We start from the raw sequence: 288,358 nt of genomic DNA, 5'->3' as shown, positions 1-288,358 counted from the left end.
TAAATCTGTAAAACTGTCTTTCCCATGTGTTGTCTTTGTCTTGTTTGTCCATATGAGATGAGTATGTACGAGAATGTAAAGATTTTAATTAATAATTTAGTTTCTCTAATGATATAAGATAATTCAGCTTTCTATTTTCTCTTGATTCAATGTTGGTAGAAATTCAATTACCGTAAGTTTTCATATTTCAGCCAACAAAGCTATTATGACATTCTATATTATTCTTCCAGTATACCCTACATCTAAACATGGCCCTTTTATCACTCCTTAAAAAAATATTATTTCTGACTTCTCTCTTTGTATTATAATCAATCCTGCCAAAAGCTTGTGAAATGTATTTTTCTTTGAAATATTCTTTTGTCTTTTTTGATTTTCAATTACAACTTTATCATCATTTTTTCTTTTGCATTTCTGCTGTCCTTAAGAAGGCTTTTTCTTGGGGCTCATGCATGGCTCGGCCTGTTAAGTGGCTGGCTTTTGATTTTAGCTCAGGTCATGATCCGATAGTCCTGGGACTGAGCCCACATCAAGTTCTGTGCTCAGCCAGGGAGTCTGCCTGTGGACTCTCTCTCTCTCCTCTCTGCCTGCCCCTCCCCTGCTCTTGCATGTTCTCTCTCTCTCTCTCTCTCTCTAACTCTAAAATATTTTTTTTTAAAGAACAAGAAGGCTTTTTCTAAAATAACTATTTTAAGATTATAAATTTCCCTGTAAGTACTGCTTTAGCTGCATCAATAAGCTTTGATATGTAACATTTTTGCTTTTAGTTCAAAGAATTTTCTAAATTCTCAAATTATTCTTGATGTATTATTGGTTCTCTTTTGTCAGCTTCCAAGCACAGGGCAGTTAAAAGTATTTTTTTTTTTTTTGCTTAATCCATTCAGTAAACTACTAAACAAATATAAATTTAGATGATATACAATTTAAAATAAAGTACAAATGATCATGTTAAGTATTTTTTCCTATTTTAGTAATTTTTAACTCATGTCTCTTGTTTTATTTTGATCTATTAAAATGAAATTAATAGATTCTTGTTGTTGCACTGTCTTATCAGTTCTGTAGCAGATGTATTCATGTTATAATATCCTGCCAATATGTTGGTACATATGCTTGCAAGTATTTAGGGGTTTTACATCAATATTTATAATTAAACTTTTATTTAAATTTATTTTGTGTTGCTTTTTTATTAGGTATTGGTATCAATGTTTTATAATCTTATAGAAAGATTTTGAAGTATTCATTGGTTTTTCCAAGTCCAGAATAATTTTAAAACATTGTAATCATCAGCTTTATTGCTCTCTCTTTTCTTTAAAGATTTTATTTATTTATTATTATTTTTTAAAGATTTTATTTATTTGACAGACTGAGATCAAAAGTAGGCAGGCAGGCAGAGAGAGAGGAAGGGAAGCAGGCTCCCTGCTGAGCAGAGAGCCCGATGTGGGGGTCGATCCCAGGACCCTGAGATCGTGACCTGAGCTGAAGGCAGAGGCTTAACCCACTGAGCCACCCAGGTGCCCCTTACTGCTCTCTTATAAACATAATTTTTCTATAACAAGCAGTCTCTTTATACCTCTGTATCTTCTCTAACCAATTTGGTATTTGTGTTGCAAAATGCAATGCTAAATCAATAAATCCATATAGTTTAACATAGTTCTTACTAATTGATAAGTTGAACAGTCAAGTTTTAAAAGATAAATATTTGAAGACCACAATTATCAACATTTGGAAGTTTTCAACATAAAGCCTGCTAATGCTTTGATTATGACCACACTAGTGGATGAAAAAGATCGTTACCCACTTTCCTTACCCTCTTATTGGCATCTCAGTATCCCCATGAAAAACAGTAAGGGGTAGAGTCTGCCTCTTGCTGAAAACACAGAACATCAGACAAATGCTTCCATCAGAGGAGAATCTATGAACTTGCAAGAATATCCCAGGTAAAAGTGGCCTGAGAGGGCACCAACCCCTAAATACAAGTCTACAAACACTGTAAAGCTGAACTGTTTTGCCCCAACAGCCCAGTTTCCCCAATGCAAACAGCAATGCATGTAAGAGCTGAGGTTGAGGACATGAGCATGGACTTGGAGTGAGGAAACAGAAAACCTTCACTGCAGACACAGCACCTTCAATGAGAACTGTGCCTCACCTCTGCCTGGCAACTTATAGTCACTTCCTTGGGAGCTGGGCTCTGACGACCACCCACCTCCTTTTCTGGTCATATTTCCCCTCGAAGCAGTACTATGCACTGAGACCCCTTTTAGATAAGTCCATGCTATCTCCCCCTCACAGGTCCACATCTGGTCCCCAGACACTCATATCTTTGTGCTGTTATCTACAGAAGAACACATGGCTCCAAACGCAGGCCTCTTTACCTCACTATTGAGCAGGGCAGCTCCAGTCATAAGCTCTCATTTTTATTTTTCTCCCAACAAGAGTCAGTCACAAGTCCTTAAGCTGCCTCATCTCCAGAAAGAATAAACATCTAAAGTAGTCTGTAAAGCAAAAACAATTTCAAAAATAACAACTTACTTTCAACTTGAAACGTGTTCTTGGTACTATAGAAGAAAATAAGCAAATATAGAAAAGAAAATCTGAAAAAAGAATAATAAGGCAAAACCAAATGTAGCATGTATTAAAATATGTTATGTAGCTATAATAACAAAATTCCTAATTCCATCTATCAGTGGCGTCAAGAGAAGGGCTGGGGCAATGGTTACAAGCATCACCAAGCGTGAAGGAGAACACACAGGAAGAAGGCACGGTGTTTATGGTCTCTCCCTACTTCATGGAGACACACTGGGACTGGACACAAGTCAGCTTTCTCATGGAATGTGCCCCAGTGGTGGGACTGTACCACCCTGCTGCTCTCCATCATTATAGGGTCAACGTACAAGCCATCTCCCCAGAGAACTGTGTGTTAGTACTAGAAACACCTGGAGACCTTGTGGAAGGTTGAAACCATGCTGAACCTTCTCCCTAGGAGGAAGAGAGAAGCCATGAGTCCTAAGTAGAGTGTCATGAGGCAATGTGGAGAGAGCTACCAAGAACAATCAAGGACATTCTGCTAATGGGCAGAAGAGAAACATAAGAAGATCCAAATGAGTATGGAAATTTAGTAAATGGTAAAGATAAGGTCTCAAATAATGGAGGAAAGATAGATTGCTTAAAACACAGTATTGGGACAATGAGATCACAACCTGGAAATGAATTCCAAATGTATCAAAGATTTAAATATAAAATAAGACCAAGGCAAATTAATTTTTCCATATACATAGATTCACATATATGTATGTATATTATATTTTTCAAGTACAATGGAAACATGCCATGCACACTGCTCTGCCTTCTGCTTGTTTTCACTTAGTTATATACACATACACACATGTACCTACATACAAATACGCACACGCATACACATACATATACACATAAAAATATATAGACTACCTCTCTGGAAAAATAAGCAATTGATAACAGTGACAATCCTTGGAGAAGAGTAATGATTGACTATGATAGAGAGAAACTAGATATTTTCTGCCTTTTATAATTTTATCCTTTTTTTTTTAATATTGCCCTTTATGAAAACACAAGTAAACTCTTAAAGTAAAAAAAAAAAAAATCAAGCTAAGTACATTTTAAGGAAATATATGTTATAAGCTAAATTTTTGCCCCTCTCCAAATTCACATGTTAGGAGTCTTAACTCCCACTACCTCAAAATGTGACCATATTTGGAGATAGGTTCTTTGAAGAGATAATCAAGTTAAAATGAGGTCATTAGGGGATGGGCTAGATGGATGAAGGGTACTAAGGAGGGCACTTGTTGGGATGAGCACTGGGTATTGTATGTAAGTGATGAATCACTGAATTCTACTCCAGAAACCAATATTGCACTGTATATTAACTAAATAAAAGTTTAATAAAAAATAAAAAGTAAAAATAAATAAACAAAACAAAATGAGGTCATCAGTTTGAACCCTAATCCAGTAAAACTGACGTCCTAGAATAAGAGATAAGGACACAGATAGGCATAGAAGGCAAAACATGTGAAGAACTAGGGAGAAGACAGCCATCCACAAACCAAGGAGGAAGGTCTCACAAGAAACCAAACCTGCTAACACTCTGATCTCAAACTTCCATCTTCCAAAGTCTTTGAAGAAATAAATTTCTGTTGTTTGAGCCACCCTGTCTGTGGTCCTTTTTTATGGCAGTCCTAGCTAACCAATACATATTATATGTTACTACATGTATAATATGTCATATATAACATATACATATGTATTTATGATTATACATATATGCATATATGTAGTAATGCAAAATTGAAAGCAGAATTTAATTGGATTTTGCAGCTTTATAGTAATAATTGGAAATGAACATTTTCTTTACTATAAGATTTGTGTGACTCCACTTGGCTCCTTGAGTTCTTTACTTTTTAAATAAAACTCAAGTTATTGTCATTGTTCTTTCCTTACACAAATGCTGAGTTTTAACGGTCAATTATCCTTAATTACCTGGGCAAAGCAGATTAAAGAAAAAATAATAACAGCCTCTTCAGGTCATTCACAAGATTATTTGGTGATCTCATTGTATCTCTTATGGAAAAGACTTTTTATAAATTACCCTCAGAATTCCTTAAATGGAGTAGTGAATGAATCCCAATCATTTTCACTTCTTTGATTAACCCTAAAGTTAGAACCAACAGCCAGCTTCGGAAGCTCAGGTGCTCCTGCTCTATGAGGAAGTCAGCTCCAAACGTCAGGACTGTTGAGAGAAACATGACACAATTCCAACACGGAGAGGATGGGGAATGGAAACCTGGAGTGAATTACTAAATACTAAAAAAGTGGGTATGAGTTCATTTAAAAATTCTTTATTTCTGTTTTTCTTTTTCCACCCCTGGCTCATAGTCACAATGTAAAATAAGGAATATACAGTCAAGTTTATAATATACAGAGAACATGAACCAGAGAGGAATAAACAGCAAACCAGTAAATTCCCATTAGGAATATTCAGCTTTTGGATGGTTGAGAAGGAGAATCATTTCAAAGGGAAGAATGACAGGAGCGACAGGGTCTTTGATGTTTTCCTCTCCCTGTGGAGCGCTGCCCTTTTCCAGAGTCAGCATGTTTGCAGAAGCAGCAGCACTCATTGCTAAACACGATTCCTTCCTTTATATTCCTCACTTTGTATCTGCAAAATATTTAAACTTTTTCCAAGTAATGTTGGACATGATAATATAATGGATGTCAATTTTAAGAGAGGAGATATTCTTTCTGCTCTAGCTCAGAGCTCCACTCTCCCATCCAACAGCAACAAAAACAAGTCGGGTGATTTGGTTTTAACGTTTGTGATAGGGAAGCTGATAATGAATGTAACGGCTTAGGTGCCTGACCGTGCCCTTTAGAAGTTTGCAATCCATGATAGATCCTCTTATTCCATTTATAAAGAACAACGAAATGAGAAATAATACCAAAAGAGCAATAACACATTCACCTCAGAGACTGTTTAAGCAACAGGAAGAGTAACAAGTCACAGTCAAATAGAGAGCCACAGAGGGACTAGGGGCTGGGGACTAGGGGACTGGTGGAGCTGCCATGCTTACTGTCTGGATTTTCAACAGATCCAGGCAAGTTCTGCAATAAGAGTAATTCAGAAGTTCTTGAAATGATGGGATGAAGCCAGGTTTTTCTAGAACAGGAGATTTCTCAAATGTTGTAGAACCTAGGTGCATCCTACACAGAACTCAAGAGCATGACTCAGACTGTGTCCTTAGCCTGTATCTATCCTTCGCCGGGAGGGAGGTGTGGAGGTCTGGGTAAACTTCAGAAACTGGAAAAAATGAAGTTTAATCATCAGGATGGGGAAGCCTGGGAAGCTCAGTCAGTTAAGCGTCTGCCTTCAGCTCAGGTCATGATCCCAGGGTTCTGGGATCCAGTCCTGATCTAGTCCTGCATTGGGCTCCCTGCTTGGCGGGGAACCTGCTACTCCCTCTGCCTGCCACGCCCCGCCCCTTTTTGCGCGCACGCGCACTCTCTCTCTAAAAAATAAATAAAATCTTTAAAAATCATCATAATGTATTAGATGCATATGGTAAGCATGTATTGATTTAAATAAATGGTAACATCAATTGTTATATTGTTAAAACCGCTTTCCCACCATTTATCTCTTACACAAATAACTCAAAAGTCAAGTACATGCAGAGCAATCTTAGATCCCCTTTCAAATGCATTTTGAGGTTTTTTTTCAGGCTTTAAATATTTTTTAAGGCTTTATTTATTTATTTGAGAGAGAGAGTTGAGGTGGCAGAGGGGGAGGGAGAGAGACAAGCAGACTTTATGCAGAGTGCAGAGCCTGATGCAGGGCTTGATCTCAAGACCCTGAGATCATGACCTGAGCCGAAACCAAAAGTCAGGTGCTTAACCAACTGAGCCACTCAGGAGCCCCTAAATATTTTTTGAATACAAAAAAAGATATTTTTGCCTATTTTAACTCCAATGGGTAAAGAGTGGCAACATAACTAGAAATATCGTGGAATAAGAATGAACAAAATAATACCAGTATGGTCCATCCAGAGTACTCTGTCCAATACCTTAGTCACTAACTACACATCACTAGTTAAATTAAAGTTAGTTAAAATTAAGTAAAATTTAAAATTCATTTTCTCAGTCACACAGACCACAAGTGCTTAATAGCAACCAATGGGTAGCAGCTATAATATTGGGTAGTACCATAAGTGAACAAATGTTCCATTACTACAGAAAGTTATATTGGATGCCACAGAGCTAAACACATTTTAAGGTTGTAGTTGAAAGGGTTACTGGGTGGTTTTTTTCCTCCAGAGCATCTTGAGTTTCCACTCAATGAAAGAGTAATTGCAGATTTTTGTCTAATATTATATATGCATGAAAGAGAGCTTTAAATGGGTCACCATCATTAGTTTCTCTACCCCATACTTTGTAAAGATTACTTAAAAATGAATAAAATTAATGTTTTGTCAGAAAATATACGATGGAAAGGAGAGGCTTGAACTTCACTTGCAGTGTTGAAGGAGTAGGGAGGAGATAAGTTACTCTTAGGTAATACCCCTGATGTATAAGTAAGAAGGAAAATGAGAAGATAGTGGAGGGAAAAGTTCTTTTGGTAGAACTCTATGTAGGAAGTCCAAGATGAAACTATCTTCCTACAGAATTAGCAAAAGTCGAGCTACAGGCACACGTTGATGGTCTCCTTCCATTCATTCAGACAGGCACTCAGCAAAACATTCATTTTGCCTTCTTTTAGTAAAAGACATAAGAGAAGGAAAAGAAGGTTAGAAACAAAATGTCTTTTTGACAGCTCTCGCTAAGTTGCTTAATCATTTCTTTTCATGCATAGAAAACGTAAAAACCCCTGTTTTTAAACAGTCACTCTAGACATCTTTGCTACCATCATCAGCGTACCTTCAGAGAGAAAGAGAGGAGAAATAGCCTCCTTTTTCAAAGCACCAGCTTCACTAATTATCTTAAACAATTTGTTTTTTATGTTATTTCACATCATCCTAATTTTTCTTTGCACTCCAACTTTGCCACTTTGGCTTTTCTTCACCTAGCAATTAAAGTCCTTCAGGGAAGCCAAATTGTAAGTAAAGCAGCTGCTTGGAGCTGAGATAGAGGCAGGAATTTGCGAAGTGGTTTCCTTAGCGATGGGAATGAGTCAAATGCTTTCAGAAGCTAATCTGCTCGCTTCTCCTGTCCCCTTGCCATCCTCACAGCCTCATTCACAAACCTCTTTTTTCTCTGGCCTCATGCACATCCTTGCTGTTTACCTTAGGACTTATTTAAATTTATCTATTCTTGTTTTCATACACACTATCTTTAAAAATCCTGAGTGTCATATTTATCATTATTTAACAATGCTACTTACCAAGGGTAGGTGGCCAAACAGTGGCCCCAAAAGAAATCAGGTCCTACTCCCCAGGACCTGTAAATAATGGTACCATGTTTGGAAAAGTGGACTTCACAGATGTGATGAAGTTGCGGGTGTTAAGATGGGAAAGCTACTCTGGGTTACTGGGATGAGCCCTAAATAATCATCACATCTGTCTATAAAAAAGGCATAGAGAGGGACACCTGGGTGGCTCTTGATTTTGGCTCAGGTCATAATCTCAATGTTGTGGGATCGAGCCCCTGCATCCAGCTCTGCATTGGGTGTGGAGCCTGCTTGAGATTCACTCTCTCCCTCTCTCTATCTCTGCCCCTCCTACCTCCCCTCTCCCCCCAAAAGGACACACACACACACACACACACACACACACACACACACACAGCCATATGAAGATGGAAACAGATGGAAGCAGCTACAAGCTAAGGAGTGCCAGAAGCCACCAGAAGCTGGTAGAGACAAGAAAGGATCCTCCCCTAGAGCCTCTGAAGGGAGTACAACCCTGCTGACACCTTGATTTCAGACTCTCGCTTCCAAAACTGTGAAAGAATAAATTTCTGTTGTTTTAAGCACCAAGCCCATGGGAATTGGTTATAACCTCCCCCAGGAAACTAATACACCAAGGACAATTAAAAAGTAAAAATACCCTTATTTTTCAAACAGACATAAAATAGATATTTTATTATGGGCCAGAAATCCAAAGATAAGAGCACAAGCACACCATACCTAATTGGAATCTCTTTTTGATTACTACTACAGACATTGTCAGAAAGGTGGATTGCTAATTTTTTTTAAAGATTTTGTTTATTTATTTGAGAGAGAGAGTGAGAGAGAGCATGAGAGGGGTGAAGGTCAGAGGGAGAAGCAGACTCCCCGCTGAGCAGGGAGCCTTGACTTGATCCCAGAACTCCGGGATCATGATCTGGGTGGCAGACAGTTCCTCAACCAACTGATCAAGCCACCCAGGCACCCTGGGATTGCTAATTCTTAAAGCTAGAAATTGTCTCACACACCTGCTCTAAAAAGCAATGATGTTCCTAACAATATTATTAACATATTCCTTCTAGGGTCACTATTGGAGCAACTAACTACTTCCAAAGCAGGACTGGAAGAATACTGACAAAGAAGGAATTTTTTTTGTCAACAGTGGAAAGAAGCCACTTTGCTCTTCCTCTCGGTTTACAGATAAACAATCCTGTCTAGGGCAAGAAAAATAAAGGAAGACAGCCCCAGTCCTGCACTGGCTGGAGGACAGGGCTGTGCAACCCTGGAGCCAGCTGGGTTGGCTCTAACAGAGGAGCAGCTGTGCAGGAGAGGCTTTCCAGATGCCAACTGATAATATGCAAGGACAACGTGCAGGTGTCTCGCTAGGCTTGTGAGTTGTCAAGTGTTTATGAAGCCTACGGGATTTGGGAAAAATTAGCCTGCCTAAAAAGAATGAAAAGAAAATTTGGATTTCCCAGAAATATATTCTGTGTCAATTTGGATACAGAACATTCTGTAAATGATGCCATGGCAGTGTCCCCTTGAGGAAAATGCAAAACAGAGCTTCCTTCTTTAGTACAATCTTAAAGATTGTTCTACTCAAGTGAGTGTCTTAAAGAGATGTCCTAGTGCTGGCTGGGGTGTCCAATACATTTCCTATTCCACTAGCTTAAGGACTAGGATAAAGTTGTAGACTTTCTATGTATAGTGTAAAATCTGGCTCTTCCCAGACATACCTTGGCCACTTGTGAAAGGAGACATGAAAAACCAAAGGGGGCAATAAAGAGAGAAAAAACCTGGAGACTTTTTAAGTCCTCTGAATGAGGTCTACCATAATCTTATAAGAGTCCATGACTTTCCTCTGGAGACACACAGCAGGAGAAAAGTGAAATAATGTTCATATAGTAATTATTGTGCAACCAGTCCTGTGCTAGTTATCTTATATCTGTTATTCATGCAATCTCTTACCAAAACCCTAAAAGGTGCAATTCTCCTACAAGCTATAAGATTTACCTGTTTCTACAAACAGAGACAGAGGCTAAATAAATTTACTTGGATCATACAGACAGGAAGTGGAGAAATCAAATTGAACCCAGTTCTGCATGACTCCAAAAGCTTTGTTCCATCATTACACCTCACCAAGATCCCTCCAAGAACTCAGTGAGCCCTGAAAAGCCCATCAGATTGATGGTTCTTCTCTTTCTTTGCCATCAATAAGAGAGAAGCCAGCAATGGCCATGGCCTTCAAAATGGGAGAGATGAAAAACAATTTTTATGAGATTTTGAAAGCAGTGAATGTTTCAGAAAGAGACAGGCTTAACCTACTGTTAGGAAAAAAAAAAAATCTAAAAATTCCCCGATTTTTTTTTCTCCATTCTGTCCCCAGCCCCACATATGCAGATACTGATATGCAGATCTTTCCAAAAGGAAACTTTATTCTGTTGCATTGATGTCTTCATTGATTAAGGTAATAAGGCTTTTTAATGAAAATCAAGGCAGTAAAAGATAAATGTGTATTTACAGAGTAAGGTCAGCTTATCATCTTTGCAGGGAACTTATATTAGCAGAAATCATAGGCTTTCCTCACATAAATTGGATTTGGTCGTCGTTGAAAGAAAATGAATTCTTGTGTTGACAAAGTGTGTTGTCTGTATGTATTTTAGGAAGAAACACTGCAATCGAATAACTGAAAGTGGAAAACTGATGAAAAAGGAAGCATCCGTTGTTTACACCTTTTCCCTCTTTCCGAGAGAATAGAACTCACCAGGCCCCCCGAATCAGTAAAAGGCTAAGCATAGGAAGACCATATTATATCCAGCCCAAAATGTTAGCAAAAAGAGGGGCCGACCCTATGATTTCATTTCAAAGACGATAATTCCCTTTAAGAATAACAAGATACTGGTGGCTATGAAAAAAAACAAAACTTGGAGTATTTTGAACATAAGGCATCTCAGTTTCCATAGCCACACCTCTACCCCTCCAGAGCCATGTGAGTTTCAAGTTGGAATTTAGTTTTTAACTAAGAAATAGGGAAACGCGGGGAAATACTTACGCACTCACTCCTTTGGAAGTCAAACTATGGATATTAAATCCTTTTCAGTGGAGAAGAGCCCTAGGAAAGAGGGGAGTTACCTACATGGTGGTATTTAAGGATTCGGATTGCCAGAGATTAGATAGAACTTCTACTAAGTTTGTTACGACAAGGGGCGCCTGGGTGGCTCAGTGGGCTAAAGCCTCTGCCTTTTGTTCAGGTCATGGTCCCAGTGTCCTGGAATTGAGCACCACATCAGGCTCTCTGCTCGGCAGGGAGCCTGCTTCCTCCTCTCTCTCTGCCTGCCTCTCTGCCTACTTGTGATCTTTGTTTGTCAAATAAATAAATAAAATCTTAAAAAAAATAAAAGCTTTTTAAGACAAGACTGAAGTGACACTGGTGAGTGTGTTGGGCATTGTTGGTTAGTTCTCTGCATTCATTTCATGCCTCCTCCATTGGGACTCACCATATAGTTTGAGTAGTCTTAGATCCTAGTCCAAGCTTGAAGACTGAGAATTGACATATTTTTCATGGCATGTTTTGCTGTAAAAGATAACATAGAATCAGGTAACAGGAAATACAACATTTAATTAAAGGAGTCTAAGGTTAAGGAAGGGTTTTTTTTAATTTAGAAGAAACATACCGTGTTTATATGTTGATGGGAATGACGCAGTATATAGGAAGAAATTAATGATAGAGGAAAGAGGCATTTGTACGAACAAGTCTGTGTGTTCTTTAAAGAGATGACTATCAGCTTTTAAGGAGATGGGCAATCACTCACTGTGACAAGAAAGAAGACGGGTGCCATTGCAGATAGTTTAGCAGATAGGATGGAAAAAGAATGTGGAAACTATTCTGACTGTCTCTATTTTATCAGTAAAACTCAGCTGAGAATGAAAATGTAGGTATTAAAGAATTAAAGGAAGAGGAATAAATGTTGCATAGTTGAAGGATGATTATGTATGTATGCACATAAAATCACGGCTAAAACTGATAGAATTTCAATGAAAGTTTAACAACTCCACAATCGTTATCAGGAGGTAGGTACACCACTCTCAGAAACTGATAGAGCAATCAGACAAAAGTAGTGAGAGCAAGGAAAATTTGAGAAACACAATTAATAACTAGTAATCAATATCTTTTAACCCCATTGATATAGAGAGTTTTTTATGCCATCACCCCCCCCCAAATAGTACTTCAAATCATCTATGTGTAAGGTTCCTAATATCTCAACAAGGCCCAATAATTATTATCACATAGATTGTTCTCTGACGCATCCTAAGAAAATTAGAAGTCAACGATAAGCCACTTCCTCTTCAAAAAACATTTCAACATAAAAAAAAAAGAAAGAAAAGAGAAAGAAAAAGAAAAATACAAAGACAAAGACTCCTAAATAAAGTGTGGGTTAAAGAGAAAACAGCAATATAAAATACAAAATATTTACAACTGAACAACAATGAAAGTGGTACATATTAAAAACTAGAGGACATAGCAAAAGGCAACACATGCTGCTTCTAAAACAATTTAGAAATACAGAGAGATGTGAAGAAAAATACTCTTAATCCCATCATCCAGAAATAATCAGTTATCATTTGTTTTATAACCTTCCAGACTTCCTCCCTCCTCAGGAGCCTATCAGCTGGTCTCAATCTGATGCTTCAGAGCATCCTCCAAAACAAAGATAAATTTTTTCCTGGGGCTCCATCCTAGACCAGGGGCTCCATCCTGGACCAGGATCATAACCTGAGGAGAAGGCAGATGCTTAACCAACTAAGCCACCCAGGCACCCCTAGATTAAAAAGATTTTTCATTTCATTACTTAGTCAAACATAATCTTTTTCATTATACTACTGTACAATTTACCTTTATTCATTATCCCACTGTTAAGCTGTGCTTACAAAGAATGTTCTTTGTAGTTCTAGCATCTTGGCTTCAGCTCAAATTTCATATGGATTCAGAAGAGAGATGTGCTTCTAATTTGATTGGCTTGCCTGATTAATTTTAACATCATCCACCAGTCATCACATATTAATCAATATTTCCCCCAAAGGCCTAAAGGTGTGTCTTTTCTACCATGTTTAAAGTAGCCTTTGCTGTATGAGAAAACAGCCCAAACACCCCAAACTCAGTGACCTGTAACACTAAGACATTAGTCTTCAGGTCAGCTACCTTGCTTTTTGGTTGTGGCTAAGCTCAGTCATGCATCTACAGTTACCTTGAGTGGTAGAGACTGGGATCATGGCTGGACACCCTCACATATTTTGAATGGCAGGTGGCTCTAGAATGGTGGGGCATGACCTTGTTGGGACAATGGCTCTGTCTTCCAATTTCTCTCACACCATTCATGTTGCCTGAAGCATGTGTTCCTGGTAACCACAGAGAAGCAAGATAGAACAAGAGCAGTGGTTCAAGAGGGCAAGTCCTCACGTGTAAAAGCCTCCTGGGTCTGTATCAGTGTATCACATTGATTAACTTCAAGACACATGGCTGAGCCAAGAATCAGGTATCAAACTTGGTGCAAAATACAATGTGAATATAGGGAGTCCCTTAATAGAAGCCCATCATGAAATCAATCTACCATGACCCGTGTTCTGTGATGAAATTTCAGTAAGCAGTTTAATATAAAGTTAATTATAAAACAAATAATTAATAGAGATACTATATGTGTGACATATAATATGCTATATATAAAATATAATAATTAATATAAAGTTAGTTATAAACAAAATTCTACCTAGTACAAACTTTAAAAGAAGCTTATATCTGGGAAATATGTAAAGTAGATTTTATTGTGAATACTATCTATTTTCATTCCACTTTTTTACCATTTAATGCTGTCTACAGCTGACCCTTGAATAACATGGGTTTGAACTATATAGGTCCACTTATATGCAAATTTTTCCAATAAATACAGTACAGTATTTTCTCTGCCTTGTGATTTTTCTTAATAACATTTTCTTTACCTTACTTTATTATAAGAACACAGTATATAAGACATATAACATACAAATATGTGTTAGTGGACTGTTTATGTTATCAACAAGGCTTTCTTTCAACAGTAGTATATTAGTTAAGTTTTGGGGGAGTTAAATGTTATACATAGATTTTTGCCTGTGCTGGAGTGGGTGGGTTGTCCTTAACTCCCACATTGTACAAGAGTCAATTATATTTTCACTTGTATATTTCTTTTTCAATCAAACAAATACTTTTTGGTTTGGCTATTTTGACTTTCCATCTATGTTATTATGCTGTCTGAAACTAACCATACCCATTCTCATCTTTTCTATTCTTGTTTTGTTTTCTTATCTAAGTCAATGTGCTATAATTTATAAAACATTTCTTGTTCCAAAATTGGATGTAAATGCCTTTAGTTATTCTACATTAAATATAAGGCTATCCATTAATTCAAGGTAGCTATTTCTTATAATGTGGAAAATTTCTCAGTCTATATAATAAAGTTTTCTTCCCATTCAGAATGCACTTGTATTTGATATAGCTTAGTTTAGCAAGATGATTGAAAAGTTTTCCCTTGGATAGGAATGTGATGAACTATGTCAATAAGCTTTTAGTGTGGAATTACTGAAAAAAATCCATTAAAAGTGTTGAATTATTCTTATAGTGCTTGATTTACTAACAATTTAAATACTTTCGCCTATATTCATAAGAGGGATTCAAATCAAATCCACAGTGAGATATCACCTCACACCAGTCAGAATGGCTAAAATTAACAAGCCAGGAAACAACAGATGCTGGTGAGGATGCGGAGAAAGGGGAACCCTCCTACACTGTGGGTGGGAACGCAAGCTGGTGCAATCACTCTGGAAAACAGCATGGAGGTTCCTCAAAATGTTGAAAATAGAACTACCCTATGACCCAGCAATTGCACTACTGGGTATTTACCCTAAAGATACAAACGTAGTGATCCGAAGGGGCATGTGTACCCGAATGTTTATAGCAGCAATGTCTACAATAGCCAAACTATGGAAAGAACCTAGATGTCCATCAACAGATGAATGGATAAAGAAGAGGTGGTATATATACACAATGGAATACTATGCAGCCATCAAAAGAAATGAAATCTTGCCATTTGCGCCGACATGGATGGAACTAGAGGGTATCATGCTTAGCGAAATAAGTCAATCGGAGAAAGACAACTATCATATGATCTCCCTGATATGAGGAAGTGGAGATGCAACATGGGGGGTTAAGGGGGTAGGAGAAGAATAAATGAAACAAGATGGGATTGGGAGGGAGACAAACCATAAGTGACTCTTAATCTCACAAAACAAACTGAGGGTTGCTGGGGGGACGGGGGTTGGGAGAGGGGGGTGGGGTTATAGACATTGGGGAGGATATGTGCTATGGTGAGTGCTGTGAAGTGTGTAAACCTGGCGATTCACAGACCTGTACCCCTGGGGATAAAAATATATTATATGTTTATAAAAAGATAAAAAAATTTAAAAAAAAATAAGAGGGATTCACTAGTACGATGGTATATGTTTGGGGAAAACTGCATAAATTTTAGTTTTACATTGAAATGGGAATTCCCTGAAGAATTTAAATAGTAACTATAGCTTCCGTTTCTTTAAAATTTGGAGGATATCACCTATCAATTTTTTTCATCTTGCTTTTAATCAGAAACCCAATCTAACCTAGATTAAACATAAATATATAAACAAACAGTGTTGGCTTGTAAAACTGACAAGTTCGTGGTTACATATTGGTTTCAGACTCAGAGATTCAAATGTCTGGAAGACTGTACATCATTTTTCAGTAATCAGCTCTACTTTCTTGTGATTACTTTGTTTTTAGGTAGATTTAGTTCATGTATTAGAAAATATGGCCAACAGAAGCTCTATACTTTGATCTTACAACCATAGAAAAAACAATGACCCTCTCTAACTTCATATTTATACATGTAGTAATGGTGGTTGGTCTTGTTTGAATGACACACCAACCACCTGGGCATCACTGTGGAAAAGGGAGTGGGGCACTGTAATTGGCCAGACCCAAGTCACAGACCCATAATGTTAATACATTATGAAAGTTCATTAATTTAGTAGATGATCCTCTGCATTGTCCTCTTGATGAAATATTTTTGTTTCCATCTTATAGATTATTGTGTCTCTATTTTACATATTATTTTTTGTCTCCTAGGCCATTAGGTATTTGGGGGGGGAAATAAATTTAGAGGAAATCAAACCACTATGGTAAAACTAATATTGCAAATTTTTAAATTAGAATATAATAAACACTGAGGACTATCGAATGTATTTTTAAATCTAACAATTATTAATGTTCTTATTACTCAACTAATTCAATCAAGCCATCTGTAATGCATTATGCATATTTTATACTGACATGATATTTTATATTATCTTCAAGGATAGTAAGAATACTAGGAAATTCACTTTACTTCATAACTCTTTACCCCAGGAAAACTTGTATGAATTTATATGTTTTCAACAAAATAAACTTACAGGCATAGAACATAATTTTTTAGAATATAAAATCTTCTCTGCTTTTTTAAAATTCAACTATCATTTAAGCCCAACAATGACAGAAACAATTTTAGAAACCTAATAATGGTGCTATTTTCTTATGTAAAACTATATAAATAGTACATATATAAATATCTTAAGCACGAACTTCAAAACCACATAGGCTATTGGCTTAATTTATGTCTGTGTCTGAATAATCTAATTTTAGCATATTTATACACAAAATTATGTGATGATTTTGAATTTTATGATTTAAATCAAACATAATATAAACTAATATAAACTTTAGATGGGGAATAACTGCTAATTTCCATTTCTTTTTTTATAATTTTTTCACTTTTCAAACATCACACGTGAACCTGCTTCAGTAGCATCAAAAAAAAAAATACAAATTATTTTTTAGCTCTATATACCTACTAGTAGTGAAAATGTTCCCTTTTTTATATTCAAATTTAAAATGTAAAAATGTTAAATTTTATTTTTATTATTTAAAAATATTGTATAATTCTGACTGCGTATGGAATGTGTTAGCACTGAACATAAACTTCTTCATTTGCTTATCCTTGATCAGAATTCCCTAATGAATATTCACTTTTGAATACAGAAGTTGTTTTTCAGCATAAACTAGATGTTGGAAAAAAGCCCCCAAAAAATTAGCTTCATGGTCATTTAATTAATTTTAATTGGTCAGGGATTTAAAATTAATTGCTAGGACTTTTAATCGCTTTTGAATTTTCATATTTCAGGGCTTTTTCCCACAATTATATGGTAATTAGCCCAGGTTCTTAAAATGTTCTTTACCCAAATTGTTTTCTTGTGTTCATGCTGTTTGCCTGGTTAACTCTCTCTTGTCTCTCAGGGTCCCGCTTAGACACGATGGTCCAGAAGATCTTGAACTGCTGGCTTGGCTTACATCTCCCTGATATATGTTGTCCTTGGACGGTATAATTTTTCTTCTAGTATGTATCTGTGTTTGTAATTTTACATCAACTAGAACTCAATCTTGAGACAGAGATATTATTGATTTTTTTCTTTCACTGCTTTATCATTGGCACCTAAGCGGTGGTGGATATATAGTAAACAGTCAATGAAAATTCACTGAATTGGTTTAAAAAACTGATGTAAACAATAAATTACTGTTTCTGTCCACTAAGCTGTGAGTTCAATGAGGGCAACGCGGTTTCTGCCTTGCCACTACCGTGTTCGTGGTTTCAAGTACAGTACAGTATCTGGCACAGAACAGGCATTCACTGAACATTTGCTTAACAAAGGATGGGAAACAACAGCAAAGGAATTCAGTCCGGAGGTGGTGTACTGCCAAAGGTCTCAGCCGCAGGTCTGGGCAGCAACCTCATGCGCATGGTGGGTACAGAGGACAAGAGCTACTCTGCAGCCTGCCCTGGAGGCTGGATCAACCATGGTGAAGAGACGAGATGACATTTCCACTTGACTGGAGCTTAAATGCACAAGATTTGGGAAGTCCTTGAAAAGCAACGGTCTGAATAAATGGCGAATTTACTTTCCATGTCTCTTATTCCAGAACAGAAAAAAAGAATCAGCAGCTACAGATGAGGGGAATATTTGCCTTGAAATTTTAAGTGTCTGTGTGTAAAGATCACAGCATTTAATATAGGGTTTAGCTTATATTTTATATAATAGGTGCTAGGAATATATATATATATAAAACCCCTAGGAGCAGTCTGTATACTTAATTACCTGAAGAAATCCATTTAAAAGTGAATTAATTCTGGGGAGCCTGGCTGGCTCAGTCAGTAGAACACGTGACTCTTGGCCTCGGGGTTGAGAGTTCAAGCCCGAACTTGTTGGATGTAGAAATTACTTAAAAATAAAATCTTTTTTAAAAAAAGTAATCTGATTCTATTTGAGTTGATTTCATGGAATTTAGGTCCCTACAAACTGTTAGAAGAAAACATTTCCTCGTTATTTGTTTCTGATAACTGAAATGACCTCAAGGCCTTGTAGCTAGAGACCAGCAAAGACTAGAATCACTGAACAATCCAAATTTCTTCTGAATAGACTCTGACCAATTTGGTCAAGTATTCAAACTTAGTTCAAGTTATCACGGTAAAGTCAGTAAACTGATATCATCATACTGGGTTTCTACGAGCTGGACCTTTGGCTTTGTGGATGGGTGAAAGAGGTGAGTCCCCAGAGAGAAATGAACTAGGTAGATATCATCCAATGTACCAACTTTAATTTACTATATTTTTTGACATATTTGTTAGACTGCAGCTTCAGGAGTTCCCTGGGTGAAATTGGAAACTGGCCCCCATACATTGAGGGCAAACAGAGACAAAGAAGTGGATCACTTCAGATTAATAGATTAACAAGTTTTAACAGTTATTAGCTATAATATTAGTAATTAGCAGTCTTAACAAGCAAGAGAACTTTTACTAGGAGGCTTGTCTTGGTTAGCTGTGACATGAGTAGATCTTCATACCTGCCCACCAGAATCTTAAAGTGTATATAGAGGCATTAACAAGGTTCAGTCACATCACAGTCCAGATGGTCTCATCCTTGAAACAAATTCTAGTGTAGGAACAGTGGGCAAGACATACATTCCAAGGACCTGGGACGGGGTGAGGAGCCTCCAAATGCCTGGGTCCAGCTCAAAGATCAACTAGTGGTCACATCCTTTTGATGATGTCCTCCAATAATATTAAGCTCTGACTCTTCATGAAAGAATATCAAAAGCAATTAATCAATATCCCCTGATGTTTCTCTAGAGAACTTCAAGAAGTGTTATAGACTCTACCAAACTAATCATCATAAGGAGATGTAATCCAAATATTTACTTCTCCAATTTATCTTAGTCTTCTTCAACTAAATCCCGTAACCAAGCTCCTTATGGCAAAGTGCTGAAGAGTCTGTCTAAGGGTTCTGTTTAATGCCTGTTTAATGCCTGAACAGAAACTAATGAACTAGGTAGATAGTTCTGTCCCTCTAAAGGATTCCTTCTGAATAAGGGAAGGGTTGGTAAAAAGCTGTTTGACTGTAAAGTAGGAGAGAATACTACAATTCTTAGCATGAAATTCAATGTGAATGATATTAATCCCTATATCTGGAGTATTTGGCAAGAGTTCAACTCTTGTTCAACTCATGTTAACTCTTAGTGAACTCTTGCCAAATACTCCAGATATAGGGATTAATATCATTCACATTGAATTTCATACTAAGAATTGTAGTATTCTCTCCTACTTTACAGTCAAACAGCTTTTTACCAACCCTTCTCTTATTCAGAAGGAATCCTTTAGAGGGACAGAAATTCTGTCCCCACAAAAATTTAATAAAATATGGCATCTTAGTATAGATGAACCAAGTTTACTGAATTGCTGTGATCTACACAAATCAGAAGCCATGTAAACATAGAATCCAGAAACTGAAAAGTAAATACCTTCATTAACCATGACTCTTACAACACTTTGGAACAACTCCATGGATAATAATTTTTTTCTTGAAATAAAGCAAGAAAGAGATACAAATTCATAAACGTTTTTATGGTTAAAAATCACTTACTCAGGGACACCAGGGTGGCTCGGTTAAGCATCTGACTTCGGCTCAGGTCATGGTCTCAGGGTCATGAAATGGAGCCCCATGTAGGGCTCCCTGCAGCAGGAAGTTTGCTCCCTCTCCCTCTGTCCCTTTCCCAGCTCATGTTCATTATCTCTCTAATAAATAAATGAAATATTAAAAAAAAAAAACACTTACTTGAAAGAAACTTGGATTACATGTATCTCTTCATATCTAATTGTTTAGGTCTGATTCAGTCACCCTACAGCATTATTTTAGCACCTATGATAGCAATTTTGCCACATCTGCATTTATATATTTGAGTCCTGTGGCTCAAGAAAATAGATCATCAATCCCACCCTGACTCCTACTGCCACCAAGACCTAGACTATTGTTCCTCCCCACAACCCAGTAACTTATTCCATAGACTGAACTGAACACACAGGTCTACAATCAAGCCAATTATTTCCCTTCCCATTCTACAACTGCATATTGCTACCTGTATATTTCCTAAGACATTGGTTTAATTTTAAAAAATGCAAAATGTTTTTAAAAGCCAGAAAACAGGCTTTTCTCTTTTTTAAAGTTTTTCAGTGTCCTAAGATTCATGAAAATGGGCTTTTCTACAAATGCATCATTTATTATAATAGTTTTAATTATTTTAAATAAAAATATTTTATCACAGAAGTAATCTCAATTCACTGTAGAAAAATTAGAAAATAGAGATAGGCAATTTTTTTAGATAAGAAAATTTTCCAAAATCCTACTATTCTTTCACCTGGAGATAACTACTATTATCGTTATAAGGCAATATTCTGATAGTTATTTCTCTATTTATAAAGATACACATATTTTCTTTTAGAAAATGGCATATGCCCATTTTGGAACCCAATTTCTTAGTAGTATATCAGGAACAAACATGTAAAAAAATTAATGGCTACTATTTCAGGATACAGATGTGTTAGGAGTTGCATTGAGTGTTCTGCCCCCTCCCCAAATGTTGAAGTTCTAACCCCAGTCCTCCAAATGTGACCTTATTTGGAAATAGAGTTCTTGTAGCTGTAACTGATTAAGATGAAGGCATATTGGAGTAGGGTGAGCCCCTAAGGTGATGTGACTGCTGTCCTTTAAGGGGTTGATTGTGTGAAGACAGAGACACCAGGAGAACGTCGTATGATGATGAGGGCAGAGACTAGGGTGATCCTGTCACAAGTCAGGGGACACCAGTGATTTCTGACAAACCACCAGAAGGAAGGAAGGATTCCCCTACTGGTTTGCCAGAGAGCATAGACCTGCTAACACCCTACTTTCAGAATTTTATCCTCCGGAACTGTGAGAGCATAAACTCCTGTTGTTTTGAGGCACCCAGGTATAAACAGTTACAGTAGGGAGCCTGCTTCCCCCTCTCTTTGCCTGCCTCCCTGTCTACTTATGATCTCTGTCAAATAAATAAATAAATAAAATCTTTCCCAAAAAATTTAAATAAAATAAATAGTGCCACAAAATAGGTGTGTGTATGTAACTCTATACACCATAGTTCTCCAACTCATCAAAAAGATTTGTTGAAAATGTATAAACCCACAGAGTAGCATGAGAGCTTTGTTTAGCCTTAAATTTTAACTTAATAAATATTAGTATAAATAACATGGGCTATTATGTGAAGTTCTTATAAGAAAAAAATCTGGGGGGCACCTGGGTGACTCAGTGGGTTAGGCCTCTGCCTTTGGTTCAGGTCATGATCCCAGAGTCCTGGAATTGAGCCCTGCATCGGGCTCTCTGCTCAGCAAGGAGCCTGCTTCCCTTCCTCTCTCCCTTCCTGCCTCTCTGCCTACTTGTGATCTCTATCTGTCAAATAAATAAGTAAAATCTTTAAAAAAAATTTTTTTTTAAATAATAAAGATGCATCAGTGAGGATCCATTCAGGAGACATCAATCTCATTAGGAATTTGAATAGGGGAAATAGATTTTCTAACTAGTCCAAAGATGGTTACTAAGGTATACAAAGGTAGTGGCTACGGGATGGTTGCTCCCCTAGGGCTGAGAGAGAAGGGAATGCGGAAAGAACTCAGGAACTTAAGAGGGCTACAAGGCTGAGATTCAGACCTGTAGAGTAATGACATGGTTGCTACATGTGGCTTGCCACTGTGATGAAGTTCAATGAAAGTACTCATCAGGACACCTGTATGGCTCAGTTGGTTAAGCAGCTGCCTTCAGTTCAGGTCATGATCCCAGGGTACTGGGATAGAGTTCAATGTCATCCTGCTCCTTGCTCAGTGGGGAGCCTGCTTCTCTCTCTGCCTCTGCCTGCCACTTTACCTGCTTGTGCTCTTTCTCTTTCTGTCTCTGACAAATAAATAAATAAATAATCTTTTTTTAAAAAGTAATTAAAAAAAAAAAAAGCTCTCGTGGTGGAACAGTGAAACCACCAAACTATCTTGTCATTGTGATGACCAAGAAACTTAATGACCAAGAAACTTAAAGATGCAAAGGCAGTTCATGGAATAAACTTGCCATGAGTGTCTTCAGAAAAAGGCAAAGGGCATTCAGCTGTGGTACATCTGTGCCCACTTCACACCAATCTTCTCAGTGTCTCATGGAAAACAGAACATGGAAGACAAGAGTCTCTTCCTACACTTCCTGCTTGACAGTGTCCCTCCAGTGTCTTCTCAGGGGAGTCTACTATCAAGCCAGCTGGCAAAGGGTACATGTAATTTGCAGAGCCTAATTCCATCACCACAAAGCAGGACAAACAACAGTGAATGTGGAGCTGAGAAGCAATGAATTAGTAACTGGCACAGACTAACCATACACACACTTCTTTGGCCACTCACTAACCATACACACACTTCAACACACCTTTGAGCCTCCATTAACAATGACACAACATCGTTTCTACCTAAAAAGATGGAAATTTCTTCCATACTGGTAGGAAAGCTCTCATTCTCTCCCCAGAATGGAAAAACACAGTCTCAACAACCATTGTGACCATCACTGGTTATATTAACCATTCCACATATTCAGTTATAGTCCTATTAAATATTCTGTTACCTAAATACTAAATTGTAAAGTTTACTTCTCATAAAATTCCTTAAAATAATTATTTAAAATAATAAAAATAAAAGTAAAAAATGGACAATAAGTATAGACACATAACAAGCAAGGACAAAAAATGCAAAGCTACTACAGTCTTTTTCTCTTTTTTTAAGAACAAAACTTATAGCAATAGTAGTAGTCAAGTATCAACATTTTTGCACATGTGTATTGATCCCCAATTCTGTAGGGCAACTTCTCCATGTCAGGTTCCCCAAAACCTTGCATATGGTCCACAAAGGCCATGTAGGCAAGGTGTAACTGCAAGCAGACCCATTTCTTGGTGGAAGCTTTTGTGATCCTTTCAGAACGTGGAAGGATAGGCATTCTTTCTTTCTGTAATGGCCCCAAAGCAGTAACTGATAGCTCTGAGGTCCTTGTTTCATTCCCCATTCCATCTTTATTTTGCTTTAAGTCAGTCCTAAGCTTCTCTATTTCCTTACCTGGAGGAATAACTGCAAATTTCCTTCCTAAAGGATCTGAGTTTTAAAGCATCCTTTCTTGTTTTGGTTGTTGTTGCTTTCCATTAACTTTATTAATGGATGGGATGAAGAAGAACCCCAGAAACTTCAATGATTTCTAGATACCATTCTCTTTGTCTCTGCTATATAGCAACAGCCTAATTTCCCCCTTGGTAATTGGAATTCATCACTTTGGATTTTAGAGTACCCAGCCCCTTCATTTTGCCCATCGCTTCACTGACCCAAGGAGCCTATGACGATGGCAATCTCATCTTCCAATTCAGTTGAACCACTATTGTGTCGCCTACTGGAACTTTGCTATATATTTATAAAACACATAAAGTATAAGATATATAAATTATAAAATATATAAGATTATATATATCCAATACATATGCCGTATCCATTTGTGTCCCTTGTTCATATGTTAAAACCTAATTCCCAATGTAAAAATCGTAAGAGGTGGAGATTTGGGGATGTAATTAGATCATGGCAACAGAGCTCTCATGAATGGGATTAGTGATCTTATGTAAAAGAGACCCCAGAGAGCTCTCTCACCCCTTCCACTATGTGAGGACACAAGAAGATGGCCAGGTAGAAGCAGAAAGACACCAAAGCTTCCAGTGCCTTGATCTTGGACTTTCCAGCTTTCAGAACTGTGAGAAATAAGTGTTTGTTGTTTAAGCTACAGTCTATGGTAGTTTTACCTTAGCCTGAACAGATTAAAATAATACGTAATCCATATATTGTTCAATGTGCTGTGTATATTTATGTGCTGGTCAATGTAATACATGTTACATAGCTATAGCTATTCTACTTCCACGTCTTGATTCCCAGACCCCTGTATTCTGACTGGGAGAAAACATCGTATGTTCTCTGATTCAAACAACACGCTGTACCCTGTAAGATACAAATTTCTTCTTTCAAGGTATTCTTCTAAGTAATACTGTAACTGAGACCTCAATTAGCCATTCCATTTTTGAACTAGACCAGGCACTTACACAGGTGACAGGGGACGTCATCAAATCAGTTCATTCCTTTTGTGTGAGCCAACTACTCTATTTCCCTTGCTACAAAATGAGGTCTTTGATCAGAAGCAATGCTGTGTGAGATATCATAACTATAGACGAGGCATTTTGTGATTCTACAGAGAATGGAGTTAGCAGTAGCATCACAGGCAGGGAAGACAAATTCATATTGAGAAAACATGTCCTATTCAATGGTGATAACTCTGCCTCACCATGATGGAAATAGTTTGATGTAATCAATTAGCCACCATGTCAGTGGCTGGTCCCCCAAGCATTAGTGCCACACTGGGGACTCAGGGTTGTTTTCTGTTTTAGGAGGTTGGGTACTAAGCAGTAAGCAGTAGTAGGTTATCTTTTTATCAGGGGCAACCCAAGCTGTAGAGTTCATAGAGAACCTTAGTCCCTGCTGCCATCATTGTCGCTCTGCTCCAGTGCCACTGAAGCAGCACTGAGGGGATGGGGAAGACGTTGACTGGATCTACCTGATTGTCCTTTGATCATCAGGTTATTGAAATTATTATGGATCGCTTCCTCCAGAATTCTCTATAAAATTCAGGATTCCTGCCAAGGAACCAGCCTTGACTGAATGGAGAAACGTGATTTCGGGAGTGGGAATGAGAAAGAAAGAGACAGAAAGGATGGGATCCGGAAGGCAACAGCCAATGCTGCTAAGAAGACATTTATGCCTTTGCAGCAGGTTTATAGGATTCAAGCACAGTCCCAGGATCAGTACATTTACAATTCAATAGAACAATCAACATAACAAACTACCAGTAAATAAGTTTGGGTTTTTTTTGTTGTTTTTTTTTTAGCGGCTGTTAAACTACACTGTGTCAGATAAACTGGCTTAAGGGCAAATCTGCTCTATGGTTCACTTGCTTCTGCAAGCTGCAGTTGTGGGGGCTCTTTAGGGCTGAACCGTGGTGGGTAGGGCTGGTCTCTGACCTGGCTCTAAGACGGCAAGGACCTTGTCAGTTGCTGTCTGGTCACCGCAGACTCCTACTTTACCTCAATTCTAGAATGCCACCTTCCGTTGTACCTCTGGACCATCTTTGTGCACTTCTATCATTTCAAGTGGTTCTATTTCCCAAGCGCAGATCTCTTTGCTATGTGTGAATAGAGGAGAACAGCTATGTATTAAGAATTTTATTGTTGATGTCCAACTTAAAATTCCATTTCTTCATATGGGGAAAAAAACTATAAATGCCTGAAACTTTCTTTGTTACATAATTAGACATTTCCTGTGCCTGTACCTATTAAGTAGGTATGTATCTTTGAAATCATGTTAGATCTAAAGTTATGTGGATTCTATATACATATGTGCACACCACTATTTTCATCTTTATCCCAATTCCACTTTGTCCCTAGCTTTCAAGATTTATAGTCAAACTGAATTTTCCAGTCACATGTTTTAAAATCATATTCTCCTAAATTTAAAACTTGTGCCAGCAATACACTCCTCTGTTAATCAAACACTTTCCCACCCTGAAGCTGGCCCGGAGTGAAAGTAACATTTCTAGTACTTCCCAAAGTTTAATTTGGGTAGAAATTACCCAAAGATTTTGTTAAAATGAAGAATCTGACTTGGTAGGTCTGGGATGGGACTGGAGATTACATTTCTAACAAGTTCCAAGGTGATGTGGATAGAGTGCTAACCCATGAGATCACATTTTTAAAACAAAGGAACAAATACACAAAAGCAATTGTTGTACTTGAGCCTGCGCTCACCAGCTCAGAGGACCCTACTGTTACATTTTGAGGAATTTTGCACGCCAGTTGTTAACATAGCTATTATTAACTTATGTGAACTTTCAACTAAATAAATTATACTTAAACAAAAGAAATAGATATCTAAAACTCACCATTTCCCATCGGTTTCCTATATTTTATTTTTATCCATGCTCTTGAGGTTATTCATATTCTATAATGACTGTAAAAGGAAAAATCTATAAATGGTGTCTTACTGCACGTCTCTTTCCAATGCTGCTTTCAGTAATGTTGCATCGGTCCCTTGAAATGTCCATGGTGGTAGTATTTATAACATGGGAATTTGCAAACACTACAAGCAAATTCCTCCTTCCACCCATTTTTTTTAACCCCAAAAGACCCTGTTGTTAAATATTGCTAGCGTACCATTGGTTCATTATGAGGTTTTGGTCCCTTTTTCTAAGATATCACCCAAAACATAGACTGGGTAGAGTCAATGCTCTGTAACTGAACTCAAAATCTGGACTGGAAAGAGAGAGAAATAGATATATCACTTTACTTCTTTCATATCTGAAAATAACTATATTCTTAGTACTAAAATGTATACTGACTCTGAAGAGAGCAAAAGGATGCAATTTAGGGGTCAAATGAAATTCGCAATGATGAACACTGTGTTCAACCTGATTGCAAAAAGCAATCTAAGAGCAGCTTAGAACTCAACATAGTTTGGTGATTATATTGTTTTTTTTACTTATACCTTAAAGAGAATGTTTATATTTATTGTTTGGGAGAATGTCCTTGTGACATTATAGTAAGTCAAAGGGTTCTTGAAATATTTCTTTGACATTTTTCACTCTTTCACTATACAAAGAAAATAATTTTTATTTGAAGTTTCTTTCTGATGTAAAATCTTGTGACTAGGTGGACTAGAATGGATGCAGATTTTAGGAATCTATTCTAATACTCAAAAAAGGTTTGGAGCAAACTAAAGTCCCTCCTAGAATGAGACTTTCCACACTTGCCGGCTTTATTTACACTTTTATTGGACATTTGCTCATATCTGTACTGTCACAAGGAGTTATTCAGCTTCTAATTTTTTAAAGATTTTATTTAAATATATATTTAATATATATATAATATATAAAATATATATTAAATATATATTTAAATATTTAATATATATTTATTTATATATTTGACAGCCAGAGATCACAAGTAGGCAGAGAGATAAAGGAAGGGAAGCAGGCTCCCCACTGAGCAGAGAGCCCGGTGGGGGCTCGATCCCAGGACCCTGAGATCATGACCTGAGCCGAAGGCAGAGGCTTTAACCCATTGAGCCACCCAGCCGCCCCTCAGCTTCTAATTTTGTCATGGAATATTTTTAGCCTTGATATATGTAAGAATACCTGGGTGAAAACTGTTATCTGGTAAGTTTTAAGTATGTAAAATTTATTCTTCAATCCACAAACAATTCACTCATTTAAACTCAGTTCAAATATTTCCCCATTCCATTAATCTCCACTGACCACAGAAGGTAGAAAAATGGTCTCTCCTACCTTACCTCTGAATTCCAAGAGTTTATTTCCTGCTTGAGAAAGAAAGTCAACCAGAGCACTATCTGGAAAAGATCACTTGAAAATGTCCAGCATGAGAAGGTTCTGAAGGACTTAAGGGGCATTCTAAACTGGGCAAGGGGTAGAATGTTTTAAGAGGCTTTAACAAGAGGAAGAAGGTTTCTCAAAGTTCAGCTGGTTCCGGAAATGGGAAAAGAAGGATTTTTCACGTGGATTAGCAGTCATTGTTTGGACAGCCTGGATTTTATCTAAACGATGGAGAGGAAGAGTTTGGGACTAGGTCATGGGCAAGAGTGGGTGGAACAGCTGCCAGGGACAAGTGCACATGAAGCAACACCCCCCACACACCCCTGCCCCGATTTTAAGACTCAGTTTCCCTCATGCATCTATCATCACTTGACATTTTCAATGTACCTTATAGTTAATACAATGATAAAAACTATCTTTAACACTAGAGAAGTAGAAGAAATGCTACAAATAATCACTCCAGGAAATCGGGCATGAACCATATGGTCTTTGTACATTCAGTCATTTTCACCATTATTTATTTATTCTGCTCACTGAGACTTTTTTTCATTTTTATTCTAGTTGAAGTCTAGTTGACACAGAATGTAACATTAGTTTTAGGTGTACAATACAGTGATTCCACAAGTCTATACATTCTGTTACACTTACCCTAAGCATAGCTGCAGTTTCTCACTACACAATGCTATTACAATAGAATTGACTGTATTTCCCATGCTGTCATCCCCGTAACTTATTCATTCCATAACTGGAAGCCTGTACACCCCACTCCCCTTGACTCTTTTCACCCATCTCCCCCCATTCCCTCCTTTCTGACAACCATCAGTTTATTCTCTTATTTAAAGATCTGTTGTGCTCAATTTGATTTTAAGTCTACATGTATCACAATACGGAACCAAAAAGGTTTTAAAAAAAATCACTTGACTGACTGTAGTCAAATAATAAATACAAGAATCCTCATGTAGATGATTCACTGTCTATAACTGCAAAGTTCCTTCAGGTGTTTTTTTTTTTCCTAAAGATTTTATTTATTTATTTGACAGAGAGAGATCACAAGTAGGCAGAGAGGCAGGGAGAGAGAGAGAGGAGGAAGCAGGCTTCCTGCTGCGCAGAGAGCCCAATGTGGGGCTCGATCCCAGGACACTGGGATCATGACCTGAGCCAAAGGCAGAGGCTTTAACCCACTGAGCCACCCAGGCGCCCCAGGTGGTTTTAATCTAGTTCATGCTTATTACATACACTCTGCCCTATGCATAACTTCCCCATGTGCCCCTGTATCACAAGGGTACCACCGTGTTACTCAACCAGTCTCTATAAGACACATTACCCTATTATTGTACCACTTTTAGAATTCCAAAAGGAGAAAAAAATCATATCATTTCTTTATGTAAAGGAGAAATTTCATTTTACATATATGAAAGCTAATAAAATATACTGATGATAGACATTTTTATTTGTGGAAATTCATACAGTTTCTATCAGATCAGTCCTCAACTCAAACATGCTGGGATTTTAAATCTGCATCTGTAGTATTTTTTTAAAGATTTTTATCTATTTATTTGAAAGAGAGAGATAACATGAGCAGGAGAGAGAGCAAGCCCTGGGGGTAGGGGGTGCAGCAGAAGGAAAAGCAGACTCCTTGCTGAACAGGGACTTGGGGCTCAGTCACAGGACCCTGGGATCATGACTTCAGGGGAAGGCCAACACTTAACCAACTGAACCAGCCAGGCACCCATGTCCATGGTATTTGTTTTTCCTTTTTTTAAATTATGTTATGTTAGTCACCATACAGTACTTCATTACTTCTTGATGCAGTGTTCCATGATTCATTGTTTGTGTATAGCACCCAGTGCTCCATGCAGTACTTGCCCTCCTTAATATCCGTGGCTGGGTTAAACTATCCTCCCATCCCCCTCCCCTCTGAAACCCTCAGTTTGATTCCCAGAGTCCATAGTCTCTCATGGTTGTTTCCCCGCTCTCAAGTCCCTCCTTTCATTTTTCTCTTCCTTCTCTCAAAGTCCTCCATGTTATTCCTTATGCTCCATAAGTAAGTGAAACCATATGATAATTGTCTTTCTCTGCTTGACTCATTTCATTCAAAATAATCCCCTCCAGTTCCATCCATGTTGATGCAAATGGTAGATATTCATCTTTTCTGATTCCATTGTAGATATGGACCATATCTTCTTTATCCATCTCTCTGTTGAAGGACTTCTCAGCTCCTTCCACAGTTTGGCTATTGAGGACATTGTTGTTATGAACATTGGGGTGCATGTGGCCCTTCCTTTCACTATATCTGTATCTTTGGGGTAAATACCCAGTAGTGCAACTGCTAGGTCATATGGGAATGAAAGTTGATACAGCCATAGTATTTTTACGGTGTTATAAATTTATTCCAAATCCTGTATTTATGAAAGAGATCTATATAAAAGGTCTTCTGTAGGTTATTTAGAAATATATCAATGACTATGAAACATAAAAGAAGATGAAACAAGATCAGACTAAATTTCCTGAGTACATGAATATTCAAGCTGTCAAGTTAAAAAGATACAAAATTAAAACACAAAAGATGCCTAGGTGGCTTAGTCTGTTAAGCCTCAGGCTCCTTGCTCAGCAGGAAGCCTGCTTCTCCCACTGTCTGCTGCTCCCCTGGCTTGTGCTGTGCTCTCTCTCTCTCTACAAATAAATAAATAAAATCTTTTAAAAATCAATCAATCAACCAAACACACATTCAAGGTGTTTTTTATTATTGGATAATTTTGTAAACCACCTACTACTTTTTCTGTAAGTTTCCATCTCTACAATCAAACTGGAATAAATCCAGAGAATTAAACAAATATTTAATAAGAATTATCAATAAGTTAAAAATACCTTACTAGCCAAGTATTTTGTGTTTTTAATAAGATACCTATAATTGAGGGGCTTATAGTATAAGAGATTTAAGAAAAATAAAAAAAGAAGAAAAATATGTTAAAATTTTTAACATATTTCTCTCTTGGATGTCACAATAGGATAGATAATTCTAGATGGGGAATCAGAACGAAAACTTTGGATTAGAAAAATATTCACATAATTCAAACTAAAAGGGAAAAAATCCAAAATTATTTTACTTTCAACAGCATCTATCTTAAAATTGTATCTTATTATAAAATTAATTTATGATTATACTTAACTTTGAAAATATATAGAACAATAAAATGAGGGGTCCTTGGGTGGCTTTGGCTGCCACCAACATTGATTGAATGTCTGCCTATGTCTCAGGTCATGACCTCAGTTTCCTGAGATTGAGCCCTGCATTGAGCCTTCTGCTCAGTGGGGAGTTTGCTTCTCCCTCTCCTTCTGCCCCTCCACCCTGCTCCTGCTCCCTCTCTCCCACATAAATAAATAAAATCTTAAAAAATAAATAAATAAAGGGGCGCCTGGGTGGCTCAGTGGGTTAAGCCTCTGCCTTCAGCTCAGGTCATGATCCCAGAGTCCTGGGATCCAGCCCAGCATCAGGCTCTCTGCTCAGCGGCGAGCCTGCTTCCTCCTCTCTCTCTGTCTGTCTCTCTGCCTATTTGTGAACTCTGTCTGTCTGTCAAATAAATTAATTAATTAATTAAAAGAAAAAAACTTTAAAAAAATAAAATAAAATAAAATAAAAAATGGGGGGTGCCTGGGTGGCTCAGTGGGTTAAAGCCTCTGCCTTCGGCTCAGGTCATGATCCCAGAGTCCTGGGATCGAGCCCCACATCGGGCTCTCTGCTCAGCAGGGAGCCTGCTTCCTCCTCTCTCTCTGCCTGCCTCTCTGCCTGCTTGTGATCTCCGTCTGTCAAATAAATAAATGAAATCTTTAGAAAAAAAAAAATAAAAAATAAAATGAAAATCACTGATAAGTCTACTATCTCAAAATACCATTGCTATTTTTTTCTTATTCTTTTTTTCTTTTCATAAATATACTTTTAAAATACTTTAAAAATAGAATTTGAGTAAAGAAAATTTATTAACTTGCTTTTTTTATTTAATAGTATATCATGGTACTTTCCTCTCATTACATGTATTTCAGAAATATTAACTTTAATGGCTGCAAAGCATTCCACTCTAAGATTTGTCTTTAGCAAAATACAATAGGAAAAAACTTTTTTTTCTAGCCTAAGTACATCTGTGCCAAACCTTCATAACACATTGTTGTGTGAATAATTACTTTTTGCCCTAGAATAAATTTCCAGAAGTGAAATTCCTGAATCAAAGGAAATGAATATTTAAGGCTTTTGATACAAGTTAACAAATTGCCTTCAAGAAAGATTGCTAATTTATATGCCAGTCAACAAAGTATGAGAAATTTTAATTACCTGTGAACTCAAAGATGCTATTATTATTTTTAAAACAAAATGACTAAAAAAGAGACCACTTGTCAATTTAGTAAGTGAAAAAAAGGTTATTTTATTTTGCATTTTTTTATTTCTAATTGGGTTAAACTTTTTCATATTTATTTGCTGCTTGCATTTCTCTTACTCTTTGCCTCATTTTATGATAACTCATTTTCCCCTTGAGTTGTACAATTATTTTTATTATTTTTAAGGGTTTGATATTAAAAACCTCCATTAATTTTCTGCCATAAACATTACAAATATTTCCCCAGATTTGTTATTACCTTTTAATTGTATTATTGTTTTGTCTTTTTCTTTTTTTTAAGATTTTACTTATTTATTAGAGAGATGGAGAGAAAGCACAAGTAGGCAGAGCAGCAGGCAGAGAGAGAGGAAGAAGCAGGCTCTCCACTGAGCAGGGAGCCCAATGCGGGGCTCAATCCCAAGACCCTGGGATCCTTACCTGAGCCGAAGGCAGATGCTTAACAGATTGAGCCACCCAGGCACCCCTGATTTGTCTATTTCTATAGATATGTAGAGGGTTGAAATTTTGAAACTTAAAGATCAATCTTGTTTTCCTTTTAAGGTTTTTGTCTTTGTGACAAGCTGAAAGGCACTGCCCCCTGTAAGATTACTTACATCATTGACCAAAATTTTATTTTAGTTCCTTAAACTTCTATTTTTAGAGTAAAGTCTTTCATTTTTCTTTGTGCCACTTAATGCTTTTTATCTGGAGTTCTGCACATATGATTCCAATATTGTATGTCCTCTACCTGCCCTAATAAAACTGCTTATTCTTTTATTTGAATTACTTTTCCGTGTTTTTATATGACACTATTTTAATACATTTGGTTTTTGTTTTACCTCACTCAAGAGCTCCATTTTTAAATTAAAACTTCCCTTCTGAATTTCATGGACTTTTCAAATTTTTTTCTTTATCTTTGTGACTTTAAAAATCGCCATTAAAAAATGCCAGCTGGTACAGGCAATCTGAGAAAAACAATATAGAGGCCTCCTCAAGAAGTTAAAAATTGCTCACTATGTCTCTCTCTAACAAATAAATATAATCTTTTTACGGGGGTAGGGGGGCACTTGGGTGGCTCAGTTGGTTAAGCATCTACCTTCAGCTCAGGTTAAGATCACAGGGTGCTGGGATGGTGCTGCTCAGTGGGGAGCCTGCTTCTCCCTCTGCCTCTGTCACTCCCCCTGCTTGTGCTTTCTCTCTAATAAATAAATAAAATCTTAAAAAAAAAAGTTAAAAATTGAGCTACCTGATGACCCAGCAATTGCACTACTATGTATTTACCCCAAAGATACAAATGTAGTGATCCGAAGGGGCACCTGCTCCTGAATGTTTATAGCAGCAATGTCCACAAGAGCCAAACTATGGAAAGAGCCAAGATGTCCATCAACAGATGAATGGATAAAGAAGATGTGGTATATTTATACAATGGAATACTATGCAGCCATCAGAAGGGATGAAATCTTACCATTTACATCGATGTGGATGATATTATAGTATTATATTAGACTGTATTATACTGAGCAAAATAACTTAAGCAGAGAAAGACAATTATCATATGGTTTCACTCATATGTGAAACATAAGAAACAGCACGGAAGATCATAGGGGAAGGGAGGGAAAATGGAATGAGAAGAAATCAGAGAAGGAGACAAACCATGACAGACTCTTAACTATGGCACCGAGAAACTTAGTGTTGCTGGGGGAAAGGTGGGAGGGGGCTGGGGTAACTGGGTGACAGCATTAAAGAGGACACATGCTGTGATGAGCATTGGGTGTTATAGGCAACTGAGGTATTATTGGACTCTACATCTGAAACTAATGATATACTATATGTTGGCTAATCCAATTTAAATAACAAAAAAAGGGGCACCTGGGTGGCTCAGTGGGTTAAAGCCTCTGCCTTCGGATGGTCATGATCTCAGGGTCCTGGGGTCGAGCCCCACGTCAGGCTCTCTGCTCAGCGGGGAGCCTGCTTCTCTTCCTCTCTCTGTGCCTGCCTCTCTGCCTGCTTGTGATCTCTGTCAAATGAATAAACAAAATCTTAAAAAGAAAATAAATAAATAAATAAATAAATAAATAAATAAATAAAAATTGCCGCAAAATATCTGGAAGGGTGTCATTTAATGATGCTGTTTATAAAGACTGATGTATCTCAAAGAGCACACACAAATCTTTGTTTTCAGCTCAATTGCTCTCAGTTCCTGGGTTTGGTCTGGCTTCTCTGATATTATTTTATGTTCTTGCTGTTTCCTTCGTTTTCTGTACTATGTGGACTTTTTCAAAAGTTTTATTTTACTTTATAATCTGCAGTATTTTAGAAGACATATATATCATTCTACTAGTGCTAACCTTTAAAGTTCTCAAGTTTTTCTCATTTATGAGATGTATCTGAGGTGTTATACAGCAATTATAATTTGATTTTTAATATTATGTATTTAAAATCCCTTCATTTTTATTTCTGTAGGGAAAATATTTTTTACTTTATTCCATTTCCATATTCCTCCTCATTCCACTTTAATGTTACAATATATTTATTTTTATTCTTTTTTATCTCTTCAGCCTGTCATTCAGCTTCTGATTTTATTTCATGTCTGTCAACTGGTGTGTTATCAACTGATTTTTTTTTTTTCAGGAATATCATAGAGGTGTCATTTTTAAGGGAACGTTTCTGTATTTGAATATGTTTTTATCTCCCTTTACAAGCCAAGGACAAATAGGCTAATTATATGATTATTACATCTAATTAAAATTGTGCAAAATATGGTCCATATCTTTGGCACTTAGTGTTGCATCAGACATTTTGGTAATTGATCTCTTTTTTGAACGGATGTTTCTAAAGGACTCATAGTACTGGAGGGAGCTGACCATTTTATTCTGTTGCAGCTTCCTTTCTGCAGCCCCAGGATAGGTTACAATGTGAACATGTCCTCCAGAGGCGGCCTGAAATGTGGTTAGCCTTTCAATCTGCACATGCAAGGTAGTTTTAACCAGTTAGGGTTTTGGTTATTGTCTTCTATTAATTTTGTTTTCTTTTTTATTCAGCAATAAAGTCAACTCCTTCATTTCTTTTTGTCCTTTATCCCTGCATTCTCAAAGGAATTCTGAATTTTGTCCTCCAAATCCCTAATCCTGGTCCCCACTATTTTAGCTCTGACCCTTGCTCAATGAAGGTGAATTATTATTCAACAATTTTACTTTGAATCGCCTTGCCATCCGTCTTTGTCTCAGCTATCTCATTCATCATATCCTATGGAACTGTAATGACTGCCCAGACTCCCTTTAGGATTCTCTGAATCCTATTTGGTTGGAAAGACATCTTCTTGCATTTTAATAAGAGTTTTTTTTTTTTTTTTTTTTTTTTTTTTTTTCGTTCTCCATGTAATTTAATGCCAACTTCCAGATTTTTCTTCTCCCTCTCTGGTCCTTCCCCTTGCCCTGCACTCTTTGTCCATATGATTGCATTCCTGTTCTCATCCTTGCCTGAGACAGAACATGGAGAGATGGGGTGTTATCCAACAGACCTCTTGTGTCATTAGTCCATGATGCTGCTTCTCATGTGGACGATGGTTCAATTATTTTATCAGTTTATACCTAGAGAGTAGATAGTTGTGCAGAATCCAGGTATTTGCTCACTTGTAGTCATTTATCTGGTGCAATTTTGCTTCACTGGGATTGATTCCTTTCTTCCATCCATTGTGTGGTTTCTCTAAGTTGAAAGAGTCCACACCCCAAACCCATCGTTGCTAGGCTTCTTCCAGGGTGCCTCCTGTGTCTCTCCTTTTCTCCTCTTTGGCTTATTGATTGTTAGGTTAGTTTTTTATGTTGCTGTTTCAGTTTTCACATTTGTCTGTGTCTCCTCAGATATTATTGGTAAGAAATTGAGAGATGCTATATTTGGAGCCGCACAGTAGAGGTCATTTAAAGCTTAAATATAAACCCTCAAGCACTTGAGCCCTGACTCTTCTAGCAGCATATCATACTTTATTTCTCTAGTCCAGTGTTCCAGACTGAATTATGTCCCCCTAAAATTGGTACATTGAAATCTTAACTCCCAGTATCCAGGATGTGACTATATTTGGAGATAAGGTCTTTAAAGAGGTAACCAAGATAAAAATGGGGTCATTAGGGTGGGCCCTAATCCAGTATGAGTGGAGTCTATATAAGAAGAGGAAATCTGGATACAGATGGTACAGAGGGAAGACCAGGGAGAAGATGGCCATCTACAAGCCAAGGAGAGACGCCTCAGAAGAAACCAACCCTGACGACACTTAGATCTCAGACTTCTAAACTCTAGGGCTGTGAGGTAATACATGTCTGTGTTGGTTTTCTGTGTGTGTGTGTGTGTGTGTGTGTGTGTGTGTGTGTGTTTAATAAGATTCCATTAGATACAGCCATTAGTGGGCTGCACAGTTGTTTGGAATGATTTAATTTTTTTTTAAGATTTTATTTTTATTTATCTGACAGAGATCACAAGTAGGCAGAGAGGCAGGTAGGGTGGGGGGGAAGCAGGCTCCCCGCTAAGCAGAGAGCCCGATGCAGGACTCCATCCCAGGACCCTGGGATCATGACCTGAGCCGAAGGCAGAGGTTTAACCCACTGAGCCACCCAGGCGCCCCCATGTCTGTGTTTTAAACACTGCAATCTGTGGCACTTTGTTTTGGCAGCCCTAGCCAGCTAACACCTCCTTTTACTTTTCCACATCAATAGATGACTGCTTTACCTACTCTATTTATTCTTCAAGCCTCTTTATCCTCTCCCATGTTATCACTTGGACCTGAGGACCCTGTTTCTTATTACACTGAGAAAATATAAGTAATCAGAGAAGCACATTCACGGACACTCACTACCACTCCAACCTACAGGTTTATATGGCGCATACTTGGAACAAGCATAAAACATTTAGAACATGTGACACCTTCGCATTGGGTATTCCCACCACGGAAATGCTCTTCTCCAGGATGTCTGCATGGCTAACTTCCTCACCTCTTTCAAATGATTGCTTAAATAATGTGATTTTTCTATGAGTTCCAGCTTGACCAAGCTATTTGAAATTATAATGCACTTCCTAATCCTAAACTCATCCTTACTCTGATCAATTCTTTCCACAGCACCTACTAATAGTCTATATGATTTATGAATTTATTACATGTTATTTATTCTCTGTTCCTATCAGAAGACAAGCTGCAAGTATATAGGAATGTATGTCTTTCTGTTTCTAATCCATCTCAAGCACTTAGATCAGTGTCTAAGTAGGCACCAAATATATATTGGACACAGAAGACACTGTGTCCAATAAAGACTGTGTCCAGTAAACACTGGACACAGTAAGCACCAAATAAATATTTATGAAATTCTTTTATAAGCTGAATATCTTCAAACAATTATAATGGTCCTCAACTCATCTTCCCTGTGTTGTTTGGGCATACTTATAAAATTGAAAAAAAAAATTTTGATATGGTAGCCTATGGCATAGACAGAAGAGTCACAGGTTCACCTGTGTTCTGGGTACACCAGTTGATTATCAGTGTCCAGGACAATAAATAATGGATCTGGTATTTATAATGGTACTAACTTCATTACCCAGCAGAAGTACCCTTCTGTGCTGCCTTGCACCCAGGAGAAAGCAGAATACTAAGTATCCACAAGAGTATCAACCTACAGTCTCCTTATGTAAATTTTTTTTAAAGATTTTATTTACTTATTTGACACACAGAGAGAGAGATCACAAGTAGGCAGAGAGGCAGGAGGGGCGGGGGGGCGGAGGGGGTGGAAGCAGGCTCCCTGTTGAGCAGAGAGACCGATGCTGGGCTGGATCCCAGGACCCTGGGATCATGACCTGAGCCGAAGGCAGAGGCTTAACCCACTGAGCCACCCAGATGCCCCTCCCTATGTACATTTCTATTCTTAATGAACTTTTACTGGTTTAGGGGCTTTACCCACAAATATCCCCTCTCTGCTAAGTTCCCCAAGGGGTGATTCTGTTGTAGATCCCTTAAAACTGCTCAGACTTCTCAGATGTGAGGCACTGGTACTCAGAGGTCAAGGGTATGAGATTTGGAGCCAAGTAGCCTGACTCTGAGTCCTCACTATTTTCTCGTGCCCTCAGCTTGTCTTACCCGCTTGTCTCATCTGTAAAACGGATCAAATGACAGTGCATATTGGACAGAATCTGTGAGGACTGAAATAGCTAATGCATGCAAACTATATAATAGCATATTTTCAAAGAGTAAGCAATCAAAAAATGTTATCTATTGTTGCTGTTGTTGCTAACTGGCCCTGGCATCCATCTGATACCAAGGATGAATTTTTTTAGAAACTATTGCAGAAACAATGTTTCACTCTGTTCTCTTTAATTCCCACACTAGAATTTTATTTTCTCTATTTCCTTAGATATCATCACTTGGACTGGGGAATGCAGACATATTTGTAGGTAAAACTAATTTTTATCTAGCCCTGCTCTTCACTCAATCTCCTTGCTCCTTGTTCTTTGGGATTTCTTCTTCATTTTTTTTTTAAGATTTTGTTTATTTGACAGAGTGAGAAATCGCAAGTAGGCAGAGAGACAGGCAGAGAGAGAGAGGGGGAAGCAGGCTCCCCGCTGAGCAGAGAGCGAGATGCGGGGTTTGATCCCAGGACCCTGAGACCATGACCTGAGCTAAAGGCAGAGGCTTAACCCACTGAGCCACCCAGGCACCCCCCTCTTTGGGATTTCTAATATGCTATGCAGCTATGGATTCAGGGTTATCGTGGTTCTCCCATAATAAAGTGTCTGGTTACCAGAACTCAGCCTCCCCAGAGGAAAGTTTTTCTGTCCTATGGGCTCTCATCTCTCTAGGACCCCAACAAACTGAATCTGCATTCATCTTTGACTTCCTGAATTTTCATCATTTTATCTCTAATATAAATGCTTGTGAGCTTGTAACCTCATATAAGAATTCCCTGAATTGTATGAATTCTCTGCCACCTAGACACAAATCATGATTACATATAGGATTAATATTGTCATACAAACTAGTTTTCTCAATATATCCTAATGTTCGGAAGCTTCATTTGATAAAACTTTACTGACCCCCCCCATTATATGTCAGTCCTGAACAAAATGATCTTATTTCTCACGTCAGCATTCTACAGCAAAAGAAGAAAACAGATCTTAAATAATCAATCCCCAGTGTTGACAAAGCAATGTATGCCATGGCCTGAGATACAACACAGTAAGCTAGTAGTTTCATTGTGTCCAAATTAAGTTTAAGTATAGATACCCTTATATCCTAAGAATACTTGGTTGTTTTAACAAGCATTTCTGTGAAATCTGTTAAGTGATTTCTTTGTAATCAAAGAAAATTATGTGAAAGAACAAACCTGTAACTTTTCTTCAGAATTTCTGATGAGACATTCTTCAGAATTTCTGATGAGACATTCTTCAGAATTTCTGATGAGAAATTCTTATACATGGTTGACATCGGATCAGTCCATTTTACATGAATACATGTATCTATATCTATTCTTTAATTAGGAAAAAAAGAAACTTCAGGAACAATGACTCAACTCTGGAGCTCAGCAGGAGACCCATTTTGATGTAGCCCCACAATTTACTAGAAAAATTCACTTTTTAACCTAGACTCATGAGTGTTTGATCCAGAAACAATTTAGTACGTTTAAAAGTATTCTTCCAGTACCTTTGGCTTTTTGCCCAGTTTCAATCAAAGCAACATTTTTATTATCAGGTGATTTCTTTCTGTCCCTTTGCTGTCTCTTTGACATGTTAAATGGGTGCTCAGTTCATTCTTTTTCATTAAACATTTTTTCAAGTTGATTTCTAAAGGTAGAGAGTATTTTTAGGATCTACACTAGCTCTTCTACTTGCCTTATCAAATGCCATAATTACAGGCAGACATTCAGGAAATGAGAGGGAAAAGGGGCCTGCAAGTGTTGATCAAAATCCAGCAGACTGCTTCTGGGATCCAACCCTAGTGAACAATGGCCACATTTCTATTTTCTCAGTTGGCACAGTGTACGTGCCCCACCAAAACTCCTTGGTACCATTAAAGTTTCAAAAATTAACCATAGCTTCTCTGCAAAATTTGAAGAACCTACATTATTTGTACCTGAATATTGCTGAGAAAGGTATTTTACTGAATTATTTTTTTTAAAGATTTGGATTTATTTTAGAGAGAGAAAGAGTACACATGTGCAATGGGGAGGGGCCTCTGGCCCTTCAGGCAGACTCCCTACTGAATGCAGAGCCAGATGAGATCATGACCTGGGTGAAATAAAGTCAGAGGTTTAACCTACTGAGCCACCCAGGTGCCTGTGACTTAATTTTTAATTGATGGTTAACACTGACCATACTCCAATATACTTATTTCATTAAGGCCAATATTTGTGTTTTAAAAATCTCATAAGTTACTTAACTCTAATTGGCATGGATGAAAACATTAGTCATGACAAAATTGTTGACTTACCTTGATTTGTTTGGGCTTTAACTAAATTTGGAGAAACTATTGCCTTTTTAGTTGCCGGGACCTACCCCCACTAGATCGCCTGAATTATCAGTGTAAGCAGCCTAATAGTCACTCAATAAATACTTGTGGAATTAATAAATGGATTTTTAAGTAAATTAACAAGTCAACTCTCAAGGAATGATTTTCAGTTTTTGATCCAAACTTCCACATTATGTGGAAACATAAAATCTGCAGTTAGTTTATTCAATAATGTCTACATTCCTGAACTTCCATCTGTTTTGCATCTAAGAGTCCTTTTTTAAAGAAATATTTGATCTCAAAAAAAAAAAAAAGAAAGAAAGAAAGAAAAATATTTTATCTCATGCTTATTTTAAGCCTTGTGCTGCTGAAGCCTAGCAGCCGGCTCTCTCCTCTTTACCACATAATCTGAGGTGGTGGCCTGGGATCTATTCTCAACTCATAGTCACATGACTCCTCTCTCAGATATAGCCACATCTCAAAATCAGCCAGTAGGGAAACAAGAGAAACTGAGTCTTAAAGACTTCCAGTGAAATATTTTCTTCAAAGCTTATTTTAAGGTTTTAAAAAAAATTTTTTTGAGGTTCTCAGTTATTCTCTTTCCTCCACGAACAAACACTATCAAGCAAACAAACCCAACCTCAGATTTGCCCATGGGAAATATCAGAACTTACTAAAGGAATTAAATGCCCCTCTTACTCTGATCTTCCAGAAACATGCAGGGATTTACTTGATGGAAAAAACTGATGCCTCGCTTACATCAGGTTAAGATCTTGCTCTATGTCCTTGATGAATAATATTAAAAATGTAAGTAGCTTCATGCATATTTCAAAGCACTATAAATATAGCAACCTAATTTCTTTTCTCTTTAATTTGAGGAGAGTTTGTGAAATCTTTCCAAAGAGGAGCAAAAAAGTCATTGTTGGTTTTCTGATTCAAGAATGCAGTCCTAACTCCAGTGTTTAGCTCCATCTCTGCCAATATCCCCCAATGAAATGATAATACATAAATAAACCCATTACATCAGAGAAAATGGTCCATCCAAAGATAAGAGATTTTTAACAAATTTCCAAAAGACAGAAACAGAGTGGAAACCTGTTGACAGATTATAAACAGCACTGCAAAATATGCAGAGGAGGATGGCAGCAAAGGAGGGAATTTATCTTTCAAGCCAGACTTCAGAGATCTTCCAGACTCAAGATTGGCCAGGACAAGACAGAGAAAGGAGTAGGATATGGAAATATCTTCAGAACTGATGTCTTTCTTCTCTTTCAGTTATACTGAGATAAAACTGACAAAATTGTAAGATACTGTTAGATATTTAAAGTATTCAACGTGATGATCTGATACACATATATACTTTGTGAAAGGATCCCTCCATGGAGTTAATGGACACAACCATCCTTTCAATACTTTTGAATTTTGTGTGTGAGAGAGAGAACATTTAAGTTCTACAGTCTCCTCTCTCTAATGTTAATTAGACAACACACTGCTATCAACTATATTAACAACTACTCTACATTTGCTCTCAGACCTTGTTCATTTTGTAACTGAGAATTTGTACCCCTTTTCCAACCTCCTCCAACTTTCCCTACCATCCACCCCAGCAACCACTTTTCTACTTTGTTTCTATAAAAGAGGAAGGTCTTGAGCAATTTCCTTCCTTCTCTACTCCCAGGAAGCACGGGTTTTATGCTGACAAACACCTGAGATCTTTAAATAAATTTACCAAGCTACTATGGAAATATAGGGTTGACAGAGTGGCTTCTGGAACTCCATTCCATCATGTTGGGGACACCATCCTAAAAATTAGCTTCTTCCCTTCTCATCCTCAAGTTGGTAAGGGCAGTTGATAAGCTCTTACCATGCAGAGAGCCCAGAGTAATATTTCCTACTGAGTGAAAAGACTGAGAGGCAAAATGTCTTACATGTACAAGAGAGAAACTCAGACAGGTTTCCTTCGATTTTAACCATGTTCTCAATTCGTAAACATGAACAAACAATTCCAGGTCACCAGACGTGTAGAAAAACAACAGATTAAAGACAAACCTCTAAAGGAACAAACAGAACAGACTTGCTGGTACATTTAAACTTTTCTGAGTCGAGCTAAGTACACATATGAACTCTTTCTCGTGGTTGGAGCCCACAATATAAATGTTAGGACCTTAGGAATATAAAAGTGAAGATGGAGGAGACACGAGGTGGGAGCGGTGAAAATTAGAGACAAAGACAAAGGTCGAGCTACCAACAGCAGCATCTTTCAAAGGTGGAAGGTGCTGTCAGGGAAAAATGATTACTTGGATGGAGTAAGAAAGAACATATTCCTTAAAGGCATAAATGCAGCTAACAGAAGAACAAAATCAGAAATTACAATAAAAGGATTAGAAAAGAGATTATAGTGTCAACTGATTCCTATTCTTTTAAATCTCTAAGTAAGTAGATATATAAATAAATCAAGTGATATAAATAATCCCGGAACAAATAAATACAGAAACCATTTGTATTCATTTCCTCTGGCAAATGAAACTGGGCATGTTGACAGTGTACAGGGAACTCTTGTCTTTCATCATAAACCTTTCTGTTCTTTCTCATTTTTTATTTTGTACATAAATTAATTTGAAAAATCAAAGCTGGAGATGAGTACAAAAGAGAATTATTTTCTCTGATTTCCAAGGTTTGGAGGTCATAACTTAATGAATTAGTTTCTCAGTTAGTGCAGATAGCATTGGATTGGCTAAGTGGTTTTTAAGCACACAAAAGCTTGGATTCATCTATCCAGAAACCCCTGGTCAGAATCTCACAGGTTTTTTCCCAGAGTAATGTGAGACCTAAGGTGCAGAATCACCATCTTTGGCATCCAGGCATTGAGAAAGCCCAGATACACACCTCACTGTCTCTGCTCTTGTTTCTATCCACACCTCTCCCCAAATCCTCCTGCCTTTCATCTTTCACATTTCTCATGTTTTCTTAACATGAGCCTGTGGTCTCCTTCATTCCTGACTTTACACTCAACTCTGGCTTAATAATTCAATTTTAATTTCTACTTACTCCCTGAATTTATGGTTTGGTTTGGCATTTTGTGTCCCAAACTGCTTTGATAACCCCATCATCATCATCCAAGCCTATAGACCAAATCATTTCTACAAGATACTATACAATCCTGAGGAAATTATGATGTCACTCTTGAGGCTCATGAATTGACACAATAATTTTGGTCAAGAAATATCACAGACGGGTGCCTGGGTGGCTCAGTGGGTTAAGGCTCTGCCTTCGGCTCAGGTCATGATCCCAGGGTCCTGGGATTGAGCCCCGCATCGGGCTCTCTGCTCAGCAGGGAGCCTGCTTCCCCCTGTCTCTCTGCCTGCTCTGCCTGCTTGTGATCTCTCTGTGTCTAATAGATTAAAAAAAAAAAAATCTTAAAAAAAAAAAAAGAAATATCACAGAATCACGAACCTGGGGAAATAAATTCATAGCATTCCTCATTCTCTGAAGAGTGTTTCCATAGTTTGCCTCTGTTTATGCTGTATTCTATAACAATTTTCTCTAAAGCTTCCTGATAAATATTTAAATCATAGCTTATTTTTGTCACTTAACTAAATCAGTACCATAAAGTACTATCATTTATACTTCACCACTTAATCCTACTTGTACACATTATTATGTAGTTCAAAATTTATTTGTTTTACATTGAGGTTTGCACAACAGTGAGTACTCCAGATGAACAACGACATTGAGATCATATAAGGAAAAGCATTTACCAATGAAAATGCTCCAAAATAAAGTGTCATTAAATATTTCAGTATTCAAATGGTAATTGCCTCTATTGTGCAAAACAATCAAAACCTTCTTCTTAAATGTCAAAAAAACCCATATAACCATTTATTAAACAAATGTATTGATCATTTAATAGAAGATTTAACGAAGCCATAGAGCGAGGAGACTGTAGGATTCCTTCTCTACTATTCACTAGCTTCCAGAACTTGAGCAAGATTCATAATCCTCCTGAACCTTTTTCCTAAACATCCAAATGGGGACATGCTAGTCAGAGTTTTGGTCTGCAAACAACAAAGACAAACTCAGACAAACTGACACAAAAAGAATGTATTCAAAGGGTATTGGATTATCAAAACCCAAAGAGTAGCCCATTATAGGCTCATAAAATGATCAAAAATGAGGGGAGGTAAAATAATGTGTGGGAACATTCCACTCAAGACACCACTGGAAATGGCATCACAAACATTCCAGATGCAAGGAATCATTTCAGACAAATCCCCTGATTCACTGAATCCCTCCCAAGGCAGAAATTTCTGATCCGCCTGGCCTCTCCACCTACCTTGGGAGTCCCTGAAAATAAAAATAAGAGCTAATATCTTTATAGCACTTATTTTATAATGGGTTCATTCTGAACCCCACAAACATAATAGCACATTTACTCCCCACAACAAACACATGGGGTTGTTTTGTGTCTTTTTTTAATCAATTAACTAAGACTGTTCATTTTTGTCACTCAATTAATGAGGTACATATGATAATTCCCTATTTTACAGATTAGGAAACTGAGGCACAGAGCTGTTAAGTAATTTGCCAAGATCTCACAGCTTGTGACTGGTAGTGTTAGAATTTAAACCTCTTCACACTAATTTGTGTGTCCTCTGTGGTGATTAATATGTCAACCCCACAGATCATCGGGAGCCTAAAACATTATCTGCATTCAGTAATTATGTAATAATTATATAATTGTGTGATTGTGTGGTAATTCCTCTCAAGTCTTCATGAAACAGGAATCACTAAGAATGAGGTATTTTATAATGGTTTGCTAATGTACACATGCATTAGAAGTACAGGCTAGCTTTCTAGATTGAGTGGGTATAGTTCTCTTGAGTAGAAGACATTTTGGTATCTGAAGATCAAAATTGCACAGTTAATGGGGAAAAACACTAACGATAAAGTCAAGATGAGCACCATAGCATAGGACTTCCCATCCATTTCCCATCATGACATTCAGAGAAAATGAGTGTTTGTATAGCACAATATTGTGTGTGCACTATATCCCAGGAAGTTTGCAGCTGGTGCTGCCCCACATTCCAGCTGGTCTCTCCTGAGAACAGAAGTGGGTATCTCAGGACACCAGTAATCCAATCACAGCACATCATCATGAATGAAGAGTACTGCATGTCTGCTGGAGAATGTTCTTGGGTATCAATAATTAACCTTTGAGATTATGTTTTAATAAAATATATTCCTTTAAAAAAATCACCAGAAGATTACCAACCAGACTTAAGTCCTCTACCTACTTCATTTGCACAGACTTTCAAATGTATGCAAGTAGTAATAAGCCAAAACTACTAACAGTTTTTCTCTTTTAAAAAAGGCAGGGCAGTGCACTGCTCAGTGACAGGATGTTGATCTCTGTGATCAGGTGTCTACCTCTGCCTCCTGGGAAGCATGTTTACACATGTGAAGGGGCATAGCATTTCACAGAAGACAGTGTGGCCAAATGTTGATTTTACATAAAATAGTCCTCTCTCTTCTTCTCCTTACCTCTACATCCCATACATACTAATGTATTTCTATTTCCCCAGATGTGCCTGCTTTCTTCACCTCTGGCCTTTGTATGTGATATTCATACCTAAAAGGCCCTTCCTTCCTTTCTCCCATCCTTTTACCTATTTAGCCATCACCTTTCAGCAAGACTCCCGGGACTGCTGGTGATCTTTCTTCGTCAACTCCTGTCACCACCCCCATCACAGCACTCTTCATTCCATGGCATAATCGTCTATTTTCTCGGCGGCCACCCTCTAAGGAAAAGTAGGGTTATGGTCTTATTCATGGCTCTCTGTGTTGCTAGCACCAAGCTGAATATTTAGCACAAAATGCTGATGCTTTTTCTTCCTTCCTAAGTAGTTCACTGTTAATTTAATATCAATCTATGTCACCCTGTATTTGAGGAATTAGCTATTTTCACTTTTTGTAATGAATAATTTCCTTTTATATTAATGTCACCAATAGAGAATAAGGAATAAGGGAGTGCAGTAACACTGCATAACTTATTATTCCCTCACATTTTTGCCCAAAGGTCACTTTCCCAGTGAAACATTTTATAAATAGCATGTTTAAAATTTCACCTTCCACAAGAACATTCCTTACTTATTTTCCTCCATAATATTTACTACTGCCTGAAACACCATATGTCTTGTTTATTAATGTGCTTATTATCCATTTATGACCACTAGAATACAAATCCCATAAGGGCAGTAATTTTTACCTGTTTTGGACATTGCTGTGTCCTAGATCTTAGAGCAATGCCTGGCTCATATAGGTACCCTGTAAATATTTGTGGACTGTACAAAAATTGAGCAAGCAGAACCATAAGATCAGCTCTATGTTATGATTTGAGCATATTCTTGGATTTCTGTGACATAAATGGAGTGAGTCTGCACAGCATAACAGCAAAGAAAGAATATAGACTTCCAAGTCACATGGAATTGTTTTTCCTGTTTGTTTTGTTCCTTTCTTATTATTTTATTGCCATGAGCATAGCAGGAAAGTGGGCATTACAATAAGTTTCCCATATTCAGCAAATAAGACATTATAGACAATGTAGTTAATTGGTCTAGGGTCACTTGGTGAATATATCTGTCCTAATGTAAATCCAGACCTCTTGGAAATAATGTTGCTTACTTACTTTTTTTCTATGATCTCCCCTCCTCCCTAAACACCTCCTAATTTCTCCACCAAAATTATAACAAAATAAATTGAACAAAGCTTAGTTCCATGGGTATCCAACAGATTTCTTGAGTTAGATGACAGTCATCTTAGGGTGAGACTGATTATCCCATCCAGCCCTCATCATGTCATCTGTTCATTTCTGTACATCCTTGTCTAAGAAACACTGCACCAGGGGCACCTGGTTGGATCAGTTCAGTGCTCAGGTCATGATCTCTGGGTCTTGGAATCAAGGTCCCAATTGGGCTTTTTACTCAGCAGGGAGTCTGCTTCTCCTTCTTCCTCTGCCCCTCATCCTGCTCATGCTTGCTCTCTCTCTCTCTCTCTCCCCCTCTCTCATGAATAAATAAAATCTTAAAAGAACGAAACAAACAAACAAACAAACATCACCAGGGACACCGGGGTGGTTCAGTCGGTTAAGCATCCGACTCTTGATTTTGGCTCAGGTCAAGATCTCAGGGTCATGAGATTGAGCTCCACCTGGGGCTCAGCATTGGACTCCACATTGAGCTCAGAGTCTGCTTATTCCTCTACCTCCCCCTCCTCTCCCCCAACCACGTGTGTGTGTGTGCATTCTCTCTCTCCCCCTCTAGCTCTCTCACCAAGAAAGAAAGAAAGAAAGAAAGAAAGAAAGAAAGAAAGAAAGAAAGAAAGGAGAGGAAGACTGTACCAGAGTGTGCCATCTTTCCATATATAAAAGGTGTGTGTTACATTCTATATGGGACTGGTTTTGAATCACAGTTCTACACACAGCCATTGTGCAATTTTTAGAAAAAGCACCCAACCCTCCTGAGTATCAGATCCCTCTTATGTGAAGTGGAATAACAGTACCAGTAACAATAATAAACATAGCTATATCCCAAGGCTGTTGTACAGAGTAGAGATAATGGAGGTCAGGGATCTAGCACAGAGCCTGGTATACAATAAGTGCTCACTAAGTGAGAGCTATTACAATGAGTGTTATCACTATTATTTGTGGGGATGCAGTGAATGAGAAGAAACATTTGATGGTGGTTTCTATTTAGAAGCTCATTCTTAACCAGTTGGGAACAGAATAATTTGTCCCCACTTATTTTGTGGGAACTGGAAAAATGTACTCTCTAGAAAATTTTTTATGTTTTAATGTTTTGTGAAGGTAGAGAGCCAGAAAAACTTCACTTTTATGTTAGGTTCCATGATGTAAACAGCAAGAGCAGTAAAGGACGATTGTTGACAATTCATGGCCTTATTTGTCACCTGGGTAACCAAAACTACCTAGAAAACACACCTGGGAACCTAACCCCACTGAGACTCTGGCACATTCCTGCCCACATCTCTCTGATGGACATTTTAGGGACCTCATAATGGCAGCGCACTCCCATGGCTGAATAAAGCTAGGTGGAAGCCAGGAGAACTAAGCCATAAGTTTTAAGAGGATAAACTGCTCTTAATGAGACTATCACATGCCAAAATCAGATCATTTCATAACAATGTACAATACTGCAATGACAAAAACAAGCCTGGTGGCTTCAAAAATAAACATCTGCCATTAGTTTGGATATTTTGAGCAAAACATTTAATCGACCTCTTTCAGAAGCTTCTTTTCATGAAGAACTGAAAACCACGGGGGTAAATAACTATATTCTAATTTTGAGTGCTTTTCAACACTAAGGGAGAGAGAGGAGAGGTGTATAATATGAGGTCAGCCATGTCTGAGGAGTCTTAAAATCACTTAAACATGCAGATTAAAGTGCTGCGTGGTCCAAAGCCAAATGCCCTGCTTTCTTAGAACCTCTAATGATCCGAGCACAATACTGATGAAATTTCAGTAAGATGTTTCTTTCCCAAAGTAAGAGAAGATTATTCATAATGCATTAAGCAATCTCCTCTGGACAGTCCAGGTTTTTGAGATAAAGTTCCTGTACTTGGCTGTGTTTGGAGCACGTTGGATTTACATTTTAACACCTGAGCAAGTTTGGGCCTCCTGACAGATCGCCGGTGTGGCTGCTCCACGGAGGGGATCCAGGGTCAGTGCCTGGGAGTCAACCACCTGGGAGGCACCTGGGAGGGAAGCTATTCTCCACCTGTAAGTGCTGAGAGGGAAATTTGCAAAGATATGAATAAACGGTATCGGTTTTGTGCATTTCTGTCATTATCATTCATTGTTACACCTTTTCTTACACCTTTAATAGGTGCTTTTGGTGATTCAACTCTGATTAAAATAATAATTAATTTAGGGGAGAAAGGTGTACTAGCAATGGTCAAAAATTCTCAGCTGTCAGAACATTCTCCATTTTGGACCACCTATGTCAAAATCCCTGATTTGTCTGCTCCAGCTTCACCGTTAAGGTCCCCAGTTTTGTTCAACATCTCCCCGGCTGCAGCCTCAGCCTCCGCCTCTCCCTCCCACTCTCCCCGCCATGGGACTTCTTCCTCCCAGAGGGACCATTGAGCCTTGATATTCTCATCCACACCTGAGCCAGGTATGATGCTGCTCCTACCACCCGTCCCAAGGTGGGTGTGAATACCTTCTCCACACTACTTGCAGCTTAGCATCTCAGAAAAGCTAGAGTTATGATCTAGCCTTATTTTACAAGGCAAACGTTTCTCTCCCCACCCCCCTTCTACTCTGTGAACACTATGTTCAAAGTAAGTAATCAAGTTGAAGTTGCTTGTGGCCAAATGATCTTACGCACCTCTAGAGCTACAGGAACCTGTGGGCCCATTGACATGTTACTTGGATTTCTAGGACAGACTGTATCCCCTTTGATATATAGAGAGAGGTAGAAAAGGATAGCGTACGTGACTATGACAAGATGATAGCAATTTACAAGCTTCACTAGAAATCATTCTGATTTCTGTGTGTTTCTATAGGTGTTTACACTCACATACCTCCTGTGCGTGTGTGAGTACAAGCGTGGATACATATATGTGTATATGTGTGGACTCCACTCTCCTCACCACCAATTCCCTAGCAATTCCATCCATATTCACGGCTTCCATTACCACCTACAAAAGGTGACTCACAGGTGTGTGTCTCCAGCCCAGACATCTCCTCTGAGCTCTGGTCCTATTTGATATCTCCACAAACTGAACACACAACATTTTATCATTTTGCTTCTTCTTCCTTGCATGAGGAAAGGTGAGGTGAAGGAGAGGCTTAGTCCTTTTCATGTGTGTGTTTTTTTTTTTTTCTCACCACCATGCACTGAGCAGTATAAAACAGAAATCTGAGTCACTGTTTTCCCTTCCTTCTCCTTCATCCTGAATGTCTAATCTATCACCATGTCCTGTGCATTTTATCTTGTATTTTTTTCTGGCCCAGCACATCATCCCCACCTCCTTTCATGCCATCGTCCAAGCCAAAGGGGAGTCCAAGTATGATGTTTCCCTTTGCAATAGCTCAAAGCAGGAACTACATTAGGAATAGAAAGTAAAGCCTACATTACATTCTAAAGGCACCAGAAAACATGTGGGGTCCAAATACCTGCTCTGGGCTTATTATGAAGCATTCAAACATACGGGAGCTTCCACCATGATCCTACTGCCTCCCTTCAGTCTACAAAAGCAGATAGATGGCCATGAAGGAAGAAGATTTCGGAGAGTTGTAGAATTTTTGATTAGAGGAGAATCCTGTAGTTTGGGGAAACATAGATCATCACCCCTCGACACCATCACTACTCCCAGAAAGTCAGATGAAGAGACCAAAGAGACCAAAGGATGGCTTCTCAATGGCCTCTTCTTCTTCTTCTTCTTTTTTTTTTTTTCTGATATGCTTGTTTATCTGTTTCTTGTGACTATTTGAGTGAAGAGGGGGAAAAAAACGGAAGAAGATGTCACTTCAGAGATGCAACCTCATTTGTTTTGAATTCCCACATTTGTTTGAGTAAGGATGAGTAAGTGTCCCTTGGGTCCAGTAAACACCATGGAAGTTACTAGGGCATGAGTCATTCAGCCAGCACCTGAAACAGGGGGGTACTGGCAGCAGGGTGAGGAAGTACCAGCAGCAAGAAGGTATAATGGGACATGGGAGGTGGGGTAAGGGCATCGAAGCAGCTAGGTATGAGGACACCCTCCAATGCCATATAAAGAACCCATGTGTGTTCCTCCAATGACAGTGACAGTGACAGTCAGAAGCCTGCCATAAAAGCAGTGCCTTCAGCCCACTTGAATTCATCAGAAAAACAAAAATGGTCAAGAGAGAAGGTCACAGGCATCAGCTAAAAGAAAAGACATTCAATCCCTTTTCTCTTACCTCCTCCCCAGATCTCAATATGTCAAAGGAAAAAGGGACAGCAAAAAGGAGAAGAGTAAAAACACAGGCCACACACGGTCACTACTAAATATTCTTCAGGCCAAAGGCTGGACATTGCTGGCAGCAAGTGGGGAGAGTCTGAAAGTGACATAAGATGGAGGTTTTAAAGAGGCCTGTCATGAACTCGAACAAATGACTGAAGAGTCCAAAAGATACAGGTCTATTCAAATGTCACCAAAGGATGGAAAAACAAGATCTGACAGGGGGTATTTGAAGGGAGTAAGAAGAGAAAACATAAAACTGCTATAGTTGATAACTGTGCTTAATGAAGCATAGACCTTACATCAGCTAGATGTAAAAATTACCAATATTTTTCAACTAGACCGATACCTTACATCGCTGACAATTCTGCCAGCATCCATTCTGGTCTCTCTCAAATGTGATCTTATTAAAAAAAAAAAAAAAAAAGTTATCTAACCATGTCATTCTCCCATATCTAATTAAAACCCTTCCATTTATTATGGATCATGCTCCTTCATGTCACAGTACCTTTGCATGTGATCATCTCTTTGAATGTGTCCCATATGTTGCCCAGTTAACTCATAATCTTCCTATAGATTTCAGTTCAAATATTATCTCCTCAAAGCATCCTTTCTTATCCCTGCTAACTAGGTTACATCCCATGATTAAAATTCTCCTAATACTGTGGATAATCCTTTCTGGTATTTGTCAGAGGTGTATTTTTATATTAGTATGTGTGGTTATTTCAATTATGTCTCTTTCTGTGCTCGTCATCCTCCCCAACCCACAATATTATGTTGTGTAATGGCAAAGACCACATCTGTTAATGCTTTTTTTTTTTTCCCTCCCCACTGTCTCACACAGTGTTTGGACACTATAGTATAAAATAAGTCAATGTTTGATGAATTACAGAATTTATGTATTGTAGTCATAAAAATAATAGCTACTAAGTTTAAAATCCTGAATTCAGCAGTAGTTTTTTTCTTAGTTAATCTGGATTGATGTTTTTAGTATGTCGGTCGTCACCATTGTTTTGGTCAGTTGGTCAAAAGCCATAATAATTTAAAAGTTGACACTGAAACCCAAAATGCAAATAAGACCTCAGATGTTAAGCCTATGATCCAAGTGTCCCAGGTCACAGAGATGCTGCTTCCTGAGCATCCTCAGGTTAGACCCAGGAAGCATTTGAATAAATCTACTAGGAAACAAAAAATAAAGAACAAAAGATAAAACTACATAGGACCACTGACAGAATCTACCTCCTGGTACTAATTAAAAGGGAAATTAATATCAGCTAAAATATTACAACAATGAGTATATAATAAGTGCCCATAATGCTAGAAAATTATTATAATAATTATATATATAATATTTTAATTTGTCAATAAAGTATGATCTCGTGCAAAATTCAGCTGCAATTTTTTATGTTTAATTTTTTAATATATTATAATTTTCAAAATTCTGACCAAGCTAATGGTTTTATACTTTTAATAGTAGAATTGTCAGAGGTCCAACTTTTCTCACATTTTTATTTCTCTTTTTCTTATATTTTTAAGGAATTAATAGTACACCGTTTTATTAGAATTCAGAGAATATTAAATCAGCATAATACATTAACATTTCAATCTGGACACAGTCTAGTTTTACAGTCATAGAGCAGCCAACCTTCCCAGCATCAGACAACACATGGAAAACTACTTAGATTTCTCCAAAATCATTGCCTAATAGAAACTGTCATGGCTCAGTAGTACTATGTGTTTCTGACACTGAGGCAATGTCAATCCTAGAATGGTTATTCTTAGTGTGAAATTGACTGCTTACTTCTGGGAATACCATTTGAAAAATAACCTTATGTTTTTAAGGTTATTCTTAGAGTGATTAAATAATTTCCAAATGGCTGCTCCAGGCTGGAGAAACTTTTTTTTTTCCTAGAAAAGAACTTCACCATTTTTCAACCCCAGAATGTCATTTTCAATCTACAAAATGGATCATAAACTAAAACATTAAAGTGAAAATGAAACCTTATATGTGCATCAAAGGTTCAGTCTGTGCCAAATAGTGACAAGCCTTAAAAAGAAATAAAAAAAAAATCCAAAATCCAGCACTCTTTGGAGTATAAGTGCTGTAATCCTTTACTAGAAACTCTTTGATTTAACAGGAGGTCTGAACACTGTAAGTCCAGGAGTGCCACATAATTAAAAACATATTTAAGGCAAGAGTTTCTAAAAGATACATTTATACAGTCTTTTATTTTACCTAATCTAAAAAAAACACGTGTAATCTTATTTTAAATATTAATCATCATTATGAAAACTATGGCTTAAATATGGTAGCAATAGTTTTTCGCTTATTTCTGTTGAAACAAACAAGGTTAATAATCAGGATTTAGTTTAAATGGAAATTCCTGATTACCTCTCAGTTTTTTTTTCTTGAATTTCTGGGGTAAGCAATAATCCAAAAGGACTATTTCGTGTTATTATTCATAATTTTATTATCTCATGACTTTATCAGTATCATTTGTAGAAGAAAAAGCGTTTTCTGTGAATACTACTGTATAAAATTACACAGTAATGTAAAAAAATGATTAAAATAGCATTTTTTTTACAAGTGAAACCTGTGAATTAATCCAAATAATATGGAGAGAGCTGGGACTCAGAGGGTAGGCGAGGGAATAGAGATGTGGGGGAGACCCCTGCCCTTTGTGTAAGAATATGAGGCTCATGACTCATTGTCAGGAAACCATGCTCTTTAAATTTCAATAACGGTGATGAGCTTGTCCTGAGTCATCCGTGCTCTTCCCCAGATGTTTCTGTGACTAAGTGCTTAATTTTCAACAAGTGCATATCAGCAAAACAAACATATAGCCCAAGATATTTATATTAATTTATAATGTTTGTAAAAATCAACAATGTATCAAATTGCTATAATTTCTAAACCACTTCCTATAAATATGAACAGATGTGCTGCACCAAATGACCGAGACCATCAATATTTTTCAGCACTGGTCACTGAAGACTCTTTAGCCACTTAGCAAGGACACTAAGTCACCAGCAGCCTTAGAAGACAATTTCCTATTGCCAATCACTGGGGTCATTTTACTGCTATCCCCAATCTATTCAGGGCCATATAGGGTTTTTTCTTCCTTCATTCCACAAGGTAGGAAGCAAAAAGAATTTCTCAGCTCTGCTGTGCACTAAGAGAGTATGGATATGTACTTTCTTCACATTAGGTTGTGGGTTTCTTGTCAAAGGCAACCTGGTCAAGGAGTGAGTAATGATCAGGAGTACCTTTTCACTAGTTAGCATATGTTCTAAACCAATGAGGCCAAGAGACCATGGGTTAATTTTTAAATCATCCAAAAATTACAATATTTATCTACATAAGTCATAGACACAAATTTTATAAATAAAATACTACTTGAGAACAGAGACCAACCCTGCTTCCTTTGGGTGGCATGCAAAAGTATATAAAGTTCCCTTTTGGGGGAACTGAGGCTTAAGAACAGAGAACACAGCCAGTGCAATATTATAATAGGTTTCTGACCCTTGAATAATGTGGGAGTTAGGGGTATGGACTCCTCACAGTCAAAAATGTTTGTATAACTTGACTCCCCAAAACTTAACCACTAATAGCCTACTATTTTTTTTTTAAGATTTTATTTATTTATTTGACAGATCACAAGTAGGCAGAGAGGCAGGCAGAGAAAGAGAGAGAGAGAGGGGAGTGGGCTCCCTGCTGAGCAGAGAGCCTGATGCGGGGCTTGATCCCAGGACCCTGAGATCATGACCTAAGCCGAAGGCAGAGGCTTAATCCACTGAGCCACCCAGGCGCCCCTACTAATAGCCTACTATTGACAGAAAGCCTTATCAAAAATATAAACACATGAGTAACACATTATGTATATTATATGTATTATATATCATATTTTTTAAAATAAATTAAACTAGAGAAAAGAAAATGTTATTAGGAAATTCATAGGGGCATCTAGGTGGCTCATTCAGTGAAGTGCCTGATTTTGACTCAGGTCATGATCTCAGGATCCTGCCATCAAACTCCTCCCGACTCAGCAGGGAGTCTGCTTCTCCTTCTCCCTCTGCTTCTGCTCCTCCCGCTGTTTGTGCTCTCTCTCTCTCTCAAATAAATAAATACAATCTCAAAAAAAAAAGAAGAAAATCATAAAGAAGAGAAATACATTTACAGTGTTTATTAAAAAAAATCTGCACATAACTGGACCTGCTACTTTCAAACCCATGTTGTTCATAGAACAACTGTATTAGGCAAGGTTAGACCATATATTTTTTTGGTTACAACTAAAGGAGGCTGCCCCTTTCCTAAAAAGTACACTGGGAAAACCCTAGTAGCCTTCAATCTCTCTATGGATCTCACAATTAGTAGAAGAGACCTATGGAAACTCTAGAAGGAGAAAATTCAAAATGACAATAGATGCTGAAAACCAAATGAATCATTTCAGAAATCTTCATGCTATAAAAAGATTTGTATACATTTTGGTAGCCTTATTTGAGACTTCTCTAGAAGGCATACAGGGATGTGCAAATTGAGTGATATTTATTAAAATTGAGTCTTTTAAGTTATAATATGAAATCTTCCTAAAATTCAAGAACTTCATGTTGTCCTGCTCTATTTACATTGATTGTCCAATAACTAGAGATCATATAAGATAGAAATCAAAACAAGTTTATCACAGTTGACACTAGTTGTGGATTTATAGGAACATTCATGTCTACCTGATTTTTCAGTATAATACCTTAGAACCAGGAAGTTTAATTGTGAAAGGAAAGTGGATCTGCTTGGAATGGTAGGTACATCATAGCTAGGTAATTCCTATCCCTCCATTCTTTTCCTATTACACTGAGCAAAATTCATAGAAAAAATATGCCAACATAGAGATTTATAAACATATTTTTAAACAGAGGGCATTATCACATTTGCATTTCGAGCAATCCTTTGTGGGGACAATATTGAGGGTGGTTTCAAGTGAAAGAGAACAAAGTCAATTAGGGACCCATTTCATGAATGCATGTAATTAGGAACCTAAGATTAAAAGCCCAGCTGTTTCATTTGTGCCTCAACCCACCACCACTCCTCACTCTTCCACCACTCAGTAAAAACTGAAATGAAATTTGAACAAATAATCAATGGAGCTGAGGTAATCACCCGAAGTGAGAAGTTAGAGTCAAACCACCTGAGATAGATAAGGTGGTGGGCAGAGGGAAGACCAACCCAATATAACACTGTCGGGAAAAAAGTTCGAAGAACTAAAGCTCTGGACCCTAGCAGGGCCATGAGACTATCCTAACTTCAGCTGTTGGTGGAGAAGTCCTCAAGAAAGGAAGACTGGAAAGACTAGAATGTGGAAAGCAATAGAACAAGCCAGCAGTGGTGAAAGACTCATTACAAGCCACTGCAAATTTGAGTAACTGATACATTGTTCACTGCAAAGCTAAACGAAGGAAGAATGGTTCTACACACAGGTATGGGATGGGATGGGAAGGCTGGATAAGATTCCTCCACTTGGTTCCATTACTTTATTTGAAAGGCTGAACATTCCCAGACCACCAAACCCACTTGTGTTCAAAGGGAAATTTAAAACCATGACTAATATGAAAGATAATTGATTGCTCTATTATCATCCATTTAAATTTGTTTTATTACCTACTCTGATTAGGCAGATAATTTGGAAGAAACTTTTCTTTCAACTCTTTCCTGCCTCTATATTTCATTAATTTTCAAGTACTCACAAAGCATTGGACTTTTAGGACTTCTTTACAACACAAATATTCTAATTTTTAAAGTTACTGAAACTAGCCTTTATTGGTGCTAGGAGCTTACTACGTTTTCTATGTTGTGAGAATAATTTGGTAGGGGGAAGAATCAAAGACACTATGAACACAGCTTTGGAAACACGTACTTTAGTTTCACACATAGACTATATTGAGCTAGAATCTGGTTAAACTTCTCAAAGGAATTTTGGTGCTATCGGTGAGAATAACACAGGAAAGCATTATCACATATAAAGGAGAATAGCATCTTTACAGAAATGAAATCTCAGCTGAGGTCAACACTTAGTTTATAATCCTAAATTCTCATGTTGTTTCCTCCTTTAAAAGTTAACATTTACAAAAACATTCTAAACATAAAAATAGCTAATTTATTTTTAAATATTTTATTAGTAAAAGGTAGCATTATATTTGCCGTTTTAACCATTTTTAAAATGTACAGTTCTGTGGCATTACATTCACAACATTTTGTAACCATCACCACTATTGCCAAAATTTTTCTGTCACTCCAAATAGTACTCATTAAATAGTAATCCCTACTCCTCCTTCCTCCAGCCCCTGGTAACCTCTAATCTACTTTCTGTCTCTATTAAATTGCCTAATCTAGATATTTCACAGTAGGGGAAATCATACAAAACTTTGTCATTTTGTGTTCTGGTTTATATCACTTTATATAATGTTTCCAAGATTTATCCAGGTTGTTAGAATGTATCCAAATTTCATTCATTTTTATGGCTAAGTAATATTCTACCTTATGTGTTTTGACTGTCCATTTATCTGTTAATAAACACTTGGCTTGTTTCCACCTTTTGGTTTTTGCAAATGTTTTCAATTCTTTGGGGTATATACATACAAGTGGAATTGCTGCGTCATTTGATAATTTTTTTGAAGATTTATTTATTTATTTGAGAAAGAGAGAGCACATGGGAAGAGGGAGCAGAGGGAAAAGGACAAGCAAATTCCGTGCTGAGCATCAGCCCAATGCAGTGCTTGATCTCAGGACCCTGACATCACGACCTGAGCCGAAATCTACAGCCAGACACTTAACCAACTGAGCCACCCAGGCACCCCCATTTGATGATTCTGCATTTAACTTTTTTAAGAATCACCAAATCTTTCCACAGTGGCTGCATCATTGTATATTCTCACTAACAATGTATGTGGGTTCGAATTTCTTTATATCCTTACCGAGGCTTGCTATTTTCTTTTTTATTATTATTTGGCCATTCTAGTTGGTATGAGGTTTCATTATGACTTTGATTTGCGTTTCCTTAATGACTAATTCCAGTTTATTTGTAAAAACCACATTAAATAAAATAGTTAATATTGATGCTTCTAAACACTCATTTCTGGTCTTTTATTTTCTAAGGTGATCTTTAAAACTTTGTATCCTTAGATCAATATTTTAAATCTGTTTTACAGAAAAGAATAAACTTATTTGCATTTTTTCATTTGTGATATATTGCAGAGCCAAATTCAGCAATGTTTGGATGAAAATATATTGTTTTAATTCTTTAAGTGCACAAATATTCATAGAACACTTCAAACCAAACTGATAGCAGCAGAGAACACATTCAAAGCATAGATATTGCTAACTCTTTAATAAAAGCTTCTTATTCACCTGACTTAAATATATAACACTATTCTAATTCTATGAGAGCCTCTTCAAAAGATAAGATAAAAGACTTTTTTTGTATTACATTCTTGATCAAAGTACATGTCTGCTTATTAAAAATGTAGCTTTGTTTTAAAGTACATTAAGAATGTCATCTGATCCACATGCGTTTGTAAGATACAAATAAAAATATGTGTCTGTCTTAATACTTAGTCCTCTTTCAAACTTACATCTATTTTCATATTCTTATTTAATTTTTCTCAAAGTGTAAAAGTTGGGATTTATTTTTTAAAAGCTGTTGAACATGACAACACAAGAATCAATCATCATACTTTAAGCATAAGTGAAGTGTTCTAGAAATATGATATACATGTTACTTGGTAATTAATCTATAATTTAGACACCCAGTGGTTTTAAATCATTAAATTCTGTATACTGTTTAAAGATGTAGATTACCTGTCCCTAATATTAAGATAAAGCTTCTTCCAAAGAATTTTTTTATTTTCATAATATATTCTCCATAATGTATATATTAATTTGGTATCACCTAATTTCATAATTCATGCCAATATAGAGAGAAAAACAACTCATGTGTAAATACACCCTGACTCAATTATATTCAATAGTTTTATGACTATTAAACAAGTATTTCTCATTTCTTAATAACATTCCATTAAACATTCTAAAAATAATGCAGGGAGTTGTGGAGTCACTATGTAACTAAAGTAACATTTTGTGTCATCCATACTTCAGTTTAAAAGCCATTCTAAAATAAGGAGTAATGGGTGCATCTAGGACGTTCACATTGAGAGCAATTATGGAAAGATACGTTTTTATTGACATCATGTTGCCTGTGAATTCCTTGTTTCTATAGATTGTCTCTGTAAATTTCTGTTCTATGTCACTCTTAGATCAGGAACATGACAAGGATGTCTACTCTCGCCACTGTTCTGCAACATAGTACTAGAAGTCCTAGCAACAGCAATCAGACAACAAAAAGAAATAAAAGGTATTCAAATTGGCAAAGAAGAAGTCAAACTCTCTCTCTTAGCAGAAGACATGATACTTTATATGGAAAACCCAAAAGACTCCACCCCCAAAATACTAGAACTCATACAGCAATTCAGTAATGTGGCAGGATACAAAATCAATATACAGAAATCAGTTGCTTTCTTATACACTAACAATGAAAATATAGAAAGGGAAATTAGAGAATTGATTCCATTTACTATAACACCAAGAACGATAAGATACCTGGGAATAAACCTAAACAAAGAGGTAAAGGGTCTGTACTCAAGGAACTACAGAACACTCATGAAAGAAACTGAAGAAGACACAAAAAGATGGAAGAGCATTCCATGTCCATGGATCAGAAGAATAAACATTGTTAAAATGTCTATACTGTCTAAAGCAATCTATACTTTCAATACCATCCCAATCAAAATTCCACCAGCATTTTTCAAAGAGCTGGAACAAACAATCCTAAAATTTGTATGGAACCAGAAGAGACCCCAAATTGCTAAGGAAATGTTGAAAAAGAAAACACAACTGGGACATCATGTTACCTGATTTCAAGCTTTACTACAAAGCTGTGATCACCAAGACAGCATGATACTGGCACAAAAACAGACACATAGACCAGTGGAAAGGAGTAGAGAGCCCAGATATGAACCCTTAACTCTATGGTCAAATAATCTTCGACAAAGCAGGAAAAAACATACAGTGGAGAAAAGACAGTCTCTTCAATAAATGGTGTTGGGAAAATTGGACAGCTATGTGTAGAAGAATGAAATTCAACCATTCTCTTACACCATACACAGAGATAAACTCAGAATGGATAAAAGACCTCAATGTGAGGCAGGAATCCATCAGAATCCTAGAGGAGAACATAGGCAGTAACCTCTTCAACATCAGCTACAGCAAATTCTTTCAAGACATGTCTCCAAAGGCAAAGGAAGCAAAAGTGAAAATGAACTTTTTGAATGTCACCAAGATAAAAAGCTTCTGCACAGCAAAGGAAACAGTTAACAAAACAAAAACAGTTAACAAAACAAAAGAGACAACTCACGGAATGGGAGAAGATATTCGCAAATGACAGTACAGACAAAGGGCTGATATCCAACATCTATAAAGAACTCCTCAAACCCAACACACAAAAAACAGATAGTCACATAAAAAAATGGGCAGAAGACATGAACAGACACTTCTCCAATGAAGACATACAAATGGCTAACAGACATATGAAAAAATATCTATCATCATTAGCCATCATGGAGATTCAAATCAAAATCACATTGAGATACCACCTTACACCAGTTAGAATGGCCAAAATCAACAAGATAGTAAACAACAAGTGTTGGAGAGGATGTGGAGAAAGAGGAATCTTCTTACACTGTTGATGGGAATGCAAGTTAGTGCTGCCCCTTTGGAAAACAATGTAGAGATTCCTTAAGAAATTAAAAATAGAGATACCCTATGACCCTGCAATTGCACTACTGGATATTTACCTCAAAGATACAGATGTAGTGAAAAGAAGGGCCATCTGTACCCCAATGTTCATAGAAGCAATGGCCACGGTCACCAAACTGTGGAAAGAACCAAGATGCCCTTCAACAGACAAATGGATAAAGAAGATACAGTCCATACATACAATGGAGCATTATGCCTCCATCAGAAAGGATGAACACCCAACTTTTGTATCAACGTGGATGGAACTGGAGAAGATTATGCTGAGTGAAGTAAGTCAAGCAGAGAGAGTCAATTATCATATGGTTCCGCTTACTTGTGGAGCATAAGGAATAACATGGAGGACATTGGGAGATGAAGAGAAGTGAGTTGGGGGAAATTGGAGGGGGAGACACACCATGAAAGACTGTGGACTCTGAGAAACAAACTGAGGGTGTTGAAGGGGAGAGGGGTGTGTGGTAGGGTAAGCCTGGTGATGGCTATTAAGGAGGGCATGTATTGCATGGAGCACTGGGTGTGGTGCATAAACAATGAATTTCGGAACACACACCAAAAATTTTTTAATTTAATTTAATTTAAAAAATAAATAAAAATAAAAATAAAGGAGTATTGGAAGCTTTTCCTTTTTCTCTTTTTAAAATGAAAGTCACTTAGACAAGGGATTGGCACTTTATCTTTAAGTTTCTTCTCTTATCTGTTTCCAACAGCCATGCTCACCAACAAACCTCTCCCACTCAGAAGCATTGAAATAGACAGGCCAAAGATGTGAAAAGGATGTATGTCTGTGATATGGAAACAGGAGTGGGTTGTTTCATTTCTGTCTCCTTCTGGAGGATTAAACTGATACTAATCCTGCAAAATACACAGAGAAAAATCTTCTTTCCAAACACACACTCACACACAAGTCATTTGAGTAATAGGGGGAGAGATGCTTGAAAAGCTCTAACTTTGAAAAGGGGGAGACTGAGTCTTAATTGCTAATTGAACAGTTTGAAACCTACTGATAGGTTTCAACAATTCTCATAGAACCAGTTCTCTTAGAACCAGGAGATCTTAATAACATCCTTTACTAACAACTCTTCAAGTAGTAGTGGGAAGTAATTGACAGACTGTTCACAAAAAAAGAAAGATAATAAGCAGAAATTGCTGACCTAAAAATTAAAGTAAGGGCAAGCATCATACTCTGGTATAAACTAGACTTACTTCTACAAAAGAGGAGAACAAATATCTTAACACTTGTAAACTCTTGAGTCCCTGGATAACATGTATGGTCTTACCAACAATGGTGAAAAGAAACAACCACAAAAAACCATCAACTTCGAGTACATTTGCCTGAAAGAAATGGTTAAGTCCTTTCTGAATCTGAGGGACTTCATCCACAAAGCGGGATGATGGAACACAATCTGCAGCAATCTCCTGGGTTCTTTTAAAGTCCAAGTGTGTGAAGTACAGAGCAGAGTGCACCTACCCATGCTCAGGAGGGCTACAACACCTAAGTGACTCCTAATTGACACTTGGGAAAGAGTGTTATCAGTCAGGAAGCTCCATCTCAATTCTTTCTGTTTCATGTGACCACAGGTCCTGTAGAGTAAAAGCAAGAACCTCTCAAGCAAGAGCTCTTCATAATTTACTGCCTCTCAGTGGCAAAGAAGAAAGCATTTAAGTGATAAAGGATTCTGCTCCTAAGCTAAGTGTGGTGATTATCTGAGAAATTCTAAGGAATACGTGGGTACACAGAAACACACACATGTCCTTCAAAAGCGTATCTGAGAGCCAGTGGCTGTGATAAGAAGTCTATCAACTACTAAATTTCCAAACCATTGTCTGCAAAGAGAAGTGCTTGGATTTCTTGATCAATCATAGTACATCTTCTGGAGTTCTCTTTGGCCACAAATAAAGAAAATCAAAATAATCCTATTTCTAAGCACCCATCATACACAAATACTTCCATCTTCTCTTGATAAATGGGCATAGATATTTTGGACAGGGATGTATCTAAATGTATTGTTGGGTTTTTTCTTTCTTAGATACATGTATGGTAATGAATGTGCTAAAAAAGATATAGTATCTTTTACTATATCTTATTTAATTTTATTATTTGGTATTTCATACAAATACCCCGGAACTGATATTCAAGGATTTATTTTCATCCATTTTCTCCAGCTTCCAGGAAAGAGCTCCCCCTTAAATATGTAAATAAAAAGTGTGTAGACCCCTCTTTCACATTAGAGCAGGAAATTTGACACTTCCACTGGGAATCCAGACTTTTTTGAGACCCAAAAGCAAAATCTCACGTTTGTGTTTGTGGTCAGTTCCCACCTGAGATGGCGGCTTGGTCACAGTGGCAGATTTCTCGGCTTTTCCTGCTCAACATAATGTTTTCCAGACTCTTAACTCTCAATTGAGCATAAACTGCTCTCTTAATTCTTCAACACACAGTTAAAATAAGGCTGAGGGTTTTTTTTTTAAGATTTTATTAATTTATTTGAGAGACAGAGATCACAAGTAGGCAGAGAGGCAGGCAGAGAGTCGGAGGAGAAGCAGGCTCCCCGCTGAGCAAGAGCCCAGATGCAGGGCTCAATTCCAGGACCTGGGCTCATGACCAGAGGCGAAGGCAGAGGCTTAACCCACTGAGCCACCCAGGCACCCCAAGGCTGAGGTTTTAATGAAACCTTATTAATCTGATTCTCTAGCAAAGTCAGTGATCTCAAAACTCAGAGAAAAATGGCCCAGGGAACACTAAACAAATGCCTAATAATCATTAAAAATTGAATTAATACTGTACACCTGAAAGTGTATGTTATGTGTTATGAAAGTAACATAACATTATATATTAACTATACTGGAATTAAATTTTTTTTAATTTTAAAAATAAAAATTTTTAAAAACAGAAAGACTGTGTGTTCAGGTGGCTGGGCTTAAAAAGATTTAATTAAATGTTGTTCAGCCTCAGGCTTCCCTCTGGATTTAGGTCAGAAAAGGCAATTTTCCTAGACTTCTGTCCTTATTGAAGGCTGAATTGACATTAAACAGTAACATAATGCTAAGAAAATCACCATAGTTCACTCAGGTTATGACACCATGATAATAGGACCCAGGGAGGAGGAAGTGGCATATACCCTCAGGGCAATGGAAAGAAATATGGATGTCAGAAGGTGGACAAGAAAGTCCAAGAACATCTAGGGACCCACCACTGCAAGTTTTTAGGTATCCAATGTTTGCAATATTCCTTTGAGGTCCAAAGGAACACGTGCAACACATCCTGCTTTTTCTTATTTATCTCTTACCATGAAGAGAGTCACAATCATTGGTGGCCTTTTTGGACTTTAGAAGCAACAATTACTGCAATTTGGTGGCCTTCCCTGATAGGTTTACCAAGTAACCCATAAGGCTGACAGTTTTGAGTGGGGCCAGTGCAGATGAGAACCGTAGAACTGGATGCAGCCGGATTCAGGCTTCCCCTCCGGCTTTTAACTGGTTTTTATGAGCCATTGTCCCTTCCTCTATTATGGCATAACGAACCACCCAAGTCAAATTTGTTAAAATCACAAAGATCGTTTATTTAGCTCACACATGTAAAAATGAAGCAGGATTCGGTAGACATAACACATCTCTTTTCTGCAATGTCCAGGCCTACGCTGAGATAGCTAAAATTACTGGAGGCTGGAACAACTGAGGAGTAGCCATGTAATCCCTCCATGTGGCCTCTTTCTATGGCCATCCATGTAGCTCAAACTTCCGCACAGCATGGAGGCTCTAGGGTGACCAATCTTCTTACACACCTGCTTGGAGTTCCAACTGGGGAAAGTAGAATCTGTTGGGTCTTTAAGAAATGAAGCTCAGTATTGGCTGTGTATCACTTCTGTCATATGTAATTGATTAAGAACCTTAGTAAGCTGTTTCAGATTCAAGGGTAAAGGATTAGAATACTTTCCAATAAGCTTAGTAAAAAAAATATGTAGCCATCTTTAACCAATGACAATCCCTGGATCCAACAGTGCTCAAATTATCTGTGATTGAGCACACTGCTGTAGAATCTGGGAGTAGGCCTTAAATATAAGAATCAAAGTAGAAGCTGTGGGAGAAACAATGCTCATCCTAACAAGTAACTGTTCTCTTTCTGAGAAACAGTCTGAGGCTTGCTGTTAAGTGCTCACATTGACTGGACACATGACTACAGGACACCAAGTAATTAAGTGACCTAAGCAAAACATCATCAAATGGGGGTCATTTGATCCACCAACTAAAGGAAGGCATGTCCCACAGGCATGCCAAGTGGAAGGGTACATATTTCCTTGGGCTTAGGCAGGTCCTAACTACACAGTTAGTAATATGGTGGGGTCTTCACATTCCCGGAAAGCCTATTCCTGCTGCACATCACCTATCCCTCAGCAAATACCTGAGCCTCTTTCAGAATTCCCTCTGACTGGATGACTGAGAAAGAAAAGCCTGAAAAGCCTGGTTTACACCTGCTTCTTCATGATATCCTGACATCACACAAAATTAGATTATCATGGCTCGACAGGTCAGCCTTCAATAGCCATCAGAGGACTCATAGGAGAGGGAATGTGAATGTACTGGATGTGGAGAATCTCCTGTGAAGTCAAAACCCTCTAGTAGACCGAAATGTAATAAGGAGTCAGATGTCACTGAGAGTTCATGTTTCTGAATGGGGAAAGCCATCTAGGAATTAAATTTATCTCCACCTGATTTCTCACGGAGAAGAATCCCTAGGAATGAATTTTTTTTTATTTAATAAAAAATATTTAATGCTGCCAAAAAGTATAAAAATACAGTAGGAATGGCAGTACAATACAAAGTAGTCTTCCTAATTTATTTCTTTTACATCTTTCTACATTTCATACATGTATTAAAAAACTTAACAATACATCAAATTAGAGGGTTCTGCAAAGTCGTCTGCTGGTGGTGCTCTTCCTTCCCTGGATGTAAAGTTTACTTTGTCAACAGACAAATGTGAGGCAATCTACAGGTTTATCAAGCCTCACGTTAGTCTCCGGAGTGGGCTTCAGGTCTTGCTTTGCACATCAATGGTTCAAAATTTATAGCTGCAGAATATTCTCAAGTCGTGAACTTTTAGGTGTCTGTCAATCTTGGCCTTTTCCTTTTTCGTTCAGTCTCATTTAGCCTCTGTTTCATCTGCTGCACCTTCTGGGCCGTGTTAGCTTTTCTGTCTTCTCGAATTCGTTTATGTAGAACACTCTCACCGTTCTCCTCTGCAGTATCCTGCATTTTAGAGGATAGTCCTGTGTATCTGTCACCTGTCAATTTTTCTTCTTCTAGGCCTATCCTATTACCATGGTATTTTCCATTTAAGGTGGTCCTGAATGACAATGGAAACTTCTCCAAGTGGGAAGAATGTCAAGCAATATATTCATTGTTGTGTTGTCACAGGTATGTGATTCTTACTGTCAAGGGAAGATAGGAGGCTGATGTGTGGTTGGAGACAAGAAGGAGAATACATGTTATGTAGGGAACCCTCCTGGATCCCTCCTTGTGTTTCCACATGCGGTTGTACAAAAGAAAGACAAAATTCAGCAACCCAGCACAGGCAGGATCGTCAAGAGTTCAAACCTCCCAGGAATTAATTTCAAGTCACCTGTCAGCAAAAGAGACTGTCCTGTGAAGGGATTGGTTAAAAGCAAAGGATATGTGAAATGAGTAGTTAAGAAAGAAATTATTATATATCACATATGACTTTGTTAACAGCTTCATAAATGAGGACTATAATGATCACCTACATTTTTGTATCATGCTGTTATATTCTCATTTTGTATTATGCTGTTATATTCTCATACATGATTCTATTTATTCTTCCATTCTCCACTCATACCAAAGATATTATGCAGGATATATGGGTAATGATGGTAATGATATCTTAGTGCAGAGATTACAGGATATCAAGAGTCTGCTGAGTTGTGAACTAATAGAAGAGTGAACATAAGCCAGAAAATAATGCAGAATCTGATGAGACTTTGTACCATTGCTTTCAGAGAGAAGGTTGTTTTTGTTTGGGCAGGAATGAATCCATTGTGTTAGGCAGTAGCATTGTGAAGTTACTATTAGGTATTTGGAACTTTACATATTGGAAGATGGGGAGGGACTGGGATTGGTATTGAATGAGACGATGTACGTTCTCTACCTGGTTTTCGCCTTTGGCTTTTCAACATTCACCTCTCCCCATCTTCTTGAGCTTATCTTCCTATACTACAGGGCTTGGTTTGTATATTAACACCCCAAAGGAAAAGAAACATTATTTCAATGGATGCAAAAGTAGAAGCACCTGCGTGGCTCAGTTGGTTAAGTGCCCAGCTCTTGATTTCGGCTCAGGTCATGATCTCAGGGTCCTGAGATGGAGCCCCTCATCACATTGCATGGGGTTCTGCACTCTGTGGGGACTCTGCTTTCCTCTCTCCCTGCCCCCTCTCTGTACCCTCCCAACTCTAACATACTCTCTCTGTAAAATAAGTAAAATAAAATCTTTTTTTCTTTTTTTTAAATGGGTGCAAAAGTAATATTCCATCCAGTTCCTGGGCTGCTCAGCCAGTTAAGCAGCTGACTCTTGTTTCAGCTGAGGTCATGATCTCAGGGTCCGGGCATTAAGCCCAGAGTCAGGCTTCATGCTGGAAGGAGTCTGTTTGAGGATTCTCAAGGGTAGTCTGCTTCTGCTTGAGAATTCTCTCTCCCTCTCCCTCTGCTCCTCCCCCTGTTCTCTCTCACACATGCTCTCTCTCTCTCTCTCAAATTAAAAAAAAAAAATCTTTTAAAAAAACAAAGTAACATTCTGTAAAAATCCACTTGTATTCATGATTCAAAGTTCTTAACCAACAAGAAGTAGCCAGCCGTTGACTTCCTTAATCTGATAAAAGAATTTGCCAGCTCTGGCAGCAAAGTCACCTCATATTAAAATGTGTATACATTTCTAACTATTGCTTATTATACTCCAAACTAACACAATAAAACAGGAAAAAGAATGAAATATAAATATGAAATAAAACAGGAAAATGTGTCATTGTCTGCAGGTAATGTGTTTTGTACCAAAAAATAAAAAGTAGTAATGAAATCAATTATAACACTATCATTTATTAAACCCTTTACTGTATCAGTTTTCTAAACTGTTTCTTTACAAAAAGTAACTTAATAAAGAAATCATTAACAAAAATTATATTCTCTTACCAAAAAATAAATACTTTGGATAAAATATTATAATTTTTAACAGTCTAGCAAGTAGTTAGGTATATACATATACAACATACACAATAAAATAATTGCCCTATAATATTGGAATCTAAAAAGAAAATATGAAATTAAGAAGTCTAGTCCCAGTAGAAATAAATGTACAGTAGTCTAGGAATAACCAAATTAATAATGAATAATGCCTATAGGGAGAAATTTTGAAAATATTATTAAAATGCATAAGAATGCAAATAGAAAGATATGCAAATGTCATAAAACAATTCAGTATGTTATATATTTTGTGTCTCTCCAAATTCATCTATAAATCAATGTAATTCAATTCAATATAGCAATAGAATTTCTGCTAAAAATTGCCAAGTTGATTTTAAAATGTATATTTAAAATAAAAATATGAAAATAATTAAGAAAGTAAAAGATAAATGAGGAATTCGGGGTTATTTTGAAACTATGGCAACTAATTATTTTATTGCACAGGTCTATCCCTGTGGAAATATATATCAGTGGAAATAACATTGGAAACAAGGAAAACAAACAAACAAACAAAAATTAAGCCCTCACTGAAAGGAAAACTTACTATATGACATAAGTGACATGGCAAATTGGTCAGATAGAAAAATAAAATAAAATGTGATCCCAGGTGAATTTAAATAAGCAAGGAAAAAAAGAAGGTAAATAGTTTCAAACTCTTTGAAAGAAATATAGAATATCTTTAGGATGTCAAGATAAGAAGAAATTTTTTAAAGAAGACATGGAATGCTCAAATCATAAAGAAAAATACACTGGAAAATTAACATATCCCAAATGTCAAAAGTAACTATAAACAAGTTAAAAAGCAGGCTTTGGATAATAGAGATATTTGAAACAATTATTTATCAGAGTGTGTCAAGAATTTCTACATATAAAACAGTGAGCAAATAGTAAAATGTTCTAACAGGAATTCACTGAACAGAAAATCACGTTGAGCAGCAAATAAATTTTCCAGCTCATTTGCATTTAGGTTGGGTCTGTGTAACTAAATTTTGGCAAATAACATGCAAACAGAAGTGATGAGTGACACTTTTGATTGTGGGGTTATAAAGAAATTGAAATGAAGAAAGGAAGAGGAAGAAGTGGAAGAAGAGGGAAAACAGAGAGAGAAAGAAAAGGAGAAGCAACAGCATCTGTCACCACCTGCGTGGTCCTCTAGCTTTCTTCCCCCTGCTCTGACAAAAGCAAAGCTAAAATGCTCCTGATGGCAGGGCTACAGGATGAAGGAAGTCTGCTTCCTGCCATATTATTCATTATGCAAGAAATTGAGAGTTCATGGCTTAATGCTGTAGCATAGCCTAACCCTAACCTGGTTAATGTGACACTCAGTCACTCAATCTGGTGTAGCCACAGTTTCTACATCCCGGTTAATGACAACTATGTCCCTTGAAATATTCCACCTCCATTTTTTTCTTTAACATCCAACATCCAATCCATCAAGGAATCTTACAGGTCTGCCTCTGGAAAACAGGCAGACTTGTGCTTTGAGAATCATCATCCAAGTGATCCTCATCTATCACTTGGGTTACGGCAGTGGTGCAGAAATTACTCTCCCTGCTTCCTGATCATTCTCCTACAGATAGTCTAATCTCAACACAGTAACTATAGTGATTCTCTTGAAATGCATCTGAGCATTTCTGTAACATTGTATCAACAATGCTGCTGCTTTAAACCTACCAAATATCTCCGGAAAACCCAGCAGATAAACTAGTACAGGAGCTCGGGGGTAGATCAGTTGGTTGAGTGGCCGACTCTTGATTTTGGTTCAGGTCACGATCTTGGGGTACTGGAATCGAGCCCCCAAGTGAGCCCCCCACAGAGCTCTGAGCTCAAGGGGGGCGTGTGCTTCTCCCCCTCCCTCTCCTTCTCCCCCTCCTCTGGCTCGTGTTCCCATGGGTGAATAGTCTCTCTCTCTCATTCTCAAATAAATAAAATCTTAAAAAAAAGAGAGAGAGGTGGGCAGGGAAGGGGAGATTTTTGAGGGTTCACAGAAAGGAACCCCCAAGAAATATGAAAGTACTTTGGAAGACAAAGCTTGTGAATCCCAGGGACAAGAAGCAGAAGATCTTTCTAAGCCAGACACAGCTTTGAAAAACAAACAAATGGCTAAGAGACAGAGGGTATATATTTAATCTTTATTGGTCAAAAGAGAAAAAAGAAATTCTTTCACTGTGATTCAGAGAAACCCACTCAAGTCTGACTTTCTCCTCATATCCCAGGAAATCTCATCTTCTTTTTTTCCTCATTCAGATATGAGGGACAACAAGAGAAAACTCTTTCTAATGTCATACAAAATCATTACAATGAAAAGATAAATGAGACCTTAATAGGTTAAGACAAGCAGGAAGAACTCATCAGAAAAATGAGCTCACAGAGCAGATGAAAACTGCAAGGTAATATTTCATTATTAGAGAAGCTGTGATAAAAACAGCACAAACAAGAAATAGGAAAAGTCAGAAGAAATTAATAGATATCAGTAAAGAATTAAGAAAACAGAAAAGGGGTTCTTGGGTGGCTCAGTGGGTTAGGGCTTCTGCCTTCGGCTCAGGTCATGGTCTCAGGGTCCTGGGATCAAGCCCTGCATTGGGCTCTCTGCTCGGTGGGGAGCCTGCTTCCTCCTCTCTCCCTGCCTGCCTCTCCGACTACTTGTAATTTCTGTCTATCAAATAAATAAATAAAATCTTAAAAAAAAAAAAAAGAAAACAGAAAAGAACACTAAATTAGAAAAACACAAAAGTAAAGAGACACTATAAAAGACACAGTAAGGGAAACAGGAATAAGAAAGAAGAAAATTGAGAGGAAATCAAGCAGAAGTAAACAAAATGATTTAAAAAAATAGGATTTGAAAAATGTATGCATAGTAGGTGGAATAATACCCCCCACCAAATATGTTTATAACCTAATCCAAGGAACCTGTGAAAATATCGCCTTGCATAGCGAAAGGATCCTGCAGTTTGATTAAGTTAAATGTGTTGAAATGGGGAGATTATCCTGGATTACTCAGTTGGGTACAGTACAATCATAAGGGTATTTATTGGGCTGGGATGGGAGTATCAAAGTCAGAGGATATGTGACAAGAGAAGCAGAGGTCACAATGATGGGGGGCCATGAGCCATAGAATGCAGGCAGCTTCTATCGGTTGGAAAAGATGGAAAGAGTTTCTCCTTACAGCTTCCAGATGGAACACAAACCTGGACTTCTGTCCTCTAGAACTCTAAGATAATAAATTTGTGTAGTTTTTAACTCACAAAATTTGTGATAATTTGTTGTAGCTCTCATAGGAAATGCAATAGACATTGAAGACAGAAAATAAGAAAACCACATATTTATAATTGAAGTCTTCAAAAAAGAAAACCCAAGTAGTGGAAAAAACAAATATTTAAAACCATGATTGGAAAATATTTCTTGAAATAGAACAGTAAGGAGCAAAGCACACTGTGTACCTGAGAAAATGATCAGCCTCAGTTCATACTGTAAACCAAAAAAAATTTTTTTCATGATGAGGGGAAAAAATTGCTTTAGTTTCCAGACAATAAGTCAAAATCACTTTTAAGGGAACACCTCTCAAATTAATATGAGAATTCTCCAAAGCAACATTTATGTTAGAAAAAGAATGTAGCAACTTTTAAAAAAGATTTTAAAGGAGAGAAAATGTGAGACAAGAATTTTATGTACAGCCAAACTTGTCTTCAACACAAAAGCCATAGGCTAGCAGCCATAAATATGGAAGACTTCAAGGAATATCATTCCCATATGCACTTTGTGACAAATCTACAAAAGAATGAGCTTCAAACATGAAATATTTGTAGAAGGTTTAGCAAATATCTAACTTAGTGTAACTAAGGTTGAAAGATAGGATTAAAGGTGAAAAATAATACAGAGGTTTTACATATTTAGACATTTACATTAATAAAAATTACAAGGTAAAAATTTTGGATAATGAAATAAACCTATGGATTACCACAGATGACTTAATTAGAGGTAAAGTAATAGTACCTGAAGCTAACAAGTTAAGTAGTAGAAGCTGAAGTATATTTAAGACTTGAAATATATCTAAAACTTAACAGTATCTTTTAGGATAATAAATAACGTAGTAGAAACTTAACTAATTTGACAAGTAGAAATTAACACTAAAATAATGCTTGAGATTAAACTTGGAAAGTGAAGGCGAAGCAGAGAGACTAACTTTAGTCCTATGGTAGGAAACCAACAAGCAGTATCGAAAGAGAGAGATGACTAAGAGTAATATAAAAAAATAGTACAAATAAAACTACAAAATTTAAAAGTCACAACTTCCTAAATACTGAAAGAATTATCAAGAGAAAAGATTTAAAAGGACATTTAATTGAAATCATTTTAGTTGAAATGTTGAGCCATATAGAAAATATAAAACAAAATAACAGAATGAAATAAAAATATCAATTACTAAGTAAATGTAAATGAGCCTTAATTACTTACTAAAAAATTTAGATCACTTACACAGCAAAACCCAGTTCTTTGTCATACCTAAAACGAAGGGTTTTGATAAAGTTAAAAATTTAAGAATAAGCCATGTTATGCAAGGCAATACAAAGTAACATTGTGAACAATATCTCAAGGTAGAATGAAATAAAGAAAATATTAGAGAATTCAAATAAATGCCATTTTACAATGCTAAATGCTACATTCAAAAAAGGGCATAACATTAATATCTACCAAAAAAAACACAATAATCCAAATTTTCCAATTTGCAACAGAGGCAACCACTGTTCTTGAAATTCATAAAAATAGAATCACTTGAGTTTGGCTTCTTTCACTTGATAAAATGCTTTTGAGTTATCCATGCTGTATGTATTGATGTCTTGTACTTATTACTTATTTTATTAGTGTTTTAGTCTATGAATATACTATTTAGCCACTCTTCTACTGAGGAAATATTTTTTCCAATTTGTGATTATTATGCATAATCCTGCTATGGCATTCACGAAACTTCCCATGAATAGGTTTTCATCTCCCGGGTAAATATCCAAATGGAATTGTTGGGTCATAGGGGAGAAGTATGTTTAACTTTATAAAGAACTGACAGTTTTCCAAACTGGTTTTACCATCTTATATACCAGCAATGTATGTGAGTCCCTATTACTCAAATTCCTCTTCAAAACTAGATAATTTCAGAATTTTTAATTTTACCTTTTCTAGTGGTTGTATGGTGATTTACATTGTGGTTTGCAATTGTAAACCATCTCATTGTGGTTTCAATTTGCATTTCCTAGATGACTACTGACATTGAGTACATTTTCATGTGCTTATTGACTCTAACATTTCTTTATAAATATACATTCAAGTAATTCATCCATTTTAATTGAGTTCTTCTTATTAGAGTTTTTTTTTATCATGTTATGTTACAGATTTTTTGCCACTTTTGATAGACTCTAAATAGAAATCTATGTAAACTATAATGCATTGTGACTATTTTCTTCCCAACTGTAGCTTGAATTTTCATTTTTTAAACTGTGACTTTGGGTAAAAAGAAGTTTTGATGATGTTCAGTTTATCATTTCCTTTTTCATACAAAAGATTACTAAGTTTTATAGATTCATAAAACTCTAGCAATTGTGTAATTTTAGCCTTTAAGATTATAATCTATGTCAAATAATTTTTAAAAAATGAACTTATGTAGTGGTCAAGATACTCTTTTTTTCAATATGAATACCTGCCACTATACATTTAAAAATATTCCCTCTCCCACTGAATTGCATTGGCAATCTGATGAAATTTGTTCGACTGTAAAATGTGATTCTGTCTCTGGATTCTTCATTCTGTGTCATTGACTGACGACTCTTAAACAAATAGCACAATGTCTTGATTATTGTATCTTTATAGTAAGTTTTAAATCAGGCATTATAAATCTTATAACTTATTTTAATTCTAGTTTGTTTTTTATTTTTTTTCCTCTTATTTTACTATGTACACAATCATGGCATGAGCAAAAAAAAAAAAACTGTGTTTTCCTTTCCCATCCTCATGCCTTTAATTTTTTTAAATCTCTTATTGCACGAAGTAGAACCTTCAGTGTAATATTGAATAAAACTGGCAGGAGTGAATTTCTTTGCTTTGTTCCCAATCTTAAGGGAAAGTAATTAATATTTCATCATTATGTATAATATTCACAATGTTTGTCATAGACTCTCCTTATCACATTGAGGAAGTACTTTACTTTTCCCTGTTTGTTAAGTGTTTTTATCATGAACAGGTGTTACATTTTGCAAAATACTTTTTCCCAACTTATTTACATATTATTTGTTTTATTCTTCTTTATTCTGATAATATGGTGAATTATGTTTATTTTTCTAATGCTAAACCAAACTTGCATTTCTGAAATAAACCTAGTATTTGTGATATGCACAATCCTTTTATGTATTAATGGATTAGCTATATCAGTTACATTGTTAAGAATTTTATTTATACTTATATTAGTGCTATTGGTATATACTTGTCTTTTTAAACAAAATTTTCCTAGTGGGTCAGAAATAGTGTTATTCTAGCCTCATAAAATTAGTTAGGAAGTGTTGTCCTCCTCTATTTTCCGATAGCACTCATACAAGTTCAGAATAATTTCTTTATAAAATTCACCAATGAAACACCTGGGCAGGGTTTTTCTTGTAGGGAATATTTTAATTACCAATTAAATTTCTTCATATAACATAGGAAGATTCAGATGTTCTATTTCTTCTTATGTATGATTAGATATTTTGTGTCTTTCAATGATTTTGTCCATTTCATCTAAGCTATCAATTTTACTGGAAAAACTCATCCATAATATCCCCTCATTATCCTTTTAATTGCTGTAGGATCTTAAATGCTACCCCTGCTTTCCTTCTTAATTTTTGTTATGATGTTTTCTCTCATTTTTCATTGTTAAGACTTGCTAGTGGAGGTTTATTGATATTACTGATGATTTTAGAATACTTATTCTTGCCTTTGTAGGTCTTTCCTATTTGTTTCCTCTTTCTTAGATTTCCTCACTAAACTTTATTCTTTTCTTCTTACTTTTGGTTAATTTTACTCTTCTTTTTCTAGCTTTTAAGGTAGAAGCTTATTTCATTGATCTGACATTTTTTTTTTCTTAATGATTTCCTTAACCTGACAATTCTTCCTGATCCCTAATTACTAATTTTGTGGAGAAAAGAGAAGGAAAGCTAGGCCTGAAATGCAGAAAGAACACGTGCAACTTGCCACTCTCAGAAGGCCTGGGATCTTAAGCCCTGGAGCACAAGAGTGTGGCCCAAATGATTCTAGACTAGGACAAAATCAGCGAGGTTGGCCCCTTAGTGTAGCTAGAGCGTGGGCTAATTGGGAGATAATCCCAATGTCATTAAAGTCGGCTATGCCCTCACTTTAGCTGCCAGACATAGGAAACAACTCTCACTGTCTGGAAAAATAGTATCCAAAAAAGGTAGAGCTTCACCTCCACTATTATTATGAAAGATACAAATATGCAAAGAAAAAGAACCCGTAATATAAAGATACTGTATCTAAGAGACAAGGACCTTGAAAATGCTAATACATATAAATTACGGTAAAAGACAAAGAATGGGTAAACAATGGTAAATTCCAGCTAACAATGAAAACTACAAGATAAGATACAATGCAAATTCTGGAGCTGAAAAATGCACCACCTGACATCAAAAGCACATTAGATAGGCTTACTAGCCTAATAAACACTGCAGAAAGAGATATCAGTGAATCTACAGACAGGCTGACTGATGTAAATTAACCAAAATAATGATAGAGGGAATAAAGGATCAAAGTAACTGAATAGAAAATGTAAGCAATGTTCATTAACTTTTCATACATGAAACTGAGTTTCCAGGAGACGCAGGAAAAAAAAAAAAATGAAGGGAGAAAAAAGTTAAAGAAATAACAGCAGAAATTAATTTGTGTGGCTCAGTTGGTTAAGCGTCTGACTTCTGATTTCTGCTCAGGTCATGATCTCAGGATCATGAAATCTAGCCTGGATGAGGGCTCCATGCTGAGCTGAACAGAGCATGGAGGCTGCTTGAGTTTCACTCACTCCTCTGTCCCCTCACACCTCCCCTCCCCTATGCCACTCCTGTGTGTGTGTGTGTGTGTGTGTGTGTGTGTGTGCGCGCGCGCGCGCATGCACAGAATGTGGGCACTCTCTCTTAAAAAATAAATAAGTAATCTTTTGTGATTTGTTTTGATGTTTCTTTCCTTATTATTCCTTATTTTGAATATTTGCAGCACTTTTTTCATTTTTATTTATTAACTTTACAGATGGTTTATTGATTTTTATCTGTTCTATTTATCTGTTTTACTTTTTTGTTTATTCTGGTTCAATGTGTTCTGCTTACACCTTTAGTAATTTCTTCCTCTGCTTATCTTTAGACTATCTTGTCACTTTTTTCCCCTAACTTTTTGGAATAAATAATTAACATAATTGATTTAGTCTTTCTCAATTTCAAGAATCCAATAAATTTCAAGCTTGTAAATAAAAAGAAATCACCAACAAAAAGAAGGGCTTAGAAGAATTCAAAGAGAAAATTAGGTAACATAAAAGAAAAATGATTAACAGAGTGACAATTGACTTCTCAGGAGAAAATATGGAAAATGAAATATATGAAATGCCTTCAATTTAACATCTAAATATAACCTTAAAGAAACATGTGCTCACAAAAATCAGGGGAAATATTTATAAGAATGTTCTTATCAGTAATGTTCTTAATAGCCCCAAACTTGAAACTACTGAAATGTCTATTAACAGTAAAACAGATATATAAATGGTACATTTTTCGTTATATCATGGTATAGTGTATTCACACAATAGAATACTGTGTAATAATAAAAATAAATACAGCTCATGCATCAACATGGATAAACCCAAAATCTAATATTAAGTGAAAAAATAATCCAAAGAAAGAATCATACTATTTAATTCTGTTTATGTAAACTGTGTAAACAAGCAAAACTATACAAAATATTTTTTAGTAATACATATATGTGGTAGGTAAAATAATGCCCCCTTCAAAGATGAATTCTGAGGTCCTGGGAAATGCTTTAATTTCCAAAATGATAAGTACATGGTTGTTAGTTTTTAGTGTTTATTAAACTTTAATAATGAATAAAATATTGTATTTATAAAATATTTTTAAGACAAAAGCAATAGACTAGGTGTGCTTGCCACAAAAACAGCATTTCCTTCAGCACTCTGAATAGGCATCTGCTTGGGTTGTGAATTTGCTCATCTGCTCAATGACTGGATGGAGAGATGGATGGCCGGGCAGTAAGGTACCAGTGCCAGGATAGTTTCTTCATTTTCTACCCTCTAGAATAGCATGGTTGTATGAATCTCTCATGGCTGTGTGGACATCATGAAATCTGACCTGTTTTTGAGCCAGCTTGCTGGAGTCCCAGCCAAGAGGGCTGCCCACTTGGTGAGAAGACTTTAGCAACAAAAGTCTATGGGGAGACCGCCAGTGACGGGAACAGTGTGGCCACGGTGCGGGGGCAGCAGCTGGCTCTCAGGTTTAGGGGTGTAGAGCGGGAGCCCCAGCATGGCCCTCCTAAGAACCCACGCACTGTGCTCACAGAGAGCCAGCATCTGAACACGTGCCATACAATTGAAAACACCAGTAGTCCATTAGTGTTTGTTTCCAAAGCACACACAGCCAACAAGGAGAGAGCTGTGGCCAAAACCAGTTAAATAAAGACACATTTGCCCTTTTCTCTACATCTCTTCTCCCTGACTCCCTCCGACCCAGTGGAGCTGGGCCTGGCTAGAGGAGGTGGGGGAGGGAGTAAGAGAGCAGAGTGTGCCCAATCTTCATTCCAACTCCCTTGTGCCAAAAGCCTGTCTTGCAATGGAAAGAAAAAGAGTTTTGAAAAAATAAAATAAAATTTGAAACTGAGCTAAAGTGAGTTTAATAATGGAAAGTGACCAGATAATTATGGAATCTGCCCAAGATATCATCAAGGAATAGGAAAAAGACATTTGACACAGAAAGGTTTAAAACTGTAACTGTAAAATGGAAACTATGTAACTTAATGTGCTATCCAATTGATACTGCTAAAAAAAGTTACAGAGATGTGGAAGGGTCACATGACCCTGTTTAAACAGTGAAGGGTAATGCTCAAGTTCAAAGATACTGGGGATTATAGCCCCTACATCAAGTGGCATAGCTCAGCCAGTCTTTAACCCGAGATAATTTAAGCTTTGGTTTGTTCATCTACAAAATGTAAAATAAATAAAAAAATAACAAAGGAAATCAGTTTGCTCAATTTAAAAAAGGATAATATTACCAATTTTATAGGGTTACTGTAAGAACGAATTCAAATTATAGGTACAAAGTGAACAGGGTGCTTGACCCATAGTGAGCGCTCATTGGATGTGAACTTTAACAACTGGGTGACAGTTCCAAAATTCAGGTGACTTTCTGGAGCTGGTGACTCTTGGACTACAGAATGAATAATCATTAGGAGACAGGGGCCCAGTGAGGAGGTGTTGGTAATAAGGAGGGATGGGGACATTCCAGGCAGTGAAACAGCATAAAGCAAAGAAACAAAGCAAGAACACAGAAGTGTTGGGATGTTGGAGGGGTGGGGGAAGGGTGAGGCACAAATATTTTGGGACTGCCGGAGCAGACATTGGTAGTCAAGGAGAGGAGTCTGGAAAAGGAAGGTAAAGACCAGATAATGAGAAGCCTCCAGTGACCTACCTCCTAGCATACTGTGCTCTGCCTCCCAGAGAAAGGCCCAAACTCTTCTATTATTTCATTATTATACATACAGCGTCCTTTTTGATCTAGCTCCTGCCCACCTTTCAAAATTCAAGTCTCATGCGGTGCATAGACAGGGAGGTAGGTGACTCCCATGTGACCTGAGGTTTCCTGAATACATTAAAGTTCTCAGGTCTCAGTACACTGCTCACGCTCTCCTAAATGCTGGGAACGCTCTTACTCCAGCTTCATGTGATGAATTCCTGCTTTCAAATTTAATTTAATAGGCACCACCACTGGGAAGCCTCGTCATTTTTTTTCATATTTATTGGGCATTTTTTCCTACGTGGCACCATGGAAGATGCTGGGGCTGCAGTGTGAGCAACATCCTATCCTGCCCACAAGAAGCAAGTCTTAGGAGGGAGATGATCCAACGCACAGGCAATTCCTAAAGAATGTTATGACTCAAATCCTTGCAGGGTGCTCTGAGAGCCCTGGACTCCTGACCTCCCAGGCCCTGGGACTCAGAGAAGGTTCCCCTTGTGCCAAGGATTCTCCTCCTGTGTTCCTGTCACACCCACTTAGACTGCCAGGGAAGAAAGAGGAGGAAGAGAGGAAAATGAAGATGTGCTAAAACATTATGCTTTGGTATGTGTCAGCAGCAATGATAAAGCACTTTAGATGAATATCTTATGTAATCCTCACAACAACCCTATAAGACATCTCGTTATTATTCCCATTTCAAAGACGAAGAAACGGAAGTAACAGAGGCAAATTAACTTGCCAGTGTCACTCAGCTAGGGAGTGGGAGAGATGAAACTCCAGCCTTGATCAGATTAATTCCAATTCCAGTCTGTAAAACACTGTACCAGGCTTTCTGTATAGCCTTAAAAGGTCTACATTTTTAAAACATGATTAGAGATTGGAAGCAATTATCACAATTCACTATAAATATTATTTACGTGTCTGTCTCCCTCATTAGCCCATGTCCTTCTAGATACCAGGTGCTTCTCTAAGACATAGAGAATAGAGCCTACTTTCGCATTTTTTGTACAGTCTCAGGCAGATGACTCAAAATTAGCACTCAGTAAATGTTCCTTTGAATGCATTAATGCAGATATGAATGAATGAATCCTTAAGTGAATGAATTCTCTTAAGAACTGGGAAGAACTGAACACATGAGAAAAGCCACAGAACTATAGGAGATGATGACAGCAGGTAAAGGGCAAAGGTCCAGGCCAGGATGGCAAGTTGTAAGCATTCGAGAGGTCCAACCTAAGGCAACAGTCGGATGTCCTGGCAGCCAGGCAGATCTCTGTGGCAGGGGATTTGGCAAGAGGAAATAGATGGAAGACCAGACAGGCAGGTGGTTGGCATGGAGGATTTGGAAAGCAGGTATCACGTGGTGTGGCACTCAAGAAGGACCTCATAGCACTCAAACACTTGAGTGATAGAGTGACACTCCTATCCCAGACAAGAAAGCGGTTATTCAGAGGCAAAAGGGAGCAAAACAAAAGCAAGATTGGAAGTTCAGTTTCAGGATTCAAAGTCAGAGCTGCACCAGTGTATGAGGCTGGTAGAGCTCTCTGCACTGCCCCTTTCTGGAATCCTCTTGCTTGTTGGACCAAGAGCTCCTGCCAAAACTGTTGGTTAAGTCTGTTTATAGTAATTTATTGGTCTCAGCTGTGGATAGGAGGGCTCTGGAAACAGGAAGTCAAGCACATCATTATTAAAGGAAAGTTTCTGTGATCAGGCCAAAACCAGTGGAGTCATCCTTGATTTCTCAAATTCTTTTATACCACACATCCAAACAGTCAGCAAATCCTGAAAACTCTACTTTGAAAATGTATCAAGCATTTGCCTTCTCCTTAATAACCCCAGTGCTGTGACTTCGGTCCATACCTCCACCATCCTGCTCCCTGGTCGGCTGCAAGAGCAGCCCAAGTGCCCTCCTGGTTTCTGGTCCATCCCCCTCAGTGTGTCCTCAGCCTGGTAGTCACAGTGATCCTATTCTCATTTTCTCCATTTCTTATTGGAGTGTTGTCTTTTCCTTATTGCTCTTGAGCAGTTCTCTACAAGGCTGTGTTATACACACATTGCAAATAGTCTTCTCAAAGGCTGTGGCTTGTCTTCCGTGGAAGTCCATTAGCAACCTTCCAACGGCTCTACAATTCCCTAGAGCATTCGCCAACGTCCTGAGCTACAAGGCGGTGCATGATTACCTTCTCTTTTCTCTCTAACATCAAGTCTTAAAACCCCCTCCATTTGTTCACTGTTGTCCTGGGACTGTGATTGATGTACTCACCTAAAGGCCTTTGCACTAGCTATTTCCTCTGCTGGAGTACTTTTTCCAGAGAGCCACTAACTTAATCTCTTGCTTCCTTCACATCTTTTATTATTATTATTATTATTATTATTTTTATTTTTAAGATGCTCTTTATTTGAGAGAGTGAGCAGAGAAGCAGGGGGAGGAGCAGAGAGAGAGTGACAAGCAGACTCCTCGTTGAGCGGGGAGCCCAACATGGGGCTCAATCCCCACATCTTGACTCATACCTTCCCCATGAGATCTTCTTTCCTATCCTATGCATAATTTCAGAAGGCCTTCTGGCTCACAAGCACATATACTATCCTCTTTTCCTGATTTAGTTTTTCCCCTTCACTCTTATAATTATCTAGCTTACTATATACTTAATTTACACGATTTTTATCTCCATCACTAGAATGTAGGCCTCAAATAGGTAGTATTTTTGTTCGTTTTGTGTCTTCATGAATCTCCACTACCTGGAACAGTACCTGCCACATATCCACGTAATAGATGTCCAGGATACATTGCTCAAATGAGTTTAAAAAAATAGAAGTTAGGTACATTTATGTGTGAAGAAATCCTGTTTATGACTTTATAACCAACTAGAACTAAAGCTAAAGTTAACTTTATTTAAATTTTAGATCACAGAATCAATAAAATTGAGATTCTTGATACCACATTTATATGTGCAAATATGTAAATAATGTGTGTGTGTTAGCTCTGCACGTGGATATGCACGTGTGTGTGTGGTGTGTGTATGTGTATGTGAAAAAGAAAGAGAATCTTGAGGTGCCTGAGTGGCTCAGTTGGTTAAGTCGCTGCCTTCAGCTCAGGTCATGATCCCAGGGTCCTGGGATTGAGTCCCACATCCGGCTCCTTGCTCAGCAGGGAACCTGCTTCTCTCTGCCTCTACCTGCCACTCTGCCTTCTTGTGCATGCTCTCTCTCCCTCTGACAAATAAATAAATAAAATCTTAAAAAAAAAAAAAAGAAAGAGAATCTTCTCATGCGTTTAGTAGCCATCTTGACTTTTTATAGTCAAGGAGCTTTTCAGAGCCTTTAATATGCTAGTATATTTATCAAACCCCAAGAAAGAAATTTACAGATCAATTTCCATTATCCTAGCTTATTTACCAAGTGAATTCATTGTTCTCAGAATATCAATTTTGGAGGAAAAAATGAGAGTTTGAGAGTTTCTCAAGAACTATCATCCTGAATATATACAGCTCCCCTTTTTCAAAATCATTTGACTCTCAGATTTGGCCTCAGAATCCTGTACAACACAGTGGTAGAACGTGATTAGACTTGGTATGGAGATGAAACCAATTTGACATACCCAAGACTTTCCCCACATATACACACCACAATGTCGCTTCAGTCTACATTTAGAACTTAATAACTTTATGTAACTCAAGCATACTAATCAGGTTTTACCATACATATCCTGTTATTCTGAACCAACATACCATCAGGATACCATATTGTGATTTCCAACCCAAATGCCCTTTCACACATCTCAGCATATGCGAATGGTTCCCATTCTTTGTAGATCATCCCAAGGGCTATAGTCAGCTATAACCAATGAGCTGAGTGTGATCTCTCTAGACTCTACACTACTCGCTACTATATCCCTTACGTTATGACTCATTTTGCAATCTTCCCAGAGTCCTGCACAATGCCTAGCATATTGAAGGTGCTTAATATTTCCTAAGTGGCTGTCAACTTAAAGTTTAACAAATAACTTCCTATTTGAATATTATATTTTAAATCCTTCCTTCCTTGAATTCCTGTTACAAATCTGCAAAGCCATTCAAAACCAGTTCCTTGGAATACAAAGAGAGTTCCCAATGTGTACTTCAATGGGCCACTTTTATCATTTGCAATTTCTATGCTGTGCAGTTGAGAGTTCTGATTATAAAACATGCAATTTCCTTTTTCATCATTTTCTGCCCTACCTCCTGGAAGGAAAATAGAATACCACATTATCTCAAGTGTTCTCATTGATTTCTTCTGGTTACTTCATGTATGTAGAGCCTATCTCAGTTCAATTATAAATTCATGTCAAGGATAGGAACATTTTTTTCCATGGTATTTCTATTTCCCACAATACCAGGACAGATGCTTCTTAAGAGCTCTTTGAGTGAGTGGGTGAATGAATTAACAGACAGATAAGACTGGATGGTCAATCATGCACAGTATTAGGTAAATTCTACTAAAATTCAAATGTGAAGACAGGTGAGACTGTGAAAGACTTGAGCATACTACTTTAACATAGTCACACTGTGAAACCAGTTCTCAAGAAATCAAGAAACCACAGGACCTTTAGCAAAACTTTGACAATGTGGATATAGATTTTCTGATTTGCAAATTAAGTATATTGCAACATGGAACTCAAACATTAGTCGCCAGGGCCTTCTAGATCATATACACAGTACACATAGACATGAAGAGAGTTATTAACTTTATGCATCTCTGAACTTGCTCTGCCATAAACCAAAACATAGTAAAGATGTGAGAAACTACTGTGAAATCAAACCACTGCTTCTCTCCACCTTCCTTCCATCAAACCCAGGAGGTAAGTCATACAAAGCAAATGTCTGCTCCACAATCCAGCTACTATCATCTAGAAGCCTTCAAAAAGGGTGCTTGGGTGGCTCAGGGGGTTAAAGCCTCTGCCTTCGGCTCAGGTCATGATCTCATGGTCCTAGGATTGAGTCCTGCATTGGGCTCTCTGCTCATCAGGGAGCCTGCTTTCCCCCCTCTCTCTGCCTGCCTCTTTGCCTACTTGTGATCTGTCTGTCTGTCAAATTAAAAAAAAAAAAAAGAAGAAGAAGAAGGCTTCAAAAATCTCAATATAACATAGACCACTAAATTCTGAAATTTTTCTCCATCCACAAAGAATCTGACTATAATAATTGAACATCATTATGTTCTCTAGTTGAGATAAACATTTTGCTATTTTTCCCTGGAGGAGAAGAGTATTATCATCCAACCTTATTGACCAAACAGAATGTGAATATGCATCGTCCATCAGATGAGCACTTTTATAAAGTACTTGGGGTGACCGAGACTCAAGTTGTTCTTGTCAAGCCACCGTAGGAATTTATGTACAAAACTGAGCATAACTGATAAAAAATCACATAAAGGTCTATATATCTGCTTCCATGGACTAATCCAATTATGTTGAAGTATAAATGCACTAATGCCATTCTAACAGAATAATGTTGAGCCTTTTAAGTTTAATACCGGTAAGTTAAACAATTAAAGAAACATTAATAACTCATGATTTATAAAAACGTACATATAAAATGTGAAACTCTAATTATATCTCATTTTATCTGGGAATCAGACTGTTTCCATCTAAATCAGTTCCCTGAGAAGAATCTGTCTCTATGGTTTGATTAAACCCAATTGAAGAAACATGGAAAGTTCTGTTTACCAAGAGTAAAGAAAAATGTGTGTTTAAGCAGTCATATTTTAACTATCTTTCTGGCTCTAGGCTGGAGAAGTTTGCCTAGACAGAGGAGTCAGGATTTCCTGGATTGAAGCAAATTTCCTCCTTTTCCCTCTGCTTTTTTTTCCTTTTCTTTTTTTTAAGATTTTATTTATTTATTTGAGAGTGATAGAGCACAAGCAAGCAGAGCAGCAGGCAGAGGGAGAGGGAGAATCAGGTTCTCCGCTGAGCAGGGAGCCCAATGTGGGGCTCAATCCCAGGACTCTGGGTTCATGACTTGAACCAAAGGCAGATGCTAAACTGACTGAACCACCCACGTGCCCCCCTCTGCTTTTCAAAGGTAAAATAATTGCTTTTTTAAAAATGAGCATGTTGGAAAAGAGAAAACGAAACGTAAAGATGCTACATAATTTCTTCCTGAAATAACCTTCCAACGTTACCAGACTCACTGAGGTAGACTTCGGGTCTCCTAATGATGAAAAAGACCCCCAAATATGAATAAGCGTACTGTAAACATTTTGATGTTCTGTCCTTTTCCAATATTTTCTGTCTGTAAATATCTTGCTTACTAATCTCCTGTCTGCCTTACTATGAAGTCATTATGCCAAAATCTGCTGTTGTATCCAGATTCTACTTGAAAAATGCATTCGTAATGGTATGGAAATGATCATGATCAAACACTGATTTTCATAGTTACCACACAGCTGCTTGAAAATGATAAGCCGAAGGAGCTCCAAAATTCTGTGCAAAGAGAAGGCATCTCCATGGCTAAAATGAACTGAAATCCATTTCTGACTCATATATAATAATTTTGTATAACATTTACATTTTTTGCAAAAAACTTGAAGATATAATTCCAGGCATATGGTAGACATTAATAAAGTTTGTTGAATTGACTTATTTACCAAGCCACTATTTGATGCATTGCTATTGCAAATATTTCCTAAGACCCAGATGTACACATAGATCACAAGTATTCAAACTCTATGAGGAAGGTCATTATAACTGTGGTCACTTCCACCCATCTCTTCAATACTCGGTGTAGGCAATACATCCAGTTCCGAGAACATTGTCAATGAAGATTCTAGTTAATGCATAAAGGATTTCACAACAAATTATAACTGTGAAAGAAAGTCACCAGGAAGTTGCATTTGACTTCAGCAAGTAAATCATGGACAGGATATCCAAACTGTCATAGGTGCAAAACACTGCCCATGTATCCATTATTGTAGTTTAGAGAAGTTCATGGAAGTAAAAGATCTCTTTTTTGCTGATGATGCTTGCCATAAAGTTAGTTCTATGAACAGAACCCTGGAATCTAGTTTAAATGTGTGACATTGCGGGGCACCTGGGTGGCTCAGTCAGTTAAGTGTCTGCCCTCCGTTCAGGTCATGATCCCAGCGTCCTGGGATGGAATCCTGTATTCAAATCCCTGCTCAGCAGGAAGTCTGCTTCTCCCTCTACCCTTCCTCCCTGGTCATGGGCTCTCTGTCATTGTCTCTCACTCTTTTTTTTTTTTTAAGATTTTTATATTTATTTATTTGACAGAGATCACAAGTAGGCAGAGAGGCAGGCAGAGAGAGAAGAAGGGAAGAGGCTCCCTGCTGAGCAGAGAGCCCGATGTGGAGCTTGACCCAGGACCCTGGGATCATGACCTGAGCTGAAGGCAGAGGCTTTAACCCACTGAGCCACCCAAGCGCCCCTACTATCTCTCTCTCTCTTTCAAATAAATAAACAAAATTTTTTTTTAAATTTTAAAAATTAAAAAATAAATGTGTGACATTGCAAGGAGCCATCTTTGATGGAGTGGGCAAAGGAAACAATGTAGTCTATTTGCATTTTTCTGGGAAACAACAGATTCTGATATGCAGCAATGAGGACCCAGGAAGAAGAAGAAGCATCAGAAAAAATACAGAGTGCTTAAAAAGAAATAATGTTTTTTCTAATTGTGTTATTTATTCATTCAATGACAAATTCATCCGCTAAATCCTGAGTATATACGGAGTGCCGAATCTTGTTCTGAGCTCTAGAGATAAAACAATGTAAAGTCCAGGCAAAGCTCTCAAGATACTTTATTCAAGATGGGGAGAAGGAGATAATAGACAAGTAAACAAATGCAAGCTGACTCAGATAGGGAAAAGTATATGGAAGAAAATAAGGCAAGATGATGCAAGACAGAAGAACTCTGAGGAAGATTACATTGAGTGGTTAGGTAAAGCCTGAGTAGGTGATGCCCTAACAGAGACCTGTAAGATACGAAAGAGCCTACTCTAAAGATCTGGGGGCAGAGGACTCCAGGCAGAGGACTCAAGTACTGTAAGCTAGACTTATTCAAGAAAGTAAAAGATATAGGCTGATATGGCAACACTACACATAGCTATGGTCTATGCGTGCATAGTATAAGACAAGTAGGCTGGGACAAGATTATGTAGAACCTTCTGGGCAGTGGTAAGGATTAGAGGCTGCATTTAAAGTAGAATGAAAACTTGGGGTACCTGGTGACTCGGTTGTTAAGCATCTGTCTTCGGCTCAGGTCATGATCCCAGTATCCTGGGTTTGAGCCCTGCATCGAGCTCCACAGGAAGCCTGCTTCTCCCTCTCCCACTTCCCCTGTTTGTATTCCCTCTCTCACTGTCTTGTCTCTCTCTGTCAACTAACTAAATAAGATCTTAAAAAAAAAAAAAAAAGTACAATGAAAACTCATTGGAGAGTTTTAAGAGGGCACATGACATGATGTGATTATGTTTTTAAATTTTTTTTTTAAAGTATGTTCCACACTCAGCATGGAGCCCAACACAAGGCTTGATCTCACAACCCTGAGATGGATACCTGAGCTGAAATCAAGAGTCTGACACCCAATGACTGAGCCACCCAGGCCTGCTGATGTAATTATGTTTTTAAAAGATCACTCACCTGTCATTTAGAGAATGTGTTGTTTTGGGGTTGTGGAAGAGAGACTGATTGGTAGCTCTTGTGATAGTTCTTATGAGAGGAGCTAGAAGCTTAGGCTATGGTTATAGCAGTGGAGAGGGAAAGATGTGGATGAACTAGGGATACACTGTGGAGGCTGAGACAGGTGACTTGCTAACTAATTAGACGTAGAGTAAAAAAAAGAGAGACAAAACAAAGAATAACTTCTAAATTTTGAGTAACTGGGTGGAACAATTTAAAGAGGAACAGGTTTGGAGGGGGTGGATATCTGCAGTTCTCTTTTGAGATGTCTGTTAAACATAATAATAGCATACACCTTGTAGAGAAAATAAGAAACACATGTAAAACATTTAGATTAGGACCTAACACTCAGTAATGGCTCAATAAATATTAACCAATATAATTATTCTTCAAATGGAGCTGTAAAGGTTGTAGAGAACATAAAAGTGTTCAGTGAGATCAGAACTGAAGATATAAATCTGGGAGTGACACACAGTTTGAGGTTGGCCAAACCATAAGACCTAATTTCTTCAACATTTGTTTGCTTTAAAAAAAAAAAAATTTTTTTTTGTATCATGGACCAATACTTCTATAAAATCCAACAAAAATGAATTACTTTACAAATAAAATAAGACATACAAGTGCAACTGACTAATGTGCTTGGGTAGCAAGGCATGCTAGGGAAGTTTCTAAATGTTACTCTCAATTTCTGCCCTTATCTCTCATTACAGACCGGGATGGAACAATTTACAGACCAACACCAGCTCAGGGGATAGGCGTTGAAGAACACTGGTACCCAAAATCCATGCTGTAGCTAGAGAAAGAAGGCCCTGGAGCAAATCCTAAAACACACTAAACTCAAATAGAAAGAGGGCGGGGGGAAGGCCAGGAAGGTGTTCAGTAAGGGAGCCTGCCATAAGAGTAACACTGTTTGAAAGTAGGGGCGCACACAAGCTATGGGAAATCATATATATTTACAAGTAAACAGTTTTAAGTAGGTATAAGAAAAAAGCCTAATCATTCCAGCCAGGAACTCACTCCTCTTCCCACAGATGTCACGTCTGAAGAGAGACACCAGCTTCCCTAATTCGCCCTCACAAACACTTCAATTTAATCACGGGAGATGCAATCTAGCGCTCATGATGCATTAAGCATGCAAAGCTTCTTCACCATCAAGCTGGGCTCCGAGCGCGAATGGAACAATTATCCGTCCTGAGAGCTACCGAGCTGTCCCCAAAGGATGCTCCAGGCCCCCAGCATCAACACCTCGGTTAGTAATTCATGGCTCTTGCCTTGTCATCGACTTTTCTCGCTCAGAACTCTGGTCCCAGTGGTCCAGACGCCTGGGACAGAATATATGCCCCCAGACCTGATCCGAAATAATTCTTTAGGGTAAAGGGTCGGATTTCTGGGTGAAGACGTCAGTAAAGTTAAGAACTCCTCATATGGTCAAGTCCTTCGGGGAGCCAAACTTGCTGGACTGCACAGATTTTCGAAGCCCCACGCAGGGACGGCTTCCCCGGGGACCCCGCTTCTGAGCTCCTCCCCCTCTAAAGACGAGCTCCGGGTTTCCCACGGAGCACGAGAAACAGCGCGGGCTGCGGGCGAACGGGAAGTTGAAGGCGCCCAGGAGCCAGAGCCTCTCCGATCGAGGAAGGCTCCCGGGTCCCCGCGGAGCTCCGCCGAGACCCCCGCTCCGTGGGCGCGGAGCCGAGGCGAGCGCGCGGGGGCCCGGCCGCCGGGAGGGGCGGGGCCGTGACTCACGCGGCCGCGCGCCGGGGGAAGAAGCGGCACCTCGGGCAGAGCCGGGCGAGGGGCTGCGCCCGCCGCGGGGCGCATGCGCGCTGCCGAGAGGCTCCCGCTCGCTCCCCGCCCACCCTCCCTCCTCCCCTTCCCCTCTCCCCTCCATCCTCGCCTCTCTCCCTCTCTCCTCGCCCGCTGGGTGCTGAAGTTGGGCGGATGGCAGCAAACCCGCTCCGCTAGAGGACCGAGCAGCCGAGCCTCGCGCCCCCGGACCCATCGGTGCGCTGCCCACACCTCCAGGCGACTGGGTAAGATGTTGCCTCTGAAACCGAGCGGTGCTAAGTAAATGACATCAAAATGTCTGCTTTGCACCGATGCACGAATTTTGAAAAGGTGGTGGCTGGGGGAGGTGAAGGAAAGAGGGGGCGGAGAGTGCAACTGCCGGAGCCCAAGCGGGGGCGGCTGCGGGCGCTGGGGGTCTCGGCGCCGGCCGCAGCGCCGCGGGAGGGAGCGGGGTCCGCGCCGCAGGTTTGGGAAGTTGAATCCCGCGTTGCTGCCACCGCGCGGTCCGCTCGCCGCCCTCCAGCTGCCGCGGAGGGGCTGGGCGAGTGTCCTGCCCGCCCGGGGAGCCCTCGGTCGGGTCCGCAGCGGCGCGCTGGGCGCCTTCGCGGAACCCGCAGAGAGGGCCGGGGGCGGCGGGGACCCCGCGGGCGCGCGAGGTCCTGCGGGATTTTCGTGGTGGTTTGCTGGAAAACCGAATGTGAAATTAACGGTGCCCCGTCGACCGATCCCCTCGGGGTGGTGTTTTTTTTCTTTCTTTACCTTCAGGTGAATGCACTGAGCAGGTGGGGAAGGTGTAAGCCACGGGGGTTGCAGAAATGCATACCTAGAGCATCGGTGAGCCGAGTGTGCGTGTGTGTGTGCGTGTGTGTGTGCGTGTGTGTGTAGGGCGTGCGGGTCTCTTTGTTCCTCCCCTCCCGTCAGTCGTAGGAAAGGGAGTTCTCGTGTGCTTGGTTTAGGGAGATTTCACAGCCACGGGGGCACCGGGAGGAGGAACGCCCACCAAGCCCCGAGCCGCTGCCCGGGTGGGTGTATCCGAGCCTCCCCTGCCGGGGGTGATGAGGAGTCTTATTGTCGATGGAATCGGTTTAATCGCCGCCTCTTCGCTAGCCTCCTTCCTCCTCTTCTCTTCTTGTGCTGCGGCAGAGTCTGCATGCAGACGTTCGGCCGTTTCCCCTTCTCCCCACCTCCCTGTCTCCGGGAAACATGTCGGAGGACTCGAGGATGGCGGAGGGACCGAGCTGGCCTCGGAAGCCGTGGCTGGGGAGATGCTCCTCGCGAGCGGGAGGCTGTTGGCAGCGCGTCCCGGGCAGCCCGCGCCAGCCTCGGGTGTCGCGGGGCTTCTGGAGACCGAGAGGGGGTCGCCTGGCCAAAAAGATGCCCGCCGTTCGGGGACCCGCCCTGCGTCCCCAGCCTCCATCCGGAGCCCGGGACACTGCTCACCTGGGACAATCTCGGTCGCTCCGGGGAAGACTGACCCGGGCTCCTGGCATAGTTTTCCTAACCTCCCTGACCCTTCGATAAATGCCTCCTTCTTTAAAAGAGTCTCTGGAAGGTTTGTCCAGAGAACTTTGCAGGCTTCCCATAGTTTGTTTCTTTCTTCCTTGTTAGATTATTTTACAGGGAGATTATTTCCATCATGGGAAGGCTATCATAAATAATAGAGAGAAATCTTATAGTTTGGTTCCCATTTCGAATAAACATTTCTGAGACTGGATGTCATCTGAATTTCCGGCGTTCATACATACTGGTTTTCAGAGTAATGAATCCTTCTGAAATCATTTAATTGGAGATACAAGAAACAGTTTTTATTGTTGTAGTGGAAAATAAAGTTTTCCTGCTAGTCGCATATCTCCTAGACACTATGTATATTAAATAATTTTGAAAACGGAAACACTTTAAATTGTATTTGTTTCTAAAGCCTTTTGTAGCAATAGTAGCAGGTACCCGTGAAATATACATTATAGCCCTAATATTAAGTGCAAAGGTGATTTGTACTCATTAGTTTAAATGAATGAGCAGTTTGACCTCCTCCAGTTAAGTTACTGTTATTAAGCCATTTCTTCTGTTAGCATGAACTAAAACAGTAATTAGCACACTCATAGGAGAGTAGATTTACTGAGTATTTTTATAATCTTAAAAAACTATTTAGAGAAACTATGGGAGGGTAGTATATGATTTTTGAAGATGACAAAACAAGTGTTCATTACTATGAAAAGATTGGATGGTATCATTTATTAAATAAGATGAATCTCCATGGCAGTGACATCTGATCCCAGAACTAAGGGCACTCATCCTTCCTCCTAGATTTGTAGTCTGAAAGATAAAGAAAACCACCTAGTTTACAAACAACTTAAGGTATCTGTTGTACATACTTAGATCTTTTTTGCTGTGGTTTCTCAGTGATTCCTTGGTGTTTAGTCCCCCTGGAAGGGAATTAACAAGGAGAGTTAATTTGCTGTCCATGTTCAATTCTAAGGCATCTCAGCTTTTCCTTCTCGAATAGATAACTCTTTGCTTTTAGGGATCTCCCTGCAAGATGCAAATTTATTTGAACTCAATATTGAAAGTCTAAGTCATTGTCATTCATATGGACTGCTTATAATTTTTCTTAATAATAATATTCTTAACATTTTCTATCACTAGGGCCTGGGACTTTGTAGACAAGGAAAAATGTATACTTATTTATAATATATGTATTCTCACTTATTTGATCTTATTAAAACAGCCAAGTAAAAGTCTAAATTGATAAAAATTTTGGTTGACTCGTAAGTTAAAAAGTAAGAAAGCATTTACCTGTTAATCTACAGCTGTGAAGACAATAGCCTTCACATTAGAAGACATTTGCTGAAAGACATGAGGTTTTCTGGAAAAGTGGAAGGTGGGCACAGACAAAGAGAAGAGGTATGGAGCCAAGAGGAATGGAATTCCATCCAACCGCATTTCTGCTAAGAATCCTTCTTCTGATAGTCCAGTTCTGCTTACTTAACAATAAAAATACTGTACCACCCAGGAAAGCAAACATACAGCCTGTGCTGAGAGTAATACTATATGATGTGTAAAAGCATTTGAGTTCATCTGACTAGTATAATTAGAGTAAAATATGAATGCATTGTAGAGGCTTCAAATTGTATGACACTTACAGAGGGGTGTCCTGGATCCTCAGAAATATTACAAGTTTTTATGGAAGTTAAAAAAAAACAAACATTCCTTAGATGTATGTAGTCAGGACTTTCAGTGTTAGTCTGACAGTCTCATCTTCCCTCTTTTCCCTCTCCACTTATCCCCCAAAGACTTTCCTAATATCCAAAGAAAGTATTTTAGACTGGTTCTCCTGCTGTTGTGCCAACACCTAGTACAATATCTGGCAAAAGGCAGGTGTTAAATAAGTATTTCCTAAATGAATAAATGTTGCAGAATTGACGTGGCTCATGAAAGCCTTTGGGATTACATTTATTAAAAGGAGTGCTCATGCTCATTACTAAGTACACTAGTTTGAGATCATAAAGATCCTGTTTATGGTCCAACACCTTTGAAGGAAGCAACTTTTAGAATCATCATTTTGTGAATATGCTTACTTTAATATAACATTTATATTCTTGATTTGTTTACAAATTATAAAGGCACCAAATGTTTATTTTAGAATCTCTAGAGTCCATAAAAATATATGAAACAGAAAATTTTAAATTGCATGGGCAGACATGGATATGATGAATAGAAACTTTAGGTCAAGCTGACCTTAACTTATGTCCTTGCTTTTCCATGTAAGAGCTTTCTCAGCGTGGTCAATTTACTTACCTGTTCTGTGTCTCGGTTTCTTTAACAAGGATAAAGACTCACCTCCTAAGATGTTTATAAGCATAACTGTAATGCAGTGTGTATAAGGTGCTGAACATGTGCTTGGCATATGATAAGAACTTAAAATTATCTCAATGCCTAAGGAATTGCTATTGAAGTTACAGGGTAGTTTGTCATTATACATAACGCATACTATTTTTTAAAGAATTAGAATTATATTGTAGAATTTCATACTTGCTTTTTAAAAAATTAACATTACTTTCTTGGTGTTTCCCAAAAAATTAAAACTGGTATTTAATGCCAGTTTTGGTATTTTTAATACAATTAGTGACTGGAAAATAATTCAATGTATGGATGTCTTAATTTACATAGCCATTGTTTTATTTTTAGATTTTTATGTTATTCCCCATATTTTACTATTGTAACTGATGTACATCCTTATGCCTGGCTTTTGTCTGCATATCTGTTTAGCATGTGTGTGTGTGTGTGTGTGTGTGTGTGAGATTGTGTAGGCTTGATGCTTGGCCAGAACGCCTGGTTCTCACCAACATAATATCTTTTGAAAAATCTTTGCTAACTTGATAGACGAACATGGTATTTTTGAAACTTTTATTTCCTTTGTTACTAAAAATGCTAGTTTCTTGACATGTACATTTTTTTTTTTCCTTTTCCTCTTTAAGGATGGATTGTTCAAGTCTTTTGCCTATTTTTTCTATTGGTATTCTGGTGTATTTTTCTTATTTATTTAAGGGCTAACATGAATTTTTAAAAATGGCAGGAGCAAACAAAGAAAGGAAATGCTTAGTGACAGAGAGGACGTGTGGCAGAGACTTCAGAGATCCTTGTGGCTCCACCAGACTCCAACTCAGCTGGAGAGGAGCAAACAGCAAAGTCTGGAGATGGATCAGCCGCAGGATTAGGGCTGCTGTGCTGTCCAGAACTTAGTGCCACCTCCTACTGTACCTGGGCTTTCCCAAGTGTCCAGTTCCTTTCAGAAGCCCAGGGTCACTTAATAGTTAGGGTCTGCTGTTTTTTTCTTTTGACACTGTGCACACACACATTACACCTTGCTATATGATCGGTTCCTGGGTTTTCCTGGATGATTTCTGTCATTGCCAGTGCTGTAGGAGAATCTTTGGGTTTTCCTGGGATTTAAAAGGAAACATAGGAGTCGCTGGAGGACTTGCAGGGTATATTCATTGAAGTTTCTTGTCCGAATGCAATCAGTTAAGTTGAATTATAAAACTGTATCAGATTGGAATTGTGTCTTATCTGAAATTTTCAGCTGGGTGTAAAATTAAATGGTAAAAATCTAATCTCTTAATGAATTCTGTATCTGTAGTGTTTCATGGGATTCAGCATTCTTATAAACACCTGGCTTTAACTTTTTAAATTCTATAACTTTTGACAAATTTGGTTTCAAAAGTTTGAATACTTAGCTGAAAAAAAATCTGCAAAGTCTCTTAGATAAGAAACTACCTAGAAAGGGTAAATTGTTATATGACTGCTGGTTCTGGTTTATCAAATAAAGTAAAATCTCAGTAATTCAGCATCAGTGAATTTGGAATTTATAATGAACGGGAGGCCCCAATAGGAAAAGCAGTAAGTTGTAGTGGAACAGGAAATCTTGTTTCAAAGAGAATTGGACTTGAATTCTTGCTCTACTCTTTACTAGGTATGCGGGCTTTTTCTTTAAATTATATAAACGTTTCATACTTGAAATTCTGGCTTAAGTAATAAATATCTAAAAGCTCTCTGAATTTCATAAACTTTGTGTTTGAGATTGTTTTAAATCTGTGTCAATAAATATAATTTTATTATAGACAATGAATGTGGTTCGCAAAACAAATATTTACTTCCTTGTATTAGGTCACAGGCTTTTCATGTACTGCTGATTGTCTATTGAAATACAAAGGTTATAATTCAAGAGCTATGACATTACAATAAAACTGACACAACCCAAGGGAAATTATGACATAAATGAAATGAGCAGGTAAGTGTTTATTTCATTTCTTCAATTATCTCAGGTCTTCCCAATGGTATAGTGAGTTAAATCCAGTGGAAATTCTTTGTTAAAGTTGACAACACCATCTCTGTTTACTTCTAGTCTCAGTGAAAGGCAAGGGCTCATTTTAGTGTATTATGAAAGGCTATCTAATCTAGAGATTTTCTGAGTCAGTTTTGGTTCTAGGAAGACAAACCCATGTCTCCACCCTGTTTCTCTCACCTCTTCTACTTATTCAGGCTTCAGCTAATCAAAATCAACAAATATTTGAAAGTCCACTATATAAAAAGTAGCAATCTGTGTGATTTGATTAGAAAATGTGAAAAAAGCACGTGGAAAATCACCCTTGAAAGAAAGACGCTTTTTTAGGAGGACACACACAAAAAAAAAATCAATAAATCAATAAATCCTTTTAAAAATATGTTAAAATAAAAGGAAAGTTGGACCATGAATTTACATCTGATATATAAGGCTGAAGTATCTAGAGAAATTAATTAAATAAATATTGTGGAAAAGTAAAATTCAGATTTATTTTCCACTTTTTCATGACAAAATATGTAAAGAAATCATTAACTATTGTTTTGAGCAAATAAGTAAATGGAAATCTCGGGTAGCTGAGAAAAATGAGGGATGAGACATTTCTCTGTGGATTGTGGACATTTCTAAATAAGTTTTCACAAAATAAATATTTTGGTTCTGTGGGAAAAAATAATTGTATGGTAGCATCGGAAATCCACCTTAAAAAAAAAAAAAAAGGAAGAAAGAAAGACACATTTTTTTTTTTTTTTTAAAGATTTTATTTATTTATTTGACAGAGAGAGATCATAAGTAGACAGAGAGGCAGGCAGAGAGAGAGAGGGAAGCAGGCTCCCTGCTGAGCAGAGAGCCCGATGCGGGACTCGATCCCAGGACCCCGAGATCATGACCTGAGCCGAAGGCAGCGGCTTAACCCACTGAGCCACCCAGGCGCCCAGAAAGACACATTTTTAAAGCAAAGAATGTAATTCCATAGAATGAGCCCAGATTTGGGATTCAAATAAGCAGAGATTTAGCCTTAACCTTGTTGAGACTTGGTATCGTCATCTATAGAACTGAAGACTTGATAGTGTATACCTCAAAAATATTCAAGGATTAAATGAAATTATGTCTGCAAAAATGCTTCAAATACTGACAGTCACTATGCAAGTGTTAGATACTGTATTAGGGTCAAGTAATATAAATTAATCCAAGAAACATCATGTAGATGGTAGGTGCTTGAAGGGATTTTAATTTCTTGCCAGTATTTGTCTTCAGTGGTAGTCTTTATTAATGTTGAAGTTATTTTCTGTGTGTTTGCTATCTTATCCTTTCCTGACCAGTTTGTTGAACCCACCAGTGAACCAAATATCCATTCACTTATAAACACTCCTGAGCACCTACTACGTACCAGACTCTGTGATAAGATTTTTGAATGCAAGAATTAATTCAACATAGCCCCTTTGTGCAAGGACTTCACATATAAAATTCTTCAGTGTATTGTTTTGCTTCCATCTAATGAGCACTGATCATTCTGTTTACAAATCTTAACTAAATACCAGGTAAATGTCATGAGTAAGGATCTCCTTAGGATTTAGCAGTTTTAAGCAGATTGACCTCAAAGTGTAGGCTTCACTCCCCGAAATGAGAGCAACTAAGCAGAGACTCAGATAAGGGGAAGGGAAAGCAGGAAGTGGCTCTCACTGGCAGATGACTTAACCACCCACCTCCACATACAGACAACAAAAGACTGGAGGCTTACTGTTCTTTGTGAATCCATCCCAGCTCCCATTTCTCTCATTGAAGTAAAGAAAATGCCTGTACACATCTGTATTGTGCCCTTTCCCCCACCCCTCACTTAAAAATTATCCTGGATAATCATTAAAATATAATTTAACGTACATTAAAGTGTTGGGGGAGGAGTGAGCAAAGGGAATCCGAGACAGTGATACTCCCACCTTCCTTAGGATTCACATTTCCTGTGTAAGAAAAATATAAAATTTTATCCTGATTCTATTATAGTTCCTTCTTTGATAATACTTTTTTGTAATGTAGTACATTGACCAGAAATCCAGAACTCTCTTTTCAGATTTAAAAAAATAAAATTACATTTGATTTTGGAGAAAGAAAACCATCTTTAGTACCTACTTGTTGAAATCATTAGGCTAATCTGTTAACCTCCCAACTAGATGTATCCTTATCTAGGAAGATTTGATATCATTTATAAAATCAGGGTGAAGACTTCAAATCCTCCCTAGAAAAATGCGAATCGATAGTTAATTTACCTATATGTAGTAATGAAAGACATTGACATTTTGAATGAAGTAACTTGAAGGTGAGCTACACCCTCATTTCAGCCACTAAATTTAACTTGCTTGTCATTAAGCCTTTAACTGGGCTGTTAATAAGTAACCATAGGTGATAATCTGAGATTTGAACTTATTTTTTTCTCAGTTTATTTCTACTCAGCACTACTAGACCATCCAGCATTTTCCTATGCCTTGTGAGTTTAGTATGATCAAGACTTACATGAAAACAAAGGAGAAAGCAATATCTTTTATGGGGGCACTAAGGCGTAGTAGACGTGCTATAAAGCAATATAGTGATCTAGATAACTTACTTATGACTAACTGAACGCTGTAATATGGAGTATTAAAAACTCTAAATTAGAGTATTAAATATTCCATTGTGAATTGCAGTCTTCACCTACTGTGTGGGTGAAACTTGACATTTGACTGACCTTTTATCTCTTTGTATTATTATTAGTATGATTGGTAATGTAAGCATTATTTCTAAATAGATAAATTGAAAAGAAAGGAGTAGCAATTCTTTTTGTATATCTAACATTTTACAGAAAATAGGTGTTTGTTATTTTATATAAATTTTAGAGTAGTTACATAATTTTTGCCTGAAAATTAAAACATATAGAGACCTCAAATATTAAATCTATCAGGAAAAGAAAATAAAACAAAACAACCCAGCTGTTTTATTCTCTTCTGGTAGTCAGGAATAAACGGACTTGATTTTCATATCTCTGTTAGTTCACGAGTAAATAATATTGGCCATTTTGATTCAACTATCAGAGTCCGTATTTCCCTAATTTGCTCATGTCCAGTCTTCAGGTTTTGCTGTTGAAGAAATATTTTAGACTAAATTATCTTTAGTAAGATAATGCCTGTGGTTCACGACCCACCCCTATTTATATAAATGCTGGATTTAGTGGAAGGATATATTTATGTATCATGTTTAATGCTAAAAACCAAAAGATGGAGCATCCTTATTCACTGACTGGTATTGTCTTCAAAGTTTAATATTTTGAAGAGGTAATTTTATCTGTCAGTGTCTGAGAGTATGGGTGCATTTCCCCTTTTTGTTCATTGGTTGATAGTGAGAAACAGACCTGGTCCCTGTGTAATCATAGCCAAGTGTTTAGGAGGAAAAGATGCATGCATTAGAGTACAAGAAGAAGAACCAATGAGATAAGAAGGAAAGTAAGTAAAAGGAAGATGGGGGTCAGCAAACAAGACCATTAGCTAAAAACTCATTATATCTTCAAGTATAATATCATTCAATACATTATTATATAATTCTGCTATATTATGTAACTACTTCCAATTTCATGAATTCATGTGACCTAATCTTAAGAAGGTAATTTTTTTTCATTAATTCAGTAATTTCATTGACTGAACATCTGAGTAATGCAAGTGGTGTTTTATGATGTAGAATTTCATTAAAGAAATGTTAATTCCAGGAAGCAAAAAATGTGAAGCACTTTTCTTGACCTGGCATAGGTTAAGTTGAATAGTTAAAAATACTTATAGGTAATACCAAAATTTACTCATATCTATTAAAAATCTGCTCCAAATTTTTCTTTTTAAATATAACTACTCCAAAGTCCATCTTACATAAAATCAGTGTTATTTTCATGATATAAAGAGACCTTTACATTTTGACTTAAAATACCAGCAATGAATAAATGCACATGCTAAGATTTGTTTATTGAGCAGTGGGCAGTTCAGTGGTTTAATGGTGAAACTATTTATTAAGATTTCAGTTGGTGTGGGGAGTGACAAGTGTGCTTGGAGAAGATTATCTGCTCATTGTCATTGAGCTTGTTTTTAAGGAAATGTGCATTTATGGCTTAGTAGGATCTCTGAACATAGTCACTCAGTGATGCTGCTGGTTACAACCAAAATCAACTTTGGCATTTGGTGTGCTGACCTCTGACCCCTAGCCCTGGGAGTTCTAGCCTGGTGGATTTCAGGGAAGAAGAGTTCATGTGCTTGAGGTAGAGCCCACAATCCAAAACATGAAATCAGAGGCAGGCAGAAATAACAGAGAGAGAGAAATAACAGAGAGAAATAACAGAGAGAGTGAGAGAGTGATAGGTGCACCTATAAATACTTTCCGATTTTCCAAGTATTTACATTAGATTGCCAAGTTTTCTTCAGGTTTAGCTTGTCATCAGTTTCACCTTTTTTGTTTCCTGGCTCCTTACTTGTAATTAATGCAACTAATTAGAGCCCTACTCTAGCTGGGAATAGTAAAATTAAATAAGCCAAAGCTAAGATGAAAGGGCCTAGAGACCAGCTGAAGAAAGAAATACGTATGCAAATTGCTATTGCTCTTCTGTTCTAGGAGGGAAACAAAGTGCTGTGAAAACTCAGGCACTTTTGATTAATTTTTGATGGCCAAACCCAGGATCTGGCAAGTGTCTCATAGAGGTTGTGACATTTTTCTCAAGTTATTGAAAGATAGAATTTTGACAGGCAAACAGGCAAACAAAGGCCTTCTCGGCTCAAAGACAATGTAAATAAAGGTGCGGAACCAGGAGCATTCGAAAAATGCTTTGTGGCACAGTTTTCCAGAAGCGTATAGTACATGCAGGGAGTCACAAGATGGTAAGGCCAGAAAGGAGGCAGGCACTGGTGGGCGTTGAGATCAGTGTGAGGAGCCAGCCAGGCACAGAGCGCCGTAGTACAAACGCAAGGAGCGAGTGCAGCGTAAGAACTGTCTTCATCAGGTCTGTCCACGGTGGGGAGCTGGAGGGAAGCAGGAACAGGATTTTAGCTGTCCAGGCGAGAGAAGCTGAGCCCGGACTGGGAAACGGAGAAGGGGCTCAACCCACGGTCCAGGGCAATGACATTGTGAGACCACGTTCAACTCCGAGCCTGAGGACTTGGTCACAGTGAGATGTAGAAGATGTGAAAGGCACCTCGGAGCCGAGCTGGAGGGTTTGAGCCTGTGTCTGGGTAATTCAGACACCACCGAGATGTGAAAACAACATGTTGAAGAGGCTAGGGAGGACGTAAGCTGAGTTTTCTTCGAGAAATAGTCTCATGTACGCATCAGAGTTAAAAACCTCGTTGATTGCGTAGGAAGCAACAGGTCCGCCCTTGGGCTGTGTCCACAGAGGCACACAGTGTCTAGAGTGAAACTGGGGTCAGATCAGTTCTGCATATTCAAACCACAGCTGGAATGTTGTTATTTTGAATTTCTTTCCTCCTGAGCACCATGGTTGAAGTTTTGCAATACACATGGTAAAATTAACAAAATCCAGTAGTTCATGGAAGAAGTGATCGGAGGAATTTGTCCTTTCTGAACCTGGGATAGAGTGGTTCCTCTTAGAGAATACGTGTATTTCACCATTTGGAGAAGAGTCATGTGAATAATTAGATCAATTAAAAATTGCCCCAGTGATGGGGAATAATATAACCACCTGGCAGACTTGTAAAGAGAGAATTTGTGCAGAGGCCCTAGCACACATTGGCATTCAGTGCATCCTAGCTCTTACTGTTACTCTTAAGAACAGCATTGGGGGGTGCCCGGGTGGTTCAGTTGATTAAGCATCTGACTTGATTTCAGCTCAGGTCGTGATCTCAGGAGCTGAGATTGAGACCTGCCTTGGGCTCCCTGCTCAGAGAGGTGTCTGCTTGAGATTCTGTCCCTCTGCCCCCCTCCTGTGCTCAAATAAATAAAGATTTTTTTTTTAATAGCATTAGAACTGGGAGGCATGTGTCATAGAGATGGATTTTGCCATCCTATTGGAAATAACTTTTTTAACAGTCAAAACCGGCTACTTAGATGGGCTGCTTTGAAAGGCGGTCAGTTTGCTATCGAATGCGTGGCGGACACGCACTTGGCAAAGACGTTACAGAGGAGATTTAAGGATCAGGCGGGTAAAAGAACTGCAGGACTTCATTCTGACTCTGAGGTTCAAATGTTCCAGGAGTTTTGGAATGTGAACTTGGGAGAGACGCTGGGGCTGGAAGTACAGTTCAAAAATCCTTTACTTAAAAGTGACAGTAGTAGGTGATTGCCAAGAATAGCAGTGTAGAGAGCGGTGAGAGCTGGGAGTAGAATCCTAAAGTCTGCATGCATTGAATGGGCATGAGGGGAAAGAAGGAAACTGAAACACACACATGTGCACACCCGCACACTCACACGTAAGATGGTCAGGATGAAAAAAATAGCGTGTGAAAAGGAGAGCGAAGACGCTGTAGTTTGCCGTGAAACCAAGGAAGTGGAGTTGCTTTTAACCAACTTGATTTGTATTTATAGTAGTCTTCCCAAAAGGTTTGGAAAACAGAGACAGGTTTAGGAAGGAGGAGCAGCTGAGTTCTGTCATTTGGCAGAGGGTAAGACTAGGCCCGAGGCAGCACGTGGGACTTTGCATTGAGGAAGTTGCTTGTGATTGTGCGGAAGGCACTTGTGATTAATGATTTATCCATCATCTATTTCCAAAAGGTTTGAGGTGGCTTAAATAAAAGCACTTTCACACAGGGCTACGAAAGCGAAACAAAATAGAGATAAGAGGCTGCAAAGTGAAATAAATGTGGGAGAAGGTGGACATACCATTAAACGTGGACAGGTTAATGTAACAGGAGCACTAGGTTTTACCTCTGGGGTTCCGGCAGCCAAAATGGAAGGGTTGCAGGACAGGTTACCTATAGCTCATTGTTTAATGAAAGAAAACAGTTTTCCAGAAGTTTTATCTCCTGGCACTAAATTCCATGAAGAGTATATCCCATTGATTCTTTTTTTTTTTTTTTTAATTTTAAGATTTTATTCATTTACTTGACAGAGAGAGAGAGAGAAAAAAAAAGCAGGAAAGCACAGCGGGGGTGATCAGCAGGCGGAGGGAGAAGCAGGCTCCCCACTGAGCAGGGAGCCCAGATGCGGGGCTCAATCCCAGGACGCTGGGATCATGACCTGAGCTGAAGGCAGTTGCTTAACCAACTGAGTCACCCAGGCGCCCCACATTGATTCTTAAGGAAGGAAAAGTGACATATTAGACAATGAGATCAACGATGTTTCCGCTTGAAGATGCAGATTTGATTTGAATTGCTGTTTCTTTTTTAAACCCTTGAAGGTCAAGTATGTGGTATTAAGTCTGTGAAAGACTAGCTGGGCATCAGAATACTCCTGAGTCTGAAAAATCAGCATTTAGGGACAGCATTAAAGAGGAGGTCATCCTAGAAGGGAGAAAGCAGAATAGTTCAGGGAACAGGAACACGAGGGAGGAAAGGCTCTAAGCGCCTTACAGCCTCCCTGCCCTCTACATTTGCTACTTCCTCTGCCTAAGAAACCCACCCCTGATCTTCTCATCATTCAGATTTCAGTTCAAATGTCACTTCTTCCAAGAGACCCTTTCTGGACTCTCTGTCTCGTGTTGTTCCTAACAGCAATCTGCTTTGTCAAATTCATAGCGTTTATAGCTCTCTTAAATTCTGATCAGTCTCCTTCGTCCCGTAGGGCAGAATGTACACTAGCACACTGAGCAAGGCCGAGAGCAGAATAGGTGTGCAGTGCGTGCAAGGGACGAGTGTTTTGTGGATGGGGAACAGCTCAGCTCGCACTGATGTGGTCACTAAACGGAGGTAGTGCTGGGAACGGTAAGTTCTCTCTAAAATGGTAGCTGAGAAGAGAATAAGGATCGTAATAATGACATAGTTGTACTGGGAATTTTAAGGACCCTGAGGTTTAAAAGAAGAGCACAGATGCTCGGTACATTTTCCTTTCTACTCACAAGGAGCCTTGGCACTAATAGGAATGGGAAGTTTATGAATATTCGTTGATCATGTTTCTAAGGGGCAGAGTCTAAGTGGGAAAAGCACAAAGGACCCTATATGGTGGCAAATTCCCTTTCTCTCTCTTTCATTAAGATTATTTAATATCACCCATTTACATTTTGAAGAGTATCTTTCAAAAGTATCTTATGCTGTTTTAGCGTAAATAATTTAGCAGGACTCTTTGTAAGACTGATTAGCTATGAGGTACATTTTCTTTTAGGATCCCTCCTGACAGCGAACAATAAAACCCCTACCGTGTTTAATGTGTGTGTGAGCACATGTGGGTAAGGAATGCATGGTGTGTGTGGCAGGAAAGAATGCATCAAAAATGGGGCGCCTGGGTGGCTCAGTTGGTTAAGCCTCTGCCTTCGACTCAGGTCATGATCTCAGGGTCCTGGGATGGAGCCCCGCATGGGGCTCTCTGCTCAGCAGGGAGCCTGCTTCCCCCTCTCTCTCTTCCTGCCTACTTGTGATGTGTCAAATAAATAATCTTTAAAAAAAAAAAGAAGAAAGGAATGCATCAAAATTGCCTAAAATGTAAATCAAGTCACTGACATACAAAGAGAAAAGCAGAGGTGACAGGTGAGGGAAGACCCTTAGTAATGAAGGACTAGGAAGCCATTGAGAGACTAGAACCAGAATGGGAGGCCAGCAACAGAGATGAACTTTTTGAAAGAACTAAGGAGAGGATTTGAGTGGAGAAGGGGTAACAGCAACCTCAGGTGGGGAGTAGAGCCGAGGAAGACCTTTTTTAAACATTTATTTTGGGTGTAGAGAGGACAAAGTTTTTTGGCAGTGAGAAACAAAATTTATCAATGGAGGAGTTTTGGGGAAAATGCCATAGATTTATCTGGAGCACTCATTTTATTCATTCTTGAAAAATTTAAAATGTTTCTGTATCAAAATAAAAACAAATATATAATATTACTCATTCATTCATTCAAGGTCAGTCCTAGTACTTGGAAGAAATTTTGATAATTTAGCCCTATTTTGAGCTTTGCCTCCAGACTCTGGGGTAAAGTGAGCAGTTCCAAGGTAGTGGAATTTCCCCAAGGTTGTGGGCAGGCAAGGGATTTAGAACCATGGAGCATAATAAACTCAAAAGGCACCTTGAAACCATCTGAGTCCACAGAAATAATGGGTTCTTTTTCCCCTCATCTCTTCATCACTAATATTTTAACTCATAGCCAGAAGAAAGATGTCCTGGGACAACTATTACAAAATGGGTTTTCTCTAATGACTTTACTGGAGTATCCAAAATGACAAGAAGCATTTGCAGCTTAGAAGACAGAATAAATTCTCATTCTAGTTTTCCTTGCATGCTGAATGAGAAGCTTTAATCATAATATTAACTGTATTACTTATTCAATTGATGAAGTGTTCGGTTGTTAAAACAAAGTAAACAGACTTTCCTAATTATAATTTGTTAAATCATTCCACATAGGGATGTCCGACCTAGTGTTGCCTGTGTTTAATGAGCAAAAGTAAATTACCGTAGAGTCAACTGAGTAAGAATACAAGTTTAAAAAATGGAAATTAGTATTAAAAAGAAAAATAGTCACCTCACAGTCTCATTGGGAAGGCAGTCTTTTGAATGCAAAGTGAAGTAAGGAAGATTTTCATACGTGTTCATTCTTCTATTTGAAGACAGAACAGTGACCTGTCATTCAAACATAGGGGAATAAACAGGAAACTGAAGCTCGGATAATAACAATGAAAGGAAGAAATCAGTGTTTAACTGCAAATCTTGCAAGCTACAAAGCAGAAGTTATATTCATAATCTGTGATATTTTGTTGTTTGTTTCTAACACTGCACTGCATTTGGCTTTTATAGGAATAATCTGAGAATGAAGAATAAGTGATTTGGGGGAAAAGTTGTAAGTAAAATGGATTGTGAATGATTGAGAGACAGAATTTTTGTGCATCACTCATCCAGTAAAGTTTCTCTTTTAACAAATATGCAGCATCCTGGGATGAGCCCCATATTGGGATCCCAGCTCAGTGGGAAGCCTGCTTCTCCCTCTCCCACTCCCCCTGCTTGTGTTCCCTCTCTCCATGTGTCTCTCTCTGTCAAATAAATAAATAAAATCTTTTTTTTAAAGTACTTATTGAGCATTTACTATGTTCCAGGCACTCTTCTGAGAGATTCAGATTTATTAGAGAACAAAATGTACAAAAATGCCTGACTCCTTGATCCATACTGTTAGATCTTTGCTTTTTTTAGTAGATTCCTAGAGGGAATCATTTGTAAAGCACTTGGGATCATTATAAAGCAGGACTATCAAAAAATATATATGTATATTCTTTATATATATATATTAAATATGTTCCTTATATATGTATATATTCTTTATATATACGTTCTTTCACTCCTATAATAGGTGCAAATAAGTGATGCTGAGTAGGCATGTACCAAAGACGTGGTAGCTGTATCAGATTGGAATGTAATGGGAATTTTCTAGACCTTAATTCTTTTTTTAGAATTATTTATTTATTTGACAGAGAGAGAGAGGTAGCGAGAGAGGGAATCCAAGAGGGTACACAAGGGAAGTGGGAGGGGGAGAAGCTGGCTCCCCGTTGAGCAGGACCCTGGGATCATGGCCTGAGCCAAAGGCAGAGGCTTATTGACTGAGCCCCCCAGGCTCCCCTAGACCTTAATTATTTTAAAAATTGACATGACTTGGTATCAGTACATTTCAGACGAGATCGGGCGCGTTCAGGGTGGTATGGCCGTAGACAGGTATCAGTTCATTTCAAACCAATATGTTGAACTACTACTAATGTATTAATTGTGAGTCAGAAAATACTGGAACGAGAGGTCAGAGGAAGGAGACTGCATTCCCCTACCTTCTTTCATTCAAAGAAATATAAAGTTTTGGGCACAAGGGGGAGAAGTGAGCTCATTTTTCTTACGCTACAAATCTGACTTCCCTCCAGGATTTTCCCAGGAAGGAGCTTCCTGTTTTATCTTCATCCCTTAGCTGTTTCTTGCATTTGGCTGCCAAACTTGCTTAATAGTGTTCTATGCTCTGAGGTACATTTCAGAGAATTTAGAGCATAATTAACTGAAGTAGAAGAATTCTGATATATACCAGGAAATACAGACCACATTTAACAGAGGTAGAAAACCAAAAGGAATAAGTTCCTGAAATGTGTATTTAGACAGTAAGATAGGAATGTGGTTTTATTGTGTCTCAGCTCTTGGAGAAATTATGTATGGAAGTTGTGTAATGTGCAGAGCCAGCATGGGAGTGAAATGAATAAAAATGAATAAAGCTATAAAAGAGAGGAAGCAGAGGCAGCTTAAAGTTATAAGGAAGGATGTGGTGCTCCCCCCCCCCTTTGGACAGGCGTTTAGCAAATTGCCTTGTAACTGACATGTACTCAGAGTTTCCAATTATATTACAGAAGAAGCAATATTTCCTGGAAGAACTGGTTTGGGGCAATCCGAGTGCCCCTTTTACCTGTGATTTGTCTCCGTTCATAATGGCACATACAGAATCACAGGATGGCTTTGTTTTCAGGGATGGCACTGAAGCAAGAAATGACGAGTTATCAAGAGCTGTTAGGAATTTGATTGTTGCCACGGGGAAACGAAGGAAAGACATCTGAATGTGCTCCTGAAAGAATAAGTGAGGGTAGCTACGCTTTGGTTGCTACTTTATTTGTGTTTCAAATCATGGACTTAAGAACACATCACGAGTATTCTGCTGCCACTTGCAATAATTTAAGGCTAAACAGCAAGTGATATTTTTACAGCTGGGACTTTAACATTTTTTTTTTCAAGTTATGTGTTGCTCAGGTGAAATTAAAATTTGATTATCCTCGTGCGTGTTGATAGGAAAGATAGTATAGACTTTAAGAGGCTTATTACGTAATTGTTGTATACAAATAGCATGAAAAATTCATCATGGAATTTATTTAGTTTAACTTTCAAGAACAATTAAAGGCTTCATGGTAAGATCAGATCAGCTCAAGTGAAGTGTTAAACTTGTTTTTGACACTCAGACATAACTCTTATATTAGCTATTGGGGAAAAACATGGCACCTGGGGCTAGGCATACTGAACTGCCAAAATGTCTGTTTAATCTTGACGGATTCAGGAGGGCCAAGTTCTTACTCTAGCTGCAAAGAGGTCCAGTGAGCTCATGAATCCTAGCATGACAAAGAATTGTGATACTCAGATAGGATCATCATCAGTATCACCAGGACGTTTCTGGTGGCTTCCATTCATCATCTAGGATTGCTGATCCACAGTGGACCATGTTGCCTCACTCAGCAGTGAATCCTCTCCCCGAGAAGGAAGATTCTGAAAGGAGACTCCATGTCAGTTGAGAACCAACCTCTTCCTCCCTTTTCTTCCACCACTCTTACCTGCAAAGACCAATATTCTTGACCTGCAGAATATGGTTTCTCTGCTGCTGCTTCCGAGCCTTTGCTCAGACCTTTTTCTGTCTGGAATGCTATACATGTTTGCCTTCACTTTTGTAAATCCTGACCACCTTTTAAGGTCTAAGCTAAAGTCCTAAGACCTTCATGAATTCTTGTTTGGCCGCCTCAGAGAGACCTGTCCCTCCACCGAAACTGCCTGCATCACACAATGACATTTGTATTCTTGTCTTCTCCATGAGCAAACCCTTTTCCTTCCCACGTTCTTATGAGAGGGTGGCATCTATGCAGTCACTCACGCTGGAACACCAGGAGTTGACCTTGAACTCCCTCTCACTCACATCTGGCTCCTAACTAAATCGATCCCTAACCTAGGCTTAATTTACCTCACAAGTACTTCTTACCTCTGTCCCATCTCTCCATTTCTGTTCTCCGCAGTCACCGTCTCTGGCTACTCCTAGCCTAATTCCATGCTTGCTCTTTCACAAGTGAACACTCAGTACAGACTTTTGTGAACTCACCGCTAAGTGATAAATTTATCAAAAGTGGGGACTGATTTGTGTTGGGGTTGGGGTGGCGGAGGTGAGGAGAACTTTTTTTTTTAAATGCCCAGCATAGATAATAGCTGTCTAATGAGTATCTATTTATTAGCTAGCTATCCATACAGCTGAAATCTTGCCTGTCAGCATTCTCTGGAATAGGCAGTGCTTTATAACATAAGGTAGATACAGAGTGCCCTCTGCTTGCCGAGTAACCCGAGATTAAGTTGGACTGATGGAGTAGAATACCTCGGACAGATTCACTGAAATTGACCAGATTTCAAATTCCTTAGGCTCCTCTGCCTAAGGTTAATAATTGGGTCTGAGTAGAACCCTGAGTCCTTAAGATGCCCTACAGGCCCTCTGTGATATGCCCATGACCTCCACTCCACCTCCTCTCCCCCATACCCTTCTGCAGTCATCACCTCCACTCCCCCCTTGCTACTCTGCCCCAGCCACACAGCCTCTTAGCTGTTTGTGCAATGGGCCAGAACATTCCTAACTCAAACCCTTTGTTCCTCCTGCCTGGAATGGTCTTCCCACAGATATCCACGTGGCTTACTCCCTTATCTCCTTTATCTTTGTTCAGACGTCACCTTTTCTGGGACTCCTTCCTTGACCACTGTTTAAAATTGCAGGCTCCCCTTCCCTTACTACCCTCCACCTTGCTTCTCTTTGTAGCACTTAGAAGTCCTGTGTGATTTTTATGTCTTTTATTCATTTCTGTATTCCAGGTCCTAAAACAGCCTAGCTCAAAGTAGCCATTCAATAGATATTTGTTGAATAAATCAATACATCCATCTGACGTGTGTAACAACTCTTCTTGGATATTTCTCTTTGAATAATCTTTATGTCCGTGAACTAATTTCAGGTCCGATCGTTGATTAATGTCTGATCTTAGTCAAACATGTTCTGGCTTAAGAGTCATTTATCTTAGGTTTCACTCTTGGCTCTGCCACTTACTAATTATGTGACCTTGAGCTAGTCCTTCCATCTTTCTGGGTTTGGTTTTTCTCATTTATAAAACAGGGCTAAGGATACCCAGTGAATTACCTAGTGAATTAGTATGACAAATACTTCAACAAGCAAACATGCTGGTTGGTAACTATTTTTATTTATTATCTGTGCGAGGAACCAGAGAGAAAACATGGCATAATGAATAGTCAAACAGATGTGAATTTGATGTCTGTCTCCACCGCTTATTAGCTATGTGATTCTGGGAAACTTTACCTCCTTTCCTTGAATAAAGATATTTTATCTCAGAATTGATTAAAATACCCAAACAAGTAATATACTATGTTTCAACAATTCTATATACAGGTGGGTTGTTTTTTTTTTCATATTTTAACATTTTCAGAACTCAGTTTGTATTTTTACTTTACAATCAGTGATGTCTTAGGTTCAGTGAAATTTGGCATCTGCTTCAAAACTTATATGTTAAACAGGATGGTAATTATAGTTTAGACTCTCTCAGGTCACTCTGACAATTGTAAAATATTTATCTCTCTTCCCTTATTGGGAAAAATTGGCTTTCAGTGAATAATGACAAAGAAGTGAATCTTACCTTATAATGTTTAATAGCCATTATTTTGCAGGTCTCTTGAAAATTTGTTTTTTTTTTTTTTCTGATTTTACCCAAAAGAAAACAAAATATATATTTATCTAACATACGAACCAGAAGGTACTTTGCTCAGCTTAGTTCCTGGTAATAAGAGGCGGGCTCTTTGTTTTTCTGGGTCCCTCTCCCTATATCTTCACCTCGAGTTTGGTTTACATTTTCTCCTCCATTTGGTTTGGTCATGGAGAACAAGAATAGAAGAATATCCTGGCAACCTCAGCAACCGTACTTTAACATAATACGGTTGCTAGGAGAAGAGGGTAGTAGCCGCACTTGAGAGGACACGTGATTCTGCTGGCCTGGAGGAGCCAGTGGGCTGTGGCAGAAACCACCAGCCGGAGCAACCCTTCTCCACCCTGCCTTCTGCAGGAAGGCATGGAAATAGAACTCTCCTGCTGTGCCCTGGTCAACGGGTGGTAATATTTTATGGCCTATTTTAAATAAAATAGAAACACAAAGGAAATAAAAATGTGATTACTAATAATGATGTCATCATAAAGAAATGGCGTATTTCAGCCCATTAGTCCTAAAACCCTCTTCTGTTACACTGAAACTACTAATGAAACTACTAATGTTATAATCGACAGTAGGCCGTTACTCAAATTTTGTATCCTCTTGTATGTTTTGTGGTTTGTCGTAGTGCCCTGGTTTTTAGTTAACAGAATTGGAGAACAGTAACCGGCCAGGATGATGTGTGTGACTGCAAGAAATTCGACACTCATTAGCCATGCTCTTTGCTCACTGGACTATAACCATTCTGAGATGGATGTATACTTCCATAATGATTTGCAGAGAGAGAGCTCATTGCACAGTTCATTTTATTCATTCGACAATTATGGCTGAGAGTCTACCAAGTGCCAGCCGCAGAGTATCAGGGCCACGGCCAAAAATAAATATTTTAAGATAGCATGCATAAAGCAAGACCCATGCACAATGGAAGAAGAATGCCTAATGTTTGCATTGTACTGTTCCTTTAGTTGAGGAGGGCACCAAAATATTTCGGGCTTAGCCCTTATTAGCATTTGAAAGGAAGCAATATTCAGACACATAAACATTTTTGGATCCGTCCACATAGGGCAGCCCTCAGTTGGCAACTGTGATTAGAATCCTTTCCATGCTCATGGGGCCTAAGGGAACCCTGAGTGACCACCGCTGTCTGTTGGATTATGTTACAGCTGTAGGAGTTAGATAGGCCCGCAAAAGCCAACGAACGATCCCCTGATAATTTTAAGAAAACTCAAATGTCATCTGATTCCTACCAGTTTTCATTATCTGCATGATGGGTCCTGGACAAAGTCTGACTCCAGGATACACCTATTACATTCCGTAGCTGCGTTTCTTAGACTAAGGAATGTGTGATTCCGTTCATCCGATTGCAAGACCTGTATCGTTCAGCTACCCTCCGTTTTCTCTTCTCTGAAGAACTGATTAACCAGAGAGACATGGAAGACATTCTTCGAACTCGTGAGCCTGTGGCAACTAATGCTTTGATTCTTTCTTCCCTTTGATCTGAACATTAAAAAATGAGAACGTTGGCTTCCATTTGGGTATGCTTCAATCCAAAATAAAAATGGAAATAGGTTACAGAGCAATGACGATATGACTTCAGTATAGAACTTAGAAACAGTGGTTTTTTTTTGTTTTTTTTTTTCTTTCGGACAGACTAAAGATTTATATCCCAGAAAAAGTTCTAATACAGCGAAATTTATCTACTCCTTCTCCGTCCCCAGTCACATTTGGGGGATGTAACAACTCTAGAACTAGTCTTCCGGTATGTTCGCATATGTTTGTGTATATACACACATATTCATGATTTTACTTAACTTGAAAGATGTGTGCATTTTACCAGTTTGACCCCTCAGGAAAAAAATCAGGGACAAAGTATGGCTCTGGCAGGGTACATTTCCTCTCCTCCCTCTGGGTGTCCCATCTGACTGTCCCAGCATCCTCTGGTGTCTCCTGGTAGGACTTATGGAAGGAGCCAGGTGATAAGGCTTATCACGTCCCTTAACAGAAGGCTGTGAAGAGGCAAAAATGCCTTTGAAGTACCAAGACAGGTCACTGAGTCTAATGGAATGCCAGGCAATGAGTCTGGTGTCTTGCTGGTAGGTAGCACTTCATAATCATCTAACATAGTCACCTGGGGTCAACTCTGAGGCCGCTCCTTCCAGCCTTCATTTTCCTTTGATGAAGAGATTCTGCTGTAGGTAGAAAAGATGTCTGCCATCACTTTCAAATCAACAGCGTATAATATGGTCACTAATAGATTATGCAGCAGGAGAGTGGATGTGAACCTTGAAGTCTATCACACTAGGTTCAAATCTTAATTCCAGTGCTTAGAGCATAGGCTGTTGCTTAAATTATTTAAAACTGGGCTTTTCACTTGTCAAATGGAGAGTATTTACTCATCAGAATTATAAAGAATAAATTGGGTAAATTAAAACAGCTAGCAATCATGTCTAGAATCTCTTAGTACTTAAACTTCTATTCCCAGAGTTCAGCACACTTTTGATCATGCAGAGACCTAAATTCCATTAATGAACTGTACTTCATCCCCTTGATGTCCTCTTAGTCCTGGATGCTAAAACTTTTGTAAAAGTTTGTCTCTGGATTGCTGCTGGGCACATAATAGTTGTTCAATAAATGCTGGATTAAAAGAAGAAGAAATAAATGTAATGAATGTTTGTCATTTTTCCTTGCTTTTGCTCGTAAGAAATATTTGACCATTTTCTCATGCAGTCACAATACATATTTTATCAAGAGTTATAAATAATAGCTGACTAGTTCACTGCTTTTCCATTATTTGTCAAGGAACAAATAAGTCAGAGTGCTCATTAAGCTATTGCATTTCATTCTTAAGTTACAGTCCAACAAGACCCTGAATTGAAAGAACCACAAAACAAACAGGCTCTGGATGGTTCTGCTATCACCAATGTTATTGTTAGAGGAAGAGGCCCTGTGACAAAGAAGGGCTATCTCTACCTTTAGCCATGTTTTTCAGATGCTTCTTACCACCTTCCTAAAATCTTTCAAAAAAGTTCATTTATCTGAAATAAACATGAAAGTCAGAGATTTTCAGGTTTAGAGGAAACATTCAACCTAAAGACATGAAGGCCAGTGCTGTGACCCTTTTGACCATCAAATTTGACAGCTCAAATTTTGAAGTAGGACATTTTCCCTCTAGACACACAAAATACCCTATATTTCAGAGGTTAATGGGAGCTATTATTTACGTGGCCATGGCCACCATGGCCATAGAGCTATAATAGAATCATCTGTGAGCTGAAAGAGACTTGAGATCGTCATCTAGTTCAATCCTCCTCCTGTTAGGGGAAAGGCAGGGGAAACCCAGTGAGATGAGGTGGCTGACTTCCTGTGATCAGGAAGTGAACCCAGCTTGACACCCACGATCTCTGTTTTGCAGCCACTCTAGCTTACTGAGCAGCTTTGTTTAAGTTTAAGTTTGTTTAAGTGCAGAACAAACACTTTGCCGTTTTCACATGCATCACAAAATCCTCACACTAAGGTAGTGCCATTTCTCTCCTTCTTTGTTTATTTTCAAATGAGGAAGCAGCCTAGAGAGGCTAAGTAACATCTCTATATTACACAGCAAGTAAGGGAGACTGTCTTCAGGCTCACTGAATGCATTTTTCCCTCAACAATTTGTGTCCTTTCCTACCCTGTGCCTTTGTGTGTGATGTCTCTCCTACCTGGCAGGCCTTTGCCCTCTTCCCTCATTCTTTTTTTTTTTTTTTAAAGATTGTATTTATTTATGAGACACACACAGAGAGAGAGAGAGAGAAAGGGCAAGGAGAGGAGCAGAGGAAGAGGGACAAGCAGACTCCATGCTGAGCGCTGAGCCGGCATGGGGTTCGATCCCAGGACCCTGAGATCAGGACCTGAGCCCAACCCAAGAGTTGGATGCTTAACCAACTGAGACACCCAGGTACCTCCCACCCCCAACTTCCCTCATTCTTAACACCCGACTGAAATGTCACTACTGTGGGAAGTCACTCCAGCCCTCTCCTCTGGATTCCACTTTGGGTAACACTTTGTTCATACCTCTGTCAAAGCACATATATTGTGGCCTTATGAGTCCTCTGCTTGCGTCTTTCTTTCCCGCAAGACGGTTACCTGCCTGAAGACTCTTACTTTTCCCTTACATTTCTTGGACTTAGCCTTCATCTAGGACATAGAAGATGCCTAACGAGTGTTAGTTGGATGTCTATTATAAGACAAACTCTGTGTTTTCAAGAACTGAAGCTGATACATTCAGATTTTCAGAGCTGAAAACAGTTTGGATCCTAAGTATTATTTGTAGTTATTTGCAAACCAAGCTACAAATATTTCTTATAGACTAAATAATCAAATGCCTTCCCATATGGAGAGTTATGCATCCCTTTTATGATTCAGCCAATATGAATAATATATAATTAGATCATTTTTTCATAATCTGCCAAAAATTGGAGAAATGGCATTCTGGTAACCAACTTGACATCCTTCCTCTTAAAATACTTATTTGGGAATCATTTGGAGTAGTTTTAGAAATTGAATTCTCTATCTCTATAGAATAGCATATATAATTCAAAACCCTGCTGTACTACAGATTCAATTATTAAATGGATAGATTTTCCTAGAGTAAATACATCTGGTATTCAATTTCAAAATAATTTATCAAATTGCAGCATTTTACCAGAACACATAGTAGAAATATTTAAAATCGTGAACATAACAATGCTGCTTCAGAAATGTTTCTCCTGTTTTATTCATGTTGTATTCTTTTTGCTGCTTTTGTTTTGTTTTTTTAAGATATCTATCACATGGTGGCCAAGATATACACCCCTTAAATTACTTTTAATAGACTCTCTTTAATATCAAAGTACTCATTATGGAACATACTGATTCTCTCTCTGCTAATCAGAATCTGAATGATTTGCCAGCAACTGAACAAATCTGAATTTTGAAAATATTGTACATGTGCCCTCAGAAAGTAAGTCACTTAAATTTGTATTTTCCACAAATTATTTGAATTTTTTTCTCAAAAAAAAAAAAAAAAAAAAAGAGGGTTACTAGTAGCCAGAATCGCTGAGACAGAAAGTAGGATGGTGGTTGTCAGGGTCTAGGCAGAAGGCAAGAATGCGGAGTTACTATTCAGTGGGTTTACAAGGCAGATGTAGTTCCAGAGGTAGATGATGATGAGGGTAGCACATTCTGAACGTACTTAATACTACTGAACTGTATACCAAAAAGTGGTTTCGATGGTAAATTTTATGTTCCTATATTTTACCACAATAAAATTTTAGGGAAAAAAGTTAAAATAGTCAATTCAGAGTCTTTTTACTCTGGAAAAAAGTGCTAATGAGAAATGAATTGGTTAGTGATATTTTACCAAAATTTTTTCAGAACTCCATTGAAAAGAATTTAAGAGCATGGTGCTCTGATTTCAACAGTGGCATCATTAACTCAATATATTTATTGAATAATTGATCCAGCTTTCTGCTTAGATCTTCAGTGACAGTTTAATAAAAAATCATACTATTTATCTCATTATTTTCACACTCCATGACAGGCATATTAATGCAAATGAAGGACTCTATACACAAAAATTAGAAGCATATCCATGATGGATTAATAAAAATGATATGCATATTCTAGAAATACATAATGACTCTTTCAGAAATTACCACAAAAACATACCAAACAAATCTTAAACTCTTAATGGACATGCCTGAGATTTCACATTATTATTAAAATTGTTTTTTTGGAGATAAATGTTTATCTTATTTAATTGATAAAGATTATGTTAGCCACAACATTATATGTGAATGTGGTAACTATAAAAACTACCTGTTGGATGTGGTAATTAAAAAAAATTATTTATTAGACAGAGACCATGCATGCACACGCCAGGGGGTATGGGGTGCGGAGGAATAGCGGGGAAGGGAGAGGGACAAGCAGACTCCATGCGGAACGTGGGACTAGATCTCATATCCCTCAGATCATGACCTGAGCTGAAACCAAGAATCAGATGTTTAACTGAGCTATCCATGTGCTCCTGAATGTGGTAATTATAAAAAAGATTGAAAATTTTTTAAATTGAACATCCTGACTCAAAAATGTTTTATGGAGATTTAGCTGACAACAATACTAGATATTCTATTTGGAAGAAGGTATAAAACCCCTGCACTGAAAATATATACCTGGGGATGGATGAGAAGGGGAAAAAGAAAGAAAAGGGACCAGAAAATTATTTTGAGACTTTTGCCCTTTTCCCAGTGATTGCTTGTGCAATTTTCAATTTATTGATTCATTGAAAACATCTCAAAGAAGTACAAAAGAAACAGTCTGGTGAAGAATTTAAATTACTGGGGCACTTGGCGGGCTCAGTCAGTTAAGCACCTGCCTTCAGCTCAAGTCATGATCTCAGAGTCCGGGAATCCAACCCTGTATCAGGGTCTCTGCTCAGTGGGGAGTCTTCTTTTCTCTCTAACTCTCAAGCTGTGCTCTCTCTCTCCCCCTCTCTCAAATAAATAAATAAAATCTTTAAAAAAATTAAAATTACTAAGTGAAAGCTCATCTATTTCCTAGTGACACAGAACCAGACTTCCTAAAGTTGCTCAGTGTTCTGAATTTTCTATATTTGATTTTTGAAGAGTAAGTGTCATGAGGAAAACGTAGAAATGAAAACATAGAAAAGCAGAGGGCTAGAACTTGTTTTCAAGTAAAGAGGATTTTTTTCCTCCAGTCACCAATTTCAAATGCATATCACTTGAATATTACAGTCAGCCTACCTTGAATCATGGATATGTGTAACATAGTGTAGAAGACTACATACAGAAAACCTCATCCCTTGATGATATCAAAGAGAACATAAGTGTATGTATATAATGCACTTTCATACACTCCAGTATTTGGGCTTGAGGACAACCCTGTAGGTATTAGAGGACTTTATCCCTATTTCACAGAGAAACAGAGGCTCAGTGAATTTAAGTCACTTGTTAACATTTACCCAGTGATTCAATATAGGTAAGGCTGAAGCACAAGTCTTCTGGCTACAAGATCAGTGATCCTTTTCCTAGATCACTTTAAGTTTCTCTCCAGGAAGATAAATAGAAATGTATTGTAGGGGCACCTGGGTGGCTCAGTGGTTTAAGCCTCTGCCTTCAGCTCAGGTCATGATCTCAGGGTCCTGGAATCGAGCCCCGCATCAGGCTCTCTGCTTAGCAGGGAGCCTGCTTCCTCCTCTCTCTCTCTGCCTGCCTCTGTGCCTACTTGTGATCTCTGTCAAATAAATAAATAAAATATTTTAAAAAAAAAAGAAATGTATTATATATTTTTCCCCTTATCCACTTATCTACTAAACCAAGATTGTGTTGAGTAGGTGCCCTTCTAGGCCTCTCTCTGTTCTCCCTACCTCTGTGTCCTCTGTAAAGTATATGTGCCATTTATCCTACCCTTTAATTATCTTACCCAGACATGTCACCGTATCCCCACTTGTCCCCTTGTTTACTCCTCATCCTTGAAGAAAGGCGAGGGATGGTCATAATTAGGAGTTGGGTTCTTTGCAAGGTAGTTAAGGGGTTTCTGGAAAATAAAGTGAGATTTCTCCTGGTGGAACAAAGAAAGATGAACCAAAGCAATACTGAGGTCACATGTGTGTCATTGCCTTAAAAAATGGTCACCATATTGGGTGACTGACAACAGTGAGTTTCAGCGATACAGAAAGAATCAGGTCAGATTACCCTAATAGTCCAAAATGGAGTTCATCTGCCTGTAGATAGTAGGAACGTACCATGAAAAATATCCGTGTTGAACAGCACCAACCTAAAATCTGGAATCAAAGGAGCCACCACATGTGTGATATATATTTTTTTATTTCAAATCCATAGTACCTGGTTGTAAGACGAATTAATTACTGTTGATAATAGCATTTCCTAAGTAACATCTTAATATTTCTTGGTTTCCTCAAGTTATCTGTAGACTTTGGTAGGACTCTCTGCTATACGAGAGTGAAAATTTAGTATTCTGAAGCTCTGATAATGTCAGGAGTTAGTCAGTCCATGTCCCCTCTTTTACTGGTTTCTAAATGAAAGCAAATCATAGAAGGAAATTGAAACCATAACTGCTTCTGTAACACTTTGTTCCTCAGGGGGTACTTGGACTAAAAGGAATGCATAACAGCAAAACACATTTAAGGTACAAGTTATATGAGTCATCAGATGCTGTTTGTATAATTCCAAAACATTCATAAGCTAAATCGTACTGGGATAATTTGTGAGCAATGTTCTGACCTCTAGCATTTCCAACTTTCCCTTGACTTTGTAGCTTGGAGGGTTTTTTTTTTGTTTTGTTTTGTTTTTTTAAGTGGACTGTGTCAGTTTAATTTTGTGATTCCCAAGTTCATTCTGCTCCAAGCCATGTAAAATTGTACATTCCTTATTCAAAAGGCAGAATGAATAAGGATGGAGTTGGAGGTGCGTGAAGACAAGAAACACTCTATGACAAAACAACCAAATTAATGTATATTAATTTTTAGAATACTGATACCAAAATACTGTGGGTTCTTAGGGAGATCTTAATAAAACATATTGGTAAAACTTTAGCATTAAAAACCAAACAACAAGACCACTTTTGACTGTCCTAAAGAAACAAAGACCTAAGTCTTCAACTGTTGCCGTGAAAATCATGAAGTTAAAGTTGCACTTTAGTATGTATGTATGTGTTCATTTATTTGAGAGGGGAGAGAGAGAGCACGCAAGCAAGCAAGCACACACACACACACACACACGTGGTGGGGGAGGGGCAGAAAAAGAGAGAGAATCTTAAGTAGGCTCCATGATGCCCAGCATGGAGCCCATAGCAGGGCTGATCTCATGACCCTGAGATCATGACCTGAGCCAAAATCAAGAATGGACACAAACCAACTGAGCCACCAGGGTGCCCCATGCACCTCAGTACTTAGATAGATCAACAGATCAGCATTTTTTTCAGATAAAGAAGACTTTACCCAAAGTAGACAGTCATATACTTGTAAAATTTTAACATAGCCCTTAATCTAAGTGGGTTAAAAGATGAATTATATCTACATTTTTTAAAAGAAAAGAATACAAAACAGTTCAGTAATGTTTTGAAAAATTTTTAATGATTTATTTTAAACAATTGGCTTAAATTAAGATTTCTTGTAGTCGTAAACATCAGTCTTAGGGTATTTCCAGCCAAATCTGGACATCATATTTCCATCAGTTTCCCTAATACACTCTTTCTTTTTCATGTAAAAAGCTCATGGTTTGATCTAAATATGTGTTTGCCAAATACTGATTGAAAATTGATATTCCTTTTTTTAAATCCTGCAAATTTACAGATTATTATTCAATGAAAAAAGTATTTTGAACTCAAGTATTGGTAATAGAATCTTTATGCTTAAATTATGGGTTTTAAATGTTGTATTTTTGAATACTACATACCTCTGGGAACATTAGCTCAGCAATCATTAATGACAATATTTCTTTAAAAATATTCAAGGGCTTACACTTGACAAAACTATGAGACATTCCCCAAAATAACTATATTTTTCAAGAGTGAAATTCAGTATCTCAGGACACCAATGGAAGACATTTTTACAGTCAGTTGTGCTTTTGGACAATTGTGTTGCTAGGCAGCCTCAACATGTGAATGTCATTTTCTAGTGAGATTAATTAATAGGAATCCATTCCAGATTCATGCTTTTTATAAACCAAACTTTTTTTTCCATGTGACTTCCTGAACTATAGAATTAAGTAATTGTAAATACTAAAATTTCTTTAAAATACTTAAAAATGTTTAAATTATTTAGTCTTCATAAACATAAATGTTTATCCTTGCCTAAATCTTGTATTTATTATTGTATTGATGGTTGTTAAATGATGTTATTGTAGGTGTTAGCAGCTAGGGGTGAAATGTATAGTTTTACCTCAGTTTGTTGTAGAATATCCTTAATAATGAAGTGATCTTCATCCCAACAGTTCCTTTTTCATAAATTGATAATTTTTCTTTATCTAAATTGATTTCTTTAACACTGTAGAGCAAATAACATTTGTGAAAAGGAAAATTTAAACTGGAAATAATAAATGATTATTCTGGAAGCTTCATATACTGTTCAATCCTTAAGTCAATCAAAGAAAAGTAGGTCAACAGTAAGATGGTAGTGCCAAGAGATTCCTCTGTTAAAGATTATGTGGACTATATGTTGATGTCGGAAAAGATTTATTAACACTTTATATTTTATCGGGAAAAAAGGTTTCATTATACATTTAATAAACTAAGCCTAGAGCAAAATATAAAAATTATAAAATTATGTAATTATAAGTTCTCTATATTTATATTACATGTATAAAATACTAGGAGATTTTCTTTCTTTAGCAGACTATAAAATGAGTGGATAGCGAAAGAAAAGCCAAATTTAAACAGATCATCAGTGTGGGTAATTGCCTTGAAAAAAAGATTGTGTAATCATCTGTATCAGTTTTTAGAATCACACTTTTTTGTATATATCCACCCAAATTTTCTTAATATCACTTTTTTTTTTTAACACAAAAGTGCCATGCCTGTTTAATGTGTTGATGGCAGAAGCAGCATTCACCAAATGACTGGACCACTTCCAAACTGTTCCTTTCAACCACTTAATCACCAACATTACAGTTAGTTTAGAACCATGGTTTTCGGTTTTATTAAAAATGGACTTTCTGTTTCTAGTTGAAACATTTTTTAGAATTCTAATTTCAAGAATATAAATGCTTTTACTAATTGGATTCAGTTGGCAAGATGAGCACATCAATCTATTTCTGCTTGCCCAAATCACTTATGAAAGAAATATATGTATATATAAATATAAGTAAGTGTTTTATGATATATCCTTAACAATAATGAAGGAGGAAAAAAGAGTACCATTGGCCGAATCCCTGATTTTGAGGCATTCCTGAAAGAAACAAGACAAGGGGAAACCATGGTCCAAAAAATGCTTAACAAAACTCTTTTAGAGGTGGAAACAGTTCTAGAGCTTCTGCAAACACATAGTCAGTGTACACAAGGTAGGATATGTTTCTGGGAAAATCATTAGATGAGCAATTGGAACTACATGTGGAACAGCTGAATTGCTACTCATTCTTTTTCCCCTTATAATAATCTGTGGACAGCTGCAGTATTTATCGCAGGCTAAAGCAGCAAGTATGGCTTCAAAAGCCATGGTATTATCCCAGATGGTTTATAATCTGAAATATAAGTGAGTAAAGCACATACTCCAAAGATAAGCTACCTGCATTCACCTTACCCCCAGCATGGTACACTCTGCATCCCACAGTCAACAGAAGCACTTGCAGATGGGCAAACAGATGGGAGTCTCCCATACCACGATGAGGAGACAGCCAAGGAAGACCAAGAACACAAATATCATGAAGGAAATGAAGTAATGCCAACAAATTGAGAGACTAACGTCTGAGAAAACAAAAACTTTAAGAATAATGGTGTCCTCAGAGTTCATATAAAACATGAAATACCTCATTCATAAAATAAAAATAAAGTTCTAAAAAGGAAACAGTTAGGCCCTGGAAATAAAAAATACATATATTTGTAAATTTAAGGATAATAGGTCAGGTTTAATGGATGTGAAATGTTTAATGAAAATAATAAAGCATGGGTTCAGTTTGATATTATACTCAGCATCTGTATTAGTTATGCACTGTTACATAAAGTTTGTCATCCCAAAACGTGGTAAATCGTGAAACCAACAAATATTATCTCACAGTTTCTGTGGGTCAGGAACTATTTCTGTGGGTTTATCTGAGTGCTTCTGACATAAATTCTCTCACAGGGCTGCAAAGAGGGTGTCACCTGGGGCTCCAGTCATCTCAAGGCTCAGTAGGGGACAAATCTTCCAAACTCAGTCACATGGTGTCTTCCGGTCCTCTCTGGCTGTTGGCTGGACACCTCAGTTCCTTACCACATGGGCTCTGCTACAAAACGGCAGAGTGAGGGATGAGAGAGAGGGGCCAAGACAAGCCACAGTCTTTTTATAACCTAATCTCAGAAGTGACATCTCCTCACTTTTGCCTTATTCCTAATTCCAGAAGAGAGAATTAGACATCGGTGTGACTACAAGAAGGCAGGGATCACTGGGAGCCATTTCAGGGTTCTCAAAAGTACCCTCTCACTACATCATTAGCTCAAGCTCAGACTCTCCTTTAAATCAGATCCACATGTGGTGCCACGTGGCCTAGTTCCTTCATTCGAGCTTGCTGAACACTCTGTAAGATGAAGAGACAGGCTACCTGTCTCCCGCACATCCAACATCCAATGGTGTGAAGGCAAGGGAGAACCACTATAGACATTTCCCTTCAAGAATTGAGGGGGAGGGGATGGGAAACTCAAAAAAATTACTGTTCCATGGAAATTCTAGAAAATGGTGGGGAAGCTGGGAAAATGTTGGAAGTTCCAGGGCTAGGACTAATTCCCTGTGCCTCTCAGCTCTGCATCTGAGGTATCCTTCCTTTTCTTTGAAAGGTACAGTGTGTTTGCAGTGGAGTAGTGTGTGCAAATGTTTGCATTGTGAAAGACCAGAGGCTATGTGCATGTGTGGACACACACACACACACACACACACACACACAGTGAAGAGTTGTTTTTAGGCTATAGAATATTTTTCATCATTGTGAGTATCTGTGTTTCTTAAATTGCCTGCAATAAATATCTTCAACTTTTGTCAAAGACGCAAAACTTTTTTTCTTTAAGAATGGAGGGAGATACACTTAATTCAATATCCAGAGGTAGTCTAATGAACTCATTTTTATTACCAGATCACAAGACACAAAATGTATGCATCATATTGCCAGGTTATTTATATTAAGAAATATTATTGCTAGCATTCTTTCCCTATAGCATTGATTATATGAGAACTAAGTAGAAATGAGAAGATTGCTTGGTGAACACCAAATTCGAGCAAAAGATACGATGAGTAACCTACGTCCTCACCATGTAAGTTGATCAGTGTTTCCACTGTGGGAAAAACGGTTCCACTGAGTCAGCCTGTTCAGTGATACATGGCCTTGAGCTGAGCTGACTTCGCCTTCCAAATCTGTGTCTGCTCTGTGAAGAGATCGTCTCTCCTTCGTTATTACAGTTTTCCTCACAGTAGCTTAGAGTTCAGTCTTAAAATACACTTGCCTTTGTATCGTGTCTCCCAAACCACTTAATCCCAGCATTTACAAAAAAAATCGGGAGGGTCATTCTTGCTAGTGACAAACACCTTTATATTTGAATTCTCACTGATTTTACCCACAGAGTTCTGTTACATCTTTGTAAGATGTAACATACTAAGAACATACTAAGTTTCACATACTAAGAACACTTGAGATACACTTCCTAAATTACTTTTTAGTTATATATAGATACTATATATATATATGTATCTATATATACATTAAAGATCTTATTTATTTGACAGAGAGAGATCGGAAGTAGGCAGAGCAACAGGCAGAGAGATGGGGGAAGCAGGCTCCCCGCTGAGCAGAGAGCCCAATGCAGGGCTCGATCCCAGGACCCTGAGACCATGACCTGAGCTGAAGGCAGAGGCTTAACCCACTGAGCCACCCAGGCGCCCCCTAAATTACTTTTTTAAGATTTAGCGTCTTCAACATTGTTAGACTTTTCTTCCTCTAGAAACCTACCTACCACCTCAGTAATAGTGCCTCTCAATTAAGTGATGTAATACATTTAGTGTGTTTAGAATATTGCCTGCTGGCATTAACCATGGTAATAATAATGCTTAAGCATTCTAAACTATCCTGGAAGGGACATTGTAGGAAATTTGCATTTCCTTCAGGGCAGCTCTAAATATGTTATTCATCACAGTGAATGTGGCTTTGCTTCTTCCCCCAGAGATCCTTAAAAACAGGATTTATAATTTCAGTATAATTGATGTGCTGGCTGATTTTTATAAAGTGAGAAAGGAAATCAATGACCACTGGTGTTCTATTTTACCCTGGTGATCCAAAGGTAATTTTTCTCATGCTTAGAATTAACTTTCAGGTAGCCTGTGAATTATAGAATTTTTTTTTTCATTTTATTCTATATCTTTTCAATGTTCCAGAATTCACTGTTTATGCACCACACCCAGTGCTCCAAGCACTATATCCAAGTTTGTCATTAATTCTGAAAATCAATTCTCATTGAATATGATGATTCCAGGCATCATGCTGTCATATATATTTAGTCATTTTCTCCTTTGGGGCAATTGCCATGATGTGTTTTTTTATTTGATCCATGGAAGAATTATTGAAACCATTATTTTAGTTTAGTGGTCAGGAATGACCAAAGGCTGTGAGTTAGCAGGGATGGTTGAAGGGGGTTTCTCTTAGACCAAGACAGGAGAACATGGATCTCAAGAACTCTGCTGGATTATCCAACAGTACAACTGACCAGGCCAAAAGGACATCCATCTCCTTTACAACTCCCTCTTCATATGTGAATCCCTCTAAATAAAACCATGTAAACCTGCACAGTAAATATATTATGCTCATACTTGCAGATTGGGTGTGTGTGCTTTTTTTCAACAGGCCAATGTCTTGGGGACTTACTTGATTTTGTTAAGGAAGAAAATGTAAGAACAATGAATAAATGTGGCTATGAAACTCCAACATATTATTTACTAATGCCATTGATAGCTACAGAGAGAACCAGACATTCTGTGAGTCATTTTCCTTTCAATTAGAGCTGCGCTACTCAAAGCATAATCTGGGGACTGATGCTGGTATGTGAGCTGATTGCTACTGACCAGTCCCAGAATTTAAAGCAGGGCACTGTTTTCCTTGCTCATTTGAAAATGCCTGATCTCAGTGTGGACCAGTAATATACATTTTAGACTAGAATTTTGAGAGGCACTGAGCTAGAGGATTATAGTTCCAATCAGTTCTGCTTGCCTGCTGTCCATGTTATGGCCTCAGGGTCTGGTCTTGACCTTGCTACTTATCTGCTCTGTGACCCTGATGAGATTTCCTCAGCTGTTTTGCATCTTGGTTTTCTCCCCTGTACGAAGGATGTGGCACTGATAATCCCTGAGCTCCTTTGCAGAGCTATAATTCAAATGGATGCAATGACTGGCTTTAGGTATAGACAAAAGGCTGGGTAAATTATGGCAATTAAAAATGATACTATTAACAGATGCCTATGAATACTATGTGAGATGGAAACATGATTTTAAGTGAAACAAACAGTATGCCCTATACCATCTGCAGAGACTGTATTTCAACTATGTAAAAATACATACGCAAAGAAGACTGAGCATACATTTTAAAAAACAATTTTAAAAGCACTGTAAAACTCTGAAGACTGTGCATTGACCCTTTCTTTCTCTGTTACTTAAATTTTTATAACATGGTTATATTCTTCACAAATATAGGTGAGGAAGTGGCATACAGAGGTGTTCAGTTAAATGTAATACACCTACGATTTTGACTCTTTTTCTGTATTCCTTAATGAATGTAACTGCTCTGTTTTCACTATTTGGGATATCCTGTGGCATTTCTCTGTTCCTTCTTCCTGTACCAAGTAAGGCTCTTCCAGAGCAAATACTGGTATTCTTCCAGTCTCTCTGGAGTCAAAGGGACTGTTCAGTGCACACTAAATACCTGTGTAACCTTCTATTACGTTAAAGGAGACACAGCTTCCAGCCAAGCTAGGGCAGGCTGCACCTGTCCTTTGTATCAATGTCCACTCTTCTCAGAAACCTTAAATCTTTTCCATCTTTAAAAATAAAAAAAAAAAATTGGGGGTGCCTGGGTGGCTCAGTGGGTTAAAGCCTTTGTCTTCAGCTCAGGTCATGATCCCAGGGTTCTGGGATCCCTGCATCAGCCTCTCTGCTCAGCGGGGAGCCTGCTTCCCCCCCACTCTGTCTCTGCCTGCCACTCTGCCCACTTGTAATCTCTATCAAATAAATAAATAAAATCTTAAAAATAAAATAAAAAAAAATTAAAAATAAAAAATTTCCTGGGGCACCTAGGTGGCTCAGATGGTTGGGCATCCGCCTTTGGCTCAGGTCATGGTCTTAGGGTCCTGGGATCCAGCCCCCCCCCCACAGTGTGTCAGGCTCCCCGCTCAGCAGGGAGCCTGCTTCTCCCTCTTCCTCTGCTCCTCCTCCTCCACGCCCCCTCACACTTGTGCTCTCTCCCTCAAAATAAAAAGTCTTTTTTCAAAATTTTAAAAAATAAAATAAAATAGAAAATTTTCTCCCTTGACTCTGCATCCTTTTCTAACTATTCTCCATCATTCCTTTCCCCTTCACAACCAAACTTTGGAAAGAGATGTTGAGGCTACCTGCCTCCCTTGCCTTGCCTCACCTTTGAACCTCAGCCCTTCCAATCAGTCTGATGCCTTAGACCATATATATGACCATTTTCTGTTTGGCATTGACCCCCCAGTACTAAAATTCAATAAATGTTCTTGATTTCATTGTCCATCAGATATAGACACCGCACTACAATAAAACAGAAAGCAAATCTGCTCAGGGCTTTTAAGTAGTTCACAGATTTCTAAGAGGGCCAGTGAGAAGCTCTATAGTTAGGTGTCCAGGAGCAAGGCCCAGTTGGAGCATCTGTAGAGAAAGTACCTTTGCTACTTCTGTTCAGCACTGAGAAAGCTCAGGCTGGATGACAGGACCTTGGTACACCCATCCTTGAATAGCCAGACCCTTCTACCACTTTACACCCCAGAAGACCAATTCTCTGCAACGTGGCCATCTCTACCCTCTTATAAATAAACAAATCAATCATTCGTCTAAATTCCAGTGAGTTATTCATCACTACATTTTCACAACCCAAGGTTGTACATCATGCCTAAATATTCTACGTCAATACTGTCAACGTTCCTATTTTATTATAATGAGGTTTGCAATGACATTTTCAGTATTTGCTTGTGTGTATGTATGTGTCTAAAAAATAACCACTTAATCTGAAAGCGATCTTACAGTTTCTGATATGGTAAAACTAACATTGTCTCCTTGAGAAAAGCATGCCATTTGGTAGTGTGCAGCATTAACGAATTCAAGCAATTTTAACTTCTGACCTGACCGTTTTAGCTTAAAAGTCTTTAGGTTTTTCTTTGTTAAAATGTGACTCCTTGGATTTAAATTTATGTTGTAGCAGTTCTTACAGTTCCAAGATCTAGCCCTGGAGTAATATTTACTGGTTTTGTTTCTTGTTTGTTTCTCCTTCTGTCCTCCCCCATCAGTATTGTCCAAGAATTAATGAGTTGTGTCCATCAAAGATTAGTACTAATGACCTTACTTCCGTAAAAAAGACTCACCACTCTGCCAGCTTTCTCTTGTGAGCTTGCCTGTAGGAACGATCCATTAGTTAAAAGTTTAAAAGAAACTAGATGTTTGTCTCCCATAAATCTGACTATGCCATTGACCTTAACCTGTTTCAGCATTTTAAAAAAGACACTTTTTAAAAATCTGTGATGAAAGCTATAATAACTACTCTTTAATCTGTGCCCTAAAAACTAAATAAGAAAACTAGCTTTCTAAGCTTCATGAGATATTCATTCATTTGTTGTAAATAAGACAAAATGTTTCCTCACTACTGGAATTCAGATAAAACATCTAATTAGCGATACAGTCTTATCTTGGAGGAGGTGGAGACTGGAATTTGTAGGGAAGAGTCTAGAGAGGAGGGAAGTTTTCAGATAAAAAACTGCAGAAACCTGCGTAGGGTCTTTTTGAGTTTTTGCTGGGTTGTAGGCCATGAATGCATAAGGTAAAATTCCACAAAATCAAGTTAAGAAGGAGGCAAGAGTAGCAAGAAACAGCTCCCAAGGCTTAACAGCTGGGCAGGAGGCCACTCTGACTCCAACTAGCCAGAGTAGATGGACAGTCCACAGTAATCAGCCGGTGCATCTGGTGGGGACCCCCGTGGGGTCAGGCCTTTGTAGGAGAGCTGAACTGTGTTTGGAGTCAGGGCTATTCTAGACTCGCTAGCAAAGCTTGCAAAGGGGCTTTCAATAGATCATGCCTATCTGCAAGTAGCTAGCTTACTGGCCTGCCAGAAGAAAGTCAAACCGTGATTAAGCCTGGGTGGCTCAGTGGGTTAAGCCACTGCCTTTAGTTTAGCTCATGATCTCAGGGTCCTGGGATCAAGTCCTGCATCGGGCTCTCTGCTCAGCAGGGAGACTGCTTCCCTGTTTACTTGTCATCTCTCTCAAATAAATAAAAATCTTCTAAAAAAAAGAAAACAAAATTTCTTCTTTAAATATGTGAGTGGATTAAGCAACTATTTGAGCCTTATTTGGGGGAAAAGTTTTAAAGTTATGAATTCTCTGCTTTCATAATTACAGGAACATTTAGATTTTCTGTTTCTTGTTCTTATGTCTGTCAAGGAAACAGTGCATTTGACCTAAGCTGTCCATCATTGGCATAAAGTTGTTGATGAAATTCCCTTATTTTAATATTTATAGGATCTGTCATGATATCCCTTTATTCAATCTTGATATTGGCAATTTGTCTTCTCTCTTTCTTCGTTGACTTGAATTATTTTACTTAGCTAGCCCCCAAAATTAAGGGACATTTTGGTCATTTCCCATCTTTTATTACTGTAAATTACATTTTAATGGATAGCTATATGTGCAATTTCATATTTACAGAGATGAATCTTCTTGGTAGATTCCTGGAAATGAGCTTGGCTAGATCAAAGGGCAAATACATATGTGCTTTTCTTCTATATTGCCAAATTTCCCTCCATAATGGTTGAACCATTTTGTTTTCCCTCCAGTGGGAGGGAGTGGAAGTGTAAATAGTGGAAAGTCACTCTTTACAGCTTTTCTGACAGGATATGTGTCAAGCTTTTGATTTATAAACCTGATATTTGAATAGTAGTATGTGCATGTAATATAATTTGGATTTATTTATGTTTTCTTACATTAAAGAGAAATTATATACTTCTTTTCTAGTGAACCATCTATATACATCTTTTGTCCACTTTTTAGTAGGTTTTTGGTCTTTTCTTCTATTGAAAAGAGCTCTTTAGATCGGCTAATTGTAACCATGCCCAGACCAAATTATCTCTGATAGTCCTCACACATCTTGGTATTTGTTCCCTACGTATCCCATTGTCCTAGTTGCTTCTTCCTGTGGAAATTAATCCTCTAAGCTATAAATTAAAAAAAAAAAAAAACCTCTTCTAGTTTAGCATTTGTCTATTGATTATGGTTATGGTTCTGTTATTTTTGTTTTATTTCTTGCCATGCAAAGTCTTTTATTTCTTCCAAAATTTGATCATGGCTTGCAAGATTTTCCCTTCTCCCAGATTATAAAGGAATTCACCCATGTTGTCTTGTAATACTTCTATATTTTCAATGTTTGCATCTATGTCTGTAATATATTTAGAGTATATTCTGTTATGTAGTTGGAAGATTCAATGAACATTACCTCTTTCTAAATAACGATGCATTTCTTATAATGCCACTTAAAAGAACCCATTTCACTTTTATTCTGTACTTAATTTCCTTTTTTTGGTCTATAAATAGTAGTATCAATATTGAACTAGGTTTACCTGTGAATGACAAAGAAGGATGGAATTTTGCAAAACAAGGAATCAAATTATTTCTGGTTTATTTAAAGCCGGGTTACCTAATTTGAGCTATGTAAATGGTTTTTGGTTTTGTTTCCTTGACCTATGCAAATAATTTTAAAATACAGCACAGAATAAAATGTATAAATTAATTTATTTATATTGTTACTTAGTCACCATTTTGTAAATTCATGTTGTTGATGTAATCAGCCCAATTTTGCTCTCTATTCTGATCAGCAACCAGGGCAGGACAGCTCATGGTTTCATGCTGAATTGCACTAATACAAGAATGGATGATGGCCTCTGCCTCCTCAAGCTTCTTCCCTCTTAATAGTGTAGCTCAAAAGGAAAACTCAAAGAATGGATTTTAGCTCCTTTCCCAAACTGAGGTTTCCATATGAAAGTCAAACAATTGATCAACCAATAAACAGTCTATCTTCGATACCAACCATGGACTGTTGTACATACCAAATCCTTTTTAAAATATCACCAACCCAATTAATGGTGAGACCATAGATTGTAGACAACATCCAATTTACTAAGGCTAAGGAGGAATTTCTGACAAACTGCATTTTGTTTGTAATATCTGTATACCTGGTAACTGGGAAGGTAGCCTTTTTCCTGCCAATTTTTATTTAAAGATATGCTTTTTTTTTTTTTTTCATTTTACTCCATAGTCATTTCAATATGTTAACTAGAGAATTCCAGATATTTCTGACATCCATTATGCTTTGACAAGGACTTTGGTAGTGAGGAAGCTGTTGAGAGTGAATAGTGTTCTATATAACCTATTTTAGGTGACTAGTTAAAACTAGAGATGCAGAGCCAAACAAAATGAAGGGCATGGATTATTAGGAGGAGTACTACTCAGGTGGAATTGAATTTGTCTGCCTGTTAAAACTCAGAAACCCTGACTTGGAATCAACAGACCACTGCTGACTTCGAGTTGTGCTGACTCGTTTGTAAATGAACTGCAGTCAGTTGTTTTCCAACGAGCACAGAAAACACTATTCAATTTGGAAATGGAAGATGGTGTAAATTTGTATTCTAAATTAGGGATAGCTCTTTTCTTAGGAATAGTAAGGCTCAATTCCTCCTCAAGAATGTTCTTAAATGTTAGGAAAAAATTCCTTCTTTTTGTATTTTAAGAGTGACAAGAAATACTATCTTAGTAGTCTTAAGATACATCTGAATTCTAACTCACCTCTTGAGGTAGGTCTGAGTTTCATTTCTGCCTTATTTTATGTCTGGATGACATACTTAACAACATTCAGTAAGGATCATTGAACCGAACGCCTTGTGATACATTTCATCATCAATCAGTGAAAACACAGAACACACATGAATATGGACCGACAGAGCAGCCATCAATGGTGGATTGCCACCACTGGTCCCTCTAAAGTATTCTCCTCCCTTCTCTAGCATCCTGTGTCCCAGGAGACTTATCAGTATGGCCTCAGTTGAAGAGTTTGGCTGATATGGAGCATGGCAAGAGGTTAAAGGAAAGGCAGAGGTGATGGTTGGGATATTTCCTATCTGCAAAGTCACCTGAACTGCCTGCTTCTCTTGATCTACCTCAGATCACAGCTTTGGTCAGAAGGCCTCTTCCCACATAACCCTTTTTGTCCCAGTCTCCTCATAACCATTTTCTTTCCTTGCACCTATCTGAAGGAACCATAACATCACCTATATTACTTATACCTGTCACTTGTTCTCCAGAGTACTACCTTGTCCCTTAGGATCTCCCTACTATTTTTTTCCCCCCGCACCTTTTTTAAACAACCCGTTATTAAACATTTTTTAAACCTGACTATGCCATCAGTTACCTCCTGGGACACTGCTAAACCCTCTCTGAAAATTTCACAGAATACCCTCAGACTGTCACAGGCATGCCTGTGGCACTCAAGATAAGGCTGGAAAAGTAGCAGATGCTAATAACACTTTCTCAAGTGGAACAAGCCTGTTTGGATAAAGAGCCAGGAACTGTCTCTTCTGGACAGGACTTAAAGAGGAAGAGAACTGGAAGAGAGGGTTGAGCAGAATCAGTGGTTGCCCAGGAAATGAGTGACACCTTTCTTTATGATAATTGTTGTGAAATAACATTTATGTTGTTTTCTGAAATGTTTTATTTATTATTTTTTAAAGATTTTATTTATTTATTTGACAGAGACATAGCGAGAGAGGGAACACAACAAAGGGGGAATGGGAGAGGGAAAAGCAGGCATCCCTCTGAACAGGGAGCCTGATGGGGACTCAATCCCAGGACTCTGGGATCATGACCTGAGCTGAAGGCAGATATTTAATGACTGAGCCACTCAAGCTCCCCTGTTTTGACTTTTTTAAAGATTTTACTTATTTATTTGAGAGAGAGAGAGCTTAAGTGGGGGTGAGGAGAAGAGCTAGGGGGAGAAGCAGGCTCCCCTCCTGAGCAGGGAGCCAGATGCTGGGCTGAACCCTGGGACTCCAGGATCATGACATTAGTCAAAGGCAGAAACTTTATGGACTGAGCCACCCAGTTGCCCTCAGAAATATTTTAGAAGCCCCTTGGGAGATGTATTTATGTAGAAGGGGATACCCTCTTATTGCAAACCAACCTACAAACTTCCACGGCAAACCAACTTAATGAAAACTGATGGGTCATTAAATGAAGAACATGACACCATCTTTAGACGAGATGAGCTGTACACATGCATGTTCATTGATTTTCTGGATTTGTAAACCTTCAATTGCAAATCATGAACTTTACATTTTTAATTTTGTATCAGATATTTCACAGTTCATATGAAATCAAAACCAAGTATTATAAATTTATTTCTATAAGGAACAAGTATCTCCAACAGGTATTTAAATAAATGCTGACTTTTATAGGCCTCTTCACTGAATAAAATAATTGATAATTTCAAGTTACTGTGGAAAAAAAAAACAGAAGTGTAGACAATCACAGAAGATTGTCAGAATTATGCATCGTGGATGGACTGAGCTATCTAGCCTTCTGGAGCATCTGGTATATGCCCATTGCCCAGCAGAGAGATTTACATGAGGGCTGTTACCTCAGGTTCCGATCACTTCTTGGATCCTATCAGAGCTTTGCCCTAGAAATCTGTGCTAGAGCACATTGCTTAGGAATTATTAACAAAGAAAGAGGAATCATAGACTTTGGAGGTAGGCAGGCTTAAATTTAAACCTGTACTGGGCATTAGCTGGATACCAGGGACTAATCTCTCTGGTCTCAGTTGCCTTATATATGAAGTGGTAATACCTACCTCACAGCTTTGTTTTGAAGGCTGCATGAGAACCTAATGTAAAAACTGCTCAAAAAAAAAAAAAGTGTGACAGAGTGTGTAATGGCACAGACACTTTGGAAGACAGTTTGACAAAACTAAACATATTCTTACCATATGATTCAGCAATCACACTCCTTGGTATCTACCCAAAAGAGCTGAAAATTTATATTGACATAAAAACCTACATGCAATGTTTATAGTAGCTTTATTCATAGTTGTCAAAACTTGGAAGCAACTGAGATGTCCTTCAGTAGATGAATGTATAACTAAAGTAACTGTGATACATCCAGACAATGGAATATTATTCAGCTCTAAAAAGAAATGAGCTATCGAGCCATGAAAAGACATGGAGGAACCACAGATGCGTATCACTCAGTGAAAGAAGCCTGTATGGATTGCACCGTAAAACATTCTGCGAGAGGCAGAACTATGGGGACAATGAAAAGATGAGTGGTTGCCAGACGTGGGGAGCAAGGGGAGGGATGAATGGGCAAAGCACAGAGGATTTCTAGGGTAATGAAAAATTCTCTTACAATATTACGATGGATATATGTCATTACCCATTGTCCAAATCCATGAAATGGTCAACACTAAGAGTGAACCCTAAGGTAAGCAGTGGACTTTGGTGATTATGATGTGTCAGTGTAAGCTCACCGTTCTGGTGAATGATGATAGTGGGGAAGATATGCATGTGTGGAGGGTATATGAGAAATCTCTGTACCTCCCTCTCAGTTCTGTTGTAAACCTAAAACTGCTCTCAAAACAATAGTCTAAATTTTGTAACATAATTATCTGCATCCCACTTCTATTTAATTATATGATCCATTTCTCTGTAACTCAGTAACACAATGTCAGAAGCCCTATTTCATGAGGCTGACTTTTGCTGAGATCATAATAACTGCAGTGTGTTTTATTTTTTTTTTGTATTTTAATGGTTTATGATTTATGTGGATTAGAGCAATGTAGTAGCGTTTTTTCCAACAACAGCATATGAATTATTTATACTTTCTCACTCTCCAAGTATACAGATATTTCCGTTCCTACACTACAAATCATTACCATCAGCATTAAATGGGCAGCTAATGACAGTGGGGCATGGCCTGAGATACTGAAAATACATATAGTAACTGGACAGTACCTTTCTCTTCAAAATATTTATATAGAAAGGACAAAAGCATACGAATCAGTGTAATTACCATAAATTGAGAACTCAGCCTGTGCCCAGCACTGTGCTTATTACAGGGATCTTTTCATTTAATTTCACACATTTTGGTGAATTATTAGGTAATGTTACTATCCTGACTTCATAGTTGCATGCGCTAGAGCTCAAAACGTTTAGGTAACTTGCTCACAGAGTAAGAGATAGAGCTTTAATTTGAATTTTCAACTACTGCCATAGAGTATATTCTCCCTAACAGTGCTCGTTCTGACATCAGGTACAGACAATTAAAAGTTAGGACATTGCTACTCAATGTGTGATCGCATGTGATTCCTGTGCTGATGTGCAAAACATTTGTTACTGGTCCATGACAAAGCAAATAATGCAATCGAGAGTAAGCTTTGAGAAATGTTTAGAGCAAATTTGACAAGAGTAATTATATGTCTATTAAATCTAACAGTAAAAACTAATTGGTGCTTTATATTGCATTTTCGCCACTTTATTATTTGTTTTTATTGTATTTGACCAAAATATTGCTCCATGGCTGATTGGAAATTGAAAAACAAAAAACAAATCAGGGGTGCCTGGCTGGCTCAGTTGGTAGAGCATGCAGCTGTTGGTCTTGGGGTTGTCAGCTCAAGCCCCACATGGAGCCTAGAGCTTACTTAATAGAAAGGAAAGAAAGAAGGTAGAAAGAAGGGAAGGAGGGAGAGGGAGGAAAGAGTAACCTCTATTAACATTAAAAAGAACAAAACAAAACGAAGAACACCCTAGTCCTTCACTATGGATAACTGAGAGTCACTTTGCTAATCCAGAGGGTTAGTGGGATGGCAGTGGGTCGGAGGTGAAGTAGGAATTATGACAGTGTTATGACTGTGAATAGCTAACGATGATTGAGTACTTACTATATGCCCAAGACTGTGCTTCGTTTCTCTCTGTCTCCACATCTACATACACACACATACCATATAAACCACATGTATACCAGACAACGTGTATATATACATACATGTATAAGTATATACATGTGGTACCATATATATGTATATACACATATCTCTTTGTATAGAGTTATCATTTGATATCTTTACGACAACCCTAGAAGTTTGAAATAGATATCTACCATGTCCATTTTACCTGATTATATTCTGTATATTACTGCTAATCTTCCCCCAGAGCTATTCTTTGCTAAAAACCAAACCAATGAAGTTCCTTTCATTACCAGTGCTCTTTTGCGGATAGATGAGGATGGAGAATAATTGTGCTTCTCCACCACCCTCTCCACCAAAAAATAAAATAAAACCTGTCACTTTACTACTTGTCTTTTCTGCTTTTCAGAGGGTACTTAGTGGGAGGCTGGGAACAGCTGTGTCAGGGGCTTCTGGGAGAGCCTTTCTTCCCTCATCATGCTTAGTTTTTCTAGTAACTGCTGCCCACTCTTCCTGGAATGAGTAAACATGTTTTGCTGTGTGAGGAAAGAGTGCTGACTGAATTGAGTCCATCACTTGTGTACTTCCTGGAGTTTGGTGAATTCATTAAAAAAAAACAAGACAAGGAAACTGAGGTGAGGTGGTATGAATTTTCTAACAGGACCGGTTTGCTGAACATGCCTGTGTTGAAGGCAGAGTGAAGGGAAGTAACCGTCTTGATGAATCAGTCCTAAAAAAGTGCTATAGAGAAAGGGGACCATAAATCCTCTTCAAGGGATTTTTATCTTGAGTAGAACACACGCGGGCTTTTGAAAAAGTTTCCTGGTTACTGGATTGTGTCGTTAAATGTTCTTCTGTTTTTTCATAAATGTCTATTAGTGTGAGATAACATATATGGGACGCAGCTTTGGAAAGAATAGATAGTAGATTACCTCATTTGCTGAGTATATCTGAGGAGGGGGCAGAGTGAAGCTGCTCTTCAATATAGGAAGTGTCAGGAAGTACCAGAGAGATCAGAGATAACTTACATTGGCTTGGTTGTAGAGAAAGAATTGAATTGTATATAGGGATATAATGTGAAACACAAACATAAATGGGATATAGTTTGTGTTTTAGTTTTCTTCTGGCGATGCTTCCACATAGTATTAATCTCTTTATCCCCATTTAATGTGTTTAGATAGACATTGATTGAATTTCCATAACAATTATCTCTGTTTGTGTTACCATCTTAAATAATTATATGAATAATTACTATTAGGAGAAACCGCCTCTGGCATACCCTTTTCAAATGTGATTTTGTTTTCTCTACTGATTTTTTTTTTCTGCTTACAGTTGGGTTTTTTTTTTTCCTTATGTTATCTTGCTTATCTTTTTTTTTTTTTTTTTTTTTTTTTTAAGATTCTATTTATTCATCTGAACGAGAGAGCATGCGCGCCCTAGCGGGGGGAGGAGCAAAGGGAGAGGGACAAGCCAACTTCCGGATGAGCAGGAAGCTCAACACACGGGCTCCATCCCAGGACCCTGAGATCAGGACCTGAGCCCAAAGCAGAAGTTCAACCAACTAAACTACGCAGACGCCCCTTTAACTTATCTTTTTTATGTGAATTGAAGTAATAAGCATGTCCGCTCTCTGAAGAGCCATTCAGTGATTCCCTAAATGAGTATGTCACATAGATGAAAGTGCTGTCAATACTTCCCTAAGTCAACACGTGATGATTCCGTATTAATCAGTGGTGTTGTCTAGAATGGCACAAAGTAACAGTCGTGCTAAGAATTCTCATTGTCACCGTGCAGTGTTTATGGCAAAGATTTTGCCCCATTTCTAAAACACTCACCTTAAGCTAATGCTGCTATTCTCAACTAAAGCCAAGCCTGAATAAGTCAGGTTAAGAGAAGTTTTTGTTTGTTTGTTTGTTTGTTTGTTTTTAAAGCTCTACTTCATCTGTATTGGTATTTTAGACTTTCTACTATTGCCAAGTAATTGAATGACCTTCTTCTTCATATAAACTGAGAAGATCTAACTTCTGTTGGGGAACCTGTTTACACCCCTATGCTAGAAAGACACCTTCTCTTTATCTTGTTTCACTCCTTTAACACACATTGTCAGAGCTCGCTGGTTCTCAAGCTTATTCATATGTGATGAAGTTCCTGGAACATACGGTGCTTTTCACCACGATCATGTTGATGATGTTAACACTGAAATCATTGATTTTTAAATTTATGTATAAAATTAAATACTGGCTTATATTAGATTCCAGAATATACAGACAGTAGTAGACACCAATATTTTAAGAAGAAAAAACATGGGATAAAGTTTATGAGAGACATTTTTCCTCGTTAAGTTAACTTTTTTTTTTTTTCTGACCAAAACAGAGAGAGAGATGGTTCTAGGTGGAATGAAATATTTGCTCCATCTCACAAAATTTCAGTCCTTGGTGGGAGCTTAATTGAGACACATAATTACTCCTTTATGTGTATCAAAATTACCAAGATGAATGACCCAGCCTCTGCCCTCAAAGAGCCCATGCTCCTGTAGGAAAAGCTCACACATGGCAAAACTATAAAACAATATGAAATTGGAGATCAAGGTCAAGTGTTGCTAGGTGCTTTCCCATAGGCTGGTCTGGCCGAGACTGCCAGGAGAAAGAACCTCTGTGTGGTGCTATTGATTCCACAAAAGAAAGTCTTTAGGATGTCAGAGTCCAGTAATGTAACAGGCTTGTGCACAAATTACAACTCATGTGCGAGGTGCACAATACTGGGTCAACACCGAGAGGGCAGTACTTACTTCTGCCCAAATGGGTAGAAGGTAGAGGGCATGGTAAGTGAGATGAGCATGAAAGGGTAGTATTTCAACAAGCTTTTTGTGATTTTTCCTCCCACTTTGTGTTTAACGAGAACACACCATGTCTTTCCGACTCGTGGATCTATCACCTTTACACACCAATCACAATCCCCCAAGTTCCCAACTTAGTGTGGCCTGAACCAGAGCTTTTCAGGCCTTACTGGTTACAAGGATCATCAGGGAATTTTGTTAAAATGTAAAGTCAAATCTAGTAAATCTGAGATGGGGCTTGAGATCCTCATTTCTAACAACCTTCCGTGGGGAGGAGGGGTGTGTTGCTGCTGATCTGGGGACCACACTGAGAATGGCAAAGGCCTGGTTTTTAGCTCTGCATACGAGAACCTTGGCAATTACCAAGCCCACCCGTCACCCTTGCAGTTATATTTAAAAACCCACTGTAAAATTTTGAAGAAAAATCTTCATGTAAACACGAAGACAAGTTGTCTAGGAGTAATAAGAACAAGTATTGTGGTTCTGATTACAGATGAGTGAGTGCTGTTCCCTTGGCACACTGCTAAGCTTAGTGATCATAGTAGCAATAAATATGCTTCCCCTTCCTTACACCTACTGAGTGAAGTGTATACCATTCCCCCATTTTACAAACATTGGCAGAAGTTAAATAAAATATACTCACTGCCACCTGGCCAGGACAAGGCAGACCCCTGGGTTTCTAGTCTGGATCTCGCCTCCTCCAAGCCACTGCACTCTAGAAAGCATAGTCAAAAGAAGAAAATGGAAAGTTGATAGGAGAGCAGAATCATCGGAGTAGAAATTGTGATGTTCTGTAGAATAAAAATGGCTGAAGCCCAGAAACTAGCATCAACATTGTACGAGAGCCCTTACCAAATCGTCCTGTCAAATAACACTTTCAAATGTGTCCCATAGATGCATAGGAGCGAGAAGAAGAAGAGGGACGGACCCCGATCTGGTTCTGTTCTTTAAAGGTTAAGGAGGACACAGCAGTGATTATATTTAATCTTATATATATTTATATACTTATAAATACATATGAAAATATTGTTATCATGGAGAGAGAATTGCAGACTCAACATAATGTGATATTTTAGCAAGTTTTATATATATCACCTAAGAAAAGAAACACAGGGACATATTTACTGATGGAGCCAGACCTAACCCCCCGAAGTATTGACCAGAATCACATCCTGAGGTGTATTCACTCTGAGTATACAGAGATGACTTCTTGAATTCCTCATAGTTTTAATGTAATCATAAAATGGTATTTTTGAAAACAGCACACACACACGCACAAGTCCCTTAAACACCCCCAAAGAGCAAAAACTAGTTTGGATACAAATCTTCTCAGATCAACATGTCATGAGATGGGAAATGACATTGAAAGCTCGCTCCGTCACATAGATAAATGCTGGCTTAGGTGAAGCAAAGTAGTTATCAGAAATTTTAAATCGAGGAGTAAGTTGTTTTCCTTCATAGGGAAAACACATCACAACCGGGAATAAAAATCTGTACATAGTGAATTGCTTCCTTGTCCACCCTAGTGCTAAAGAAGGCCTCAAAAATTTGGCTTATTTAGCAAATACCTTTTTGGGGCTAAACATTAAATCAACAACTATATGGCAAAACTGAATGCTTTCACTAAACATGAGAAGATGCTACAATTATAATGAAGTTTGATTGTTGGATAAGGAGTTGATTGTGGGTATCATGAGTCACTTGAGACTCAGTTCATTTACATGTGATAAAAATTACAGTGTTAGGGATGAAATGAAAAACCAAACTATTAGTCTTCTTTCTTCACTGAGTAAGCCTTTGTGTGGAGTCCTGAGATGGGAAGATTCTACCCAACGGATACAAAAACTCGACAACCCTGGGAGAAATGATCTCTCAGCAAGAAGATAGGGATGGAAATCTTCAACATCTGTAGCCTCAAAACATTGTACCACACCAGCTTTCTGGGAACATGAAGAACAGTTCTCTCCGGTGTTTTCCTGAGAGGGCTGCCACTTACTGAGTACTTACTCCATGTATAAAAAATTGTTCCAAGCAATTTACATATTCAATCCATTTGACCCTTACCATAATAATGATGGACTGAGGTGTTCTATTGTTATCAATCCCAAAGGGACACTTTGGGAAAGGATAAAGAGCACTGTTCAAACTTGACAGTATGTCCTAGAGCTACAAGATTTGTATGTAAAAATTTGAAGTCTCTGCCTTGGGAAAGTAGATTTTTTTTTTTTAAAGATTTTATTTATTTATTTGACAGAGAGATCACAAGTAGGCAGACAGAGAGAGAGAAGGAAGCAGGCTTCCCGCTGAGCAGAGAGCCTGATGCGGGGCTCGATCCCAGGATCCTGGGATCATGACCTGAGCCGAAGGCAGAGGATTAACCCACTGAGCCACCCAGGTGCCCCTAGATTTTTTTTTTTTTAGTAATCTGAGGAATCTGCCATATTCACTGTCACAATACTCCACATTTATTATGCATCTACTGTTGGCAGAAATTACTGCTAGATTCAAGGAAAGCCAATAGATATGAGATACATTTGTTTCTTTCTCTGCTTCTTCTTAAGAGTTTTACAGTTCTATTGGGAAACAAAATGTAAACAAAAAGAGATGAAGAATCATACTAGTCAATGCTCAAGAATTGGCAATATGATCGATAAAAGTGCAGAAACTGATAAAAACCGGGGTTCTCCTCGCCCTCCCAATTGTATTTTGAAGAGAGTGGTTAGCTCGGGTAGCCCATTTCCAGAACAGTATTCTCAGAACTAAGATATTTTCTCATTCTCAGGTGCCCGAGTGGTTCATTCGGTTACGTGTCTTGACCCCGTGATCTCAGCTCAGGTTTTGTTCTCAAGACCGTGAGTTCAAGCCCCATGTTGGGCGCCATGCTGGACATGGAGCTTCCTTAAAAAAAAAAAAAAAAAAAAAAAAAAGATATTTTCTCAGTCTAACCACCCATGTAAAATGGAGGCCTCTGTACATCAGCCTCTTTCAAAGCGTTGCCAGGACTCCATTTGAATGCTCAAGAATACTTGGCTTAACACCAACCCCAGAGGTAAGTGAAGGTCTCATCTAAGTATCAGACAGACTTTCCATATATGGAAGGAAGAGTCTTCATTGCTTCTATTCGTCAATCCATCTTCTAACATTTGGGATCTTACAGAGCAGATCTATATTCTCTCCTATGTGACATCATTTCAAATATTAGAAAAGTATGATTTGGATTGTCTGTTTTTTCTTCATTAGAGCAAACACCTTTGTTCTAAAAGTAGTATTCTTATGAGATAATTTTGAGGTTTTTTTTTTTAATTCCTCTCCTAATCTTCTGAACATATTTCAATTTCTTTCTTAACTTGTGGTGACCAGAATTAACCAACCATTTAACCAGCCAAGAGAAGACCCATCACCAGCTTTAGAAAACATGCTTCTATTAATGTGTTCTAAGTTTTCATTAACTATTTTGTTTACACTGTACTATTGATTGATACTGAATTTATTGTCCAGTAAATCGCCTAGAATTTTTCATATGCTCCTTGTATGCCATGTTTCTCCCATCTTACAAAGTTTTTCTTTTATCCAAGCTCATATCCCTATATTTATCTTTTAAAATTTCATCTCGTTTTTTTGTTCATTGCTCAAACTGTAAAGATATTTTTCCAGTTGAGATATAAATGACGTATAACATTGTGTAAGTGTAAAGTACAAGTGTTGGTTTGATACATTTATATATTGCAATATGATTGTAGCATTACCTACATTACCTAACACCTCCATCATGTCACATAATTATCATTTCTTCTGTGCGGTGAGAATATTTAAGGTCTAGTCTCTTAGCACCTTTGAAGTATATAATATGGTATTGTTAACTATAAGCACAATGCTATGATCTCTAGAACTTCCTCATGTTCTAACTGCAAGTTTGTACCCTTTGACCAGTATCTCCCCAGTTCCTCCACCACCAGCTCCTGAACCACTGTTTGTACAAGTTCTGCGTTTTTAGATTCCACATAAAAGTGGCAGCAAACAATATTTGTTTTTCTCTGTCTGCCTTATCTCACTTAGGATGTTGCTCTCAAGGTCCATCCATGTTGTTACAAGTGGCAAGATTTCCTTCTTTCTCATGGCTGGATAATATTTCATTTTATATACATATATACATATATGTGTGGAATATATATGAATGGAATATCATTATATTCTTTTTTACACACACACACACACACACACACACACACCCTACATCTTTATCCATCAATCCACTGACAAACACTTGGTTTGGTTTCTGTATCTTGGGTAGCATGAATAATGCAATTGCAGTTAACATGGAAGTTCAAGTATCTTTTCTATATCCTGTTTTTATGTTATTTGGACATATACCCAGAAGTGTGATTGCTGGATCAGATGGCAATTCTATTTTTAATTTTTTGAAGAACATCCGTACTTCAAAAACTTCCATAGTGCCTAAATCAATTTATATTCCCACCAAGAGTGCATGACTATTCCCTTTTCTCTGCATGCTCAATAATACTTGTTATTTCTTGACTTTTTGTTAATAGAGCATCTGACAGGTGTGAGGTGTTATCTCCTTGTGGTTTAGATTTGCATTTCCCTGATAATTAGTGATGTTAATAAGTATCTTTCCATGTACCTGCTGGCCATTTGAGTGTCTTCTTTGGGAAAATGCCTATTCAGTGCCTCTGTCTGTTTTGTTTTATTTTGTTTTGTTTTGTTTTACTGGATTTTGTTGTTGTTGTTGTTGTTGTTGAGACACGTGAGATCTTTATATATTTTGCAAAATAAGCCCTTTACCAGACACATGGTTGCAAATATTTTCTCCCATTCTGCAGGTTGCCTTTTCATTTTGGTGATGATTTCTGTAGCTATGCAGAAGTTTTTATAGTTGGATGTAGTCCCACTTGTTGATTTTTACTCTTGTTGTGCAAAGATGGTTTTGATGATTGTATGTGACCCTTGAAAAGGGAAAAAAGCAACATGGAGTGAAACAGTAATCAGGTGGAAATGAGATCAAACATCCTCCTTACTTCTTGGGAAGATACAAATAATGCCCCAAAACAACAAATAAGCCCTCCCTCATCACTACCTCAAATTTATGGTTTTACCTTGCTAATAAATTTACCGAAGCTTTGAGGGGGGGAAATGATGATCCTCAAGGATTAATTTTATTCATAAGAGCTTTCCCAACACCTCACTAGAGGAACTAAATGACATGTTTTCCAAGGTGGCCAGTGTGAGAAGAGCAGTCCGGTATGCCACTATACATGCTCCCAGCTCTGCTGTGTCCCTGGGTCGTGGGCCCTTCCAAGGCCACAGAGCTCAGAGTCTGAAGTCCTAATTTCATGCACAGGTATGTACTTCTCTGCACGGGAGAAACCAATTTCCCCTGCCTCATTCCGCTCTACCCTGAGAAATTAAATAGTTTCTTGACAGTCTGTCTCCCTAAGGAGTTTGACTGGAGGAAAGAAAAAGCTGGCCTCCACCTACTCAAAACTGTTTGAGTTTGAGTCCTTGGTTATGCACCCTTTTGCAAAACTTTTTTTTTTCCTTTTTTCCTTTATGACATTAACAAAATCTGTTTCTCTGAAAACTAGAATCACTTACCTCTAGAAAAGAAAACTAGAAGAGTTATGCAGATTTTCCTTCCTGTATTTACAGATAAACCCCAGTGAATTATCATGAGCCCCACTGCTTAGAGGGACACACAAGAAGTAGATGCAAGTAAGGATTCCAGTATGTGAATAGCCACTATTCCCCATGCCTGTTCGCTCAGAGGAAGGGCGGTCACTAAGTAGCTCTCTGGATAGCTTTTCCTCCCCTCTGTGTGTGTAATTCTCTGGACAGTGCAACTATGTAGCAAAATATAACAACAGACTGTTTTTCTTAAATATAGTTGTATGTCAGGCAGCCCAGGAGAAGTGTAGACTCCAAACACATTTGATATAATACCTTCTTTCTCATGGCTTGTATGCCATAAATATAAATACTGAACTGCTGGTATTCAGGGACACACAGAGATCAGTCAGAAAAACAGAGGCAACCTGCTCCAAATGGTATGGGTACTTACACAAGAGAAATCAGTGAGTAGTAGTTTTTGGTTTTGTTTTGTTTTGTTTTTAATTGACAGAAGGAAAATGTTTATGGCACAGCATACACAGTTACCTCAGAAAAAACATAAGGTTTTGCCTGTGATTTTTTTTTTCTAATGAGCCAAAGGATTTAAAAAACAGTGAAAAGTCCTGCAAATCTCATACAGTATTTGAACTCCTTTTCAATGGTTTTAAACCACAACATTGCATGCAGCATGGCATTTCTCTATGCATTTTCCAAAATCGGATAGTTAGCAGTGAGAAAATGAAGGTCTTCAATTCTCAAGAAGGTGATTGAATCATTCTGCAAATTTCCAGGATAAGATATAGATAAGGACCTCTGTCTGGTATAAAGTTTTTTGTATTTACGTATGTGTATTTACATATATGTGGGGGGTCGCTAAAGAAAAAATATAGATAAGTACAAAAGATAATCAAATAAATGCTCCTTTGTGCAATACTCCAATTAAAAAATATTAATATTTTATTATTGTTGCAAGTCTTTGTAAAAGAAATGATTAGATAAAGTTAAAAATCCCTTCTTTTCCAGTCACATTCCCATCATTATCCCCCAGAAGCATCCAAGGTCATGGATCAAGTTCATGTTTTTATCACTTTACTATACATATTATCTGGAAATTAATAAGAGATACTGTTTTGCATACTTATGAAGATTATGTTAATGATATAAGTTATATTTAATATTTTATAGCTATTTTTCCACTCAATGTTATTTTACGATCTCCTCTTTGAATCCTATATATGTTATTCATTTTTTTTTTAATTTTATTTTTTATAAACATATATTTTTTTTCCCCAGGGGTACAGGTCTGTGAATCGCCAGGTTTACACACTTCCCCACACTCATCATAGCACATACCCTCCCCAATGTCCATAATAACCCCATCCCCCCAACCCCCCTCCCCCCAGCAACCCTCAGTTTGTTTTGTGAGATTAAGAGTCACTTATGGTTTATCTCCCTCCCAATCCCATCTTGCTTCATTTACTCTTCTCCTACCCCCTTAACCCCCCAATGTTATTCATTTTAAGTGTTGTTTGTGTATCTCATCATATAATGAGATCCCCATTTTTATTCATTCCTGAAAAGAGGAAAATATGGATTGTTTTTCAGTTAAGTTATTAAAAATACTGTCATTAATGTCTCCTCATACATTAGTGTATGCATATGTGAAAGTTTCTCCAATGTATAAAAGAGTGAAATTTGTTAGCTACATTGTTATGTAGCCAATAGTATTCTTCAAAATGATGGTTGAGGGCTTTTTGTTTACCCACATCCTCTCTCAAAATTGGTGCCCTGTGACTTTTTAACTGGGGGAAATTGGTTATGGAATAGTTGTTTTATTCAAATTTTTCTGAGTACAAGTTTTGAGCATTTATTAATCTAACTTGGGGCATTTATATTTTCTCTTCTATAAACTGCCAGCCCATCTCCTTTGCCCACTTGTCTATTAGGTAATTTGCATTTTTCAGTTGTGATATGTTACTTCTGTCTTACAGATAATAATCCTTTGTGTCTTCTAGTCTGGTTTTCATTTTTCACTTTATTTTATTATTATTTAATAATATTTTCCTTCTTGACTTACTCTCATAAGAAATCCTTTTCCTTCCCTGAAACTGTAAAAGCATTTTTCTATATTTTCTTGCCAGAGTTTTAGAATTGTTTGTAACATCGACCCCTAATTTGTCTGAAGTTTATTTGTTTTTGTGTTACCGCTTAGAGGTGTAATTTTTTTCATGTATAAATCTAATTGTATCAACACCATGTGTTGAATTTTTTTCCTAAGTGATAATGAGGTGTCCTCTAACTTAAGCCATGATTGCATATATGCCTGAGTCTGTGTCTCAGTGCAATACAAATTCCTTCTACTGATCTATTTATGTATTCCCATGCCAATGACATACTGTCATAATTATTATTGTTTCATATTATTGATAAGATATCCCCACTTGTTCTTGTTTCCAGAAGTATCTTGTTTTATTTCTGTCCTTTTAATCCTCCACATAAACTTTAGAATCCCTTTATAGGTTTCCATGAATGATTCCATTAGAATTTTTATTGCAGTCATATTGAATTTATAGAATAATTTGGGACAATTAACATTTTGAAGATCTCCCATGTTCCCGCTTGAGAAAATGACCTATCTCTACCCGGGTTTATTTTGTGTTTTTGACAAAGTTTTATAATATTTTCCAAAAGTTGGAATGTTTTTAAGATAGTCTCCTAAAAATTTTTTCTTGAGAATTTTTCATTTGACTACTAGAGCTTATTCAGTTTCTTTTTTTTTTACCTTCATTTATCTCCCATCCCAATTAAACTGTGCTCCCTTCAGCAGAGGCAATGTATCTTTCTTTTAATTTTTTCATACCTTCTGTTTTCTCTTTTCTTTCAGCCAGTTGGGTCCGAAAGTAGCTGAAATGCGAAAAAGACAGCAGACACAAAATGAAGGAACACCTGCTGTGTCTCAAGGGCCCGGAAACCAGAGACCCAACAACACGTGTTGCTTCTGCTGGTGCTGTTGCTGTAGCTGCTCCTGGTATGTGGCTCTCTGGGTAGGACCCCACCCCTGCACTAGCGGGGAGACTAACTAGAATGAATTTGCAGCTTTGTTCTTGGGATCCTGGAAACTTCTCAGTCTGTCTCCCTTTCCTCCCTTACAAGTAGGAATTATTGGAAACCGTCCCTGGAAATAGAATATTTCCCCAGAATCTACATTTAAATTGAGATTAAGGCAAACAGTGAAAACTTATTTTTTAATCCTGTTTTTCTCCATCCACATTTCTTAAAGAGGTGGGTAAAAATAAGATTATGGTTAGAGACTTGTTTAACCCTAAACAAAATTCTCCAATGTTCCAGAAGGTACAAGAACATTAAGATAACATCTATTAGTCCTGTACATCATCATCGATGTTGTGTTTTAGCCATGTGCTGTTTCTCGGAATGCTGATCATTCTGTCACAGAGTCACAAACGGTGAATCAGAGTGGCATGCTCAGCCACGGACGCTTGATAGAGGACAGAGAAAGAAGTGCCACAAACCGTGTCCACAGGTCTGAAAGGCCAGGGGCTTTGACCGGTATGAAGGCCAAGTCAGTCAACTAAAATCTCCAGATTTTAAGAGCCAGAGAACCTGCTTTCCTTTGTGATTTTATCCCTGACAGGTTCTGTGACATCGTCCAGAGTTTTAAACTCTGCTTTTTGGCAAAATGATGAAGTTAGACAAGCTGACTCCTGTCTAGTACTAAATGTCCATGATTCAGGCGCCTCAGAAAACCTGCTCCAGTTCCAAATTCCCCAACTGCCTTCCAATAAGAAAATCAGCAAGACCAAGAGTCCTAAGATGAGATCTCCCAGGGGGATGCTAGACTTAATGGAACTTTCCATAAAACCATAAGTTTTGGAGTCCTTGAAGATCCAGTTCACAAGTAGATCTCCTGGACAAGTCCTGGTCTTCTGGATCTCCCTGACTTAGGTCAAAGCTTTGAAGAAAAGCCCAAATGCCTGAATCGTCTTCTTGTATATGATCTTTACACTCTTCCTGAGGTTATTGGTATGAGATGGTAGCATAATATTCTATCATTGTGGCCAATATAGAGGAGACTTGTTATGCTCTAGTGGTAACCTTGGTCTTGAACAAGCTCTGTTCCTTCTAGGAAACTTCATTTCCAGAAAACCATCAGACATTTTAGTAATTTGGAAGGTTTAGTTTTTATATATATCAAAATTGCCTCTCAGATGATGATTTTTTTGTTAAGGAAAGTCATAAGGGACTCTTTTTCTTTCCTTTGTAAGCCTTAACTATTTCAAATGGGGGAAATATGTCAATAAAATTGTATATATTTTTTTCACTTATCTCTGCTTAAGAGATCATCTACCTCTGGTCTGAATCCATGGAGTGAAGTGTAGCAACTTAATATGGTGGGTTGGAAGTCAGACTGCCTGAGCTCAAGTCTTGTCTTCATCATCACTGTCTGACTTTCAACAAGTTACTTAATGTCCTCAAATTCCTCATATGTCAAAATACAGTAATAAGAATTCCTACTTCATAAGGTTGTTGTAAATAATAAATGAAATAAAACACATACAAGCTGAAAACAGTGTCTGACACATAGTATGCATTTAAGAATTAGGTCACTGGGGGACACCTGGGTGGCACGGTCGGTTAAGTGTCCTACTCTTGATTTCAGCTCAGGTCGTGATCTCAGGGTCATGAGACTGAGCCCTGCATCAGGCTCTGCGCTCAGCATAGAGTCCACTTGGACTCTATCCCTGTCTCTCTGCACCCCCACCCTGCACCCCTTCCTTCCCATGCTCGCTCTCGCTCTCTCTCTCTTGCTCTCTCTTGCATTAGCTCACTGGGTTATAGAACACTTCATATTGGAAAAAATATAATCTCCTTAAAGAGGAGCTGGCTTGAAATTATATATATATATGTGTATATATATATATATATGTGTGTGTGTGTGTGTGTGTGTGTGTGTGTGTGTGTGTTTTGAAAGATCTGCTTAGGGATATAATATAAAAACTAATCTTAGGAAAGCTATTTTATTTTAGATTTTTTTGTAAGACATCGCAAATATATTGTTACACAGTGTTGAAGATTATATTTCTATTTCTCATTTGCATTATGCCATGTTCCAGAAATCAGTATATGATTTTATTTACCTGCCAAAATTTATTTCTGAATTGCTTCAGGATTATAACACCAGAACAGATAAGAGTATTGAAGTTTTGTTGCACTACATTCATTTGCTGTCAAACAGCTATTTGGTGAATTTTGTTGTTGTTGTTGCTTTTTCCTCTCCTACATATATTTAGTGAGATCTGCTTTTATAAAGTGTACACTGAATAACAAAACATTCAACATGAGCTCATGAGCATCAACCAGTCACGGAACACAGACTATGGATGAAACACAAATGCAGCTTTTGGAAGCTGCATTAACTCTCTATACCTCTAAAGTGACACCAGTTTGAGCTCAAACATTTGGTGCATTGGATGAGGGCTCTGCTAGATTCAAGTGTCATTGTCAAGAACTGTGTTTATTAGCAATGATTCATGGATGCCTGAGTCTAAGCCATAAAACACACAGTCTATAAACTTATAAGTCTTCCATAAATGATAAATCATAGGTAATTTCAAATATTAACAACTTGAAAAAAATGAAAGTTCAGTTGCCTTAAGTATGAATTCTAATTGTGATATCTCATTGCAAATGAGAATCTCAATACATGCACTTTGAAAATATCATTGTTTTTATATTTTGAGTTTAAGAAAAATATTTTAAAGCCTTATGAGAGTGGAAAAACAAAAGAAATAAATGTTCTTCAAATTTTCCAGACTGGGTCAGAGGAGCAGAACGGAAAGAAACACTAAAAAATGTTAATTTGGGGACCAAAATAAAACTAGAAATCAAAATATGAAGTCACTGTCACTTGTGAAAATGAACAGTTGTCACGTAGCTGATTTCTCCTCCTTTTAAGGAAATAGAATGCTGAGAAAGTAAATTTCTATATCTAATAATAAATACAAGTGCCTCACCCTCGCCTCGCATGTTATAGGTTTTTTCAGCAACATAGTATTTCCCTCAAATTTACATTTCACTTTCATATTTCAGCATCAGCTCTTCTCCCATACATATTTAAACTTATTCCTGTCTTAATAAAATTACCACTGTGCTTTTTTCGGAGGGGGGGGATACAGAGATTATAAAACTGCTAAATATTTCCACGGTTTCCTTCCAACATCTTTATCCATAATGACTTGTTAAGCCCATCTGTTCTCTGTCCCTTTCAAGGAACCACTTCTGTCCCCAAATCAGTCTCTTTCCTTTCTCTCCCTACAGTCTTCCATTTCAACAGGAGAAAACAAGGGAATGTGGTTTAGAGCATGTGAGCTGTGTAACAGAAATGAATCACAGAGGTCTGAGTTTGGGCCATAAAACGAACCATGTATAAATCTGCAAGTCCTTCTGTACATGGGACTAAGCTGTTCCTGATCAGGAGGACAGAGAATTTTGTCAAGACAACTTGTCTATAGGTTCAGCGTTGCCACTATGAAAATGTAATATCCCTTTGAATTCAAGATTCAAACAGAGGTAGTTAACTCACTTCTCTTTTCTTGATGAGAATGAAATTCTTGAACTATGTGGGCTCTCCACCAAACTCCATCTCCAAGATAGTAGGGGGCAGTGAGGCCATTCATACATGCTCACTTGAAATGACACAGGGGATGGGCCATTGCAAAGTAGAAACTGCTGTGGGCTCCCGACAGCAAGGTGCCTCAAGAAGGAGATGGAAAGGTAGAGATTTCAAGATTTATGTCAAGCTTAGAGCTAGTTCCCAAATTGTCCCCCAAACCCTCTTCTAATACAGAGTTTATGTTAAAATAACCCAGATTGTTTTCTTTCTCAAAGAAGTCTCTAGATGCTAATCCATCCCTGTTTTAATTCCTTGTTGCTCCTGGTAGTGTCCTATCAAGCAAGACAGAGTTCCATGTTCAACCATAAAAAATTAGAACTCAAGAGACTTCAGTTCTCATCTCTCCAAAATGTTCCTATTGACAGGACAGATCTGACTAAGTAAAGGTTCAGCACTTCATAAACATGCTTTCAGCTGCCCCCTCCCTCCATTCTTAACAAGTACCCCAGTTTTGGTAATGCAAAACAGTGCAAAAATCATGTCCTGTTTTATCCTCTGATGCTGTCACACTTTAGCTATCTGCCAGTGAAAATACTATGATGCATGCTTTAAACGCCAGAGGTTATTTTTCAAAAGGGAAAACAAAAGCCATGTCTGCTCCATGGTGAAGAAACCAGCCCCTGGAAATAAATCTGCTACCACACGCAAGGTGAATCATTATTTTTTTTAAAGATTTTATTTATTTATTTGACAGAAAGACACAGCGAGAGAGGGAACAGAAGCAGGGGGAGTGGGAGAGGAAGAAGCAGGCTTCCTGCAAGGAGCCTGATGCAGAATTTGAACCCAGGACCCTGGGATCATGACCTGAGCCAAAGGCAGATGCTTAATGATTGGGCCACCCAGGCGCCCCAAGGAGGCACTGGTGATAAACACTTTATCTGTCACGCTCAGAGGCTTGACCATCTCACACGAGAGAGGGTAAGTTACATGCCTAGGACTTCCGAAGTCCTTGTAAACAGATCCTCATAGGTATCTCTCACAAACAAGTCTGTGGTTTCGAAGCTCACCTCAACATGGCATAGGTGAATTTCCTCAATAGTTTCTATGACTTACGTAAACCTAAAACTCAGACAATCAAAATTCATCTACTAAAACGAACCCTTGTTTCCCAGGTCATAGCCACAAGATTAGAAAGTGGACATGAGGACCATGGACCTTCTGTAAAGCCACACGTTTGTTAATTCTCTCATTTACAGTTTACTGAATGCCCCCTATTGCCTGGTACAGTTGTACTTCGTCAGCTTTCACCAGATTCCCCCTGCCTCTGCATTGACTGAATAAATTCTCAATAAGCAGTTGAATCCAGAGAGGACACCCTCTAGAAAGCTTGGTATTTACACTGATCTCTGCCAAGTCCGTGTTATGTCTGACCAGAGGGCTATCTACTGGAAACTGCCAGAATTAGAATGCCTTGATCCTTTTCCATTGAAGGCATGCCATTGGCACTCTTTTTGACTCTGTTTACTTTAAGGTTTTTTGAGTATCCCATGGTGGGTATTTAGATCATCAATGGAAAGATGGAAGTCTACAGAACAAAATAATAAATGAAAATGTTATGCTCAGACTCATTTAGAAGAATAGAAAGAAAGTGCCAGAGAAGGGCTGGAGAAAGAAAGTTAAAATTAATTTGAGTCAGAAGGAGACAAGGGGCAGTTTAGACGGAAAGGCAGCTCACAGCTAGCTGATTCGGTAAGGAACCAAGGAAGTGTCCTGCTGGGTGCTGGGAGACCTGTGGCATGATTCCCCTGAGGTGGGGGGTAAGAAGGAGGGTCTGGGTGTGAGGAGGCTGGTAAGGAATCCCAAAGCTGTAAGAGAATACAGAGAGGCAGAGAAGGGGAAAATTAGATGACATTAGCCTCACAGAATGTGGAAGAGGAATGCCAGCCCCGACCTTGCCCTGCCTGAGAGACCCCGTCAGAGAGCTGGGTGCCAGGTAGGGCCAGAGCGGGAATGTGGGCTACAGAAGGCTGAGAACACAGGAAGTGTGTTTGCCATGGAAAGGGAGTTCCAAAGAAACAAGGAGTATCCTCAGAGTGGGAGCCTCACTCTGGCAAAGAAGCCCAGGCTGATACTCGGAGGAAAGGTACTGTAGGTGTAAGGGTTGGGAGTGTGTTCTGGGACAGAGCTCTGGATGGGCCAGGGTGTGGCAGACGGCTAAGACGACCTTGGCATTGAGCTAGTCTGTTTATGTGCACTGCCATGCCTCCCGCTCCCCTGCATAAAGCTGAAACAGAGGGGCCAGTTTGACACCCCAGTTCACTCTACCGGTTTTCATATTAATGATTCTCTTTCTGTTTAACATGTATTTTCTTAAAGGGTTAATACCTTTAAAATTTATTACATGGATTTTATCGTTGAATAAACGATAAACTGAACATTTCTGTAAACATATACTAAAGTTTTATCCTTGAAAATAGCCAAAAATCAGTTGGCGTATAGCATATTATTTGGCACATAGTAGGTGCTTAATCAATACTATGGTGTTAAATGGATGACTGAATTTGGATTTTCTATTTGAGTCCACTTTATAAAATACAAAAATTCATGTCACAAAAATTATTTTTAAAAAATAACAGGCATATTCTCTCAGGCCTTTGTATAATGATGTCGCAGGTGATGCTAGTAGATTTCTTCTTATGCGCCATCTTCCTTCATTGTCCCGTGTGTGTGTGTGTGTGTGTGTGTGTGTGTGTGTGTGTGTGTGTTGGCAGGAACAGTAGTATACTGGTAGCACTAGCAGTGCTTAGTAGTAGAGAGGGGCAAGTGTTCTGGGAGAGAACTGGGATATAAATCCAGTGTTACTGGGATATAAGAAGGACCGCATAGAAGGCTGGGATATAAGAATCTAGTGTTACTGGGATATAAGAAGGACCGCATAGAAGGCTGAAAAGATAGGCAGTGACAGGCAATAAAATGCCTTTAGTGCCCTATTGAGTCAGGGCTTCACACTGCTTTGGATATAAGAAGGGTTTGAAGATTATTATATAAGGAGGAGACAGAGCCCATTGTATGTTTAAGTCTACCCTTGTGGAAGCATTGGAAAGTATGTGAGAGGACAAGGCAAAAAACAAGGAGAATATTAGGAGATTCTGTAACAGCCTTGATGAGAGATGTCAGGGGCTCCAAATAAAGCAATGGTGAGAGGAGACATTACTGATTCAAGAGCCGCTGGGTGTGCAGGCAAGAATTTGCAGTAGATGAGAAGCAGGAAGGGAGGATACCTCCTTGTCGCTTGCTCCCGTGGCCAGGTTGATGGCGGCCCCATCAAATGAGAGGACACAGCAATGGGAGGCTGTTTAGGGCTCGACAGGTGGTGAGCTGGACTTGCTCTGTTTAAGGTACCAGAGAGTTAGCTGTGGAATGACCTGTGAGCTAAGGACGACACCTCCGGAAATTCCAACTTGAGAGAGAAAGCAGTGCAAGTGCCTTATACATGGAAAGCAGAGGGGACAGTCTGAGAGGTAACACAAAACACAGTCCTGGCCTGGCACAAGCCATGAGAGGAGCTTCACAAAGAAGGGAATGACTGATGTTGCCGGTTCCCAGTACACCAGGGAGGTCCACCATGATAAGAACATCTTGTAAAAACATCTTGTCACGTGGCCAGCTGGAAGCTTCTCACTGAGCTCTGTGAGAATCAAGCTTCTCTTTCAAGTGCACAAGGAGGAGTGCCGGGGCTGGTGCAGTCAGCTGAGCATCACCCAATTCTTGGTTTCGGCTCAGGTCATGACCTCAGGGTCATGAGATCGAGCCCCGCATTGGGCTCCATGCTTAGTGCACAGTCTGGTCGGGATCCTGTCTCTCCCTCTCCTTCTACCCCACCCCCCAAGTAAATAAACAAGTCTTAAAAATAAATAAAGCGCACAAGAAAGGAAAATTTAGAGAAAAAAGCAGCCCACAGAGAAAATAAGTGCACCTCTCCTCAAAGCTGGGAGGCACCCTGATCTTGGGTGAAGGTCCAATTTGAGGAAAGCTGGGGTTCTCTTCTTGATTTAATCAAAGCAAAATTATTCAATTTCTAAAACATTAAGAAATTCAGCCCTTTAAATTCTAGGCCAAATTTATTAACTCTCTGGACAATATTTAAGAACTTCCCTTTCATCCTCCCCAAATCAATAATACCAAGCATACGGTTATGACATTTTTTGCTACCCCTACCCTATATTCAAAATGTAGTAGTTGTTACATCGGATTGAAATAATATTAACTTTTAATTTTTTTTCTTCTCATTAAAACTTTGCATTATTTCTTTTAGGACTGGCTCACTTTTTCAAGGTAAAGGAGCAATAGATCTATTGAAATATGCCTGCTATTTTAGGATATCACTCAGGTAGTACTTGTTCCTTGTCAGATACAACAATGAAATCCAGTTCTTCAACATATGAAATTTATTATGATATTATTAAGTATGATAAGTCTGCTTCCTTGGGTTGTAGAAATATTAGAATTTCTAATTTTAAAAAGATAAAATTTGTATCTTTGTTTCAGATGCCAATATACCATGTATCAGCCTACATCTGGGAGCATGGATTCCTAAGTAGAAAGCAAATTCCTGCTCTTGCTACTTTTTTCTATAAAGCAACATAGATTATTTAAAAGTACAGGATCATTTTAATCAACTCATTCCGAGTAATAGCAGAACAATAATTCCATGTGTTTTATTCTAAACAGATCTCGTTTTGCCATATTTAAAGACTATATACAAATTCTAACACATCTTCCTCATCTAAATAACCTACTTAAAAGAGACAGCATGGAGTAGGGAAGAAACAAACAGCAACACTGGAATTAGGCCTGAATGAGTCCTTGCTCCATGACCTCCAACTATGAAACATTCGGCAAGTGACTCAATCTTTCTGAGCCTCAATTTCTCCATCTGTAAGACGTAATTAATAATATACATAAGTTAGTGAGTTTAGGTTTCAGTACATCCTAGGGGTCCTGAATAATCCTTCTTGGTAGTTATTACTTCTGGCCCACAACCCCCCACAAGGCTCAGGCTAAAAGAAAATTACCAGATTTTGTAGGATTTGACCACTGTAGGCTGCTTCCATGTTGTCAGTGAACGTAACAGAACCCATTCCTACATTCTCTGTCCCTGGCCCTCTCTCCCCAATGTCCCGTTCATCAGCACGGGGACAACTCAGCATTCCTGGAGCACGGACCACACCGCCACAGGATTCCCAGAGGGCTGTACATTCATTCTCTTCTGGGGCTCAATTTCTCCACAAATCCGGATTATTGCTTTCGTCCTAATTGTTCTCAGGGATGCTTCCTACCTCATCCCATACATATTCACACAGCCAGGAACTAGAACGTATAGATATGGGGAGAAGGATAAGTGACCCTACCAACTTTCAGATGTCTTTCTGAGTATCAACTGCTTGAGCTCCAACTTAACTGATGCATTTAAAGACTTAGATGACAACTTGCCATTTTAATAACAGTGTCTACTAACTAAATAGAAGTCCATTTGGACTTTTCACATCCTAGATATTTGCTTTCCCACAAAAGCATCAACTAACTTAATTATGGCTTACAGGAAAAATTACAGTGGGTTGAAGGAAGAGCTTAAAATAGGATTTCAGTCAACCTGAGAACTGAAATAGGAGAGTCTGATGATGGGTGTATATTATATAAAGTACATCTAAATATTCAATCTTGTACTTAACTTTAAGGGCGGGGGTGCGGAAGAAACCTTGTTTATGCCAAATAAAAAACTTTGGTTATTGAACTAAAAATAAGCTTTACATAATGGATCCAGATTTTAACTATGTAATAACTTGTCAGCAGTTGGCCTTCTAAATCAAATTAAATGTGTCGATGAACTAAAATACATGGCTTGGAGTTTGAAATAAAAATGTTACACCAATGGAAAAAGGGAATCTTTGAAACTCATCTTTTCAAACAGAAGCATGTGTAGAGAGAAATTGGTAGCAAAGAGAGGATGAATAGATAAAGAGATTAGTCTTCAGTTTCCATGCATCAGAAGGCGAAACGATTGCTTACATATAACCCAAACTGAAATGAAAATCTTTTGGAAAATCTATTCTCGAAATGGCTCTTTTATTTTTTTTTTTATTTTTTTTCCCCCATCTGTGGGATGTTTTTATTCAGAAATCATTCTTTTCTTCTGGGGTGTGCCATGACATAATGGAAAAAGCATAATTTTTGATAAAATCATGCCTCCTCCATTTATTATAAGATACTGGACAAGCTTTTCTCATCTGTAAAGTGTCTCATTGTGAGAATCATGAAGATACTGTTAATATATATTTCAACACAAAGCCTGGGACCTAGTAAGCATTCAGTGTCTCTAAATCATTGCTGAAATGGACCCAAAGAGTTGAGAATTTGTTCTCTATTCTTTTTTATTATTATTTTATTCCCATTTTTTTATTTCAGTATTCATAGTTTTTGCACCATACCCAGTGCTCCATGCAATACGTGCCCTCCTTAATACCCACCACCTGGTTCCCCCAACCTCCCACCCCCCGCCCCTTCAAAACCCTCAGGTTGTTTTTCAGAGTCCATAGTCTCTCATGGTTCACCTCCCCTTCCAATTTCCCTCAACTCCCTTCTCCTCTCCATCTCCCCATGTCCTTTATGTTATTTGTTATGCTCCACAAATAAGTGAAACCATATGATAATTGACTCTCTCTGCTTGACTTATTTCACTCAGCATAATCTCATCCAGTCCCGTCCATGTTGCTACAAAAGTTGGGTATTCATCCTTTCTGATGGAGGCATAATACTCCATAGTGTATATGGACCACATCTTCCTTATCCATTTGTCCGTTGAAGGGCATCTTGGTTCTTTCCACAGTTTGGCGACCGTGGCCATTGCTGCTATAAACATTGGGGTACAGATGGCCCTTCTTTTCACTACTTTTAAAGAATTAATTAAAAAATTTTTTTTTCTTGTCTGTTACTAGATAGAAACCTTGTCAAATTAATTTGTTTTAAGAACATATGACTTATGGGGTGCCTGGGTGGCTCAGTCAGTTAAGTGTCTGCCTTCGGCTCAGGTCATGATCCCAGGGTCCTGGGATTGAGCCCATCCTTGGGCTCCCTGCTCAGTGGGGAGCCTGCTTCTCCCTCTCTCCCTGACTACTGCTTGTGCTTGCACCCTTTCTGTCTTTGCCAAATAAATAAATAAAATCTTAAAAAAAAAAAAAAAAAAAAAAAAAAGGAGAAGAGACACCGGGGTGGCTCAGTGGGTTAAGCCTCTGTCCTAGGCTTAGGTCATGGTCTCAGGTCTCAGGATCCTGGGATGGAGCCGGGCTTCAGGCGCTCTGCTTGGCAGGGAGCCTGCTTCCCCCCTCCCTCGGCCTGCCTCTCTGCCTACTTGTGATCTCTCTCTCTCTCTCTCTGTCAAAAAAATAAATAAAATCTTTAAAAAAAAGAAAGAAAGATAAAGAAGAAAAATGTATGACTTAAGTTCCATATTTTCCCAGCAAGAGACATCAGAGTTTCAAACAACTTATTATTGGAAAGGATAACCGAAATGTTAATAGGATAATGCTTGTCTTTTTTTAAAGATTAAATTATTCCTAAGTGAAATGACTTAGGGCTGGGGACTCCCGGAACATTCTCTCAATACCAAAAAGGAAAAATGGGTGCAATTATGTGCACCTCCCAAGATTAAAAGTATCCCCTTCAAGTTTATTTCACTCACAGAAAAACTGAATGACTCTTCTCTAAATCCTTAGAAAGACATAATTATCAAACCTCCACACACATAAGAATAGATATTTTTCCAAAAAGGGTAATTACTCCAAGAAACTTTTTCAGTTTTCTTTTATTCAGCTGGTTAAAAAGGATATTTATAAAGGCAACACAGCCATCTAGTGGGCAGATTTTTAACAGCGGATTATTTTACTTTGGAGAGGTTTTAAGTTGATGAAATAAAAACTTAGGCCAAATAAAATACTTGTTTTATGACACATGATTTTATTTCTCACATGTCATACGATTATTACACATGATTATCAAGAGCAGGGGGAATATTATTAGGGACTTTTTTTTTTAGACAAGCATTGTATAACATTTCCAGACACAAATTTTTAGCCACAATTCCCATCCCCACATACACTATTCAAAACCAAGCCATTTTACCAAAATGTATACATAAAACTGATGATGTTGAAGTCAAAAGCTTGACTATAACTGATTTGTTTATGTGAGAAATTATGGATGGCATATGGTTACTGCCCCACCTTCTGGTGTCTCTTCTCTTCCATTTGTCACCTTTTCTAAGCAAAGAATCAGTGCTGTTCTCCTCTCTGCACTCCCTTCTCAAAGTTACTCTGCTGATGGGAGCAAGCTGTCCTGCGCAGGAGGCTTTTGGCAGGAGGAACACCTGATCCGCAGTCATGAGTGGTATCTCCTCTTTTCTTCCTCATTTAGGCTTTGCAGTCAAAACCATCTGTAACAACTATTTCCTAGTCATCTCAAATTCCAGGGAATTGAGAAATTGTTTCTTGCCAGTATCTACCCTATATTCAGTTCTCTGGGCAATAACTCCCATAGCCTGATAGCCATGGGACAATGCCAAGAGAGAAGGTATTTGTGTTCTGGTTTGCATTACAACTGGTTTGTCCTAAGAGGGTTCCCTCTTCCAAACATTGAAGAGCAACCAATCTTTGTAAATAACTAAAAAGGTTAAAGAAAAAACAATTCTTTTATATAAAGAGAAGTGGCACTGAGTAGTGAAGATGAACATGAGACCGGAAGTCAGAAGATGTGAGTTCAAGGCCAGCCCTGATATGATTTAGTTGTGGAAACGGTGTACATCAACCTTGGGGACTGTTTCCTCTGAAATAAAATGGGAATGATGAATAACAAATCCCCTGCTTACCTTGCAGGACTGCTGTGAGAAAGAAGTAGTAAGGTAATGTATGAGGAAGGGTTTTACAATAATGGCAGAGTGTAAGGCTTTATTTCCTCAAGATGAAATTAAAAGGTCTTGGTAAATTTGGAATTGTCATTTCAATATGCAACTAATTTGCCCTTACATTTAATTAAGCATGTGTAATAATTTACCTTTTTATCTCAAGTTTTTAGTCTTGCAACCTTGTGTAGTGGGTCTTAACATTATTCCCAGTAAGAGTGGAGGAAAATAAGGCAATGAAAGGAAAGTCATCTTAAAGGAGGTATATTCTATGTTTGGAGAGCACCTCGTTGTCTTCTTGGCCCGTTACATAAGCACACCTCACTGCCTATTCTAATTTATCACTCCCACCCTGAAACATCTGATTTACCCATTTTGACCTACATTTGTATCATGCCTTTTTACTACTCCAAGCCTCTTACATGTGACTTTCCCCCCTCTGCTTGGAATTCCCTTTGTCCCAGTCTCATCTAAAACACCTGCTCTCGTTGTTCAGCTCAGTTTCATCATTACCTCGTCTGCAAAGCCCCTCTCAATTCCCTCATGCAAAAGTGTAGACACTATAACTACCTGAGAAGCACCGTATGCATACCACTGTTTTAGCCCTCATTGCAGTGCCGTGTGATGCTTATTTACCTGTCAGAGCCTTTCAGTTTTGGAAGCTCTGTCGTATTCATCTTGACTTTCCAACCTAGGCAACATCACCTGGGCCAGGTGTCTCATACATATTTATAAATTGCTGTTGACTCCTAAATAAAGCTGTAATATTATTTTACCATGGTATTTTTACTGGGGGAAGAAATGAAACATATAAAGAATAATGTACCAATTTTTTTTCAGAGCCTGAAGGATGTTGATTCCATTTTTGCACCTGAAAATTTGAGGTAGAAGCTGTTAAACAAAACAAAAGCAAAAACAACAAACAAACAAACAAAAAGAAATGAAACGCTGATATACTGTGAGAATTTTAAAATATTGAATAGTATCTGTCTTTACCAATGACAGCAGATCTTTCTTGAGCCTTGATGTCACAGTGAATTGAATTCAAGGATCATATTGATTCTTTAGCTGAGATTTTGTGTAAATTTATGTGGTTTTGTGACCGGCATCCATCCTAGAGTTACCATGGATACTACAAAGTTTTCATCTTATTTGCAACAATTTCTAGGGCTCTCCCTAAAAACCAGTTGTTTTTCCTACAAAAGTAGACTGTCTTCCAAAAGAGGCCCCGCACACATGCACAAAGATGAATCAGTAGGTAAGCAGCAGGCAATATTTTCCCCACTCGCCCAGCTGCCCTGTAAGCAAACAAAAAATTCACCCACACACAAAGAAGGTATATTTCCTTATTTTCTGTATTTTCAAATGTATTTCTACCTTCTCAAAGTCACCATTCTAGAAAATTTCTAATGGGATTTTAAATGCTTATGTTAGTAGACTTATCCTAGATTACTGGCACTGTCTTCTATAAAATACTCAAGCTTTGATCAGGACTCCCACAGTGAGCACTGTACCTGCATTCTGTTCTCTTTATGGCTTCAGTTGCTTAAAAAACAGAAATGTTAGTTAAGAATGTTACAAACATGGTAAAAGTAAAAAAGCAAAACAACAACAACAAAAATGTGTCTCTACATGACCCCTCGTGACTGTTTGATTTACTTTTAGAGCTCTTCTCAAGCACATGAACTATGTATATGTTGATTTAGAGCAAATATTTCCTGTTCATTACCTTACAAAAAAAAAAAAACAAAAAAAAAACTCCTGTGTATTACTTAGAGCACGACCAGGTGAAACTGGAGACAGACCTTAGTCATTCCTAAAACATAGATGGCAAGCAGTTTAGTACCAATTCCTTTATCATTTCTTCCATTTCTCTTCATCTTAAAGTGGAGTTATTAGCAGTTCTTGATAACTGGAACTTTGAAACCAATTTTTTTTTTTTCCAGAATGGTAGTAAAGGAAAGTTGATCAAAAGGATGCTTGACAATTGCTGAAGTCAATTTCTTTCTACAGGGCAGTATTGAGTAAACACTGAACATTAAGCAGTTATTGAATATCTTTTATAAGCAGTTTTAGTACAAATGTGTGTCCATATTTTGCCATCTGTAGAAATGGAAGATATAAACAGAGCCCAGTATTTCTTGATGATCACTTTAATATGGTGGTATTTGGGATGTTTGTAAATATCGCAGAAACAGATACAGGAGCCAGAATTCATGTTCAGAAACTTGTGAATCATGCATGTGGATTCCAGATTTGTTACTCTACATCAAGGACACAATGGAGAACAATTTTTTTCCCTAAGATATTGCATAAAGTGAAATATAGCTGCGTTTGTGTGCACACTCTGTGGGACACTGGAAATGTAACAAATAAATTCTCAAGGGGTTTATTATTTAATCAGTGAAAACAAGCTCATTGTCTGGCCTTTTTATGGTACCTATGTGTGTGCACACATACACACACATACACACAAAGCATGGCAGAATGAGTATTAATTTCCTATTTAAATACAGTCTTTCCAGAATTTACAAAAATTTTGCGTATTTTATAGATTTGGCATCATGAATTTCTCCCAGGAAATTTCACAGGATGTTGTCAATATGTATTCTTACCTCCTCCCACACACTTTCCCGTAATTACTAGAAAGATATCAAATTCCAGAGAAGCACTCCTACTCAAAGATACTTTGAGAAGGTAATGGGCCTCCTCTTAAACACATCCCTGACCTAAGTGTGTTGCTACATGGAGGGCTGAGGGTTCTAGACTACCTCAAACTACAGCTGTATTCACAGTATCCTCACGCAGAGACATAAACTGTGCTGCCCTCTCTGCATCCCACCTCACTGTTTTCCTCATGGCCGCCCCACCGTGAAGGCTTTGAGGGTTCTAATCCTGGAACTGCCGGCTCTCTGCAGAGCACTGGTCCGTTTGCTGGGTGTTTAACACTCAGCTCTGCTTTCTGCTTCCCGGAATCCTTTGAGCCACACCACTTTTGCAGTTCCCATCGAGCTCCCTTTTCTCCAGGCAGTTCACTTTCCCAAGGAGATTTTCCTGTCTAATCTCAGGTGCAGGTGGGCCGCTCTTCCTTAGATGCTTCCAGCATTCTCTCTATCCTCACCCTTGCCCGTGAGAATCAAAGAATGAATCGATGTTTGGATGCCTGGATGGCTCAGTCGCTTAACGTGTCCGACTCTCGATTTTGGCTTAGGTCATGATCTCATGGGTTGTGAGACTGAGCTCGGTGTTGGGCTCTCACTCTGCGCAGAGCCTGCCTGAGGATTCTCTCCTCTGCTACTCCCCCAACTCATTCCTTCTCTCTCTCTCTCTCTCAAATCTTAAAAAAAAAAAAAAAAAAAAAAAAAAAAAATTAATGAGCCAATGTCTCTGCTTTTCAGAGTAAGAACAATAGCTTGTTGTAATCCTTGTCCTGCTAATCCCCTTCCTTCTCCCACAACCTTTTTTAGTGTCCCTTTTCTGAATTCACACAAGTAGTCTATTGCCTTGACGCCTTTCAGAGAGCATGGTTTTTAATGGATACTCAATAAAGATTACAGATTTGTGTGCCAGAACCGGATTCACATTCCAACCACACAACATATTTAGTATGTGATGTTGGGCCAAACTGCTAGAAGCTCTGTGGCTCACTTTGCTCATCTATAAAATGGGGATAACAAAATTAAAGAGAAAAGGGCACATAATAGGCACTAGGAAGTAATGGTTCCATTTCCCCTTGTTGAATAAATGAATGTCTAACAAATGAAAGACATGTTGTCTGGACTTTTGCTCTCTGACAGGCTCCCGTGAAGCTTCTTGACTTCTAGGCAGAGGGGTCAGTTTGCTAATTCAGTAGCTTGACTTTGCAAGGCTGCTGAGTCATCCCAACCACCCTGCTTCTTTGTTTGTTTGTTTGTTTGTTTAAGATTTTATTTATTTATTTGACAGACAGAGATCACAAGTAGGCAGAGAGGCAGGCGGCGGGGGAAGCAGGCTCCCCGCTGAGCAGAGAGCCCGATGTGGGGCTCGATCCCAGGACCTTGAGATCGTGACCTGAGCTGAAGGAGAAGCTTTAACCCACTGAGCCACCCAGGTGCCCCAACCACCCTGCTTCTTAGTATCACCCATGACCTCCCTCGTTACATCTTGTTTATACCTAGAGCCTTGAGTGTTTCACTCTGTAGGCTGCTGAGGGGCAGTTTCTCTGAATCAGACAATTCTTGTTCTGGGTTACTAGAGCCCATGGGATTATCCTAGCTCTTGTAGTCCTGCAGAACTTTACATCCTAGAGACAGACGCTCCTCTGACCCAGTGCTTCCACCCAGACCCTCACAGTGGCCGGCCTGTCTCTTCCAAGACATTGAAGACGGACTAAATGGGAGGAAAGGGCAAAGACAAAGTCAAATATAAATCTAGTAGTTCAAACTTGAGTGGATGGAGGAGCGATGGTATCAGGGACGGAACACCTAGGATATAGAAAATGATGATATGAATCTAGCAAATTTTGTTTCAGATTCTGAAATATGTTACCTTTTTAGCCATCAGTGGGAGAAAATAAATGGAAAGCAAACTATGAATAGAACTAACCAAAATTCAAGATGACATTACTCCAAGGAGCAATATAATGGTGCCTATCAAATATTAAAGCTCATAATCATGTGAAGTATCTTGGGAGATTTTAAGTAATTAAAATTATGTAAGGACGAAGTCAGAATGTATAACAGGATCCATTTTTGAGGTTATTTACTTCATTATTTCATTAAGTAATTATTTTCCTTTCTTTAGTGAACATAGGCTTCCCCATCCTTTTAAAATGGTGTCATTCTTCGTGTACTTTATATATTCTCACATAGTTGAGAATAAAATTCTCCTGTGAAATAGTTTCCTGCAATTTTTTTTTCTTTTCTTTAAATAATTAGTTTTCCCAAGATAAAATAAAATGTTGTACTGCCTTGCAGCCTCACTGTTAGGAACGAAGAAAGAGGGGAAAATGTGGGAAGACCCACGCATACCACAAAAATGGAGAGCATCCAGGTCTTAGAGGAATGGTAAGTGTGCTTCCCCTTGTAAATGTGTCTGGTACGTGTACACCACGTACATCTACGCAGTGCTGGAACATGAGCCCTTGTGTCCCGGTGCTCCTCGGAATGGTTTTTGAATGCCTTCTCGGTCTGGGAGATCTTATTTTGTGACGGCAACTGCTTTTCATCAATTTTTCTATTAGCTATGTTAAGCTATCAGCTAAAACACTGCCTGAGTTTATCTCTCTCTTTCAAAAAGTAATGACTGTTAAGATGAATTAGCCCCTGATTGCCCTAATTCTTCTCTTTCCGTGAACATTTTTTCTAAGCGTTTCTCTTCCTCAGGGAAGAGTCTGAAACACACAGAAAAAGATATATAATTACCTCACTTAGTCAGAAAGGGCACCCAGCTGGTCCTTGATCCCATTTCCTTCAGAACAGATTCTACCCAGGTATTTTCTCTAGAATGAGAATCAAGTTCTCATTGCAGTGTCTACAGAATAAAATTAAAATACAAGTCGATTAGTTGTATGATGATAGGTGCTTTTTTTTCTGCTTCCTATGAAAAGATTTTAATGTTGGTGCCTCATCGTAATTTTTCCACCTTTAATTTTTTTTAAGTGAAAGAGGAAGTTCAGACATTTTGGATCAGTGACAAATCTATTTAATATACTTGGTCAAAAAAACAAGAAAAAATAAAATATAAATACTTCTTGGACCAAATGTATTTTGGGTTGGAAAATTCTTTTTTTTCTTTCTCTTTTTTAAAAATATTTTTAAAAAAAAATTCCAGTTAACATACCGTATAATGTTAGTTTTAGGTGTATAATGCAGTGATTCAACGCTTCCATACAACACCCTGTGCTCATCACGACAATCGCATTCCTTAATCCCCATCATTTATTTCTCCCATCCTCCCACCCACCTCCCTTCTGTAACCATTAGTTTGTTTTCTATGGTTAAGAGTCTGTTTCTTGCTTTGCTCCCCCCTTTTTTTTACCGCTTTGTTCATTTGTTTTGTTTTTTAATTCCCTATATAAGTAAAATCATATGGTGTTTCTTTCTGACTTATTTCACTTAGCGTAATACTCTCTAGTTCCATCCACGTCATTGCTGAGTAATATTCCACTGTATATATACACCATGTCTTCGTTACCCATTCATCAAGTGATGGACACTTGTGTTTTTTCCATAATCTGGCTATTGTAGATAATGCTGCTGTAAACATTGGGCTGCACGTACCCCTTGAATTAGTGCTCTTGTATTCTTTGGGTAAATACCTATAGTGTCATTGCTGCATCGTAGGGTAGTCCTCTTTTAACTTTTGGAGGAGGTTGGAAAATTCTTAAATAAACCGATGGATAGGAAAGCAAGATTGGGATCAATTTAACCATAAGAATCTCTAAGCTTCTCTTTCCATTTCTTTGAAGTATAACCAAAGGGAGTAACAACTGGTGGTTTCTGCATGAACATAATCACTGAAAACTTAAATATAAGTATCTAGAAAGTCCTCAGTGTCATTATAAAGGCCTTGAGATTTTTAGCTCTAATAATTCCATTCATGGGTAATGCTCTATTCATAATACTTTAATAGAGTAATACTAGAGCTTAGGAAAATATACAAGTGCATACAATTTAGAACCAGTGACAAATGAAAAAGTACCTGTCAGAGAGGAAAAGAGAAGCAGTACCTTATGGCTTTAAAGTTAAAATATACATCAAAAGATATAAATACTTAAAAGACGCAACAAAAAATTCAATTTGCCCTTCAAATTAATGCATAGGGTGTCTGTCAATTTGCAATATATTGTTAAGTTTGAACATTTCTAGGCTTCATTATGAATTATGATGACCGTGAGAAATAGTGTGTATAACCCTTTGCTGTTTGAATGCTTTGCTCCCCAACACACATTTGTGCCTAAACGAATTTTTTTTTAATACCCAGAAGTAGCCTAGTTCTCGCAGATACTTGACAGATAAGAGCAAAATAATTGTCAATGACCACTAGATGGCAGCAAATGAACAGCAATTTCTGTCCTTTCTCCCCTCTGCCGACCAAGTATTCTTACATCAGAGTTGCCTTTGATGATGGCCCAATTCTGTCTTTGCAGCCAAAACCCCACTTCAGATGAAGTCTTGTCCTGGTCTCAAAATTTTGACAAGATGATGAAGGCCCCAGCAGGAAGAAACCTTTTCAGAGAGTTTCTCCGAACAGAATACAGTGAAGAGAACCTACTTTTCTGGCTTGCCTGTGAAGACTTCAAGAAAGAGCAGAACAAAAAAGTAATTGAAGAAAAGGCCAGAATGATCTATGAAGATTACATTTCTATACTATCACCAAAAGAGGTAAAAATCTGGAAAATATTTATGGGCTTCCTAAGACCAAGGATGAACCCAAAGGGACCTCTGTCCACGTTGGGTAATGCATGCGGTGTGGACAGTCTAGAAGGCTTCCCTGGGGAGGTAATTTAGATTTTCCTCTGAGTGCCTACCTGAACATACGTTTGAAGGCTAGGTTTCCCCATTATGCTTTGATCATTTATCTCTCTCTGAACCGTGGGGCTGGCTACTTGCTTTTCAGAACTAACGTTGCAAAGCCTCTTAAATACAGTTTGCTTAATACAGTGACTTACGCTAAAGAGGAAAAGAAGAATTTACTGTGGGGCAGTTTTTCTCTAAGTGTGGTCCCCAGATCTCCTGTCTAAGGATCACCAGGAGCATTTGTTTGAAAAGCAAATTCTAGAGGCCTACCCAGGACTTCTGAATCTGAATTTTTGGAAATAGAGCCCAGGAATCTGGACTTTTAACAAGCTTTCCATGTACACACTAGTTTGAAAGCCTCTAATAGGAGCTTAAAAAAAAAAAAAAAAAGCTACTATGTTTATTGATGCTCATGGTAGAATTTTTATAGGATTAAAGAATGGGCATTTATGACCCATTAATATTCTTAGGAGAGAGATGGGCAATAGCAATTCTTTTATTTATTTCGGTTACTCTGTTACTGAAAGTGCAAGCTTTTTTTTTTTTTTTTTGCCATTTTGCTGAAACATGCCTAATTAATAAGGAACATTTCAAGCAAACAAATTAACACTTTTCCATTAACTTTTTAAAAAATAATTTGGTCCTAAGTAATGCTCCAGCTGCCAGAGTGAAAAGGACTTGATGAGGGAGGAATTAGTAGGGTAGCCAGGCCTCTGCAGTGCTGAGTGACAGAGTTCCACTCCACACCACCCTCTTTTTGTCTTTCCTGTCTCTGTGCACTGAAATGTCCTGACCTGGCTCCTTCGGCTCCACACTCCTCTCCTGTGTGCCCATCTACAATATTCCCTAGAAATTCCCTAGTAATATTCTCTGCTCATTGGGGCTTCCTCCAGTCCGGGATGTGGCCCCAACCTGCCCTACACCCCTCACCCTGAAATCTATAAAACGAATCCACGTCTATGTTTGGAAGGCTATATATAAACTATTTCACTTCTAATAAGGTGTACCTTAGTAAGTTTTAAAAATTTGTTAGTTAAGTTATAGTTGCCATTGGTATTCCAGAGAACCCCAAGAGTATTGTCTCCACAAGATGAGAGACCTGGAATTGGATATACAAAGATTGTTTTATTTTTTTATTTCCCTCATTAATGTAGAGAAAAGTATTCCTGGAAACAAGGTGTGCAGAATTTTTTCTGTAGCCTCAGTGCATTTCTTATAGATGCTACTTTGTGGTTCTAACGTCAGAACTACATGCTTCAGGTTGGTAGTCTATCTGGAAGCTCAGCACCTAGCCACTTCTTCTTGGATTTTATTAGCAGATACATTTCATTCTCATTTTTATTTTAAGTTTGCATTACATGGCAAAGATATCAAACGATCCAAATGTGCCCAATGATGTGCTTCTGTTGCACATAATTGTTGTTTGGGAAGATTATCTAGCTCGTTTCTCTCCCCAAAATATATATTATGTATCATGTGAAAATGGTAATTGCCTCGATTATCTAGTCCATTCTTTGTACTATCTATGATAGGTGTTCTACTTTAAAATAATGTTGGTAGAAAAAATATTCTCCATACGAAGTACATAGAATTCCTTTATTTCACAGTCTTCATTTACTAGTTTTTAGTTTTTATGGGAAACACTTTCCCATTATCTTCAGACTCCCAATTTTCAGGTGTCACGGATTAATGGAGCTTTGTAAAATAAACAGTTTTCACAAAATTACTTCTTGGGGCCAAAGTTTCAAGCTATCTTAGTTATTGATTACTGAACTAAAAACTATTGGATTTTCATTGTTTTTGCAAAAGTAATGGAGTTTTGTTTTAGCCTAATTTATTTTGAATATGAGTTTCACCAAAAAGTCATTAAAATATTATTTTCTGATCAAAAGCACTACCTTCCCTAAGTTAAATGGACTAATATTTAGTGTAACAGAAATATATCTTTTCTCTTTTGTGTATCTATATTTGGGCCATTACCCACTCTTTAGTATCCTCAAAATACCACACACACACAGAGAGAGAAGCAACATGCACATTTTTATCATTTTGCTACTTGTGTACTGACTTGTAAATAACTCTTGACAAAGAATCTAAATGGACTGTACGAAGTGCCTTTTTTTTTCCTTTCTAATTTAATTTTATTTTGTGTATGTGTGTGTTCCAAAATTCATTGTTTATGCACCACACCCAGCGCTCCATGCAATATGTGCCCTCCTTAATACCCACCACCAGGCTCACCCAACCCTCCACCCCCCTCCCCTCCAAAACCCTCAGTTTGTTTCTCAGAGTCCACAGTCTCTCGGGTTTGTTTTCCCCTCCAATTTCCCCCAACTCACTACGAAGTGCCTTTGTTTAGCCAAAGGATTGTTCTCCTGTCAACATAGTAATTACATTTGATCATTTGATCATTGTTTATTAGCAAAAACAAATAAACCAAAAGTAGGTATTTGCAATTATAAAAGAAAATTGTTTATAAGTTATATTTTAAGCCAAGATATAAATATATTTGCTCTTGAACCATGACCTGACTCACTGAGACACTTACAAAATGGCATGCACTTTCTGGCCACCCCAGAGTCCTTTCTAAACTGTTACATCTCACTGACCTCTCTGTGCAAAAAATCTCTGATCAGCCACAATACATTAATAACTGTCTGATGATACCAAGTTGTCACCCTTCCAATGTTGTTTTCCAACACTGGAGAGAATACATGTCACATCAAGACAGCCCTGACCGTATAGTAGTAAGAGCACTGAACTCATCATTCAGATGCATGGGATTCTGGTTCTGGATCTGCTTCAAGCTGATCGTGTGGCCTGGGAAAAATTAGTTCACTTCTCTGATTTGTTGTTCAGTTGCTTTGTTTACCAAAGTAAAGATAAAATGGGACACAGAGACTAGTAAACCAAATCTGGAATGACAACTGTAAGGCTCTTGTGCTACTACTCCATTCTCTCCACCAAGTGATGTGGCTAATCTATTATGGTTCTTACTGCTATACCCATATTCAACCAGAGAATTTCTCTCAACGCAGTATTCAAAGCAGCCAGGCTACAAACTGTTAGAGTTGGGATCGATTTCCCATTTGGGGACTAGATAATCTGGCCTTTCTACCTCTGAAATTCTGTAACTGTTTCTGTTTACTTTGAATATTTTTAAAGAACATGAAAATTTGAATCATTTATAAAATAAGGACTAAATAAAAATTATCAGGATTCCATTCTTAACTAGAACCTCATTTTTCTTCACTATACTCATTTTATCTTAATTTGATAGAGTTATCATGTTCCTCTTGGTTAAATGTAGAGAAAGTCTACATTCTTAAAATTATTTATATTTAGATAACTTATTTTTTTTTATGAAGCCAGTGTGTTTGAAATTATATTTCATTACTTGAAGAGCATGTTTTATGCATTTTAAATAATTTGAGAATTATGTTATAAAATAGATGTTTGTAATCTGGAGACAGTATAGCCTTCATTTTTTGGTATAGTGTATATTTCGAGAGGGAAAGGACAGGTTTTCAATTTAAAAAAAGCGAAACACATAAAGAACAGCATTTTTCAAAAGTAAAATTTTTTATGTGATGTTCTCAAAGACAGAATCAATGGGGGTAGTAAAGAGGAATTTAAGATTGACAGTACTCTTACTGCAAATCGTAGATGCTGATGGCAGTTTATATTTATTAAATATTGAAAAGACAAACCCAGAAAAATTAATAACTTTAGTAAAAAGTCTGTTGGGGTTTCCTGGGCTGGTTCATGTAACTCTTGAACTCCTGTAAGTCTTAGCACCATATTGAGTGTAAAGATTAATTAAAAAATAAAATCTCAAAAAAAAGTCTATTTAAAAGCTATTACCTACCATAAACAGCATTGAGCTGTTGAATAATTATAAATCTTGCAACAAACGTAAAACTGCTCAGTTTTCTACAAATCTCTTTAGTGATGGCATTTTCCTTAACGTGAGCTGTAATTCAGCCCTCCTGATGCTTACCATCCTTATGACACTGAGCAACTAACTCACTTTAGGGGTCTCTGGCCTCAGTTTCCTCATTTTGCAGAATAATGGCATGGAGAAAGCTCAAAAACTCACTAAATCTCTAACTTTATGGCTCTCTCCCATGGTGATTTGAATCCTGTAGGGGTTGTTTGCTTCTTTGATTTCATCCTGAATTTCCAGTTGTTATCTGGGAGGGAAAAAAAAAAAGCAGTAAACCCTATTTAAATTCCAAAATTCTCTAAAAATAATGCATATGTGATAGACATGTGGATTCTGTGCTTGCAAGTATGTACCTCTTTAAGCAAAATTATGTGAATTTAGCACTTTTGATGATATAAATTGTTTTTTCTAAGCAGGACTCATTTGACTGTATTTTTCTAGATTCATTTATTTGTGCCTGCATATTTTCATTCAAAAAATATTTGGCTATTTCCTATGAGCCAGATACTGGGTTAGATGTTGGGAATATGTTGGTGAACAAGAAAAACACTGGCCTATCATTTACAGATCTTACATTTCAGGAAGACAGACAAATCATCTCAAAAGCAAGTAACTAGCAGAACACCCTCTAGTTCCATTCATGTTGTTGCAAATGGCCAGATTTCATTTCTTTTGATGGCTACATACTATCCCATTGTGTGTGTGTGTGTGTGTGTGTGTGTGTGTATAAAACACACACACACACACACACACACACACACCATGTCTTCTTTATCCATTCATCTGTTGATGGACATCTAGGTTCTTTCCATTGTTTGGCTATTGTGGACATTGCTGCTATAAACAACCAATCAAAGAAAGACAATTATCATATGCTCTCTCTGATAGGAGGAATTTGAGAGGGAGGGTGTGAGGTTGTGAGGGGTAGGGAGGGAAAAAATGAAACAAGAGGGAGGAAGACAAACCATAAGAGACTCTTAATCTCATGAAACAAACTGAGGGTTGCTAGAGGGTAGGGGGGAAGAACAGGGTGGCTGGGTTATGGACATTGGGGAGGGTGTGTGCTATGGTGAGGGCTGTGAATTGTGTAAGCCTGATGATTCACAGACCTGTACCCCTGGGGAAAATAATACATTATATGTTAATAAAAATAAATTAAAAATTTAAAAAAGCAAGCGACTAAAAAATGTGATGAATATAACGGGGATGGAGGTCAATGGTGGTATTTAGATGAGGGGAAGTCAGGTAGGGTCATTCTGAAAAGGGAAAATTCAAGTTGATAGAAAGTCTGAAGACACTGTGTTTATCAAAAAGGTGTCATGATACTTAAGGCCTATTATTATTATTATCACCTTACATTGGGCTTAAACTTTGTTATTGACAAAATGGTCTCACATATATTATCACAATATAAGTCTCACAAGAATCCTTTAGCCATTGGGAGACAGGGCACCATTTTACAGCAAAGGAAATAAACGGATTCTCAAAGAGGCAGAACAACTATTATAGGACATCCTAACTATATACCTGGTAAAGAGAGGACAGAAGCCCAAGGTCTTCTCGTTCCAAATGTGGTGCCCTTTCAGTGTAATATGCTGACTTGGAATCCCATTGTCTAGTATTTTCTTCATGACACTTCCATAGATTTCTATAAACCCAACCTTAGAACTTGAGACAAAATGAGAAATAATGTTCATAACCACATGCCTGAACTCTCCCTAGACAAGCAAGATACACTTCCCCATCATTTGGGCCCTACCAGCAATATGGCTACTGTATTTTATCCAGTGATCTTTGTTCCAAGAAATCAATTCCAATAGTCTTATTTGCAATTTATAATTATTTTCAGCAGAAATAATTAACACAGAATAATATGACTAAAAGTACACATGATATAAATTTATTATAACCAATGGGGGAATCAGATATTCTTCACAAAATTTAACATGAGAAAACCAAGTTCAGTTAAAATTAAAGAGAATATCACTGGTAAAACTGAATATGAACTTATAAAGGAAAAAGGAACAAAAATCAGAATTTTACTTCAAAAAATCCTAAATAAAGCAACTTTGGTAAAATTAAAGATAAAATGGGAAAAAAAATGGAGGAGAAAAACATAATCATGATATCTAAAAATTGTTTAAGGAAGTCACCTAATTTGAGGAGGATCTTCACAAGGGAAAAAGACTTTCAGTGAAAATTCATCATTTTCAGCATAATTCTGCCCCAAATGTCCACAATGTCAAAATTTCCATTGCATCTTGATGGCTAGAACAGAAAGGCAGGGTCAACACATAGCATACAGCCCTCTGGTGACATTCACTTATCTCAGTGTTCTCCTCCACTGCGTAGGGAATGTAGCAAGATTAAACAGGTAGATCACTCAGCTTGAGCCGGGTTTTCCCCAGCCACACTAGCAAGACCTGTCCTCATTGCCTCCGCTTTCGTTCCACACTCATGAACCTTCCGCTCTCATGCCGTTTTTCTCCCAACTAGTTTGTGGGGTTAAAGGTGGAACATATCTGTATGTTTGCGAGCCACTTGCCTTTCTTCTTCCTCTGTCTCCTGCTCCTTGTGCGAGGGAATAGCTTCCAAGCTCCTCCCACAAAGTCCCCTAAGCCTTCTAAATGTCACTTGCCACCTCTCAACACTGCCAGTGTACCCAGCACTGCTACAGCTGCTGGGTGAATGCTGCCAAACTCATAGGAGCCGTGTGGTGCCCCCTCCCACCGGAGTACTTGTTTTTCTGTTAATGCTGTGACTGTGAATGGTGCCTTCCCTTCCCCTACCTAGATGTGAGTCTGTGAGGACTGAGGACTACCGGAGCCCTGTTGCGCAACCATAGCTCGGCTTGTGCTTCTCAACTTTCTCTTCCCTTGGGATGACTTCTTTATGGGAAACTCCTCAGTCCCGTAGGCACTGGACCCCAGATTAGATGGGATCATGAGCCATCCAGTTGTGCCTGAATCCTATGGTGACTATGGCTCAGGCCCGTGCTGGGATCCCCCCACCCCCACTAACTTGTATTATAGATGTTCCACAGTCTGAAGCATAAAGATACCACCAGATGAAACTATAGATTTTTACACCCATGGGGTTTATCCTTGTTATTTGACCTCTCTACACTGCTTTTGACTGACAGCCTTTCCAAACAAGCAGAACTTAAGGTAAATATTTTCTTTTTTAAATAGAAATAGCAAATGAGTTTTGTTACAGGTTACTTACTAAATGTCAGATGACTTTCTCTGTGATATTTCACTATGGTTTTCGATTTGCACAAAAATAAAATTATACAGTGAGAACTCAAGACATTTAATAATTCAAGGTATTTTATTTCTGTTTTAAGATAACTAATATGGTTCTAACCACAAGCAATTATACTGTATTTAATTATGCTGTTATTTAAGAAATAAATGATCTTCTTTATCATTCATCTAACATTTCCTCCTCCGTTGAAATGAAAAGTTTCTCAAGTTTGAAAGTAGGAGCAAAAATATTTACAAAAACAGCTGAGTGTATTTGGTAAGATTTCACCTTACCATAACACCACTTTGCAGTGTGAGATCAGCTTGAACTCCAGTGTCAACACATTCCTATTGAATAGAAAGATAAATAATATTTTTAAATAAAAAGCTTAGAAAAAAATTCTGTATTTTTTATTACTTTGTATTTGATGACTTCAGATGGCTCAGATAACAGAGAATAAAACCTTAAATGACCCATTTCCAGAACTTTTTTTTTAAAGAATTAATATATAGTTCAGCCAAGAGACATTTAATTTTTTCCATAATGTTGGTCTAGCTAAGCCATAGACATTTAGTCTGGATCACCATTTCCCTCTCATAGGACCCATCTCTGGGGTATAGCAATCAATCCAATTCTACATGGGCCACAGAGCTTGGGAATCTGGGGACACCGAGATGGGACATGAGCCACTTTAGTCATTAGGATTGTCTAAGACCCCAGGCTCAATCCGAACAATAGGTGGGAAAAGAAGTCATAACCAAAAGGCTTCTGCAAAATTCTTAGGACAAAACATTTAGCTATAAAAATAAAACATTTGTATAGATGGAGTACATCAGAAAATATGATCACAGTGCTGTAGTCCAGGCTCAACATTGAGGACTGAGAAAACCAACGAGGATAAGTTTGTGATGGCTGGCCTCTTAGGTTTTGCCAACATGTCACTTCAGAGCAGAGCTCATTTCTGTTCCCGGAGTATGCCCTTATTGCTATTTATTTTTCCCCAGCTCCCTTTCCAGCAGTCCTGCCAGCTCCAACAGGACCAACATTTAGTGAAGGAAAACAAAAGACAACAAAAACTATCATTTGCAGAATTTATTTACGCTTTTCTTTATTTTTAAAGATTTTATTTGACAGAGAGAGAGAGATCATGAGTAGGCAGAGCAGCAGAGAGAGAGGGGAAGCAGGTTCCCTCCTGAGCAGAAAGCCCAATGCAGGGCTCGATCCCAGAACCCTGAGATCAGAACCCAAGCCGAAGGCAGAGGCTTAGCCCACTGAGCCACCCAGGCACCCCTTTATTTACGCTTTCTAATAACACTCTCCTGACTACTTGTACAGGTATTCTGAATTCCTACTTACTTTTCTCCTTTCAAAGACTCCACTTTAAGCAATTGTTCTCCTTAATCTCTCATATGGAGATCTTCAGATACATCTCGGTATAAGGACTATATAGTTCTCTGTGCCTTGCCAACTACCCCCAAGACATGGAGAATGCCTGCTCTGGTTTTGCTCTACTACACCCTTCCAGATTCCTGGTTTCTTATTTGACGCTATAGGATTTGTTGGGATATAAAACTATCAGAGATCAGCACCGGAGATCATGCTGACTTTTGCCAGAGAACTAACTACTCCCTGCCATATTTTTACCTTGTCCCATCAAGAGAATCACGCCGGCAGTGACCTAATAGGAGGAGATAAATTTGTCTTCTGGCTAGGGAATTCTCCAGTGCCTCAACGATGAATAGAAATGGTGAAAAACTCCTGAGTAAGTGCATAGAAAAGATAAATCCCAGTAAGCCAGGATATCTGTGAACTAAACTTCTGGTTTAAAAGACAAGTTGTTTTTTGTTTGTTTTAGTTCAACTCTTAAGGTAGACAAGTAGGCAAGGTTATATAGTCTTGGAAAAGGTAACCTCAAAAAAAAAAAAAAGGTAACTCACGATTTTAGGTAGTTGGATTTAACTCTCTGAAGTTTCTCTGAAATGTCACAAAACTATATTTACTTGAGATCTTTTGAAAAAAAAATTTATTTAATGTATCTGCTCTTCTTTCTTTTTAGGTCAGTCTCGATTCTCGAGTTAGAGAGGTGATCAATAGAAATCTGTTGGATCCTAATCCTCACATGTATGAAGATGCCCAACTTCAGATATATACCTTAATGCACAGAGATTCTTTTCCAAGGTTTTTGAACTCTCAAATTTATAAGTCCTTTGTTGAAAGTACTGCCAGCTCTACTTCTGAATCTTAATTTTCGTTAAAAAAAAAAAAATCATTTTGGAGGGCTGGGAGGGGAAATAAAAGTAGTTAAATGACACCAGAAACTGAGTTCCTGGAGAACTACAGTTTAGCATTCCTCAGGCTACTGTGAAAATACAACCATATGGTCTTTGTCTCCATTTTTATCAAGGTTATCCTGGTTAAGTTTGGAGAAAACACCACACGAAAACAACGGATTGCCAAATTAAGTTTGTTTTATTCAACACTCATTCTACTTGCAAGCAAACTGTATTTGTATCCTATGAACAGTCTCGTAGTGTACCCCAGAGACTGCATGTGCAAAGTAAAACTGCTTCATTTGCCACATAGCTGTTGTAATATTTAATCCAATGGCATAACTTATATCTGTATTTAAGGACTTTTGTGCAATATGGTCTTATAGAAATAATTGCCAAAAAATTGGCTGTGGTTTGCATTTTTAAATATAACCTAAGAGAGAAAAAGCCAATTTTTAAGTTGTAACAATGGTATTCAACATGTTATATACTGTGTTCAGTACACTCATTTTGAAGCCAATATTTCTGTACATGGAAAAAGAGCTATTTATCTCTGCTTGTTGGGAAATCCTAATGGGGGATTCCTCTGGTTGTTCACTGCCAAAACTGTGGCATTTTCTTTACAGAATAGTTTGTTATGTAAAAACAAAACAAAACAAAACAAGACAGACAATAAGAAGAAGAACAGAGAAAAAAAAAGCACAAAACAATTTGAAGATATTCTATCTCAATGACAAATCAAAGAGTGATAATTGTTTTTAATTGTAATAGAGGAAAATCTATGTATATATCAGATGTCCAATACTGTAATTAATTTATTAAAGACTGGCTCTCCAGTTCTAAAACGGTTGTGTAAAGTATGTACTTTAGCAAGAAAAAAAATACTAAGCTTGATAACTTAGTTTTTGGAATATATATTTAAAAAAAGGATTTAATAAAGGAATGCCTAAATGTAGCATCATAAAACATTTTGATGAATAGCATCTGTCCTGTGGCATATTTTCCTTGAAAGCAAAATCCAATGAAAAGCTAAGTTTTTAACCAAGAGAAGTTTTGTAAGGGTTATGAAGAAGATAATTCTCTACTTCAGACCTTAACTGTTTTCATAGTATCTTCAGAATGACTTATTTTAAAAATGTTAAAACCAAACTATTAATACTCATCCATAATTGAAAGGCAGTACAGTGCTCAAATCTTCTAGCTGCCATATTATTTTTTATAAGTACCACTAAATCTTTAAGACAGAATACTTGCCTGATATTGGCATGTACTTTTGACACTCAAGAAAACAGTATCCTATCATGTGCACACACAGAAAAGTCAGTGTCATATTTATATCAAGGTGTTGCATTTGAATATTAATATCCCCTGGAGGCTATTTTTTTAACTTAAACTTAATAAATATAATAGTGAGTCACCTAAAGTGAAAGTTTTAAAAATATTTATATCCACTGATAATACTGGCCTTATATTAAGGATGATATTAAAATTATAGGTTTTGTCATTTTTTAACTACCTCTCATTTTTTAATTTATTAAACATTTTTAAAATAAACAAGTTTGGGGTTTTCTTTTTAAAATTTATTTTACTTGAAAGGTTGGCATCATAAGTTTTTTTTTCCATAAAACTTAAGACATTTCAAGGATTGTTTTTTTAAGTGAATTTGATTTTCTAATTTATACAGAATTCAGGAGATACGGTTAAAAGGGCTATTATCTATTCCCTATGCAAATATTTTAACTATTGCAGTGTCTGACAAAATGGGATTAAAAAGTTCGCAGAGTAGAAAACAAAATGTTCTGTTTACACTGGCGTTGCTGACTATCCTACCATATTCAGCACTTTTAAATACATTATTTATGAAAATGTAGTTAGAAGATAGAAAATATTTATAATAATCATTTCTTTTAACAAATGCCTGTTTTTGTCTGAAAGTGTTAGTGTGTTAAAACCTACTTTATCCATGTCAATTAGATATTTACTATTTGAATAGTAGTTTTCCGTAATATGTTGGAAAAAAGATAGTTACGAAGATGTTTACAAAAAGTCCTATTTTTTTTTCTGAAAGAGTGAAGAAAAACCTATAAGAATCATCACTTCTATTGTGAAGTTCTATTGTTCCTAAATTATTTAATTTTTTCTTGAGTAGAATTGAGTTTATAATGCTTCTATGATGTATTCACATATATGTTGTAATATCATATTTGTTGCTATCTTTGAGGCACAATAAATTGGTGCACATGACCAGAAAATATGTAATATACTATGATACACCGCATGCATCCATCTTTTTACACATAGACTTTATATTCTTGTTGTTACTATATATGATGGTGACCTGCTAGCCATAAGTTATCTTTATAAGATACTTTGGACTATTAGATGAATTGTCTGTTTGACAATACCTTTAATATTTTACCAAATGTAAAAGATAAGGGCCCTTCTAAAGAGTCCTAATCTCTAACCTGGGCATTTGTAGAATACGGACTTTGAAATTAGTATATCCTTTTAAAACCTGATTAGGAAGTTGGGTTGAGAATGACTCGAGAGCAGATTTACACATCGGATGTTGGTAGCCATGTTATGTGAGCATTTCTGCGCTAAATTCCTGTTTGCGGGGGAGGGGAGGTTTCTCCTTTAATTTCAAAATGTTTGAAGTTTCTATGTATGAGTATATCTGTATATTTGCAACTCTACCAATTTTTAAAGTATGGTATAACTCCTTCTGTTTTAATTACAGAGCTATAATAAACAAACAAAAAGCCCTCAACTGGTGTCTATGCTACCATTCCAAGAGCACAATATTTGTTATGGTAGAATTTGATTTTTCCTAGTGAATATATTCCTCCCTGGGGACAAATTAGCACTTTAGAAGGTACATTTTGTGTTTTAGATTGTCAGGATTTCTTTGTGTATTGTTAGCATCTGCTAATGCACATGCTCTTTCTATAGTGCCTAAATTCAGATGTGTCTATCATGGAAAGAAAAGTGGAGGGTATAGATTATATATAAATACATATAACTAAATTGGAGAGCCAGATTTCTTCGGAGATGGATCTTGTACATAGATCACACTAATAATGGATGGCTGATGCTTCTTCTTCTTCACTCTGGATAATTGTTATTATGTTACCCAAAGGTAAAACAGATATTCTGACAGTGTTACAGGGCAGCTCTAAGCACAATGGGTGCATTGGCGTATGAACAACAATAGCAAAACACAATGTTGATATCCATGTTATGGAGTGCAAAAATCAAGACCATAATGTGGTCTTTTAAAAAAAAAAATCTTAAAATATGTACATAGGATGACCAGTTCTGATATTTGGTCATGGTGCATGGGGTGTTTATTAGTATCCTTTAATGCTGCCTAGGTTCTTACTTACAGAATGAAATGCACATCATCTATTTACCTGATAGTTCAGTTTTACAAAGGACTATAGAAATAGGTAAATAATGTCTATATATTAGGGGCAAAAATACATTTTTACCCCATTAAGTTGACTTAAAATAATACCTGATTCTTAATATTGAATGATCCATTTTTTTCTACACACTTTTAACATACTGAAAAAATGTCATTATCGGAACTGTGACAAGTTACATTTGCAAAAAATACAAAATATCAGATGCTTTGAGGAATAAATACAGAAGGAAGAAATTTTAAATACAATCAGAAAATAGGAAAATAGGAACTCTTTCAAAAGCCACCTGAAACTTCTTAGTCTAAATGTCTATAGATAGAACCCTATCAAACATAAATTTTTAAAACTTTGCTCTGGATACAATGGCATATTATTTTGAAAGGTGATAAAGACAGTTCCAGAAAACTTTCTTGCCTATGTATTTATATTTACAGCTTCTGACCCTAATTTTCAAAACATATTTTGCAAACATTTATATTTGCATGCTCCTTTCAGTTCTTTTTAAATTTCTGACCAATATAAAATGCTTGTTCTCCTGAGAAAACAGTATTAAATCTGTAAAAGTTTGAGTTATTCCTCACTTGTTACAACTGCAAGTATTTATCAATAAAACTGATACCAAAAACTTGGCTTCTGATCTTCCCTGCAATGTTCTTAATAGTATCCTTACAACACACAATAGTGCGTAGATTGATACTATTGTTCCCAGATACCAGGCTTTACTTACAAATTTGAATTCAAGTTACATTTCTGTCTCATGGAACTTTGGGCAAATACTATATTGAACCTCTCTAAGCAAGCTTCCTCATCCTCAAATGGGAAATACTCTATTTACAGGGTGGCCATGAGAATTAAAAGAAGTCAATATAGAAAGAATAAAGTGTTACATATATTATTATTACTTTATCAAAGTTCTCCAGCTCAGTAATTATTCCCATTTCAAGAATGTAAGAATTAAATGCCACTTTAATGTACTTTCCCCCTATTCTTTAGAAAACCATACTTTAAAAATCTGATTTAATTATTTATTAAACAAATACAACCATGCTTATTTTAAGATGGAGGACGGTATAAATCTGTTACTGCTTTGTTCAGGATGATTGAAATTCAGTTTTCAGTTCAAGAACATCACACTGACATACAACCAAGAAGTATGTTTCTTTCGATGACACACGTACACAGATATATGTATATAGATGTGTGTATGCATATGTGTGTATAATACTGTAGGCTTAAAATAAATGTTTAAATAAGATAAATAAAATGAAATCATTTGAAAGTTTTATTTCCAATGGAAATAAAACAACATTCCCAAGGACAGTAAGAATAGAAACATCAAATAAGAATAGAAACATCAAATAATTTGCCAAATAAGTATGTGGAAATAAAGCTAAGTTATGAGAGACTGGCCATTAGAAACACTGAAATTGGCATGGAATAGAAAGTATTCTGGTATGATTTTTTAAAAAATTTTACCTCGAAAATATGAAAATAAAAGAATAAAAGGTGGTTGTGTGTTCATAAAATTTTTCATTAAATGTTAGAAAAGTTTTAGATGCACAGAAAAACTGCAAAGATACTAGAGAGGTTCTATATACTGCACACCCATTGTGACATTTGTCACACTAATGACCCAATATGGATGCATTAAGTCCGTGCTTTATTCAGATTTCCACAGCTTTTACCTAGTGTCTTTTCTCTGTTACAGGATTTCATTCAACATACACATAACAGTTAGTCATCCTGTCTTCTTAAGTTCCTCTTAGTTGCAAGTTTCTCAAACATTTTTTGGTTTTGATGACCTTGACAGTATTGAAGAGTACTGGTCTAGTACTTTGTAAATGTCCCTTAACTGGAATTTGTCTGATTGTTTTCCCTATTATTAGACAGGTGTTACCAGTTTTGGGAAGACCACAGAAGTAAAGTGCCATTTATATCACATCTTATCAGAGGTACATACCACGATTATGACTTATTACTGTTAATACTGACCTTGATCATGTGGTTGAGGTAGTGTTTATTAGGTTTCACCACTGCAAAGCAATACATTATTAAGAGATCATATTAGAGGTGAATGTACTGGACATTAATGCTAAGATAAAAAAATTCTGAGCAGATTCCTCAGCGCTGCTATTAGGTTCCATTAAATGACTGCTAACAAATACCATGAAAATACAATAAACTGGAAAGTGCAATGGGAAAATAAAACTCCAAAACCGTTAGCTTGAATATTCACTTAATGGAGGTGAAAGTGAATTTTCTCCCTTGAATTGCCTTTACTTTATCCACTATATCGCTTGGATAGTAAATACTTCAGTCTGTCGTAAGAGGTAATTTTAATCAATAATCACTTTGCTGAGTGCTTTTCCATATTGCCCTCAACAGAACAATGAACACTGATTACTGAAATAATGTGAAAGATTTGATTTTCCCCCTTTGCTTTAACCTATTTGTCATAAATACAGCTTCTTGTATATGATTTTAGGGTGTTTGCCAAATATAAAAAAAAATTTCAGTGTTTGGTTCTGTAAAATTTTATACCAAATGTGTGCAATTTTTTGCTACCATGTTCATTGTACTTAATGATCTCTATTTTGTAGCCCACTAATAATAGTGGACCATAAAGGAGTTTTGAATGCATGAATGCAGCTTGAGACACATGCTTGGTTATTTTGCAATGTCAGAATAACTGTAGGTACTTATAAATTGAATAGATAATCTAGATGATTTTTCCTCCAATTTAAGTTGTTTTGGGTTTTTATTTCCCCATCCTTGAGTCTATTTTATCATTTTACCTATGTACAAATAATAGACTTCCTGAAAATGCTAGAATCTTCAATATGTAATAATAGAATTTGAGCATGACAATAATGTAAGGAAATTCAGAAGTCTCAAACTATCTTTTTTGTTTGTTTTCAAAGTAAATCAAACTACAGTTGTTTTCATTTAACTATATTGTGGAAACCTATGGATATTATTGTAAAATGCACATGCATTACACTTTTAAAAAATGTTTTGAATTAATAAAGAATTCACCAATGTATCCTTAGACAAGTTACTGTTTCCTCATTGGTGTAACACCATAGGAGTAAAACGTACACTTGTTTATATTACTTAAATTGCTTATGCATCTTAGGGAATATAATTTCTGGCTGGATTCTTCATAGCATTCCATAGTTATTGCTTCTCACATTTTTTTCACCTTTTGTGTAATTAAACTATATTCTTGAGTTGACTTGAGAATTCAGCTGAGAGATTGATCATACTCAATTCACGTGACTTCCCCCCATTTCTATGGTTAAGAAAAAATTCAGAGTTAAGACTTGGCAAACAGCTGATTCTAATAAAGATAAAAACAACTTATCGGTCCTGTTCTATACTCGGATCAAAATTAAAATGGTTTCAACCACTATCTTAAAGAAAAAACAATTTTATAAAGTAGTGTGGCTTGAATACACAAAGTGAAACGAATAGTTGAGGTGATCAGTTGGAGCTTTTTAAGTTGCAAAACCTATTTTTGCTCTGTATAATTTGGAGTCACCTCACTCCTCCACTTCACTTTTCATTTGTAAGGAATGAATGGAGACAGTGCAAGCTCATCTTACAAGGATTTCATACCTAACCTCAGTTTTGATTAGAGGACTCAGGATGATTTAGCCTTGCCAAGGCCTCCCGAAATTACCCCTTGATTTTTAAAATTCCAAGTTTTCAGCTCTCTCAACAGTGAAAACATTTAGTCGACCCTGCTCAAGCTAGTTAAGTAGTGGGAGTTCCCGGACTGAGTCAACCCTTGCCTCCCAAGGACTGTCTTGGTTACACTTACACCCTCATATCCATCCCTCTGGTGGGCTGCGAAAAGCTCTTTTGAAAATGCAAAGCATTATACCAATAAACTTCAATATTCCTGGCACCAATCCGCTATTTCAAGATTTTTGGAGGGAAACGGAGGTTGGGCTACCGAAGGCAGGACTCTGTGAAGGTTTTGCTGCGCTCTGGTTTATCGGAACTTGGAATCACTCGATCTGTTTTCAAAGTACTAACGGTAACTCGCAGTGAGGGGGGACGGGCAGGAGACTCGGTGAGGAACGAAGTCGTTTGAAAGCAAGTAAATTTCGCGGCCCACAAAGGCTGGAAAGATTTGGGGAAATTACTCCCCTAGTTGCCTTCCTCATGAACACGAGTCTTACCGTCGAAAAGAGGAGAAGGCAAAAAAGGCTGTCCTCAGCCCCACTAGCGGACTACACGGCCCTCCACCGCGGTACGCGAGATCCTCATTCAGTGCTTGGGATGTAAAATCTCGACGTCAGAAACCCGAGCGACAACCTTCAGCGTCCCCGCCCTCCCGCCCAACACGCCGCCCCCGCACGTTCCAAGAGGCGTTTCCGACCCAGCTTCTAAATGCGGGTCACTTCCCGCTCCGCCCCCTTCCGGCCTCCGCGAATAATACGGCGTTTAAATGCTTGCCGGAAGTTCCCACCGAGGCTTTCGGGAGGCCCTTTAAAAGTGGCGCGTGCGCCGGGCTGGGACCGGTCAGTTCTCGCCGGTTTCGAAACTCTGCGCGGTGTCGCGAGATTCGCTGTACGAAACTTCCGGCTCTGGTTGACGGCGGTGGTTGCCGTTTAGCTATGCGGTCCCAGCTCCTGCGGGGTGCTGCTCGGTGTTTGTGGGCCCGCAAGATTGTCAGCCCGGCCCGCCGGCACCTCAGCTGCGGTAGCCTGCCGCTGGAGGAGCTGTTCGCCCGCGGCGGGCCCTTGCGGACCTTTCTGGAGCGCCAGGCAGGGTCTGAAGTCCAGTTGCATGTCAGGGGGTCTGAGCTGCTGGCGACGGCCAAACTGCTGAGCGAGAAGGAGCGGGAGCTGCAGGAGACCGAGCACTTGCTACACGGTGAGGGTCGGGCCCGGGGGAACGGGATTCAAAGCAGATTCTTGACTCTTAATTTGCTTTTCCTACTATGCCGCTGGTCAGGTGTTCACACCTCCCTTAGTTAGAAGTTGTTTACTCAGTTGCAACCCTGTTTGCTTTGGATCAGAGGTCAAGGTATTGTTGTGTGCATTCTCATCCCAGTCTTTCGTGTTTGAGCCCTTATGCTCCCTTGACACAATGCATTACCCCCTTTTACAGAATGTAAGTGTACTGATTGCCTGCTCTCTGGTGGATGATCTTCAGCTCACCAAGCACAAGCTGTTATGGGCTTGAGAGCAGTGTTTCTCCAAGAGGTAGAAACCACCTGCGACAGTGCCAAGAGAGGTGCATGCTGAAGCCAGACTTTGGACTCAGAATCTGAGACCTAGAAATTGGCGTTTTTAACAAGTTTCCTTAGTGATTTAGTGTGCATTTAAACATGGATGGGTCCTAAGTTTCTGCATTTCTATAAGCTCCCATGGACCGCACTTTGGCTAGCATGGCTCTAGAGAGGGTCACAGTGTATTCAGGGAGAGAAAATTAATACTACAGCTGAAAGTGAGAACAGTACCTGAACAGACACCTAGGGAAAGCTAGGAGAACTTGTTGGGAAGGCCTTGTGCAAAGATAAAGGTCCCTTCTTAGAGGATATTCAGAATAGTTTAACCTTTACTGATCTTTTACCATACTCTAGGCTTTGCTTAAATATTTTTAAGTATTAACTCATCCAGTTGACATATCAAACTATGAAGTAGGTACTATTAGCCTCATGCATCAGAAGAGGAACATGAGGCATAAACCTAAAATAACTGCTCAGGCTAAACAGCTTCTAAGGAAAGGAGTTTGGATTGGACTCACTCCAAATCTTAGGCTTTTCATCACTGTACTCTTTGTTAAGCGGGGAAGGGGAGAGGTTATGGACAGTGGCATGTTGAGACATTTTATACGGGTGGGAATGTGAAATACTAATCTAAAAAGGCTGATTTTATCCTGTTGGCAGAAGGGAGCCAGCGGAAGCTTTTAGACTGCGGGAGTGAATGACAGAAATGGCTTTCTTGCTTGATTTGTGGTAGTTTCCATGTCAGCCTGAAACGAGATTGCAGATGCCACGGAAAACAAGATTAATGCAATAATCTAGGTGAGAGTTAAGAAGCATCTAAATTAAGTGATTTAAGAGAAAAAGTAGATGCCCCGAATTAGGGGGGGGATTAATTAACCGTATTGGGAAAAAATACTTTTGGGGGAAAATTAAATTGGTTTCATAGGTTAAGCCTAGCTTATCAAATGGATCTAAGGTTTAAGTATATTAAAAATCAAGCTGTAGAGAAGAGAATGTTAGAAAATTGTTACTGGCAAAACACAACTCAACTTTATATAACAATAGAAAATATCATTCAGCAACTCCTGAGTTTATGTCAGACACCACTAATTACCAAAAAAATATGGAACTACTTTTTAGCTTACAGCCTAGTGAAAGAGACAGATGTTTGAGAAGTAAAAATATAAGTGGGTTTTAATTTAATTTATAAATTGTTTTAATTTCTGCAATAAATAGCAATGTTATAAAAAGCAAAAGGTGGCATTTAAATAGATCTTGAAGAGAATACAGGAGGTTGCCAGACAGTGCAAGAGAAGGAGACTGAAGGCAGAGGTGACCTGCAAGAAGAAGGTATCAAATTGAAAGATTAGGATATAGCAGGAGCACAGAGTAGGTATGGATGTCAACAGTGTAACAGAAGCTTGAAACCAGAAAGACAGATAATAACCCTTCCTGACAAAGAACATGGATTTGTTCTTACAGACTGGGGGGAATTAGCATTATGTTTTTAAGCAGAGAAGCGACATCTTTTTAAAGATTAATGTTGGCCTCAGTGTTGAGAACGGATTGGGAAAATTCTCCAGGGGCCCCGGTGGCTGAGAGGCCAGTGAGGAGGCTGTTAAAACAGTCCGAGGAAGAGATGGTGGTAGTCAGGGACCTCAACAAGACCGATCTGGCAGCTTATGTCCTGAGAAGAGTGAAGAACAGCCAGAATTCTAAGAAAAATGTTAAGCTTCTGGGTTCAAAACATGAGTGGTACTATTAATTAAGATGAGAATATAAAAGTTGGATAAATTTTAGGAAAAAGATATTTTGTGCTGAACGGGCAGCCATATTTAACTAGAAGGACCTGTAAGCACATTCAGATAAAGATCATAATCTAGGTGAAAAAAAAACAACTGGCATACGAGAAAAACGGAATCTGAATATTCATGAGAACCTCTGCATACACTTGGTAAAGTTCTGAAGCAGATGAGAGTACTCAGGAAGAATTTGTAGACATAAAAATAAGATGCTAACAAAGACAGAAATACATAGTATTTGAGGAGCAGGCAGCGGAGGAAGCTATAAAAGATCAAGAAAGAATAGGCAATTGGGTTATGGACATTGGGGAGGCTGTGTGCTATGGGGAGTGCTGTAAAGTGTGTAAACCTGGCAATTCATAGACCTGTACCCCTGGGTTTAATAATACATTATATGTTAATAAAAAATAAAAAAGTTAAAGAGTAAAAAAAAAAAAATAGGCAGACCTTTGGGACCTTGAATAAGATAAATGAAGCTAAAAAAAAAAACAATTAAAATTCCCAGTAAGGGATTGTTGATACCTGATTAAAAAGGGCTCAGCTTTTCAGCTCACACTGAAATAGGTCTTTAGATTTGGCAATTTTGTCATGGGTGATTTTAATAAAAATGGTGTTATTAATATGATTATGAAATCCAGTGTAAGAACTTGAGAAGTAAATGAGAATTAACAAGAGAAGAGAATAAACATGGTATTTAATCTCCAGAAGTTTGGGTAGGAAAAGGGGGGGGTGTGATAACAAGTGGGTACTTGAAAGGTTGAAGAGAAAAAGACCCTTAAACTTGTTGGTTAATAATACTGAGAAAGAACTAGAATATTTCCATTGCCTAGGAATAACTATTCAGTTTAAACCCTCTAGAGCCAGTAGCCACATTTGGCTGGTGAGCACATATAATGTAGTCTGAATTGAGATGTACTATAAGGATAAAATAACAGATTTCAAAGACCTATAAAAAAATAATTTGTAATATTTTTAAAGTACATGTTGAGATGATAATGTTTTGGGTATATGGGGTTAATAAAAAAAAAAGTCATATTAAAATGAAAATTACCTGTAGACTTTAATTCCAATCTCCTTAGCGTTACAGAAGAACTGCATTTCAGAACTCAAAGGGACCTTGGAGGTCAACCAGCCCAGCTCCTTCATTTTTTCTCAGGATAATGGAATATCAGAGAAACTGTATATATTGGCCTAAGAGAACTTAGTGGTTGAACTAGGACTAGAATTCATTTTTCCTTTTTCTGCTTCAACACATTTGCCATTTCACCAGATTTCTTCCATGCTAAATTCTTGCCAGAATTTCTTGCCTTCCCACCACTTCTCATCATTCCTTATTTCACTGTTTGTGTTGTTACCTTTCCTTGAGTTAATGCTTCTTTCCACTTTCTGCCCATCCCCAAAATAAACACAGAAACAACCTTTTAGTGTGCTACCATTTCAATATTTAATCACCTAGTGTTTTAGGCTGTTACTCTTTGTGAGTTTTTCTCCCCTAAAAAATATAAAGAAACTAAAATTATCTAAAACCCTGCCTTGAGAGTACATATTACATATTATCATCTCTAATTCCCAGCATAGTTAGATCTTCATTAATGAACAGACATAGAAACCGATACCTGGAACAGTCCGATCTTTCACCAAAGTGAGCTCAACAAAGAGAGTTATGTGTAAGAGCTAAAAAACAATTTCTCTTCTCCTTTCTGTAGGTTGCATGTTGTCCTAGGATAGAGGGATGAGAAGGTATATTTTGTAAGGTAAAATGAAAACTCAAAGATGAAGTGAGAGTAAAGCGAGTGGGGCAGGGAGTACTTCATGTAAATATTATGTGAACATGAGGCAGAGTCTGAATGATTGGGTGGATATTTATTTTATATTAATGAAATATTTGTTAAAGGGACAATAAATAACTTTCTATTTTTTAATTCAGTTGTGGTCTAACTGATGGAACTTTCTGTTCCCCTTCTGTTAGTGTATAGTCTAAGTTGGAAAACTATAAGCATATTTGTTAATATGAATATTTCATAGAGGTAGAACTATAGACTAGTTTAATAGCTTCTTTATTTTTTTGTAGATTCTTTTTTATTTTACTTCTGTCATCAGGAAAAATGTTTAAGTTACATACTAATAAAAATGCATAAAATGCTACTTTAATTAATGCAGTTGTTAAAAGGACAAGATGGACATTTATTTTTCCTTCAGCTATAATAATAATAAAATAACGACCTTGAATTCTGTTGGCAATTTGACATTAAGGAAAACTTAACCTACTGCTTTCTTTTTGCAGATGAAAATGAAGACTTAAGGAAACTTGCAGAGAATGAAATATCCTCCTGCCAAAAAGAAATAACGCAGTTGAAGCATAAGGTATGGGATCCTGCAAAGAATAAGCATTTGTGCTATTACTTCTAATGAACTTTATTAGAAGTTTATAAAAACAACTCAGGAACCGAGTAGCTTATTAGTATGTAGAATTATAAATTTTTTTAAAGCAGGAAAAAGCATATTCCGTATGGTCCTATTTTTAGTATACCAAAAGGATTGGAGAGATGTGGGGAAAAAGGTAACTGTTCCATCGACAGGATTTTTCAGAAAAGCAATGAAGTAGGTATCAGTATTATATCCACCCCCCCACCTTTAGGTTTTTGAAGAGGGGAGAGTGGGGGTGGATGGCGGCTGGAAGAGGTAATGAAGCAGCGGTACATGGTGAGCTCCTCGGCAGCAGGAATATTTCTTTCCGTTTTGTCTCTGGCATTATTAGAGCGTCAGACCTAGGGTGGGCCCTTGGGCTTTTAGAACTACACTGTAGTGCTTCAGTCTAACATCCAGGAGAATCTATAGGCATTAGATGAAGAGTAATCATTATATTAAATTAGAACCACTCTTTGCTCATTCTGGAAACTAGAGCTTAAAGATTTATAGTAGTGGGACACCTGGGTGGCTAAGTCAGGTAAGCGCCTGCCTTCTGCTTGGGTCATGGTCCCAGAGTCCTGGGATCAAGTTCCTCACTGGGCTCCCTGCTTAGTGGGAGGTCTGCTTCTCCCTCTCCCTCTGCTGCTCCCCCTGCTTGTGTTCTCTCTCTCTGACGAATAAAATCCTTAAAAAAAAAAAAAAAGATTTACAGTAGTTATCTCTGAGGACATTAGTAAAAGGACATGGCAAGGTGAGGAAGGAGCCCAGAAAAAGGGGAGCTTAATTTAAAGATTCTTTTATCTAAACAAATATGGATTCATCAAAAGTTAATGTTTTTACCACCCATTCCAGAGACCACTTCTACTAGGAAGTGTAAAGCCTCATGTAACTTGCCTTCTACCCATTTTCTAATTTTTTTGTGAAATAAAAGGACATATGTATTAAAGGTTTCTGTTCATTGACTAGTAATTAACAAACATAAATTCAGTCACTTACTCAAGATTTGAATAATCATGTTGTATTGGCATAGGCTAGGGAGATGGAGAAGTAGTAACAACTATAAGTCCCAACCAACATGAAGTGTGATATTTCAAAATTCAGGCAGATCTGGGCTCAAGTTCTAGTTCTTCCACTTCCTAGTTGTATGTTTTTGTTAAACTGTATTATTCAACTAAACTAAGCTTAGTTAAACTTAGTTTTCACATCTTAGGTAGATCTGTTAATGCTATCTTCCCAGGATTGATTTAAGAATTAAAGTATTTAAAGTGCTTAGCAGAGTACCTGTTCATATATTAGGGGACCAATAAAATGTTGGTAGCTTTTCTTATTCAATTCACCTAACCTAAGAAGCTTTTATTCTGTATTAATACTTACTGAAGGCTGAAAGACATCCTAGCAGGATGATGATCAAGGCAGGAGCATTTGAGTTCTCATGTCTGCTCTGCCAACACTTTTCCCTTTAGCAAGTCATTTAGTCTCTGTTAACCTCACTTTCCTTTACATTGAAAATAAGGGAAGTGGACCAGATCATACATCATTTCTTACAGCCTTTTCAGTCCCAGTATTACAAATTTCTCTTCCAAATTAAAGAAGCTTAAAAAGATACAATTTCAAGTTTTGTTTTTTTTTTCTTTTCTGCTGTACTAGGCTATAGATTTCAAAAAGATAGAGTCAGAATCTTCTTTTGCATTCTACACACAATGTAGTGCCCTACTCACAACAAACTCTTATTAACTGAGTAGAGGACTGACATAAATTATACATGCACACCAAAAAGAAACAAAACAATGCAATGCTGCAAGTTTCAGCTGGATTTTACAGCATTTATAATATAGTTGTTACACTAATATTTTATAGAAGTTATACATTGCTATATGGTTTTCATGGGCAAGATAGTTGAAAATCAATCAGCAGTACTGTTTGCTTAGAGAAACTTTAAGTAAATTGAATATTTAGCATCTAATGATTTAGTTTTATTTTTTAAGTTTTAAATAATTACTAATTACAGGAGGGGTGATATTTTTGTATTTGCAGATTATTTTGCTTTTGGTTCCCTCAGAAGAAACAGATGAAAATGATTTGATCCTGGAGGTAACTGCAGGAGTTGGGGGTCAGGAGGCAATGTTGTTTACTTCAGAGATGTTTGATATGTATCAGCAATATGCTGCATTTAAAAGATGGCATTTTGAAACCCTGGAATATTTTCCAAGTGAAATAGGTCAGTAAACTGTTTAATTCATTTTGGGAATAGTACAGATTTAGTTTATCTATGTGTGTCCTAGGATAAGTGTTGGAAAGACCATGACTAAGCTTTAGAATTTTTTGATAAGGAAGCTTACCTGATTTTATGCTCATCATTTACTTAATAATTTTGAATGCAAATATGCCAATTTTGAAGTGGCCTATAAAATGTTAATCATTCACTATTCACCATTGAATGATTAATGGTCTTTTAAAAGTGGTCTTTTATGTGTGTCATTGAATCAGTTCATTAATTCCATAAATGCTTTATGTTTCGTGGTTATTAGCAGTCAAGGTATTAAGTATTAAAACACTGAATTTCATGGGCTTGCTAAAGTTTTTCAATATGCTTTACATTCTGTATGCTTATATGGTTTTATAGCTCTTTTAAATACATTTCAAGATGGTGGAAGTGATGGACAATTGCTTATAATAGCAAGAATAATAATTCTGTTTTCCCAATATTTTCAAGGTGGCCTTAGACATGCATCTGCCAGCATTGGGGGTTTAGAAGCCTATAAGCACATGAAATTTGAAGGAGGTGTGCACAGAGTACAAAGAGTGCCGAAGACAGAGAAGCAAGGCCGCATCCATACTAGCACCATGACTGTAGCAATCTTACCCCAACCGACCGAGGTAAGGCATCACAATCTCCCCTTGGAATCCTGGGCCCAGCACAGTGCTTTGCCCCCAGAGTTATAACTCACTTTACTGAAGTGATATTCAGTACTATTTTCCTTTTCTTATCATTTGGCCTTCATCACATATTTTTTTGGGAAAAATCTCTTACCTCAATCCAAAAAGTATAATTTCACAGTAGATGGTAACAATTAAAGATGTATAAAGTAGGATGTAATCTTGTACTATTTATTAATTTTTCTCCACCACTAAGCTTAAAGGAGTTATTCTGAGATCATCTTTATTTATTTATTTTTTTTAAAGATTTTATTTATTCATTTGACAGACAGAGATCACAAGTAGGCAGAGAGGCAGGAAGACAGAGACGAAGGGAAGCAGGCTCCCCGCTAAGCAGAGACCCTGATGCAGGGCTCGATCCCAGGACCCTGGGATCATGACCTGAGCCGAAGGCAGGGGCTTTAACCCACTGAGCCACCCAGGCGCCCCCTGAGATCATCTTTATAGGAGAAACATTATTAACCTACTTTAAATAGGGCTTAATACTGATTACTTTCATAACGATTTTTGCTTTATCTGATTTTTCCAGAGTAGCAAGAATCCTGTTTTAACAAGGGTAATTACTGAACAGAATTGCTGCTTCATAACCCAGTCACACTAAAATGTAAATCTCGTTACAGTGTTCATACAAGGCTTTTGTCCTGTGCCAGTTTCCGTGTGCCTCTTCTCTGCCTCGAAATATGTTTAAGCCCTTCTTTACTTAAAATTAAACAAAGTAAGCCTTCTCATAGTTCTTAAGCTAGCATTTTTTATGTTGTTTTTTAAACTCAGAAAGAATCCAGAAGCGCTCACATTATTAGTTCCTATATTCCCATTTCGAATATTAACATATTAACTAAGTTCTTCTGTTCATGTGGTAAGAAGAGGGTAATTTACAGAGAAGTCTAGTTTTTGAGGATTTGGAGGGTTTTTGTTTTGTATTATATTTTGATCCACCACTCTTAGGTGTTTTAAAAATGGTATCCTTCCAACTACTTTATATTCTTAAAATTAAACTTTCTTAATCTTATATCAATTCTGTATGTGACATATATTTATTAATGGATAGTTCTTGCCTTTGAACAGTTCATATACATGTGATATTTTTAAATCCTAATATTTCCTCTTGTGTATAGATTAATCTGGTAATTAACCCGAAAGATTTGCGAATTGATACTAAGAGAGCCAGTGGAGCTGGAGGACAGCATGTAAATACCACAGACAGTGCTGTCCGGATAGTTCATCTTCCAACAGGTACGCACTTATCCCTGCAACATAAAACTTGGAAGAAAGAAATCAGATTCTGAATAACTTGACTAATTTTCCACTGTAATAGATCCTTAATTACCAGAATATATACTACTAAGGATTATTATTAAATACTTTATTTAGAATCCTTAGATGCAACTCTGCAAAGCCAGGAAGATGGAAGGATCTAAGTCCATACTGGTGACCATGAAGAAAAGGTGTGGATAGTCCTTCCAGGTAGCTTCTTGAAGCTTACACTTTGTAAATATCACTGTTAAAAGCAAATCCAGGGCACCTGGCTGGCTCAGTCAGGTAGAGCATGTGAGTTTTGATCTTAGGGTCATGAGTTCAATACCCAGGCTGGTGTGGAGCCTACTTAAAATAATAAAAATAAATAAAAGGAAATTCTCAGAATGAAGTCATTGTCATGGGTAGTTCTTTGTCAGAAAATGCTCTACATCACTAGTTCTTAGCCTTCTTTGAAAGGAGGGGGACATGGACTCCTTTGAGAAAATGAAAACTTGAACTCGCTACCCAGAAACATGCTCACCTGCAAATTACTACACTTAACTCCAGGCCTGCTTCTCTATGAAGTCCACTCACAAACTTCCAGCAGTTCTGACTGTAGATAGGCAATGGAGCTATATCTAAATGTTTCTTTTTTTTTTTTTTTTAAAGATTTTATTTATTTATTTGACAGAGATCACAAGTAGGCAGAGAGGCAGGCAGAGAGAGAGGAATGGAAGCAGGCTCCCTGCTAGGCAGAGAGCCCCATGTGGGGCTCCATCCCAGGACCCTGGGATCATGACCTGAGCCGAAGGGAGAGGCTTTAACCCACTGAGCCACCCAGGCGCCCCTAAGTGTTTCTTAAGTCTTCAGTCTACTATCAGAAGAACCAAATGTGCTTTACAGTCATTACTGCAGTGATTTACATGGATAAAGCACATGGATAGCAAACCTCAGTTACCTAGAAAGAATATAAGAATCTGTTGCAGTGACCAGTCTCAAATAAGCATAATTCTCATGGATCAGCAATGGTTATAGGACTGGACTGATAGGTTTTTGATTTTTATGTTTATGGTTATGAGGAACTCCTCAAGTTATACTTTAAGATGATGTCTATGTAATACATAGTATGTAAACAGGCATAGGAAAAAAAGTGGATGAAAATCCTCATAAAAATATGCATAGTGACTATCTTCAGTAGGATTAACTTATTTTTGTTCTTATTACTTTAAAAAAATTATGGTGGCTAGCTAAGGATATGGGAAAATAATCCATATTAAATGATAAGTGCTTATTGTTCCGTATGTCTGCTTTCAATGAATATATTTTGCAGTGTAGCTTAAGCTTAAATTTTCAGTTTTCAAGTTATTTGTTAATAGTCTTTTTTATTAGAGTTCTGTTTTCTCTCCTCATAAAGGAAGAAGAAAAAGAGAGTATTCCTTGATAATAAATGAAGAAGATTTTCCTACTAAAACTCTTTAATAATTCTCATAACACTATTCAGGTGTTGTTTCTGAATGCCAACAAGAGAGATCTCAACTGAAAAACAGAGAGATGGCTATGAAAAAGCTACGTGCAAAACTGTACAGCATGTATCTAGAAGAAGAAACAAGGAAAAGATATAGTGCTAGAAAGATTCAGGTAAAACTGGATTTAAAAGATGCTCTGAAAGATAACAATATTTTTAGATAACCCAGTTTTTATGTATGTTAAAACTGTTTCAATGTATTTCTTAAGGAAATAATTCAAGTAGCATAACTTAGCTAGGGGGTTTTATTTGTTTTATAGTAATTTTAAATCTCTGCCCTATTTTCTATATTCAAGGGCTTGTTTTTTCAGACTTTCAATCAAAATTACTAAAAAAAGGTATATGGAATCCCCATTTTTTAATACTTTGAAAATTATGGAAGAAAGTTGGAAAGCAAACTGAACTTTCTTCCTATTTGGTATTTAATTTTATAATTACAGAGCCCTTTATTAATTTCTTCCTAAGGGAATTTACTACTGTATCATCACTGAAAATGATCAGATTAATTCACAGAAGTTTCATATATATATATACATACATATATACATATGTGTATATGTACATATATATGTATATATATATAAAACTACCATTTGAATACCATCTCTGCTCAGCTGAATGTATACATCATCATGGTGTAGTAGGTATTATTTGTTCGTATTTTATGGATAGGGAAGCTAAAGTTGAAATAAATGTCTGAAGTCACAGAGCACTGAAATGGCAGAGAAGATCAAATGCTATAAATTTGTTGGCCTTTAAAGCCAGTATTTATTTTTCTATTATGTTCCTGTGTTATTTGAGGATCCAAAATGTTTAAAACTTGGTTCTTACATTGTGTTTTAAATTATAAATCAAGAGCTTAATCTCCAGATAAGTTAAATTTATCGGTTTAGTTGCCTGAATCTAACTGTATCTCATATCTTTTTATGTAGGTTGGAACTAAAGGAAGGTCAGAGAAAATAAGAACATATAATTTTCCACAGAACCGGGTCACAGATCACAGAATAAATAAGTCACTTCATGATCTTGAAACTTTTATGCAAGGGGGGCATCTACTGGATGAACTTGTACAGTCCTTGAAGGACTATGCTGATTATGAATCTCTAGTAGAAATTATTTCCAAGAAAGCCTGACTTATTATTAAAGACTTTTATAGCTTATGAAAATTCATAGCAAATTACATTGTGTGTTAAGTACTCACTAGTATTCTCTTAAAAAACATGAGTTAACTCAGATATACACACAGAAGTAATGTGTGTATTTTTAAGACAGATAATTTATATAAATCTTCTCTTAGTGTATTAGTGAAAAATATACAATACAGACATGACTCTGGTTATAGATTTTGGACTCTTCCTATGAGAAGTAAACAAACAAAAACAGTACTTTATGTAAAATGTTTAATAAATGGTCACAAATTTAACTAATGAAAAACTTCAAACATAAAATAGTATGATAATAAATACTGTATTAGTCAAAGTCCGATTAAGAGGCAGAAACCATACCATGAATTTGAACAGGGATAATTTTGATAACAAAGACTTTTTAACTCGTAATAGGATAAGCTGTTAAGAGATAAGAGCAACTCATATACTAGGACTGAGAAAGAGAACCCAAGGGAAGAACACCTTTCGAAGGGGCCTCCCAAAGGTGGAGTCAGACCTACTTGAGAGACCGTGGCTCTGGCCCACTTAACAGCAAAGTTCCCTGGGCCAGAGCTGGTCTGCAGGTGGTAATGGATCAGGCCTTGTAGACAGAACCTCAAACCCTCTGGAACGGTAAGCAAGCAGCCTCCCACCAGGATGTCCGCAAAACTTGCTGGAGGGTGAAGCATCCATTTGTATCTGCATTAGGCAGGATCCTTCAGAGAAACCAAACCAATAGGATACGTGAGACTTATTAGGAGGAATTGGCAGATAGGACTTGTGAAGGCTGACAAGTTCAAAATCTGCAATGTGAGCAAGCAGGCTGGAGAGCCAGGGGAACTGATGCTGCAGTTCCAGTCCCAAAGCAACCTGCTTGGAGAACTCTCTTTCACTCACGGGAGGCCAGTCTTTTTTCAGGCCTTCAGCTGTTTGGATGAAGCCGTCCACATTATGAAGGGCATTCTGCTTTACTCAGAGGTCATAGATTTAAATGTTAATTTCATCCAAAAACACCTCACAGAAACATCCAGAGTAATGTGGACTAAGTATCTTGGCACCCTGTTAACACATGGCCTAGAGCACCCCAGGCAGCTCTGCCCCCACATCAGAAACAAGAAGAGAAACCCCTTCCTCCTGCATGTCCTCCTACCACCCCTTACTGACAAAGGACACAGGTTCAGCTGCAGCATCACAGAGTAGGGCAATGATAGGTAATTTGTTGCCAAGGGGCAACAATTGGGTAACTGGCACAAACACCCATATGTGTTGCCTAATTTCAATAATGCTTCTGTATTTTCTTGGTGTTAGAAGTTACAAATATTAAAATATTTCCACTTGCATTGTTAAAAATAAGGATATTCTCCTTAACCATTTACTATCACACTAACAAAATTCACAGTTATTCCCTAATATCTTCAAGTACCCAACTGAAATGCCCTCAGTTCTCCCCAGATACCTTAACTGACTTCAGACCAGGATCCAACTAAGGATCACATGAAATCTGGTGGTTACATTGCTTAAGTCTAGAACAGCCCTTCCAACTGCCACCCCTTTTTTTCATGACATTGCACTGATGGTCATTTCAGATTAGGCTACTATGGTGTCATTTAACTTGGTCCTCAAGCACAGTATTACCTACAAACTGGAAGTTAGAGCTTAAGACTCCGCTAGTTTTGCACACTCCCTTTCCTCGTTGAAATGTACACTAAAGTCAGCTTTGAAGGCACTGAAGTGCTGAGACAAAAAAGATTCTCTACGTTGACAGATGAGACAAATGTCTTCACCTTTGTGAAAGGAGAATTATTGTTTAAAGTGAGCTTAAAGCTGAATCGGCATGATCTTTACCAGCATTTTTTCTTCGGAAGATTTATAAGAAGTTTAGTGGCTCTTATTTGCCATGGGATTCCTGGTTATGATGAGCTCCTTTGTGGCAAGTCAGACCCCAGAGAAGGCCTAAAGGGGAAGGAAGCCTGGGAATGTCTGATTGAGGCAGCACAGCTATAACGGACCTCTTGGTATTGACGGGAACACTGAGTACTGTACTTGATATATCAACAGGAGACACCCCATTGTTCTCCCAGGGTGAAAATTACTACTACAAGGAAGAGTAGTAAATTCAACTGGTTTACCTAGTGAAGAGAAGGGGATAGCAAAGGAAGAAAGAAAAGAACTGTAGGAAAAGTCTGTTATTCCATAGGAAGTGAGAGAAGTTGGAAATACCGACTCAAGTTTTTGAAAACGTGAGATACACAAAGGACTACAATTATAAGAAGAACTCTACCTGGTAGATAAGTGTTAAATTTATAGTAGTTACAACAAGTAGGATGCCCAGAGGGAAAAAAATGATTTAATTATTAAGGCTATATGACTGAAGTGTTAAAGAATTACAAGAAACTCAGTTAACTTCCCCAATTGCATGCTCTCCTCTATTTGTTGGAATCTACAGTAGAATGAATCTTTGTAAGCATATATATACACTACATAAATTTAAAACTGTTTTATTGTGGGCTAATGGGTTTCTTTTCATAAGTCAACCTGTATGAGCCCTAACTGTGCTAACTTTCAGAGTAATTTTCTCTTGCTAGTTTATTCTTAGGATTTTAAAGCTGGCCAAAGATTATCAAATACATCAGAGAATTTTGAGAAAAATCCCTCTCCCTTGTAACACTCTGCTTATGAAAGGCACTCTATCTTCGCCAGAACATTTGATGAACATGGTTTTCGGTGACCTACACAACTTAAAAATACAGCAAGTCCTGTTCATTAGACCATATTCTGTTTGCAAAAGGCCCATGGCAACCCTGTGTCTCCCAGTTTGTTAGTTTTGGTTTCCTTTTTAAATGAAAAGGACATATCTACATGTTACTAAATATTACAACATACTATTACCGAATTTCTCGACCTAATAGTTAATAATTAGAAAAGTTGGACTGAGATTATGAAGGGTCTCAAATGTTAGATTTCATTTGTAAATAAGCTATTAAAAGTTTAGTTATCTCCCCCCTTACCTGTCTCCACTCCCTCATTCCCAGCCCCGTGGGAAGGTATGAGAGCTGAACTAATGAAGTCGGAAAAGACCTTTTCATCAATTTTTAAACTTCCCGTCCATTAGAACATTACAGCTGGTTAGAAATCATCACAGAACCTACATAATTCTAACAATGTAAGTTAAAGATACGTATCAGTAGGTGTTTTATGAACACATGCAGAGTAATTGGCAGATTCTGGTCTGAACGGACATTGGCTTCCACTTCACTCACTAATCTAAATTAGTTATTCCTAGATTAACAAACGTAATTTTTGGAACCTAGGGAAAGATAAAAGTAGAGCAACACAGTCTTGGCATGAAGCCTACTGGAACACGAAGTCTAACGTTTTAAGGGCCTTGGAATTTGCAGCTGTCTGCACAAACAATACATCTATACAGTTATCTTCATTATAAGCCATGCCTTGTTGCTCCTATCTGCCTTTGCTTATGCTGCCCTCTCTGCCTAGAAAAGACACTTGGCTTACCTCAGCGGACTTCAAGTTCCAACCTAAAGGGCACTTTAACCCCTGGGCAGAATTAACTGCCCTTCTTTGGTATTCCACAGTACTTTACCATACCAGATGACAACATTACAGCAAGGTAATAACCTCAGTGGTTTACCCCTGTCTCAGGACTGTGTCTAATAAGGAAATGGGAAAGAGTGGGTCAGGGAATAGAATAAGCATGTATTGCCAGACTTCTCACATTGTCTCATTAATGGACAAAAAGTCGTTTTCTTCATTCTTGTTTCCTCAGGACCCAACATTATGCTACAACAGGCACTAAATAGATGTCCAAAAGGCAATTATATCTAAAGTATTTGTCTACAAAGCTGATGTTCAGAAAAAACAGAACTTAATTTTCAAGTGGCCTACAATAGCAGTTAATCAAAACTCATTCAGCTGGAATAGCAATTCTGAAGAAGCATAAACAAAACAATCACTATACTTAAAATTTAACTTGTCATGTTCCTCTAAAACCATTTCTCACTGTGTAATCTCCGTTTCTTTAATGGCACTACCATTCTCCCTCTCTCTCAAATTTAAAATGTCCTCTTAAAAAAAAAGTTCTCTTTTCCACACATGCAGTTTATTGCTAAATCCTACTCTCTTAAACATTCTAATAATCCTCACTGATTCTATTATTACTACTCATCCAGAATTATTTCTCTCCTGGACTACTTTTATGGCCCCCTGACCTCTCCAGGCATCTTCTCTATCTGCTAATACAGGTTACATACATGTAACTGCCAGATTCATTTTCCTAATGATTTTTTGTCAGCCTTTCACTCGACAACTTAATAGGTTCCTACTATGTTCCAAATAAAACTCCAAGTTGTAAGTGTGCATACAAAACACATCTATATCCATATCCACCATCATTCTATATCAGCCCATTTTACTCATTACCCCCCTTACATCACATCAAATTCATTTTTTCTGATAATTGCACTTACCTTTAAACTCTCCCCTGTAAGTTCCTTACACCATGCTATCCTCCTCCCCAGTCCCTCAAAAGCCATCTTCAACAGCACGGATTTTCATCTATAGGTTTTCCCCTAGAGGCATCTGGCAAAGTTTAGGAGGGACATATCAATGTTTGGAGACAGTAGGAGTTGGAGGCCAACAATGCTGTTAAACTCCCTACAATGCACGGGACAGCCCCCGACAACAAAAAGTTATCTGACCCAAAATGTCAACAGTGCTGAAATTAAGAAACCCTGTCCAACAGATTACATCCTTATCCTGGCATATAAAAGTAACTCCTCTGTTCTCGAAAAATTCCCAATGTAACGCGATGTATTTGACTTTTCCAGTGTTGTGTTATTGCTATACCCCTTAGCTTCTCCCTTCTATGCTCATGATGCTTTTATTCAAAGATTATTTATTGAGCATCTGCTATGTCTATTAGACAGCAGTTCCAGATAGTAAGCACAAGGGCAGGTACCATCTCCCAATAATTTCCAAAGACTCCACGATGTCTTGCATGCTGTAGGTCTGCAATAAGAATTTGCTGAAAGAGGGCTATCTCTCACTGTGCTTCATTTTGCACCTAAAAATGCAACAATTCTGTTATTGATGTGCAGGAAGAAAGAGATACATACATCTGTTGACATCTAGTAAAATTCAGAATAGGCCCAGGGTTCTCACTAAAAATGAAATTAACAGACGGTCATCATCAATCCACTGAACAAGTTGCCAACTAAAAATATTTCATAATAGGGGCACCTGGGTGGCTCAGTGTGGGTTAAAGCCTCTGCCTCCGGCTCAGGTCTTGATCCCAGAGTTCTGGGATCGAGCCCCACATCAGGCTCTCTGTCCAGCAGAGAGCCTGCTTCCTTTCCTCTCTCTCTGTCTGCCTCTCTGCCTACTTGTGATCTCTGTCAAATAAATAAATAAAATCTTTAAAAAAAAAAAAAAGAGTCCTTTAAAAAATATTTAATAATAATTAAATTTGAGTAAACTGATTAAATTTTTAATTAAAGCTCTAACAGCCAAAATCAACATTACCCTGAAATACCCTGAAAAACTTTCATAAACTATTCTAGTATGCAATAAACTATGCTTAACTATGTGTATTATCTTCTATTGCTACAATAATCTTAATTTTTCCAATAATGTATCTTAGCCTTTTCCTGAAGAAAAAAAAAAAAAACTGCCAGAGAATAGCTTTTTAGCACCAGTTAAGAGCCAATATAGTGCAGGTGCTCAATTAATTAAATGAAAACCGTTCTTCCCCTCAAATTTCATATATTTGTCTACATCTGAAAAGAGGAGTAATGATCTCCAAGGTCAAATGGGGAGGTAATGTGAAAATGTACTATAAACAAGGCTTCCAGCAAATACTATCATTCCTCAGTATAACACAAAGGAAAGTACACAGACTTATCAAGCAGAATGGGATTGGAATTTCTGCTTAGTAACTGTGTAGTTCTGCAAGAATTAAACTACACTTCTACAATCAAAAATGAAAATAATGCCAAGGTTATTGTGAGACTTAAAGGCTAACATTTAAAAATGCCTAGAAGACAAAAAGCTACTGTAGTTTTAACATTCAACAAATCACTCTCTGGCTGAAATCCCTCCAATTACCACAGCAATCAGAAGAAACTCAAAACTCCACATGTAAACATACAAAATCCTACAGGATCTGGCTTCTATCTCTCTGACCTACCCTACCAAACTTACACTTGCTCAATGTACTCTAGACATCCTTATAGCTCTGCAACAAACCAAGCACTTTGCCTCTCTGTATATAATAAATATACAGATCTCTGCACCACCCTCCCAATAGTCAGATCTTGATTCAAAGCTCTTGACCACTGGAAGTCATTACTCTACGCCCCTACTGCCCACTCTCTACCCCATTATTTTTCTATTGGTCTTTTCTGCACTGAACTGGTAACTGTCCGATATCTTTTCCCATAATATGTAAATTTGAAGGGTAAGACTTTTGTCTTTTCAATCCTCCACCTCCCAAGGCCCAGCTCCAAGGCCAGGCTAAGGCGAGCGAATGGGACACTATCACTCAAGTGCAAAACTTAACGGGATGCCCAAACTCAGTAATCCAGAAAAACACTAATTTAAAGCAACATCCTAAAAGATGAAAAGTAATGTTAAACACTATGATGGATTCATTATCACTATTCTGCACTAAGCGGATCCACCCAGCACTTGGCAGAACTCACACCATCTCAGCCCTGCCCCACCACACTTGCCGCCAATTTAACTGAACGCTTAGAGGTAAATCCAGTATTAAATCTCCCTAAGGCTGCAGAAAAGCAAAAGGGGGAGCCGCAAAAGACCGGGATTCGGAGTTTGGGGAGCCTAAACCCCGTGGTTTCCATGGGGTGTAAGCTGAGCGCATGGAATGCACTGTCACCACTCAGCGCACACTCTGAAAAAGTTCAACATGACTAATAATATGATGCCAGTCGTCCTCGAAGACCTAATCAATACTTCCACCCATTCCCCTGCCATCACTAAAAAATTATTCCCTTGCCTTGAGGCCTCCAGCCCTTGGATGTGGGAACTGGAACTCTTACATCAGGACGTTTTATAAACTTATTTTGGAGCAGGACTACTGTCTCGTGCGCCTGGACCCTGAAGTAAATAAAAACCGAGGAAACCGTAGATACAAATTTAATAAACTTAACGTCCGTACAAAGCAGTGGTGCCTGGAGAACTGTCGTTGAAAATACAAATAAATACGCTTACAAGACAGCAGTCAGTGACTGTCTCACCATCGCCGCCACGGAAAGGCCCTTGGGAGACGTCGCCCCACATCCCCAGCCATACCAGCCGCTAGACCAGCCGTGTGCGCCGGAAGCCACGCACATCCACCCACCGCCGCCCGCTCCTCTGCCGGAGAGAAACGCGGGGGTCCGCAGCGCGCAAGCGCCACCCCGCCAACTCCGCAGCCTCGGCCCGCCACAGACGCCTGCGCAAACGCACAGGGCAGAGGGTGGGGCGAAACTGAGGGGGAGAGAGGAGCGCGCCTAAATCCTAGAGAGGCGGGCTAAGTAGGGCTGGGGGTGGGCTTGTCTTCCGGAAAGTCTGGATTCCCGGACGACCGGAGTCGCCGCTCACCAAACACCCGCTTGTGTGCTGATGGAAGAAAGTCAGCTACCTTTTGTACCCACTGGAGATCTTCAGACAGAAGCCGGAGCTGCCTTCAGGATGAAATTAGGACTTGCAGGAAACCTCTTCCCCAGACGGAAGGAAGCTTGGCGGGTTCACGCATGCGTGGTAGGCTGTCTCCACGTGCGGCCTGGCCGCGGCCTCCGCGCGCTCGGAGGCCTCTCCCCTAGGCCCGCCCCCTGCCGCAGCATCTTTCCGGACGCGCGGAGCCGGGAAGAAGGAGGGAGGTTGGGCATCACAGCTGGGCCCCGCCTCCCCAGCCTCCAATTGGGCGTGGGTGAGGACACCCCCTCCCAGCGCCTTTCTATTGGAGCGCGCGTGCGAGCGACGCACCCCATTGGGCCGTGTGGATTTGGGCACCAAATTCAAAGATTTTAAAAGTACCAGCTGGCGCCTTTTAGGAGATACAGCTCTGTGACGCGGACGGCCTGGTGTTCTGCGGTGGTAGCTGTTTCCTCACCTGAGGCCGACCCCACTTCCACTGGCATGAGCCAGCGCCCCTGCCGCTGCTCCCCACGGCCCCTTTCCAGCTCCTGCCGCTGCAGCGCCCTGACAGCCGCCGGACGCCCTCGCTCCTCAGACGGTGAGTGAGGAGAGGGTGCGGGGGGCACGCGGTCCAGAAAAGCAGTACGGGGTTGGGGGGCGGCCGCAACCGAACCCGACCCCCTTCCGAGTCCGGGTGTGCGTCCCACGGCGGGCCGGGCCGAGCGGGCGTCGGTGGCGGTTCCTGAGGCGGGGGAGGGGGGAAAGGCTGGGGCTCAGGGAGGGGAGGCCCTAAGTGCCGAGGCGGGTGGCGGGCCCGGGTCTCTCCTTTCCAGGCCGAACCTGGACGTCAGCTCCGAAGAAGGTGAAGGTCTCGGCCTTTCGGGGCGCCCTTTTCCCCTTGCAGGGTCTACCTATTCTTGTCCCCACCCCGCTTGAAGAGGCGCCAAATGCCCCACCCCTCCCCCACCCTGGGGCCTGGGCTCTGACAGGGCTCGCGAGCCCCCGGCCCCTGGGGTCTGGCCAGGTGCTTAAGCCCTACTCCCTGCGCCCTTTTGCCATGTTTACCCCGCACCCTCGGGTCTGCGGGCAATTTCCCCGGGTTTTCGCCGCCTCACTCCTGCTGGCGGGCGCGGGAGATCCTGCTCGCTTATCTCCCGCCTCCTCCACCAGGCCCGCGCCCTGAGGGGCCACGTCTTCGACCCCTCAGGATTTCCATGGTCTTACCCTACCCACTCCCGCCAAATGGAGGGACCCCCTCATCATCCCTAGGCCAGGCTGTACAGGGATGTCCAAACAAAAAACATTCTTTTTTCCCCCCCTTTCCAATTTTCCCTTTGCCCAGTAACTCGTTTCCAAGGCCTGGGGTCAAAAGGGGGGGGGGCGGGAAGCATTTTTTTAATACGAAACGGAGAATTTATCCTTATGTAGCTGATTTTCTCAGAATGGAAGGATTGTTTTGTTTTGTTTTTGCTGGTTTTTCCTGCTCTCCTGAAGAACTAGATAGCCCTTTATTCCCAAACCCGGTGAGAGTGGAAGGCACTCATACGGTTATTTTTATCCTCTTTGTTGCTATCTGAAAAGGGATCCAAATGCGTTTATTTTTCCTCAGAAAGTACCACATTTTTTTTTAAATTACCAATTCGACTTTGTGATATTTTGCAGTCACTGAAAGATGCTCCTTCCATTAGAAAAGGAGTCTAAGAGACTGGAGGAAAAAATAGTTTTAACAGGTTAAATCTATTTCTAGAAGATCCTCAATCCTAAGTCTCCCTATGAAGTTCTAAAGCTTGATGGTTTTAAGAAATGGTATTTTGATTACTTAATCCAGTTGTCTGGTATTACCACCTTGCTCCTCTGAGTGTTTGCTATCTCTAAGAATTTTATTGCCTGTTTACAAATTTGAGGAAATGAGATTAAAAGTTTATTGCATCCAAGTATTTTTGAAGGCAGGCTTTCCTAGAATTTCTTGTAGAGATGGCTGATTGGCAGCAGATGGCTGCAAGCTTTAGCTGTCTCAAACTCTTAAGGAATAGCCATGCCTAATGTTGGGCACATGGTGGTTATCTCATGGGTACTGCAGATTGTAGAACTTAATCATTTAACATTCAGATAGTTGTAAAAATTTTTAAGCATTGTAGCTCATTTAGCTATGGTATTTTAATATGGAGTATTTGCTCTGACTTGGAAAGTTAAATGCAAGTCAAACTTTTGTACAATTAACTGTAATACCACCTTTTCACGATTGGACAGTGTGTTGGTAAATGGGGTCTAAAAAATGCGGGTTGTTGAATCTTCACCCAATAACATGAGGTGTAGATATTAGTATCTCCATTTTAGAAAAAAAGAAAGGAACTAATTGAATATTTTATGTCACAAAGCTAGTCAGAAGGCTAAGCAAATATTTTTACTTGAAGTTGGATCTGATTCCCAGAAAAAGTATATAATCTGTAATATAGCGTGAAATGTATTTTGCTACTTTTAAAACATTTGTGATTTGCAATAAGCATTATGAAAGATTTGGTTTTAAAATGTGATAAAAATGCCATATGTGATGGGACTGTGCCATACATTTAGTCCAGTTTTAAGTTCTTAAACCCCATTTTTTAGAAGGGAAAACAGGCCTTAAAAGTTAACTGCCTCAGTTTTCCCTGATACAGCAAATAATGCTTTATACCTTAGATAGTCAAGATTTAAACCCGAGGGTATTTTTTTACTTTATTTTCTCTCATTCAGCATCCAAAAAAGCATCAGCAACTTCTGTTGACTCTCCTAAATAGACCTCATATCCACCCAATTATTTTCATTTCCACTGCAGTCATCCTAGGATCAGTTACTCAGCTCTCTGGACACCTATGATATATACTACTAACCAGCCTTCCTCTTTCCACTTGTACCTTCCTACAGTCCATTCTCTACAGTTGCCAATGATCTTTAAAAATGTAAACTGGATATCTCAACTCAACCCCTCAAGGTTCTTTATTACACAATGAATAAATCCAACATACCCTAAAATTCTACCTCTCTAACTTTAAAGTATATTACATAATTTCACATTTTAAAACTAAACCTACAACCAGGATCCAGATTTTGGAACCAATAAAAGGAACCAGAGTTCTTGGAGAAATAAGTGATTCTAGGCCTGGAACAGGAAAAATAGAAGATGAACCTAGAGCATCTTGTCATGCCAGAAAGTAAGAAATGCTCCAAAAATGAAATAATGGAAGTATTTCAAGTGGACATGAACTTACAGTAGTGAAAGCTGGAACAATTTGAGCAGAGACATTAATAAGGCAATATTGGATTATAATCCACAGCCTGTGAACCTATACTTGCATACTTTTTTTTTATGTACTTTTATCTCACTTTCCAAGTGAGACAGTGGAATGAACACTGAATTTATAGTAAAAAAGGGTAATCTGTCCCTCAACTACAATGTCAAAATGTGGGCAAGCTACTTACTGAACTTCAGTGTCCTCATTTGTAAAACATAAGGTAATAAGACCTCTTCATCCTACATCAGAAGATTGTGAAGAGCAAGTGTTTGAAAGCAAACGGGATTGTAAACTTTTTAAAAAATATATATATAAGGTGTTTGAATCATCAAGTCTAAATTTTAAAGAGCTGTTCATAGTCAAAGAGTGGTGTTGAGTGAAAGGGTTCTATGACAAACATAGTTTCCCAGTAACTGGGTTCTAAAGATAAGAGGAGGGATGCCTAGGTGGCTCAGTCAGTTAAGAGCCTGCCTTCAGCTCAGGTCATTATCTTCCTCAGTTATTTAAAACAAATGAACAGTAATACAGTCTTTCTTCCCAACAACTCTCACATTCTTAGATCTAGTCTTATACTGATTATAGTATTGTTCTTACTTATCAAATCTTCTGATTGATATCTGAACTATTAATTCATCTGGCTCTTTGGTTAATTAGTCATGAGAAATCTTAGTTCAGTAATTGAAAATTGCAGAGTTTCTATTTCTAGCACATACTAGACGAGATAAAGGGAGGTGTCACTTTGCTTGAGTTTACTATCCAGCAGAGTAGACAAACACCTTAATTATATCAGACTCACTCATACCACTGATCCGAATAAAACTTAGAGACGAGAGTTGTGGGAGTTCAGGTAGATTTTAACTGATGGGTGTTTAAATTTACTTACTCTGAGTTCTTTGTAAGGCTTAAAATAATAGCTAATGTCTAGGGACGCCTGGGTGGCTCAGTTGGTTAAGCGGCTGCCTTCGGCTCAGGTCATGATCCCAGCGTCCTGGGATCGGGTCCCACATCGGGCTCCCTGCTCTGCAGGGAGCCTGCTTCTCCCTCTGCCTCTGCCTGCCACTCTGTCTGCCCGTGCTCACTCTCTCTGACAAATAAATAAATAAAATCTTAAAAAAAAAAATAATAGCTAATGTCTAAATCTTATACAAATTTGTATTTAAGAATTTCTTGACTTCAGACGGCACTTGTGGCATCACATTTCCTTATTTGTTCCATAAGTACAGATATGTGTTAAATAATCCCTTTTTCCAATATTTTTTACTCAATCAGCTGGAGACTCTAAAAGTCAAATGTTATGATTATACACTAAAAGCCATCTTTGAAGTCCCCTTTTAAGAATAAGATGTATGTACTTACCAAAAGAATTAATTCTGTTTCCTCATTGTCACATCTCAGTAAATAAACTTGGATAATTTCATAGCTACATAGGCAAGACATAGTGCTGAAAGAATGCAAAGTAATTATACCTCTGTATATCCCAATTTAAGAAGTAGAAATGTATCAAAATTTTGTCATTAAACAGGTTTTTGTTGTTTTTTTTTTTTTTGTAGGTTGTAAAGAAGAAAGTTCTACTCTTTCTGTCAAAATGAAATGTGATTTTAACTATGACCATATTCATTCTGGACTTAATATGCTAAAGCCTGATGACACTGGAAGACTAGGTTCTTATACTCCTGCATTTTTGGAAGGTTCTTATAAAGACTGCATTGAAGACTATGTAAGGTTATCAGATATTGGGTCACCAATTGTGAGCCCCAAGGTTGTAGAACTTGAAACTGAAAATGAAAACAAGCTCTTTCACAACAAGGAAAATCAACATGTGCAACAAATACTTAATAGTTCAAATGAAATAGAAGAACTAGAGACCAGTAGACCTTACGAAGACAGTGGCTATTCTTCATTTTCCCAGCAAGGTGGCTTCAATGAACATGAAGAGGGTAGCCTTCCCTTGGAAAATTTCAGTGACAGTCCGCAGTGCTGCCTACAGATGCAAAGCCCAGACCAATATCCCAGCAAAAACTTGCTGCCGGCTCTTCATTTTGCAAAAATGGTTTGTTCAACATTAAAAAAGAATGCCAAGCGAAATCCTAAAATAGATTGGGAGAAACTGAAGGAATTTATATCCAGTGAAAATTTTAAACTACAGAATATAATTGGCAGGAAAATGGGCCTGGAATGTGTAGATATTCTCAGTGAACTCTTTCGAAGGGGACTCAGACATCTTTTAGCAAATATTTTAACACAGCTCAATGATATGGACTTAATCAAGTAAGTATGATTACTTTGAGTGTTAGTATAATCCATCGAACATCTTTGTTGGAAGACTTGGGGGACTACCAGCTCGTAAGACATAATAGCGTAGCCTTTTGCATTGTTTAATTGAGGCAATGACTGCCTGATGGCTGATATTTGACCATTTAACTGCCACTAAGATGAAAGAAAGATAATTTTTAAAGTAAACACTTAATCCATTTATTTCACATTTCATATTTATACGCTTAGGAAATTGTTTTTGTTAAACTGGGATTTTTGTTCCTTTTAGTTCTGAATACTTCCAATATGTAAGCTATATCATACATGCTTAATTATAAAACAACATCCTAGTTATGATATGTAAGACCTATAGGCTTTATGATTCTGTCATACTTGAAAGTAAAAAATACTTGATATTTGCAGGCCATTCTTAATGTAGGCTCTCCTTGGTTTGACAGTGAAAATATGGAAGCTCTCAAGTAGATCTGATTATGACTGTTTCTTAGAAACTTTTATATTATCGTTCCTCATTCCACTAAAGATCAGTTAGGATGAGGTAACAGAATTAATTATACGGACTATTGGAGTAGACCCTGCCCAATCAGATTGTTTTTAGCTTTTTGAAAAAAATTAATAGGTACTCTTTGCAGGTGTTACTTTATGCTGGTCTTTGAAATATAGCTAAAGCAAAATAAAAGGGAGTATGGATTTTTATTGTTGGCTAGCTTCTTGAGGGATAATTGACATCTAGGTTTTACTTTTTTTAACAAAGTGGATTTTTGAAATTGATGTCTACTGATAGCAGTGTGTCCTATAGTACTTTGAAATTTGTCTACAACTTTCATTAATATCGAAGCTAACATGGTGTCCTATATAGAATGGGGGCTACTTATTTGGTGTTTGCAGATGTTGTGACAAAATGGAAGTACAAAGCAAATGGTTCTTAAGCCTGAATGTACTTGGCTTGATGTGGCTTGATCAGGAGCTTTTAAAAACTACCCTAGTCCCCTTTTTAAGCCAATTAAACCCAAATGTGTAGGCCTGGGGCATCCTTACATCTTGAGTACCTCAGGCAATTCTAATGTACAAACAGGTTTGAGTAGCTCTGCTAATAGAAATTTTTTTCTTCACACTGTTAATGTTTCTGTAGTATATTTATTCCTCTTAGCTCTTTGTGATGCTTTAATTGTTTCCTTTATAATCTTTTACTTTTCCAGTGTGTCTAAAGTGAGTACAACTTGGAAGAAGATTCTAGAAGATGATAAAGGGGCATTTCAGTTGTATAATAAAGCAATACAAAGAGTTACTGTAAGTCTTTGGCAGTTGATGTTTTCATTTTGAAGTATAACAGCTAGTGCTCTTTACCTTTACAAATAGGGAAAAATAGGACAGATAACAGGTAATCTGGAAATCCTTTACATCCACAAAGCATTTCTGCTTTTCACTAGAACTCTTTAAACAAAATTCAAAGATAAAGGGAAAGGAATCCCACCTAAGTTATTTATTTCTTGAGTTCTTCCTAGAAATGGCATGTCTAAAAGGGAAAATTGGTCAGTTCTCCAATAATAAGAGTTGACCATGTTGCTAAGCTTCATTGCCATTTGTATTTTTTCAGTTAAATTTTCAACATATTGAAGATTTTCAGTGCAGAAGGGAATTCAGTTGCCTTCCAAAATGAACTTGGTAAATTTGGAGATGTTTCTGAGAGTATCAATACATGTTTGAAATTTCAGGCCTAGCAGTTGGCAGACTTGGGTCTAAATTTTGGTGCTACTAATTTGCTATATAACTTTAGTCAAGTATTGCTTAAGTTCTCCAAGTTCAGTTTCTTTATTGATAAGGTGGTATTAATGGAAAGTTTTCTAATCTAAAAGGTTATTTTGAATCCAATCATGACACTGATGTGAGACTTAATTAAACATGATTTGCCATTTACTGGTGGTGAAAAGAATGACTTTGTTTTGGCATTAGTGCTTTATAAATGATGTATTAAACGCTAAATAGGCTATTTAAAGTGCTTCCTCAAAATTTCTGGTTTGCAGTTTCTGTCAGTATTGTCTATGCATATAGTATGTGGCTATATTTAAAGCATGTGCAGGTAAATTGGATGTATGGAAAAATCTTTTACATTCTCATTTGCTCTTTTTTACATGTACAAACAATAAAAATGCCTGATTGTTGAAAATAAAGGAGAATATTTTTAAGTCCTATTAAAACATTTCTTCTAATTAGGAAAAGAACATTAAGTTTTCACCACATGCTTCAACAAGAGAATATACTATGTTCAGAACCGCATTAGCTCCTATTCAAAAATCCGAGGCTCGGACTTACCCCCCAAAAGGTGCTCAAACCAAGTTATCCGATCCAGGTGATCAGAAAGGTTCTACTTACAGTCGACACAGTGAATTCTCTGAGGTAATTTTTTGTTTGTCAATAAATTAGAAATTTATGGGGCACTTAATTGTTAAAAGGATTTAGAGTAAGAAACAGAGAACTTTAAATTTAATTATAGCATAATTAGAACTAGTAGCAAATTATTAATGGAGATTTTATCTTCTATCCCCTTCATTTTACTCTCAGAAATGTTGACCACCAAGAAAACATTTAAAGTAATTGAATTCCTAATTCAAGTAATCAAATTAGGAAAGTACACAAAGATGTCTTCCTATGTAGAAAATAGATACCATTTGACATTGTTTATGTTAGTTCAGTGATGTTGAGATCTAATTTGGAAATACAAGGAAAACCTTGATTTTAAAATTTCTTAGCAAACTGTTCAGTATACATTTTCAAAATTGTTGCCTTTGATATCTGAGGAATAGAACTCAGTGAAAAAGGGCCAGCTTTCAGAAATTGAAACCCTCCTATTTCACCTTCAAATCACTGGGTAATGTGTATTATAAGTTCTACTCAGCACATGGATAATTTGGCAAGCTTAATTTAAGAAACCATAATCTTACCTAAGTGCATATTTAACATGTTGACTGCTAACTGCCTTCATGTTGGTCAGTAAGTATGAAATTATACATAGTGAAGTTTAATTTTCTGTCTTAAGTGTTGATGATGGAATTTCTAATATAACATTTAACTTTATTCAGAAAACATATATTGAATATCTGCTGTCAGGTAATTCATGGATAAGAAAACATGGCACCCTTCATAGTCTTGTAATCTAGAATGGACAATGGCTACATAAAAATAAATTCCATATAATATGATAAGTGCTTTTTTCAAAAAAAAAAAAAAAAAAAAGAGAGATGAAAGAGCAACCAACTCCCAAGTGACAAGAGGAAGACTTCACAGTAAAGGTGACATTTAAGTTAGGGCATTTATGTGTAAGCATTCATGAAATAAAAGAACATATTCAAAAGTAGCATTAGGAAATAGCCACTAGATCAGTTGACAAATGATAATTATCTCACTCATTGAACAGTGAGTTCCTTAAGAGCAGGAGTTTTATGTGTGGCATGGTCCTTTATTCATATATTGGGGAAGGTTCAGTAGTACCTTTCTTATATATTTCTACCTAAATTACATTCAGTCCTCACTAAAATTTGTTTATGGGTTTTCTTCTTTCTAGGTTGCCAAGACTTTGAAAGAGAATGAAAGCCTTAAAGCCTGTATTCGCTGTAATTCACCAGCAAAATATGATTGCTATTTACAGCGGGCGATCTGTAATCGAGAAGGTTGTGGGTTTGATTATTGCACAAGGTGTTTATGTAATTATCATACCACCAAAGAATGTTCGAATGGCAAACCCCTAAAAGCCAATTATAAAATAGGTCCTCTGCCTGGTACTAAAAAAAGCAAGAAGAATTTACGCCGATTGTGATACCTTGTTATATCAATTGTACCTGATCATGAAGGTTAGTTAGAAAAAGTTAGGTTTTAATTTAAAAAATGTAAATGTATTTTGATTTCCAATTTTGTGTTGAAATCAATGTAGTACATGGGATTTTTCACCCTGGTGAGTAAAGAGAATATACAGCCTCTTAAAATATTTTACAATTCAATGTGAAAAAAGTTTAAAATTTAGTATAAATCAGAAAATTTTAAATATTTAAAAACAAAAGGAAAACTAGTTAGTTATCTGATATTTGTGATTCAGGGATAAAATAAAACTGATTCCATTTTTATGCTAAAGGAAAGCCATGTAATTTTACCTAGATAATCTTAAATATATATCTTGTTTACCATCTATTAGCATTTGAGACATTTTATTTTCCTTACCAAATTAATACCTATCAAAATAATTTAAGAAGTCTATTAATTCAAGTGTTTTGTCATCTTTCTTTAACCTCTTTCAGTGTGTATATTTCCCAAAAAGTACTCTTTGTGAAATCTTGCTTTTTCCTGTTTATAAAGTCTGTATGTTTTAATATTTTTGTACATATGTAAATATTTCTATATTGTTTTTTATGTCAAAGAATAAAGATCTTTTGTGTATATATATACACATACGTGTAAATGTAAATTTTGTACCTGTTACGAATAAAATTGTTACAAGCTTGCTAAGTCATGTGAACTTTTTACTTTGATAAACATCTTAATCTTAGAAACGAATTAGGAGACTGTGAGAAACTGTATTTGTATGTATGAAGGCATTGAGTTGGTTCCATTTGTGTCTGCTCATCTGGGAAGCTTGTGACATTCCCAGGTTCCATTCTGATCCCAGTATTCTCCCCTCTCCCAGTATTTTAATTGTGAAGTTGGGTCTTGAAATAAGCATCCCAAGATGATTCAAGATAAGACCAAGGAACATGTTGAGAAATCCTAATGTATTAATTCATCTGTTAGTAAACTAATTAAAACTATGGCTTAAATAGCCATATAAAAATACTAGAAAGATTAAAAATATGTAATATAAAATAGAATGTTATCTTTGACTGCATTCAGAACATTTGTGCTAATAAGAGCCCAAGACAAGGGGATGTACTTTTTTTATTCCTTAATTCTAGAGTTGAATATGTTTTAGTTTCAATTAAGAATATGGACAAATTTTTTCCGAGAGTTTGAACTCAAAACAAAAGTCCTAAAAGTTTAAGGGTGAGCCTCAGATCCTCTCCCTAGAGCTGCAAAGACTCAAGGCCTTTGCCTTTCATCTCAGTGGAAGCCTGAGGTAGAGTATATATCTTAAATGGATTTATGGGTTTATCTTATCCAATAAAACTGCCCATGAAATTAGCAGTGACATAAGCAACTTACTGAGGTAAAATAGACAATATTCAAAGTATAATTTGGCATTTTGATATATGTACATACATGAACCCATTGCTACAGCCAAGGTAATGAACATAAGTATCCCCAAATTTCTTCCTGTCCACTTATAATCCCTCCTGTCAGTTCCCAGGTAATCACTGGTCTGCCACTTGATTATTTGCCTTTTTTAGGATTTTTGTATAAATGGATTAATGAGATTAGTCAGAGTACATACTTTGTTAAGAGTCATCCATTTTGTGTGTGTCAGTACTTAATTCCTTTTTCTTACTAAGCAGTATCCTGTTGGAAGTACCAGTTTGTTCATACATTCACCTCTTAATGAACACTTGCCTCCTACTCCCCTCACCCCAAGTTTTGCTATTAGAAATGAAAATGCTGTAAACCGTATACAAGTCTTTGTAAGATAAGTGGTATGCTTTCATTTCTCTTAAAATAGTAGTGGAATGTTTGGATTATATAGGTAAGTGTATGTTTAGCTTTTTGAGAAAATATCAAAATGCTTTCCAAAGTAGTGATATGTTTTACATTTACCAGCAATGATAGGAGTTTTATTTACTTCATGTTCTCAACAACACTTGGTATAGTCAGTCTTTGGAATTTTAGTCATTCTAAGAGGTGTATAGTAGCATACCATAGTTTTAATATACATCTCCCTAATAACATGTTTAACATCTTTTCATGATATTTGCTATCCATGAATTTTCTTTGGTAAAGTATATAGTCAAATGATAGGAGTTATTTTATTATTGGTATTTGAGGATATATACTTTAGATAAGAGCGGTATATCAGGGTGTGGCTTATTTTTCATTTTCTTAGCTGTGCCTTAGTTTTTAATTTTGATGAAGTCCAAATTACCCAAATATTTGTCTTTTATGATCATGTTTTTGGTGTTATATCTAAAATTTACCAAATCTAAGAACATACAGATCTATACTTTCTCTAGTTTTATAGTTCTCAATTTCATATTTAGGTCTATGATGCACTTGTTAAATCTCGAATATAGTATAAGAGGTATGGGCCAAAATAAGTATCCCCCTGTTCCAGCACCATTTGTTGGCAAGACTACCCTTTCTCTACTGAAATGACTCTGCATCTTGGTAAAAATCAGTTTTATATAAATATGAAGTATTTCAGGACTCTATTCTGTTTAACTGATCTATTTGTCTCTCGAGCTCCAAATCTACACAACCTTGATAACTAGCTTTAAAATAAGTCTTGAAGTCAGGCAGTGACATTATCCTTTTTCTTTCAAAGAAATTATTTTTTAAGTTGTGTATCCTAGGTCCTGTGCATTTCTACATATATTTTATAATTACCTTGTTAGTTCTTACAAAAGTACATGATGAAGTTTGGTGATTGTAATTAATCTATTAATCTATTAGATTAGGAGAGAATTGACATCTTGACTTTTTCAACCCTTGAACATCGTTCTATTTATTTACATCTAAAAATTTATCTTAACCATATTTTATCTTTTAATTTTACATGCTTTCTACATCTTGTGTCAGATTTATCCTTAAGTAATTTATATTTTAAGTGGCATTTTTAATTTCAATTGTTTATTGTTAGTATGTTGAAATGCAAATTGTTGATTTTGTATCCTACAACCCTGCCAAACTCACTTTTATAACGGAGAATCCCATCAGATTTTCAATGTAGATGATTTTTGTCTTCTGGATATGGTAAGTTTTATCTCTTCATTGTAGTCTATGTGTCTTTTATTCCTTTTTCTTGCCGCATTATACTGGCTAAGACCTCCAGTAAAATGTTCAATAGAAATAAAAAAGACATTTTTATCTTGTTGCAGATGTTAGGGGAAAAGCATTCAGAATGATAATGGTTGTCGGTTTTTTATAGATCCTCCTTATCAAGTTGAGGATAAGTTTCTATTCCTAGTTTGTTGAAAATTTTTGTGAAGATTAAATGTTGGGTTTTGTCAAATGTTTTTCCTCCATTGATTGGCATGCTCATATAGTTTCTTTTTTTTTGTTTTTTTAAATATGTATTTTGTTGATTGATTTTAAAATGTTAAAGCAACCCTGCATTCCTACAGTTAATTCCACTAGTTCATAATGTATTATTCTTTTTAGGTATTGTAGGAATCAATTTGTTACATACTAAGAATTTTTACATTATATTCATGAGGTATATTAAGCTGTAGTTTTCTTACAGTGTCTTTGGGACATATTATCTGCTTTTCAATTTTCTGGATATGTGTTCCAGATTATATTTCTTCTTTTACTATTTGTTAGAATTCTCCAAGGAAACCATCTGAGTCTGGAGGTATTTTTGTTTTTCTGTAGGAAGGTGTTTAAAATATACTTTTTTCAGTATATATAGGGTTCAATTATGTTTCTTCTTGGATGAGCTTTAGTAGTTTATGACTTTAAAGGTATGTTTCTATTAATGTAATTTACTTAATTTATTGGAATAAATTGGTCACAGTATAACATATTATCCTTTTACTATTTTTAAAATCTTTAGTGATGTTCATTTCTCTCATGCTGATACTGGTTGATGGAGTCTTCCTCCTTTTACTGATCAGTCTGATAAGAGGTTTATCTCTTAGATTGACCTTTTCAAATAATCAGTTTTTGATTTCATGAGTTTTCTCTCTTCCATATCATTGTTTTTTGGTTTTGTTTACTTCTGTTTACTTTGAGTTTAATTCGCTCTTCTTTTGCTAGATTCTTAAGGTGGCAGCTGAGGTCTTTGATATGATCTTTTCTTCCATAGGTGTTTAGTGCTATAAATTTCCCTCCAAGTTTTGTCTGAGCATCATGTCCCAAGTTCTGATATTTTAATTTTGTTAATTTTCAAATGCTTTATCATTTTCTGATTTATTTTTGATACACAGGTTGTTTAAAAGTGTGCTAGTTTCTCAATACTTTAGAATTTTCCAGGTATCTTCCTTTAATTGACTTCTAATTTAATTGTTGTCAAAGATACTTTATGTGACTTGAATCCTTAGTTTATTGACGAATATTTTATGGCCTAGGTTATGACCTATCAGGTGAATGTCTCATGTCTACTTGAAAAGATGATAAATTTTGCTGTTCTTTGGTGAAATGCCTTATAAATGTCAACCAATTAGGTCAACTTGGGTAATAGTGTTTTCAAATTTTATATATTCTTTCTGATTGTTGTCTACTTGTTCTATTATTAAGAGCTAGGTATTGAAATATTCAACTGTAATTATGGATTTATCTATTTCTTTTTGCAAATTTTCAGTTTTGCTTTATATATTTTATAGCTTTGTTATTAGCTACATAAACATTTAAGATTGTTATACCTTCCTGGTAAAATATTCTCTTTGTCATTGTATTTGGATTGTGTTTCTTGTGGACCTCATATAGTTGAATATTATTTTTTAATAACTCAATAATATCCACCTTTTAACTGAAATAATTAGGCCATTTTCATTTAATATGAGTATTAATGTGAACAGATTTTACCATCTTGATTTGTTTTCCATTTGTCTCATCTGTTCCATTTACATTTTTCTCTTTCTGCTTTCCTTTGGATTATTTTTATGATTTCATTTTATCCCCAATTTGATATTTAATTAGTTATAGTTCTGTTTTATTTGATATTCTACTATAAGTATATACCATATTTTGTTTGTTCAGCACTTGATAGACATGTGGGTTGTTTCTACTTTTTGGCTATTATGAATAGTGCTTCTATGAACATTTTATATACAAGTTTTTGTGTGTACATACATTTTTGATTACCTTGGGTTTACCTAAGAGTGGAATTGCTGAATCACATGCTAATTCTGTGTCTAATTTTTTTAAAGAATTGCCAAACTGTTTTTCATAGCAGCTACTTTGTTGTAAATTCCCACAAGCAATGTATGATTGCAATATATAATTCCTTTATAATCTGGATGCTTTCCATTTCTTTTTCTTGTCTAATTGCCGTGGCTAGAACCTCCAGTACAGTGTTGAATAGAAATAACAAGAGTGGACCTCTTTGACTTTTTCTTGAACTTAAGACATTCTTCTGCTGGTGCCATCGTTCTGCATTGGGTGTTTGGGAGACAAATAAATTGTCCCTTTAGTTCACAGATCCTTAGATTGAAAAAAAACGTATTTGAGAAATTGTATTTCAAGAATATGCCTAAGGAGCCTCATCTACACCAAGGTCAGATTTATGTAATGATGGATTTTCAGCTGAAGCTATAATAGACTTTTGAAAGTTTGAGGAGAGGATCAGTGTAATTTTCATGTAAGAGGGATGTGAATTATTGGGGACCAGAAAGCAGACTATTAGTCGGCTTCTAAAATGCCCCCACAGTGACTCTAGCTTCATGATATTTGCACCTTTGCTTTATTGTACTGTATCAGTTTTGGTCTATGTAACTAATAGAAAACAGTGGAAGAGATGGCATGACCTTCCTGAGACATTGTGATTATAAAAGCCTGTGTGATTTTTTTACCTCTTCTTCTCTCTCTCTCTCTCATGTCACTCACTAAGGGAAGGTCAATTGTGAGCAGCTTCTAGAAAGCCCCACATTGTAAGACATTTTAGGTCTTTGAGATGTCCCAAGTGAAGAACTGATGCTTCCTGCCAGTTGCTAAGGCTGAGTCTTCTTGCAAGCAAGTCCTCCAGTTCCAATCAAGCCTTCAGACTACTGTAGTCCCTGACAACATGCTGAATGCAACTTGAATCATGCAACTTAACTGCTCTCAAATTCTTGAAACTGTGAGGTCACAAATGTTTGGTGTTTTAAGCCTGTACATTTGGGAATGGTTTGTTATATATAGATAACTAATACAAAGTGGCCAAATCCTTCTAGGAGCACTGGACAAGAGAAAGATAAAAAGAAGTCTTTCCTCATACCCTTCTATTAATTGTATTAATTAATATTAAGAAGATTGTGTTTTCCCCCAGAACTCTTGAGACATGTAATTCCTTGGTCTGGAATCAATACTGGCATATATATAGGATTGTAAGCTATCTTGCAGCTGTGTAGAACGTTCTCTAAGGAAAGAAGTCATGCTCTCAGGCCAGAATAAGTTTGGGACTGGTATGATCACAAAAATGGACTATCTTAAGTTTGCTACACAAGGGAAAGTGAATAAATTTTAAGATGTTAGTATTTTTGTGGTTACTGTGATATATATGGTATCTTTGAAAAATTACTCATTTTTTACAGAAATTCGCAGTACTGTCTTAGTATCTTTTTATTCTGGTATCCAAAGAGATGCTATGTGTTTTATGGGTTGACTACAGATAAAGTAGATTCCTTACACAGTTCATGTTGTTACAAGAATATATGACTACATTCAGAAGAGCCCTTAATCAGCTGACCTTGGTCAAAAGTGGTCTGACCTAGCATATCTGATCAATGGGAGGCACCATTTAGTGGCCAATGCTACTTCCCTGAGGCCTTTATTCTAATGAAGAAAGTTCAGGTTTGGTAGCCTATAGCAGCTGTTCTGTTGTCCCTTAAGGACATCCTTAAGGATGCTTATATTTCTCTAAATATAAATATAAATAAAAATCAGTATGTTTGTATGCATTTGTCTTTTGTGGATATTTTCAGTGTCAGCCATACATTTCACTGAAGCAAATACTATTAGCGTATTAGCACTGAATCCTAGCTTGCCTTTATCCAAGGTTCATGCTGGAGTGATTTGGCACCCAAAGTTTAGCATTTCCAAGTGCTCTAACTGGGAAGTTCGTCATGCATAGTTCATACATCTTGAGGACCTGCCCAAAAGATAATAATGATAGTTCCTTTATTATCATTAAGTAGCTTCTTATACTCACAATCTTATCCAGATGGTTTGGCTTGTTCCCTTTTCCCCAAATTTGGCTTCAGCCATGTGAACAACACAGAACCACAAGATGGTGCTCTTATAACACCATACTTTTGAGTTTGTTCGTTCATGTGAAGTTTAATATAAAAATGGATGAAACAATATTACTGTTCTTCTATGAAATTTGTGTTAACAGATTATAAAATAAAGCCCACAACATAGTGTTAAGCTAGGATAGGTAGGTATAAACTATTAACTTTTTGGTCTCAAGTGTCAAGAGCAGGTCTTGCTTATCTTCCACATTCTTTTACATTGTTGATATTAAAGTCTAGATTTGTACTCTTCAGTGTAATAGCAACATGTGGCTACTAAACATTTGAAATGTGGCTCATCCAAATCCAAATGGAGATTTACTGTAAATGTAAATATAAGCCAGATATTGAAGACTTGGTATGAGGAAAAGCAAAATCTCTAATAATTTTTATTTTGACTACTTGTTGAAATAGTGATATATTGGATTAAATAAAAGTTCTATGAAAATTAATTTCTAGTGCAACATCTAGAAAATTTTAAATTATATATGTGGCTCTCATTTCATTTCAGTTAGTGTTGGTCTAAGATCATATAACAAATAAGTATCAGAGGAGTCTTTTCTGGCCCCATAACCTAAACAGGTCAGAGTATAATACCTGAATACCCTTTTTGTTTTTGTTACTAGGGTTTATTTTTTGGTCCAATATCCCTTTACATATTGGACATAGATGAGAATGAAGAGTACAAGAGCCCAGCTGTACCTTGTCATTTGGCTTCAAAAGGACTATAGTATGGACAGTGAAAACAAGTTATTGTCATTCAGGTAGAAGTAAAGAGGAAGGAACCATCCCCTTCTTTCTTTTAAGCACTGATGGTTAAACATCCATTGCATTTTGTTAATATAGTTCTTGTATGTTGCCAATATGCAGAAGAGAACTCCATCCATAAACAGAAGAGGCCATGTTGCCATATATTAGATAAATTTGAACTTTTATTTGTCCAAAGCACCTGTAGGATACCTGTGTCCCAAAATGGAAAGAAAGTAATAGATAATTTTGGAATGTCTGGAATTCTGACTTTCCACTTACTATCAACGTTGGGCAAGTTTTTAATGTCTATGAGCTTTAGTTTTCATATTTATAGAGAAGGTAATAACACCCACCTTATATTAGCAATGATTACCTTAGAGAACATAGAGAAAGACTTAATGCAGTATCCGGCACATAATAAGTAAATGTAGCTGTTGTAATTTTTTTAATTTTGGCCAAACTATTAATGCTCACAAATATCTGGATGTTTATGATAGTCTAAATAAAGAAGGTGCTTTCTAAATAATTCTGTAATTTTGATAAGGTGATTATCAAGTTAAATTTTATGTTAAATTTTCCTTCAGCTATATTTTTTACTCTTAAGAATTTAGAAGCTGTTTTTTGCCCTCAGTAGGTAAGCAAAAAAAGTCACCTTAATACTAGAAAATGATTTTGTTAAAGCATAGATTGAATAGAAGTTTGTATGACTTCAAAGCTCACAGAAGTTTACCACTATTCATCTATTTGTTTATTAAAAAGCATTTATTGAGTACCTTCTATGTGCAAGGCAGTATGCTGGGTGATGTCAAATGCAGTCTTTATCAACCAGTGTTCCAGGAGAGAATTGAGCTTTAATGATGTAATGCATGTATTATATATAATAAATTAATTTCTCTTAGGCATTTAGAATGGCACTAGTTATGAATCTTCCCTGTAGAAATTAATGATCACCCCAAAATAATTCATATTCCATGCATCTGATAAAAAGTCCAGTTGAAAAAGTCTAGGGGGTAAGGAGGAAGAGGGAAAAAAACTACTAAATTAGCTGTAATTGAAACAAAATAAAATAAATATAGAGTAAGCAAAATATAGTAAGAGAATAGAAGGAAAATTCTAACAAGAGGATTGGAACAAAAGAAATATTGAAAAAATCTTGGGCAATGATAAGAATCACCTTTTTTCTTGTTTCCTCCCCTCCCCCTGTTTTTTTCCAAATGTGCAACTATTTTATGATGCCCTGTGATTAATTCAGAAAAGAACCCACGAGCAAATCACTGTGGGAATTCCAAATGAGAATTCAGATGGCCTCAGAAGTCCCTTTACTACTGTGAAGAAAAGAAATTCTCATCAACCAATTTCTTCACACAATAGGAAAAAATGGTATTTATTTCATGCCAAGACTTAGGAAAAATCCACTGGAAGTTATCTTTAAAGACTTCAGAACAAGGTGGCAGAAGGGGAGAGTAGGAAGTGATGTTAGAGACTGTGACAACCCAAAGAAGCACATACATTGTTCACCTAACTTCTGGACACATATATTTTTAAGGACTACACTAAGTTTTTAAAACTACACTTATTTTTTTTTTAATTTTGAGTAAAAATGCTTCAGTATTTTTAAGGATGAGTTTTTTCTTCCCAGAGGAGGAGTTTAAAACACTCTAAATGAGAGGTTAATGGATTATACATAGATAAAAGGGTAGAAAACAGTAATGCCAGTAGGTCAGCCTACTGGAGGATCGATTTTCTAGTTTTAGAGCATATCCGATCATGTTATTTCTCTATGTATAAATTACTTCCACGTGAAGTCCCAGAATCTCAGAGTATGGTCACACTAGGGATGCCTTGGTGGCTCAGTTGGCTAGGTGCCCAACTCTTGATTTTATCTCAGGTCATGATCTCAGGGTCATGAGACCGAGCCTGGCACATCTCTCTCTCCCTCTCAAAAGAAAAGAATATGGATGCCCAATTACTCATTTAATGTCACCACCATCTTCCTGAGAGACCCTAAAAGGAACAGAGAGCATGGTTGAGGCCAGTAGCTTCTCGCCATTCCATTCCAGGGAACACTAGGAATTAATCGTGTCTTTCTGAGCACCTCCTGGCCTCCTTGGAGCAAGGTGCTTATCACTGCTGGGACTGAAGGGAAGAGAGAATAGAAGAATAAAAGGGCAACACTTCCCACCTTCCTGTGCTGCCTGAGCACAGGAAACGCATCAGTATCTGTCTTCATAGAAAATGCCGTGTGGTGGTCGTAGAGCACCGGTTGACTTACATTTAAGGTCTATTGGCTTTAACCGGTTGCATGTATAGTCTGATAAACAAATAATGTCTTATTCTGAACCTGCATTTGCTGGAGGTATGCACGGTACAGCATGCAGAGGATGCCTACAGGCCCCTTAGGAGACCCAAGAATTCATGAATCTTGAAATTCTAGCGCTATGATCAAGGAAATGCCACAATGCTCCTTAGCAAGTCATTCCTAAGAGCTGGTGTGCAATAGCTTCTTGCTCATGCTTGTGACACGTCAACAAATACTTGTTGAACTGAAATTATCTCTAGTAAACTAATTCTGCTCTTTATCTTTTGAAATTTTGCCTTACAATTTTTAGACACAGTTGTCACTCCGGAGACTTTGCTGGGTGTAGCCAGTATGTGAGGCATCTGCGTCGTGTTCACGGTTTTGAGTCTTACTCAGCATTCTTATGTCTTGTTCCTGGACGATTTCCCTGCCACCTTCATAAGCCTATAAACTTTCCAAGAACCAAGAATGTTAGTCAACTTGTAGCTTTCTCTTCCCGCTGCATCTAATGCTCCTTTTTTTTGGGTTTTCCACCAGAGGGCATCACAAACCTATCTAATACACTATTTGGCACAGATGCTTTTAATACTCAAAGTCAAACTTTTTCAATTTGTTTAAAATGGTTCTAATTTCATTACCCTAAGGTGTTGTGGTGAAAAGTAGGGTCTTTTGTAGCCAAACTCTCTGAGTTCAGATCCCAGCTCTATTGGAACTGTCCCAAGGCCTGGGAAATGCCTTCATTTCCTCTAAACATCAGGGTTCTCATCCTTGTAAACTGAGCCTGCTTCTTGGGCTTCGGTGAGGATTACAGAGTATAGACACCTACCTAGAGCACTTAGACACCTACCTGCCTGGCTATGGTTTAGTACTGTGTAAGTGAGAGCTCTCTGAAAGTATATGAAAATGGCAGTTCTACTTACCTAGGAGTTACCCTGAGAGTATCAAAGAGTTGACAACTACAAAATAAAACTAATTACTGCCATTTTTGAGTGTTGGCTGTGTGCCAGGCCCTACTTTTATGCATTATTTGTACCCAATAGACATATGAGGGAGAAGTCTACGCTCATCGGTTCACAGACCTCTCCCAAGGGCCAGAACAGTGCATGCACACTGAAAGTGTTCAATAGGTATGTTTTAAATGAATGTAAGCTGTTTTTATTAACCCACATTCACAGATGAGAAACAAGGTTCAGGGAGTCGATGTGCCTCTCCTAGGATCACACAAGTAAGTAGAATACGTTGTATAGAGACCTAAATTCTCTCCCAAGCCTAGTCTCTTTCCGTGGGGTTTTCTTACTTTAAGAAAAGTTGAGAGGGTTCAAGGGTTGAGGAAAATGAACTTTCGTTGACTCTCCTAACCAAACTGCCAGGCTGCATTTTAATATTGTTTGCAGGGAGAATGGAAGACATTCCTTTTAGTAATACTTTACAAGGATTGTTTCCTCCAGAATTTAAATGGTACTTAGTCAACTTAATGGTGAATTACTAATTCTCAACCAAGTCTACCAAATACTCCTAACTCATTTTCCCTAAGGCCTTTTGCAACCAAGTTTCTATAACTGAAATGCAATAAGCAAAACATAGAGGAAAAAGAACTTCAAAAGCCCACTTACACCTAAATTTATTTAAAAATTTTAAATTTATTTTGATTGAGAAAATAAATTTGACATATGACATTATATTAGTTTCAGGTGTACAATATGATTCGATATTTATATATATTGCAAAATGATAACCGCAGTAAGTCTAATTGACATCCATCACCATACACTTACGATTTTTTCTTCCTGTGGTGAGAACTTTTAAGATTTACCCTCTTAGCAACTTTAAAATATACAACACAGTATTATTAACTATAGTTACCATGCTGTGCATTAGATCCCCATGACTTTTTTTTTTTTTTAAACTGGAAGCTTGTACCTTGTGACCCACTTCACCTATTTTGCCCACCCTCCCCCCTCCATCTCGTGCAACACCAATCAATTCTCTGTATCTATGAGCTTGTTTCTTGTTTTTGGTTTTTTGTGTGTGCTTTTGTTTGCTTTGTTTTATTTTGTTTAGATTCTATGTAGTAAGATCATATAATATTTGTCTGTCTCTCCTTGGCTTATTTCACTTAGCATAATGCCCTCGAGTTTCACCCATGTTGTGGCAAGTGGCAAGATTTCTTTTTATGGTTGAATAACGTTCTGTTATATATCTATATTCCTTATATATGTAATTTCTTTATATTTCTCTATAAAGAAATATATTCATTGATGAACACTTTGGTTGCTTCCAAATCTTGGCGATTGTTAACAACACTGCAATATGCTGAGTGTACTTGTTGGAGGGCGCAGTGACTGGTTCACAGTTCATGCTCAGTCTGTGTTTGTTGAGTGCCTGTGTGAGAGAGGGAACAGAAACAAGTAACTATGGCTACGTATTCTAGTCCTTTGGTACAGTGTGTGTGGTCTGCTGGCCAGCAGCACCCAGAAACTGGTTAGAAATGTGAAGTCTTCGCTCAGAGCTACTGAATCAGAATCAATAGTTTAATAAGACCCCCAGGTGATTTATATTCGCAATAAGTTTTGAGAAGCGCTGTTCTACCCAATATGGTTAATTGTGGAAAACAAAGGATTGATTCCCATTAACTAAGCAATTAATCACACTTTATTGAGTATGTTTCAAAAAACTAGGGACTGTAAGAAAATTTATGCCAGGCACTATAAAACTCCAAAATACGTTTTGAGGTGTGGAGGGAGAACTCTGTGTGAATGTGGCAAAAAATGGAGATGACAGACATTTATTTTTCCTTTTTTGGAACTTGTACCCTTCATACCAATTTAGGATAGGTTTCTCCAATTTTAAAAAATGATTTCTTATGTGGATTACTTGCATGAAAAGTTTGATTTCCCTTTATTTATGGGTTTATATAGCCTGAAGTCACTTTATTGTTGATCCTACTCTTCACTGTGTGGATGCATCATCAAAATGTGTTTCTTAAATCCAAGGTAGAGATGGAGAGCCAAGCTTAAATTCGTAGAACTGTCATTCTTTATAACAGATATCTCCTGGTAGATATAAAACTTCTCTGCCTATGAAAAGGCAAAGACATCTGCAGTGATATACATAGATTTCAGCTATATGGAAACATATTATAAAATCATCTTTGCCAAGTATACTATATAGTACGCATATTCACATATTTTATATATATATTATGCATATATACATATATATGTAGCATCACTAAATGTGGACAGTTTTTATAAAATTTATAGTTTCATCTTAGATCTTTTCAAAAGTTTGTAGGCACAATAATTGTTATAGTAAAAACAGAGATTTGTCTTTGTAAATCCTAAAAAATTTTAACACAGTAACAGCCCTGAAATATTTCAGTAGTTTTTTTTTTCCTTTTTAGTACTTAACCACCTGTATAGTCTGTAAGTACTATGAAGAATTATTAATAAACTAGGAACGGGAATAGTGATAAAGCATGATTAACAAATTCTTTCATTAGGGGCACCTGGGTGGCTCAGTCAGTTAAGCACCTGACTTCATTTCAGCTCAGGTCATGATCTCAGGGCCCTGGGATTGAGCCCTGTGTCCGGCTCCATGCTCAGTGGAGAATCTGCTTGATATTCTCTCTCTCCCTCTCTTTCTGCCCCTCCCCCACCTGCTCTTTCTCTGTGTAAAACAGAAAAAAATAAATGTTTAAAAAAAAACAAATTCTTTCATTAAATTATCTGCACATGTATTTTGCATATGCCAAGTCGAAGTGTTTCTTTTTAAGAAATGGACTTGATTACTATCCTTGGGTAAGTCACTTGTGCTTCTCTGACCTTGAACTCATCTGTAATACAAAAGTTTTGATTAGATTATCTCTGATATTACCATGAGTTCAAAACCCAAATGGTAGTATTTCTTTCCCTTGAAATCTCTGTGAAATTACACAGAATCATAGATTTTACATCTCTCGTGTTCTGTCCTTCCTTCAAACTCTAATTGCGTAAAACACCAGCATGAGTTAACTCCTTGTTTGCTTGAGGACCCTTTCCCTTCTACCAAAAGAAAAAGGAAGGAAACAGCAACAGCTCCTGCAGTGCATTCACCTAAAAAATACTGGCTTTAACCTTCTGTTTTATATTGACTGCCATAAAGCAGGGGTTTAATTCTGCAGAAAGTAGTTCTGCACTTGTTTATGAAGATAGCTGTGCCCTCTTGCTCTTTCTCTGTCCCTCTTGTATGCCATTACAGATGCCGAGTCCACAGGAGCTAGAAGGATCTTCGTCAGTGTTTTAGTGATTATCGGGGCTCTTTGGAGATGTCGTCAAATTGAAGAATTGCCTCAGTAACAATGGAAAATATTTCTTATGAAGCAAAATTTCTGTTACATAAATGTTTAACATATTCCTGTTTTATTTTCGTTGAAAATGGTTCCACTGTATTATGGAATCTTATATTCAATATCTGTAAGAAAAAGGAACATGGAATGAAATGAAAGGCGTACTATGATGTTATTTTTGCCAGTGAAATATATTCTGTGAGAATTTGATCTCTGGGGATTGAGAAGCAAAGCATTTTCAAGGGATTTCTAGCGACAAATTGTTTGTGGTATTTAAATCGATAACAGAGTAGAAAATGAAAATTTTCACTAATGGTAAGACTACTTCAAGAGTTTTTTGGAGCGCCTGGGTGGCTCAGTGTGTTAAGCCTCTGCCTTCAATTCAGGGTCCTGGGATTGAGTCCTGCATCGAGCCCCGCATCGGGCTCTCTGCTCAGCGGGGAGCCTACTTCCCCCTCTCTCTCTGCCTACTTGTGATCTCTCTCTGTCAAATAAATAAATAAAATCTTAAAAAAATTTTTTTAAAGTTTCTTAATCAGTCTCCCTGCTTCCACTTCCATCAAATTTCTACCAAATGGTATTTTTAAAAAGCAAATCAGATTATGTGCTATATTTTCCCAAGGAACAAAAAACCTTAGAAAAAATGGTCCCAACCTCAAGGAGGTTTCCATTCACAGATAGCCTTGGGAAGGACTCTGTAGTCTGGTCCATCTTCATGGGTGTTGACCTGTGCGGTCATGTAGGGCTCAACACTGAGGAGGTCCAGAATGTCCAGGTACCCTTTTGAACTTACTTTTTGCAAAGGAAGTCTAAGGGATAACCTTGTCTTGTTATTCCTTTAAACGAATTAAAAAATATCTTCTGCACCCTTTTATTTGTTTTCAGTGAGCAAGAATATTTGAATTACTAGTTTGTTCTTCCCTGCCATCAAAGTCCTACGGGATAGATATTTGACCTCAGATTTGATTTCAGTAGTACTTATATATTTGCTCTAATTTACTTTTTTTGATCTGATTTTATTAATATGTATTTCATTTAGTTTAAAATTTATTGTCATGAAGGGAGTCATGATGTGCTCTTCTAATTCTTTTAAGCTTTATCTACAGTTCTTTTTTTTTTTCAGTCCTGATATAATTTATTTGAGAATTCCCTTTGTCTTTAGGAATCCTGTTGAAAAAGAATTTTATCACCAATTTCTAAAATTAGCTTTTAACTTTTGGGGTGATTTTCCTTTTATTTCTATCTTAATTTATGCTCCTATCTTTGCAGTTTCTTTCCTTTTATGTGTTTGCATCTCTGCTACTGTTCTGATTCTATATATTCTTGAGTGAAATAAATACATAAATTTCAATCTTGCTTTTATTAACATATACAATGAGGACAATATATTTCCTTCTCAATACTATAGGCCAAAAGTTTTAATATATATTATTTTCACTGTTGTGTTATTCTCAATGTTTTATTATTCCCATTCCTATTTAATTTTAAACCCCACAAATTATTTACAAATAAATATATTAGCATTTCTAAGCAAACAGAATTTCAAGTCTACCCTTTTGCTCTTGACTTTTAACTTTATTTTACACAGAAAATACAAGGAGAAAGTCCATATATGAGATTGATTTTTTGAGATTTGCTTCGGGGACTAGTATGTGATCCAATTTTATAACTCATCTATATTTCTTGTGAGTCTCTTCTATTGTCAAATGTTTCTATTTTTATCACCTAGTGTTTGACAGGATTAGAAGCAGGGTATTGGTTTCTCCTAATTCCAGTCAATTTCTAATTTATCTTTATGCCAAGGATATAGGTCTCCTGACTCCACCAGTCCCAGACTTCCTTGGCAGACCCTGAACACCAGCTACAGATCCTTACCCCCTTACGTTTGCACAAGTCTCTGGTGAGCTCTTCAACCTCTCAGTAGCCTCTTCTGGAACCAGTAAATAATACTGGAATCAAATCATGAATGTCCAGGTGTTCGTGATGCCCTGAAGCCCTTTGAAAATCTCAAAGGATAAAATGTGTTTGTTCCCAATATGAAAGTTGCCTTATTGATATTTCATTATATTCAAACATTGGAAAATTCTGTATGTGCAGGGATAGAACCCAGCTACTGGGATTTATTTAAAACTGCATTTCTTCAATCCTCACAAATGGACCAGTTCTTTGTTTACTACATTCCTTGGAGTAAAAAAGAAAACATCAATAGCTGAGAATCTCTTGATGTTTAAATAAAGCTTATAGAATAGTTTTAAAAATATATGTCACCTCAAGAAAAGGTGGGAAGTGTTACTAATAAGTATGAAATGCTGTAAACAGAAATCTTGTGTGTATGTATATTACAAATATTAGTTCTAATATATAGTTCCAAGATGGTTAAAATACATAGTTCTTGGGGGCCTGGGTGGCTCAGTGGGCTGACCCTCAGCCTTTGGCTCAGGTCATGATCTCAGGGTCCTGGGATGGAGCCCCACATCAGGCTCTCTGCTCAGCGGGGAGCCTGCTTCCCGCCCCTCACCCCCCACTCCTGCCTCTCTGCCTACTTGTGATTTCTCTGTCAAATAAATAAATAAAATCTTTAAAAAAAATATATAGTTCTTTTTTTCCCTAAATACATAGTTCTAATGAAAATTCTTTAGAAAGATTCCTCCTCTAAGGAACTCCCTAGGATATTATTCCTAAAGATGTCTCCCTTAATTTTGAGTAAATACAGGAAGACACAAGAAGAGAGAGCCTGCCTGGTAGCAACTCAGGAAGGGCTAAAGTTGAAGAAAACTGTGAAATGTCTGCCTGAGGAGTCTGATATCCAAGAAGCAAAAACCCAATGAAAATAATATTTCAGATATTACCATTATCCACTGTATCATGCGATTCAATTAAATTGTACCCAAAGGAATAGAACAAAAAATTGATTATCCAAGTGAATACCGTAATCTAGTTTACCTTACAGTTAACCAAAAATTCTATATGAATTACAGTTCTTTCTCAGCAGTTACTTTCTCGTATTCCTTTCCTCCTGTTTGTTTATTTAGTGTAGGAAAGTGGTAATTTCAAGACTTGGGTTTGGAATTTAGGCTGGAGAAGGAAGTGAGAGACAGAACAGACTTCTCTGTCTGTTTTAGTTTCAAGTATGTGGGCTTCCTGATATAGCAATCATGTACTTTCCATGTGGTCTTGTTAACTCCATAGACATCTGGTTTTGGGGAATCAAGACTCGACTAAAGACAAATTGTGGTTTGTTTTCCTTCCGTATATTATCTGTTTCCTTGAGGTGAGTTGGGTGTGAATATTTTCACTTCACTTAAAAAATAAACTGTCAACTGAATTAAATACCCTTTTTCCTTAACCAGTACGTTTCTCCTAGGTAGGAAAACCTTGTAGAGAAACCCAGTTATTATCAAAAAGGTGCTGGTGGGAATGCTTAATTGGTAGAGTGTGTGACGCTTGAACTTAGAGTTGTGAGTTCAAGCCCCTGTTGGGCATAGAACTTGGTTAAAAAAGGGGGGGTTGCTTATGATTTTTGTAAGTTTGGTATTCAGCTGTGAGGGCATGATTCATGATTTTCCACTGTTGAAAAGCAGATTGCCTTTGCGATGGACATGGCTCAAAGTGCCTAATAATCTAATTCTTATTGTATGGATATTTCTCATAATTCATGCAGCCTACTTCCTGAGATAATTGACATATATCCCAGTTTGCCTCATGGTAATTCCCTTCCTATGGCTCTCTGAGGGGGCTTCTGTCACATTAGTTACACATGCACTGGCATCTCTGAGTGGATTATTTTTTGTGTTGTTCAGTGTCCTGTTTACTTACACTGTGTGAGGATTTATCCCCCAATCCTAACCATAATTTATGATTTATGTAATTAAAAGCTTTATTCCTATGGACTCATTAATGAAAGCACCACTCATTTAAATCTAGCATATTCTGCCTCACAGTCTCTAGCAGGAACATAACTTTCAGTGAATTGAATTGCTCTGAGAATAAAAAGTTCTGCAGATTTATATAAAAAGAGAAAAATGCTTTTCACATTCTCCACAGAATAGATGTGGAGCGGCTCCATGAACACTGGCATCAGTAAGTGAACAACTCTTTGAACAATCATCATAGGGCCAGTGTTTCTGACAGGATGCAAGCATTAATAGTCTCCAATCTGATTAATCTTCCTTCATGATTTTTCCAGGTGTACAGCTATGTATGCCTGATGTATCTGCCATGAGAATTTTTCTATTTTACTTTCAGAAATAAGAAAAATTCAAAAATTATGGCAGCTAACATAATTGAGTGTTAGGCACTAAGCTAAGCTTTTACATGGTGTGGACTCGTTTGAACCATATAACCACTTTACCCCTCCAAGAATCCCCCCAAAAACTGTCACTTTTTTGACTCTCATTTTACAAATGTTTCTCATGAGACTCAGAGAGCTAGGTAACCCAAGCCCAGGTATATCTGTCTCCTATCACCATACGCCCAGGTTTGATGCCTACTAGTTCTACCCATTTTGGGTACTCAGGATCTTTGTATCTTGCTCCATCTCCTCTCTGCTTTTTCAATATACAAAACTATCTGTATCTATGTAGACAGGTTTACTTTGACAGTAAACATCACTATAAATTTAAGTCAAAGTGTCATGTCTTTGAAGAATCCCTATTTTTGGCCTTATCCCTAACCGAAGTAAAGCAATATATCTTGTGGAATAAATTTTGAAGTTGATGGGAAGATATTTTAGGAAAAGGAATCTTGCTTGATGCCTCTGAAATCATACCCCACAGATGTCCATCTCATTTATCTATGACTAAGACTGACCTTTTGGAGACTATCGGTTTCTCTGCTCACCACTCCTGAGGCTATGAATGCCATATCAGAAGCAAAAAGAAAAAAAAAAAAGGCTATATAAGAAGTAGAAGTGAGTCATAGGAAGAAAACGATAATGTATCTATTCCCAGACAACAATTATATTTAGGATAATCAACCTTTCATCAAAGACAGGGTGAAGACAGAGGTTTTTTTTTTTATTACTTTTGTAAAATATTTTATAACATACTTCAGAAATTATTTATGATAGCTTTTAACCAGATTTTAAGAGAAGTAGACATGTCAGACAGATAAAATGATGTTTTAAAAGGTGATTTAGCATCATGTAATTGGTTTTCATACTGATAATTCTCTTTCGCATATTTACACATAAGCACTACTTGTCAATTTAGGAGACGTAATGTCTGTTTTTCATTTTTTCTGTAGTTCTCATTTCATACCAGGTCTATCTTATATTTTTAAGTGCTTTACATTTGTTCTTTAAATTCATTTGAAATGTGTTTAGTATAATCTTTTGCTGTGAGACACTATTGATTTAATAACTTTTACAGGGCAAAAGACTACCAGGTGGAAATAATTGATGCTGAAATATTGAGCATATTATTAAAAGTGACAGGTTCATTCAGGCAGATTGAATAATGCAAGCATGAATGATATCTGTGCATATTACTATGAGATAATATAACTTTGAATAATTCAGATCTTAGTTATCATTAAAGACAAAAGAAAAATACAATTATTCTAAAGTCCCAAAATACTCTTAATGAGACTTTCTCTTACCATAATGTAGTATGAAAATGCATTAATTAAATACTTTCATTTATTATTTTAAGTGTTCACTAAGATCATATAATTAATTACAGAAGTCAATTAGAAAATAATAAATAAGTAGATAGACCAAATATTACCCACAGGTTTTATGTAAAACAGATAGAAATATCTAATAATCTGCTAAAATGTGTTCTTTTTTTCCTTCCTGAATTTTAGGTATACATTTATCTTTAAAGCATACATTTCTTTTTTTTTTTTTAAAGATTTTATTTATTTATTTATTTGTCAGAGAAAGAGAGCACGAGCACACAAGCAGGCAGAGTGGCAGGTAGAGGTAGAGAGAGAAGCAGGCTCACCACTGAGCAAGGAGTCCAATGTGGGACTCGATCCCAGACCCTGAGATCATGACCTGAGCCAAAGGCAGTGGGTTAACCTACTCAGCCACCCAGGCATCCCTAAAGCATACGTTTCTAATTATTAGAAGTGACTATATATTTCTGTTTTAAAATGTTCTTATAATACTAAAATGAGTTTGAAAGATAAAGACCATAAAAAGTTTTCATTTATAGGCACCAGAGTGTGCTAGTTAGATGGTTACCAGAAACATTATTAACATGATAGAAATTCAAATTTATAAAATATTTCACTTCAAAATACAGAGGGCTCTGGAAAAGTGGGCAGAACAGAGGTTAGAAAAAGGCAGCCCCAGTGATGTCATACATCAATCATTCACTCACGCTGGAGTTTATTTTTATACAGGGTGCCAGATTCTGTTAGGCACAGAGGAAGAAGATGGCAGAAAGGGGCTTTGGTCTTGTGGCACCTACAGCACCAAATCTGGTGGGGGAAAACAGAGAATTAAACAATAATAATCAAGAGTAATGAATTTTACAGATCCTTATCCCCACCATACCTGACCAGGGAGACTGCCATAGACTGAATATTTGTGTCTCCCAAAATTCATATATTGAAATCTAATCCCCAATGTGATGATATTTTGAGATGGGGCCTTTGTGACGTGATTAGGTCAGGAGGGCAGAGCCCTCGTGAACAATTTTAGTGCCCTTACAGAAGAAGCCCCAGGGAGCTCCCTCAGCCCTTCCACCATGTGAGAGCACAGTCGAGGAGGGGGCATCTGTGAACCAGGAAGCAGGCTCTCACCAGGCTCCAAATCTACCAGCTCCTTGATCTTGGACCTTCCAAACTCCAGAACTGTGAGAAATAAATTTCTCTTCTTTATAAGCCACCCAGTCTATGGAATTTTTGTTATAGCATTCACAACAGACTAAGATGGAAAACTAACGTAGTGTAGGGGAGAATCAAGAAAGGCCTTCCCTTAAGTTAAGATTGAAGAGTGTATTGGAGCAAAGTAGATGGAAAAGAAAGGAAATATTTTCTAGATAGGCAGAATATGTTCAAAGGTCAGAGGAAAGAAAGAGCATGATGGTAAGAAGAATTAAAAGAGTGGTGGGATTTATGTAAGGCTGGGTTCTCATTCTCCAGTTCCTGGCAGTTCTGGTAAGCTGCATAGGGAGTACATTCAAATGCCAGTGGTGACCTTTAACAAGAACGGTTTAAACAGGAAAAAGGTGAGATCAGGTTTGCTCTTTTGGTACATTGCACTGACTGTTTTATGTAGAGTAGATTCGATTTTTTATTTTGTAAAAATGAGAACAAAAAGAAGCCAAAAGAACACACCAAAACACTTTTTCTCTTTCAAAAAGGAAAGATGCCAAGAACGCATATCTCTAGAATAATTAGGAGTTGGATTTAGCAGGGGCACCTGGTGGCTTAAATTGGTTAAGCATCCAACTCTTAATTTTGGCTCAGGTCCTGATCTCAGGCTCCTGGGATCGAGCCCCATGTGGGGGTCCCCGCACAGTGAGGAGTCTGCTTGAGGATTCTCTCCCTCTTCATCTGCCTTTCCCACTGCTCGTGCTCTTTCTCTCTCTAAAATAAATAAATCTTTAAAAAAAAAAAGTTGGGTTTAGTTTTTTTTTAATTTTTCACTTGAGATGATAGAATAGGCCTCAGAGAAACAGCTAGAAGTCGTATGTAACCAGTAACCATATACTACACTTAAAGTTTTTTGACACCCAATGCACAATGAGAACAAAGAAAACTATAGTTGGATTAATCAGTGATTACCGAGAGTTGATGATTTATATACTCCTTCAACAAATTGGCCTACTCAGCCCACCATTCTTCACAGTCCTAAAATCATTAGTGGCTGAGCCCACTTAACCTCCAACTCCATGCCTGAATTCTCTTTTTCCCACAGGGATAATCTTGTCATGTGTTACGGGAGTGACCCCCGCGCTGGGCTTTGAGGACCCCAGGGTCTCTGGCTCAAGTATGCCTTGTTGTGGCTCTTGCTCTGTCCTTGGTACCATGAGTCCCATTGAAGGGATTTCCTGGTTTGTATTTGAAGGATTCCACCCTGAACTTTACAGATCCTGCCAAGCCTTCCCAATGCCTTGGCTTTCTGTCAGTGGTGTCTCCCACCTCTTAGATAGACACTGTGGATGATAACCGTAATGATAATGGTAACAATGATGGTGGTGGTTGCAATAACAATTATTTCTTTTAAATATTTATTTATTTATTTTAGAGGGGAGTGGCAGAGGGAGAGGGAGAGAGGATCTCAAGCAGACTCTATGCTGAGTGTGGAGCCAATGCAAGGCTCATCGCAGGGCTCGATCTCAGCAACCAGAGATCATGATCTGAGCTGAAACCAAGAGTTGGGGACTTAGCCAACTGTGCCACCCAGGTGCCTCTGCGATAGCAATTATAATACAAGCTTATATTTATCAGTGGCTATTACCTTCATTCATATCATTTGGCTCATATAACTTTCAGTTTAACATTTGTCGTTGAACACATCTCTTAATATTTGTTCTGACTTCCAAGTGTATGGATTGACATGTCCATCCTGAGGTAATAGTATCAAAGGCTCTAGTTATTGACTGGTGTTAAATGATAAATTCAATTGTTTTTCTCTCCTGATAGAAAGTTTGTTTTGGCTTAGTTTCAAGCACTTCTAAAATGTAAACATTTAAAAATTTTTATTAGTGGAACTTGAAATAGTTATTTTTGTAATTTCACAGTTGCTAAGGTTTTAAAATGTTAGCACATTTTAGCAAGAAAATTAAGACTAAGTAGCTAGCTCCAGTCATCTATGCTCCTAGTTTAGATATTTAGAAATTCATTAATTGATTATTTCTGTCCATAAATACTGACTGGACAATTACTGTGTGACAGAGACTGAGTGGGGTGTGGTTCAGGAGATGTTAATCCCTCTGGTGAGGACTAACATCCAAGATTTCACTTGGGATGACCAGATAAACCATGCACCATTGACTTGAAGGTTTGTAAAAGACTTGTGGAGGTGATTTATACCATTTACCAAATCTTTCTAAACAGATAACAATACAGAGCATTCTATTTGAAAATACTTTCAAAAATTATTAAGCTCCCAAAATTGGGACTTTGGACTTCTGTATTTTTGCCTTGTCCTTGTCCAAGGTACTGTTTCCTTTCTGTCCACACCATTGTTTATCACTTCCTTTCATTCCTTAAAAGATAATAATTTAAAATTTACTTAAAACCAATCAATCAACAGATGCATTGATTTACCATAAACTCTATGAATGGTGCTAATGGACTTGAGAGATGCTTGGAATCCCCCTTCTACACATTCCAGGCCAAGAGCCATCCTGTGTTGTGCGTTTTGGGAGAGAAAAGTTGAAGACATGATGATTTGATTTTTCAGGAACCTATAGACAAATTTGAGGGACATGAGTAATATGTACAACATAACAAATAGTACACATGTATTTAAATGCTTAATTTTGAACTATTCTGAGATTCTAGGAAGAGGAAACCTAACAGGGACTTGATCTGGTTGGAAGATGTTGGGTTACTGGGAATGAGAAGGCTACAGATCAGGGAAGAGATGTAACACGATCTGGAATTTGAAGGATGGGAAGACACTGTGATGGGAAGAGGACTTTCTCTGGGCAGAAGAGTATGGATGAGAGCAGGGGAGAAAGAAGGAGTAAGAAGTATCTTCATAGGGATTACAACTGTAGGGTGTAGAACAGTACTGGAGAATATGTATTGTGGGTTTATTGCAAAATTACATTGGATACTTTAAAGCCAAATTATGAAAGACTCTGAAAACCAAACAAATAGTTGAGGTAGACAGAGTGAGTGAGGCAGATTGATGTTGATGGCTGTGTTCAAATCAGGTGGATCATGTAGCAGCGTTCCAAATAAAGAGCCAGGAAGACCAGTTTGGGAACCATTCTCTTTTTTCATTTGAATCTGCTCAAAAATCCTATGTACTCACATGCTTCATGTAAACAAATAAAAAGAGCCCCCCAAAACCAGTAAGACATCATCAAATAGTAACCAGGTGTTAAGATGCATCAATGACTGTCATTTATTTGCATAATGGAAAGATTTCTCTCTCTGCCTTGTACATCTAATATCCATAAATCTTCAGATACTGGTCACTTAAAAAGTGTTACACAGTAAAGACTCCAATAAAAAGATAAAAGGCAAGATAGATGTTTATATTCAGCAAAAAAAAAAATGGCACAAATGAAATATTCTCAGAAAACCCTTTTCTAGGCAATCTATTTAGTATTTGAAGGAATATGCCTAATGTCAGAGGTCTTATTACTACATGATATTCTTTCTACTTGCAGAGTAAACAACTTTCTAACCATATTCATGAAATGAGACCGTAATCTCTTCTGGATTCTTCAAGAGACTGTGCTTCAAAGGTGATATGGAGTCTGGCATGGCATGAGCAATTCTAGAATGTTAAGTGCCATTGATCGGATTTGTGCAGCCCAGATGTCAGACACCACTCAACAAATTGAACGTAATATTGTTGAAACTGATGACAAAGAAGGAAGGACAAAAGGGGATTAATTGTCAATTAGGATCTGAAGAAAACATTTGTTTATGGTTACTCACATATTTAAAGGTTATTAAGCTACATTTTAAAAGTCTGGAAACATTAAGTCATCCTTATTTCTTTCCAAAAATAATGGAAATAGGAAATTACAACTATACGGAATATAACTTTAATTTAATATTTTGACATGCATGTGTACTGCCGTAATAAAATTCTAATTTTTACTAGAAAAAGATGAAGGAAATAAATTGCAATTGGCCATCAGTCTACCCCTTTTGTCTATTAAATGATGATTCATATGCATTCAACACTGGTCAGAGCATTATTCATACAATGGCTCCTTTTCTAAGTCATTACATTTTAAAGCAAGGTAGAAAACATGAAGAGGATTCGGGGGAGAACCAGACATCCACATTGTTAGAATATTAATGCATAAATCCCAAGAGAGAAGACTAAAGAAACTAAAGTTACTTAATCTGGGAAATTTTTTCAAGAACGTGGTATCTTCTCTAAGAACAGAACAAGGAAAAAAACGCCAAAACTCTAGCTAAAAGATGAGGATTTTGAAATAAGCATCAGAAACAAAACAAAAAACCTTCCCTACAATCAATGCAACTAGACAGTTAGTTAAAACCTTATCTTTTTAGGAGAGAATCATGTTCATTCATTCATTCATTCGTTCACTCATTCAACGAGTATTTCCTGAACAACAGCTAATGTACAAAATATACAATCCCTGGTTTCTTTTTTTTTTTTTATTAAAGATTTTATTTATTTATTTGACAGATAGAGATCACAAGTAGGCAGAGAGGCAGGCAGAGAGAGAGGAGGAAGCAGGCTCCCTGCTGAGCAGAGAGCCCGATGCGGGGCTCGATCCCAGAACCCTGAGATCATGACCTGAGCCGAAGGCAGAGGCTTAACCCACTGAGCCACCCAGGTGCCCCCAATCCCTGGTTTCTTAAATCTTACATTATAGGAGAAAGAATAGACAGTGAAGGAACCAATATGTTAAGAGTTTCAGATATTAAGAAGTGTTGTGAAGAGAACAAAATAAAGCAATGGGAAAGAAAGTGACCAAGAGGGAATTTATACTCCAGACTGGTGAGTTAGGGATGTCTCTTTGGAGGTGGCAGCATTGGCACTGGAACTTGATGAGAGGAAACAGTCATGTGAAATCTAGGAGAAAAGCATTGTAGGCAGGGTGAATGGCCAATGCAAAGGCCCTAAAGAGGGTCTGAACCTGGGAGACTCTTGGGAGCCAGAAGGCCTGTGTGTGCAGAGAACAGGTAAGGAGGAGGAGAGAAGGGAAAGGTTAGATGGTTGAGGCTGATTCTGCAAGCTCCGTGGGCTATTTCAAGCCCAGCAGAAAGCTACAGGGTGGCTGCCAATGGGGCAGAGAATTAGGATAGGTAGATTTTTCACTTTGCTTCACCACTGAGATTTGACAAGAGCACACATGATGCTTGTATCTTTTTAAATGCTTCCTTCCATAGAAAAGAACTTATTCTAAATTTAGACATAGAAACATTTAGTTTTCTAACTAACTTCTATATACTAAAAACAATGTCTTAGTCTATTAAAGAAATGTGTCCAAAAAGACTACATTAATTTGGCCATCTTGTGAACCTATTGAGATCTCATCCTTTCTAAATAACATGCCAAGACAGCATTCTCCCTCTATTTCCCATTGCTTTAAAATAAGAAAGAACAAGAATAATATTACTACTGCATTTATTTTCTTTTGTTTCCTAGCTTCATGGTATTGAATCCATACTTCCTATGTAGGAAAGTATGGATACAAAATAATTATTTAATAGTGTTTAGTAAGGTAGAGAAAGAAGAAGGGGGTTAGCAAATTTTAGAACTTCTATCACTTGCACACTACCTAGAACTTCACCCAGAAAGAGTGACTCTCCTGAGGTCAGAGATGGACTATGGACTGGAACATGGAACCCTGAATTTCCTGTTAACCTTGGACAACTTTCTAGAGAAAGTCAAACCTAGTGTTTGCATATAAAGACTTTCTACATAAGCTAGGCTTTAAAATCCCATGATAACTTTGGCTTTTATTTCCATAACACTCTCATTATCAAAATGAGGGTTTAAAAAAAAACTATAGGAAATAGGGGCACCTGGGTGGCTCATTTGGTTGAGTGACCAACTCTTGATTTCAGCTCAGGTCATGATCTCAGTCTCAACAGGGTGTCTGCTTGAGACTCTCTCCCTCTGCCCCTCCCCTCATGCACACACATGTGTGCGCTCTACCTGAAATAAATAAATCAATGTTAAAAAGATTATGGGAAATAGATTTGTGCCTGTGCCCCCACCTTCACCTCCATTTATCTAAATGATACTTATTTCAAAGCCTCCTTTGGGTGTTTAAAAAGATTCAGTTAAAGGGCATAGAATGTGACCACATTCACTGTTCTTCTAAGTTCTCACACTCTGAGGAAGTAAGTACAGGAGAGTCAGGGCCAATTAACGGACTCCTGGTATGATAAATTATTTGTTTCTCATTATTCTTTAAGGTTTTGGCACAGTCACCATTTCCCCACAGTCTTTACAGTAGTCATTTATACATAGTGGATTTTCAGCACATTTTGTTGAGGAAATGAATATGTGCTGACATTTAGGATTCTCTATGAAATTCTTAGTTATAAAAATAGTATAGGCTCTTATCTTATACCAGAGAAATGACAAGAAAATATTTATTCTATTTGAATGTCAAGAGGCACTGACATTCTTTGTGATATCTGACTTAAAATGACTGTTTATGTTTTATGTAACTTTCTAACCAAAAAGGACTTGAGTAAGCTTGACAATAATTCAATGAAGCAAATCAGTCAAAATGTATTGGTATCTTCTGGGTGCCTGGCTTAGCAGGATGTGATGGGGATACAAGAATGGATGTGGTGTGTTCTCTGCACCCAAGAAGCTCGCTGCCTTCTAGAGGCTAGCAATTAACTTATAACTCAGTCAGGACTGCAGAGGTAATCTGAGCAAAGTGCTCTAATGCAATAAGAAAAAACAAACACAGTAAGACCACAAAATCATTACCATTCTGACGAAGGAACAAGAGTCCTGCACTGGGTAGTGGCAGATATAAAAACAAACAAACAAGCAAACAAACCAAAAAACGCTGGGCTAATAATACCCTGTTATAAATGATAACTCATTTATATTATTCTCTAATAAGAGGAATCATAAGACTTTCTTAGAATTATTTTTATGACACTAAATTTATCATGCTTGAATTTTTCTGAGTGCAATGCAAAACAAAGCTGACACTACTTCTGTGGTTATACAAATAAATACAGAGAATTTTAAAAAGAGCATATTTCCATAAACAATGAATTTCAGAACACTGAAAAGAAATAAAATAAAATAAAATAAACAAAAAGTGTACTTTTCTAAAATCAATATTTGGCAATAAGTGATAATGCAATCATGAACTGTATTTTACCTCCATGAGGACATTCTTGAAGGAAATAAGGAAGTATAGTCAGGCTGAGAGATTTTTGGTGATCTGATTCAGTATGAGAGTTTAATCTAGATGTTACAGATAAGTAAAGAGCATATTCCACATCCCAGATGGACAGACTACTGTACCCACTTTTGTCACACCCCAGGGACTTCCTCCTCCAGGCGTGGCAGAGAACATTTATACTGCCTTCCTGTAAATGCCCAACAGTCACTTTGCCAGCAACGTCTGCAATTTCTTCTTCAGAGGCTTGTTCCTCAAACTCTCCACCTATCTAAAAGACAGATCTGTAAAGCAGAAATTAGGTTTCTTGCAAGTAAGATTTGCACAGCACCAGACTGATAATGAGTGTTAGGGTTTAAGATACCTGGGGACTAATCCAAAGAAAAAGATTTGCCTACACAACAAAATTGATCTGCACTTGGACAAGGTTGCATGAGAGGGGAAAGTACCTCTCATAGCAGGAGGCTGTCCAGAGGCTCACGGGGTAGGGGGAGGGGAGCGTCTCCCCTCCCTCCTGGGGGATGAGGGAATCAGAGAAAGGACTAAGTGCTTTTTATGATATCACTCAGCAGCACCATGGGGAACCTCAGGGTCAGAAGGGCTATAGTGATGTGAGGTCTTATAACCACAAGGCTAGATCTAGATGGCCAGCAGACACCTGGTGAAGTTTTGCAGTGTGATAAAGTAGAAAGGTTCTAAATGACTCAAAATCTGCTTCTTTTCTTGCCATTTTAAAAATAATTGAATGGGTAAACGTTTGCATTTGGTGCTTCATGAACTTTTGAACTAACATGTTGCAGCCTGCAGTGAAGACACAATCTAGGGGCCAATACACAGAAGACATCTTTGGCTCATTTATGAAATAATGAATTTTTTTAATGGGGGAGGGGCAGAGGGAGAGGGTGAGAGAGAATCTTAATCATGCTCCACGTCCAGCGAGGAGCCCAACCTGGGGATCAATTTCACAACCTTGAGATCATGACCTGAGCTGATATTCAGAGCCAGACCCTTAACCAACCGAGCTACCCAGGTACCCTTCCTTTTTTTTTTTTCCCCCCTTACAAAGAACCAACCTCAGAGATCTCTCCATTGCTTACGAAGTACCAATAAACAGAAGTTTATGAAAGTCATGGAAAATACTTTAGTTATTATCTAAGTTTAAGAATTTGAAATGGAATAGAAGAAGAAATATTCTGCAGTGTGTTTTAATAACTAATGCAGATCTCATGATGCAGAAGTCAGATGAAATACAGTTTGATGCATCTTATGAGTCACTTAAGCTCAACTAATTAAATTAAGTATGTGAAGAGTAAGAGACCCAACAGATCTATTTGTGAATGTGGAAATACACAACAAAGTGGTTTCTTGTCTTCTGAATTAACCTCCTCTCAGGATTCTTTACTTTCCCCCCCATACCGATAGAACTACTGGATAAACAATTCTTTTTTTTTTTTTTAATGTTTTTTAAAGATTTATTTATTTGAGAGACTGAGAGACAGAGAGAGTATAAGCAGGGGGAGAGGCAGGGGGAGAAGGAGAATGAGACTCCCCATTGAACTGGGAGCCTGATGTGGGGCTCGATCTCACTACCTGAAGATCCTGACCTGAGCTGAAGGCAGACACTTAACCATCTGAGCCACCCATGCACCCTGGACAAACGATTCTGACTTGTAACTTAATCGTCTCTGGTCTGGTTAAGCAGCAGTAATAACTAAACTTTCCTTTGCTGTTTTAAAAGAATTTACATGTATGTTTCCATGTTTATTGTCAAACAATATTAGGTTGTATATATTATTTTGTAAGTAGTTGAACAAAACAGTTTATACAAATTTTATAAAACTTCAAGGAATAATTTTCCATAAAATTTTTGGAGTTAACATTTAGTAAGTGTTGAATGGTTCTATTATGATAATAAACATTTATAAAATACACTTTCATATGTAAGCAAGTCTAGATAATTTCTTTTCAATGGTCTTAATTTGTGTATTTTTAGTAGCTTTTTTTAGTTCTTGACTTAATATTAAACACACTGCTAAACTCTAAAAATTCCATCTCTAAGTTCTAGCCTGATTTCTTTCATGCTATGATGAATTATGGGAAAAAAAGACATCTATTAGAAATAACCTAAATTTACTGAAATACATGTCCAGGATTGTGTATACAGAAGCTTCAGGTTTTCAAAATAAATGAAAAAATCTAAGGCATATTCTATTCTAAAACAAAAACTTGATGTAGCTTTATTAAAAATCAGCCAAAATAAATTTTAAGGCAAAAAATCATTCGAGATGAGAGTTATAATCTATCATAATACTAAAGGTTTGATTTCCAACGAAGACACAGTTTTTTAAAATTAAATGCCTCTAGGGACATCTGGGTGGCTCAGTTGATTGAGCATTTGCCTTCAGCTCAGGTCATGATCCCAGGGTCCTCAGATCAAGTCCACATCAAGTTCCACATCAAGTCCTGCATGGGGCTCCCTCTTCCGTGGGAGTCTGCTCCTTCCTTTCCCTCTGCCCTTCCCCAGCTTGTGTGCTCTCTCTTTCTCTCTCACTCACTGACTCAAATAAATAAATAAAATCTTTTAAAAAATAGGGAATGAAATCAAATGCATCTAGTAACATAGTTGCAAACTTTATATAGCAAACATTGACAAACTAATAAGGAAAATTGGCAAAATCCATATATATAATAGAAAATGTGATGTATTTTTCAGTCAGTGATTGAACAAACCTAGAAAAAAAAGATAAAGGATATTTGAACACAGCAAACAAAATTGACACAAGGGACACTGCACCTAAAAAGTGCAGAGTATATACACTATTTTTAAGTACACATGGCTTATTTATAAAACTCTTGGTCCATAAGGCAAATTTCAACAAATTTTAAAAGTCAGAAATTGCATAGATTATGTTCTAACTCACCAGAAGGCAACTAATTTAGACATCAGTAATAAAATGATAGTTACGAAAACCCATTTGTGTCAAACTTTGAAAACATATTTGTAAATAGTCCATGGAAAAATAGATGCGATTTTGATCTGAACAGTAACAAAGACACCATAGATCAGCTAATGCAAGAGGAAGTATTTATCCTTCACTGTTTCTACTAGAAAAGAAGGAAAGCGAAAACATAAAAAGTTAAATAACCACCTCAAAAAAAGTTTTGTCAAAAAATTAGCAAAATGTTTCCATCTCCTCAGCTTATCAAGATCAGTGAGTGTGTGAGTGTTCTGTGGTCAATAATCACCTCCTAGACGAACGTTGTCAGTGGTACAGGTCTGTTCTCAATGCTCTGCATTCCTTAGAGATCAGTGTCCTGTGTTGCCTCTTGAACAATATTCAAAAGCACTTGTATCATATATTTCTTCCAGTCTTCTATTTGCTTAGCATTTAAGAGTAAATCCAGCCTTTATGACTGCATTCTGATTGGAAATGGAATATTCACCAGTCTGAATATTTAAACTTTCAAATAGCAGTTAGTTCTTGAGTTCTTAGTCTAACAGTTAAAAATCCCTTATTCTGAAATTCTGAATATTTATTGCTTTTGAATAGTTTTCCACACTGCTAGGATAGCTGGCCCCATGATAGCTGACACTCTCATATTAAAAATATATAGAACTAGGATTTCTCAGAATAATATATAATTAGAATTTGTTATTCACATAACACCTGCCCACTACAAAAACTACAAGTCTATTGTAAACTGATTCTTGTTGAAAGGAATAATGCTGGAAGATGGGGAGAAATATTGAATCTCCTTTTGTTATAAATTGATGATTCTATATTGTGTGAGAAGCCATTGTATGCTTTTAAATCTTACAATATATTAATACTTTAGCATGGAATATAATCATTGTGTGTGAATGTGAAAACTTCCTTTCCCCAGAACTTTCCTATGGTTTTCATTGCTTGAAAAATTTGCTGCCATAGCTTTTTTTTGGATCTTCAGGAAAGCAGCTTTGAATATTAATGAATACTTTTATCTTCCAAATAAATTCCAAGTTGAGCACATTCATTACCTATTGCAGACCACATATAGTCATAGAATACTCTGTACATTCTGTGATGTTCTTAACAAAAAATAAGTGGGTTTTTTTTGTTTATTTGTTTTTTGTTTTTTAAGAGAGAGAGAGTTGGGGAGGGGTTGGAGAGGGGCAGAGGGAAAGGGAGCAAGAGAATCCCAAGACGCTCCATGCCCAGTGTGGGGCTTGAACTCAAGATCCTGAGATAATGACCTGAGCCAAAATCAAGAATCAGAAGCTTAACTGACTGAGCCACCCAGGCACTCCAGGAAAAAAAAAAAACTTTCATTTGATATGAACATAATTCTGGAGAAATGTTGCACAATTCATCGACACTATTGTCAGGAGAAAAGCAAGCCAAGAATGAAAATTTTTGCAGACACTTCTTCCATAACCATAGGTTGATCAACTGTCATCTATGGTATGGGTTCTGAGGCAATGTAACATCTCCCCCTTGAATGAAGAAATTAGAGTGAAGGAAGAAGAATTTCCCATAAGATATGTGAAGAAGCAATGTGTTTTCAGAAGAAGGGAGAGGCATAAGGCAGGACATAATAAATGGTGACAAAAAAGGAAAAGGAAGACACAAAATAAAATATATAAAATAAAACTAACACAAACAAAAGAAAAACAAGATATCATGAATTCAGAAATAGCAAAATAGAATATTAATTAGATTTGTCTCCCTTGCTTAAATTTTTGAAAATTTAACTCATATCTAATTAATATACTTAAATTGTAAACACATCCAAATAAGTATGATTCTCTTCACATATATCCTGACATAATATATATGTAAATATATCTGTATACCTATAATCTATAGTAATTTATCTATATCTATATATCTATAACCACATATAATTTATAGAATGAGGGGATATTTTAAAATTTTATTTGAGAATTTTCTGTTTCATTATAAAACCTATTTGAAAAAAACTATAAAACTCTTCTGAGGGTCATTAAAGAACCCTTAAATATCTGGAGAAACCCACACCATATTTTAAAATATCAATCTAATCCAGTTAATATAGAGAGAGATTGTAATCATAGTTCAAATCCCAGTGGAATTTTCTTCTTTGGTTTGTAACCAAGTAGGGAGGAGGGTAGAAGAGGACAAGAGAGCGAATCCCAAGCAGTTTCCACACTCAGCATGGAGCCCATTGCAGGACTTGATATCATGACCCTGAGACCACCACCCAAGCCAAAATCAAGAGTCAGATGCATAACCAACTGAGCCACCCTGATGCCCCGTGGTTTGTAACATCTAATGTGAATGCAAAGTATTTGATAAAAGAAGCAACAAAATCACAGAGGGTATGTTACAAATTACTTTATTATCTAGGATTATCCCTTCAGCGCCACTGATATATCTATTCATTTGTTTAGAATTTAATTATTTTAACTTGAAAGTATTCTTTTAGAGCTCTTATTTTTCAATCCCAACATTTTAAAGCTATTCTTCTACTTATTCCAGATGAATTTTTATAATCATTTTGTCAAGCTCCACATTAATCATTGAAATATTAAAATTTCAATAGAAATTAAACAGATGAAAGAAAATCACATCTTCTTGGTCTTCCAGTTCATGATCATAGATCTCCTTCTATTCAGTGAGGTGACTAAAAAAAAAAAAAAAACCTCTTGAAGTCATTTTTTTTCATTTAGTAGCCCTTTATAACTTGTGAGATTATATCCCATGATTTTTTGTATTCTTATTATTATAATAAATGGAACATTGTACATGACATATTGTGCTATCTAGAAGAACTATACATTTTGTAATAGTAATAATAGCTGTTATGTTTTGAGTAATTATCATGAGATAAGTACAAGGCACAAGGTACAGTATCAGAGCTTTATAAGCACTAACCCTACGAAATGAATACTTTCAGTTCTTCCCTTACTTAAGAAAAAAACTAAAGAGAAAAAAGATGGTACATTTTCTTACCGTTTCTATCTCCGTATATCACTGTTCATCTTTTCTTAAATGCTACTTTTTCCTTTAGAGTCCTTAGCATATTAATCATAGTTACTTTATTTATTTTATTTTATTATTATTTTGTAAGTAAGCTCCACACCCAGCTTGGAACCTGGCACAGGCCCTGAACTCATGACTGTGAGATCAAGACCTGAGATCAAAATTCAGAGACTTAACTGACTGAGCCACCCAGATCCCCCTAATCATAGTTACTTTAAATGTGCTGTCTGATCATTCTAAAACCTCTGCCACATTTGAATCTGGTTCTGACTCTTGTTCTGTTTCTCCAGACTGTATTCTTTGCCTTTTGTCAGGCCTTGTAATTTTTTGTTGAAAACCAGATGTGACATAGTAGGCCAAAGGAATTGAGAGAAGTAGGCCTTTAGTGTGAGTTTTGATGTTTACCTGCTTAGAACTTAGGTTGTGTTTATTGGGGTTTTTGTGTGTGTGTGACTTTTGGAAGCTAAAATTTCCTCTGTCCTTCCTGTTTTTGCTTCTTCTGCTGTCTTTGGATTTCCCTAGAGACTATTTCTTACATAGACTCTGAGCTTTGAAGTTCTTTCAGTTGTCATCCCATTATTATGCAGGTGCCCTATTGATTTGGTGATAACATGGGGTGGGTTTGGGGTGGGGTTGGGGAAGCAATCCATAGGCCAATGATTAGGTCTCAGTTCTTTAGTGAACTTGTGACTTTAGTGACTTATGACCTTCACAAATGCTTCTCTGCTTTCCCCTCTTCCTATCCCTCAAGTGAGACAGGAAGGCTGGAAGGGCCAGACTGGGGCATTTTCCTTCTCCCACATTGGTTAGGCTCCAGTAAAACAGGTTCCCTGGAGGGCAATCCTTTGTTAAGGAGAAGAGAATGTTCTGGGCATATTTTGAAATGACTACTTTACTTCTCCACCTGCTGGAAACACAGGGGATTTCCTCCAGTTTTCACAAGGAGAATCTGGTGGGGCTCCTAGAGGCAAAACTCATGAAAAGGTGGAGACCCTCTTAAGATGGGCCACTTCAGCTCTCAAACTAGTCTACACTATCCTTCCAGCAATCCATCCACCACAATTTAGTGTTCCTGCTACTGACTCTAGCAGCAAGTGCTACTCTAGGTATCCTGCAATTTTCTGTGTTCATCTCTCTCCAGTTTTCAGGGCAATGGCTTCCCTGTGACCCCAGTTCTCTCATGGATTGAAGAAAGGGTTTTTTAAGGTTTTCTAAAACACTTATTTTTAATTCTAAGGTTTTTTTGTTAGAAAAGAGTGATAACCTCCAAACTCTTTACATGTCAGACTGGAATCCATAAGTATCCAGCAATAAACTTTTTAAATGCTGCAATGCTAAAAGTTGACTCAACAGTTTCCAAATCAGGAAGAATCTCAGAATCTACAGACTAAACTATTGTGTGTTTATAAGTAAATCTTGCAGTTCATTGAGAGGTCTGATGCTCAATATTTCCCAAAATTTTCTCTAACTACCATAATTTCCTGTTACTTGTAGCCAGAATAACTTAAATAAATATAAGGTTATCTCTGAGAGAAGCTTCTCTATATTCTATAGGTTTCAGCTGCACACTCTTTTTTAAAATTTAGACAAATTTGCTTTTATTATTTAGGTGATTATTGCTATTTCTAATATTCTTGTGTTTCCTTCATCCAAAATTTCCATTCTCAGGTATCTATCACTGTGTCCTTTATCCATTTTGCCCCCTTTTCTGTATGTTCTTAAAGAGCATACTTCTTTGTTTTCCTGATCACTGATTTCACTTTTGCAGGGCCGGTTGCAAACATTACAGTTTTACCTCTTCTCTTACAGTTTGGATTTTCTGAAATTTTCTTCTTAGTTCAGTCAGCTCACTCTTCATTTTTTACTTGATCTCACACTGCCTTCTTTTTATGATTTTTTTTTCTGCTTCTGTTTCATTGCATTGTTCTTGAGCTTACCAAGGAAATCTTTTCTAAAATGTTCTCCCAGTTCTTACTGAGAATTCTATTTAGAGGTAACTTTCTCTGTGTTTTTAGGAAAACACAATAACGAGGCAAGACATTTTGTCTATAACACGAGGATCTGCCCTGTGCTTTGCTCAGCTTTTAAATAATGTGTGAGAAACATCCTTGGCTTTCTCAATACCTCCTGAGCGCTGGCCAAGCTTCTTACTTAGGTCTGTACCAGAATTGCAGGTTGAGTACACAAAGTAAAGAAGACTTTCAACTTCTAGTAGATATTCATCTAGCTAACATGATATCTTGTATGTCTTTATTTTGGGGTTACTGTACAACTTTAGAGAATGTCAGCTACATGGCTGTTTGTTTTTTTTTTTTAATGGGTTATTCATTTGGTTATTTTATTTTCCTATGTGGTTATCTATGCCTTTACCCATCTAACTTGTCTGCCTATACATTCCAAGAAGCTAGGTATTACTTCTTGCCACATTGTATTCTGTCCAGGTCATGAACTAGGAGTTATAGTGTCTAAAACAATTTTTTTAAAAGACTTTAAAAAATTTAAAGGAGGAGCAGGGGGAGGACCAGAGGGGGAGGGAGAGTGAAAGGGAAAGAATCCCAAGCATTGCACACTGAGCACAGAGCCTGATGCAGGGCCCAATTCCACGACCCTGAGATCGTGACCTAAGCCGAAATCAAGAGTCAGACTCTTAACCGACTGTGCATCTAGGTGCCCTAAAACGATTTTTGAAAAAATAAGAAATAAAGATAGAAATGGGGATGGGGATTGAGATGACATACCTCTACCCTCCTGAAGAAAGAATCCTCATGAGTTTGGATGTCCGTTTTCTGATTAGGTTTGATAATGGAGAGAATTAAATGGTATAAGCACTGCTAACAGGATTATTTAAAAGCTAGGAGGACACTGGGTAAGTGGGGCTTATGTCTGTCTTCCGTCTCAAATTCTCAAAATTTGTGCTGATTTCAGCTAAAACTCAAGGCTTCTGCTATGTGTTAAAATGGACATAAATGGACTTTGTGTCCAACACTAGACCTAGCAACTAATCACATGTAGATCAGTGTAACTGTAGCTCTATCAGCACCAATCCCATTTTGTTCAAAACATTTATGTAAATCCCCTCCTTTCTTTTTAAAAACTCTAACCTCCTTTGTCTCTCCAGAGCCCACTTTCAATTTCGGTCAACCTGTCTCTCCCATAATGCAATGCCTAAGACTCCCAACAAATGCACACATTTTATTTTGCAGTTTTCTCTTTGGTTGGCGGGCAGGTTTTGTTTGCAAGTTACTGGTGAATCCTCAGAAGTGTAGCTTCACAGGAAAACATCTCAGTCTTGTTGCAATTTAACTGAGACTAAGGGTAATTTTTTTTCAAGGTGTTTTAGAGTTAAAATTATTTCAAAAATAATTAAAGTTAGTTTTACATATAATTATTAAAAATATTTTTTAAAATATAGAATATTTAATTCCCTAGTGCCTCAAATAGCTGTTTTTCTGGATTGCTTTTATCCCAGTGGATGCTATGGTAGGCACTGGGATCACCACTCCAATCCCCCTTCATGATCAGGTCCTCACTTCTCAGAGGCCAGCCATGATGGCTGACAGGGAGCTCATAGCCAAATCTCTGCCCGAGAATCACCCCCAGCTGAAAGGAGCTGCCTCTCCTGAGATGTCCTCCCCCACAGGGGCAGATGGCATCTGCTGACTGCTTAAACTGAAAACAACAGCCCAAGCCAATTGTCCCAGTTCAGGACATCTCTGAAGAGCTGCCTCAGCCTCAGACGCTTGCAGAAATCAGCTGAGGCATTTCTTACAACAGAACCGCAGTTTACTTTTTGCTCCATCCAGTCATGGTTCTCTCATCCAGGTGTTCTCAACAGGACCTTCCTATTTTTCCCGCACTCATATCTTTCTGTGGAAATATGTTCCACAGGAACCCAACTGGAGACTATACTTCCATTCATTCTCTGAGATCAACCTTTTGCTCTTCTCTGACTACCTATGCCCTGGGAGGCTCGCCCCTCAATCTTACTTCATTAGGTGACCTTGCCCTCTGGTATCCTGTTGTCTTTAGCCATCAGTATATAAAGGCAGGAGATCAGAAGGTAGGAGGACAGTGGGAGCTGGGTACTTCACCCCCAACCCCTTCACTGCTTCATGGTTCTAATAGTAACTGAGTTTGTCCATGGTCAAGATTTTGTCGGCCCCTTTTCTGTGGCTCTGGGCCTTGGATTAGTAATGGCTTCCTCTTATTGCTAGTTTAATACCTTCCTCTGCCCACATCTAGGTAAATAGTGATTTCATTAATTTTTTTTTTCCATTTAGTCTGTGTACTGGCTGTTTCTTCCTGGGGCCCCAACTAAAGTCATTTTGAAAACATCATTCTTAATTTATTGGTTCAAATTTATATAATCAACCATTCAACAACACAAGGTTTAAAAACCACCATACAGCACATACCATCCTCTCTTGTACAACAGAACAGAAAAGATGATTTGAAACCAGTTCATCATTAGCATAAGCCTTTATTACAAAATGCTGGACATGAGAAGGTTCCAAAGGAGCACCGTAACCTGGGGAAGGATGGCAGAATTCTTCAAAGATTTTTTTTTTTAATTATTATTTGTCAGAGAGAGAAAGAGAGCACACAGGCAGGCAGAGTGACAGGCAGAGGCAGAGGGAGAAGCAGGCTCCCCGCCGAGCAAGGAAACCGATGTGGTGTTCCATCCCAGGATTCTGGGATCATGATCCAAGCTGAAGACAGCCACTTAACCGACTGAGCCACCCAGCCATCCCAAGGATGGTAGAAGTCTTAATAGGATTTTACCTAAAGGGGTCAGTCAAGGTTCAGCTGGTTTGGGGAATATAGCAGTCCCCCTTATCTGTGAGGGGATGCATTTCAAGAACCCCTAACACCAGGGATGCCTCAGTGGCTCAGTCCATTAAGCATCTGCCTTCGGCTCAAGTCATGATCCCAGGGTCCTGATATTGAGGCCCCATTGGACTCCTTGTTCAGTGAGGAGCCTGCTTCTCCCTCTGTCTGCAACTCACCCTGCTTGTGCTCTCTCTGTTTCTGAAAAATAACTAAATAAAATCTTAAAATAAAAGGACTCCTAATACCAGATAGCACTGAACCCTATATAGATTATGTTTTTTCCTATACATACATACCTATGATAAAGCTTAGTCTATAAATTAGGTACAGTAAGAGATTAACAGCAATAACTAATAATGAAAGAGAACAATTATAATAATATGCTATAATAAAAGATGTGTGAATGTGGTCCCTCTCAAAATATCTTTTCATACTGTACTCAAGAAGGCTGAGTTCTTTTAAGTTCTTTTAAGTTTATTTAGACTTTTTAGAGAATGAAACACAAAGAACAGAAATGGATTAAAATAACTCGGCACACTTTTGAGACATTTACATAAATGTCTCAAAGTGAAAAATTATGCCTGCTTAAAACAATGAACTAGATACAATGAACAAGGTACTAGAAAAAAAACAAGGTACTAAAAAAAATTTAAAATATTTTTTAAAGTTTAGGTAATTGAGTCCCTAAGCAAGGAAAGTTGGTTGAGGAAGATAATTTGCCTCAAATATTGTGATTGCAATTTAAATTATATTAGAGAACCTGAAAAAATACCTAATACAATTACTGAGATATGAAAACTCTTTTACTTCTCCCTTTTTCCTTCCTAGTTACCTTGTCATATGCCATCTGACCTTTCACTGAGTAAGAAGAAAAGGAGTCCACTGTTCCAGGAAAAAGGCAGAACAAGTTCCAGGAAAATACTAATTCTTCCTCTTCCTTCCCTCAGCTCCATTAGGCTATTTATACTGCAAGCTGGAAAGCTCAGGGCTGGAATAACTAAAATCAACTCTAAGAGACACGAACATTTATGAGGGAAGAGTGTTTGTGGACCATATAAATTTGCTTCCTTTCGAGTCAACACTAGTGCCAGGGGGAAATACCCTATTCCCCACTCCATGTGAGATTTGGTCAAGGTAAGAACTGTCTCTCATTTTTACATATTCTGTAAAACTCTGATTTACAACACTGGATAAATTCTGTTCTAAAGCAACTACACTCAGTGGTTCTCACTGTGATGTCTTCTTTGCTGCCTTTGAAGTTAATACAAATGTATTTTTCAAGAAGCCAAACACGTGTTGATTATTTCATTTTTCTTATAGATGGTCAGAGTATTGCATTTCATGGGGACTGCTTTAAAACTCATAAAAACAAACTGGAAAAAACTTTTTTTAAGCAAATGAAATAGAACAAAGAGGTTTTCTTTTTGTTTTAATTCTAGGAACTCATGAATCCCTATTAGCAATCCTTTTTAGTGTCTGCTGAGGTACCTGGGAACAACTAGACACAGTTTGCTGTTTCTTATCTTACTAACTTATTTATACAGCTACTTTCCTATAGGAGTACCTTTTGAGATTATTCTCACCTGTGCTTTATGCTTACTTCCTTTCTTTCTGTCTGTTTCTTGTTCCATGCCTTCATCCCTTCTCATCTCATTCATCTGCAATAGCTGATTTTCCACCTCTAAATTAACCCCATAATGTCACTTGCTGTTTAAAATTCTTCAGTGTCTGCCTTAGTTTTCAGGACAAAAGTCAAGCAATAAGATTGTCCTCAAATTGCAAAGGACCAACCTTATTCTGAAATCTTGTTTCTTTATCACTTTGTTAAAGAAAAATTATTCAAGCCATTCATGACACTCCTTAAAGATGGTAAGGAAGATTTTATTTAAGAGGAACCACAACAATGAGTGTTCGGGAGTGGGGAAAAGAGAGGCAGCTCACCTTCTTTTTATTTTTATTTTTTTTTTAAGATTTTATTCATTTATTTTTGCAAGAAAGAGAGAGAGCAAGCATGAGTGGGGGGAGGGGCAGAGGAGCCCCATGTGGGCAGGACTAGATCCCAGGACCCTGGGACTATGACCTGCCTGAGCCAAAGGCAGAGGCTTACCAACTGAGCCACCCAGGGACCCTGCAACTCACCTTCTAAACACAAGGGCAAGCAGCAATTTATAGCCAAGGTCCATGGATGGAAAATTACTGAAAAGAAACATCAAGTCTTCAGGGATTCTTGCTAGATTGGCTTAACTGGCTTCTTACGGAAGGCAGGCCAGGATGAGAGGCACTGTGCTGAGGGATGAGGAATTTGAGCAGATATGGAGGGTGATCAGGTTCCAAGGGTGAAGATTTTCCCTAAATTAACTCAGCAGAATCCTTGCTAACACTGGACTAAGTGAGCTTAGGACAGAGCTCAAGGTCAAGGACTAGTCAAAAGGAGACCCACTGTCACTCATTTCTTTTTTGCTCCCATATTAGCTCCCATAATTTGCAGCACAAAATTCTTTCATTGTATTCCTCTGATTCATACCATATGGTTGTAAACATGCTATTCCCTCAGCCTGAAATTTTCTTTGTACCTGCAAATAGTTTACTCCTACTTATCTTTTAAAATTCAGCTTAAATATCTCCCTTTCTTGGAAGTCCTCTCTGACCCACAAGTCCAATTTGGTTACTCCTCTTCCGGGCATCCCCCTTCATTCATTCAACAAGTATTTTTTTAGTGCCAACTGTGGATGATTCCAAGAGCGAGACACTGAAGATGTGATGGAAAACAGCATGAATGAAGCTTGCAAATTCATTCTATCACACTTAAAATAGTTGTTCATTTAGCTGCTTATCTCTTCCTACCACCTTCAGTTCTGTGAGAGAAAGGCCACGGACTCTTAAACATTGTGTCTCTAGAACTTGGCCCACAATATGATGTAAATATTTGTGGAAGGCAAGAATTAATGAGGGCAGGAAGCCAGAATGGAAGATGTTGGGGAAATAGAGTTAAAAACTCTCATGCTATATTAGTTTGCTAGGGCTACTGTAACATAGTACCACAGCCTGGGTGATTCAAGCCATAGAAATTTATTGCCTCTCATTAGAATTCATTTAGAATGTGCATTATGAATCTCTTCTTTCCTGTAAAAACAAGAGGAAGGAAAATGAAGAATTATGTAGATAAATTATCACACTGATCAGGTACCTAACTACAGTGGCCTCAGATAAGCTCCTAATTTCTCCAGCATTCCATTCTCTGAAGACCACACTGCTTTAGTCACAGTAACAAAGAATGTCAAGAAGCATGTAAAGATACACATTTTTTTTCCTGGAACTAGATATTGTGCAAACACAGTAAACATTTTTTAAAATGATTTAAATTAGGCATAAAAGGAGAACAGCAGGAAAGTATAGAAAGCATGGTGATTGTGGGATTATAGACAATTTTGTTAATATTCTTGTTTTCTAAATTTTCTACAATAATATGTAAAATAATTATAACAATACTTTTGTTAACACTTGAACAATGAGAATTTCTAATTCCATTATTTTTCTGGGTCATTTTCCCTAATTCTATGTGCTGGGAAAAATAAGTATACATGGAATTGTTTGTCTCCACTCCAATGTCTGTTGTTTTTTGGCAACATGAAATATCCAGTTTTAAAGAGCAGCTGCTGAGGAGAGTAAATAGTTATTAGTGGGGTTGTACTTATTCTTCATGATTTCCGCCAAGATCTTGAAGACAGTCTTATTTACTCCCAAGATAGCAGTTGGAGGCACACATCCGGATTTCGTCGTTTCCCATGTAGCTTCACTGGAGTATCAGATCATTGAGTTCTAATTATATATTTTAGCTGTGATGCAAATAAAGAAGTCTTTGGGGTTCTTTTTTCAGCTATTTACAAACTTTCTAACATAATGCAGCTAGATGGAACTCCAGTAGGATGTAAGATTCAGCAAAGCATTTTGAAAAATATCCTGAAAAAGTGGAGGGATGAATGGCTATGACTTTCCTGTCATATGAATCTGTGTCTGGACTGTGTGTTAATTATGTATTTCTGAAAACAGATGGAATGGCCAGACCAAACTGCATGACCATGAACAAAAGCCAAGGTGTCTGTGAAAATATGGTTTTACAAAAGGCCACCTTCTTAAGGGTTAGTTGAACAGCCACAAGTTCCACCGTTTGGACTGAGCTGGCAGTGCCCTTCTCTACCAGAGAGGTGCCTGAGGCTGCTGGACAGTGAGTTCATTGTTTATGATGCCATCAGTGCAGAATACTGACTCCCATCTCAGGCAGTTGGTCCTGAGGGGTTCACCAAGTAGCCAGAAGAGGAAGAAGTGGGAGTATCATTCCCAATTCCACAAGGCTCTCAGGCAAGGGGCTGAGTCTGGTGGAATTCACATTCTCCTCTAATTTGAAAAGACCTTTGTTGTCATTTTGAGCTCTGTTCTGAAGGTAAAATTTCCATTTTACCATTTTCCATTAGAGGCTTTGCTGACCTTCTGCTGGGAGGCATGTCTAGCCCAGGGCATTGTAGGAACTTGAATACAGAGTAGTAATGAGTGGGGGCTGATTAGGACCTGGGTTTCCAAAAGAGCCCAACAGGCTGCCAAAAGTTGGCACTCAATAGGGATATACTGGACTGCCACTGAGATGGGCACTTAGTCTAAGACCCCATAGAAAGTCAGTTAGATTTATGTTTGGTCCAGAGTTTCCAGGAGGTATGGTCAAGTGTGACCAAGGATGTAGAGCCAGGTGGGAGTAAAGTTGAGGCTTGCTGGAATGCCAGTTAGGCAGCTTCTAAAATGCACTGTTGAGCTTCACCCCTATGGAAGCTGGCAGAATTGTGGATGATTGCATATAGAGGGCAAAGCATTAGGAGAGAACATGAAAAGACCTAGTATGTGCTGTCCCTATCTGAGTATAACAAGTGGTTCAATAGTGAGTAATTGATGTTTGATGACCAGGAGAATCTCTCAGCACCTAGATGACTAAATGGTGCTCAGAAACTTGACAGGTGAGGCTATGCCTTGGATCTTGTGGGGTGTGGCTTCCCGGCCACACTGCCTGTACTTCCAAATCAAACTGAAATTTGATGAGAACAGAACTGAACACATTAGCTAGAACAGTGACCACACAGGACACTCCTTGGGCCAGTTGTAGGTCTTCTATCAATTCTACAGCAATAAGATCCTTAATAAGGGAACATAGCTGAAGTTTCCATAATTAGTGGTACAATTAAATACAAGCCAAATGGGGCTATTGAAAGGGGAGACTGTGGGCTTAATAATTCTGTCTCCATCATATTTTGAATAACAGGGTGTAGGTCCTCCGTGCTCTATTTAAGTTGGTATTGGAGGATGTTCACCATCCTGACTGGAAGAGAAAGAGGCATCAGTGTCCACTGGTGGGTTCTACCAGGACGGCCAAAAAATTGGGCTTGTTCCATACAGAGTGGTGTCAATGCATCCATGCCTGTAATAGGAAACAAAGAGCCAAGGGGACCACAACCAGAGGAAGGTATTTGAGGCAAGTGGTACCAACATTTGCATCAAGATGGATTTGTACACTTTCTGGTATTTTACTGGCAATGCCCAGTATGGAGAAGAGCTCCCTCTTTGGGAATGAATTTAGGAATGAATTAGGAATGAATTTAGGAATTTCAGAATGGCAGGGACTTGGAAACCCAAATCTAATTGGGCCAAAGAGACTGTGTGTTTTTATTGTGCCAGTGGACCATCAGAGTGGTACAGGGGAGACTATCACCAGGAGGTGAGATAAGCCCTGGGGGGCCACCAATTTCTTAGGGTAGGTGCTAAGGTGTCTGCCAGCATTAGGGGTCAAGAAAGGGGCAGAAGGAATATCAGGGACAGAGTTGGACGCAGAGCAGTTAGAGGACAGTTACATGGAAGGTGGATGGTCTGTAGAAGGGGGCTGTAGCTGGGAGATTACTAGTTTTAGGGTCTGCAGTTTAGAGATGGGCTGTTCAAAGATAAAGTGTCCAGGAATTCTGAGATTTCATAACTCTCAGTAGAGGTTTGCCTATGTATTCTCACAAGGGGCAAAATTAGATCAGGGATTTATTAGAAAGGGAGTGAGAACCTCCTTTTATTAGGGAAATTTGTGTAAGGGTAACCCCCATGGGACAACAGAGGCAGAGGGATATAAGTGGAGTATCTGGGTATTTAGGTGGGAATTTCTTCCATGTTTAGCAGCCATGTCCTCCAGTACTTTTCAATGGTTTTGGCAGTTCCAATAAAATGTAATAGAACTTCCCTATAATTAGGGAGAGTACTTTGTAAAATCCTCTGGTTTTGGAATCCAATGGGGCCCATTCAGGATTAGAAATGAAGAGGGGGTTATTTGGGTTAGCATGGTTATCAAAAAGATAAGAAATAACAAGTGTTAGCAAGAATATGGAGAAAAGGGTAATTTTGTGCACTGATGGTGGGATTGTGAGTTGGTTCAGCCACTATGGAAAACATTTTGGAGATTATTAAAAAAATTAAAGTAGAACTACCATACTATCCAGCAATCTCACTTCTGGGTATATATCTGAAGGAAATGAAATCACTATCTCAAAGAGATTTCTGCACTCCCATGTTGACTGTTCATTGCAGCATTACACACAGTAGCTGAGACATGGAAATAACCTAAGAGTCCATTGATGGATGAATGGATAAAGAAAATGTGGTATATAGATGCAAAAGAATATTATTTGGCAGTCAAAAAAGAAGAAGAAGAAGAAGAAGAAAAGAAGAAAAAGAAGAAGAAGAAGAAGAAGAAGAAGAAGAAGAAGAAGAAGAAGAAGAAGAAGAAGAAGGAGAAGAAGGAGAAGAAGAAGGAGGAGAAGGAGAAGGAGAAGGAGAAGAAGAAGGAGAAGAAGAAGAAGAAGAAGAAAATCCTGCAAGTTGCAGCAACATGGATTCACCTGGAAGGCATTATCCTAAGTGAAACAAGTCAGAAAAAGACAAATACTGCTTGTATTTGTTCACTTATAGGTGGATTCTTAAAATGTTGAGTTCATAGAAGTAGATGGTAGAATGGTGGTTATCAGGGCCTGGAGGAGGGGGTGGGAGACATGGAGAGATTTTAAAGAGGACAAACTTATGGGTATAAGATGAATAAACTTAGGGGACCTCCTGTATAGCATGGTGAGTACAGTGAGCAATACTGTAAAAGTATAGTGCTCAGAGTGTAGACCTTACATATTCTCAACACACACGCAAAAGGTAACTATATGAGGTGATTGAGGTGTTAAAACTAAGCTTATTGAGGTAGACCTTTCATAATATATGTGTGTATCAAATCATAACTGCACACCTTAAACTCATACAATGTAATGATGCAATTATATCTCAATAAAGTTGGTTGCAAAAGAGACTAAAGAAAAAAGATCCTACTCCATGTACTGATTTATTTTTAATTTTTCTAAAGCAATCTGTATGCCCAACATGAGGCTCAAACTCATGACTCTCAGATTAAGAGCTGCATACTCTCCCTACTGAACCAGGAAGGAACCCTTCCATATGTGGATTTAAACTTGAGTTTCTCACTTGATACACAATTTTGAACATCTTCCTAGTTCAATAAATGTAGGATTAATTATTACTTTTAAAATACATAGTACTTCATTGTATGAAGGTACCACAATTTATTCAACCTTCTTGTACATTTACTTAATTACCATCTTTTTAATCAAAACAATACAAAACAAATATCCTTCTAAGTAAATCTTTGTATTTATCCTGCATAATTTCCTTTAGATAAATTTCTAGAGAAAGATTCCTGAATCAAATGCTGTAATGTATGTGATGTATTATGTTAAGGCGTGTGTGTGTGTGTGTGTGTGCGCCCACGCACATGTGTGTATACACACATATATGTAAGAATGAAAGAGGAATGACACCACAGTGCCTGGAGTTAGAAAGACAAGAGTTAGCACCTAAATTTACCAGCTGTGTGACCTTGGGGAAGTTTCTTAACTCACTGTGCTTCAGGTTCCTCATCTATGTTCATGAGAAAAATTAACTGCCTGCCACCTAGGCTGTCATGAGAAAATGCATGTGAAGGGACACCTGGGTGGCTCAGTCGGTTGGGCATCTGACTCATGACTTTAGCTCAGGTCATGACCTCAGGGTTGTGGGATTAAGTTCTGTGTCAGACTCCTTTTTGAACATGTACCCTGCTTAAGATTATCTTTCTCTCTCCTCCTGCCTCTTCCCATCCCACCCCCACTCTCTCCCACTCTCTCTCAAGGAAGAAAGAAAGAAAAGGGAAGAAGGAAAGGAAGAGCCCATGAAGTGCTCAGTACAGTGCCAGACAATGAGTCCTTGTTAAAACATGTGTTAATACGTTTAAAATGTATGTATTCTTGGGGTACAAACCACCACAGATACTATAATGCAAGTGCTCTTAGAAGTCACAGAGAAGCCCCTTCACAACTGAGTTACACTAATAAAAGTAACACACAATGGATGAGCTCAGATATAGACAGATATCACAAGAGAAAAAGTGTCTTCCAGGGTAAAAGTTTAAAGACAGTACTAGATTGCAACCTAATCAATAATATTAATAAGGCTAAAGATTCTGATAACGGAAGAGGGATGGTTGATTTTGAAATAGGAATATTGGGAGGAGGTATGACAGAGGCACGGTCCAGGAGAAAAATTGTTCATGGACCAACATGGACGTTGGCTCAGTAACTCCACCGCTTCAGTGGAAGTGGGTGCACCACCATCACTGCTGGTTGGCAATAGGAATGAAAATCATTCAGTTCATGTCCCTTGTTCTTTCCCGAGGTTGCCTTAATAACCCTAATTATAATTTCCATTCCCATGGAAACTGTGCTGTAGAGAAGAGAATGCACTGACTGAATCTAAGTATTTTAGCCCATGTAATAGTTGTATTTTAGGAATAAATTAATAAATCAGTGTTCTATTTTGTTAAAAAAGTTATGATAAAATGTATACTTAAAATGTGCATGGAAATATACTGATAAACTTGAAAGCACTTTATGAATGTTCACTATTATGTTGGCAAAAACTCACCATATTCTGGGAAAAATCTGCATAAAAGGGAAATACCTTCCTGCCTGCCTTCCTTTCATATGTGTTCTGGGAGTGGTGAAGTTGGGGCAGGCCCTTAGTGTTGAACAACAGACTAGTGGAGGAAAGTCCTTGCTCCAAGAATAAGGACCACAACAGTAGCTATGAAAAATTATAAACCCAGATATGTATCTCTAGAGCCGAACCCATAGTTTAATGGTCACTTACAACTTAAAAACGAATTGAATTTTAATTTTCTCACAGATGCATTAAAAAGGAATTTATCAAAAAAGAAAAAAAGCAATCTATCATGACTTTTAAAGGAGCTTTCAAGTGGAAACTTGAGGAGCACAGTAATAGATACTGAATGAATTTTATTACTGTTCTGGTGTCTGATAATTCTGTATTTTATTTCTCCCCAAAAGAAATCAACATTAATTAGAATTAATTAACTAATAACCAAAATCAGAAATTTTAAGCTATTTAAGAATTATAAATACAGATCATATCTCCCAACTCACCCAACATTTGTTTGGCCAGAATAGAAAATTTCAACATTTAGAAAATTTCAACATTTGGGTTTTTTGTTTTTTGCTTTTAAGATTTATTTATTTATTTTAGAGGGAGAGAGACAGGGAAGAGGGACAGAGGGAAAGTGAAAGAATCTCAAGCAGACTCCCTCCTGAGCATGGAGATCAACCTTATCACCCCAAGATCATGACCTGAGTCAAAATCAAGAATCAGATGCTTAACCAACTGAGCCACCAAGGTGCCCCCCAAAATTTCAGCATGTGAGTCAAACTCATTAAAAGATCTCAAGGCCTTTATTACAGATGCATTTATCTAAATAATTAACTGTCTTCAAAATCTTTTTGGGAAATATTGTGGGAAGGGGGTAGTGAAGGCCAGTTTGTCCATCCAGGGGTTATGACAGGTAAAATATATGAAATAATGAAACAAAGCAAAAAGGATCGGAGTTTAAATCAAGCAAGAAGAAGATTTTCAGAAGAATAAGATTCTGGGTCATTAGTAAGAAAAATTTTGTTTGGGAACAGAATGTACAGAAATTCATCGAAATTTGACAAAATTTGTTCAGAATTTAAATGCACTTCTTATATTAACTGAAGTCATTGCCTTTATCAGTTATACAAAAACTATAAGATCCAGGTGTAAATTTATATAAATATGAATGTCCTTAAAAGTTTTTAAAACAAATGTAACATATATTTTAACCATGAAGCAAAAGTCCTGTGATCTTTGCTGTTATGTCCTTATATTACCTATTTATTCACTTTCACTATCCTGTAAACCATACCACTTAGAAGGGAACCTGAGTTCACCTTCCCCTAAACCTGTTTATATGTCTCTTTCAAGGTCATGGCGTTTGGTGGTAAAAGGTTTACTTCAATCATCACCTTGCGATCATCACCTTGAATCATCTATAATCAAATGCTGATAGAAAGTAAGTGTTGGTTGATCATGTAGTTGTCACCTAAAGCTTTTTAGTGAACATAAGAAATAGAGTATTTTGTTGATTATTTCTAAAAGAAACCAACTTAGAGAAAGAAAATTTGAGTTCAGGGTCATCTAAGTAAAAGGCCACAGTTTTTTGATTGCCCTAAAAGAAATATCTGTTTCCTAGACATATAGGATCAAGACTTCTGAAAACCAGGTTCAAAATCTAATCCTGGAGTTGGTTAAATAATAATGCAAGATGAATCCCAACTCTCCCTAGTCTCTTAGGTTAATGTTAGGGCATCTATTATGCCTGAAAAATTGGGATGATAAAATGAGAGCAGATTCTGATGCAGTTGAGATAATCAAACCCTAAATTTTGTCAAGCCACTCTTGTCACTTGGAGCATCGTCTTCTCTCCTGTTTTAGAAAGTTAGTGTGCCCTTACCTGTAGAGGCTGTACAGGTCTCCTGTGAGGGAGATGTCTTGCACAGACTTCTAATTCTCCTCAAGACTTCCTTTCCACTACAGCATGGATCTTTGAATGAAATTCATGAGTGAAATCTCCATTCTTGTGCAAAACTACCAAGCAGCTCTTTTTGTTCTACATTTCTGTATGACTTGACAACCCAGTCTCCCCAGACAGCTTAAGAAACCCCATGTGATAAAGACAAAACTAAATAAACAATAGGAAACCACTGTCTCAAAGCTGTCATTAGCAATAAAAATAAAGCATAAACTGAAATAATTTGAAGAAAAAAAACAAATGATGGAAGAGAGTAGGAAAACAAAAAGAAAGCAGTCAGAGAATAAAATGAGTTTATGGGAGTTAAATATATAATAGTAGAGATGACAAATAGTAAAATATTTTGAAAGATAAAGTAATATTCCACAAAATATATAAAAAGGCAGATATATTAATGGGAACAAAAGGATACAACTAGAGGATTAGCTCTGGAAGACAAACTTTCATAAAATAGGAAATTAGAAAGAGAGAATAAAAAAAAAAAAGGGAGAAATTGTCAAAAATAGTTCAAGAAAAATTTCCAGACCTGAATGACCTAAGTTTCCATATTGAAAATGTCCACAGAGATGCCTTATAAAAATAAATGAAACAAAACCACAGAAGTATATCATTATGGTATTTTAGAACATTTAGAAGAAATTCTAATTACTAATAGGAAAAAAGAAAACAGTTTAAAATGATGAGATGAAATGGAATTGATTTCTCATAGAAATACTTGAAGCAAGGCAACAGTGAATCAAGGTCCATTCATCCTTTATATGGAAGCTACTGGAAGATGGGTTCCACTAGAACAAGAGTACATCCAGAGGGTAAGAAAAAGAAACGTGAAATACACAAGAGACATTCAGGGAGTCCCCAGGATTATGGTCCAAAAGCTCTTAGGATGAACACCTGGGCAGCAGACCCAGAAGGAAAGCAGTTCTTATGGGACTAGGTCAGGAGGCTTCAGGAAAGTTTCCTCCAAAAGATAAAATTAATAGAATATGTCTAAGTGTTTCAACTTAATGACACAAGAGTTACACAAATAGGAGACATATGAGAGTTGAATTAATTACAAGTACACAGAAAACCAAGCAACCAAAAATAGTAGAAGATTCCAGGGAGAAAAAATTTCAAGTCACCATAGTATACTTCATGGCTTGGTACTAAAGAGCTAACCAGTCACAACAGTGATGTAGAAAATTGGGAAAATGGAAAAATAAGAAGCATGCCTGCAGGTACTTATAGAGAAAAATAAGTCAGTACTCTGCTTTTGTAGTGCCAAATTCATAAATCATTCCTAAAACGGCAAATTTAGGGTTGGCTGGTCTCAATAGATTACAGAGACAAAAACCAGAAGATTGAAATTGTTGCCTGGAAGGTGAGATGGAGGTGAAGGGGTAAGGGAGCCGTTTTCTTGGTAAGCCATGCAGAACTATTTGACTCTTTAAAATATGTGCTTGAATAATTTTGAGGGCTCTTTGACTCAGTATGTGCATGTATGGATTTGAGAAAAGTTTAAAAAACCAAAACCACAATTTATTCACAAATGATTAAACATTTCTGATCCTGCATAAGTGAAGTCTTAGGAGATTAAGCACAAACCAAGATAAATGAGTGGATAATTATAATCAAATATATTATGGTTCATGTAATTTAATCTAAATGTTACTCATCTTAAACTCAGTAGTTTGAGGGAATCAATAATAATGCACAGATGACACTTAAAAAAGGAAGAAATTGTTTTTTAAGTCGTTCATCTATTTTTTTTTTTTTTGTTAAATATTGCAGGGAATAGTTTTTCCAGGTATCATCATTTCTTGTATTCTGATGGTGGGGGGGGGCTTTCCCATAAATCTTGACACTCAGGACAATTTATCTTTGATTCTCCAGGTCAGAGTTGGATATCCCTAATAGCCTAATATAGATGTGTGAATTTCACCATATTTTTATAGATTATTCTTTCTTCTCAGTCAGTGGGGTTTGTGACCAGTCACTGTAGCTTTTCTTTTCTCATTCCTATAAATGTTGGCCAGGTTGAAAGTCTAACATCAAAACGTAATGAGTGTAATTGATTGTTGGAAAGAAAAACCATCTGAAAATGGTTATTCCCTCCCACCCCGAACTAATGTATAGGTTCTGGCAAAAATGTCCCTTCTGTTATTTTTAAGACTGCCCAGGACTGAATAGTTCCCTCATTGAACAAGCAATGGAGAATGAATACATCCAGGTCACAGTCAACCTGGTCCTCAAAGACCTCCTAGTTTATTTGATTAACTTCAGCCAAAAGACAAATTATATAGTTATGTGACATCTGAAAGTGACTTTGATAAAACTGGGTACATGGTGACCTAGAAACCTTTAGACGTTGTTGGATAGGAGTAAGTATAACAATGTAAAGCCCTTTTCTCTCTGCGGCCAATATTCACGGGATCAAAATAACTATTATGTATCCTGTGTGCTTCTATCTGTCCTGGCTCTTTTCATTTAATCAGATGCCTCTTTGGAAATTCCATTTTCTCCTCTTCAGCTTTGTTTCCTAGAGAGAACTTTTTTGGCCATGCTGTCTTGCATATATTCTGTCCTTCTGTTTGGACAAACTTTGGAGCTGTGACTACTCAAGTTTCCCACAGGAGCGACTTGTAAATTTGATGTTTATTAACTCAGCTGAATTAGGATTTATCATTTTCTTTTCTGAGATGTCTTAACATAATACACAGGAAAGTCTTAAACAAGTTTATCAACTCTAAAAGTTGGTTTCTTAACAAGCAATATATTGAAGGAATCCTTTTACTTCCTTTGTTCACCATTATTTCTTACTGCATATATTTTTTAGATGCTAGAAAGATAGAGAGTGGAGTTTCTTCTTCCCACAACTGCAGTATCCTTTCCTCCTTTACGAAGCTGGAAATCCTTACACAGTTATATTTACTGTTTTCAGAAATCTTGGTAATAATAATTTCCATTGCATTATCTAATGTCTAATCAGTCCATTCATGGAGGTAAAATCCCAAGCTCCTTTCTAAATGGACTTAGAGTCTAGACCAATACTTCCCAAACAGAGCAATTCACTTAATAAAGAAGTATCTAAGAATAAAGAAAAGTTTCTTATATCATAGGTTTGCCGATTGTTTCTTTGAATAATTTTGTCTGTTTCTGTTGAATATAGTTTTAACAGTGATTTGGGAGATTTTGTTGGAGAAATGAATACTGTGGGCTATTTGAAGTGTGATGGCAAATTGCTTTTCTGGTTTTCTAAACTTGGTCAGAACAAACGAATCAAGAATAACAGACTAAGTTGAACATATTCAGGTTTTTTTGCTAGCCAGAATTAAATGTTTGTAAAATATTCAGAATAATGAAAGAATTTGTTCCACGCGCACATGAACAGTTTGATCTGATGATGACAATGCAGTGATTTTCTTGATTTATTGCCTGATTGCCTGGGAATCAGCTTTTTTTTTTTTTTTTTTTTTTGATTTATTTATGTGTTTTAGATGAGGTCACAGGAGCAGAAGGAGAGAGAATCCTGAAGCAGACTCCCTGCCCAGGCATGGAGCCCCACATAACTTTATCTCAGGACCCTCAGATCATGACCTGAGCTGAAGCCAAGTGTCCACAGCCCAACCACCTGAGTCACCCAAGTGCACCCTGTGCTTTAGCTTTTTAACAAAAAAGACACTGAAATTTCACTTGTCATTGTACTTGATGCAAACAACTCATGCAGAAGTTACTAGCTGCCTGTCTCATGAATACTGACATCACATATATACAACATGTCTTGAGCAAGGATGAGCTCAGGGAAAATATAATTTATATTCCACTGAGTGAAGTAATCTTTTGAATTTTACTCTATAGTCTCCAAGGTTCTATGAAGACTTTCATTTCTTTTTTCCACTAACATAACAAAAACTTAGGGCAATTTAGAATGTACGTGTCAAATCAATCCCAGCACAAAGTTCTATTAACTCTAACGATGGTAGTGGAGAGTACATCTTGTTATCATGAGGGTTCTAAGAAGTCTAAGGGAGAGGCAACACAGGAAGCTTTTAAGAAACTTCTCAATGGCATTTTCCTCAGGCATAGGACCATTCCCCTATTTGAACACTGACAAAAAACACTCATAAAATTCTTCATACTTTATTCAGCAAATGATCCATTAGAATAATTTTCTAAATTTAGCATTTTTTTAACTTCAACTTCATCATTAATGGGGGTTTTGCAAAAAAAAAATGCCTTTGTATTTTTATATTTTATTTTATATAGATATACCTTATCTAATGGTAAGTCACAAATTTAATACACTACCATAGGATGACCAGATCAGGTGGAGGCCAGCAGCATGGGCAGGGAAAGGATTCACCAAGACAGAGCAAAGGAGATGGAAATTTATTGACTACACTGCAAGGGAGCAGTGGACAGGGCAGCAAAGGAGAGACTGTCTGCCAGAAGGCACTGATGGGGTGGGAGGGTGGCAGGGGGCTGTTGTTAAGTGAGGGAGGTGAGGAGGTATGAGAACATATGGAATTTTCCTTTTTTGGTACCTGTGCATGCTGGTAAGTGGTCCATTGGTCAGCTAGGGTTTATGGATATTTGGAGGTGGTTGCCTAATGAGCTTGTTTGCATTCAGCCCCAGTGGTCACTGTGGGCCTTTTTACTTTCCAGGCTTACATTGCTCATGTCTGTTGCCTAAAAGTGGCCTGTACACCTACCCTCCCCAGCTCTTATACTAGTACTAGTAAACCGATAAGTCCAGCACAACTATCATCCTCCAGGATTTAGGAGTCCGCATTTGCTACTGACATGGATCCTAAATTTGTCATTCTACAAACTAAATGTAACAAGATTGGCCTAGAGATTTTAAAAAACAAGATGCAGCTGAGTAAATGTAAAGATCTAATTGGCTTTATTCAAAGATTCATAAACTAGGCAACAACATCCCATTCTAACAAATAGGACGGAGCTCCAAGGGAGTTGTACAAATGAAGGGTCTTTAGGTGGATGGAAAATGGGTCGAAGAGGTTATTGGGGGAAAAAAGAGACAGAAAGGATAGTTTCAGGCAGGGTCACCTTCCCTTAGGGAGAAGGACAGGAGGACTCATCAGGCCCATTACTTCACTAAGGGCTGATGAGGAAATTCAAGACTGATTGGTTTAAAATTCCACTCCTAGCAGAGGCTGAAATTGCAATTAGATTAGGCATAAGTCTTTGTAGCGCTTAGCATGAGTGACTCCATTTGGGGCCTGTTTCTTTTTAACAGATGCATCCAATAAGGCTCAGGGGAGAGAGCTCCCTCCACATGGGGAGGTCGTTCTGACCTCACAAAAATGATACTAGAGTAGGAACTTGAGGGTTGCTATTTATATACAGGGAAAATGATAGAAAATTTCTGAACTGGCCCTTTAAAGTATTTGATGTGGGGAACAAAGGCGAAAGAAAAAAAATTAAATTTCCTTACTATTTACAGCTCATTGACAAGTCCTTGAAATAGGCAGAGTGACCTTCCTCTGGGAGCTCAGCTATCTCATCATTGACACTTTGCTAAGGGCAAAAGACAGTCTTGGCTTAACATTGTCCTAACCCCGCACCCCAGGATCCTGGGAGTCTACTTTAAACATACAGAAATTCCTTTGGAAACTGGTTTTATCTCTACCCCTCCTCAAGATATATGTGGGTAATCATCCACCAAACACCTCGCCCACTGATATACATCTGAAGGGTCTTATGACTGAGGTTTTACTTAACAGTAATAAAAGACCTTTTCCTAAAAATAGTTAACCCCCTCAGGGTCCTGGAAACCTTGTTTCTAAAATACCTTGGAGGGTTGTGTTGTCTCTAACCCCCTCCCAACTTGAAGGTATATAATCACTCACCCATCACAACCCCACTGCAGCTCTTTCTGCCCATAGGTCCTGTCTCTGTGCTTTAATAAAACCACCTTTTTGCACCAAAGACGACTAGAGAATTCTTTCTTGACCATTTGCTCCAAACCCCAACATTTCCACATCTGTATTCGTCTTATTTCTTATATCAGTTACTGTATCAATAATTTGGAAAAACTTCTAGGCTGCTCCTCTTATTTATGAAAATAATATTGTTACTTGATATGGGATAAAATACACTTCAGTAACAGATGCATTTTCCTCAATTTTTTTTTTTCAGAAACATCATCTTCATTAACCTAAAGCCCAACTATTTTCCCAACTTCAATATGATTCAAATTAATTCAGTCATTTTTCATGGAGAGTCAGGAAATCCCGGTCTTTGCGGGCTAGTGTAATGGACAAATGAGATCTAGGAAAGGACATCTATAATTAATGATGGAGGCCAAAGAAGTAATTATGAAATGGCCATCTTGAAGTATTTGTCTGTATAGGAGTGCAATATATCATATGAATCTTCATTTTGAGTGGCAAAGTTACAATAGATTTTGGAAACTGAATTTTTTTTCTACAAGCAATTTCAAATAAGTCAACCTCTTGACCTTGGTGAGCTGCATAGAGTTTTAAATCATATGCTTACTCTAGTTGCTAAAGGCAGGAATGTTTTACCTGAGTTGGTAAAGTATCTGGATCTATAGGTAGTTTCACTGCTTAAGTGTGAGCCGAAAAAGAGTGAAGGCTCTGAAAACCAGCTGCCTCAGTCCAGTTTCCTTACCGGGATGATTCATGCACTTTCACAATCCCAAAGGTCACTGAAGGTTGTGTTTGTGCAAATCTGGGGAGGCCAGGAGCTCAGAAGCGAGCTGGAGGCAAGGTTCTCTCATCATCATGTGTTATCAAAGGATCCGCAAAAGCCTTAAACTTGAAACTGCCCATTCTCCCCAGAGGATTACTTCAAGGGACAAAAACAAACAAACGAACAAACAAACAAAAACAGTAGTTGGGGAACTAAAACTTGAAGCAATGTTGGCAGTTGGAAAAAAACGCATGCAGGTGATTTCAGCAGAAACCAAAGATGAGTATGCTGTTCATTAAAAATGTGGTGTGTTTTTCTTTTTCCTGATATAAAGTATTAACACTCAACTGGTTTTTACTTGAAGAAAGAGGATCTAATGAAAGACGAACATTTGGAATATTTCAGATGGTAAAGAAATAAGCCCATAGTACAGACATTGATAAACGAGAACAAATAAGCCCAAATTGGCCTCATCTGTCCCCACTGACAACAAACTCGGGCTTAATTACTGTTTCATCCTATTCCAGGAATTGTAGCCTTTTAAGAGTCAATCTGAATTTTCTTATCAGCACTACTGAGGTCATCTTCATGGTAAAAACTCTGCCTTTCCTTCCTGGACAAAAGATGTCCTGGCCTGAAACCATCCTTTCTTTTGTTTTGCTAATAAATTCTTGCTCCAACTTTCTTCCAATAAAAACCTTCCATTTCCTAGGACTCCTTGGAGAATCTCTCTATTTGCTAGATGGAATGGTGCTGATCCACAAGTTGCTTAAGAGAGCCAATTAGATCTTCAATTTACTTGGTTGAATTTCCTTTTCCTAACAACATGCTAAAACAAAAATTTTCCTCTGGTTTATGGTTTCCAACAGTAAATAAAAATTAACCCCTGATATGGAAAACAAACACAGAGGAAAAATTATTAAATTTCCTTACTACCTACAGCCCACTGACAAGTCCTGGAAGCAGACAGAGTGACATTCCTCTAGAAACTCAACTGCTTTGATGTTGACACTTCACTAGGGCAAAAGGTAATCCTAGCCTGACCACCACCCCGCCCCCGCCCCGCTCCCGCAATCCTGGCATGTCCATTTGCCTTAATTTTTCTGTTACTTGCACTCTTTTAATGATCTTTTAATGTCTATATACAGACACACACTTCTCCTTAATTACAAGAGTGGCTTGTCAGGGCCCTGATTCTCAATCCCAGGAGATGTCATTATCGTGAACACATCAGATTCTTGATGCCTGAGTGGTGTGTGTGTGCACGCGCACGTGTGTGTGTGTGTGTGGTGTGGTGTTGTAACACCACCCAGATGATTTGGAGACATTTTCCCTCTTTCCTCTACCCTCCACATTACTGATACAATGTCTCCTTTTTGATGTTAAGTGAAAATTTCCTCTGCTATTTCTTAATTCTTTTAACGTCTGAGGACATTATTCTCCTCTTGGCTGTTACTTTGGAATGCTGTCTTTCCAGGGTCTCTTTGCCATTTTTGGAAGGTCTTTCTCTTCTACACAATATTTCTACACAAGAAAGGAATTAGAAGCATGTTCATCAATTACTGTTCTCAATTTTAATATTGACAAATAAAAACAAAGCAAAACTAAAAAGTCGTCTTTTACTGACCACACTAGCATGGAGCGAGGTTCTAAATTGCTTCTAGAATACCATGGAAAGGTTTTCCTCAGTGAGCCACAGTTCATCTTGTGTTGCAGTGGTAAGGTACAGGTCCTAAACCAAAATTTAGCCCCAGGAACAACTTGATCACTCTTATCTTGTTTTAAAATAAACTTTAAATTCTTTATTTTCTCCATATTTCCTAGTTTCTCCTTTTTGTCTATTTCTCTATGTGTGTGTTTAGTCTTCAAAATGTACTTCAAGGATTCTCATTTGTCAAAGTTCCAATTTTACATATTCATTTACCCATTGTTAGGAGTCTTTTCTAATTCTTCTCCCAACATAAGGCATGTTGAATACTTACATCTTCTTCACCGAGCCAAAAACATATCTAAGGTTGAAAAGATACTGAACCTCATTTTGTCTCTAATGCTTATCACTGTCTGGGAGATGAATGCATAACTGAATGAATTGTGTTTCTTAGACTCTTTGTTCACTTAATTTATATCCCAACTTCTGTGTCAGATTTTTTTAAGCATATTTTAATAATCTCCTCTCTTACTTCTCCTGTTCTTGAAAGTATTGTTATGTGTTATATATAAATATATAATTATATACTAGTATTATAAATATATATTATGTTATAATGTATGATAATATTTTATTATTTTATATATATATATATACACACACACACACACACACACACACATTATATATAGGCAAAAGAAAATTCAGAAAACTTTACTAGATATGCGTATTTTACTGAGTGAGGAAAAAAAAATCACACAGGGAGTCTTCACACCCAGTCTGGTGTGAAGTTCAGAGACATGATGTCAGGGGATGGCTTTTGAAGTGAAAATGGACACATTGTTTCACCTTTACAGTGAGTGGTGATTACAATGCCAGTGTCCAGATGGCAAGGGAGTGGTTAAAAGTGATTATCTTTGCCAATTTAGAATGATGACTTGTTTCATTTATGAGTAGTAGAGGCATTCACAAGAAATAATCCAAGTTGAGTTTAGCTGACATTCTTGAAGTAAGCTAGATTTAATTTTATGTGGCTTAAATGGTTTTGTCTGCTTAGATTTTCAACTCTGGTTTCCATTTTTTATATATATATATATATATATATATATATATATATATATATAAAACTTCATTAATTCCATCTTCATAAATTCTACCTACATTAATCAAGTCTCATAGTTGATGCTGTTCTTTTAAAAAATTTATTTATTTATTTGAGATAGAGAGATCATGTGAGCAGGGGGAGAGGCAGAAGGAGAGCCAGAGACTCTCAAGCAGACTCTGCATTGAGCAGGGAGCCTGACAAGGGGCTCAATCCCACAGCCATGAGGTCCTGACTTGAGCTGAAATCAAGAGTTAGCAGCTCAATGGACTGAGCCACCCAGGCACCTCTGATACTGTTCTTAAGATTGGAGCCATGGTGGACCAGTAGCATAAGGGACATGTGGTCAGGGGCAACCTTGGCTTACTTATACTTCTTTCCTCAGCAGCACGTTACATCTGGTGATGTTCCTTCCACTTTTCACCTCAATGTCTTTAGATACACTTTCAATGTTTCTGGAAGCCACTAACTAGAGTCTTAAAAAGAAAATAATGGCATTAGCAAAAGTCTTAAGGAAATACTTAAATGTAATAAATATTCTTTCCTTCAGTGTATCTCACAATTTCTTCTAAGTTTATGAAATATATTTTTTGGCCTGGTTTGACTTTATCTGGTGTCTCATATCCTCTGTTATTATTTACACATGTTTTAAGCCTCTTTATTTCCTAAAAATAAATTTAGAAAGTTATCTCATTGCTACTTCAGTCTCATTGTGTTAGTCATTTCACCTTTCTCTCAAGAGTCACGGAGAATGTGTGTCAAAGCTTGGCCTAGGAGAAACAAATCACAATGACAACTGCACTTCTAGAGTATTACCAAAATAAAGACAAAAAACAAAACAGGGAAGAAAGAAAAAGATAAAGAAAATCATAAAATGCTGAAAACTGCCAAATAGAGAAGTGAAGTCAGCAGCTATATGTACATCCTGGATTTGCCACTATTTGTATCAACTTGTATCAACTTGAGTAAGTTTCTAAGCAGATGAACCTAAGATTTCTCATCTTTCATTAGGACAATAAAAACTACTTTTTTTCTCCTTATGAAACAACCTTGTAAAATTTCTTGCACTATACTTGGCACTTCCAAGGTGCTTCAGTACAATTCAACACAAGCTGTTTGGTCAGGCATGGTGCGACCCTGGGAGGATAGAGGTGCAAAGACAGGCTTCTGTACTCAGCAAGTTCACCATCTTGTTGGGTTCCCATCACACGCTGGTCACCTCTTTCTTTCAAAGCATCACTTTGAAAAATGCCCTCCCAGTGGATCACAAGAAATGCCCATCAGTGATGTTCTCCAAATCTCATATTTGAAAGAGTCTTGATGTGAGGTTACTGGATGAAGGTCTATGGTTTGGAGAACAATCTATTAATAGAACCGCAAGCACAGATGGCCCAGAGTTCTTTTCAGGGACAGCGTTCTGAACAACATCCATGGCAGCTGGTTTCTGTGACACAGTCTTTACCAGTAGAAGAAGGAATCAGGTGGCCTGGCTCCATTTCAACTGGGTGGCACCTCATGGAATTGGACACCATTTAGCATAAATTTACTGATTTTTGAAACAGATTGTCTTGTGATTTTACTGCTCTTTTCCTTACGAAGAGAGGTTTATCTGCTATGAAGCTTAGCGAGACTACCTCCTTTCTAGCTCATCCTTCGCTTCTGGGTGATTGATCAATGCCATTTGTGTCTCAGGTAAAGATAAAAATTAAAACTAAAATTAAAGGTAAAATTCACTTAAAAAATAGCATGTGGTGTGAAGCCATGGAACAAACAAATATTCTAATGCCAGTGCCATTTAATTTAACACCCTTTTCAACACTGTTCTTTGTCTATTGTCACTCTATGAAAAAAATCTCAAACAGGGAGAAGGCTCAGTGATACCTGAAAATGATCTTTGTTGAGATGGAGCAAGAGAATAGACAAAAGGGATTTTTTTAAACTGTTTTAAGTATTAATGTCCCAAAGAACTATCATAAATGTTGTTACACATCAAACTTGGATGACTTTCTGTGCTGGAAATCTCTTATTGGCTGCAAAACCCACAGAACTTTCAACACATTTTCTCCACCATGAACTCACTGTGTCGGCCAACCAATTCACGAATTCTTTCCTTCTCAGCATTGACCCCTAGGGTCCAACGATAGCTCAGCCATGACCTTTGTTTGGTGGGGGTAGCTGTGATGGTTGTGGTGAAAGAAGAGAAGCTTGAGGAGTTTTTGTTTAGTCCTCCTCCAACCTGAATAATAGCAGAATGACCTAGAAGAGCTGCTATTAAAAGGCATATTTCTGGGCTCCATGCCAAGAGATTCTGATTTTCACAGGTTCAGTGTGGGACTCAAGAGCCCATATCATAAAACACTTTAAGTGTTTTTGGTCATGAACCCAGAATTTAAAGCTTACTAAATGAAATGCGCTTCTGGTTGTGCTTCTAGTAATTCGGCCTTGGTCTTTCTTACCTTGTCCCCCATTTCCAGGAACTAAATCCTGTCTATGTGTTCCCATGCCCAAGTCTGTGGGCTCTCCTTGGTGTTTTCCAGTTGATTTTCTCCCCATATGCTCACCTACCATAGGGTCCTAAATTCTAAATCCCAAATAACTTGGGCCATATAAAAGGGGACAGAATGCCTTGTTGCAGGCCTGTCTGGACCTGCATCTTGTCTGCTCCCGGGTTTCCTGACACTATGCTGTGCTCTGTTTGTCCGCCTGCCATAGAGGATGATCCTAACTTCAGCAACTCCTTGACACTACCACCTGTTGCCTGACATCAAGTTCCTGCATCAGGATTCTCAGATTTAGACATTCATATTCATCAGCTGCCGTGTACGTTAAATAGATTTTTGCACTCTTTTGCTTGCTAATAAATCAGAAATCCTGGGAATTGATCTTAGGAATCTAGATTTTTAGAAGCATCCAGATAATTCTGATGGACTTACTACTGAATCACACTTTAAGAAAAAGAACCTACAGAGATGCCTGTGTGACTCAATCGGTTAAGCGTATCAGATGACTTTGGCTAAGGTCATGGTTCCAGGGTCTTGGGATGGAGATCTGTGTCCAGCTCCTTGTTCAGCAAGGAGTCTGCTTCTCCCCCTGCCTGCTGCTCCCCCCACTTGTGCTCTCTCTCTCTCTCTTTCTGACAAATAAATAAAATCCTTAAAGAAAAAAAAAAAAAAAAGAACCTACAGCTAGGTTCATTTCCCTAAGTTTTGGTTCCTATTTAGTGGGTAGATCTTATTCAAGTCTTAACTAATCTAGGTATACTCCATCCTCCTGCTGTGAACATGCCAACCACTTGGCTGCATGATGAAACACACGGCATCAAATTAAATCCAAATGTCACCTCTTCCTGTCCTTCTCTGAACTTTCATTGCTCTCTATTTGTTTCCCTTTTTTGTTAGTCACCATATCCCATCTGTTTTATACATATATATCCATCTTAAGAAGCTGTGATGTCGGGACACCTGGGTGGCTCAGTTGGTTGTATGACTGCCTTCGGCTCAGGTCATGATTCTGGAGTCCTGGGATTGAGTCCGGCATGGGGCTACCAGCTCCACGGGGAGTCTGCTTCTCTCTCTGACCTTCTCCTCGCTCATGCTCTCTCTCACTGTCTCTCTCTCAAATAAATAAATAAAATCTTTAAAAAAAAAAAAAGAAGAAGAAGAAGCTGTGATGTCCTCCACTGCAGCCTCTCAATCTGGGTTGTCTCTCTTTCCAGTGCTCGGGACAGGGACACAGGGCCTGGCACCCCGCAGGTGATCGAAAAGCTTATGGATGAAAGTAAGAGAGTGCTAGACTTGGAACTGGAGGTATGAAAGACTTATGTGATTTCCAGAGGTTTATTCTCTTTTTAGAAGGTTGTGATTTGAAGGTATTTTAAGACTTTATTTGAAAATGCCAGTAAAAAGGAATATCTTGCCAAAAAGAATGATTGCTTGTAATGGTCAAAGAAGGAATATTGAGGGACACTTGGGTGGCTTAGTGGGTTAAAGCCTCTGCCTTCAGCTCGGGTCATGATCCGAGGGTCCTGGGATGGAGCTCCACATCGGGCTCTCTGCTCAACAGGGAGCCTGCTTCCTCCTCTCTCTCGCTCTGCCTGCCTCTCTGCCTACTTGTGATCTCTATCTGTCAATAAATAAATAAAATCTTTTTTTTAAAAAAAAAAGAAGGAATATTGAAGGAAGGACTATAACAATGACCACACTGTCTTTCCATCTGGTCACAGGTTTGGCAAGGAAATTGCCGATGGGTGGGATTTAGGAATTATTCAATAAATATGAGTTAAATGGCAACCAGACTGGGTTCTTAAAGACAGGGTGTGCAATACTTTAGTCTCTACAATAGTTGCCTGTTTTTAGGTCAAAACAAATGAAGTCAGCTAGCTTTAGAAATGGACTCATCAGAAAGAATTTTTTCAGAATTTCTGAAATACTTTCTTTAAAAAGAGTCCCCAATGTTGGACATTATTGTTCCACGTCAACACAAAGAGACCTAAGTTTCTTCAGTATATCCAATAAAACTAAGAAGCTAAAGACCGATTCACCTGATCATTTATCCTACAATGCAGTTGATAACCAGACTTGGACTCCGTTTTATATACGTCTTTTCCTTTCCACCAAGGGAATAGACTGAAAGAAATAAGTTTGTCTTAATTCTTCATGTATTTCTCTTTCTCCTAGCAACCACAAGAACAAAAACACTGCAAAATAAGGTGGGAAAAACTGAAGCCAAAGGCAACTATTTCCAAGGAAATTAGCCAGCATCAGAAAATTCCTGGTGAGTATTATAAGAAGCTGTCGTGCATTCACCAGCAGGAGCAGTGGAAGTGGAAGCTAATACCAGCAAGACCCCAGTGGAAGAGTTTATTAAAAGAAAAAAAACGCATTTGTGTACAAAGTTCTGGATATTAAGTATGTAGGTAAGCTTTCTTTCTTTTTTTTTTTTTTTTTAAGATTTTACCTATTTATTTGAGAGAGGGAGAGAACAGGAGCCATGGGGCTAGAACCCAGAACCCTGAGGTCATGATCTGAGCCAAAGGCAGGTGCTTAACCTGCTGAGCCACCCATGAATCCTCTCTGGGTAAGCTTTCAACATGATGAACTCAGTCAGGGCACTTATCCAGTCTTTCAGGCATTGTTTCAATCCCCTTTCCTCTACTAGTCAGGATCCAGGCAAGAAAGAAAAACCACACCAGTTAATATAACAAGGTTTAATTTGAAGAATTGTCCATTAGGGAACTGAACATTTAAATAGGTAGGACTAGTGATTCACAGAGAAGGTAATTGCAGGACCTAGGTTCACCTCTATGGATGGGATAAAAGAGAAAACACCGGGATTATTAAATTTAGAAGTTAACAGTAGAGATTGTGGAGTCAAGACCCAGACCTGTGAGGAAGAGGGCTCTCTTGCTGTAATTAGTGGCCTCAAAACTATGAGAGAGCACCCACAGAATGTGTGAGGCCTGAAGGTTACAACATGAATGAATGAAAATCTCTGCTCTTGAGATGCTTACTGGGTAATGCGGAAGATACTAATGTATGTGAAGGCAATTTACAAACTTCAAAGTATGGCAAAAAACTAAATTTCTATTGTGGTTATTACATTTCATATGTATATCTATCATGATCATTCAAATAAGATATTCTGGGGCAGCCTGGATTACATAGCTTTTGTCCCATTTCTAAAACCACATGTTAAATGTAGGACTTGATTTTTGGTTTGAAATATACAATAATCAACTACAATCCTACATAGGCCAATTAGCTTCTAAAGCTACCTGATGAGGACCTAGACTTATCAAAACTAACACCAACGTTTCACAGTCCCCACATTGCTGGTATTCAAGATCTGTTAATTCCAATCTAACTTTCCTGAGTTGAGTTCAGATGGTTCTAGTGACTACCTTAGCTTCTTGGGGGCTGGACCAGGTACAGTTGGGAGGAGAGGGAGAGTGTTGCTTTATCATACCTTTTGAGATATTTTAGGCACACTGAGCAAGGACTGAGTCATCAAATACAGGGTAGAAAGTACACAGTTCTACTGTTGGTGATTCTATATTTTGTTTCATGGGCAAGGCTTTATGGTTTATTACAAAAACTTTAAAGTCAGAAAAGAGTTCATCAAGAGTCCACAAGTTACATATACTTACAGGGAGAACATAATTGCATATTAATCTTTCTCAGCTCTGCTTGTACACAGGTGACAAAATCATCATTTGTGTTTCAGTTGATTATGAAAGAACATGAAACCTGAGTATGAAATTATGGGCACGGAGAATCCTTCCTCTTGATTTAAGATAACAGTCTTTTGCTTCACCATTTCATTCTATAAATGAAACAATTCCCATAAATGTTACATAAATACTCTGCATTTTGTCAACCAAGAAATATTCTGCAAATATCTGCAGCCAGGATCTCTCCCTGTAATTAGCTTCTCATTATGCAGCTCACCCTTCAATCCACTCAAACCGTCCTTTACACTAATTGCATAATATTTCATTATTAGCAGAATGTGCCATGGCACTCTCGCCATTTAACAAAAGCTGGATTCTTGATCCAGACCTTTTGTAAAATAAAGCACATTGCCTGGCACATAGCACTTATGAAGTTTGGGTTGATGTATCAACTAATGTTCTCATTAAAACACGCATGTGACATCTTATCTCACAGTGATGTATTACTCAATAATACGTCTCAGACATAGTACTTCTCTGGATTTCTCATTCTTAACATTTAAAACTATAAATAAATGACAAGGAAATTACTTGTGAAACTTAATGATATGACTCATCAGAAGTTATAAATTATAAAGATAGTCATATTTAAAGTATTTATGGTCCTTTTGCAATTATTTTCATCTTCCCAAGAGCAATTTTATGATTGATAAGAGTAATACTTAGTAATAAACCTTTTGGAGTCTTTCCTGTGTGACCAGTCATGTGTTAAAATCTTTACATGATTAACTTCACTTCACAAAACATATTTACGAGTAAGATCCTGTTATTATTCCCATTACAGATTAGAAAATCTAGGGTTTAGAGGTGCTAAGTAAATCACTAGAAGATACCCTGTTAGTACATGGGAGAGTTGAGATTCAAGGCTGGGTCTTTCTGGCCCTAAATGTTTTCAGAAGTAGATGTGAGTTGGAAAGGAAAGACATATGTTAAAACAATTGGAAAGTGGAGTCTAAAATTTGGAAAAGGAGTAACTTGAACAGTCTTGAATCAGAATTAGAAACAAAGACAAAAATTTCCAGTCCTGTGTAATGTGAGTAGTAGATACTGATAATGAATATTCAGTATCAGGAAGGGAAATTCTGCAAGATTTTGACTGCCTACCACCTGTCTGTAGGGGAACCAGGCCCTTCCAATCCTGTCTGGTGCTGGTGGGGCTGTCAACCACATTTCCCCCTTCATCTTACAGATGGATATAAAATGGCTTCTATTTGACCAAAGAACTCACTCCTTCTGGGGTGCCTGGGTGGCTCAGTCGGTTAAGTGTATGCCTTCAGCTCAGGTCATGAGCCCAGAGTCCTGGGACTGAGCCAAGTTTTGGCTCCCTGCTCAGTGGGGAGTCTACTTCTTCTCCCTCTGCCCCTCCCCCGGTCATGCTTTCTCTCTCTCTCTTTCTCTCAAATAAATAAAACCTTTTTAAAAAATTAATTAATTAGGGCACCTGGGTGGCTCAGATGGTTAAGCATCTGCCTTCGGCTCAGATCATGGTCCTGGTCCAGGGATCATGCCCTGCTTTGAGTTCCCTGCTCAGCAGAGAGCCTGCTCTCCTCTCCCTCTGCTGTTGCCCCTGCTTGTGCTCTCTCGCTCTCTGAGAAATAAATAAATGAAATTTTAAAAAGCAAAAAACAGAAAAAAAAAACCTCTCTCCTTCTGCCACCCATACACACAGGCGTGTGTACACACACACACACACACACACACACCAGAACCACAGAGATCCATTCAATGATCAGGCACCTGATTGATACCGGGTTATCAGTCTTGTGGTGTTGGTATTTGCATTTGCACTCCTGGATAGGAAGCCGTTTCTCTGGTTGTTGCTACTGAGACGCTGTGAATCTTAAGCGGTGGATGGCTATCTTGCTTCGCCCCATAGAATGAGATCATCACTTCAGAGGGAAGCAGAGATAAGGCAGAGCTGATAATATTTTTTCAGTTCCAGAACTCGTGCCAGAGCTACACTTGACTTTCCAGTCCTGTGAACCAACAAGTAGCTTTGAGCCATTTTGAGCTTTTTGGCCCATTCCTTGGAATAAAGTTTTCTAACAGCAATTTGTTCTCTAGAGTGGATATTAGAAAGGATAAACTTTAAATGATAAATTTCGGGGCGCCTGGGTGGCTCAGTGGGTTAAAGCCTCTGCCTTCAGCTCAGGTCATGTTCCCAGGGTGCTGGGAACATCGGGCTCTCTGCTCAGCAGGGAGCCTGCTTCCCCCTCTCTCTTCTGCCTGCCTCTCTGCCTACTTGTTGTGATCTCTGTCTGTCAAATAAATAAATAAATCTTTAAAAAAAATAAATGATAAATTTAGCTAAGTGCAGGTGTGGTCACAGTAGAGACAGTGTCTTTACTTTGAAGGTAGACATTCTTGTGATGCATAAGAAAAATGAGTTAATCAAATGTTTCTCCCAAACCCTGCTAGGTACTCTGCATAGAGGTGTTAATTCTATGACTGACTGGATGTCTTTTTAGATTTCTTTTTCTTTTTTTAAGATTTTATGTATTTATTTGACAGAGAGAGAGACAGTGATAGAGGGAATACAGGCAGGGGGAGTGGGAGAGGGAGAGCATGGTCCCTGCTGAGCAGGGAGCCTAAACCCAGGACCCTGGGATCATGACCTGAGCCAAAAGCAGATGCTTAAAGACTGAGTCATCCAGGTGCCCCTCTTTTTAGATTTCTTTAAGCTAGAATAATTAATCTACATATTTCCTTTGTGACATTGATATTTTTGAATTATCCAGCCAAGTTGTTCTGCATCATGTCCCACAATTAATATGTGCCCATACTTAGGATTTATCTGATTGTTTCCTCATGATTAGATTCTGTTTGAAATATTTTTCAGGCAAAAAATTTCACTCCATAGGTATCCTTTCCAATGCATCACATTAGGAAGCAAATAGTTCATTTGTCTGATTACTGTGGAGTTTGATCTCTAGGTCTTCTCTTATGAAAAGATGTCTTCCTACACTTTGCAGTTGGTAATGTTTGGGGCAATAATTGAAGACTTCAAGATTATCTTGTTAAACAAACACATCTTACCCAATGGTTTTAGCATCAGTTGGTAATTCTTGTCTGGATGAATTATTACATTGAGAATTCTAAAACAATGATTTTCTAATTCTGTAATTCCCTCTTGATCTATTAGCTGGTATTCTTTTGTAAAGAAGACAATTCTTTCTTTCCTTCCCTGCTTAAAAAATTAGGAACTCACATTATTTTTTTTTCTCATTTTTTAAATTTTTATTATTTTTTATTTTTTTATAAACATATAATGTATTTTTACCCCCAGGGTACAGGTCTGTGAATCCCCAGGTTTACATACTTCACAGCACTCACCATAGCACATACCCTCCCCAATGTCCATAACCCCACCCCCCTCTCCCAACCCCCCTCCCCCCAGCAACCCTCAGTTTGTTTTGTGAGATTAAGAGTCACTTATAGTTTGTCTCCCTCCAATCCCATCTTGTTTCATTTATTCTTTTCCTACCCCCAAACCCCCCATACTGCATCTCTACTTCCTCATATCAGGTAGAGGAACTCACATTATTTTTAAAACTTAATATCTTATAATAAATTCTTTTGATTAATTTTTAAATTCAAAGCCACCCATATTTTACCTGTAATAACCCCTGGATCTTGTGCTTATATGTTTTAATGAATTTTCTAATTTTGTGGCAAAACAAAATGTTCTATCCTCTTCTCATAATTTCCTTGCTTTAATTTGCAAAGATATGTTCATTGCTGCTGGAGTTCTCACTGCCTCTAGACTATGTGTGGGGTGTGTGTGTGTATACACAGACAGACAAATATATATGTGTTATATGTATATATATAGAGAGAAAGAGAGAGAGAGAGAGAAAAGTGAATAAGAGATAGTTCACACTGATTTCTCAAGGTCAAATTCAACATATAAGATTCTTCATCTCCATCCTCAATTTCATATTTGTGTCTTGTTCAACAATGTCAACACACTTACTCACTGACTCTATTTTACAATAAAATTTTTCTCCCCCAGTGATATCACTTTCAACAATAAACAAATCAAGTAAACTTCACAATTTCTAGGCAGTTATTTCTATCCTAAGCATATATTCCACTCGGGATACCATCAGAGTACTATATTCAAAAGTTACTTTGGGGACAACTGGTTGACTCAGTCAATTAAGCGACTAACTCTTGACTTTTGGCTCAGGTCATGATCTCAGGGCTATAAGATTGAGCCCTGAGATGGACTCAGTGCTCAGCGCAGGGCAGGGGGGAGGGCGGCAGGGGGATGGGCAGGGAGGGGGGAGTCTGCTTGAGAGTGTCTCTCTCCCTCTCCCTTTGCCCCTCCCCTCACTCATGCTCTCTCTCTCTCTCAAATATATAAACAAAATCTTTTTAAAAAGTTATTTAATTTTATCCTTTATTGTTATATTATTAATTTGACGTAGATGTAGTTTCCTTTTTTCCTAAATGTGTTCTATTTTTCTTTTTCCCCTGGTTCTTATGGATCTGCTTTTATTTTTTGACTGCTAAAGTACTAACAATATTGAAAAGTAAAGATTATATGAAAAGATATGACAGAGAAATTTCTTTCTCTGATCTCTTTTCTCACAACCCTTTTGTTCTCAGTGATGCCATTCATTTTGGATATATCCTTCCTTCCTAGGCTGCTTTTCATACAAAAACCTAATTCATACATTTTCTCTTCCTCTCCATTTTATATAATTTTATATAAAATATACAAAATATAGGTATTGTATATGCAAACATAGTATATATATATACAAGAATATAATTATTTCCAACTTGATTTTTTTTCACTTAACAGTGTATTTTAAAAGTCACTCCATATCATATGTTCATAGAACTCTTTCTACTTTTTTTTTTCAGTTGCAGAGTTTTCCATTGTGTGGACTTAACATACTTTATTTAACTATTCTATGTATGAGCAATGAGACATTTCCTCTACTTTGCAGTTAGACATAATGCCACAGTGAACAAAGCTGTTCACATATTTTGGTATTGTTGAAATATATCTTTAGCATAAATTCCTAGAAATAAGATCATTGAAGCAATGGGTAAATTAATGTGCTGTTTAATGAGTTATTACCAAATCTTCTCTAAATAGATTTTACCGGGGTACCTGAGTGGCTCAGTGGGTTAAGCCTCTGCCTTCAGCTCAGGTCATGATCTCAGTGTCCTGGGATCTGTCCCGCATTGGGCTCTCTGCTCAGCAGGGAGCCTGGCCTGCTCCTGGCCTCCCTCCTCTCTCTCTGCCTGCCTCTCTGCCTACTTGTGATCTCTCTCTCTGTCAAATAAATAAATAAATAAATAGGTAGATTTTACCATTTTGGATATCTACCAGTAATGTATGATAGAACCTATTTCCCATAGCCTTAGTAACAGTATGTAATAAAGTTTTTGAATTTTGAGGCTATACCATCATCACAAATGGTACCTGTTCATTTTTAATTTGCATTTCTGTTACTAAGAGTGAGGTTGAACATCTTTTCACATGTTTACGAACCATTTATAACTTTCATTGCGTGTGTGTGTTTTTGTGTGAGAAAGAGAAAACTATTTGTGTACTTTGTCCATTTTCTCTGATTTTTCTACGTTTTCCTCATATTTTAAGCCATGTATGGATTAGGTATTTATAACACACCTTGTAGGTTAATTCTTGCAGTCTGTCATCTCTCTTGACTTCGCTTGTCCTGTTTTTGTTTTTGTTTTGCTATGGACTGTTTATTTATTTACTGTTACCATGTATCTTGAACTTCAGTTTGGCTCTCAAATTCTGTCCAGAGTTATTTCCCAAGGAAAACCTATAGCTGTGACCAAAAGACATGGGATCAAGGTGTTCTGTTTTTTTTTTTATTTTTCCTTGCTTGTTATTTTTATGAAATCTTCATCTATAAAGTTCAGTCACTATAATAGAGTTTTTATTCAATGTGTCTAGAATGCTGTCCACACACAGAGAAGCATTTTTTAATTCTGGCCTGAGAACACATCACGGGAGTACATGGCCATGGAGAACTAAAGCAATTTCCATTGATTACTCAAATAATTCACTCAAGTAAATAAATGTTTTATGAAGATTATTAAATTGTTTCATTGAATTTTCGTAGCAAACACCAACATGTTTCATCACTACATCATTTATTTTTTATTAAAAAAGTACTTTAGGAATATGATGGAGTCCTTAAAAACTATGCCATGCAAAATGGATATTTGTACCTGCAAGTATGCAGGTATAAAGAAATAGTCATTTCCATCAGAACAGTGGTTTTTCACAAAAGATGGATTTAATGAAACTAGTTTCCTTTCCTCTGTCATTCTCTTGACAATTTTTAATGTATGTTATGGGTTCATCTAAGTAATTTCGTGAATTCCTTTCTGTGCTTTTCTGATTTGCCAATTAATTATCAAACACGAAAAACGGCATACAAAGTTAGTTAATATAGTAAACTTTGTGCCTGAATTTTTTAAAGAGTTATTTATTCATTGGAGGGAGAGAGAAAGAGACAGAGAAAGTGCAAACGGGGGGGAGGAAAGGGAGAGGGAGAAGCAGACTCCCCGCTGAGCTGGGAGACAGAGCCCAGGACCTGGAGATCATAACCTGAGCAGAAGGTAGAAGCTTAACTATCTGAGCCACCCAGGTGCCCTTGTGCTTAGATTTTTTTTTAATTCCATGTTAAATACTTGGATCTATGACAGTATCAGCATGAGCAGAAAAGTTGAATAAAACTAATCCCAGAAGACCCGGTGAACCTAGAAAAATCATTTAGAACATTCTTTTTAACTGTACAGCTTTCAATTTGATTCCAAAATATAACCACTGTTATCATAGACATTTTGAAATAAAAGAAAAAGATGAAAAATATCCCCCTGTTCCAACATAATTAAACATAGAAGAGTGTTGTCATTTTGATATAGCTAATCTATTAGTACATATGTAATTGGAGATTTTTTACACACATATTATTTTTTTACACATACGTATCCTGCTTTATGTTTCTTTATTTATAATACAATATATTTTATTTCATTGGATGTAAAATGACACATAACATCTCTGTATTTTTTTCAGTATTTTAAATTGAATTTACTCTTTAATTCAATGGCAATATTTTCATTTGAATCTTTAAATATTTGGAAGAATAGTTATAGAAGACAAGAAAGTACAATTAAAATTTTAAATAGCAGATACATTGATTAGGAAAACTAAGTGCCATATTTTGTGTGCTTAGTCTCATGTGATATAATTAAAAATAAAAAATGTAGACCTGAATGATTGGCCAATTTGCATATTCTTCAATAGTTAATGGTAATGTTTATTTTTCTAGACCACATATATTTAAATATTAGCTTTCATATCTCAATCATTTTTGTTTAGCTCATATGCTTACTAGCTCCCCCGTAATTATATGGTCTAGTCTAAGATATGTTAAGAAGAAAATCAATATTTTCTATTCTTGAGATATTTTTACCTCAATAGAACAGTAAACAAATAGAATTTTTTTCATAACATATGTAAATTTTTTTTTATTTTACCTAAGGACTTATCACTGGGATCAGAGAAATTACTTTTTATTCATTAAGTGAGAACATGATGCATATTAATAAATTGATGAGGACTCAGGATTACATTTGGAGAGTTTGTCCAGGGCAGAAAGTATCAGCAAATATCACTGAAAGAACACACCAAAACCGGAATCAAAGAAAATGAAGTTTGAACTCCAATTTGGTATCACCAAAGCCCTTTGCAAACTGTCGACAATCCTTCCTTTTAAAACCATTTTCCTGGTGGGGCTGCCATGGCACAGCATTCTTCTGGTTCTCTTGCTTTTCCTACTTTCCTTCCTCTTTTGGCTCCTTGTAGGTGCACTACTGTCCCGATATCTCCTCCAAATATGCTTATAGCCATCATTGTTCTTCAGATTAGAATTCTCAACTTGGTAGGAAGGAAAAGAAAAATAATTATGATACCTCTTTAAAAGGAATTACAAAGACTTTTGTAAACTAATCTCTTTTTTTAAAAAGATTTTTTATTATTATTATTAATTTATTTTTTAATTTTTTAGAAAGAGAGAGAGTGCACTCTCCCAGGAGCAGAGGAGGGTCAGAGAGAGAGAGTCGTTTAAGTAGACTCCCCAGAGAGCTGCTTGGAGCTCCACAAGGGCCTGGATCCGCAACCCAGGAGATCGTGTCCTGAGCTAAAACCAGAAATCAGACACTTGATCCACTGAGCCATCCAGCTGCCCCGTACACTAATCTCTTAATACCATGTTGAAAATTCAGAATACAGTTTCCTTCTGCCCTGTGTTTCTGTTCAGCCAAGCCCCAAGGAGGTTCCTTTGTCATGCTTTGCTCCCATTTCTCCTTCATTTCCTTTCCAGCTGCCACAATCCAGATCCTTATCCCCTGACTCTAATTAGTGATATTCTTCTGGTTTCTTCTCCCAAGCGTTGTCTATTCTGCTGCCTGATGAGTTTTCCTAAAATACGTCCTTCATAGTAACTTTCTTGTTTGCAGTCCTCAAAGATTCCACATTACTTATTGCATCATGTGTACTCCTCGTCCTGAAGGCCCTCTGCTCCTGCCTTCAACTTAACTTTCTGGAGTCTTTCTTTCTTTCTTTCTTTCTTTCTTTCTTTCTTTCTTTCTTTCTTTCTTCTTTTTTTCCCCCCTGCACTGTATCCCATCTGTGCTTTCTTTTGGCTTGTCACTTACTGCCTGGGTTGCCCTTTCTCTGCCGCTTTTTACCTTCAAATATTTAATGCCAGGTAAAGTCTCAATCCAGGCAGTGGTGGGGCGAGTTTTATAGTATTTATAAACATATGTTTAGGGATGCCTGGGTGGCTCGGTCAGTTAAGCATCTGCCTTCAGCTCAGGTCATCATCCCAGGGTGCTGGGATTGAGTCCCACGTTGGGGTCCTTGCTCCACAAGGAGATGGCTTCTCTCTCTGCCTGCCTCTGCCACTCCCCCTACTTGTGCTCGTGCTCTCCCTCTCCCTCCAACAAGTAAATAAATAAACTCTTTTAAAATAAAATAAATAAATAATAAATAAATAAATAATAAATAAACATGTGTTTACATATATCATTAATTGGGTATGGCTATGAATTAGGATATCAAATTCCA

At 37.7% G+C, this 288,358-nt stretch overlaps 3 protein-coding genes and 2 long non-coding RNA genes across 13 annotated transcripts; 4 read left to right on the top strand and 1 right to left on the bottom strand.

Moving 5' to 3' along the window:
• Positions 1-90,096: 90,096 nt before the first annotated feature.
• RGS17 (regulator of G protein signaling 17) lies at positions 90,097-177,063 on the top strand. 2 transcript variants are annotated; one of them, XM_032836386.1, is made up of 5 exons: positions 90,097-90,259; positions 146,754-146,897; positions 164,409-164,498; positions 166,583-166,817; positions 176,201-177,063. In XM_032836386.1, exons 2-5 carry the CDS (start codon positions 146,779-146,781, stop codon positions 176,387-176,389), a joined length of 633 nt encoding a protein of 210 aa, XP_032692277.1. In that variant the 5' UTR covers positions 90,097-90,259; positions 146,754-146,778; the 3' UTR covers positions 176,390-177,063. The 2 variants fall into 2 exon arrangements, with proteins under 2 accessions (XP_032692277.1, XP_032692278.1); XM_032836387.1 differs by lacking the exon at positions 90,097-90,259 and adding an exon at positions 144,284-144,333.
• LOC116854486 lies at positions 174,210-184,086 on the bottom strand. Its single transcript, XR_004380170.1, has 3 exons — positions 184,027-184,086; positions 181,832-181,872; positions 174,210-174,491 (listed from the first exon to the last, which is right to left on the bottom strand). It is a non-coding gene; the product is annotated as an uncharacterized LOC116854486 (long non-coding RNA).
• Positions 184,087-184,431: 345 nt separating this feature from the next.
• Positions 184,432-196,266, top strand: MTRF1L (mitochondrial translational release factor 1 like). Of its 7 annotated transcripts, none has more exons than XM_032836378.1 (7): positions 184,432-184,723; positions 189,147-189,226; positions 191,306-191,489; positions 191,985-192,148; positions 193,324-193,441; positions 194,946-195,082; positions 195,902-196,266. In XM_032836378.1, the coding sequence occupies exons 1-7, from the start codon at positions 184,465-184,467 to the stop codon at positions 196,100-196,102; spliced, it is 1,143 nt and encodes a 380-aa protein (XP_032692269.1). In that variant the 5' UTR covers positions 184,432-184,464; the 3' UTR covers positions 196,103-196,266. The 7 variants fall into 7 exon arrangements, with proteins under 7 accessions (XP_032692269.1, XP_032692270.1, XP_032692271.1 ...); XM_032836379.1 differs by lacking the exon at positions 195,902-196,266 and adding an exon at positions 193,580-193,672 and having other exon boundaries at positions 194,946-195,054; XM_032836380.1 differs by lacking the exons at positions 194,946-195,082; positions 195,902-196,266 and adding an exon at positions 193,580-193,676.
• A 7,975-nt stretch (positions 196,267-204,241) lies between these two features.
• On the top strand, positions 204,242-213,699 carry FBXO5 (F-box protein 5). Its single transcript, XM_032836388.1, has 5 exons — positions 204,242-204,365; positions 208,590-209,307; positions 210,510-210,600; positions 211,525-211,707; positions 212,873-213,699. Exons 1-5 carry the CDS (start codon positions 204,269-204,271, stop codon positions 213,122-213,124), a joined length of 1,341 nt encoding a protein of 446 aa, XP_032692279.1. The 5' UTR covers positions 204,242-204,268; the 3' UTR covers positions 213,125-213,699.
• Positions 213,700-256,867: 43,168 nt separating this feature from the next.
• LOC116854531 lies at positions 256,868-277,828 on the top strand. Of its 2 annotated transcripts, none has more exons than XR_004380181.1 (3): positions 256,868-257,022; positions 262,989-263,076; positions 277,679-277,828. It is a non-coding gene; the product is annotated as an uncharacterized LOC116854531 (long non-coding RNA). The 2 variants fall into 2 exon arrangements; XR_004380182.1 differs by lacking the exon at positions 256,868-257,022 and adding an exon at positions 262,368-262,405.
• The last annotated feature ends 10,530 nt before the right edge of the window (positions 277,829-288,358 follow it).

This window comes from Lontra canadensis, unplaced genomic scaffold (genome assembly GCF_010015895.1).
Source record: "Lontra canadensis isolate GAN:19392208 unplaced genomic scaffold, GSC_riverotter_1.0 scaffold92, whole genome shotgun sequence".
NCBI classification, from domain to species: Eukaryota; Metazoa; Chordata; class Mammalia; order Carnivora; family Mustelidae; genus Lontra; species Lontra canadensis.
The sequence above is the reverse complement of the archived record's forward strand: the minus strand, read 5'-3'. Positions and strand labels throughout refer to the sequence as shown.

Bases quoted from the DNA above. Each gene is read 5' to 3' on its own strand.
- RGS17 (XM_032836386.1), top strand. From the start codon at position 146,779: ATGCGAAAAAGACAGCAGACACAAAATGAAGGAACACCTGCTGTGTCT. The intron at 164,499-166,582 runs GTAAGTGTGCTT...CTGTCTTTGCAG, and splicing joins ATCCAGGTCTTAGAGGAATG to CCAAAACCCCACTTCAGATG. The intron at 166,818-176,200 runs GTAAAAATCTGG...CTTTCTTTTTAG, and splicing joins CTATACTATCACCAAAAGAG to GTCAGTCTCGATTCTCGAGT.
- MTRF1L (XM_032836378.1), top strand. From the start codon at position 184,465: ATGCGGTCCCAGCTCCTGCGGGGTGCTGCTCGGTGTTTGTGGGCCCGC. The intron at 184,724-189,146 runs GTGAGGGTCGGG...TTCTTTTTGCAG, and splicing joins GACCGAGCACTTGCTACACG to ATGAAAATGAAGACTTAAGG. The intron at 191,490-191,984 runs GTCAGTAAACTG...AATATTTTCAAG, and splicing joins ATATTTTCCAAGTGAAATAG to GTGGCCTTAGACATGCATCT.
- FBXO5 (XM_032836388.1), top strand. From the start codon at position 204,269: ATGAGCCAGCGCCCCTGCCGCTGCTCCCCACGGCCCCTTTCCAGCTCC. The intron at 209,308-210,509 runs GTAAGTATGATT...TTACTTTTCCAG, and splicing joins AATGATATGGACTTAATCAA to TGTGTCTAAAGTGAGTACAA. The intron at 211,708-212,872 runs GTAATTTTTTGT...TCTTCTTTCTAG, and splicing joins GACACAGTGAATTCTCTGAG to GTTGCCAAGACTTTGAAAGA.